The sequence below is a fragment of the Martes martes genome, assembly GCF_963455335.1.
Source record: "Martes martes genome assembly, chromosome: 13".
Classification (NCBI taxonomy): Eukaryota; Metazoa; Chordata; class Mammalia; order Carnivora; family Mustelidae; genus Martes; species Martes martes.
Window position 1 is genome coordinate 6,637,682 of NC_137901.1, and position 288,358 is coordinate 6,926,039.

Here is a 288,358-nt window from a genome sequence, read left to right on the forward strand (position 1 = left end):
TGGCATACATCATTTTGGACTATTTAATTTCATAATTGTGTTTTTTCATCATATTCATTTTATCTGTTGTATTGTCTAAACCATCCTTTAACAAGATTTCCAGTTTGATAGCCTTAAATGTGTCCAAATTAATTATTTGATGACTAGCTGGTTAAGTGTCCTATTTAAAGCATTTTTATAAAAGATACCAATCTTTGGATATTTATTATGAGCTTAGAATTGTAAAACATTTTACTTACATAACATTTAATTCTCTCAGCAGCCCTTTGAAATACATGCTGTCGATGATTCCAGTTTTACAGAAGAGAGTAAACAAGCCACAGAGAACCTGGCCAGGTCTCTCAGCTACTAAGTGTTACAACAGTATCTGAATATAGAAAATTTGTTCTGATACCCACTTAACCTCTAAACCACATGTTCGTCTTCAGAAACCCAATTACATCTTGTTAAGACTCATTCCAATATACATCCCAATATATACATATCATATCCGTATACATATCAGTGGGGAACTTTAACAAATGTTTCAAAGATATTATTGAATAATCCAATAACTCCAATAGTAGGGGCATTTTATGATTTAAGTTATTGCAGAAAGGATTTACGAAACTCACAAGGACTCAAGTCCCTTTTCTGCAACATAATACTTGTGTGACATTAAAAAAGATGTAAAACCTTTCTAAGGCTTAGTTATTTATCCAAAAGATAACAGAATAATATTGATACTATAGAAGTCTTGTGAGGATTAAATGAATTAATAGACAAAAGAACACCTTCTAAACAAACCTACCATGTAATGTTTTAAAGAAAAGCTATGAAGATAATACAGTGTTCTTTTGCAACGCACAAACATTTTAATGTTATTATGGTGTTATTGGCCACATTTTAGGAACCACTACTGATACATTATTGTTAACTAATGTTCCTACTCTATCTTGGTTTCCTTGGTTTTTACCTAGTGCCCATTTCCTGTTTCAGGATCCTGCACAAGACACCATGTTACATTGACTTGTCATGTCTCTTGACTGTGACAATTTCTCAAAATTCTCTGTCTTTGAAAACCTTGACTGTCTTGAGGAGTAGCAGTCAGGCATTTTGCAGAATGTACCTCAATTAGAACTTGTCTAGCTTGCCTCCTGATTAGATTGGTATAATAGGATTGGCAGAAGATGACAAGAGGGAAAGTACTAAGGGAACTTAGTACTGAGGGAACATACATGCAATCAACATGTATGTATACGTCAGCATCCTTGTTGAAGTTAAACTTGATCACCTGACTGAGGTAATCTTGATGAGATTTCTCCACTATAAAATTACTCTATTTCCCCCCACCTTCCTATACCATATTCCTTGGAAGGAGATCACCAGGCAAAGCCCACATTTAAGGAATGAAATGTAATAATGTTCTACCTTCTTAACAAAGGAATAGCTACACAAATTCTTTGGACTTCTTCTGCACAAAAGATTTGCTCATTCTCTCCCTCTTATTTATGTATTCAGTCATTTACTTATATCAGTATGGACTCCCGACACTTTATTTCATACTTTGAGTTGTCGTCCAGTTCTACGGGCTCAATTTTCCCAGCTTTGCCCATTGGGAGATCTTCCAATTGGCCCCTGTATCGCTTTGGCATGTCTCATCATTAATCAGCCTTAATTTTAAGATTTTATTTATTTATTTGACAGATAGAGATCACAAGTAGGGAGAGCGGCAGGCAGAGAGAGAGAGGAGGAAGCAGGCTCCCCACTGAGCAGAGAGCCCCATACGGGGCTCAATCCCAGGACCCTGGGATCAGGACCTGAGCTGAAGGAAGAGGCTTTAACCCACTGAGCCACCCAGGGGCCCCAATCAGCCTTAATTTTAAACTAATAATTTATCAACGTGCATTAAAATGTTAAGTACAAGATTTATATTACTTTTAGCTGGTTTGTTTTACTTTTTTTATTCTTGAAAGAACTTAATATTGTGTGGTCTAGAGAAGGGTTGTCAGATTATGTGTCTGAGTATGTATGAATTCACTCTAACCGATACTTTGATTATAGGAAGAAATAATTATTTAAAATCAATGTTGCTGAGAAATTTCTATGTAAAACATCTAAATTTTTATGTGAAAAACAACTAACAAACACACCAATTCAAAAAACACAGTATAGGGATGCCTGGGTGGCTCAGTGGTTTAAGCCTCTGCCTTTGGTTCGGGTTATGATCTCAGGGTCCTGGGATCGAGCCCCGCATCAGGCTCTCTGCTCAGCGGGGAGCCTGCTTCACCCCCTCTCTCTGCCTGCCTCTCTGCCTACTTGTGATCTCTCTCTCTCAAATAAAAAAATTAAAAAAAAAAACCCTCAAAAAACACAGTATAATAATGTATAGACACCTAACTATGGCACATACAATATATAATCATGTAGCTTAATTTTTTCTCACAATGTAATTTTATTAGCACTTAACATTTTTTTCTGATTTGTTAATTTGGTTGAAATTAAAATAAAATATTCAGGGTGATTGAAAATAAGAAAAAAGCCTTTATAAAAAAATAAATGCATCTATACTAATGGGAAATTTGCAAATGTCTTAATTTTAAATTAGTATTGATGATTTATTCCAAGTGAAAACTACCTCAACTTAACATGAGTCTATAAAATCACGAACTTCTACAGATTTACTTTTAATAAGAAGGCATGGAAGTGCTTTATAAGAGTGATTCAAGTGATATATACGCTTCTAACCCTTTTTAGGATAAGATATACCCCCCCTAAAAAAAGCCCATGCACAAATTACCCCCTTATGCATGATATATAATATAATCTTGAAAATGCAAAGTAAACTGCAAATTGCCAAATTAGACAACCTCATTTTTTAATGTCTTTCTTATTACTATGGTATTTGATTTTATATTTATAATTTTAGTATCTACCTATTTTATAAAGTTACTTAATATTCAAAATTTAATGACACAGAGATATCATGATCTAGCCACTACAGTGTAGCTATTAGCTTGTTGGGTAAATTCAATGGTTGATTCATTTTACTTTTGCAACTGAAGAAGCCTCATGCTGAGCAGAGAGGCATCTGATTGGCTCATCATCTCTGCTGGAAGCTTCTCTCTGGTGTTAGCCTTGACTTTTATGACCTCAAAACAAAGTGCTGATATTTTACAATTAATAACAACAAAAGAAGAGAGAAACTGAAAATGGAATATGTGACTGAGCTGTTCATTTTAAACCATGATTTCCTTAATTAATTCAAATCTTTATAATTGATAGGTTTGCTCAGTCAACCACTGCCAATATGTGAAAGACTAGAAAACCTGAACTTCTATTATGGAATTATTGAGCATATATAGTGGCAGTAATATTTTAAAGGAGAAGGAAAGCTCAATGTTGAGAAACCTTTAAATGTTAACTATGCCTTTTTGCTTCAGACTTTTCTAAGAGTGTCAAAACTCCACCTGGCACAATCAAATTCATGTTTTTGAATCCGTATCATCAAATATAATTTTTAAATTGCATAGCCTATTTGAAAAACTGTATTTTAGCTCTTTTATAATTATTTATGAAAATAATCTCAATACATTTTACCCAATTAAATGTGTGTATTTTATGTAAGTTGGATACTGTCAAAAAAGTCAAAGATCTAACTTTATACTTAGTATTATGTATTAAACATTCTTTCTAATAATCTATTGTGTGATTACACAGTCATTGATGAATCAATATTTATGTCAATAGCCACAAAAATCCTTTTCATCTATCTTTGTAACACTGTATGAGGTTTTTTTTGAAGATAGTTTTTGCAGTTTCTTTTTTTTAATATATTTTTTAATTTTTTTATAAACATATAATGTATTATTAGCCCCAGGGGTACAGGTCTGTGAATCGCCAGGTTTACACACTTCACAGCACTCACCATAGCACATGCCCTCCCCAATGTCCATAACCCAACCACCCTCTCCCTACCCTCCTCCCCCCACAACCCTGGGTTTGTTTTCTGAGATTAAGGGTCTCTTATGGTTTATCTCCCTCCCGATCCCATCTTGTTTCATTTATTCTTTTCCTACCCCCCAAACCCCCCACGTTGCATCTCCACTTGTATGAGTATTTTTTAAGTATAGATTTCCAAAGTATAGATTTCCATAGAAAAAGAAGGCAATTGTTAGGTAAAAATTGTGTATAATTCTGAACTTTAAATATATTATTAAAATAGAATAGAAAAGTATCTTAACCAATTTACATACTATCATCAGGAATAAAGAGAACATTTTGGTTATACATTTTTACACTAACTTATTATATACTAACCTAACAGATAGGAATAGTATTTTACAAAATTAAGGATCATCTACTTTTGGTGATGATACGTTTGCATGTGAAAGCTTAGCGTCCCTCTGAAAACAACTGGAAAAGTAGAAAATAAGTAGAAATTTTCTTATAAAAGAATCAAATAAAGGAATAAATAATCAAACGGGACACATTGAGAGCTATATGGTTCACCAGGATTTTAGATATCTTAATCCTAGAGCAATCATGAGAGAAGGCAAAATGGTGATGCTTTCCTGGTAGCAGGTAATCTCATTGTGAATCTCCACTGTCTTACACATGAAACAGCCAACATACATTACAACATAACAAGACATGCCAATACAAGAACAAATGAGGTAAAATTAAGGGGGGGGGGACTCTGATGTTAGGAAATGACCCATTGGGTTCTATATAGTTGGCTTTGTTATCAGACAAGTTTCTTAAAAAACAAGGCCCCTGGGGCGCCTGGGTGGGTCAGTGGGTTAAAGCCTCTGCCTTCGGCTCAGGTCCTGATCTCAGGGTCCTGGGATCAAGCCCCGCATCCGGCTCTCTGCTCAGCGGGGAGCCTACTTCTCCCTCTCTCTCTGCCTGCCTCTCTGCCTACTTGTGATCTCTGTCTGTCAAATAAATAAATAAAATCTTTTAAAAAAATGGTTTAAAAACAAGGCCCCTTATCAATGAATGACAAGAAGAATGAAGTAAAAGACAGGTTAAGAGAAAACAACTAAATTGAAGCCCTTAAAGGGAAAAAAAGATAAAAATCTCTTTTAAGGAGCATGAAATTCAAGAAGAAAAGGAGAAAAGTAACAGAAAATTTGTAATATTTGTAGAAACAATGTCTGAGAATTTACAAAATTGGTAAGAGACAAGAAGTAACATATGCAAAAACTTTCCAAATTCTAAGCTGTATGAATACAAAGAAGACTACAATAAGGAGCATCACAGTATAATTGCTGAAAACAAAAACACAAAAAGAAATTCCTAAAAGCACCCTCAGAATTTGCTATCAGCAACAAAGTCCTTGAAAGGAGCAAGTTAGCACTGATAATCTAACTTACAGGAATTTCTATGAGGTTTTGCTGAGAAGAAAAACAGGGCACAAAAACCATCCTTTTTTTTGGTAAAACAAATTGTGACTGAAAATAGTCCATACATGTGATATCCATATTTGTCTAGAGAAGTTTATATAAACAGAGAGAAAATACGGAAAAATCCATCCTGCTGTATTAATATAGGAAACATGTGAGGATGGCTTTTCTATATAGATGAAAAACAAGGAGAATGGAGCCAAAAAAAAAAAAAAAAAAAAAGGGGAGGGGAGGGGTGAGGAATGTACTGCAGAAAAAAAGCATATTTGTTATATTTAGTAATTTATGTAAATGTTTCTGGATGTAGGTATGAATACATTAAGAAGTAAAATAATCTCTACTAAATCTGGAATTTATCTACTTCAGGGAGTTGGGTAGCATATTTTTTTTCTCTAAAAGTACCAGATCTTGCCATAGATATTAGTTAAATAACCCATCTGTCCCCCCAAGAGTTCATGTACCGAAATCTTACATATTTTAGCGTCTATCTCTTGTCTTATATCTGAAAAAATACTTAATTGACCTCAAAATAATCTGAAATTTTTATTGCTCGTATATTACCTAGGAAAATCTTTATATTCCTAATTGTGAATATTCTATGGTATTTGGGTTTTATTATATTTATTGTTTTGTTATTGTAGTGTTGGCTTTGTTAAAAACGATGAAACCATTGGTTGCTCTCTCAGCATTTTATATGAGTTAAATGAATTTGCAAATTAAAACACTCTGACAATTTGAAATAATCTCTTATGATATTTAGCCTGGTTACTTGTTTGATAAATTTCATGAGATATATATGGTAAATCTTGCTTAGTTTATTTTTAATAAGTTCTGTGGTGAGTTGGTGGTGAATTACCATAACAAATATTTTCAAAGAAAAACATTCCTTTTGTCCAGATTTCTAAACTGAATGTTTATATTATTTAACTAAATATTTACTTCCTCTTTTTAATTTCCCATTGCCTATTGCTCTTTTCCAACTGTAATCCTTCTGATTTCAAAATAGTTAATTTTTCATTATCTACAAGCAACTGACAAGTGTATTCTCTATTTTGGAGGTGGATCACTCTATTACTTCTGTGAATTGTACCCTGAGATAAGATATTTAAAGCTTCTTTTTCTTATAGTATGTCACCCTATTTCTCCTGTAGTTTCTATGATTTTTTTATTCATGGTTTTATATTATTTGCTTCATGAGATAAATGTTGGATCTTTGTTTTAGATCGCATGCTCATCATTATAAGATGTTGGCTTCTCCATTGTTTCATAGTAATATGATGTCTCCTACTTATTGTTTGTCCCTTTGCTTGGTAGAAGTCTCTTAATCCTTTTACTTCCAAATTATTTATTAGTTTTTTAAAAGATCCATTATATTAGAAAGGAGAAATGTTAGATTTTTCCCATTATGTAATCAACTTCCTCCTTTTGTGTTTGGGGGGGTGATTTTATCACATTTTCATAACTGCATTTGTCATCGTATTCCATGTTTCATCTATTAATTTTAATGCATAAATTCATTGTTTGCTATTAGTCTTTGTTTTATTTGCACTGTACTTAAATAATTTGACAGATTCATACAAAATATTTGCTTTTCTATTTGTCAAATGTTGATATCATGTGATACACTTAAAATTCCGTTGTTTGAGTTATGATCTTTGAAGTGCATGCAAGACTGTAGTAGTCATGGTATTCTTCAGGAAGGAGGCATTCAACAGAAGTGTGATAATGTACTTTCACCTTTACTTGAGCGGTACTGAGACATATGTAATAAATTTATCTAATAAAGATGTCCGTGAACATCACTGAAAAGAAATACTAAGTCATAATTTACCACTATATAATATTTTTAAATTTAAGGAAAGAAGATGAAAAGATAACATAAAGGAAAGAACAGTTTTACAGACAAAAATATGGAGTTGAGTTTGTTCAGTCTGGGGAGGGTAGGCCGTTTAAACTCCTCTATTGTCTTCCTAGTGTCATCTAATTACTCTAATTGACTCAAAGTTATTAGTTTTCTCTTTTTGATTTGCTTAAGGCATGTTCTTTTTATTACCGAATGAATTTTAATATAACTACTAAATACTAATGTTTCTTTCTCTACCTGATAACATTCCCAAGTTAATTCAAAAATGACTACTGAGGTTTTATTGGATTTCTTCTAAATTATTTTCCTTTTCATAATTGCATTGTTTTGTCTGTCATATCCTGAATTTCTCCTGAGTATATAACTTCATATCTTCCCTCTACATTTTGATATTTTCTCATTTTAGGCAAGTTGTTGATGGATACATAGAGAGAATAAAGAAAGATCTTGGCTAGAACCAAAGAAGAGTAAATATTAATAAAAAAAATAAAATTTTAAAGAATAACTATTAATACATTGATTATATTCATGTTTATGTTTCTTCAAAAAGAATTACATGAATTATTGATTAAAATTATATAATATAATTTAAAGACAATTTATTTATCAAAAGATTTATTTAGGTTACTATCAGATTAAAATAAACATATATTGGCAAAATTCAATGTCACATGCAATGATAAGCACTGTGAACATTATACCATTTATTTGAGTGTTACTTTTATTATTGTTATTAGTCATTTGTTCTGTTTTCCATTTGGACCTAGCTGCTAGCACCTAATATGGCACATACCATAATGAATAACAGAATTGACAAATCAGTAAATTATTCAATTAAACAAAGTATTGTTATACTGTTATTTAGTAAATCATATTTTATAACAAATTGTGTTAAAAATGTAGCAAAAACTCTTTCTTCAATTATCTATTTCAGGAGATACATATTCATACAAAAGAAAAATAATTACAAAACTATGGTAAATACCACAATCGTACATCTCACAATTGCTATGATATATTAGAAAATTTGATCTTCACCGAGACTGGATGTCAAGGACTCAGTTGAGGCTTTGGTGATAGGTGATAGGTCTCTCTGAGGTAAATGGATAAGGCTAATGAAGATGATCAACATCAGCCCAGACATGCAAGGAATAGTCTACGAGGTAGTTTGGTACAATAATGAATGCACTAGTATTAACAGACAAGAAGGTTGTTGGAAATATAGAAGATGAATCAACATAGGTCATACGTGTTGAGCTAAGACAGCTGAACTTCAATTTGTGGTTAATAACACAACCATTTATATTATTGAGTTGGGGGGAACACATGTTCTATGATAGCCTTAGAAATCCAATTCATCAATATGGTGTAAGAGGATGTATAAAGAAAGAGAACAAAGAAGAAGGAGACCAATTAGGAAGCTAATTCAATATCAAAGTGTTCCATAAATTCTACAAAGGAAGGAAATGTTTCATGGTCATGTTTATATCCCTGGAGTCAATAAAACTTCCTAGTGCTCAGTAAATATATGTTGAATGAATATATATGTTGAAAAGAGATGAAGTTTTGTATTTTAGTTGTGTCACTATGTGATATTTGCCAAGTTATTAATGTGGTTTTGCCTTATGGCTAATACTCAACATCATCTTATGTAGGTAATAAAATGACATATAAATTTAATAATCCTTTTTTATTATTATTATAATTCCCACACAGGTTAAAAAAAGAAAGTATCTTTTTGATACATTGACTTTGATGACAGAATAGAGCATCTCAGTGAAAATGTCCTGGAGGGGCTAAATTATGTAAGATTAATGTGTAAGAATACATAAAAGATGTGCCAATGAGAATGGAGATGAAAATTTGGAAATCATTTTCATAAGGACAAGAAATAGAAGAGTGATTAACATTTTCATTTCTGAGAAGTGTCAATAAGGCCAAAAACAAAAGCAAGAGCAAAACTGAGCAATTTCTTGTTCTTTGCAATTCCAAGACCTATTACCAGTTTCAGATGGTAGTTCAGTTTTCCCAAGTTGGTGTCCCAACTGAAGAAAATTAATTTTGTTAAATTAGTCCCCTAATAATGGATTATTAGGAAATGGCTTCTGGAATATTTGATTAATGAATAGCATATTTTAATTATCCCTAGGCATCATTTAATTAATTGAAGTACAAGACTTTTGTGAACACAGAGGCAAAAAAAAATATATATATATACATATATATATATATACACACACACATACATACATATGTGTATATATATATATTTTTTTCCTAAAGTACTATTTACTATGTGCAATGAATATAGAAGAAAAGATAGAAATGTGATTTGGTCCTCTTTTAATCTACCTCTTTTTGCCCCACAGGAGAATTACTTTGATTCAAACTTTCTTCCTCCAGTAAAATAAGACTGATAACAAATGTACCGCCAATCAGTCAATCCTTTCGGTTGAAGACTCAGGTATTGCTGCCTAAAGGCTTTTGGTCGATTAAGTTGTTTTTATGTCATTGCACACGGAGGCTTGAAGCATCATCTGAAGCAGTTACCGTTGCATCTCAGTAGCCCCGTCCAGCCCTCTGATAGTCTCCTTCTCCAGATCTGACCCTCACACAAGAAGTGCCTTCCTTTTGGTCTCTCACTACTGGAAGCCTTGAGGTCAAAACAGAGAGCAGAAGCTGAATTATTTTCCCTTTTCTGGCTAATCTACGTGCCAGAGCTGGGTATTTGGCAATACTGATAATAGCATTGAATATCACAGAATCACCTTAAAATGGTGCATATTTTAACCCAAAATATATTGAGTATTGGAGTATTGGAATATTGCCATGGTCTGTGTTTCTTTGTGAAAGAAAGTAGGGGTGCCATGTCTGAAATGATCCAAAATACAAACCAATATTGCTATAGATCTCCTTTTTATCTGAGTCCAAATGTTTAATAGAATAATAGTTTTTAAATATCCTTTGTAGGATTAACCTCAATGTATAGTTACTTCCTTTAAAGAAAATGTTTAATTCACAGAAGTGAATTCGGCATGTTTTTCACGTGATTTCATTCTTTGGCCATTTGTGTTTGGCACTGTCTCTGTGTGTCACTGTGTCTCTCTACATGTGTGACATAAAGCAATTGCCTTAATTAAGACTGGTGACGGTTTTTTTTTTGGCAGGGGATGGACACATAGAACTGTTCTCATATTGTACCTTGGCCATACGCAAGTGCCCAAAGAATTTGACAAACCTGGTTTTAGGCTCTATCATATAGTTTAAATATTTTATATGTTCCTTGTTGATGACACAAAGTGAGGTGACATACTTCCATTTGATCCTACCAATGACGAAAGAGTCTCCGGTTTTCCCGAGACTTTAGATATGATCTAAGAATATTTGCCAAGATGTGCCTTGTAAATAAATCAATTCTTTTTACAACACAAGCTCTTTAGACAGATGGTCATTTAGAATTCAGTGTTTCACTGGGAAAAGGAAAGAACAGAAGAGGGAAAGGATAAAATAGCATGTTAGTGCATATCTTAAGCCGCAGTAAAGTCATTGTAAAAACACAACTGGTCATAATACATCAGTCGAATGGAGAAATACATGCACTCTTTGTAAGCATAATAGAAAAATATGAATTTACATATAACATGTGAAAATTAAAACCTGTCTATGTAATCTAGCACAATAATTAATTATGTTTTTATTGTATATTTTACCAGTAATAGAAAATGATTCAAGGAAAAGCATATAGATAATTTGAGATATTCATTAAAGTAAAGGAAATCATCATTGACAAATTATCCAGCTTCAAATGAATTCTTTTTTTTTTATTTTTTACTTTTTAAATATTTTATTTATTTATTTATTTATTTATTTGAGAGAGAGAGAGAGAATGAGAGGAGAAAAGTCAGCAGGAGAAGAAGACTCCCTGCCGAGCAGGGAGCCCTATGTGGGACTCGAGGCTGGGACTCCAGGATCATGACCTGAGCTGAAGGCAGTCACTTAACCAACTGAGCCATCCAGGCACCCCTAAAATGAATTCTTGATTAAATTTTAGGTCAGTGGCATTTGCATGTATTTATAAGTATGTATGTATGGACTCACCAAAAATATTCTATCATTTTGAAATTCTAGAGAGGAAATAGTTCTTCTGACATTTAATTTTCTAAGACAATTTTTTTGGAGGTATGAGGTTCACAGCAAAAGTGCAAGGAGGGTACAGAGATTTCCTTTATACCCCCTGCTCCCACATATGTGTAATCCCTCTCCCCATTATGAACATCCCCAACCAGAGTGATACATTTGTTACAAATGATGAACCCATAATGACACATCATTATCACCCCAAATCCATAATTTATCTTAGGTTTCATTCTTTGGGTTAGATAATCTATGGGTTTGGACAAATGTATAATGCCAGGCATCCATTATTATGGTATCACAGGGATTATTTTCACAACCCTAAATGTCTTCTGTCCTCCACCTACCCCCAGACTTGAAAATCACTGATCTTTCTACTGTCTCCATCATTTTGCCATGTACAGAACGGTTGGAATCATATAGTACACAGCTATTTCAGATCAACTTCATTCACTTACTAATATGTATTTCAACTTCTCCCATGCCTTCTCATGGCTTGATAACGCATTTCTTTTTAGCACTGAATGATATTCCATTGTCTGAACAGACCATGGTTTATTTATCCATTCAACTACAAAAAGACATCTTGGTTGCTCCCAAGTTTTTGCAATTAAGAATAAAGCTGTTTGTACAGGGTTTGTGTGGATAAATGAGTTTTCCAACTCTTTTGGGTAAATACCAACAAGCATGACTGCTGGCTCCAAGGGAAAGAGTGCATTTAGTTTTATACAAAAAAGCCCAACTGTCTTCCAAATAGTGGCTATCCTATTGTTCAAGGAGTGAGAGTTTCTGTTGCTTCCCATCCTCACCGGCTTTTGCTGTTGTCAGTGTGTGGGACTTGGGGCATTCTGATAAGTGCTGATATCTCATTGCTATTTTAATGAAATTCAATTTTGAAAATAAGTGATTATTGACTGCCTATTTTCTGGGCATTTTCATGTTCACGATTTTATTTAATCATATACACACACACACACAAACACACATATATATATGATTTTATATGTATACACACACACACACACACACACACACACACACACACACACATTTTTTTCCCCACAGAAAAGGATACTGAGACTCTGGGACAATAACAAATCCCCCATGGCCACAAGCCTAAGGAAAGAATGAGGCTGTGCTGGATTCTAGGACTGAGTATCTCTAAAGCTCATTTTCTGCATGACTCTCTTTTGCAATGTTATAAATATAAGCAGTGCATTGTGCTGGAGGACCTAAAATATTCAAATGAATTTACTCAATGACTTAAATATGTAACATAACATAAATATAATTACATGTGAAGGGTTTTGCAAGGCAATTTCTCCCACAACTTTCTTGAAATTGTGAAAGGTGAACTATTAATGCTCATTGCTCCAAACTTTATCCTTCTGTTAAAAATATAAATTAATTATAAAATACAAATTAGGGAATATTAAGATGAGTAAATTCTCATCTCTCTCCTTTCCCCTTGATGCCTTCTTCTGTACTTCTCAGATTTCTTTGTGACACCCACAGTCTCAACTGATTCATGACCAAAAGCTGTTGTCTCTTGTTATTCTTGTTGGCATACACTCCCCAATACAGCAACTCACATGGGTTTTTTTCCAGAAAAACTGGGAATTAAATCAGTGTCCAAAACCACTAGCTCTATGGAACCACCTAGGGGATTTTTCAGTTAGAAATGAGAAGAGGGGCACCTGCGTGGCTCAGGAGGTTAAGCATCTGCCTTTGGCTAGGGTCATGATCTCAGTGTCCCAGGACTGAGCCCCACACTGGGTTCCCGCTCAGCAGGGAGTCTGTTCCCTCTCAGTCTGCTGCTCTTCCCTTCTCCCGCTCTCTCTCACCTTTCTCCCAAATAAATAAATAAAATCTTAAAAAAAAAACAGAAATGAGAATGAGTGAGTATCAATCTCTTTTTACTCTGAATGTTTTCTTGTTAGCTCAATGGAGGTCACTGTTTTCCTACTCCTACAAACAAAGGTGAGTTCTACTTTATTTCTATAAAACCCAGGTGACTGACTCTGAATCCTAAAGAAAAAGAACCTTGTTCCTATTTTTTAAATAGCGTTGTTTAATTAAATAGGCTCACATTTATTTTCATATTTCCTCATACATGTGCTTACATTATTGTACACACCACCTTCCTATATTCTAGAACTGTTCAACCAACAATGGAACCACAGTTGTATCGTATCTACAGATCTCGTGACAAGGTGTTTGCTAAAATTCGCATATTTTAATTGCTAACGAGGAAGAAGAGTTTTGATATTTTGTTGAATCGATTTGGTTAATTCATTTATTTTTTCAAGAACACATGCACACCTACACACACACACATGCACACACACACACAAATTGCCATCAATCTAAAGAGAGAATTGAAACCTCCGTTTTACTTCAAGTTCTTAAACTCAGGTTCTTGGTGGTACTTTAAATTTTATACCCCAAATCATGAGCTTTACTAAAACAGGAGTTACAGGTTTTCTTGTTGTTGTTGCTACAATAAAGATTTTATCACATAATTTGCCAGACCTCTCAGAAATCTGTGTCTTCTCCACTGCATGGCATTAACACATTAGCCATGATGTTCAACTATAGAGATGCTCAGCGTCCCCCTGAATTCCCTAAATGAAGTCGTCTCCAAATGATCATTTTATCCGTAAATAAGACAGACGCTATGCTACCAAGAAAATAGTTCATCCTATATATCTAAACATCCTGATCAGAGAATAAGGACAGAGTTAAAGGGATGGCATTGGTTTTAAATTCTCCTGTGAGGCTTACTTGTCTGGTGTGGGTGGTGAGAAAGAGCAGAGTGAATTCTGTGGCTGCTCACCTAGAAAAGTGTCCCAAGCAAGAAGGGTCAATGCATTTTATGAAATTTATGGAAATGAAAATCACCACTGACTTCCGTTTCTGGATTGCGTATCTGATAGACTCGGAGAAGAAATTTATTCACCTAATTGTGCATGAAATACATATTTGTGACTACAGAGGCCATTTACTCTTGATCTTATTATTGTGTTCTGTGGGTCCCAGTCGGCTTGCATGCTTGTTACAAAATTTGAATGTTTTAATACACATAAAGTCTTTCATGCATCAAGATACTTTTAAGCTAGAACAATATGTAATAGTATCATTTTCCCATTCCTGGAACAACTGGGGAGTAAAAGTTCTTTTTACAAAGTGTGGAAAGCAGAACACCTGACCCTCCTGCCCGGGAGAAGTCGAGTCTTGTTCTCAGGCAAGGTGAAGTATGTTACATTGTACCATGACTGAGGCATTGCAGAGGTGATTAAGGGTAAAGACTCTGGGGGCGCTTGGGTGGCGCAGTTGTTAAGCATCTGCCTTTGACTCAGGTCATGATTCCATGTCCTGGGATCCAGTCCCACATCGGGGTCCCTCTCAGCAGGGAGTCTGATTCTCCCTCTGCCTCTGTTCTCTCTCTCTCTCTCTCTCATGCATTTTCTCTTTCTAATAAATAAATAAAATCTTCAAAAAAAAAAAAAAAAAAGGTAAAGGCTCTGAGATAAGTAGATGCACCTGTATTATCCAGGGGAGCCCAATTTAATGACATTTACAGAACCTGCCCCGGCAGAGTTTGGGTCAGAGGCAGATGTTACTATGAAAGAAAAGTCATAGAGAAACGCAGTGTTGCTGTCTTGGAAAGAGCAGAGTCAGGGGTCTAAGAATGTCAGAGGCCCCCAGAAGCTGGAAAAGGCAAGGGTTTAAACAGATACTTTCCAAGAGACTCCAGAAAGGAACCAGCCCCGCAGACCCGGTGATCTGGAGCCCCCCAGCCCTGTGTCAGACTTCTGATCAGCAGTCATGGAAGAGTCAGTTTGTGTTTTTCAAACTACCAAGTGTGGTAATTTATTATGGCAGCAACAGAAAACGAACACACACAGATTTTATTAATAAATCCAAAGAGAAACATGACTTGTTTTAAATTAGAGACAAGTAGGTAAGATGGAAATCCCCCTTCCTTTCCTACACCTAGACTTGCTTACGCTTGCCGTCCCGGGAGTAACTGACCCCGAAAGTTTTGTCTTTCTGGGTTTTCCCAGTCTGGGACTTTCCCTGGAAACTGGGGTGCTCTGAGCCAGTTTGCTCTGAAAAAGCCAAATAAATTTACAAAACCACAGATGTGATCGGCAGATGCGTTCTTGTGAGTCTGCATCAGGGATCCTACTACTCTTTCCTCTAGTCCATTTTCTTCTCCTCCTGCATTTTCTTTTTCTTTTTCTCCCTCCTGCCTCCCCAGATAATAGCTTAGCAGCATCATACACAATCAGACCTGCAGGCATCCCTGCTTCCATCCTCCCTGACGTCTTCACTGAAGCTGCGAGAGGGAAGGGCCGTTGCCATTCACTGTTGGCGTCCACACTGTCCCTGTCACCCCCCGTGTATCCCGCATCGGCAGGCCCACCGCCTCCACCCTGCCAGCTTTCTCGCCATTTTTCAACCAACCTTTCCGGATCTTTGAAAACCGGAAACCTTTCCACAGCCTCTGTGTTCCCAGTCCGGAGGCTGGTAGCACTTTCTTCTCCCCTGGCGTGGCTCTTTGCGAGTTCGCGCCAGTAGCGGAGGAAGGGCCGGGCTGCGAGCTCCTTTGATTCCTCCTCTCCACAAGCGATCTCAAAGAAACTCATCTGCAGATTCCCTCTGAGAATGAATTCCTTGGCTTGTGTGTTAATTCATTTTCAATAGTTTGAAGTTGCAGAGAGAATGAAATCCCCTTTCCCTGTAATTAAACCTGACACGAATTCTCAGCCTCTCGTGACATGTGCTGAGCACGCAGGCTGCATAGTGAGAAACCTGGATGCTGAGAGCATCTCTAGCCCATTAGTGTCATTGTTCTAGGAGATAACTTCACCGAAGCCTCAGCCCCTGTGGCTTACTACAGAAGCTTGGTCACGTTGTTAAGATGGTCAAAGGGTACAAAGTTGTAGCTAGGAGCCAGGTACCTTCTGGAGAGCTCATGCACGGCGCTGTGATTAGAGTTAACAACGCTGTAGCAAATACTTCAAAGCTGCTAAGAAACCGGATCTTAAATGTTCTCCCCACAAAAAATAAACGATAACATGTGACAGGGTGACGATGTCAGCTAACGCCACCCTAGTAAACATACTGGAACACAGGACTGCTTCAAACCGACACTTTGAACTTAACATTACAACCAAAAGCACCCTGCGAAATGACTGAAAATTAATTGAGAATTGCTAGGGTTCTTGAGTCTCGTCCCTAGAAGGACAGTAAATAGAGTTAAAACATTAATCTCAGAATAACTGGTTTCCATTTCTTTCCACACCACACTTTAGCCTCTCACCTGCCAAAACACTACAGAAAATTCTCATTCCTTACCCCAGACTTTCAGACCCACACCCCTTTCTCCACTTCGGGTTATGCAGACACAGCTCGTCTCTGTGACCGAGTCCTTCACCTCCCAGCACTTGCCTTCCTGGCCCACTCTTGGTGTCAACACACAAGCGCACTGGGGACCTGGCCAGGAGGGAGGCTGTGTCAGGTGGGGGCAGGGGGTGTGCAGGGGGTGTGCGGGGGGGGGGGGGGCGCGTGTGCCGGGAGTGGAACTGTCTGCAGGGGGCAAATCTTTAACTCTGCCTCCTTCTGTTCTTTTTGACTGAGCCAAAAGATAAACTCGGCATAATACGGATCAACGGGGGGCGCCTGGGTGGCTCAGTGAGTTAAAGCCTCTGCCTTCGGCTCAGGTCATGATCTCAGGGTCCTGGGATCGAGCCCCGCATCAGGCTCTCAGCTCAGCAGGGAGCCTGCTTCCCCCCCTCTCTCTGCCTGCCTCTCTGCCTACTTGTGATCTCTCTTTCTCTGTGTCAAATAAATAAAAATAAAATCTTTAAAAAAAAAAAATAAAAAAAAAAAAAAATACGGATCAACGGGATAAAAGCAGGCAATTCGTTGGATCCACACTTCCCGTGGCACTGGAGTCCTCCTCGGGAATGAAGATCCAGAGGACGGGTGAATCCCACGGCTTCCACGTGAGGTTGAACAAGGAGAGGCTGGAAGGGGACCGAGGTCGTGCTGAGACCAGAGGGAGCTCAGAGGATGAGAACAAGGCCCACAGGCCCGCAGTTCTCAGGGTCTCAACGGCTCGCCAGGGAGGAGGAGAATGTTGCTACCTCCAGGGCACAGGGAGGACAACTTTAGAACGGGAACGTCATCTCCCGCTTTTAAGAAAAAGAAGGTCACGGTGTTTTTCTTGCCTTTGTTGTTTTGCAAGTGCCTTTAACTCCAAACAGTCGATATGCCGGGGTGGCATGTTCGGGGATGGGGTGAGCTGAATTCCTTGAGATCATGACCCACTTCACTTTCTCCGGCAGGGACCAGCCGCTGAAGTCAGTCCCGGCTGGCCCAGGGCGTCTTCACTGAAGGGGTCGGCGCTGAGGCCCCACGCAGGCCAGCTCTGGAGCTACTCACTCTGCTTTCGGCAGCGCTGATTTCAACTCCCTGCCCTGCCCAGAGTAGAGGACACGACCAGCCAGCGCCCGTCACAGAACAAGCTGCGCTGTCAGACAACGAGTCGGGCCTGAGGACTGCTCCACGTGCAACTCTGGCCCCCAGCCCACTTTTTAAAAATTCACTGCTACGACTACTGCTCACTATTATTTGCTGTTCCGGTACAGCTACCTTCTAAAATCTGTCCACAGCGTCAAAATATTCACTGAAACCCAACAACAAGGCAGCCTCCAGTCCTTTTCTCTGCCTCAAAGGATGTAGTCATCTAAGTATTAGGGCGCATGCGGGTTCTAGGTGGCCCTTTTGTCTTTGACACCACCCTTCCCTTTCCTGTGGCCCCAAGGGGGCTACCTCGGGTCGACTCAAGCACGACCACAACAAGTTGATCAAACAAGTGAAGCAGAACGGGGGGCTCAGTGTCATCCTTTTTCCCCGGACATTCTGGGAAGCCGTTGCAGCGGCTACCCTCGACTGGAGCTCCTCAGCGCTCTCTCGCTCCGCATGCCGCACTTCTAAAATTTGCGTTGTTTTTGTTTGTTTGCTTTTTTTTTTTTTTTTTTTTGCTTTGCTTTATGTATGAGCTGTCATAGCAATTATGGTAACAATTAGGTCCGTGACAGTCATAAATTGTTCCTTGCATGACTGCAGTGTTGCCAGGCTTTTAGACTCAAGGAATGCTTATATTTTTTTTTTCATAACATTTTCCATCCCAAAGAATGAAATTTGAAAAGAGTGTAAAGAAATGAAAAGTGACAGAGTTCAGTACAAAACAGTAACTAATGGATAAATCTCCATAAAACAGAAAAATATTAAAACATCCAGCCATCAAAAACATATGATTACCCTCTAACGGTATGAGAGATTGGAATCGGAAGTGAGACACACTCTTTGGTTCTATGGCAACTTCTACTGATTTTACTACAAGATCATGAACTATAAGTAAGATGCTGATGGACTTAAAAGAGGAAACCACGTGCTCACATACAAAGTTGTTGATTCTCATTCTCGAGTTTTCACTTATGTAAATTACATCATTTTCATGATAGGAATTTACAGAGGACCTACCTATCTTATCTACGTACTTATCTAAATGTTGTTTGAGTCAAATGTACTCTGTGCAAAGTTATGTTTGTATAACTGGATATTTTTGAAATGTTTTTAATACTAAGAGAAGACAGTCACAAAAGCAAAAAAAATAATGGCTACTCTCCTTGAGGTTATATCATTCTCAAAGGGTGTCCCAGGGCATCAAGCTCATTCATCAACTACGAGTTAAAGAAGACAGCTACCACTTCAGCCAAACCATCTTTCTTCTGTGTCACTGGGGTGCTATTTATCAGAAAAGAACCCCTTTGGAAAAAACTCTACAATCAACCTTGACCTAAGAGGTTTTTGATAATGTAGGCAGACTAAAGAATATTTAGAGCTGTTTGTGACCAATTTTTTTATTGTTTTCTTTTTCCTCATATAATCGTAACATGGAATACTTATAAAGCTATTAAAAAATAAGGGGCTGATTCTGTATGCCTGGTATGGAAAGTTGACAATACAATATTGTTGAATTTTTAAATACCAATTTGCATAAAATATGTGTATTTTGCATCAATTTTTGTAAAATGTATGTGTGTGTCTCCATTGCAGAAGGTCTGAAGAGACATGTGTATCTATTCATAGTTTATGCCAGAGAGTCGGATTTTGTAATTTTGTGTACTTTTCATTTTTTTATTCTATTTTTTTTACAACAAACATAGGCCTTTTGTAAAAAAAAATTAATAATGTAAGTAAAACAAAACTTTTATTTCAAATTTAAGTTTATCTAACAATATATGTTATTTTATTTATTACCATTTAGGTAAGGGGAAGAACCTATGTAGAATGTATATTTCTCTATAAATACATCTATGAATCTCGATTAGAATCCTTGGGAACACAGCAGTTTTCATGGCAGCGGCAGGAAAACTCTCCAAGGGGGAATGTTTTTGTCTGGGTGAGAAACACGGAACAGTGGGGAGGAGAGAGGAAAAGTCGTGATATCGAGAGGAAATTTTAGTTAATTGATCTGTCAGACTGTATGGTAAAGGTTTCAGGCATAGGCAGAAACTGTGCTCCGCGATCCTGCTAAAATGTTGAGAAATACTCAGTTTAGCGCGGGGCTACCCCCACATGAAGCCGGTGATCGGCTCCTACTGCAAGGAGAGGACAAGGTCCAGAGCCGAGACGACTCATAAGCCACAGGCGTGCGGGGAACCAGCGGCGGCGGAGATAAGGAAATGTCAGCTTTCCTAGAACTCTACTGACGACGGCCCTTCCACTGCGGGAAGGACTGCGAAAATGGCCGTGGACATGACCATCTTTCATTTAAGATGACGCAGCAGGACGTGGCACCTCTGTTACTTTTTACTTCTCCCCTGATACTTTAGAGCAGCATCTCTAAGAGAGAGAGAGGGAGAGAGAAACACCTCTAACCTGCCGCGCCTCGCGCTCTCGTGGGGTGACAGGAGCGCTCGGGCACCACAGTGCAGCACGTTTACTTCCTGCGTGTTTGGTTTCAGGGCCTCCTCTCTCTGTGTGTTTACTCCAGACATACATACCCATCGGATTACAGTACAGAAGGTGATGGCACGGAAGGAAAAAGGGAAAAAAGTCATAAATCGTCACGTTTCTGATCATAAAACCGCAAGCATGTGTATTAATATGCAGAATAATAACAACATAGAGTAATATGGAATGCAAGACTAAAGAAACCAAGTATTCCTTGGCATATATCTGTATCCACACCTATATGTGTGTGTGTGTGTGCGCGCTTGTGCATGTGTGTGTGTGTGTGTGTGTGTGTGTGTGAGAAATCAGATAATCACATATAATCAGTGTTCTTAACCAAGAGTAATTTTGTTCCCCTGAGGACATTTGGCAAGATCTGGAAACACTTGGTTGTCACGAGCGGGGCAAGAGTTACTGGTATCGAATGGGAGGAAGCCAGGAATTCTAGTAAACAGTCTGTTTTTTATGTTGGACAACCCCCACAACAACAACAAAGTTATCCTGTCCAAAATGTTCTTAGTGCCAATACGAAGAAACTCTGATACACAGATGAACAAAAAATAAGTGTACATACAGAAAGGACAGTAAGGACCAAACCGTCTCTGTTAGACATCTAATATCAATGACAACTCACTTAGCTTCTCAAGCTGCGTCTCTATTTATGTCATGGCTTACTGAGTCATAATTACTTGCATTTATTCATCTTCATTTCACCACATATTTTTGAAATACAGTCTAACTTCGATTAAATATCTTCTTTCTAGTTCTGCTTTGCTTTAGATGGGAATTCATCATTTTGAATTTTTTAATTAAGTTAATAATAATAAAAAAGAGTTTTCTGGAAAATTGACCTTAATGAATCCTAGGCTTTAATTATGGAGCTAGGAAGGACCTTCTAAATGACCTAATCCAAACCTCACACTTTATAGTGCGCCAGTCACTGTCCTGACAAAAGGACAATCCTGTATCGAGGTCCAGAAGATGTTAGCAGGGTATTTATAGATAACGGTCAGGGTTAGGGAAACCACAGTGAGATGGGAAGGTCCCCAGAGATGAAAAGTAAGAAGCCATTTTATCATATTTGGGACAGGGCGGGCAGAGAAAACAGTTTTATGGGGGCCCAGCGACTTCTGGACTCAAAAAAGAGGAACCATCCCACTGGAGTTGTCACAGAGAGAGACAGCCACCGCCAAACACAACAAAACAAACCTCAAAGCAGAGATGAGGCTGGACGAGGGGACCCCTGTCTCCCGCTCCTCCTGCTCTCTGATCCCTTGTCAGAGCCTCTCCTGGCCTGAACCCAGAACCCACGGGGGAAGCCCCAGGAGTGCCGGGTGATGCTGTCATCAGGGTCAGACCTTTGTCAGGCGGAAAGAGGAGCAGATGGACGAGGGATCATTTGTTCACGGTCAGAGAACCAGAAAGGGCACATCCTGGGCAAGAAGGCAGATCTCACTGAGGGGTCCTGTGGCTCAGCAATAAGACTGCTTTCCTGCCAAGAATTAGGATGTTGAAGGAAGGTGAGCACCGATACAATGAGACAAGAAGTCTTGTCAACCTTCGCTCCACTGGGTTAGAAACGCAGGGACAGTCAAAACATTTCTTCTACAAATGTATTTGTAATTGCCTAGAGGTAGCTCAACCAGCTTCACCAGGTCCAGTTGTGAATCAGCCATTGGTGGCTTGGAATTAGCCATGGTGGGAATATTGATACCACGGAATCGGTAAATGCTACAAATGAGGGTTTGATATACCTTTTGATTTATTGTGTAGATTGACAACGATGGAGAAAATGTTAGGAAAGCAGGATACACTTAAAAATGGGTGGTGTCTGTTACTGCTACCTTGTGGATAGCACCAAAAAGGAAAATGAGAGCTCATCCTTCCATTGTCTAAAACTATTAGCCAATTCAGCCGAGAAGCTGTTCATATCACTGACGAACAAGAGAAAGCCAACGAATGGAGAGCTGAGGCTGAAGGCAGTTTCATTTTATGAGTAAAGTTTGCATTAGGGGGAGGAAAAGTTTAACAGTAGATTCAATATCGGATTTAACAATAAATGTATTGAAAAAATGTCATGAAGTAGGATGCGACTGGATTTATCAAATCGTGGTTGAATTGCAAACCTAGCTTGGTTGCTGTGCCTACAGGACTTGGCCCAAATCAACAAAAGTATACTGTGAGACTCCGTTTAAGCTTTTGAAATTTATAATAAATATTACTTTGTATTTTTATTATTTTTGGTAAATTGTGTGCTATACATGGTTCATATCAGTAAAATTTCTATTAAACTGACATATATCCACACATTTTTTTTCCCAGAGAAGGTAATTAAATTATAACCTACAGCTATAGAGCATTAAGCCAGTTCTATACAGGATTTCTGCACATGACGTACATTCCACGTTATATTTTCATTAGTGTCTATTCCTCTGTTCTTATGTCCTCATAAGTGCTAGAAGTTTAACTCCTCTCCTTCCAACTGTCACTTTGCTGCCCCTCGTGGAACGTGGGTCTTGGTGCCACTCATCATGCATTTCTTAAATAAATGGCAGAAAATGTGGGACATCTTATAAGACTGTTCATGCGGAGAGAATTCTTGAAACAGGTTGGTAAATGTCATTCAATAGGTTCACAGAAGGAGTGAACAAAATACAATTTAATAAAGCTAATGCTTTTTAAGATACTCATTTTTTTTCTTTGCACATCACTTTGGCTCAGGAAACGATGCAGCCTAGCATGGTCTACTTGTCCCGTTCGTTCTCAAATGATACTTAGAAAGCGCTGTGAGTGATCGGTACTGTTGCCCTAACAGTAATATTCCATTAGATATTTATGAACAAAAACAGAGCGAAAAAAAGTCTTATTTTTTTCTTGTATCATGACTATTCTTGAGTATCCTGAAACTGCCAACTCTCTTGTTTTATTGAAAGCACAAAAGGTATGTACAGGCACACAGGTAAAGGATGAACTGTGAATTTCCATGACAGAAAATAGTCAAAAATTCCAGAAACTGCAGGGATTAAAAGATGTGGATAAATATTTATAAATGTGAACGCAAAAAACTGTAGTCAACAGAATTCTCAAGAAGGGTTTTCTGCTCAATGTTTACTTCTTTGTGTAGTCAGGCTGCTTCTTAAACTTTAGATCTAAGAATGAAAATCACTTTCATGCCGGCACACTTCCTAGTTCACCTGCATTCTCTGGAAATACATGTTACAATATTGCCAAACTGGATTTTCAGCAAGTTTTCTCCTTACTAATGATATACTCTCTTTCAATCCAAGTTCTGGTCTGTTTCTATTTCCAGGCAGGTGTGATAAACTCAAAGATTAAAAATATAAATTGGTACTAATTAAGTATTAATATCTGCATGTGTTTCATAAAATTGACAGTGTCATTAACATTTCCTGATTTCTTTTAAATCATGTTTGAAATGTTCTACAATGTCCACACATCTCTCGTTTCCATGTTGTTTAGTACTCATAAACGGCATCGGTTAAAGTTATGGGTTTGTTTTAAATATCTCATAGATACACCCTGAACAGCTATCTGGACATTAGCCCAGTCTAGCTGACGCATTAAATTAACCATCACAACCGATAAAACTTGCCACGTTTTCCCAGTGGAATTTCAGATTTGCTCCAGACCAGTGAGTGGTGTGTGCCTCCTACTTTTCACCTCCTCTTGTCAGACGTCATTTCAGTTACTCTGTTCATGTCTGATCGCTGTGTGTTGGATGCATAGCAGACAGGGCTGCTTAAATTGTGTGCGACAGAGAAAGAGAAAAAGAGTGCCTCACATATAGTAAGCATACAAATCAAATTTTATAAACTGAGCTAATTGTTTGAAAGGATGTATCATAGAGTCGTTCAGTGTAGCTTCCAGTGTCGTTGTTGCGAGCCGCTGCTGTGTTTATGTGCAGCACTTGAGACATCCTAGGAATTTTTGTGGCATTCTCTACATGCTGCTTTTCTACAAAGTAAATTCCCCATGTCAGCTTGGAAAAAAAACCAAAAACCAAAAACAAAACCAAAAAACAAAACTTGGTGTGTGCGTGTGTGTGTGTGTGTGTGTGTGTGTCGACCTAGAAAGTAAAGACAGAATTCAGCATTGTTAATTTCTTACAAACCTTCCCCACTGTGCTGATGTAGGAGAAACCTACATTATGCTTGTTCTACCTCCTTCTTTTCAACTCCAGATAGTCTTGTACTGGGGGGTCCTTGGGTGCATGCATAAAGACAACACAACCAACGATCCACATTTTTCTTCTTTCCACAGACAGTCGCCAGTTGCCCACCCTTTGGGTTTAGTGAGGGACATGCTGTTAGGACAGTGGGTTCTCGATAGACAAAGAAAGAACTATATACGTTTTTCCCTTATGGATATATGTTCAAGGCCAGCTGCAAGGGGAATTCAACGGTCGTAGCAACTGAAGTGTGTAATAGAAGGGAGGGCATAGGTTCCGATCTTGTTTTTAGATGTACAGCCAGAGGAAGGTCAGAACATGTTCCCCCAAAAGAACAAGATCCAGGGCAGTGGCCCATTTAAATGTATCTAAGGAAATCTCTGATAAGGTAAGTTGTCTTTTTCACTCCAGATTTAAAAAAACAAAAACAAAAAAAAAACCCCAAAAAACTGCATCATAACATAATTTGGATTAGCATTAGAGGAACCTGGAGTTTAACCTTTATGCCAGCTTTACATGAAATTCTTGGAGAGTCTTGGGGAAGGATTTGTTTATATTGTGTGCAGAGTGCAGATGAAAGTAATACTTGTGACAAAGAAGGAAGGCTGTAGCAAATTGGATTACTGCTACCAGTGATTTGACCCTCCTTACAATAGGATTATATATCATCCCCCCACTTGTCATGTGTCTTGTTCGCTTGTCCTGCAGGAAAAGCACATTAGGCAGACTCTTTGATTTGGGGATTGGCAATGTGATATTCTTTGGCCATATCCTAAATACAGGACAGCTCCTTCAGTCAGCGTTTTAAAAACGAAAACATTTGGAGCCAAGCTACGCCAAGCATGGCAGAGCTATGCAGAGCCACGGCTGACCTGCCACCTCTGATACCACTAGTAAAAAATTAACATTTGTTTGAGAGCCATTTATATTACACATTTGCTATTAACCGCTGCTATCTAATATGCCAAACTGCAAAAAGGGAAGCAGCTAAATGATACAATGAAGTTAGGGACAATGAAATGGAATGAAAGTTATTGATATAAATTCACATTTTTTAAAAAATTTCATTGAAATGGTCTAGAAATAAGTATTATCCCAGTAGCAATGATAACTTCAAGAGCTCAAGTTATCGCTTCTAGCATCATCTCCCTGTGTTGGGGACTGAGTCTGAAGGAATGGCTGAGTTCTAGTCTGCAGCCTGGAAAGAACAAGTTGACCTTGAGACAAGGAGGTAAAACAATAAAACACTTTTTAATGGGCAGCAGAGAAAGGCACTTTACAGTGATTAACAGATTCTGTGCACCTGGAGGGAGTATCACCAGGAAAGTCGTAACAAACATAAAAATTCCAGTATATTAAAAACATTGAATCAAGTAGAATCTGTAAGTTCAGGATGATATTCAGATTAAGACAAAAAACCACACTATAATATTTGAGGAAAATATTCAAACAACCTATCACTTAAAAATAGGGAATTAGGACGGAATTTATACATCAATGTCTTCTTTCCAGAAGGAGATGAGTTGGCGAGGGTGTTGCTAAAAGAGAAACCTTGTGCATGATTAATGGGAATATAAATTGGTATAAGCATTATGGGAAATGGAGGCTTAGAACAGTTTAGAGGTTCCTCAAAAAATTAAAAATAGAACTACCAAATGATCCAGCAATCTTACCTCAGCTTCTATATCCAAAGGAAACAAAATCAATATCTTAAAGGATTTGTTCCTTTGTTCATTGCTACATTACTCACAGTGGCCAAGATATGGGACCAACCTAAGTATCCATCGACGGATAAATGGATAAAGAAAACATGGTGTACAGATCTATATACACTGTAACATTATTCAGCCTTTAAAAAGGAGATACTAGGGATGCCTGGGTGACTCAGTCGTTAACCATCTGCCTTTGGCTTAGGTCATGATCCCAGGGTTCTGGGATCAAGCCCCACATCGGGCCCCCTGCTCATTGGAGACCCTGCTTCTCCCTCTCCCACTCCCCTTGCTTGTGTTCCCTCTCTCACTGTGTCTCTCTCTGTCAAGTAAATTAATAAAATCTTTAAAAAAATAAAAATAAATAAAAATAAAAAGGAAATACATTTATGACACGGATGAAACTGGAAGGTATTATACTAAATGAAACAAGCTAAGCACAGGATGAAAAATACTTCATGAACTCATTTAATTTTTGAATTTGAATTTGAATCTAAAACAAAACAAAACAAAGAAAAAAACTGGAACTCATAAAAGCAGACGGTAGGATATTGGCTACTAGAAGCTGGGGATTGGGTTAATGGGGAGATGGTGATCCAAGGGTACAAATTTTCAGTTATCCGTGTGAATAAGTTCAGTAGCTCTGATGTACGACATGGTGACTAAAGTTAATCATACTGTGTCTTACCATGAAAAGTGCTAAGAGTAAATCTTATGTGGTCTCATCACACACACACAACAAAGTGGTAACTGTGAGTTACTGGGTATGTTAAATGGCGTGATTGTGGCAATCATTTCACAATCTATACAAATGCCACATTGTACAACTTAAACATATACAATTGTTGTCGATTAAACCTCAATGAAACCGGCGAAAACCCAGAAACACATAGAAGGAGTTATTTGGTAACAACAACAACAACAACAACAAAAACTAGTGCCCCAAACACATCTTTGATAAATTAAGAAATTTGAGAAAAATAAGATACAAGTGCAGACTGAATAAGCTATCACTTAAAATACATTTAAATCACTGTTGAATTTCTCTGTTATATATCTGTAACTAACACAATATTGTATATCAATTATTCCTCAATTAAAAAAGAGTATATTTAAGTTAATTAGGAACATCTGAAAAAGCCTGGTATTGGATAAAAACGCACTGCCGTGAAAAGGTGGAGAAGACCACCTCCGAAAGGAGAGCACATAAAACAGGATGAACTGTAGCATCTCGTTTGGTTTTAACACTAGTAAATGCTAGACATAAGGGACAGAACGACTCTACTGTTCTGAGGTTCTCCTGTTTGTTTTATTCTTTTTTTTTTTAAAGATTTTATTTATTTATTTGACAGATAGAGATCGCAAGTAGGCAGAGAGGCAGGCAGAGAGAGAGGAGGAAGCAGGCTCCCTGTGGAGCAGAGAGCCCGATGCAGGGCTCGATCCCAGGACCCTGGGATCATGACCTGAGCCGAAGGCAGAGGCTTTAACCCACTGAGCCACCCAGGTGCCCCTGTTTGTTTTAGTCTTATTTTCTGAAACTATATCCAAAGTCACTAGAAAAAAAAAAATGAGCTGGTAAAAGATTTTGTCCATGGAAGAGCTAAGGTTAGCACCTTAATTTCCACTGTTAGTTGCATGTCCTTTCCTCTATCCATCTACACTAGCTTTTGTTTCATTTAAACTCTTCCAAAAAATAATTATTAGAGTTTAAAAAGTCAAACAGCATGCATAGAGCATTTTATTTACGTTACAATGTAAAGGGTAGAACAGTAACAGTCTGTGTTAAAAGAAAACAATCTGCTGTCATTGAAGCTGAGATATCTCAATGAGGATTAAGTAAATCAACCTCTCCTAAGGTTGTAGTCTGCTTTCTGGAATGACTGCATTACACAATTACTCCGCTTTGTTTCCTCAGGAGGTCTGTATTTCACAATAAAGCTTTCCTCTTCTAGAGCGGTAGTTGATTTTCCAAAGAGCCTCAGGAAAATTAAATATAGTATGCCTATAATGACCTTAAGGATGGAATAAAAATACAATCAATGAAACCAAATTAGATTTCTGTTTGCAAACAACTTTCCTCACGGACCAACCGTACCACTGTTAATTGATTGGTAAAATCCTGCTTCTCTTTGAGTTTCTTTTGTTTGAGTGTGTCTAAGTAAGTTCTGAATTTAATTAGCAGACCTTCTGATGACCTTTTTATGCATAACAATAAATTCTTGATTAAATGTTTTATTAACTGTTATTCACTTACTATAATGGTTTTTATTATGGATACCAGGAAAATAATCCATTCACATGTTATGATTTTTTCACTACTGTGTCTCTGATATGGGATGGCTAATTAGGATTTCTGAATATTTCAGTCTGAGAGTTCTTGAAGGCCCCGTTTTCAAGTTTTTCCCTCATAGTAGAATTTGCTAATATTTCTATTCCAAGCAACTAATTAAACTCTGCCACTTCTACTGGTCCATTGATTTACTTCAGGTTCTACTCAACAACATTCACTTAATAAGTAATTTGATTATATCTTTCAATCTCTTTAGCTCACTGACACTGTGATCTTTCTTTTCTTCCCACACATGAACAATGTGTCTAATTTTGTCCCATAAAATCCATTAATTCTGATACAAAGGTAATAATCTGGGTAAAGATTCCATGCCTAGATACTGAGCAGTATGAAACAACGTGGAGACTTCTTTCCCATCATAGACATCCACCATATCTAAAGATGCCAAATGCTCTGAACATAGCAAATTCTCTCCAGTGCTAAATGGGAGAAGATGATTACATGGGCATGCTCTTTCTGTTCATGAATTTTGATAATTCTTAAACCACCAATCATGAGATACAATATATGTCTGTAATGCCTCTTAAGATTCTGGGAGCCAGATTAGATGTCTTCTGACTATGAAGCCAGATCTAGGAATGGCCTTCAGTCTTCAAACGGGTGGTGATGTCATGATAGTGGTGGCGGGGGTGACATTATGGTGTGGGGATGGAACAGTAGTCGTCACAGTGGTGGTTTTGGATGCTCATCCATGTCAGATATTGCCTAGATTTAAAAGACTCAGATCAAATACTACATGATCATTGGAACCCTTCATAATTTTTAATCAAATAATCATTTCCTCTTGAAATTCCCATAATATTTGATCTGTGGCTCGATTATAAAACCACATTATACCATATACAATGCCACGTACTACTGCACAGACTAGTCAATAAATATTGTGGTATACATAATGCATGAATGAAAACTTCTTAGACAATACTCATTGTTAAATTACTAAAAGGGGTTTCGACATCTCATTTAAGTCTACAGTAGAAGGAGACACTGGACATGGGGAAAAACATAAGAAAATGAGTGATATCCCTCAATTAACACCAGAACTGCAATTTACTGATGTTATTCTAAAGGAAATTAGATCACTGATACATGAGAAAATTTTCTAGTAGTATCCCTATGTAGATAGTGTTGGAAAACAGGCCACAACTCTTCTAGTCTGAAGAGTACTTCTCAAGATTGGGCAGGAATTCTTGGATTCATGAGTTCAACGCTACTATTATTAAAACCAGTCTGATCATTAATCTGATTAAACTTCTCTCAAAGACCTCAACTCTACAACTATAAAGAGTTACAAAAGAAACTAGGAAAATTTATTTTTATGCTTTTATCTATAAAACATTCTTGGAATTTCATCTCATTGTAACTAAGTGAAAGTTTAACAGTTCACTTATCTTACTATTAATTAACATGCATCATTAAAAATAATGCAATAATTAAAAAAGGCATTATCTATTAATTGTAGGTGCCATTGAATTTACTTTAATGAACTTGTTGGATGGGTATGTAAAATATGGCATAATCATTTTAGAGTAATTTTAACAATTTGGTAAATGGATGGATAGATGGGTGAGTGCATAGAAACATGGATAGGTAGGCACACAAATGTATAACTTGATTTAAATAAAAATATCTAATATAAGTTACCAATGTACTTCTTTTATTCATGCATTCAATAAGCCATATTAGAGAAACACTTACTTTCTATAATAATGGTGAATAAATGACACATTAAAAAATGTTAAACCTAATGATTTTATAATACAGAAGTTCAAAGTCTGTTGTAAATAAACATATAGAAATCATAAATGACTTTAAATACACTGGATGATCATCTGAGTTCACATCACAAATGAATTCAATTGTAATGAATTTAGGGTACATTCACTAAAATTGCATTTTCTTTGTACTAAATGCAAAGTACTCTATCAACAAAATGTGATATGCAGGATTAAATGAGCACAGATCTCCTCGGGGCGTACAGAGTACTGTAGATAATCATATACACAAATAAACATACCACACTGAAAAAAGCAGTTAAGAAACTATAACATACACATTTTGTACACGTATATGCATATGTATATACGTGTGTAAATATATATATATGTATTCTTTCATATATATGTGTACATACATATATTCATATATATGAAAGATACATAGAGTTTCCTGTTCACATGGTTGAAAACCCAGCTGTGCGATATCAACATAGCAGTTTTGCCAGCAAAACAGTGAAACAAAGATAAAGCTTGTCTCCTAAGTATGCAACCCTATATAAGAGGACACTTTGACAGGGACCGTTCTTGATATGAATTGAATACATTTAAATAACTGAGACAATAAACAGAGTGGTCAAGTTTTTAAATATTTCAACTGCCTAGAACTCTAGGGACTCTGTCCAAGCCTGATCCTCTAGTATGTTTAAAAACTATGAAGGCAATTATCCAATTTGACAAATGTTACTAAGTGCATTCCATCCTCCCAGATTTTAGAAATTCTTTTGCTATTATGTAATTTTGTTAAAAAGCTACAACCATCTTGCTGAATCTTACATTATTTCATACTAAATAATTTCTTTTTTTTTGTTTTTTGTTTTTAGTATTTTAGAACACTGACTCTCTATGTTAAGGGAGAAACAGACACCTGAAACACCATGTAAAACTAAAAAGCCCTCTAGAATTTGAATCAAAAAGAGTGACCCAAGGTGACCTGTAATAGAACACGTGATTTGCTTTAGATTATTAGGTCATCGTTACTTTTCACATTCCTATTTTACCACAGACATGAAAATCGTGTCTTTGCTAAGACTGGAAGAAGGAAAATTCCAACAATTTCCTTCTGGGAGAAGGAATGAGTTACCTGCCTCTTATTTTTGCACAAACACAGAATTCCTTTATGAATACGTAAGCCAGTTAGACATGCAAACATTGTCCTGATGTTATCAATAATGATGACTGCTGAGCGTCTAACTTTCTGTGAGTTAGAGCGTTGCTGTCTTTACAATGGCAACCATACAGAAGCACAGAAGTGTGATAGAGGTATTACTGTTGTTCTGTGTGGCCTCAGGGAGAACGGCCCATTTTTTAATGATTGAAAACCTAGATGACATATAAATAAGTGATTTGCTTACATTTACATCACAAAAAGTAAAGAGTAGTATGGAGAAGGTTGTGTTTAAGAGTGTAAAATTTTCTGTGTGACAGTAAATAATAGTTGAAAGAATATGAAATTGATTTAAGAATAAAATGGGTGTTGGAGCACCTGGGTGGCTCAGTGGGTTAAGCCTCTGCCTTCGGCTCAGGTCATGATCTCGGGGTCCTGGGATCGAGCCCCGCATCGGGCTCTCTGCTCAGCGGGAAGCCTGCTTCCCCCTCTCTCTCTGCCTGCCTCTCTGCCTGCTTGTGATCTCTCTATCTCTCTGTCAAATAAATGAATAAAATATTAAAAAAAAAAACTTCCATATATGGTTATTCCTTAAAAAATAAAAAAATAAAATAAAATGGGTGTAGAAAAATAACTTTTACTCATAACAAGATCTGAAAATAAATCAGAACTGAAAAATGAATGGTAAAAAGTATACATAATATGAACTTTCTTATTCACACCATATAAGAAAGGCATATTCTGTAGCATATTGTTTGCTAGATAATTTCTTTTTAAGTCTGTATTACTTTATAAAGGAAGAGCAATGCGCCTATGAGGCATAAAATTTCATGAAACTGCAGGATGTGTTCAGAATAATTCAAGCAGTAACTTAAGCAACAATCATGTTCAAATACAAGAGCTTTTACACCCTTGTTTTGTATAATTATATTATTATTTTGGGGGGTTGGACACTTGGGATGTATAACTATATTATTAAGTGCAGGTGAAAATGAATTTATGTTGTTCAGGAAACAATTGACATGCAATGTGAGAATTTGAAGGAAATGCTTTGCTACACATTTTTAAATTTAATCCTTTCCTGTAATGTTGCAGCAAAATCAAAGTGTCCATTTTAACATGACATCCATCTATAGAAGGAGACTCCTTCAAAGTCATCTAGAGTAAGTCTATTCCTTTAATATTTTAAATGTTAAGCGATCTAATACTTCCTAATACTTCAGACCAAATACCAAAAATGCTTTTGTTTAAGAAAAACTTTTATCCTATAGTAAAATTTGTGAAGCTGCACGGCTAATGAGTTCCAGAAAGAACGGAAGGAAGGAAGGAAAGAAGGGAGAAAGAAGCCAGTTGAGAGACAGCCCATTCACAGAAGATGATAAAAAATATTTTACTTTTGTTGTTACATTTTCTTTCTCATATCTAATTTTTGAAAAAAATAATTTTCTTCATTATCTGCCTGCATTTTTAAAATACTATGCCTGTTTGTATCTCTCAACAACCCTGTAAGGTAGGTAGGACATGAGAAACTAAATTACTTGCTAATGTCCATATAAATGTGTGAAAGAGATCCAGAGATAGATTTGTTCCTCTAATAGTAAATAATAGCAATATTGAAAGTCTGACATGATTTTAAAAAATCATCTTTTCAGGGCACCTGGGTGGCTCAGTGGGTTAAAGCCTCTGCCTTCGGCTCAGGTCGTGATCCCAGAGTTCTGGGATCGAGCCCCACATCAGGCTCTCTGCTCAGCAGGGAGCCTGCTTCCTCCTCTCTCTCTGCCTGCCTTTCTGCCTACTTGCGATCTCTATCTGTCAAATAAATAAATAAAATCTTTTAAAAAAAATCATCTTTTCAAAGTGTGATTTTGCTAGTATTCTTCAAGTACCACAAGATATTTTGTCTGATAAATGTAATGCAATAGCCCAGAATGTATAACTCACCCTAATATATATTTACACAGACTACTAGATATAAATTTTATATTTAGAGTAACACGTTGACAAAAGCAAATGTGAATTCTAATAAATAACACAATTGAAAAAGTTAAAACAGTTGTTGTTTTTTGTTTGATTCTTCTGGTTTGGGACCGTTTATAGAGAAGTCTCCTTTTGCAATATTGAACATGTTCTCTTAAGGGAAATAAAGACAGGAGGCAGTTTCAATTCCTCCAACTTGAGTTTTGGAAAGAATATACAGAGTGAATGTGAAAGGAGATATTTTACCAATACTAACGTGTGTTTTAGAGATGATGCTATTTGAGAGAATTAAGACAGGAGACTAGTTCCTAAAGGCAAGTACTGCTTTATTTAAAACAAAAACAAAACAAAACAAAACAAAGAAATATGAGTGAGGAAGAATTAACTCTATTTCTCCTTATTTTGGAACTTCACAAAAGTCACACTTAAATATCTCAGTTCAACTAGATGTTTTTATATTATTACATAATAACAAGAGTATAAACTACACATTATATTATTCTTAATCATATGCTAATACTTCTAAAACTGATTCTCCAAAAGACATATGTTGGGCAATGAAACACTGTTACTTGCAATTTGGTTAAATATTAAATCCCACCTTTGAAACCACTTCAATTAAGGTGCGAGATTCAGATTAGGAGCCTATTGTTTGTAACCAATTAATAGATCCAGAAACAGATAGATGGGAGCATAACATTATCAATGGTAAGGGGGACTGAAGAGAACAGTTTGACCACATCCACCATCAGACTTCCGACCACTCTTCTCCAAAACTAAATTCATCCACTCTGCAAAAGGGATGCTTAAGAGTGCAAAAATAACCTATGGGAAGGGAAAATAAAGAATGAGAGAAAAAGGAAGAGAACAGATGAACACACACTCGGTTCCCATCTGAGTCTTCCGACCTGTCACCTACCTCCTAAGGGAAGGAGAGAAGATGTTAAAGATCGTTTCCCAATAATGTGTTGGTGTTATTACTTTACAGTCTAGGTTTGAAATTTGAAGGGAAAAGAATGATATCCCCACTACAAATGATATAAAATAACACATTTTGGAGGGATTATGGGGAAAAAAAAGACTTCAGTGGTTAGCAATCTTTCAATTCAAATTTCATGACCAAGTTTCCTACCTTGTATATTTTGCAAATACAATGGAGACGGTGGTGATGTATTAGCAAATATCAGAGGACGTTCAAACAGAAAGCACTGGCCCTTCAATAAAACTTTTCTTTATATTTTTAAATAAATCCATAGACATTTACCTCTAATTGTGAACTATATATAGATATGTATTTATAGTTATGTGTTCTTTTTTATTAAAGTATAACTGACATATAACATTATATTAGTTTCAGGTGTGCAACATAATGACTTGATATTTCTTTTTTTTTTAAGATTTTATTTATTTATTTGACAGAGATCACAAGTAGGCAGAGAGGCAGGCAGAGAGAGAGAGAGAGGAGGAGGAAACAGGCTCCCCGCTGAGCAGAGAGCCCAACATGGGGCTCGATACCAGGACCCTGAGATCATGACCTGAGCCGTAGGCAGAGGCTTTAACCCACTGAGTCACCCAGGCGCCCCAATGATTTGATATTTCTATGTATTGCAAAATGACCACCACTGTTAAGTCTAGTTAACATCCGTTATTATTCATTTTTATCCTCAGACCACTCCATTATACCGTACTTTTTCCAATATTTTCCCAATTTTGAAAATTATTTTACATTTGCAGTCTCTCCATTCTCTGTTGCACAGAGAGCATTAAAAATAGAAGCAGATGATCTAAAAGAAATATCCAGACAGCATTTCCACCAATGCATACATCTTCAAATTTCAACAATTAATGTAATACATAGATCTTCCATGAAAAAGAAACAATATACATTTAAAAATAAAAATAAAGTAGATACTAGTCTTCCCTCTCCCGGGTCATCTTAGTGCTCACTATCCAAATCAATAGTGTTGAACGGGTTAAAGGTCTGTTCCCAAGGAGACTTCCAGCCATGTCGGCAGGCTTTGGCCGTTATCACACCTGGTAACAGTGTTGCAGCTGGTATCCCTGGCCTAAGCACCACACTTAGAACACACAGGATAGCATCTGCAACAGTGAATGGTTTGGCCCAAAATGTGGACAGAATCAAGACTGAGAAGTCCACGTGTAGATGAAGCAAGGATAGAACAGAGAGGATCCTCTACTGTGACCCTCTTTTCCTACCTGAAATCCCAGCTTGATTGTTAATCAGGATTTACAGTGGACAATGCTAAATAGCCATGAAAAATAGCAACACGCAGAAATTAGGCGTCGGTCAGATTTTTATGGTTGTCTGCACAATGCTTATAGTGAGGATGTTTAATTTATCATTGGCAGCAAATCATAAGACAAATCTTTAAGACAAAAGAGTATCTGTTATTCAGTTCACTTGTTTTTGCAAACATAAAGCAATTTCAAATATAGGTCTGCATTTGCAAACCATATGTGTTTATATGCCATTGGATGCTTTCTCCTCAAAATATACTTTCAGTATTGTGAAGGACTATTTTGTAAGCTAATTTGGAAAGTAATTATGTACTATAAATTAAAAAACACACAGCTACAAAAACAACAACAAAACTTCTTTACTAGTTGAACACGGAAATGTGACTTTGTATTGTGCTCTCTCTGGGTCCCATTTAACATAGTCAACATTTTCACTACCTTACCAGTGTGGTTTTTTTACTTTTTTTTTTTTTTTTAAATACACCTCTATAAAGACATGCTGAAATTCTAGCAATGATACTTCAAGACAGTAGGTCAGCATGGAAAAAATGTTAACTTACACGTGGTTACAGGTACATGTATTATTTCATGACCTAGGAAAATAAGTTTAAAACCTGAGTATATTTTAAATTTCAATAATCCAGCTGTCTTGCATTTTGAAAAAGCATTATTTTGAAACAGTTATGATGCCTGATGTTCTGAAATGCTGTTTGGAAGCCATTTAAAATAAATCCATGGAATGTAGTTTAAATCATCATAGTTTCAAATATCTATTAAATTAAGAATGCATTGTTCAGAAAAAAAAAAGTTGATAAGAATTGCCCAATTCCCATTTTTGTTGGTGTAAGACATTCTCACAAACGAAATGTTATTTAGCAAAATAGTGCTTAAAACTACTCTTGTTGCTATTTCCTGTGTATCTTCAAATCCACAATTTAAAATAATCTATATCAGCTCTAAAAGACACACATACCAGTATATGCAGTGTATCAGCAGCTCAATATCAGCCAAAGACTGAGCTCTGAGGACACTTCATCAAATAACATTGCCTTTAGTAAGAGATAGTGGCTCTATAAGAACATTACCTGCTTTGAATTATGCCACACATGGTTTTCTTTTCTTTTCTTTTAAAGATTTACTTACTTGTCTGAAAGAGACAGAGAGCATGAGTGCACGGGGGCGGGGAGGGGCAGAGGGAGAGAGAAACTCTCAGCAGACTCTGCGCTGAGCACGGAGCCCAATGCAGGGCTCAGTCTCACGACCCTGAGATCATGACCTGAGTTGAAACCAAGAGTCAGACCCTAAGCCAACTGCACCAACCAGGAGCCACCAGACTTGATTTTCAACTTATCTTCCATTTATTTAGCCAATAGTAGGAAAAGTAATGACAGGCGATAGTTGAAATAATTAAGAAAAATCACAAGTATATAAAATTCTCTCAAGATTCATGTATATCTACCCTTGTTTTAATAGCAGAGTTTGCTTGAATTAGATGTTTCTGATTTGGACTCAGTTATACAAAGTTACACTTTTAGTATTCTTTTACTTGAATTTTAATTTATTTTTTGAAGATTTTATTTATTTATTTGATAGATAGAGACACAGCAAGAGAGGGAACACAAGCAGGGGGAGAGAGAGAGGGAGAAGCAGGCTTCCCACTGAGCAGGGAGCCCGATGTAGGGCTTGATCCCAGGACTCTGGGATCATGACCTGAGCCGAAGGCAGATGCTTAACAACTGAGCCACTCAGGCGCCCTTAAATTTTAATTTAATTTTAGCATAATTTTATGATGCTTGAGAGTCTAGTGGTGGCACCTGTCTCAACTACATGCTGATACACGAAATGTTTACCATAAGGTGAATCCAGTGTTATTTAAGAAAATTCTCATAACCCTGAGAGGAAAATTTAAAGTCTGACCCATTATTTATCCACTGTTGGGGGTTGAAGATATTCTCTATTTGTGGCAACTAATGACAGGAATCTTGGAGTTCTGGGCTAACAGGAAAAATGGAATATTTGCCTTTCCTTCCTTACCTGGCACCAAGATCTTGCTCAAACACCACTGCTTAAGAATTTCTACCCATCGCCCTCCAAAATTATCCTGAATTGTCTACTTCTAAATGTAAGTAGATGATGAATAAGCAATGCAACATTCTTCTGAAGTAGGAGAATGACCGTGATGCTATTGTTAAATATCAAATATCGTATTTAGCTTATTACTTTATTCTTACCACATGCAAGAGTAGCATTTGCTATAATATTGAAAAGATAAACATTATAAGATAGTATACATTTTATACAAATGGTATACATGATCTTTCAGAGTATTGTTAAGTGTAGAGAAACCCAACATTTTTGGCTTCTTAACACACGTTGCTTAAAAAAAAAAAAAAAGGCCCCTGAATACAATGTGAATTTACCAAAAGGAGGAAGAAATAAGTGCAGATTGACTTATGGAGGGAATAAGATGAGCTTGATACTGGCGTTTTTACCTAACGTGGTAGCCGTGGGTCAGGGAGCCACTTAACAGCTGTGAGTGAGAATCAGCAAAACCTCAAGGTCTTTGCTGTGAAGTATGTTGCAGTGGGAGATGCCAAAATGTTTCCAGGAGTCTGGTTACTGCAACGGGACTGACTGTTTTCCCTTTAATTGTAGATATTCATGAAAGTAAGGGTGAGCCTGGAGGAAATATACCTGAGTAGGTCACACTTAAGGTACTTATATCCAAGTGGAAATGAATTATACAGGTCTGAAGTTGAAAGGAGAACTCTAAGCTTCAGGTACACTCTAGACAGGACTGCCCTTTGTGTGCAGAAAATGGGTAAAATATATGACCTGTAGGACACTCGCTGCATTTTCGTGTTTTAATTTTAATTATGTGGTTGGGGTCTTTAATTTTTGTGTGTTGTCTTGTGGCTTTTTGTTCATTTGCTCATTTGTTTGTTTGTTTTTAGCTGGCTGTCTCTGAGTTCAGATTCTATATACCAGAGGAGAACACATGCTTGCCCGTCTTGATCATATGTGTCATTGCAACTTGGCACATTGCCTGCAGCAATTTTTTTTAAATGAATGAATGAGAAGAAAGATAACTTTGTGTCAATAACTAGTGACATTGTAAACTTCTGCTAAGAAACATTCATGTATCCTTTTGCTTCTTAGCAGAAAGTCCAGATTCCTTTCCTGAAGTATCTTTCCCCCTGAACTATCTAAAGATTTATGGGTATTAGTAAATTCAAAGGATTTAAGTCACCATCTGACAAGATGCTAGAAGGAACTGGCATCCAGGCAGCCCTTCGTCAATATTTTTCCTGCTCACGGATTTGCTGTTATGGATTAGTCCTGAGCAAAAACCTGGATTCTTGTTCACATGACATTGGTGCAAATTTCTCAACCTACTGAAGTCTACCGTGGTTTTTCAAGAAACAGATGAAATCACTCCTTAGGCCACTTTTCAGAGTATATTCTAGGATGGGTGATGTCAGGTTTATAGGGGAAAAACAGAAGTGCACACACCCAGCCACAAACCTGGTTGGCTCTTAGAGCCCAGGTTAAAGAAGGCATCAAGGTCTGCTCTCATGTCAAGGCCTCAGAGGCAAAATTCCTTTGTTTTGTGTCAATTTTTTACAGTGTATATATATTTAAAAAAGAATCCAAAATAGAGAGCATATTCTCTATTATTATCATCAGGGGTATTTCCTATGAATTGATCTTATTAACAATCTACTTCCAAGGATGACAAGGTGCTCTCTTTCATCCTAAGAGAGTTTCTCTTCTTGTTTTCTGAATTACTTTATCATCTAAGGGAATAAAACCTCAGATTGGGCATTTACTTACATAAGATTTGAAGAAAGATAATATGGATTACAGAATAAGAAGAACACCTGAGTGTATGATTGGGAAAAAGTGTTTTTGGAGAATTTCATATTTGAATGGCCTTGGATAGATTAGTTCAATTTTTTAGAGATTTTTTTGCCAAGTAGAATGGATATCACAGTAAAGATAACTCATAGGACATATTTGGAGAACAGATAAAATCATTATATTTTAGTTTTTTCAAGTTAAGCAAGGGCCTATACTTTAAAACTAGGCTGGAAAAAAATAGATCAAAAGTAGATTGTAGACGGCTTAAATTCTATGCTGAAAGACTTCTGAAGGCACTGACAAGTCTGGGCATTTTGAGTAAGGAAATTACATAAATGGTGTGTTTGGACAGTAAGAAAAGAAAATTGAAAGTATGTTAGATGCAGCAAGAATTTTCCAGGATCCCAGAACGCAGCTAACACTGCTAAAACAATGCAAGTGAAGACATTAAAGGTAAGTGTTGAGACTGTTGAGTCAGCAGATGTAGAAAAAACATCTATACACAGAGGGTATGAGGATGGTGTTATTGTTGGAGTAAGTGTGGCTTCGAAAATGAGGAATGGCATTTTAAAATGACAGAAAATGTATAACAGGGGAGAAAAAGACTGCAGAGCAAAACAAACAAACCAAAAAGATCCCAATATTGATCATTATTCTCAAAGTAATTCCTCATTCCTCATATTTAAGAACGTTTACCCTTGAAATCCAAATGAAAACATTATGAGAAAGACTACAGAGCTCCGTGTATAGATTGTGGGATATGTCTAAATATGAAATACGGAGTCTATAGAAATCCTACAGATAAGTAAGTATTTCTACTGACAATATGGACTGAACCATCACGGAAATTCAGCACTTTGCAAAGTGCTTTATCCAAAGCTATACTTACCAACAAAAACTTTAAAAAGTTACTGAAAGATCTGTTGGGTTTGTGTGGCATCAACTTCCAAAACAAATCCTAAGTTACCATATTGTCATACTTAACAAGCCTTTAAGATTGTGGTTTTGTTAACTGGCTAATTAAAACTTGTAAAGAGAGTTTTTAAATTTCCTTTTGTAAACATGAGACATAAATAGTAAAAGAGATCATAGATAAATTCCTTTATAGACTTAGTTAAGATCTAAATACACACAGTCATAATAACAATGTTAACAGTTTTCCTTGTCACAAAAATATTTGACCCAGACTGTCAAGATTTAATACAAATGTAAGAACATTAATAAAATTTAAAGTAAGAAAATAGTAAAATCATACAATATCTGCATTACTTCCAAAATATTTTTGATGGCAAAATTCTAGTTTCTCCGATAAGCAGTTCCCTTTTTGTCACATTAAAAATTGGTGATTATTTTAAAATGAAAGATAATAGTATGCTTTGGGAAAGGCATTTAATTTAAAACTAAAAACTGTATTATAATTTAGAATAGCACATATATATATTAAAGAAAAACCCAAGATTTTTCAATTTATTTATTCCCTTTTCTGCACAAGTACAATGCAGACTGATTTTAGCTGCCAAATTTACTGATGATTGATGTCTGAGGGAGACAGTGCCTTTGTGAAACCTGTATTGCTTATGCAGGGCAATGGAGTAAAAATATTTGTCAGTATCTAGTTTAAAAAATATACATTGCATTTTTAAGGCAGCAAGGAAAAGAATTTCTATTTCTTTTGTCTCTTCTTCATATAAAATTATTTAAAAAACAGAAATTTGGGAAAGACTTGAAAAAGATTCATAAAGAAAAATATATCTTCTCAATAATACATTCTTTGTTAAGTATTTTGTGTTCTCCAAGCAGATTTGCATAAAGAACATGGAAAGGGAGTTCACTTGAATAGTGAAGGAAGCCCCTCGCAGGGCTAGCGCACTGGACAGGACTCAATAGAAGCCATTTTCCTAAATCAACAGTTGTAAGCATCTCTCTGTCCCTATGTACGATGTTCATCAGAGCACAATTCTCCCTACCTCCTGAAATTACCATAGATACAAATGATACACTGATTTGTCTTTGTTGGTACTAGTATCTTTTTCACCCCTCAGTTTGTCAGTTATTTCTTTTCCTGTTGTTCCCCCCCCCCCCGAAACTCACACTTATTTTAAAGTCTTTCAGGAGTGCTTGGGTGGCTCAGTTGGTTAAGCATCTACTTTTGGCTCAGCTCGTGATCCCAGGGTCCTGGGATTCAGTCCTGCATCGGGCTCCCTGCTCAGCCAGGACTCGGCTCTTCCTTCTCCCTCTCCCCTCCACCACATTCTTTTTTTTTTTTTTTTTTATTAAGATTTTATTTATTTATTTGACAGACAGAGATCACAAGTAGGCAGAGAGGCAGGCAGAGAGAGAGGAGAAAGCAGGCTCTCCACAGAGCAGAGAGCCCGATGCGGGGCTCGATCCCAGGACCCTGGGATCATGACCCGAGCCGAAGGCAGAGGCTTTAACCCACTGAGCCACCCAGCCCTCCAACACATTCTGTCTGTCTCTTTCAAATACATGAATAAAATATTTAAAAACAATAATACTGTCTTACATTTAGGGAAATAAATTAATAGTTTATATTCACACACACACGTACAGTTTGCACAATATATTAAACATAAAATATAAAGGTTTTTCAATATTTTAAAAGTATTTTTCCTGATGAACCTTACTCGGCAAATAAATACATAAAATTATGTAATTCAATATTAATAGAGTAAAGGTTATAAATTACCTATTAAGGTCAGACCTCAATTATGAGAGTCAAATTTCTTATTTTTAACCCAGTACCCAGTATTCTAGAGGTTAAAAACATTAACATTATGTGGAAAATTATTTTTTACTTATCTCCTATGAATTTTTCTATGTGTTTCCTATTTCCTATGTATTTTTGTTTTGTTTTGTTTTCATTTTAGTGATGAAACTACAAATCTTAGAATGCTCTGGAAATTACTTGCCAAGCCTGGGCAACGTTGTCCGTGTTTTGCTCCCTGAACGTGCTTTCTCCCATATGGGCTTCTCTAGACCATGCTATTGAGTTAGGGTACATAATTCTGTGTTTAGAATTTCACTTTACATTATTAATTTTAATCTACTAAAATAAAATGATGGATAAAGAGGTTTCAAAAATTCTTTACTTCATAATATAAATATTGAATTATCATTTATTTATTCTTTTCAAGGCTGGCAATCTGAAAGATCTATGACATGCACCTTAATACAAAGCACGCACTGCCTAAAATGCTCTTTTAGTAAAGGCAGAAGTCCTTTACTTCTCAGGACTACCCACCACACTGTACCTCTCACATAAAAGGCTGTCTTTAAACATTTCACGTCTTACCAACCTTGCATCACCCTACACTAAACACAGCTGTGATCTCATACATGCTGAACAGCAGCTGTTGCTTTAACAGTTGTCTTTGACACCAGACTTTGCACTCTGTGAGGTCACGGGCATTTGTATCCTCTGGGCAGAAAGGGCGTTTGGCAAAAGAAACTACTGAGCAATTGAAATTGATGAAAGAATGAATAAATGAATAAATAAAGTTTAAAATAGTAAACTACAATTATTGGTACACATTAGAGAAAAACTTAAAGTACAATATTGAGCTTAAGACATCTTGATGTAGAGAAAAATATGTAACAAAACATTTTTTTGAAAGTTATCCTTCCAGTTCTCAATTTTGTCTTGTTTCTGTATGTCCTTATTTGGGGGATTAGAGAACACTTTGAGATTCTGAAGGACCACTATCTTCCCCAAGAAATTCACACATGATAATTTGCATCTAACTTTAAGATTTCAGAGACCCTTTGATACTGAACCAAGCAGCCAAGGATGTAACATTTTAAACCCCTAGTTAAAGAATTACCTTCTAGTACACAAGCTTTAATTTGGGATGATAAGCAAACGTACTTACTTTGATGATACCTTAACCAAAGTTGAATAATCAAGCACTATAATATATTTAAAACATTAACCGTAAATGTTATCATTTAAAATTTCACTTCATAAACACATCCTCTTGCAGAGGGAAGGAATATTAGCAGATCCATTTCATGTTCATTTTCACAATACAAAAATTTCAAATTCAACTCTCAAATAAAGACATTGTTTCCTATGTAACTGCCAGCTTAGAAAACAAAACAAAGCAAAAACTACAGAAAATATTTCATTCCCACTCCAGTTTAGAAGGGATAAGTCTTCCCAGTATCATCTAATCACTACTAATCAGGAATTTTAAAATAACAAAGCCTTACTATTTCCCATTTCTATCATCCTGAACTCAACTTGGGTAAGTTCCATGTTGCCAAATGAACGTCCAAACTAATCTTCTTCCATGTAAATCAAGTCTGCTACTGTGTCTTAAGAGGAGACCAGGACCCTAGACTTCTGAGAAGAAAACTGCTACTTCTCTCTATATTTAGAGACAGATTCAATTTAGGGAAGACAGTGCATGGCAAGATAAATCGTCTTCAGGATAACAGGATAGGAAGAGTATAAACCTAAGAGTTCACTATTAGGCATCAGAGGTAGACGGGATGTCAAGATGAGTATTATTTTTTTACTAAAAATACTTTTGAAAATATACTGTGTGCCAAGTTGAGTACTAGACACTGTGGTTCAAAGGTAACATTAAGCATATTCTTTGTCCTCAAGAAATCTAACCATCAAGTGACCAAGATGATCAAGTAGAAAATTAGTGCAGAGAATAATAATCCTAAAGGAAAGCAAAGAGATGACAGGAGGTCTATGCTATTGAGAAAACAACAAATAACATAAAGTCGAGATTTTATCAGAAAGATATCACAGATGCTCCTATGGGAGCAAAGTTTTCATATATGGATTGGATATTTTGATTAGCAATGTACCTTTTTAGTTTACTAAGAAAGAAAGATCTCTAATATTTGGTCTGTGTTTTAGAGTTGATATTTGTCTGAATGTCTGCATGTTTAAGGTCTTGTCTATGTAAAAGCAATCATTTTATGGAAGCCAACTATTTCCTTTCCCATTAAGACAGTGTTAACTGCACACACACACTGAAAAGGGAAAAATATAAAGCAGTAGCAAGTATCCAGATAAACTTACATAGCTTTAATTAGATAAATTATTTAATTAAGAGCCAGTGAATTTAAATTATTTTTTCCAAAGCATATTTTAATATAGACACCTGGTGAAGAATATGAATCATTAGGTCATATTCACAAAATGGAGAGGTAACCAATATGCCTGACTAGAGCAAGCTAAGTGTGTGTAATAGGAGGTGAGCCAGGACCCACCACTGCCAGCAAGAAGTTACCTCCATGCATTCCTCAAGGCCGAGAGACCTCTAGGGGGCACTATAGGATCTGACCGTAGGAAAACGCAGGCTTTCTGAACCCGGGTCACTCCAGTCCCTCTCCACCATCCACACAACCACCCCACACATGCCCCATGCTTCAATCAAAGCAAAGAATGATCTCCTTTCTATCTGTTAACATACCAGTATTCAAAATAAATTATGTTTCTAAAAATAGATCCCTCACTTAAATTAAATAACAAATACAAATAAATCAACTCTAATTGCCTTCAGGAATGAGTTATTTGTCACCCTCCCCTGGCCCCCACAATATGGAGAGATATATATATATATATATGTATAGATATATATATATATATGTATAGATATATATATATCTATACATATATATATATATTTAATGGCTAGGATTCATTAAGTGCCATTATACTTCACTTTATCCATTATTTAATTTTTATAAGCACCTATACTGAAGGCAGTTGTCATCCCAATCTTATTAATTCATAAATGTGCCATGGGCAAGTTAAATAAATTCCCTGTTGTGTCTACGGTTAATAAGTGATGGTTACTAATCTGTCCAGTCTGCCCCACTCTGATCTGGGGCTCAAACAATAAGTCTATATTAATGTGATCCCATCTAGATGACAGAACATCCTTCTGGGTTCATTATGATGCTTCTGGGAAGAAAACATGCAGCCTTTAAAATTTCCTCCCATCTCAAGGATGACTATGGAAGGTTTAACCTTTGTGAGTAGACAGACGATTTTACAACTTCATCTGATAGCGTTACTGTGCATCGGTGTTGTTATGTCCTAAATCATGATCTAGAAATGTTTCTAGTAGCTCCTAAATGGTTTTCCACATTGATCAGTGGATATTAACCTGAAAATTACATATTGCAGTGGGAGCAAATCAACCAGGTATGGGCCTTAAGGTGGTACATGAAGGGGGAAAAAAAAAAAGCAAGTTTATAAACCTACTAAAAGTGGGTCTTCTTTTTATTTCACCATACAACGGCAATTCTAAAATATTTCACTGATAAAACACTAATGCTCACCGGGCTTACCCATCCCCCCCTTCCTATGTTATGTGGAATTTGTCTGCATAGACAAACTATTGCTGTATGACTAGCAGAATATGTCAACATGGCTTCAGCCTCAGTAACTTTCCTGACAGCCTTGCCTGGGTGTTGGGGTACCTCCATCACCCATAACCAGAGAGTGTCTCAGGGACCAGAAGGACCTCCAGAAGCTGTCTCGTAAGGACTGGAGGTCTCTGGCACTTCTGTGCTGGATACACTCCTGTTCCTCTCTTGCATCCTTAGTGCTAATGTTCATGGACATTAGCTGGTTATGAGTCAGGTGCTCTGTAAATTTGTTTTGACAATATATTTTTTAAGATTTTTCTTAAAGATTTTATTTATTTATTTGAGAGAGAAAGAATGAGAGAGAGGGGGAGATAGCATGAGGGGGGTGGTCAGAGGAAGAAGCAGGTTCCCTGCAGAGCAGGGAACCTGATGTGGGACTCGATCCTGGGAGTCCAGGATCACGACCTGAGCCAAAGGCAGTCGCTTAACCAACTGAGCCACCCAGGTGCCACTCTGTTTTGACAATCTGACCCTTTTGATCACAAGATCTTACACAAGCATTAAGTTATCTAATTGAAGTTATTTTAAAATACTATTCTATTATTCATTTTATAAAATAATTAAATACTGGAAAGATGAAAGGAATAATGAGTATGCTATGTTAGATGCATGAGTTTTTGATGTGCCAAAGAAGATGAGAAATAAGAAAACAATTAGATGAGAAAAATCTCTATATAATGTACACCAGAATCTAATTCTTAAAGGCCCTACGAGCAATGCCAGAAGATCAGCATATTTTCACGTTAGGTATGTAGACAATACTGCTCCCGGACAGATCGAATTTAAAAAATAAATTCAGTAATACCAATCACAATAATCTACACTTAAGTTGGTGAGATTAGTACCCATAAGAAGAAAAAGAAAGGGTCGCCTGACTGGCTCTGTCAGTAGACCATGGGACTATTGATCTCAGAGTTGTGAGTTCAAGCCCCACCTTGAGTGTAGAGATTACTTAAAAAAAAAAAAAAGAAAAGAAAAGAAAAGAAAGAAAGAAAGAAAAAGAAGGAAAAGAAAATAAGGGATGAAGAAAAATGAATCAACATGAACATAATTTGGTGCAAATAGATATGCAAGTTAGCCAGAATTAAGTCAAAAATTGCACTGAGGTTATGAGCCCGGATTGTCTGAAAATGTCTAAGACATGACAGAGGGAGAAATGTTTGAAAGGAAATCAGAATAAGAATATGATTGGGAGGAAGAAAAAAACATGAGACCCTTAATTTATGGTGACACTCATTGGGGAAAATAAAATGACAATCAATGACCGAGCCAGGAATAAAACCTCAAATCCCAACACCAATAATTATATTTTATCCCAGAGCCATCCTACAGACAGGCCACCTTGAGAACAAACACTGTATTTTTTTTTTTAAATGAAGTATAATTAACATACAATGTTATGTTAGTTTCAGGTGTATTTTATTTTCTGACTGAAAGGGTCACACAAAAGTCTGTTTTTTTGAGTGTTAAATCATCTTAGTCTTGTGTTCAGGAAATGGGTAAGTTGCTAGAGGATTTCCATAAACACACCTGATAGCTACATGTTTTTGAACATTGTTACTTAAAAACAAACTTTTCATTAAGTATTCAAAATCTTTGTTAAAAACACCAAGGTTTCCTTGTCGCTGCAGGGGCCTGGTCTGGTCATCTCATCTGTGCTATTAAAATTCTGAAGAAGAAAACACCCATACACATTAAATTAAATAAGAGTCACAACGAAGGCCTGTAGCCCCTACTCCTGTGTATGAAGATCAAAGGCTCAGTTCTAGGACATGGTTTATATCAACTTCCAGTCAAAAAATTTGCTAACCTGCTTTCATCATTTCCTAAAATACAAATCCTAGATTCAGGGGAAAAAAAAATGCATAAGTTGCTTCACAGCTGTTTATTTTAATTCTTGTTTTTTAGTGAATTTATTTGGCTTATAATTTAGAATTCATACAGCATGACTTACTTCCATTAGGGAGAAAGGAACCTAAATGTGCCAGAGTCCCCCACACCCTTTTCCACATTATAGCTCTAAGGATTTACTGTTTGTATGTTTTATAATATTATAACATTGTGATTAGCCTGACTTGAATCCTGCTCAAACACTGACTTCCAGGTATGTGATACAATTAATTTCTTGATACTTTAAGGCACTTGAAGCGACTTGCTTTGTATCTTCAGTTAAAACATAACATACACAGAGTATCAATTCAAAAAGTGTTGTAAGAAGGAGAAAAGGAAAGTGAAGGGAGAGAGGGAGGGAGGAAGGGAGTGAAAAAGGGAGGGAGAGAGAGGGGAGGGAGGGAAAGAGAAGGGGAGGGAGGGAGAGAGAAGGGGGGGAGAGAGAGAGGGAGGGGGGGAGAGAGAGAGGGAGGAAGAAAAACTCAAGAACTAGATGTCCTGATTTATGTTATTAATAATTAATGTGAAGATGGTCTCACTACTTATTTGCACTGTGACTGTCTAATAGATTTAAAATAAAAATTTTAACTGTATTTAAGAAGTATAGGAATCACTTCCATTATACATTTGTTTAAATAGTACCTTCAAAGTGGAGTGGTATTTCCAGAGCGATCAATATAATCTTGGGTTTAGAGGCTTCATATAGGGTGAGTGTATTCTTATCTGATAAGGAAGATGGTATAATAACACATCTTTTTCATGTTTTCGGATGATAACATTTTTAATATGAAGCCAAATCATTTCGTTTGCTATCTTCTTACACAGCTTATTCAAAGCAGCAGGATCAGAGAAAGCCGAAAACTAGTTTCTTGTTTGGAATAAATCAGAAAAGCACCTCAATTAGGCACCTGCAATCCTTCAGAATTCTTCCAGCATCTGATCAAGAAAATATTATTTACTGTTATGATTAATAAAAACAGTCTGCCAAGTATTTGCTGTTTAATGGGAAAATAATGGGCAACATTAAGGAAGGGAAACGCTATACATATGCATGATATTTTGACATTACAATTCATTCAGAGCCTGGCTCTGTCACTATGGAAGGCAAACAGTCAGGAAAAGGAAATAGAATTCATCTACAAATCATCTTTCATCCGAGAACTTTGTTTGACCCTAGAGCTAACCTTATTTAAGTGGTTACAGATTCCTGGACCAGTTATCAAATCCTGATCCTGGAAGAAGACTCAGGCAGCATCCATCCTAGAGATGAAAGAATCAGCAGCACTCAGTACAGCGCCCCTTCACCTCCCTCTGCTCTCTATCTCAGCTACGTTCTCTGTGTGAATGTTTGTTGACTGACCCAATTCTCATTTGTCCTGCCTACTTGATCATCTCATCCTCCAGCTCTGTCTGCATGGCCTTGCCTGAGTCCCTTCCTTCAGAATCTGCCAGTTGCCTTTCTGACTTTTTCTCTTACTCCTCTCCCCTCAACTTGCTCACTGTGAATTTGCATATGGGGTTACTCTATACACACACCCATCCACAGAAGAACCTTTGCGATCGCTCTCCCTTAGGCATGAATATTCTCCATACAAAGGTGTATGTGGATCACTGTCTTACTTCAAGGTTCTGTATTGTCGCATATTGAGCTTATTATCCAAATGTCCAATTGACATAGTTAAGTTTGAACTCCTCTTCTCCAAATCTGTTCCATCAGAAGCCTTCCCCAAATCTCCCATTTTCTTCTGTGTCTCTATCACATACATCCTTCAGGAAATCCTACCAGCACAATCTTCAGCATATATATATATCAGAATTTAAACACTTTAAACCATTTCCATGGCTACCAGGTCAATTTGAGTAGCCATCTCTTCCCATCTACATTACTGCAATTACCTGCTAATAGTTGTCCTTTTTCAATGCTTGTTCACGGACAGTCTACTTTAGAGAAATAGCTAAGAGATTCTGCAAAATAAATGTCAATTATGTCCCTTTTCAGCGTCAAACCCTGCAGTGCCTCCCCACTGCATGCAAAGTAAAAGCTAACATACCCCCGTGAACTATGATACCTATCTGATCTGAAAACACACTCGCACCATAAAATACTTTCTATCTAAATCACTGAGCTCGAGCTACACTGGCCTTCTTGATCTTCTTTGATTACAGCAATTACTCTCACAATGCAGCCTTCCTGCCAGCTACTCTGTCTGTCTTCTGCAGGAAAAGCTGATCTTCTATCCCTGCATGGTGGGTCCCCTACGCCTCTTCAAGTCTTTACCCACATGACCCCTTCTCGATGAAGTATATATCTGATTTCTACCAAACATTCAAGCAACAGTTAATCCTATTTTTTGAAGATTTTGCAGAAAATTGAAATGGAGTGAGCGTTGGCCAGATCATTTAGTGAGACTGGTGTAGTAATATCTCTAAAACCAGAGAACTGCAATACATTAAAAGAAAATTATAGATTGACTTCACATATGAAAGTAGACATAAGAATTTCCAAAACAATATTCCATAACAAATTTCAACTGTGAATTACAAATATGCATAATATAAGCTAAAGTTTATTTTAAGGATGCCAAGGATAGTTCAACATAAGAATATCTATTAATGCATTTTACCATGTTAACAGGTGAAAGGTGAAAAAATATGCAAAATAAGCAATACAAAAAATGAAATTGATAAGTTATAACATGTATTACAAGGAAATCTATAGTTGTGAAATTTACTATTAAAAATTAAGAGCAAAAGAAAGCAGTGAGTTTACCTAACAGATCTTAAGACATGTTAATAAATATTAACATCTATTAATATCACAAGGCAACAATAATTAAAGGAGTGAGGTATTAGTGCAAGAGCAAATGAACAGATCAATATGACAACATGAATAGATAAAACTCAGGTTAATATATTAAACATGGAAGAAGACAACATGGTAAAGATGATCTGGGCAATAAAAGACAATATGAGAAAATAATGAGAAAATGATGCACTGTTTAGTGATTAATTTTGGGAACACTGGCTCTTTACATAAAAAATGAATCAACAAATAAAATTAGATCCCTCCTAAGATCACATGCAAGGATCAGCTCCAATATGTTAAGAATAACATGTGAAAGTTAATAAAAAATGGAATTTTTTAAAAAGTGGAAGAATGGTGTTATTCTGAGCATAGAAAAGGATTGTTAAAAAATGACAGAGGCCATAACACAATGTTATAAGGATTATTACATAAAATTAAGAATAATATATACATATCAAAATAAGACATTGTACTAGCCATATATTAAAAAGGATTGCTAATAAGAATACATAAAATGGAAATTGCAGCTGAATCAGAAAAAATGCACAAAGAATACAAGCAAGAAATTTCAGAGACGGTAACACACAAAGCCACAAGCGTGTTTAAAAAACAACAACAACAACAACAAAACCTGCTTAAAATCAGTAACAATTGGAAAAGTAAATTAAAATTACAAAGAGTAATTGTTTTCCCTGGGGTAGAAATGCACTGATAGTGTAATCCTTACTGATAGCTGGTGGCAGTGTCAATTAGGGCACAATTCAGAAAGATAATAAAGTATATACATGCATAGCCTGTGAACCTAATATCTGCTCCAGAGAATGAACCTCAACAATTTCCCAACCATGTTTATAAAGGCACATGTAAAAGCTTTGTATTACAGCATTATTTTGAGTGGTTGGAAGTTGAAGGCAACCTGATTGTCCTAAGATAAAACGGAGGCAATGGTTGGCGGATGCACACTGTCAGCATAACTGGGAAGAAAGCACTTGGAAATACATATGACAGCATAGCTGTAGCTAAGAAATATAAAGATTGTGAAGCAGTCAGAAATATCATGAATCTATATAACACATTATGGTTTACAAAGTTAAAAAAAAAAAAAAAATCTGGTGCAGCCACTCTGGAAAACAGTATAGAGTTTCCTCAAAAAGTTGAAAATGGAGCTACCCTATGACCCAGCAATTGCCCTACTGGGTATTTGCCCCAAAGATACAAATGCAGTGATCCAAGGGGGCACCTGCACCCCAATGTTTATAGCAGCAATGTCCACAATAGCCAAACTATGGAAAGGACCTAGATGTCCATCAACAGATGAATGGATAAAGAAGATGTGGTGTAGATATAATGGAATACTATTCATCCATCAAAAAATGAACTCTTGCCATTTGCAACAACATGGATGGAACTAGACGGTATTATGCTGAGCAAAATACGTCAATCAGAGAAAGACATGATTCCACTCATATGTGCAATTTAAGAAGCAAAACAGAGGCTCATAGGGGAAGAGAGAGAAAAATGAAATGACGAAATCAGAGAGGGAGACAAACTATAAAAGACTCTTAATCATAGGAAACAAACTGAGGGTTCCTGGAGAGGTGGTGGAGGGTGGGGGAATGGGGTAACTGGGAGATGGGCATTAAGGAGGGCCCGTGATATAATAAGGACCAGTTATTATATCAGACTGATGAATCATTGATCTCTACCTCTGAAACCAATAATACATTATATGTTAACTAACTGAATTTAAATTTAAAAGTAAAATAAAAATAAATTTAAAAAATAAAATCATTTGAAATTGAAAAGGAAAATAAACACATGAATAAAATGAACATTTAGAAAGAACATAAACAAACAAAATAACACATAAGTACAATGAAATGAAGGCAGGATATTAGTGGTGAGATGTGTTGATGGGGTACTGGAGGGTTGAGGGGGAAATAAAACTCAATACACAGATCAAATGGAAGAGGACACCCGCAAGGCCAATAACTGTAATGGGCCGTCCACTGAAAGGTATGACGAACACTTCATCAGAGCTGGAAGATTAAAAAGGGATGATCTATGCTGTTCTCCAGTCTTCTGAGAAACAGAGACAAAGACAGAACTACATGTGTGAGGAGAAAAAACACCTGTGACTAGAACTAGAGGGGACAGGAAGAAGGTGAGCCAGCCCTCAGGCCAGGATTAAATCTGACCCTGAGGGAAGAGAGGAAAGAAAGAAGTTTCAGGAGGAAGCTGTGGAGACTCATGGGCAGACTCAGAAAACATCAGTAAGGTCAGGCCACATCTTCTTGGAAAAATTCTGTCTAAGTCTTGGTTGTGAGCCGTCTGAGGGACCGTGGTCTCATGCAAAGATAAGAATGGATTTCTGGGGGGGGGGGCACCTGGATGGCTCAGTGGGTTAAAGCCTCTGCCTTTGGCTCGGGTCATGATCCCAGGGTCCTGGGATCGAGCCCCGCATCAGGCTCTCTGCTCAGCAGGGAGCCTGCTTCCTCCTCTCTCTCTGCCTGCCTCTCCGCCTACTTGTGATCTCTGCCTGTCAAATAAATAAATAAAATCTTAAAAAAAAAAAAAAAAGAATGGATTTCTGTGGGACAGCTGGGGCTCTAGATCTATTACGCTGCCTGGTAAAGGGGGATACAAAACAAAACTATATATAGAGAGAGAGAGAGAGCGAGAGAAAGAGAGAAAGAGAGAAGGAGGGGCAGAGAATGACTTTCTTAAGCCATCTTGTTCCTTACCATCTTTAAAATATGGGAGAAACTGGCAAATTTCAGATTACAAATCATGCAGACGAGAGAGTCTTACCTGGGATCCCCAAATGTGGGATCATTGAACCCAAATGCTGAGAACCATGTCCGTAAGCAATCTTACAATATGCAAAGTCCCAGGGAAGGACAGAGCAATTTGTCAAAGAGGGTACCAAAAGCTCTAGACCTTGCTCCAGAACACCTTAGCTGCATTCACAAAAATCTCATTCCGAAAACCCCAAAAGACATCGTGCACAAGAATCCCGTCCCTTTGCTCCCCATCTTCAGGCAAAGAGTGGGACTCACAGGCCACGTCTCCCAACGCAGAAAACAAAAGTCGAGACCTTTTGCTTATATGCTAAGAAGGGATCGCAGTTTCTTGTGTCAATCCCAAGGGATCACCACAAGCTTCAATGACCAGTTTCTGATGACAATATCATATTCACAACCTGAAATTCGGTGCTCTCCACTGGCCCCATCACGGCTGTCAGTCACCGGTTTTGTGGGATTTTTTTTTTCCATGAAAAACAGCATAATTAATAACACAATGAGTGGAAGCAAAGCTTAGATGGACTTGATGCCGCTGCTGATGACCCAATCCTCGGCCACATTTCCCGCTCCAGGCTCGCCACGTCTCCTGCTGTGCTTTGGTCAGTGTGCAACGTAGCTTACAGTGAGTATCACCGAGCCCCTCCACCAGGCGGTCCGTTGGTAACAACTGTCCACAGTGTGTATGTTCCCATGCAGTGATCCAGCTACAAGAAGAATTAGTTACCACCGAATAATAATTTTGATGACCTTAACCGTGGAGCACTTATTGAATTTTCATGTAACCTCACCGATGCTGGCAATAAACATTCTGCAGATATTACTTCATGATTATAAAAGTAAACAAAAACAAACAACAATGACTGCGACACTAAGGAGCTTGACCAATTAAAAGTAGTAGAGCTGGAATTTCAGGTCAAGACTTTGAGTCCAGATTCAACCCTTTATGTAAAAGATTACAAATCTGGTTTAGAAAGTTTGAAAGTTTAAGAATACGCACCTAAACAGAGGCACGTCCAGAATCATGGTATCTCACCCCTATCATTACGAGCCCATTCTGTTAAAGCAATACACACTGCAAAGACAAAAATAAAAATGTAAAATACCTATGTTTTAATAGAAAGAAAATATGATTTCTCATCCATGATACTCCTCTTCCAAGTAAAAAAGGTTCTGTAAAGAGACCACAGACTTCCTCTGAGAAAACTGGCTATAAGTATGGATTTTCATTTGGGAAATTCATATATCAATTAAACCTCATTATTTTCACTTATTAAGCTTGGATACGAGCACACTATTATTTTCCCAAACATCTGTATTATATATGTCCACAGGAAAAAATAGAATATTCAAGTTTTTGAACTATAGCCATCTGTGGGGTCACTATTCTAACTGCCAAAAGAATTCTACTGTCCAATTTAAGGTTTTACACACCATTTGGTGCATTTATTTCACCTGAATGGAAGTATGGGTTTCCATATTAAATTGAAATAATCAGCTTGAAAGTGAAAGCTTCAATATAACTTATATCTGAAATGTTTTAACAGATGGGTGTTTGATTCATAGAGAAATTAAAGTCAGTCACTTGTGTATATAGGGAAATAAACAGTAAAAAACACACTGGCATATAGACCCCGCTTCTTTGCCTGCTGAATGAATGATTTCATTTTGATGATTAGTCATTTCTAGTCTTGAAAACAATATTTCTTAAGATTTCATATCCTATTAATAGAGACAATTTAATCCAATAAATATCCCTGTGTGCCATGTCTATATGAGACATTATATAAAAACACCAGAAGACATAAATGGTGAGTAATTTAGATCCTTGTCTTGCAATTTTAACAGTGATATAAACATGTGTAACAAAAAACCCCAAAGAAAATGCAAATTATACAGATGTTCGTCTAAGTGAGAAGTAATATATTTTTATATGGAGTATAGGAAATTATTAATAGATGACAGTTTATTTAGATAACCCTTAAAGGGTGACAAGGATGTGAGATCATACAAAATGCCCCCAAATTAAACTTTCAGAACCTCTTTTCTATTAAAACACTATTAAATTGTTCACTCCTGATTTTCCAAATACTAGAAAACGCTTTTGTGGCAAAGGAATACACACACACACACACACACACACACCCTTGGAGTTTTATGTGGTCTCTTCTAACTTAGGTATCCCATAGCATCCATTTTATCCCAGAGAAGAAGATTAAAAAATTCTGAGCGAAAAATAATTATTTTTATAATACCATATTTCACTTATTAAATATAGGAATAACCATATAATGATTGGATATTATCATAGACTCATAAAATAATGAGTAATTGGAATTTAACTTTTATATGTATCTAAGGCAATAACTATACCTCTGTGAATGTCTCATATAAATTTTTGATACATTAAGAATGGACCTATAGCATTAAGACATTTGTAAATATAACAAAGCTTTTGAAAATGTCCTGAATCTACTTTGGTCCTAAGATATCCTGAAAGGAAAAATACAAACAGCGAAACAATTTGATACTAAACGCTGAAAATTCATTTTTATCTTTGTTTAGATATAAAGCAGACCCCAAGCCAAATCTTACAAACTATTTAGGCTAGGCAATTACCTCATTTGAGAATCTCCAAGAACTGTTCTTACGTCTCTGCATGTCCTTGATGTAGTCTAACGAAGAAGTCATAATTACTCCCAAAGCTTATATTAAACTTAATTGCCCAGGATTATTTAGTTATTTGGAATAGAGCTGATTTTGACCTTCAAATCATGCTATCTGGAAGAAATAACATAGAGTGCATTCAGCACATAAAAATTATACTTCTTTCACTTGATACTGGTCATTTCTCTTTAAATAGACCTCAACAAAGAATTATTAAAAAAAAAAAAAAACAAACATTGACTCATTATCTCTAGAGTCAAGATTCTTCTTTTCAACACTAAACAAATTTTAATGAGAAGAAATCTAATAATTTCAAAAACACAAGAGCCATATCAATTACTAATTTATTTTTAAAACAATGAATATATGAAGTACATCTTCAATGTGTGTGCATTAATATGGTTGCAATTTTGCACTTACTGATATTAAATCATTTTCTCTATCTTAACAGTTAATTAAATTTTGAAGTTTAAGTGCTACTATAGGGTGGTTCTTACATCCCAAGCCAGTTCCTTTACAATTGAAGTTTCTAATTTTTCTAGAAATTCAATTTACTGAGTAATTGCTAATCACAAAAGTATCAATAATGCATATCTCATTTTGTAGTTGCAGGTCAAATATAACAACATTTGTCACACTCTAGTCTACACAGTTTGAGAGGCCGGTAAACTGATCTTGACATTGTTCTCCCCGATCACGAATACAGACCTTGACTCAGGATCCATCTCAAAGTGTATTATCACTCATTCACCCCTGCACTGTACAAGATGTAGTCTGTGTAGGCTGGGTGATTATTCCTTCATGGAAATGCTAATTAGCACATGTCTCATTAGAGAGAGCAGGATCATTCATGAGAATTCTATGTTTATGTCATGTTTCGGGCCACTAAGGTCTTTTACATCTGTGTTCTCTGGCCTAGACCTTGGTGAGGATGCCCACATGGACATGGAGATTAAGATTCACTAAAAACAAAACAAAAAAAGACAGCAAAGGAAACTCACACATCCTAAGTTTAAAATACGGGACAAGGCATACAAAAATGCAGTTAGCAGCCTCCTGGAATGATAAGTCATCCCTTAAGCAAAAAATTTTCCAGTGATCTGTGAGAAAGATTAAGCATGGATTTAAAACATGAGTGTAAATTATGTATTTAAAAAACAGATTCCATTACATTCATCTCATTGTCATCTCATTCGTTAGTTTTTAGAAATCTATCTTTGTCATTATTATGGAAAAGTATAATTTTTCTAAAGGACAATGTAGAAGTTTGTTTGTTTTCTCATATTATTCTGATAAATTGAGCATACATTTGTCACATGAAAGCAAGCTGGTGCAAAAACACACCAAAAAACCACCTCAGAAGGCAAGTAAGTAAAAGTTTTCATGAAAAAGGGAGGCAGAGCCAAAGGACTACTTATACAGGTCAGTGTGCTAATACTACTTCCTACCATCACCTACAGCTTTCTACATCTCTAATGGAAATTGCATAAATTGACAAATTATTAACTCGTACAAGCCTCAGCAGAGAATGAAATCTCAGCTGGCTTAGCATATTCCACGCCATTAGTAAGCAATTCTGAAGTAGATCAGAGAGACTCTGTCTGGGTAAGTGCATATATCTTATTTTAATATTTTTCAGCACCATTTTCCAAATTAAATTGAATATCAAAGTGGCCACGTTTTTGCTGAATAGAATAAAAAATGGCTCTTTTGCACTAAGATTGGGAGAGAAAACATTTCTATTTAAAAAGAATTAGAGATGCAACGCACTGTGTTTTTGAGTTGCATTCTATCAATTTATTTGACTTGGAATACAGCGATATATAAATGTTAGTAGTCACTAAGCACATGGCAAACAGGTGCAGCGTGCTTTGCTGGTGGAGAGCTGACATTTTTATGAGATCTCTCAGCTGGAGTGGTAAAGGAGCATGGGAGAGTAAAGGAGAAACACCTGTCACCCACTCATTTTATTTTCAATTGCAGTATCTTGAAGGGAAAGAAATTACATAAAAATGAAATATCTGCCATGATTGAGAGAGAGACATTATACCATGCCGTTTGAGTCTATTATCTTTACATTGAGAGAATTTTAAATACATTATAATATTTCTTATAATCAGGTAAACAGGTTTCATGAGCTAAAATGCATTATGATGTATCGTGCATAATAGACTACAACCTAAAAATATTTTTTTTCACTCTTTTTCTTTGGTTGATGGGAATGCTGTTAATGAGCCTCATTCTCTTTTTTCAGTACATCTTTGGACAAATATTAGGCTTGGTTAACTTGGTTAAGAGAAGGATGTTAGATTCCAGAAACAAAAACAAAGCCATTAAGGACTGCATGGCCCCTGGGTTGATCATCTTGTTGTTTCAAATGAGCATCTGAAGCAGTGCCTCAATCATGTGCACAAGGAAACAAACTAATAAAGAAAGAATCTCTCATAAAGAGACTTCAAAGGACAATTGGTGACAAAAGGGACAGACTACTAAATTGAACGGAGAATTCAGAAGTTTTCTTGGAAGGGCAGACACACGGGGATTTGAAGACTATGGTGAAATTATATCGTGAGAAGGAAAATTCATTCTTAAAAAAGTACATTTGGGGAGCATGTGTGAAGAGGCATAAGCTGGGTATGTTTTATGAGTAGGAAAGGGAGAAACGCTCCCTGGCAAAACTAAGGGAAAATGCTTGTCAGTCATGCTTATAAAAAGATGGGAAATCATAGAATGGAAGGGACTAAGGGGCCAGCAAGCTATCTCCCGTCTGTAGGGACCCTTTTCTCTGATTTTACCGCCTGTGCCACAGGATAAACCCAAGACTGTGAAGGACCGATGGAGCCCATAACCTTAATTACCAAGGTAATGGACATGGACTTTGTCATTTTATTTGGAGCCTAATGTGGGACAAGTGGTTTTCAGAAAATATTGTCTGAGAACAACAGGCGTACAACTTGGACATGACAGCAATTCTACCAAATTATAAATGCATCTCCAGTCTTAAGATGTAGATGAAATGATTTAATCCCCAGAATGGGAGGATTCTCAGACTCCAGTCTTTCATTTCTTCTACTGAGTGATTCCGCCTGAAAGTAAAGAGGACGTCCTGGATCCACGCCAGATTCCACATCGGATGTTTTCAAGTCAAAAAGAAACCTCGGCAAAGGTAAAGAGAAGAAAGAAAGAGGGACGGTGGGGAAATAGGAGAGAACAACTGTAGGAAAAGGAACTTCCAGAATGTCATGGAGATGACTTTCGTGGAGTGGCTATAGAGGAGAGAGGCAGCGAAACTAGACGGATGATTATTTACTTTCCACCAACAAGCCCAGTGTCCTCAGCTGAGCTGTGGGGAAACTCTCCAGAATGATTATGTGCACATCTTGATAAAACAAAAACAAAAACAAAAACAAACAAACAAACAAACAAAAAAAACCAGGAAGCCCCTTCCCCACACTCACTGTAAGCAAGGGGGAAACACTTCCATCAGTAAAGAGATGTAGACTAAGGAGCTGAAAAATGTAATGGATTGCCCCTTTACTTTGCTAAAAAAGAATTAGATATTCATATTTTGAAATAATGGAATTTAGTAAGCCACTACTCTGGAAGAAATAAAATGCAAGCATAAAAGCAATTCAAATATTTGTTGGAAAACTGAAAAGCCAAGGTGTGGGCCCATAGCAGTAAAGAAATGAGACATGCTCCTGTCCAGATGATGTCACCCCAGATGAGATGTGCTCCTCATGGTAATAATGGGAATAACACGGAGAAGAGAGAAAAGAAGGGAAAGAAAAGGAAGTATAAATTATAAAGCTATAGGATTGCAGGCCTTCTACTAGATGTTTCACAGTCAAACATCTGTTACCTTAATAAATTCACTTTAATGGTCTTACTCAACCAAGAATAGATGTTACTCTGAAAGATGGATAAACTAAAAAAAAAAAAAAAATCATTAGTGTAAAAGTGAAATTAAATTTATTAATGCACAGTAAAAGGGCAACATAATGACTCTCATTTTTGTCTTCGCAGGCAGAGATTAGAACATGCGCCTTTACCTTATCGGTCTAGCTTCAAATATTTCTACAACTAATGCACTGTGTAAGAAAACTTACAACTTACGGTTGAATCTGATGACTTCCATGTCCCCTGTCCTAGCCTTTATCCTGTTGTGGACACACATTTCACTTTTCCATGTTACAAAAGCCACTTTACACTATTATTATGTTTCTTTTAAAAACTCAATTACCTCTTAAAGGAATTTGTATAATAAGAAAAAGTACATGTTTACCTATACATTTACTATCATCCGCAAAAGGAGATTCAAGGATTGTGTATGCAAGCAAGGTTGTCAAACATCTGGCTTAATAAAAGTGAGAGAATTCTGGATTTTCTGCATGGCACCGAAGTAAGAACGAGGACCTTCAAAGGAGATAGACAGAAAAGAGGGCCAGAGACATGCAGTGTGAGAAAGAATTGTCTGTTGGCACCGACTTTGAAGATGGAGAAAAAGGGAAATGAGCCAAGGAAAGTGGGAAGCTTCTAGAAGCTGGAAAAGACAAAACATATATTCTCCTCTACAACCTCTAGAAAGAAATGCAGATCTGCTGCCATGTTCCTATAGTTCATTATGACCCACAGAGGCCTCCTAATGTATTGAAGTGTAGGATTGTACATTTGAATTGTTCTGAATTGTGAGCCATTCGTTCTGGGGCACTGTGTTGCTGCTGCCCCAGAAAACTAATACCCGCTCTGTCCTTAGAGTGGGAGACCCCCTGAAGGCCATCAGCTGGGGAAGTTCTAGAGTTTGTCTTCTTCATTCTCAGCTTCTCAAGGACCTGTCCTTTGTTGCCTGATTTCCAGGGTGATGGCGATGGTTATTGCATTTATTTTATACATTTTCTTCTATTGCTTTAGGTTGTTTCAGGCAGACCAGCAAATCCAGTCTCCCTTAATCTATCTTTGCCAGAACCATAATTCACCAACTTATTTCTTAATGATGAAAAAATATTAGTAGACTCAAACCTATTTTCTTTCTAGTAGAGCAATTAATTTTTAAGAGATTGATCAAGTTAGTCAACTTCATTGCATTTTAGTCACTCTTCCCAAATGATGTTGGCTACAGTAGTCTAGATAATTTTAGGTGAATAACTTATTTAGAAGAAACATTTGTTCCCTATGTCTTGCTTAGTCATTACTTCTTGCATGAAGATGGGGAAGGTAGGCTGTGCATTCCAGGGCCAGTGGATGTCAGCGAGGGGGCTGGGGAAAAGGGGAGGCTGACTCCCAGGACAGCTGCAATGAGGCAATCACCTAATTAATTTGCTGGGAGCCATAACCTGGCCTTATTTCAGAGAGGAGGAGAATTGACAGTCAGCATCTGCACTTGTGCCTCTCTCTTAAGGAGAGAGTCACATTAGCCAAGACTCTGAGATTGATGTCGAAATTGAAAATGCCCTACAATCTGTTACAAAGATAAATAGACTTAACAAGAAACCACTCATACTATTTTTCCAGCACATTCTCTCCATTAAATCTACCTATATAGACAAATTATCAGACTTCTCTTTAGTGATTTGAAACCCAGAATGGAGAAATGTTGGCAGGGGGAGGGTAAGCACACAATTCAAATATTTACAGGCATCAGGATAAAATATCCAAGTATATTTGACTCCAAGAAAGATAAATTTATCTCAGCAACCAGACAGATCCAATCTCTCCAAAGACTTCCTCCTGAGTCCTGCCAAGTTTGTACTACAAATATTATTTTTCCTAGGATTTTTTCCCCAAAAAATTGCCTATTCACATTTTTTCACTAGATAATGTTTTCACTTAAATTTCAGCTGAATTCTCTGAGTTTACAACATATTATGTCCCTTAAAGTAGGCTTTGAAGTGTGTGTGTGTGTGTGTGTGTGTGTGTGTATGTCTGTCTGCATGCACATGTACAATCTTGTTTTTCCCTTTTAGGAATCAGACATACTAACTGTTTATCTATTCCCAGGGCTGGTGGTAGAGGATAGGGAAATGGGGAAAGACAAATCTCATTTTCTTGATTTTTGTCATTAGATATGAATTTAACAGTCTAAGAGTGGTGTCCCAGGGAGGAAAGGGTATAGCCCCATAGCCAAGGTTTGGTGGTTTTGATTTCTGGTCCTCTGTCCTCCATCAAAGGTGAAAATGTCCCTAGAGGCTGTCTCCTGCCCTTGTCCCCTTCCTGTCCTCACACACGGTGCTAGGCACGGCTCCTCAAACCTCGTCTTTCCCCGCAGGGCCTGTGCAGGATGGAGAGGCAGGTAGGAGGGAGGACCATGCAGTGGCCTGGGCAGTAGAGGATGTCCACACCCCACTCCAGTAGGCGCTGGGAGCTGCTGATATGGCAGAATAGAGACAGGCGCCCGCTCTGTGTTCTTCCGTTCTCTTTGGACAGAGTCCATCCAGGTCAGTGCAGAGGAGAGGAAAGAACAGACGAGTCAGGCAAATTCATTCCCCACAACCATCTCTTCCCTGGGCCATCGATCTCTGTTCAAGCCGCCATCACGTCCTTCCCACACCAAGTCTCCGTCTCTATGTGTCCCCAAAGCTCCCCTACATTTGCCGCCCCAGTCCCAAGCCCTGCCCTCCCACTGCTGTGACTGAGAGGGAAGCAGCATGTGCACAGACCCGCCGACTCCACAGGAAACAGAAGCCCCTTGTTTCCAGCCCTTGAATCCAACACCTTCTCCCCGGACCTGCCATCCCCTAGTCAGTCAGCGGTCAGCTCTTACGTCTGGCACCAAAATTACCCCTTCGCCACCCGGTGTCCCTAGTTTGTTCTCCATACTTGAGCCAGAGGGATTGCTTGAAAAAATAAAATGCGATCCTATTGTCTAGCTGTACGAAAGAAAACGTGATTATAACACTTTTAACCAGCGCTCTGCTGGAGCCAAATAACATTTACTCCACTTGCCCAGCACTGTCTCTTCTTCCACAAAGACTGGCTTTCATCTCTTTAAATATCCAGTTCTCCACCCTGAATCAGGGGCCTGATGGATGTTTTCTCTCTGCAGAGCCAGTTTTTCTCGAATTTCATTTTATTTAAATCCCATCAGACTCACATGGATTCAGGACCCCCTCTTGTATGCTTTCCTAATCCTTCTAAAGGATTTCACAGTTCTGAAATTTGCATGTTCTTCTGGGATTTTAACATAGACTATCCATCACCCCACCCCCTTCCTTTTCACCCAGTAAGCAGGCAATGTGTCTGTTTTCACTCATCATTTTAGGATTGGTAGTTAGCACATTATCTGCACACAGTAAAATTCTGATTTTATTTTTAAATGATGAAATGCTTGGTAAAATTGAACTGTGTGTGTCCTCAAATTACTTTCAATGATTCAGTGGTCGTGTTTCCTTTACATGTGTTCTGAAATGCAGGCTTTGGGGTGTGCATTTCATTGGGCTGATATTTCAATGATCCTTTCACTACACAGTCCATCATTTGCTCTTCCAGACGTAACTTTAAAGACATCCTTCATTCTTCCTAGGAGAGTAGAATTAAAATTTGATTTCACATGGGAAATTGTACTACTTTCTATTTGTAGGAGACATTTCTCCCTTACTGAGATATAAATATTTCCTAACAATGATGAAATTTTGATAATATGAACATTTTACTATAAAAATATTTACCATTTCCATCAGTCATGTGTTGCGATAAGAGATCTGGCTGATACCACGACAATCTGTCGGAGTTGCAGGCAGGAAGAGTAAATGTATTTCGGTCCATTGTAGCAGAAACAGAAGCCGTCTCAGGGGCTTACTAAACTGCTCATGTTTACAGATCACAATGTCCACAGACACTGTGCACAGCATTCCTATGCATATTGCGTCCCTCGTGCTTTTTACTTAAATCCTTGTTATTCGTCTAACCCCAAGGGGACCGCAGGAGGCTTTCTGGAACGTCTGGGCACTGGGCTGTCTCCTCACGCCATGGGGGCAGTCTTGTCTCCTATGCTAGCCACTTCACGCTCAGCACATGCTTCGTCATGTTTCTTTCCCTTTTATGCACGTGCCCCATCTCATAAACGATATTATAAAGCATTTCAGCTAAGAGACCAACCCTTATTTCCCTTTGCTACGTATACTCCAATTGGGAACCCATTAGACAGCATAGCATAAAGACAAGGGATATGCTTTTTGCATCTGACCTACCTGGACTTCAAATTCCAACACTGCCTACGTGGGTTATAGAAGCGTGAAAAAAAATGTTTTACCACCCTGACAAGTTTCCTCATCTAAATGCATCACCACGTAAGACAAGAAGATAAAATATGTAAGCTATTGCTTATTGTAGTTATTAATGCTCGGTAAATGATACTGCCTTCCTTTTTATAACTGGAAACACAATATACAACATAAGTGAAAAGTTCTAAAAAGCAGATTTTGCCCAAATAGCAAGATCTTGACATTTTTAACCCCCTGTGTGGTAAGCTACATTATAAAACTTGTCTCACAATCAGTATGTTGTGTTAGATTTTATTGTATGTTCTAGGGATAGCACAGACATGACATTTAAAAAAAAAAAAACAGTATGCTGCAAAGGCAGATTTTTTTTTTCTTAAATATATTTCGGCAATTACTTTTTCTTTAGAGCATTTAATTGTCTGCAAAGAAAAGAAATAAGCCTTAGCCTTTTGGATTTTCAGTGTAACCTTTTCTGCTTGAAAATCTCTTGAAAGACGTAGCTTCTTCTGCAGCAGGTGTGGTTTTAACGATGCTTTGATGCCATATGTCAAATCTCATCACTTGCTGTGAGGACTGACATTTCTCTTGAAAGCCCCTAGCAATAGTAGTGCAAGTTGTTGGTGGGCATCTCACATAATACAAACAACTCCTAAAGCCAGCACATTTCTTTTTAGCATTCTCCAAGACTGCATAAGGGCGGTACCAGTTCTACCATATTGTCTTTGAGAAAGACGGTTTACATATTCCCAGAACATGAGTGCAGTGCTTTTCCTTAGCAATTAATGCCTGATAAGTGCTTTGAAATTTGGTCATCGTGTTCACCTTCTCATCGCTCCTTCTACATATATATATATTTTTGGTAAATGATCCTGTGTGGTGTACAAAATAATAAAACACATACAACTTAAGCCAAATTTGAGAAGTTACAATTTCCTAATTGTATCTTGTTTCTGACACCAGAATATATATTTTTCACAGTTTTACTCCTAAACTCTTTGGAAATCACAGGCAATTAAAATTCAAATTCAATCAAAATTCTATCTGGAGGTGCCTGGGTGGTTTCAGTTGGTTAAGCATCCAGCTTAGGTCATGATCTCAGATTGTGAGGTGGAGCCCTGAGCTCAAGGCTCAGGACAGGGTCTGCATGATATTCTTTCCCTCTTCCTCTCCCTCTCTTTTCCTCGCTCTCTCTCTTTCTCTAAAATAAATAAATAAAAATCTTAAAAAAAGGTAATTCTATCTAGTCAAACCTCCATTTTTAATGGCTGGGATGTGGAGGAACTATTTGAAAGAAATACTCTCTTTTTAGATCACTAAGGCAACTATGTTAGAGCATACTCAGAAGGCATTTAAGAGTTTTCTACTTTTGTTGTCAAACTGAGCTGGGACCAGAAATCCAGAGAATATTTTATGAATCAGAGTACACAAGTGTTCAGGCAGGTAATTTAGTCCCAAATATGCTCAGGAAATGCCCACCTACATTCGGAGGAGAATACTGACCCCTGCATGACTAACTTTCCATTCGCATACAGAGTAATTGTTTTAAGAACTCACCATACAGTTTAGAACCTCTTTTTATTTCTAAAGTAGTCACTAAGTAATCCACAGTCTTACTAGGTTTCCTAGTTGTTAGATGACACAATATTAAAGAAGGTCATATAATTTTTTGTATTCTTTGGGTAAATACTTAGTAGTACAATTGCTGGGTCAGAAGGTAGTTGTATTTTCAGCATTTTGAGGAATCTCCACACTGTTTTCCAGAGTGGCTGCACCAGCCTGCATTCCCACCAACAGTGCAAGAGGGTTCCCCTTTCTCTGCATCCTCGCCAATACCTGTGGTGTCTTGCGTTGTTGATTTCAGCCATTCCGACATGTGTGGGATGATATCTCCTTATGGTTCTGATTTGCATCTACCTGAAGAATACCAAAATACTAGTCTAAAAGGATACATGCACCCTGATGTTTTTAGAAGCATTATCTACAATAGCCAAATGTTGGAAACAGCCCAAGTGTCCACCGACTGATGAATGAATAAAAAAGATCTGGTATATACTCACACATATGTATACACAATGGAATATTACTCAGCCATTAAAAAGAATGAAATCTTGCCCTTTGCAGTGACATGGATGGAGCTAGAGAGTTTTATACTAAGTGAAATATGTCAGTCAGAGAAAGACAAATACCATATTATTTCACTCATATGTGGAATCTCAGAAACTAAATGAGCAAAGGAGAAAGAGAGACAAACCAAGAAACAGACCCTTAACTATAGAGAGCAAACTGATGGTTATCAGAGGGGAATTGGGCAGGAGGGGTGGGTGAAATAGGTGATGGGTATGAAGGAGGGCACTTGTGATGAGCACCTTGTGATGTATGAAAGTGTTGAATCACTACACTCTACACCTGAAACTAACACTATACTCTTTATTAATTACCTAGAATTTAAATAAAAACTTAAAAAAAGTAACAAAGGTTATAGAAAGTCACTCATTTATGAGGATTCAGTAAAATTTATTGAGAGTTTCCTGTATAAGCATCTAATGAGCAGCGTGTCATTATTTAGTTTACATCACAATTTAAATTTCCCAACACTTTATCACAAAAACCTTGAAAGAGAAAATTTGCAAGAAGCATACAGTGAATATGGATACAATCACTACAATGATGTATCTGCAATGATGACTTTATCTTGCTTGCTGCATATGTATCTACCCAATCCTATATTCATACATTAATGCTTCTTATTTTTAAGAGAGTCACACTGTACCCTTTCACACTTTATCATGTATGCTACAAACTAGAGTTCAATATTTGTTTAGGCTCAGTTAATGCTTACACAATTGGAATTCCTTGGGAAAGCTGAAACTTCAGTATGATTTATGTGGTCACATTTAATACATTAACCTTGACACAATCCTACAGAGAATAGCAGCAAAGCAAACACAACAATATTTTCAGTTTCCAAGGATACAACTACTTACTGAAGATACTTCGGGTGGGTGAGGATAAGATGATATTAACAAAACAAATGGAGAGGTTGTTCTCATTGGCTTAGCTTCACATCAGTGGAGATGGCAAACCAGTTCTAGGCACTCTGGAGATGCTCTAAGAATAAATTACATTTGACTCTATCTGGCAAGTATGAATCCTGGCATCTTTTTCTTTCCCTCAGCCTCATGGATTAGGAGAAAAGAAAGACTCTGGGTCACAGTATCAGCACTCTCTGACATGAGGATATGATGCCTTCGTCCATTCTCCATGACTGGTAAGGTAAAAATATGAACATTCATGAACCTTTGGGAAAATAAAAAATGACAAAGAGTATTGCATTCCTTCCTAATCTTTAACTTTATCCGTGGGGCAAAAATAGACCACAATCGTGGGAAAATGTTTCTGCCAGAATCTCTTTCATAAAAAAATGAAGATCTGTGCCCATGTGTTCCCTACATGCTCCTCCCTCCACGTGGAGCAGCCAAATTTTAATAAAGGAAATCCTCATTCTATAAATAAAAACCTTTCTGTCTATGTCTCTCTCTCTTTCTCTCAACATTTTTTAATTGCCTGGTGGAAAATGAAAACAGTTTATGGAAAAACTATTTCATTCATTGTTTCTGTCAGGAAAATAATTCCTAGACCAGTTCTGTAGCCATTCCTGTGTTGACTTGTTAGTAGGCGGTTTCTTTTCCTTCGTCCATGTCATCAATGTTACCAGCAGTCATCCGTTGCCAAGATTCCCTCATAGGAGGAAATTTTCCCTGGGTTTTGTGTTTTGTTTGGGTTATTGCTTTGTACTGGTAAACTAGTCAAGCCTTCAAAAATCGCCCTGCAGGAGAAAGGAGCAGAGAACAAGGCTGGTGTTTCCGGCAGGGTGCAGAGCAACTTGCAGGAGTTGCCTAAGGCGGAAGCCAGGGGAAAGCAGACAGCAGCCACAGTCACCCCGGTCAGCCCTTTTGAATGGGTGAGCCTATCAATAATTCAAGATTACCTTCTCCATGAGCAATATCTTTTTTAACCAAAAAAAAAAACAAAAAAAGTAAGAAAAAAGCTTTCTTTCTCTTCTTTGAAAAAATGTTTCTGCATTCCTCTGAAACAGAGGTAGAGACATGCCAGTTATATACTAAAAAGCAAACAAACAGCCCCCATGAAAAGAAGGATTAAACAGAATGTGCTCTTCATGAAGTAGAAGGAAAAAAGGAACATCGGAGAAGCTTCACCTTGCCATTTAAATGAAGCCGAAGATAAAACGAGAAAAAAACACCTCTGTGGAGACTGTGAAATACAGACTTTTTAATATGAAAAGCCAGCATAATTTTTGCTTATCTTTTATGCATGCTTTAGGCCATAAATTGATACGGCTTTATCTATGATTTTAAAAATTTATGATTCAATTTTGAAGAAATTGAATAGTTAGTATCTATACAATGATACTTATTCATCAGTATTCTATGATATTTTCATATCATTTTGATACCCCAATCTGAAGTAAAAATCATCTCCCTTAATTCCGTAATTTTGGATGACTGTGAAAAATTGACATTTATCCTTCTGCCAAAATCTTAGAAAAGTACATCTAAGTGATTCTCGAAATAGTTTAAAGTCACAAAATGTAAACTGTAGAGAAATGAGTCTAGAGAACATGGTGGTGTATAAGGAAAGGATGCGTTCCCAATTAGAAAGCTATGAAACAACAACATAGAGGCCTGCCAAACTGAACAGAACCTTCATTTTCAGTGTTGTGGGGGGATCGGGTCAAATATTCACCATTCCCCTACCTCAAACCCAAAGTGTGGGGGCCTTCTCCACACTCCTCACTCTAACTTCATGAAGGACTTGTGATTTCTCAGTTTGCCCCATCTTTCCTTCCTTCAGTGCTTTTGTCTAGGACCTTTGAGAAGGTGAGGAAACTGGACACAGACCTTTGAACCACAACATGAGCAAGAGGTCGAATGCTTGACAATCTTACTATAGGGACGGTCCGAAGAAATGTACTGTTGTTATTATTATTATTATTATCATCCTCATCATCATCATATCTTAAACCTCAACTTTAAAGTCAATTATCCTGACACAAATTTTAGCCTAGTGGAAAGGCATCACATCAGGAGAGAAAGAGAAAGTGGGAATTGCACAGAATTTAGAAACTGCTGGCAGAAAATCTATAGGAAGACAACATGTATCCTACGGCAACAGAAGGGCTACACACCCTATAGAAATAGGTGAAGCAGTTAATGTCACCAGGAAACGTAAAACTGACACAAATGAAGCTGTGACAGACACGTCAGCTCTTCATCTAGAGAAACGCTTCTGACCCTTCCCCCCTCACTTCAAACACAAACTTCCATTCACAGCCAGCTAGTCTCGAACCGGATTAAAAATAACCCATCCACCAACGTCCACCAATGTCCTCGTGGTTTACTTCGGCCCCGTGGGTCTTTTGGTCCTGGACCATGTGGCTGACGTCTTTTTTCTCCCAAAAGATAAGGTTCCGCTTAATGACGAGAAAGGGTCCCATGCTTCTCTCCAGGAAGGAGAAAGAGAGGATGTGTGCCTGAGTTTCATATTCATTCTGCTAACTCCAAATGGCCTTCCCTACCTGGTTAAGACTTTCCTCCGCTTTCAGAGGACAGGTAACGACATTCAACGCCTTAACTGTACCATCTTAAAACCTGCATTACTCACTACAGTGGGATAAGTCATCCGAAAGCAAAATATCATATGGCTGTTTATAAACACTTCAACGAACCCATATGCTACAGGGCACATTCACAGATCATTAATATGGGAAAAATAATCCTACCGTGGGCTACCCATCATATGATTCTCTTACCAGTGCCAGTTTTCACTTTAATTTTAATTTACTTGATTATTAGCGAAGTTGCTCACATTCCCTTTACAAAGTACGTCTTCAAGGTTTGCGTCCATTTACTGAACACTGTTGTTAAAATGGCTTTAGGAAGTCTGTGTGTTCTGGACCACAACTTCAGCTGCATGCATGCGTGCACATATCTTCTCACAGCTAATGTTTTGCTTGATCACTCTCGTAACTGTTGCTTTTAATGGACAAAACTTCTTAATTTCAATATACTCTAAATTATCAATCATTTCCCCTATATAAGAAGTGTTGTGCAATTTAAAACACGTTACTGCGAAGACAGGAAGTTTTTCTTCTATGCTATTTTCTAGAAGACTTTTATAATTTAAATCTACAGTCAACTTGGAATTAATGCTATGTATGGTAGGAGCTCAGCACCAGAAATTACAGTTTTCCAACTGATCGGTACCAAGTACCGAAAGGAGTGTTCTTTCCTCATTGTCCTATGGGACCATGTATGTCAAGATAAAATTCTTATTCATGTGTGCCTCCTTCTGGAGCTGCTACTCTGTCTCATTATTGTGTCCCTCTATCCCTGGATCCGTTCCAGACTCTCCTAAACGATGCAGGTGCACAGAACTCTTGACACGTAGAAAACTTGTCTTTACTTCTTCTTTAATTGTCTAATATTGATTCCTTTCACTGCCATGGAAACACTGCATTCTGTTTGGGGGAAAATAACCACCTGGAATTTACATTTGTTATTTGGTTTAACACTAAACTTCTGGAGTATATTTTCATGAGAATCGACTATTTAAAGAAACATGGAGTCTTCCAATCCATGAGCAAAATACATCCATCCATTTATTTTTTCTCCCTACATAATTTGAGTAGTTTTCTGAGCAAAAAAATTATAGATGCTTATGTGTTTATTACCAGAAATTTTATTTTTATGGTGTTGTAAATGTTAAAATTATATTTTCTCATTAGTTAATCTAGTGTAAAAATGCAACTGATTTCTGTATCCTGATTTTGTATCTGACGACCTTAGCTCACTTATTAACTAATAATTTGTATAATATTTTAAATTTTCTATACAATCAAATTTCTATAAGGATTGACATTTTAGTGTGTCTATTTTTGTCCATTTTGTACTCTCTTTTGATTTATTGCATCCTCTAGAAACTCTGTAAACTTAAATATAGACAGTAAGACCAAGCATCTCCATCAGTAGTTCAACATTTAGTATGCCATCTTCTGGAGTTCTTTTTCTATACTTAGTTTCAGATTAATGATTCCTCTTTTGCATTTGTTAGAATTTTCATATCATAAATTTACTTGCAACTATGTGATTTTTCTTTTTTTTTTCCTACTAGAGAATTACACTGATTTTAAAACTCTTTTCCTGAACATTACAAACATCCCTAAAAGTAAAGATAATCGTTCCATGTATTCCTGTGGAACGGTCACCCGATTCAGCGACTACCCACACGCAGTCGCTATTATTGTCTCTGTCCTCCCTCATCTCCCAAAGGCTATTTTGCTGTACTCTCCAATTCCATTTTTGTACCTGCGAAATTTAATAATCATGACTTAATATCATAAAAACGAATCTTCAGTCCCCCTCAGTGTTCCTCAATATATTTCTTCCAATAAATAAATACCTACTTATTTTTTGATTAGTTGATGTGAATTGTTACCCAAAAACCTTCACACTGTTTGGTTCATATGCATAGAACTCTTTTAGTCTATCCCCCACCTACCGAACTTCCTTCCTTCCTTCCTCCCTCCCTTCCTCTCTTTCTCTCTCTCTCTCTTTCTCTTTCATTTTTGCTAACACATTTTGGATCTTGCTGGTTGTTTCCTTGGTGTTACTCAGTATGTATTTCTGACCCACACACTCTGTTAAAGTGCTATGTAGATCTAGGTGCCTGATCAGATTCAGTTCCTTCCTGGAATTCTATACTTCCTGGAATAACACAATGTAAACATAGAATGTTTGGTCGTCACTACTTTTTGACCTGAAAATCAATGTGTTCGGGCATTTTGGGACTAACACATCCATTATAAAATTCACTATCATTTTTTTTTATCACCTATTGATTTCAATAGTTGTTTGCGATTGTTGTCTTGAAATGTTATTTAGCTGTTCATTATAAAATAACGACACTATAACTCTAGCAATCTTCATCTACTGTTTGGTAGACCTGGAGTACAGTTCACACAGAAAATGCAAAACATTTTCATTTTGTGGTTTTCAGACAATGCCAAGCTTTCATAGCATCCTCTAAGTTTCATGTAGAAGTACAGTGTCACGCATTTGATCCTGTTCGGCAAGTTTAAACAAATTGCAGGTAGTTTTCTTTCTTTCTTTTTTTTTTTTTTTTAAAGATTTTATTTATTTATTTGCCAGAGAGGGATCACAAGTAGGCATAGAGGCAGGCAGAGAAAGAGGGGGAAGCAGGTTCCCCACTGAGCAGAGACCTCTATGCGGGGCCGATCCCAGGACCCTGGGATCATGACCTGAGCCGAAGGCAGAGGCTTTAACCCACTGAGCCACCCAGATGCCCTGGTAGTTTTCTTTCTGATGCTTAAATTACCCCAACTTTGCTCAGTGGCATCCTATTATACATATACCTTATCTCCTTTCTGGTTTTGGGTTGTTTTGTTTTTGTTTTTGTTTGTTTGTTTTGGTTTTCAGTCTTGTCATATTTTGTTATGTTAAATTTTTATTTAAAATTGAATTTTATTAGTTTTACCTAATAACCAACTCGTAACTGCCATGGAACCCAAAATCACTATCTAGTCCTCACGACCAAGGAGGAAACTGAAGTACATTTTTAGTGTTATTGGCTATTTCATTAATTTGTTACTTTTACAATTCCCTGTCTTCTATGTCATATGAGTATAATTATATTCTTTCTCTATTTTCCTGAGATGGAAACTAAGATCATTAATTTTTAGCCATTATTCTTCTTTTAATTTTTTAAAAGATTTTATTTATATATTTGACAGAGAGAGACACAGCAAGAGAGGGAACACAAGTGCTGGGGATGGGAGAGGGAGAAGCAGGTTTCCCGCAGAGCAGGGAGCCCAATTCGGGGCTCAATCCCAGGACACTGGGATCATAACCTGAGCTGAAGTCAGACACTTAATGACTGAGCCACCCAGGCACCTCTAGCCTTTCTTCTTTTATGATTTTGAAGCTATATATTTTCTTCTAGGGGCTACTTTAAAATCATCCCACAGAGAATATATTTTATTTTTTTAATTAATAAACATTCTAATTACCATTACATGTTCTTCTTTGGGCCACAAATTACTTAGAAGTATGTTTCTTAATTATTAATTATTAAACATATAAGACTGTTTCATTCTCCATTACTGATTTTCAACTTACTTCTACTGTGGTCAGAGTAAATTTTATGTATAACTCAGTCATTACAAATTTATTGAAACTTGTTTCACGACACTAGTATATTTTTAGGTTTCTTATATACTCCTTAGGTTCTTGAAAATAAAGTGTATTTGAGGCTGTTGTGATGTTTTATGTATGTCAAATCCATCAAAAAATGGCATGCGAGTTATTTCATTGCTCTGTAATTCTTTTTCATATTCAGTCAGCTTTTGAAAGAAGTATGGTTGTATTTACTTATAAATTTTGGGTTTGACTTTTTTCTTTTTAGTTCTTTTTATCATATGAAATGGAGATGTTATTAATTGCATGTAGACACGTAATGCTACAAATTCCCTGTGAATTAAAACTTATAATGACCTCTCTTATCACTAGTAATCCTATCTGCCATTAAGCATTTATTGGTGTTAATACAGTGATATCAGGTATATTTAGTTATGTTTTTAGTCATCAACTAACTGTCCAAAAGTTTGTATTTTATGTGTTTCTAATAAGCAGCATTTGGTTCTTTTTTGCACTCAAGTCTGACCATTTAAGACTTGATTTGGAGAATTATTCCAATTACATGTAATGTAATCACTCAAAGATTTTTAAAAATTTATATTACTCTTTATTTGGATTCCAGATGTATTTTACTGTTTAAATATCTTCTTCCATGCTTTCCTTTCTGATCTGATTGGGTGTGTTTTATTGTTCTACATTCCCCCGTTCTACATATACAATTACAGTTATTTAAATGGTTTTAATTTAGTGATTTAATTTAATTTAATTTAATTTGATGTTTTAAAAGATTTTATTTATTTATTTGACAGAGGCACAGTGAGAGAGGGAACACAAGCTGGGCGACTGAGAGAGGGAGAAGCAAGTTTCCCACTGAGCAGGGAGCCTGATGTGGGGCTTGATCCCAGGACCCTAGCATCATGATCTGAGCCAAAAGCAGATGCTTAACTGAACCACCAGGTACCCCTAATTTAATATAATTTAAATGACTTTTCAACACACTCATTAGCAAAGTCTAAAATAAAAGTTTTACTCTTATCGATCCTTGCTCAGGAAAAAGACTTTAGAACTCTTTAAATGCATTTGTTTTTATATGAACAGATACACAATCATCACTATTTAGGCATATATACATACACATACATACATATAGCGCCTAATGGTATAATTTTTCTCATGCCTTAAAGAGGGCCTCTAGAATTTCCTTTAATATGAGAATGCTATTGATGACTTATTTATCAGTTTTCTGTCAAAAATATATGTCAAGCATCTCTTGTTGCCCTCGGTCAGAGGATTGCTCCAGGTTACTTTAGAGAGTATTGATAGAAGTAAAGTTTCAATACGTTCTATTAACATGAATTTCTGAGCAAATGAGTGAAATCACAAAATTCTCAAACTATCCTCAAATTCCCTATTATGAACATCAGTATTTGTTGATTTTCCTAAAGTATAAAGAACTTTCCTAAAGTTCTTTATAACCTCAAAATAACTTACAAGAGAGTATGTCCATTTGTCTCTGATAATTCAGATTTCTCCCACATGTTTTTTGTTACTGTCTTCTATTGGTCTCCCACAGGTTACACTTAAAATGTTTAAACTTTTGTAATTATGCAGAAGTCTTCCTCAAATTGTGAAACACCCACCCTAAGTTGAAAATATTGTTAACTGAAAATGCATTTCATACACAATACTGAACATCACAGCCTCACCTAGTCTACCTTAAACATGCTCAGAACACGTCTATTAGTCTACAGTTGGACACAAAGCCCATCTGAAGATAAAGTACGGAATATCTCATGTGATTTACTGAATACCATACGGGGAGTACAAAAGAGATGGTTGTGTGGGTGCGGAATGGTTGTCAGGGTACTGGCTGTTGACCCTTGGGATCACTAGCTGACTAGACGCTATGGCGGGTACCCAGCAGCACAAGAGAGGATCCTACTGCATACAATGCTAATCCAGGAAAGGATCCAGATTCAAAATTTCAAGTACACTTTCTCTGAACATAGACTGCTTTCCAGCCATTGTAAAGTCAAAAAAATCATAAGTCAAACCATCATAAGTCAGGAGCATCCACAGTTTAGTTTCTGGCTAAATGCCCTCTGAGAAGCCTAAAAAGGAAACACTTTTCCTCCATTGTCTTTTTTTTTTTTTTTTCCTTTAGGAAAACATTGATTCTTCTCAGTAGTGTCCCTAGTAGAAGCATGTTCTGCTTTTGTTTATTTCCTTATTGATACAATGTACTAGTGTCATTGTTAATTCCACTACTGGTCTGGGAATAGCTAGCAGCTGCCACTGCAAACAGTCATGAGGACTGGTAGAGTCTAAAAGATGTTTCCTAAAAATGAATTAAAAGTACACATTAAAAGTGTTGGGTGGTGACAGATGGTAGCTACACTTGTGGTGAGCACAGCACAGCACATAGAGAAATTCAATCATTGTTGTGCACCTGAAACTAATGCAACATTGTCAACTGGACACAAATTTAAAAATTAAAAAAAAAAAAATTTTTTTAAGTCTCAGTCAGTTAAGTGTCCACTTCAGCTCAGGTCATGATCTCAGGGTCCTGGGATTAAGCCTTGTTTAGGCCTCCATGCTCAGCAGGGAGTCTGCTTCTGCCTTTGCCTCTGCCCTCTCCCTATTCATGCTCTTTCTCTCTCTCAAATTAATAAAGATTTTTAAAAAATTAAAAAACAACAACAAAAATACCCCAATCAAATAAAAAAAAAAGACACACAAAAATGTGGGTATTAAAGACAAAATGATAATTTTCCATCATAGGAAAACCCAATGTTGAATTCCAATTAATTAAAATACTATATTTTGTATATATCAGTAAAGAAACATCCTGGGAGCAAATAAAATCTGTTAAATGTTTAAATGCATGCACCTAATTCTGATACGTCATCTCCGTGGTAAGAATTTTAGCACAAAAGGAAAGCATACATTTTGACTTCTTGTAACATTCTTAAAATACAAAAACACTGGGGGGCTTGGGGAACCCATTCAATTAAGCACTTGACTCATGTTGTAGGCTCAGGTCATGATGGCAGGGTCAGGAGGTCCAGCCCTGGGTGGGGCTCCATGCTCAGTGGGGAGTCTGCTTGAGATTCTCTCTCTCCCTCTGTTTCTTCCCTTCCCTTCACTCACTCTCACTCAGAAATGAATAAAAAAAAATCTTTAAAAAAATACAAAAACATTTTCTGTATGGCTAACAAAAGCTTGTATCTAACAGTATCCACTTTAAATAATCCAAAAGGAGAATTCCATAAGTGCTAGTGGAATTCCATAAGTGATAGTTTATCTCCCCATTGCAAATGTCTTTTGTAAAACACTGACCACTTCTACCTTCCACAGGAAGCTGTTGTGTGTCATCTGTGTGTGTGTATGTGTGTTGTGTGTGTGTGTGTGTGTGTGTGTGTTGTGTGTGTGTGTGTACACTTTCCGCAGACATTCTCTTGAGAAATTACTTTTAGGTCATTAAGGAAAAAATTCACCATTCTAAACTTTAGCCACTATTTCATATAAATTAACTTTATTCCCATTGTTCTAGATCCATTTCCCAAAAATCGTTTTTTGATTTTTGTTATATATCGGTGTCTGATAAGTTGCTGAACTTGCAAGAGCTGTAGCTTTTTTTTCCCCTCAAAGTCAATTCAGTTCAATTCCACTCGATATTTACTGAGTGTCCACCTTAAAGCATAAGTCAGCTCATGTCATTCCTCTATTCAAAACTCATCGATATTTCTCATTTCACACAGAGTAAAAAACAAAACTATGATATGGGCCTGTGAGACTCAGTGCCCCCATGCTATCTTCTCTCTCTCTTTGCCTGGCCCCTCACTAACCATACCCCAGGGTCCCTGGAATCCTTGTTGTCATTCTGACATAGACGTATACAAGTCTCCCACAAAAAATCTGTGTTTGTTGGTTCTTATTATCTGTTCTCAATATTTGCATGACTTACCTTTTTTTTAAAGACAAATATATGTATTTTTAATTTAAATTCAACTAGCCACCGTATAGTTCATCATTAGTGTCAGATGAAGAGTTCAAGAACTCATCAGCTGCATATAACACCCAGTACTCATCACCCTCCTTAATGCCCATCAGCCAGCTACCCCATCCCCTCACCCACCTCCCTCCAGCAGCCCTGAGTCTGTTTCCTATATGTAAGTGTATCTCACGCTTTTTCTCCCTCTCTGATTTCTTTCCATTTTGTTTTCCTTCCTTTCCCTTACAATCTTCTGCCCTGTTTCTTATATTTCACATGTGAGCGAAACCATATAACTATCTTTTTCTGATTGACTTACTTTGCTCAGCATAATACCCTCCAGTTCCATCCACATCCTTTCTGAAGGCTGAGTAATATTTCAGTGTATATACTACTACTTCTCCGTTATCCATTCATCTGTTGATGGACATCTCTGTTCTTTCCATAGTTTGGCTATTGTGGACATCCCTGCTATAAACATTGGGGTGCATGTGCCTCTCTGGATTACATTTGTGTCTTTGGGATAAATACCTAGTAGTCTTTGGGATAAATACCTAGTAATGCAATTGCCGGGTCATAAAGTAGCTCTATTTTTAACTTCTTGAGGAACCTCCATACTGTTTTCCAGAGTGGCTGTACCAGCTTGCATTCACATAAACAGGGCAAGAGGGTTCCCCTTTCTCTGCATCCTGTCCAACATTTCTTTTTTCTTTCAAGTAATTTCTGTAAGGTCTGCCCTGAGTATGGTCTTTAAAAGCATAAGTAAAATACTCTCTCCTTGACATTTGCAACATGAATGAATGAAATAGTTTATGATCCCTGCTTTCTTGGAAGTCAGAGGGCAGATGGTGGTCTTGTAGACAACAAGCAATAAACACTGTAAATAAATAAAATGTATGGGAATTTAACATGAGAAGAGCCAGCAGAGAGGAGATACAGTGAAACAGGTGAAGGAGGACGTAGGGCTCTGGAAACAGGTGAGAGGAGGACACAGGTTTCCATTTTAAAGATTTTATTTATTTATTTATTTGATATATATATAGAGAGATCACGAATAGGCAGAGAGGCAGGCAGAGAGAGAGGGGGAAGCAGGCTCCCTGCTGAGCAGAGAGCCGGATGCAGGACTCAATCCCAGGACCCTGAGATCACGACCTGAGTCGAAGGCAGAGGCTTAACCCACTGAGCCAGGCAGGCGCCCCCAGGTTTCCATTTTAAATGAGTGATTTGATATATTAAATGAGATAATCTCACCATTTCTCTCATATATATAATATTTGAAAATTTAGCATTATAGTTATATTATAAATGCCTTAAGTTCCACAAGTATTTCAGTGAAGATATATGTGTCACAATTAAATCAAAATCCTGGAAACATAATTAAATTATGCTTCCTTTTAACATGTTACTCTTTCTTTTTTAAAAAAGATTTTATTTATTTATTTGAGAGAGAAAGAGAGAGAGCATGAATGGGGAGGGGGTAGAGGGGAAAGGGTAGAGGCAGAGGGAGAAGCAGGCTCCCCGCTGAGCAGGGAGCCAGATGTGGGGCTTGATCCCAGGACCCCAAGATAATGATCTGAGCAGAAGGCAGACCCTTAACAGAGTCACCCAGGAACCTCTTTCTTAAACTTTCCTTAGTTTACTTATATTTTATTGTTTATTTCTTTGGGAAATTAGGTGGTTTTATTTATTACTCTATTAACTAGTTTTATTTATTATTATTTAGTTAGTTATTATTTATTATTCCATTGACTTACATTTTGAAGGGAAATATGGCATTGCCTAAACGAATGAGCATAATGGGAGGAGAAGAAGCGGTTGTGTTAGTTACCAAGAAATGCACAAGAAATGTTCCAATTTATTCTTTCAGAAACCAGAGAACGACCTCCATGCCCTTGACTTTCCAGCCAGCTGGAGATACTCATATCTGCTGTGTAGAGCTCTATGCTCAAATAAATGCTGGTGTATTCTGGAACACTCACTGTAGTTTGAGATAAATAATATTCTTGATCTACTACAAATTGTCCTTATTTTTGTATCTTACAATGTTTTAACTAGAATAATCTTCTTCTTGTATGGTATAACTTTAAAATACTTTCCCCTCTTCTGAGTAAAACACCATTTACAAACTCCACCCTGCCCCAAATCTGCCTGATGAATCAGAAAAAAACAAAAACGAAAAAACAAAACAAACAAACAAACAAAAAAACCCAACAGTATTTGTGGCAATCAAAAATGAAAAACATGGGATGACTGGGTGGCTTAGTGGATAAGGCCTCTGCCTTCAGCTCAGGTCCTGATCTCAGGGTCCTGGGATCGAGCCCCGCATCGGACTCTCTGTTCAGCAGGGAACCTGCTTCCCCCTCTCCCTCTGCCTGCTGCTCTGCCTACTTGTGATCTCGCTGTCAAATAAATAAAATCTTTTCAAAAAATGAAAAACAATATACATATATTTTTCAGTAAAGTCTTAAACTTTACTACATTTTATAATATAAAATAAAGATAATTACTATCAATATATTTATAGAATCACAGCTGAAATAAGATGCAATCTACCAGAAAGATTAACTGTTATGGATAAAAGTTCTGGTTGGACCAGCTACATAACAGGTGTCATTACCATCACAGACTTTTCAGCCAGCTTCATAGAATAGGCACCACGAAGGAATTTTATCCTTAAAGCCAGTAAAATTGTGAATATACCATCTTGATGAGGTTTAAAGAGTTTTAAAATAGCTAATTGGAGGCGTATTGTAATCTCTCCCAAGAGTAGCCAATGATAACTAAAGCACTTATGAAAACAGAAAGATCTTGCTTCACCTGATGTCAACAGCCCACCATAAACAGCCAATCATTAATACCGTGAGGAATTGGTTCCAGAATAGATAGGAGACCCCAGAACCAGGCACTCATACATAGTCATGTGACATGACACACAGCAGTGTGGAAAGGAGGGTCTTATTCAACTACATGTTCAAGTTCAAAAGAAGGAGGCGAAGCCATGAAAAAGAAACCAGCATACTACATCAAACTGCAAAAACTATTTCCAGCCAGATCATTAATTTCACTATGAAAAGTGTAACAATCATGTGGATTACATAGAGAGTTTAAGAGAGAATTAAGAATTTAGCTTAGAGTTTCTTAAGTGCTACTTAAGTCTCGCATAAAAAACTTTAATCATTAATGTAATATAGATAAGCTGGATTATATTAAAATCAAATTTTTGTCATTGTCATTTAAAGAGTGAAAAAGCAGGCCATGCATTGGAAGTTAGTATCTTAAATACATATAATCAATAAAGGACTGAGCTGGTAATGTATACAGAGCTAAATACCAAACAGAAAAAGTCAGGCCCCCACCAAAAAATATGCAAGAGACTTGGACAGGGAGTTCAGAGAGCACATTTCAATAGTTAATGAACACTGTTCACTTGGCAACATGGGTTGTCTTGGTATGAAGTGGTTTCTCCCCACACTTACTGCAATGATGACACTAAATCAAAAAAACAACAAAACAAATAGATACAGAGAGATAAGTATGTTTATCTTCCTGTAGAAATACACGGAGTTGCCTATAGCTAGATTAAGATATAGATGTGGAATAGGTAGAGTGTGTGCGTTGTTATCTCCAAGAGAAAAAAAAAAAAACAACAATTGCTAATTCCACCCAGCAGACATACAGCATTGTGACCTCTTAAGAGTTAAGTAAAATTGGGAATAATCACAAAAATAGAAGCCAAGCTAAAAACTCACCATTGTTATTTTTAGACAACTTATCTTTAGACCTCAGGGGAAACAACAGAGAATATCTCGACTATTTGGAATGTACCGTAACTCATTTAAAATAGTACTATTGTATATGTAGATATTGAAGTGTAAGAATCAAATTATTTTGGTACTAAAGTCTAATCAAACAAGACCATTAGAAACCCTGTTAGGTGTTATGGTTAGTATTATTTTTCAATTTGATAGAAAAAATAAAGTTACAAATCCAGCAAACTTCCCTTTTATGTATTTGATAGTCATTTAATGACATTTTTAGTAAGTGTTATTTGAACTGTAGGTTAATGATTATAATCATTGACCACAAAAACTTACTAATGAACTACTACTACATTTCAGGCAACGCAAAACAAACATTTTTAAAATTTTAAGCACGTGGCTTTATTTAGCTTTCAAAATAATCTAGTGAATTAGATCATTTTATTATGGATCCAAATTTTTATTTATAATAACTATGGTAAAATCCACATTTTGAGTGACCAAACTTTAATGTAGGGTGAACTCAGGGGCCAGACACGTAATTGCTGTATCATACTTCTTTCCATTGATTTTATTTCTATTGCTATCAGATTTTTCTCTTTTTAACTTAAAGTATTAGAGATTAGAAATCACATCTTTGATTTTCATATTAACTATATATATTTTTCAACTTGTTTTTGTCTCCATTTTGTATGAAGTGCTTGACTTTGAAACAATGATGTCAATGTCTTCTCAGTTTTTTCTTTTAGTCATTATTTCACATGAAAATCATGGTGGGAGCTCCTGCCATTCTGTCAAGTACGTGACTTGGCCCCATGCTTTCTGGTAGAAGAGGTGACGCACGCAGAACCTTTTATCTGAGCATTCGGGATGTTGTGAGAATTCAGTGTCCACACTTGCACAAGGCCCTTTTAATAGTGTCTGGGCAGAGTCACTGCTTCATAAATGCTAACTATGCCTCTGAGGCTCTCACTGTATGAAGCCACATGGCCCATCTCAGGATGGGCAGCTTCGTGTGCTCCAGGAAAAACAGGGACAGGGCTTTTGATTTCTGTAACAGTTGTGCTCTTTGATATCATACAAACCATCTGTGCTTATTGAGAAAAGTAAATTTCCCAAAGTTTATTATGAAGAAAATGAAAATCACTTGAAATTTAACTATACTGAATGAATGACTTTTCACATATATTGTTTATGCACATAAACAGGGGTGCACATAGATGAGTAGATATGAGATGATAGACAGACAGACAGGTAGACAGGAAATGTAATTTCTTACTTCTTTTTTACCACACTGTGGATTTTTCCAGCAGAGATCTTCAGTGCAGATGAACAGTTTAAAATGTTTAAACATTTAGTCTGACTGGTCCTCAGTTTCCCCCTCACACCCAGTTCTTACTTGGTCCCTCTTCCAAGATCCCACCTCTGACCATCAACCCACCACCTGCCCCACGCAGCCAGCTGGGTCCTCAAGTGCCCCCGGTGCAGAATGCACCAAGGTCTCAAGTCCAGAGCCAATGAGTCTAACGGTGTGCTGGCACCACTCTGGGCAATACCTACGTTCCCCCTAAAACAGTGGCACCCACCAGGGGTCAGTGCTCCCTGGAGTTAGCCCTCATGGGGTGCTTCACTGAAACTGCCTGCTGGAATGTCCACAAAAACAAAAAGAGGCTAGATGCCCATCAACAGATGAATGAATAAACAAGATTTGGTATATACATGCAATGGAATTCTATGCAGCCATCAAAAAATTGCAAATTGCCATTTGCAACGACGTGGATGGAACTAGAGGGTATTATGTTACACGGAATATGTCAATCAGAGAAAGACAATTATCATATGATCTCTCTGATATGAGGTATTTGAGAGGCACAGTGGGGGGTCAGGAGGGGAAGAGAGGGAAAAATGAAACAAGATGGGACTGGGGAGGGAGACAGACCATAAGAGACTCTTAATCTCAGGAAACAAACTGAGGGTTGTTGGGGGGTGGGGGGTAGGGATAGGGTGGCTGGATTATGGACACAGGGGAGGGTATGCGCTTTGGTGAAGGTTATGAATTGTGAAAGACTGATGATTCACAGACCTGTACCCCTGAAACAAATAATTATATGTTAATTAAAGAAAAAAAAAAAAAAAAAGGAGGAAAAAAAAAAAAAAAACTGCCTGCTGCATTTCTAAGAAAGCCAAAAAGAAAAGGGAAAGCAAGTGAGCAGGTATCGTAAGCCTTCCGGGCACGGGAGATATTCCCATATTGGAAAGTTGCCATGGGAGCCAGAGATGACTTATCCCTATTAAATTCCATTCTCCAAAAAAGAGGTCTTTGGGGAGGTTATTAAAATATACCGACAGACCACCCAACAAAAGCATGAATACCAAGTTAATGTGGCCTGAGCCAGGCACCATGCTAAAATTAAATTATCTTGCTTGAAATCCATGAAAGCAGGCTGTCATCTTCATTGCACATATAAAGAAATAAAAGCAGAGGGGTCACTCAAAGTTAGGGGTAGAGGTGCAGCTTGGCAAGAGAGTCCACACTCTTACGTTTAACCATGTATATGATTTTACGCAGGTAACTGGACACTCCTCTTAACTATTTGTGAATAGGTTGATAATGGACATACTAAATATGTAAGTTACATCATCAAATTATTTTAATATAATAGTTAAGCTAGCTGATAGAAGAATCTTCGTTGATTTTGAGAGGCTGACAAATGACAACCAATTCATTGTGGCATCATGAAAAAGTGAGTACAGTTTCATGTATCAGACTGTAGCCCAATACAGAGAAGTATTTAATTAAGGACATTCACCTCAAATAAATATTCAAACAATTTATCTTTTAAAAAATCTATAAATAGGGTTGCCTGAGTGGCACAGTTGGTTAAGGGTCAAGACTCTTGGGTTTTGGCTCAGGTCATGATCTCAGGGTCCTGAGATCCAATCCTGTGGCGGGTTCTGAGCTCAGTGCAAAGTCTGCATGAGATTCTCTCTTTCTGTCTTCCTGTCCCTCTTACCATCCCCACCTGCATATGCACCTGCTCTCTCTCTCAAATAAATAAATCTTTAAAAACTTTTTTAATCTATAAATACTTCGGAGATTATTGAAATGATCTGGTGAATAATTTGTACTAACATATCACTTGATAAGCAGTTTTGCCATAATTTTTATTTAATAAAAATGCATATGTTTTATTTTGACATATTTATATAAATTTATATTCTTTTACTTGTTCTCATATTTTGAATATTATCACTAGAAGTATCATCATTTATTCAGCTACTCTCCCATGATGGGCATTAATTTGATTCTATTTGCTACTATAAATAATGTTTTGGTACACAGATCTTTAAGTACATGGGCTAATGTTTATATAGGGTAGATTCCCAGGAGTGGGATTTTGGGTTGAAATAAATACACTTTTAGTTGTAAAATGTATTATTGAGAGCTATTTACAAAGTGTAACAATTTACATTTCCAAGATAATGTATCAGAGCACCATAATGCTGACATTCCCCTTGGCAATATCTTCCTTTTTTTAATTATTCTCAGTCAAAGAAGTGGGAAATGGTGTCTCATTATTATTTTAATTTATATGTTCTTGACTACTTGGGAATTTGTCTATTATTCAAGTATTTATTGAAATATACAACTCATAGGATTCAGCCCTCCCGCTTCTCTGTAACACCCTATCAGACTTCCGACCTCGTTTCCTTAGAAAGAAACCACTTATAAAATCGTCTACCATCTCTTCCCCACACCTGTCTGTGGGAAACATTCCTAATCACTGCTGCAGCCACCAACCCGAGTTAGTCCTCTTATTTAGCCTAACCTTCCAGAAAACAATCTAGAAAGAGTATCCTGAAACTTCTGTGCATTTCTCCTTCTCTTTTCTTCCTCCCTCCCTCCCTCCCTGTCTTCCTTCTACCTTCTTTCCCTTTTTGTCTGGTTATATTTTCTCCAGCCTTTCAGGGCTACAAATGTTAATGAGCTTTTGAGACAGGATAGCCCAAATTTCAAACACAAAGTCTTTCTTTATTCATTCCATTTCCTGTAATTTAAAGAATAAGGCTCTTTCTCACATATGAAGCCTGCCACTGCTGTGCATAGAGTGGGGTGAGAGGTCTTTGGAGGAATCAAACGTTCAGCAATGTCAAGCAAAATTAGGACCAAAATCTGTCTCATAGATAGACCCATGAAAAATTCCTTTGTGACTTTAACAACAATAAAACATAACAGACTTGGGACAAATGGCAAAGCCAAAGCGACCAGCATTAGAAACAGGTGATTTCAGACAGTTTTCAAGAAGTTCATCTCTAAAACCGTGGACAAGGATTAAGAACTTTAGAGTGAAACATAGAACTTGGGTAGGGTGGGGGCGCCTGGGTGGCTCAGTGGGTTAAAGCCTCTGCCTTCGGCTCAGGTCATGATCCCAGGGTCCTGGGATCGAGCCCCACATCGGGCTCTCTGCTCAGCAGGGAGCCTGCTTCCTCCTCTCTCTCTCTCTGCCTGCCTCTCTGCCTACTTGTGATTCGTCTGTCAAATAAATACATAAAAAATCTAAAAAAAAAAAAAAAAAAAAAGAACTTGGGTAGGGAAGTGAAAAACATCAAAGTAGATGTATGTAACTTACCTACAAGGGCTCCATTGCCAGCTGAATGATAGTAATCTAAGACAAATTTTATTTTATTTCATAAGATTTTATTTTATAAGATTTTATTTATTTATTTATTTATTTGGCACACAGAGAGATTGGTAGCGCACACAAACGGGGAGTGGCAGGCAGAGGGAGAGGGAGAAGCAGACGCCTTGTGGAGCAGGGAGCCCAAGTCTGGCTTGAACCCAGGACTTTGAGATCATGACCTGAGCCAAAGACAGATACTTAACCAACTAAACCACCCGGCATCTCCCAAAAACAAATTTTAATCAAAGAAATCTTGAAATTCACGATCCCATGGTCCTGAGATGGAGCCTGCGTTGGACTCCCTGCTCAGTGGGGAATCTACTTCTCCCTCTCCCTCTGCCCCTCCCTATCACTCATTCTCTCTCTCAAGTAAATAAACAAATCTTAAAAAAGTAAATTTAAATAAAATGTTTAAAAAAGATTTTGACAATAAAGAATTTGTAATGGGAGGAATCTGTAAAAAAAAAAAAATCATTTAAGCAAGTGTTGAATTTAGAGGCACAGTTCAGGAGGAAATTCATCCTGGCCCAAGGAAACCATTGTCCACTTAGAGATGGGTTCATCAGATTATCTTTGTGCTGGGAAACAGGTATGTGGGATATATCTGATATATCGACATGTTCTCAAAGCAAATTCTGATTTTGCTTTGACTTAATGTGATTTCTTGCAGAGAGTACACGAAGTAGGTACATGAATGTCCAATCAGCATTGACAAGAGTGATACTTCTCAGTTTAACACATATTTACACCTCAGTTTTTTCATTATTCTTGTAATTATGTGTGAATAACAAAATCTGCACCTGAGAGATATTAATAAATGAAGCATATTGGAGACCTGCCATTAAGATGGTCCAGCCGAGACGTAATCACAGACCTATTATGTAACTCACTCTACATTAGCATCATTCTTCCAGGACCAGACTGCAAAGTTCTTTGAATTACAATGATTTCACATATGTTCTCTATGAAATTGAAAACATTTCCACGTTTGACTTGACAGAGTACTACTGCTCTTCAATGCAGAGATTAATTTGCGTCTCTCCTTGAAACAGCTCAATTAATAAGGGTGTCATGCTTGATAAGAACCTCATGCTAATATAGCCAAAGTCAGAGAGTTAAAGAATTATTAATTAGTTCACTGAGAATTTTTTGTTTGTTTGTTAAAATTTCACTATGTGGCAACAGGGATACAAAATAAAGTATCAACTTGGCAGTGTACTCTAACTGAAGTCCGGGAGAATGAATGAATATACAAGTGGACAACTGGCAGACCATACATGGCAAAGAGAACATTGACCCACAACTTTAGTAGCAACTCACCTGACAGATCAAACTACACTTTTGTGGCAACTGTCACAGAGCGATCAGGCTTGGTCAAGATTTGGTCAATGACTAGCAAATTCGTGTTGACAGTCCCCCCTACCAGCCCTGCTTCCAGCTCATGACCAACCAAAGAAAGCTAAGTATGCTCCTCAAATCAACGACATAGGATGTCCTGCCTCTAGTTAGCCACCCCTAACATCCCTGTGCAACATCCTCCAATTAGAGCAAATCTGAAGCTTCCCCTTTTCTCTACTATAAAGCTCGCCCATGCGTTGCCCGCCTTTGTGTCTCTGCCAAAAGCAAGTGATTGTGTCCTATTCCTTCCTATATTAGCTCTGAAATTATAGCTTGTTTGTTCTCCCATTTGTGTGGTCATTATGAATTTTCATAAGCCTACACCAGAAGTGGTAAAACATAATAGTTGACCCTCGTAGTCCTTCTTTCTTTATAAATATTTCTTTCACGGGTAAACTCGCTAGAAAATTTGTTTTGTAAAGCCAATTCATCCAACAATCAGGAAAAGTGTAGGATGCAAGCGTTAGAGGACAGGCTGCCGTCACAAAATTCACACTCACATACAGCAAACTCATCAGACCCTTTCCTGAGATCTGGTAGTGTTTGGCTGGAAGGGAAAGAAGATGTAAGCAATTTATTAGAAGTCTACCACAAGGGTTGACAGGGATACTGACAGCATGCATCTATTTCAGAAACATTGTGTCTTTCCTCCATGCCTCCACAGGAGTCCACATTTCTGTTTCCATTGTGATTCCTGGTCTAGACTTCATGCTTCTCAAGAGAAAGGCTCTTGCCCTGATCATCTCTGCATCTCCCAAAACCTGCCTTCAAGCCGGGCCCCACGCCCCGGTGATATTTAACGAAGGGAGTGGACATGAACTGGATAGGTGAGCATATACACAGGAGAAGAGGAGATGAGATGAGGAAGTAGTAAATTTTGCTAAAGATTTCCGTGACAAATTCTAATGGTTCAGTGTTTTTCTGGAGAAAGTGAAGCTTCTAGAGTTTTCCTCTAAGGTAAGAAGGTAAGAAAATGAAACTGGATTTTGGGGAAAGTGAGAATTCAGTGAATTGGAAGAGGTTGACACTAAAAGGAGGGAGGAGACTAAGAGAAGGTCAATGATGCTCCAGTGAGAAACAGCAGGGCTCAGGTAAGAGAAAAGGAAACTAAAGTCTCCTTGGAAGAGCCAACAGAAGTGAAAAGGAATCTCTTTGCAAAATGCAATGGGATTATCTGCTGAAAAGAAATCGCATGATTACTGTGTAACTACTAACCTTATCTCTGGATCCTCCAAGGAAGTTTTAAAATTCCCTTTACGTTATGAGATCTAGCTCATACTTCCTGGAAGGTGCCTTTAAAATCAATAAGAAATACTGTTTTCTATTTTTCAAATTCAGAAGTTTAATGGAAAAACTGGGATTGAAGAAACCAAACAGGTGTAATTTTCACAAGTGGCAAAGCCGTTTCACTTCTATACACTAGCTAAACTTCAAATGGAAAATGTTTGCATAAATGCCTAGAAAAGTCTCATGGTCTCTATCTTTTATACACTATGGGAGAGGATTGATACTAGGGGTGGTCAAAATCCAGTGTTCTCTTCTCTAGTAATTCTCTGTAGTTTATTGTTATACTGACAAATACGGTAAAGAATAAAACCCTCGCATCTATAACATTGCCTAACAAAATCAGTACCTTTACCTGATATAGCTCAGAGGAAAATAATATTGGCCATTCTTTTTATAGGACATGATCTATGTAGATACTTCTTTTTTTATGTAGATATTTCTTATGACTTCTCTAAACTCTTGGGTAAAGAAGAAGCTATGAATTCATTTTCAGTCATAAACCAGATGGAGGTGTTTTAGCTACTTATCAGGAAAAATGCATTCGGGAAAGCAAACGATCCGGTTAACTTAGAAAAAAATTGTCTTTGATAAGATGGTTTGTTGCTCTGGTTTCTGTCAGCATAGAAAGAGGTGATTACAATTTAAAGTATTATTGAACTGATCTTGTTGAAGAATTTAATATAGATTTAGCCTGAAGTAGCTATTGTTTTATTTTTTTTAATTAAAACAATGCTTCCCTGTTAGACTCTAATAAAAAAAAATTAGTATCCCTAATCACACATGCATGTGCATATATTTGAAAATTCACAATTCTACCAAATACAATAGACCAGCCATATACTAGGAAGTCCCTCTAGTCACAATAACATATTGTTAAGTGAGAGGCATTCAATATTAATGATAAATTATATTAAATATATTACAAAACAATTTTATAACAAATGAGATTTTTTCAAGTTAAATTAGATGACAGAATATTTTATTCTAAGAACCTTATAGAAATAACATCACCGTGTTTTATGACAAAGAGACAAGGAGAAACAGAATTGATTGATGTTTCTCTATTCTATATTATCCATATTATACAGCCAAAGCATCAAGAAATTTTAAAAAACGAGAAAGTGAGATTTAAAGGGTAAAAATTTTATAAGAAAGTGCAGGCAATCCTAAATATGTACATACTATATATGTATATGTTAAATACATATATATATGAGTGTATATATGTATATATATACACATATATACACACATTTTTTTTTTTTTTTACAAATGGTAGATATATTCTCAGTCCAATCCATTTAATGTATAATGTAGTTGAAAAGTGTGAATTTTATTAGTCTCGACCTGGAAGCAGAGGCAAACGGAAGGGTACAGTACAGAGAGAAACAAAAGCAATACAGCCTCTCCCTTTGTCTTTCACTTGATGTCATCTTCCCTTTCTTTCTGCTCATAATGTAGCCCTCAGGTCACATTTCGATCCACACTCTGGCCTTCTTTCTTTTCTAGATTCCGTAGCATAATTACTTCGGTGTCATCCTCAACAGCACATTAGGACAACGTGCTCAGGTTTGCCATACTTCTCAACAGTACCCATCTACAACATTAATGATGGTCCCTATTACCTGCACGACCTCAAGAAGGAGGGGGAATGAGGCACAAATAAAAACAAGCATTTTTAACATCCACTAATTAGCTAGTAGGTGTGAAAGAATGTGTGTGCACACATGCAACTTCCCCCAAATCCTCAAATAAGGTAATGCTATTCTACATTTACTAAAATTGTGTTAGAAAATTCACTAACTTCTCATGATGAGAGAATTCGATGGAATCTAGGGAAAAAAAAAAAGATCTTGTGCCTCCAGACTCAATGTTTCTTTAACAAAAATATATAGAGTCATAAATAAATATAATACATATACATGACATAGTAGTATGTGTGTGTGTGTGTGTGTGTGTGTGTGTGCACTTGCGTGTACGTGAAATGGAATCCCCACTCAGCACCAGAGGAAGATAAGGAGAGTGGAGGCAGAGGCAATTATCTGCATGGGGCAATTTTAGTCATATCCTGCCTTTTGCAAGCATGAAGTCCCAGCTACGTATCTCACATGATTCACAAAAGGAGACTTGTCAATCCAGGTTAGGGAGCTCATTATAAAAGCCAAAACGACTGACCATCCGTCTCCAAGTCCCTCTTACCAGAGCTGCCCTGAGCAAAGGCCTGAAAAGTATCCCTCAGCTTGTTTCCAACAATAAACGCTGAAATCTGTCATTGTGGCGATGGTTTCTGTGCACCTGGAAACTTATTAGCACGTTTTATTCATGCGCCATCAAAGTGCACCAAGTACCACTGAAAGCCTGGAGCACCTTTAGCTAGAATTACGTTTTCTGTTGAAAGCAGTTTTATGTCCAGAAAATTCTACGGGGACGCGGACCACGGCATCACATCAGGCACACGTTATCTGTTTGCGCTCAGCGGGCTCGGTGCTGCTGTCTCTCCCCATTCTCTCCTTATCCTACTCCAGGAAGTGAAATGCACCTTCTCTATATATAGTGTAAAAGAGAACTGATGTGACATCAGGAAACCAGCAGTTTAATTCCATCCCTGCCACTATGCAGTGGTGTCATCTGTTAGACAATTTCCTTCATTTTCTGCACTTGACATGACTACGATGTATTCTAGTCCTTGGAGGGAAACAGGGGTCAGCTAGGAGCCGCAGCAGAAAATCAGTGGACAGGATACTGTTCCACGAGGAACCGGGTGATGGGCAGAACTCTTCCAAACCAGCCTCGGAGCCCGCTGCCCCGTACCTGCCCACCTCAGACGCGCCCCGCCAGCCTCTCTTCTCAGATCACACTGACAACTTCAAGACGAGGAGGGAAAGTCCACCTTTGAGTAAATGATTTGCTGCAGGTGAACCTGAAGCCTGCTCAGCTTTCCTTTCTGCAAATTTACCTGTTACCTCAAGTACTTGATTTTCATTACCATAGTCTGCTTACAGAAGAAATTCGAAAGCAAATGAAGAAGAATACAAACAACAGTGTCCCTCGCCTCCTAGACTCGAAGACCCTGAATTGCTCTCTTAAATTCTTATCTGTCCGGCATTTTTTGTGTTTGTTGGCATGCAGCTATCTAGAAGCTCATTACTGCAGCATTGTTCTCATCTTGACTTTGGACTTCAGTAATATATCATAGCAATCTCACCGTATCTGAACTGATAGGCTTGCCTTATTCTTGTGAATGGCTGTGTTGTATTTCCCCATGCTGATTTATCATAATTACCTACTGCCGGACTACGGATAGAATCATATATTGTCTCCAGTCTTTTACTACGACCGTGCCACACGGACTTATGTACACACACACACACACACACACACACACACACATACACACACACACGCACACACACGTACATGCACACACACACACAAATACATGTTGGGAAAATGTCCACAAACAGAATTTCCAGATCAAAATTACAGTCATTATTCTCTCCAAACCATGTCAATTACGACCTACGGAATGTTGTCTCCATGGGATAAAATGTGGCAGGTTGTTGATAAATGCAGTCACACTGATTGGATGAGAGCAGAAGAGTATTGTTTAGTAGCGCTAGGCCTCATTTCAGAATAACTATATTTAAATCCCACCTTTGCAATTCACTTGGTGGGTTGATGTGGGCTCAGACATTTGAAAGTCCTTGCCTTAGTCTCCTCACCTGCTAAATAGATGCTCATCAACATGCCTGTCTGGTAAGTCTTTTAAGTGCTTCATGAGAGAATCTTTGCTGAAACTGTATACACCGCGTTACACTATACTAGACATGTGTCGTGTACAATGAATCACCAGTAAGTGTTATCAGGTACGTCCATCACCATCAACATCCTCTTCTTTACCATTACCAACACCACCCAGCGTCCATCTGCACCCATGTTCCAACTATCTGTCTGCCAAACAGCTTCGTTGGAGTGAGGAGCGTACCCTTACACTAAGTAATATTTCTCATTTACAGCCTGGATTTTGAGCAGGTTTTACTTTAAGTTGTAGATCCATGGGAGCATATGGCTCCTAATTAGGCTTGATCATGATGAAAGATGACTGTTTAAGAGGTCAGTAAGCGCCCCTCTAGAGGTTAGACTGCTTCATAAATACAGCAGAAGCGCCACTCCTCAAGACGTTGCCATAAAACTGAGCTCAGCAGAGCAGGCACATCACTACTGACAGTATTTAACATGCAGGCATGGCTACTTAGCTACAGTTGTAGAATTGCCACAAAGATTCCATCCCTGACAACAAAGTGAAATATTGATATAGTAATTAGTTTTCCACACCATATGTTCTGATCTTTGCATACAGTTATTACGCAGCAGAGATTCCTGGGCAGATGATTAGGAGAGCAGGAGGAACAGCAAGATGTAACGGTTTTCTGGAAAGAACCATTGCCTACCCAACATGACCCAAAGAGAAGCAACTTAATTTCCTACTACACCAGTCATCTTTGATATAGTGCGATGGATTTTCAAAGGATATATGCACTCGGCAGGGAAGAAGCAAGTGCAACAACCTTGCTCTCCCATTTGCTTTCTTTTGTTCTTTCCTATTCTTCTTCTGAGCCTGGTTGGTAGTTGTTTTTGTGACTGATACTGAACACCAGCGATGGACAGCAAGAGACTGTGCCTCTGCCCTCAGCAGAGATAAAGAAGCGGCGCCATAAACCATCTCTGCACACGTTTTATAACAATGAGGCTGCTCTTTATATATTCGAAGACATCATTGTGCAATACTTTGGAAAATATCTTCAAGTCCTGAAGTTGTTGCTTTTAAAATGCCCTTCCCTTTAACTCCTGACTGCAGTCAGGAGGGGAAGAATCCCCTTCACCTAGCCTCATGCCACTGCCTCACTCAGAAGAGATAATTAAAGGAACTTAACACTGCGGCACAGAAAGGGAAATGGCATTTTGGGAAAGGGGGGGACAGCACTTTGATTTTGCTCCTTTAAGAATGTCATAGGTTGTACACCTGAAACTAATATGGCACTGTTATGTTTTTTAAAAGACCCTCCTATATTAAAACTGGACATACAGATCAATATTAGGGACCCTTCTGAAGCAAGTTGACTCCTCTCTCTTTTTCTAAGAAACGTCAAATCACACACACAAAACCATCTTAAAACTATGTGTCACTGTCATTTCGTTTATGCCATAAGGCCACCCAGTGGCCTTCCTTCCTTCATAGGTGGTCCAGTACAAAACACTCATCTTTAGTTTATAGATATATGCAGCTTATCATGTTTCCTAAATATACATATACATATATATACATATATGTGTGTGTGTTTATTTATTTATATTTATCCCACGGAACCAAGCAGTTTGTCCCTAAACAGCTCAGCTCTCCCTCTTTTTTCTTTTTTAATTTCTTTTCAGCATAACAGAATTCATTGTTTATGCACCACACACACTGCTCCATGCAATACGTGCCCTCCCTAAGTTGCAGGGCTGTAGAAAGGGAGGAAGTCCTGACTGTCTCTGTGTGAGGGAGGAAGTCCTGACTGTCTCCCAGTGGATCCTGCAAGGGAGATCAACTCTTGGGTTCTGCCTCTACTATGCCTTCCTCAGAAGCCGCTGCAGATAGGACAATTGCCATCCACCACAGTGAATTAAAGATTCCACCTGGAAAGAACAGCTTTCTCTGTCACTTGGAGGCAACTAGGGTTAAAGAGAAACAACGATTGTGACACACGATAAATGTTTTAGCCTGAGGTTAGATGGAGATTTTTATCTTTTTTTTTTTTCTAAATCGATTTATTCATCTTTTTCTTAAAACAGCTATCTAGCTATCTGGTAATGGTTTCTGCTACTGAAAATGGGTATAACGAATTGTATAGGTTTCCTATGGCTGTTTAACAACTGACATAAATTAAGCAGCTTAGAGCGATGCACACTTCTTATCTAGAAGTTTCCACGGGTCAGGAATCTGAGCCTGGCTTAGCTGGGTTCTCACTAAGCTGCAACCAGGTGGCAGCTGGGGCTTTGGCTTCATGAGAGGCTCAACTGAGGAAGGATTCGTGTGCAAGTTCCTTCAGGCTGTCGACAGAAATGATGTCCGTGGGCTGGAAGATGCATGGCTGTTTGCTTCTTCTAAACAAGCCAGGAAAAGACGACCAGTCTGCTCACTACAGAGTCCGACATACATCTCATCACCTTTACCCTATTCTGCTGATTGGAAGCAAGTCCCAGTTTCCACCCACACTAGAGGAGAGAGTGTGAACCCCAGGAGGCAGACATAGTAAGGTCTGTGTGCCTACATGACATGCAGTTATCTCTGTGCCTACCGGGATGGGATGGAGACTTGACATTGTATAGGAAATGACTATAAGGATAAAATATAAACAGATAATACGGGCACACGGTGAAAAAGCTGACTTCCATTCTCCTTCTAAAGAGAGAATCCTTAAATAATGAATGCTATCATTTCATAATGTAAAGTACCTGAAGAAGAAAAGGGGTAAATTGACCTAGATATTTAATAGCTTCATATAGATGGAATATGTGTGACACCCCCATTCATATATTTTAGTCCTATCAGCCAATATGATGGTCTTTGGAGGTGGGGCCTTTGAGAAGGAGTTAGGGGTAGAAGAAACCTTAAGTGTGGGTGCCCCATGGTGGCACTGTCCTTGGGAGAAAGATCAACACTCTTGTTCTCTGCCCTGAGGGGGTCCAGCAAGGTCTCCTAGCACAAGCCAGGAGACAGCGCTCACTGGCATTTTGATTTCTGACTTCCCAGACTCCAGAACAGTGGGAAGCAAATGTCTATTTCTCAGGGCACCTCATCGTGGTGTTTTATTACAGCAGCACAAGCTAACACGTAGCCTACATTTTTCTTCTGTATTATCAAATTTTGGTTAAAATCTCCTCACTGTATGTACATGGATTGCGGAACTCAGTTTTAGCTGTGACATAATATAGATCAGTTGATTTAAACAATGAATCATTTTCCCTAAAACTTTTTAAACATTAAAGCTAGTTATGCTTTATAGAACGCTTTGTTTTCAGTGCATTTTTTCTGCACATATCAAGAATGTAAAAGTGAATGAACAGACTTAATTTCTCTCCAGAAAGCTCTATGCGGTGCACTTTACAAAGCCTCATGCACTGCATGTCAAAATATCTCATCTGCATAGTCATGTCAGCTGCAGATTTAAATGACAAAACCAGTGGCCAACACTGGATGAGTAATTGGAATCACAGAGGAAGAGCTGAGGCAAGCCTACTGCGCAGGATGCCACGGCGCTTCTCGGGCAAGCGCAAGAGGGACCATCTCAGAAAAAGCATTTATTTTCAGGATGTGTAACTCAAGTGGAGTCTATAATTATTTAGAAACACAACTAGCTTTAAGGGATGGTCGACGTATTAAAATGTAAAATAACAAGTGATTTATACTGCCACTGAGTAGGCTTAAATTTGTGTGTATATCCATTTATGTCTTTTCTCTGCTTGCATTAAATGAAGACCCAGTGCACTTAAACTACATAAAAGGTTTGAAAGTGTGCACGGAAATAAATGTTGCCTGGTTTTTAATATCACGGTGCTCTGATCTGTTCAGACATTCATATAAATATGTTTATTTTGTACTCCTTTTCAGATGGAAAGTGAGAGAGACAATCCATGGTGGATAGGAGGTGGGCATTTTGAATATTTCTGTGCATAGACTTGTTTTCTTGATTATTTTCAAGCCATCTGGGGATAGCAGTAGGCAAGTGCTCTCCTCCGTTCCCTTGGAAAATTGCCCGCCTGTGATGGGGAGTCTTGGGCAGCATGGAGGACTAAGTATCCCCGGGGATAGAGGAGCATTGCAAAAGCTTCACTCCAGAAGAATACTGAGTGTGCCCAGCACTCTAACCATAAAATATGCGTGTGCGCACACACACACACACACACACACACACACACACTCCCAACATACAACTTTCATTTGCTTTGTTTTTTCTCTTTCAGAGATGTTCTTGTCTCTTATTATATGCAGCCCAAGCTTTCAAACTTGTCTAAGAAACACAGATATTGGGGCGCCTGAGTGGCTCAGTCTTAAGCGTCTGAGCCTTCAGCTCAGGTCATGATCCCAGAGTCCTGGGATCGAGCCCCGCATCGGGGTCCCTGCTCCATGGGAAGCCTGCTTCTCCCTCTCCCACTCCCTCTTGTGTTCCCTCTCTCACTGTGTCTCTCTCTGTCAAATAAATGAATAAAATCTTAAAAAAAAAAAAAAAAGAAACACAGTTATTCACTACATCTCAGGAAAAGAAGGCGAATAACATTCCTTCACCTGAGAAAAATTACCTTCACTGCGACTAAAGCAGTGTGGTTAACGGCAAATCCCCTGAGACGAGCTCAGGAGGTCTATGCCTGAATCCTGCCCTGCCTCTTACTGACTGAGGTAGTTTGTATGGATGAGTTGGGGTTTTGTCTAGTTTTGTTTTGTTTTGAGAGAGAGAAAGAGAGAGTACACCTGTGTGCAACCAGGCATGAGCTGGGGGGAAATGGGGGTAGGTGGGTGGGGAAGGGCAGGGCGAGGGTGGGAGGTGAAACGGTCTCGAGAGAAATTTGTGCTGAGATTAGAGGGAGCCTGACAGGGGCTGGATCTTGGGACCCTGAGATCATGCATGGCCTGAGCCTAATCAGGAGTCAGAAGTTTAATCAACTGTGCCGTACAGATGCCCCTGAACCAGTCATTTTTAATATTTATGGGTCATTCTTTTGAGAATTTGATAAAAAATAGACATTTTACTCAAAGAAGCATAAAGGTGAAAAATCGGTCATAGTTGTCAGAGTTTACAGATATCTTAAAAATCCGCCCACAGAATCTTAGAGGAGCCCGAAGCTGAGTTTAAGAACTTGGGTAACCTTCACTCTGCCTCACTTCCGTTCCCTGATACGGCCCCAGCTGTGTAAGTCCAGTCCCTACACAAACAAAGTGATCTGAAACAAATGAAACACAAAAGACTCAGATCCTGGTTTTAGCCACAGTCTGATGCTTAGATGAAACTATTTCTGAAACTGGCGAGGTTTAAGTAGAATCATCTTCCGCAAGAGAACCCCCAAGAGAGGATCTGGCATTTGAGCATCCAGGCCAATATGCAATGAACAATACCAAAGAGAGGTCACTATTATATATTGCTTCCTGGAAACTAAAAGGCATTTTAACACAAAAGTGTTTCCATGACATAATGATGGTCAAAAAAAAGAGCTTTAGGCTAAATAAAAGCACTTTTTAATGAATAATCATTTGAATAACAAAATAAAGAAAACCACTTAAATTTTACACTCAATATATAAATCCTCAGAACAATTAATGGTCTCAATACCTACAGTCTTATGCTTGGTTTACATTTAGGAAATAAAAACCAATGCCTTTTTTTTAATCTGGAAATTCTTACTGGCTGGAGCATCCTCAAATTTTATGGATCTAAACCAAAATTATTACAGTCCAGAACGTTTAATCCATCATCCACAAATGAGTGCAAATTAGAGTGAGATTATGAATGAGATAGAAGGCACATTTCGCAATGGTCACCACACTGCGTAACTGATAGTTTTCTTGATCAAATGCTCTTTTTTTCTGATAGTTTTCTTCATCAAGTACATTTTCTCTGACATGCTTTCAATAAATTTATATCATTTTCCTAAGTATGAAATTATCTCTATATATAACTCCAAGCAAAATAAATTTATTCCTATAATTTTCATGGGCATTTTAGCAGGAATGAAATCTCGAGATGACAAATGACATCGGTTGATGCCCGAGCCAGTTCTGAAAGTCTTCTGCATCATTATTCCTCGTGATTGCCAGACAGCTGTCACAGTTGTTTTAAATGTGAAAGGACATCTTAATACTTTCAGACATTGAGTCTCGGTGAATCATACTCTACTGATATTATGTCATTGGAAGAGAGGAAATTTGGAGGATCAGAAAATTGGAATCCTCTCAAATGTCAGCCAATTATTAAGCCCCTTATTGCATTAATTTTTCAAATCTCTTTAATAATAGACCCTCCTTTTGCAGTCATTCCAATCAATTATTATTATATTTTAAAAATAGAACTGCCTCGTATATAAAACTAATTTTACCAATTTTATGTTACTGAGTATAAAATATCCATTAATGTTGAGATTTTTTCTAATCTAATAAGAATATATTTTACAATAATTATTTTGAAACTTCATTTCCAATGTGGATGAGACAATAAAAGGACGTTTTATGTCCTCAGAACAGAGTGGACAAGGGATACATTCAGATGCAAATTAATTGCATATTAGTAGACTAGTGTCAATTCTGGCTCAAGTGAGGCCACCAGGCTTCCAGCCTCCTGATATAATTGGGACAGACACTGCTGATTGACCACCAAATGTCCATTCCCTTCTTTTTCACCAATAAAACTCTACTTTAGTTTTGGGCAGGACTGTCCCAGTAATAAAATGTTTCCAGAGTCACTTGCACCTAGAAATGGTGAAATGCTAAGAAGTTACTAGAAGGCACTAAAAGAGCTTTTTTAAAAAACTTAGCAAGTTTTTGTTGCTGTGTGTGTGTGTGTGTGTGTGTGTGTATGTGTGTGTGAATTTTTGCCTCTTCTCCAGGAGATGCAAAACTATCTTGCAATGGAGGGTAAAAGTCACAAATTAAAGGAAAGCAAAAATGGAGATGAGTCCTGGGGTAGTGAGGACATGTGAGACTGCTGAAGTTGGCAAACTGTTTGCAGGAAAGATAAATCCTTGCTGGCTGAGTGGTTGTGGTCGGGTGTCTGGGACCTGCTGCTGCCCGAGCCAGCACTGCTTCCCAGCAAATACCATGGCGCCACCCAGACCCCTTGGTTGACACTTGGCCCATTATCTCCTGATGCTTTGTGACTGTTACCTCTCCAGTGCAGGTGGCCTCAGTCTATCACTGCTAATTGAGTGTAGTGTGTGAACTTGAAAACACTAGCTGAACCTTGTATTACTGCTGACTCATTCTTCTTTAAGGAAGCCCACCATATTGGTGAGCTCTGCATCAGCCAATCTGATAGGCTGCCCCTTTACTATTCCAATTGGGGTATTGCCAAGAGTCAGTATGGCCAAGGGCTTTCCCATTTCTCCTCCCTACCTTGCTGGGAAAACAAAACAAAACAAAACAATCAAACAAAACCAAAAACCAAACCCCAAAAGTGAGATCATAAGCTCCACCCCCCTATGACCTGTATTCTGAACTGAATTTGTGGTTTACACGTGTCCAATGACTTCATAATACATACATTTTTATGGATGTATATATATAATGTATATGGAACATTAATTCCTGTTGTGGTTTTAGAGGACAACTAGATCTTTAACGGTTGGACGACAGTCCACACCATAGCGACTTTTATATCTGTGCTCCAGGAAAGTCTTCCATCAAACAAACAGATTGAAAATCTTTTGGGTGGGGGGACTTTGCTATATTTGAGAAAATAGACAAATTCCATAGTTCTACAGTGGTGTGTTAAGTCATCTTTTAACTTGCTATATTCAGATATTTAAGATTCATCATATTTTAGGGAAAAGAAAAACAGTTTTGTAACCTCCTTAAGACATGAATTCAACTTCAAGTAAACTTTTTCTTTCAATACAAACATTTAAGAATTATAAATATTTTTCTTATTATTTTTGAAAAACATAAACTTATGATGAAAGATTGTTTTTAAAAATATATACAGATACCTATAAACTGTACATATCTTTTGTTTTATTCTGTTTAAATTTTTAAGACTGTAAAATGTATAGATAGAAATAAAAAATAATGTATATTTAAATAATTTTATATAAGCAAAAATAAGTTTTTGTGATGAAACTATAACTAAGTTAGAAAATATAAATATTGGGGTGCCTGGGTGGCTCAGTTGGTTAAACGACTGCCTTGGGCTCAGGTCGTGATCTTGGAGTCCCAGGATCGAGTCCCACATCAGGCTCCCTGCTCAGCGGGAAGTCTGCTTCTCCCGCTGACCTCTCTCCTCTTATGCCCTCTCTCTTTCATTGTCTCTCTCTACCTCTTAAATAAATAAATATTAAATATATATAAATAAATACTGAGTAGAGATCCATTTTTTCTACAGATTTTTACTAATAGAATTCTTTTATACATTAGTGTTATCCAAATATATTTATATATATTTTTAAAGATTTTATTTATTTATTTGCCAGACAGAGATCACAAGTAGGCAGAGAGGCAGGCAGAGAGAGAGGGGGAGGCAGGCTCCCCACCAAGCAGAGAGCCCAATGTGGGGCTTGATCCCAGGACTCTGGGATCATGAGCCGAGCTGAAGGCAAAGGCTCAACCCACTGAGCCACCCAGGCGCCCATATATACTTTTTATTTAAAAAAAGAGGGCATAGTTTCTACTTCAGAACATCATCATACTACATTTTATTTTTTCAATTTCTATCATCTTTGCATTTAAAAAATAATTATCTGTACCTAAAATGGACAAGTTAAAGAAAGAAATTTAAGTTTTTCATCATAATCATAGTTTTTTTCTATTACATATTTCTGGAAAGATAAAAAATACATCAGTGGCATTTTTTTTTCTGTTTTTCTTTAAAGTAATGCTTATCAAAATACCAATAATAAGTCACTGCATCTTATGATTGAGGGTCAATAATACTAAGAAAACTCTAAAACCATGAGGTTAATTAGTAGAAATACAGCTTCTTAGCTATGAAAAATACTGTATGCTATAGGGGAAAAAAGTTAGAAATACCCAGCTGAAATACTACCGAAAGTAAAATACATCTTCTTAGGTGACTCTGAAGAATGTGAGGCCAGGTAAATTACTGAGTATCGCCTCTGTAGTTACATGAGTCCACAACTACGTGAGAACATCTTTTCATGTTAATAAGCAGGAAAAGTACCAGTAGGAATATTTTCAAAATATGGGCTGCTCATAAAATGGCTTAAAACAACTTCTCTACCCATATGAGCTCTGCTATTTCTAATATGAGAAATGTTACCAATGCTTATTAGCAAGCTATGGAGCCTCTTACAAAATTTATAAATGATCAAACTACTTGTTTGTTTCTCTAGCTTTATTTGTCAATAACAAAGCAGAAAAGTTTTATAGTTAATCTATGAACTGATTAACCTATTCAGTACAGAGCACACCAGAATTAAGCCTCCAAAAATGTGCATATTTTAAATCAAGCTTTCTATGATTCTTACATTTTTACCAGAGTGAATGACAGCTTTACAAGTTTTTATACATCGTAAAAGTCATCATTTCTAGCAAAATAGATAGCTTTTAAAGCAGCAAATAGAATCTTAAACAGATACATTCTCATAATGGAAATTCAAGAACACCTAAAAAGCTTTATAAATGAAAAGATGTATCACTTCTTAAAGAACACACGACTATGTATTCTCTGAATAAAACACTTATTAATGTGGGCCTTCCTTACCTAAAGCATAATTTTATACTGATTTTTTGTTAAAATAAGTGTTCATCAAGTTTTGTGTTTCAAAATACCTGTGTATATAGAATTGAAGCACCTATAATTACATGTGCCACAGACTTTTGAGATGTAAATATATCAAGAAGCTTTACTGGAAATAAATCAAAGTATTATTCATATATGTTCTCTGATGTTACTGCAAAACCATAAAAATAAATACATCAATCTGGACACATTAAATCCTACTTTCTGAAATTTCCCAGTTATGTAAAAGACTAAAATAAAAACTTTAAAATGAAAATCACTCTAAAACCAAAGAAACAAAAAACAAACAAAAACACCCTCTTGGAGCCTCCCTCTATTCTCGGTAAAATCCTCTATCAGTCAGGGCACTGGGTGGCTCAGTTGGTCAAGTCCCCAACTCTTGTTTTGGACTCAGGTCATGATCTCAGGGTCATGAGACTGAGCCCAGTGTTGGGCTCCGTGAGCCTACTTAAGATTCTCTCTCTCCCTCTCCCTTTGTCCCTCCCCTCAACCTCCCTCTCTAAAAAGAACAAACAAACAAAAACCAAAACAAAACACCTGTAACAGTCCTATTTGTCCCAAAACACATACACTCATACACACATTGATTTTCAAATGCACACCATACTTTTTCTCCCACTTATGCTGCAAACTCAATTGAGTGAATAAACAACCTCATGGATAGAACAGCTCAGTGCTTACGATCTTAAAATACAAGTTGACTTTCCATTTAAACCAAATACCACCAATAGTAGTTTGACTTTATGGAGAAAAAATATAGTCTCTGTGAGGACTTCTCAGTAGGAAGTCCTGATCTATTCTTTTTAACTTTTAAAGGTCATATAATTATTCATCTACTCGTTTAACCAAATATGTGCTGGATGGTTGTCTATATGCCCATTGGCGGCGGGGGGGGATTAAAATGGCATGGATCCAGCTCTCAAGAACTGAGATAAATGAGGGAGAAAGCACTAAAGAGAAATATTACTATTAATCTCAAAGATGTCCTTCATACAAGCTTCTTTGGGAATTTACAGAGAATATAAAAGAGCATAAGTATTCAACACATAGTAACAATATCACTTATCATGAAATTTTTTCTGAGAAATATAAAGTAACACATTAGCACAATGCCTATTAACCATTTACTAATTTATTACCCAATTTTGTGAATTACTCCTTGCAATGTGCTCATTTTTTCCCATCTCCCCACTAGATATCATTTTCCTGTTCAAGTTAAATTTCAACCTGAGCACCACCACAGATAGGTCTCCTTGTCAACCATTCACAGAACTGGGGCCTATTAAATTTAGAAGCCAAAGGTTTTATTGCCAAAATTAATTAACGAATAAAGAAAGAAATTAAGATTGAGTAGATTGTGCATTCTGAACACCAGTAATAAATTAAATCAGACTTAATTTGAAATAAAATATGACTTCCTCTTTTAGTGATATGTATGGAAGCAAATTCTTATACGGATTCATAAATATATCAACAAATAAAACATAATGATGAACAAAGCATACTATTAGGTTATCACAGATGCTGACTAAAACAAAGTTTAGAATAAAATTAATAGTCATTTTCTTCTATTAAAAATAATTATCATCATCACTAACATATACGAAAATTTTGCCATGAGATCAGTATGCTCACATATTGACTTGTCATAGAAACCTATGGGAAAGTTTCTATTACAATTCTACTTTAAATATGACAAATGGAGATGAAGAGGGGTAAAGCTTATTGACCAACATTACACAGTCAACACAGGAAGACTGTAGCATTTTTACGCATGTGTCATTGGTTCCAAAGCCTTGATTTTATGCTATGTTATAAACTGAAGTAGTAAAAATTGAGCAAAATATCCACGATCATATGGGTAGCAAAGTGGGAGAAGGTGAATTCAGAGTAATATGAAAAGGAGTCATTTTCAAAATTTAAGCGTTAAGCAGGAAAAGAGAACAATTTGATAATAGTTTCCATTCACAGAAAGATACAATTACTGTAAATCTTTTTTGATGCAAATAGCATTTCATCAACACAAGTAGTTCTAGAATGACTGAAAATATCGTGAAAAACTACGTAAGTGCAATAGTAATGGGTGATTTAATATAAGATGTCCCATTATGAACGTGCACATGTGCACACACACATACATACACACAAAAGTGCATACAAATTGTATCTCCTTCGAAATATGTTTTTTTTGGAGAAAGAATATTACAGCAAAGAACTGACAGACTTGCACCCAGACAGGATAGCATAGCGCCACTTCTCTACACTCGCTCTGCTAAACACAACCATAATTCCTGAGAATAATAAAGGAGACTCAGACTGAAGTTAGGTCCAATGTAAGCATAGAAGCTGAGACAGGCTCACTCCTCCCCTGGATAAAATGAGAGCTCCTAGGACAACATCGGGATGGCCTGGCATCACTGACATGCAGATCGACAGAGAATCCACAGCAACATTTAGCTGGGAACTATCTAGGCACCGGGCCTGAGACTCTCCGCTCCCACCCTGGAGTGGGCAGATTCAGCCGCTACAAGCAGCCTGGAAAGACATCTGTGCCCTCCCCGACTCAAGTGATACAGGACAGAAAATGAAGAATTCATGTTGAAGTCACGAATTGTCTACAATTTGATATCTGGTAAAAGTTTAAGATCTATTTTAATAATAAAAGCTAATAGACAAATGGATTGTCAACTCTCCTATGTTCTGCATTCTCATGCAAATTTTATCTAGTCACATGTGTCATATATAAAAAATTATATTTATTTCAAAAGGTAGTATTAATAGTCACTAATTAGAGCAACACAAATTTTAACAGCATTGAGATAGATGATAGATACACAGATAGATGATAGATAGACGGTTGCTTCTTTTACTGGAGAAAGGTAACAAAAGCCATATACATATATAAAAACAATGTATTTTATTTTGGGCATTATGTAAATGTGACATTTAGATAAGTGAACAGCTAGAAGAGGATTTTATGTACTGAAAGCGCTTAAGGGTAATGTGAGAAGAACAATTTTTATGTCAAACTATCTTTACAACAGGGAAATTTTTAAATAAACTGGAAATTTTAATATCTAATGAAAACGTATTTCAGGTTCATCCTAAATAATGTAACCCAATTATATAGTCACTACTAACAGGTAAAGCTGTCCATCATTTTTTATCTCAGTTCACTGAGGTGAATTTTTATATTAGTATAATAATTAAATGTATAAATATGACAATTCTATATTTTCAAAGCCAAATAGATGCTATTTCTATGGTACTTAATCATGTACATTTTATTAGTTTTTAGATGTCTTATTGATAAGAATATATTTGTAACTCTTCTTCTATTTAATAGTTAAAGTTCTTATATATACCACTGGAGGAATATCTACCATATTTGTAACTATTTACCATTTGTTACATTTATTCATTTTTAAGTTTTATTTCTTGCCCGCTCCTTTTGACTTCACTGACTTTTTTTTTTAAGATTCAGTTTTCTTGCTTTTCTTAGCATGACAATTACATTTTTTTTTTTTTTGAGATTTTATTTATTTATTTGACAGAGTGACACAAGGAGAGAGGGAACACAAGCAGGGATAGTGAGAGAGGCAGAAGCAGGCTTCCCGCCGAGCAGGGAGCCCGATGCAGGGTAATCCCAGGACCCTGGGGTCATGACCTGAGCCAAAGGCAGACACTTAAGGACTGAGCCACCCAGGGGCCCCAACAATTACACTTCTTAAAAAAAAAATGTGACCATTCCACCTAAGTGACTATGGGATAGATGGATACATGTAACAGAGGGTATTCAGCGATACAAGGAATTATTTACCATTGGTCAATTTCCTTGAGGCTCCACAGGATGTGGCATTTAAGGTAGAGAAAAATAATGCCTATCTATTTCCTCCGGAAGAAATGATAAATTTCATAAGCTGTCCAGATACTGACTATGAAGAATATCCTGATCATATAACTATGAATTCTATTATTTTAAATAATCTTACAGGTGTTAAGATAAAACTATAAATACAATAGTTTAAAGTCTGTTTTGACTAATGGAGAAAATAAGGTTCAAAATACTTAAAGTACCCATAAACATATACCAAATCTCTGGCAGAAAAACAAAGAAATAAGCAAAAACTGTGTGTTTTTTAGTCCAAATTTCCAAATTCTTCTAGTCAAGTATTTCTGCCACTGTTTTCAAATGAAGTTTCTGTTCATACTTTCACATCTATATTTCATAAAGAATTATCATGGTGTCTCACTTCAAAAATAAATAGGGAAATTTGGAAAACCAAATAAAAACATTAAAATGGTGAAAAATCTAAATTATTACTTTAAAGATTATCTAGGTCCACTGAAGAAAACTTTAAAATAGTTCATTAATTTCAGTTATTTTACATGTAAGCTGACTCACCCAGTTTCATATAAATCAGTGGGTAATCACAGAAGATTACAGAATGAAAAATTCAAACAATCTTAAAATTGGAAGGGGTAAAATTTGACAGAGACACAGCAAGAGTAATTTTCACTGTAGCCTAAAGGAAACTTTCAAAAATCATTTAAGGGAAAGGCCATAGAAATGGACAAACTCCCTATGTTCAGTCTACCTGCTAACATCGTGATGATGATAAAGCCTGGCTTCTTTATAACATCCCTTCATTACCGAAAATCTCACCTTAGAAGGGAAGAAAAGGAGGAACTACTGCCTCATACTGCTGTTGAGGGGATTAAATTAGGACACATGTGCAAGTGCCAAGTGCAGCGAGATGATCCATGAGGGCTGACAAAGGATTGAACAGATATATATCACCCTAAACAGCTTATCATACTCTGCCACAGTCTTCAGCTCAGAGGGTCTGGAGTAAAATATATGAATAGAAGACTATTTCAGAAAAAGGCAAAATCTGGATTACTGTGAGTTGGGGCACAGGAAACCCTGCTGGGAGGCTGCTTCGGTCCCTACATAGAGGTGAGCTACCACCAGCCGCAGCAGCAGCCCAAGAAGCAACAACAGCACGAACAGATTTTAGGTGAGTTACACATTTTAGACACACACACACGTCTATATGCGAATGTAGAAGTACGATGATTTGATATCTTTATGCTTATGTTATAAACACACTGGTTTTCAATCGAAAGACACAAGATTTTTGAAAATACCCACTACTCATTTTCACTTGCATATTTATATACTTAACTATATTGTTCTGAGATTGGTTGTTTTAGTCTATAACTCTTCTTAGCACGCAATGAGAGATTTATGCCCTAAATAAAAATTATATATATATATATTTTTTTTTTAAATCGCCCAGTCTCTCTCCTCCCACACTACCCCTACCAATTTCCATGTCATCTTTCCTGCGAAATAACTTTTGTCTGTGCAAAGTATCAAACTATGAGTCAGATGCTTTCAATCTTGACTTTCCAAAAAGTACTCAACTTTCTGTCCTTTTTATCCCATCCATGATTTTTCAGTGAAAATGTTCCCTGGCTATAATGATTCAAACAAAAACCAAAATCTCAAAAACCTCAAAAAACAAAAATTTTAAAAAGATCTCAAAGAGGAAATTACTTGCAGAAATTAAGTCATTAAGCATGACATCATACAATAAAAAGGTTAAAAACATAGAGAAATATCTGCCTTATGGAAAGAGGGAAACATAGCATGGACTTTTGCATAGAGGGTATATATCTAGACATAACAGATGACAAGGGAATTGCATTAAACCATTTGTAAGAAATAGTTTAGAAATTATACAAGTTTGCTAGAATGTGCCCCCAAAAGATATTTTGATGCAAGCTGTGAAAGTATTATTGCTCAAGGTGGAAGATAGCTCCTCTTAACCACAAACAATTATGACAATTATTCAGGGAATTATCTTAACTTCTCATGACTTGCACAGTTACAAACTGAATAAATTCCAGAGTTGTAAATTCTATTAGCACCTGATCTTGAGATAAACAGAGCTGTCTTTTGCTTCCTCTAAGATGATTTCAAGACACCTCATTTCTCCCTACTACGTGTGATTCAAAGAAAAATTGATTTACTTGGTCATATTCACTCTCAATATTTCTAGATGAAATATCCTAATGGCTTAATGTATCTCTAAATGTATACAAATCTAATCCCATATAATTTGAGTAATCAAAAATTTTCACTTCCCAAACTTTTCCTCCTCAATGGCCTAGATCCCCCACATTGCTAAATGATTCAACCATTAATACAAAATTTTAAATAGACCAGAATAGCTAAGAAACACTTGAAAAGAGAATAAAGACCTTACATCAAAATATCCAGTCTTGCTATATAGCTATAATAATTATAAGGTAGTTTTGACAAAAAGTTATGTAATAGGCAAACAGAGAGAGTACAGAAAAATGATCTTCATGTATCTGAACATCTGGTAGTGACAAATGCGTTACGGTAGGTCAGTGGATGTTATAGACTGAATCAGGTCCCCCACAAACTTCATGTATTGAAGTCCTTACAGACAGTACCTCAGAATGTGACTGATTTGGATACAGTCGTCACAGAAATAATTAAGTTAAAATGAGGTCATGAGGGTGAGTTTTAATCCAATGTGACTGGTGTCATTACAAGAAGAGGACGTTTGGGGTATCTGGGTGGCTCAGTCGTTAAGCATCCGCCTTCAGCTCAGGGCATGATCTCAGGGTCCTGGGATGGAGCCCCGCATCTGGCTCCCTGGTCAGGGGGAAGCCTGCTTCTCCCTCTCCCACTCCCTTATTGTGTTCCCTCTCTCGCTGTGTCTCTGTCAAATAATAAATAAATTCTTAAAAAAAAAAAAAAAAGAAGAAGAAGAAGAAGAAGAGGACATTTGGACACAAACATGTATAGAAGGAAGATGTCATGTGAAGACAGGGGGAGAACATAAACATCTATAAGACGAGGAGAGAGGCTTGGACCAGATCTGACTCGGCAGCTGCAGGAGGAACACCCCTGCTGATATTTTCCTCTAGACTTCCATCCTCTAGAAAGGTGAGAAAATGATTCATTTGTTTGTTTAAACTGCTCAGTTTGGGGTTCTTAGTTACGGCAGCCTTAGCAAACTAATTACAGGACTCTCCAGTCCTTTGGGAGATTAGGGAAGGATACTTCTATTGAAGCAATCTTTGAAAATATAGGATAGGATGTTAAAGGTCCATGAAGGAATTTAGGTACATTTAACCCAATTCCCTAACTGTAGAAAGAATAAAACTGTAGCTTTTCCACAGTGTGACTTGCTCAGGAATACATAGTGAATTATTGGTGGGGTTAGCCTACAGAGCTAGTCTTCTACCCCATACACTCATAGGTTTCCAGCTTCCCACTTTTCTATATTGTTCTCAGCAGTCATAGAGTTTGCCCGAATTCAATAGTAGGTATGATACCTGTGTTTGGATTATAAGATAAGGACCCACATAATTATAATCTTGGTTCCTTAATATTTATGTGAACAAATGGTCCTGTAAATTCTCCTTTATGTAACAAGATGAACGTTTTTGTGATAGATATTTCAAGTAGGAAAAAAGGTAGATATGTATTCTGGATGTTTTATGTATCTGGGACAATAAAAATGGAGATGCAAGTATGTCATGTGATTTAATATAATTTTCACACATCATGTATTCAATGAAAGTTGACAATATTCAGGACAGTTGATTAAGTAAAATGAACAGGTGAAACGAGCCATTCCATACATTAATGTGGGGATAATATGCTATGTTTTAAAAAGCATCAGTAAATAGATGAGTGGGTATGAAAACACTTCTTCCAGAAATGCTCATAGTAAAAATATTGGAAACAACTTGATTTTTTTCCAGTAAAACAAAATTGAATATCCGTGCTAGGAATATTATGCTGCCTCTAAGAGGGAAGGCTAACCTTTGCATTTATTGTCTTCAAGTAATATCCATGAGATGTACATTAAATAATGAATCAAATTTAAGTAATTTTTTTTTTAGAGAGGAAGTGAGAGAGAAAGAGAGGCAGAAGGAGAGAGAGAATCTTAAGCATGCTCTGTGCCTGGTGCAGAGTCCAATGCAGGACTTGATCCCACAATCCTGAGAACACAATGTTAGCTGAAATCAAGAGTTGGACACTGAAACAACTGAGCCACTCGGGAGCTGTTAAGTAAACATTTTAAATGTTGATGTCAGTGTGCATTTACATATTTAAATGAGCATAGCAAATGTAGTTAAATGATACACACTTTGAAGTTATCAAATGAGGAAGTATCATAGAATATATAATATCTGTAGCTTATGACAGACAGATATTATTCTACTAATTATAGATGGTTAATTTAAGAAGTGACCAAACTCTTCATTCTTTTGGTACCTGATGATACTGGGTCTATTATCTGTAAACTGGAATGGTGAAAAAGATGTAAGATAGACCGAATGATAAAGAAAAGACTTGGGTTTGATAACAAGAATCAACAAATATGCTCCTCTTTATTCTCTTTAAATCTTTCCTTCTTATAAGAATATATCTTTCTAAATTTTTCCTAGTTTGGAAAATTAAATTTTCCTTTTATTGTATTTTACTTTGCATATAAATATCAGATTTACTGCAGAAAGACAAATGTAGTATATTAATTGGGAGGATTTAATACCCATATTAAAATTAGAAAAATGTTCAACATTTAATTTATTAAATAGAGGAGAGACACTTAGAAACACTGGCATTATTATGTCTGTGTTAAGATAGGCAATATTACAAATACTTTTGAGATCTAAATTATTTTTTAATCAAAAGTTAGGAGTAAAGGCAGATTTCAAATACAAAATAACAAGGAACAAAATTGGATTAGAAGAAAGTCCTCTTCAGGAGAGAAAGGCAAACTATGATCTGATTATATGAGTACAATTAAAATTAAAGATGGTTTTGAGGCCGTAATTTTCTTCACAAAACTTTGCTGTTTGTGGCTGGAGTTTAGATGTACAGAGTGCACATGGCTAATTCCAAAAACTTTACAGAGTTACTTACTTTTTTGAAGAAGGACAGAGACAGTAAAAGTGAATTTACCCTGTCCTGGCTAAATTCTCTGCTCTCTTTCCTTTGGGGTTTAATGCACCTTGTAACAAGGAAGTACAAAAAGCTTTACCCTTATAAAGTAGTTGGTTATGGCAAACAGTTGTAGTGATTGATATATTTAACATACTTTTATTTTTAGCTAATTGTAAATGCGTGATTGGACGCCATAAGAAGCAACTCACACGCATCCGTGCTTGACAGCAGATTCCGGGAAGGATATTTAAGTCTGTTCCTGAGGTAGCCTCACAACCGCTGTTCAAAATAGGTGACCAGTTGGAAAAACTCGGAAATTAATCCAATTGCTCTCAGTAACTATGCACTCAAATGTGTCAAAAATTTCATATAAAGGTATTTTCTATCTACAAAAACGTACTAATAGTTATGGTTTTCATGTGATGACATTCATAGCAGCAGAAACTCAGAGAAACATAGTTAAAAGATTTCTACAGGTAGAAAAGAAGATAGGCCACAGGCTGGAGAGTCAGAAATCTTAGCTCTAAACTTCGTGTCTTAGACAGAAGAGACAATGTGGGGACGTGTCTTCCCAGAAGCTAATTTGGCTCTCTGTATGTCAGCATGGACTTACAGTGCTACACAGATGCTAAGGGGCTTCAAACGCCAGTCGCGCACCTACCGGTAGTTTGGCCTGGGTCAAAAATCTCATCTCCCTGCATGAGCCCCTCATTTATTGTATAGAGAAAATAAGAAGAGTTCCCCACAATGTGGTTATACACAGAATGATTTTTTTGAAATTCAATTGAGGTAATCAGAGGAATCCTCATTTTTTAAAAAGATTCACTTATTTATTTTAGAGAAAGAGAGAGAGCATGAGCATGAGGGGCAGAGGGAGGGGAAGACAGAATCTCAAGCAGACTGTGCACTGAGTGTGGAGCCTGACGCGGGGCTCGATCTGACAACCCTGAGATCATGACCTGAGCTGAAACCAAGAGTCTGACGCTTAACTGACTGTGCCACCCAGTTGCACCATCATTTTTTTTTTTATTAACATGAAAGTATAAGATTTTTAAAACAAGCTTTCTTAAATATATGCAAGTGAATATAATATAACAATATACACATATGTAGAATTTGCCCTACTCACTGAGAGGAAGAAACAAAGTTGATAGTTCACAAAGCCAAAGTGGTTAAAATTTGTAGAGAAACTACTGGGGGAGTCACACAGAGAAAGCTCAGGAGTTATAAAGAGGGGGTTGTCTTGAATCCCGGTCTCAGTGCTGAAACGACTGATTCTTGAGATCCACATAGATACTACCCATGGCTGTGGAAAGAGCCTTTGGAAAAGATGAGACATAATGCCCATGGAAATCACACAAGCCTAGAAATACTCCCTCTCTATTCAGACAGAAACAAAAGACTCTGTATCCAAAGAACACTGGGTAGAGACATAAAACCCTTCATCTTAATGGTGTAACAAAATTAACCCAATATTAAAGACTGCTTTAAACTTCCCCTAATAGATCATAAAAGCAATTTCAACAAGAATATAACTGATTCCTGCTAGTGTAACTGAGTTGAGGATGAAAACTCAAAAGTATATACAGGAAGAGAACAAAATCCATCATTTGATTATCTAAAAACACAAAGTTTGCCAACCAATAAAAAATTTCCACGTACACAAAAGAGCAGGAAAATATGACACATACAAAAAAAAAAAAAAAAGAGGAAATAATCAATACAAACAGACCATGAATTGACACAGAAAATAAAAGTAACAGACATGGAACTAAATGAACATGGTCATCAGTTTGCTCCATATATACATGGAAGTAAAAGAAAGCCTGGACTTGATGAGAACAATGAAGTAAATTAAAAAAAAAAAAAAAAAAAAAGCAAAAAAAAAAATCACGCTTCCAGAGATTAAAAATGCAGTATGTGCATTAAAAATTACATTATCTGGGTCAATAGCAGATTGCATAACACAGAGGAAAGATCAAAGAATTTGAATGTACAGCAATAGAAATTATCCAAAATGACTCAGTGAAAGAAACAAGTCTGGAAAAATCTGTAACAGAATCAACGACCTATGAGATGATAAACAGTGGTCTAATATATGTGCAGCTGAAGATGGAGGAGGAAGAGGAAGGTGATCAGAAAATACTGAAAATTAATGGTTTCAAATTTTCCAAATTTGACAAAAAATACAAACACAAAATGCTATAAGCTCAAATGACTAGAAAAGTCCTTAAGAAAACAACTAATTCAACAGTGAAGTGTCAAAAACCAATAACAAAGAGAATTTTAAGAGCAGGCAGAGAATAAACACATTATGTACACAGGAAGAAGAGAAGAGAAGAGAAGAGTAGGCATACTATAGAAGCTAGATGACAATGGGAAATCACGATTGGCAAAAATAATGATAGTATGTTTTTTCTGTTTAAAAGATTAGTACAGGTAGGGGCAACTGGGGTCATGATCCCAGGGTCCTGGGGTGGAGCTCTGCATTGGGCTCTGCACTCAGCGGGAAGCCTGCTTTTCCCTCTCCCACTCCCCCCTGCTTGTGTTTCCTCTCTCTCTCTCTTTCTCTCTCTCTCTTTATTATCAAGTAAACTGCATGATAATAGTATACAGGACAGGAGGAAGGCAAGAGAATACTGTTCTAAGATCCTTATATTTTAAGTGGCATATTTTTAATTTTTAAAGTTCAGCTGTGATAAATTAAAGACATATGTTAAATACCTACAGTAATAACCCAAACAAAACCAGAGAGGTATAACTAAAAAGGCAGAGTGGAAATGAAAATAAATCACAGAACTACTCAAAGAATCTAAAATATGGGGAAAAAAGATTTAAAAAGGAAGTAAGAATAAATGAGATGAGCAAAAAACAATATGATGGTATCATATCAATAATAAAAAATAAATTTAAAGTGATATTTCAGATTGGAAGAAAAAGATCAATGCCCACATTTATGGTGACTTCAAGAAACCCACTTTAAATACAGACACAAATAAGTTTATTGCAAAAGGATGAAAAAAGGACAACTAAGATGTCCTTCCATAGGAGAATAGGTGAATAAACTGTGGTTCATCCAGACCATGGAATACTAAATACAATCCGAGCTATACTAGGAATGAGGCATCAAGACATGGGGGAACCTTAAGTGCATAGTACTAAATGAAAGAAGTCCATTTGAAAGAGATATATACCGTATGATTCCAATTATACAGAATTCTGGAAAAGGCAAAACTACAAAGACAATTAAAAAATGTGGTTCTTAATGTCCTGGTAGAGAGGTTTGGGGAAGGGGGGACATGAATAGGTATAGGACAGAGGACTTGGGAGCTAGTGAAAATATTCAGTATGATATCACAATGATGGATATATGTCAATATACGTTTGCCCAAACCCATAGAATGTACAACACCAGGAGTGAACCCTAAGGTAAACTAGAGACTTTAGGTAATTATGATGTGTCCATATAGGTTCATTATTGGTTAAAAGGGGAAAAAAAAAGTACTGATCTGGTGGAAAATGTTGATAATGGAGAGACAATGTACGTGTGGGGGTAGGGGGCCTAAGGGAAATCTCTGTACTTTCCTCTCAATTTAGCTGTAAACATAAAACTGCTCTAAAAAAGTTGTTTTAAAAACAAAAAGATGCTAACATGCTGACTTATTTTTTTAAAAGTTGGAGTGGCTGTATTAATCTCAACCCAGTAGACACTAAAGCAAAGAATACTGCTGGGAATAAAAAGTACCATTTTGTGATGAAAAAAGAATAAGTTTATTAGGAACATATAACAACTCTAGGGACCCCTGGGTGACTCAGCTGGTTAAGGATCTGCCCTCGGCTGAGGTCATGATCCCAAGGTCCTGGAATCAAGTCCTGCATCAGGTTTCTTGCTCAGCAGGGAGCCTGCTTCTTACTCTGCCTGCCACTCCCCCCGCTTGTGCAGGCAGATGCTCTCTCTTGCGCAGATAAATAAATAAAAAAATAAAGTTTTAAAATGAAAACAAAAAAACAAAAAAGAACACATAGCAATTCTAAATATGTGTGCAGTTAATAATAGAAACTCAAAATGCATGAAGCTAAAACTGTATAGAAAAAATAGAAAAATTAACACTTATATTTGTTGGTTCAATACACCTCTCTCAATAATTGATAAAACCAGCAGAGAGAAAACCATTAAGGATATGGAAAACTTGAACAATACTATCAACCAACCTGACCTAATTAACATTCACAAAAGCTTCCATCCTTTAAGTAGACATCCACACTTAAGTGAACAGGGGAGATTTACCATGAGAAAACATTCTGCATCATAAAACAAATCTCAGTAAATTTAAAAGGATGCACATCATGTAAAGTTTGTCCTCTCACTATATGGGATTAAATTAGAAACAAGTAATAGGAAAATAGTTAGAAAATCTCCAAATATTTTGAAATAAAACAAAGCACTTCTTTAATTTTTTTTAAGACAGAAGGAGAAGCTGGGGGTTGGGGGGTGCAGAGGGAGAGAATCCTAAGCAGATTCCACACGCAGCCTGAAGCCCCATGTGGGGCTCAATCTCATGACCCTGAAATCATAACCTGAACCAAAATCAAGAGTCAGACACTAAACCCACTGAGCCACCGAGGTGCCCCAAAGCAAAACACTTCTGAATAACCCATGGGTTAAATGATAAACGAAACTTTAAAACTGTTATTTGTAACCAGAATGTTTCATTTCAAAAATTTTTCAAAATATTTATTTAGTAAATATTTTATTTAAGATACCAATAAACTTGGGGCACCTGGGTGGCTCAGTGGGTTAAAGCCTCTGCCTTTGGCTCAGGTCATGATTTCAGGGTTCTGGGATCAAGCCCCACATCCAGCTCTCTGCTCAGCAGGGAGCCTGCTTCCTTCCTCTCTCTCTGCCTGCCTCTCCGCCTACTTGTGATCTCTCTCCATCAAATAAATAAATAAAATCTTTAAAAAAAAAGACACCAATAAACTAAAGAAAGCAATTCATAAGAACAGTTGATAGACATTAGTTCAAATTGGTGCTTAGACATGACTCAAGAAACCAATTTAACTATTCTGTAACATAGACTGGGTAACTGATGAGCAGAGATGTATGACATATATACCAGTTATATACATGCTAAATTCATGGTCCCTCTAAATGCCCCATTGAATGAACTAATTCAGAGTATTCTGGGCTGTTTTACCCTCCTCCTTCAGCTACCTAGAATTCTATCTCCTTTCCCCCAGTGTTCTGTCTATACCACCTCTAGTGCCCTAATTTGTTTACCTGAGAGTCTACATGTTCACTTCTGTGCAAGTCACAATGTTTCATTGCACATTGTTCAAAGAGGGCAGGCTGAGGGAATTAATTCATCATTTAAACTATTCTCTCATTGAAATTAAAGCATTAAATGAAATGTCAATGAATATCATACTAAAGTAGTACATTTTTAGGACTATTTCCTAATACCTCCTTATTTTACTCTGGGCTAAAGAAGCCATTCTTGGACATCAGGACAGGAGCTACACCACCCTCAAGGCTCAAGACAAGAAGGATGAAAGATCTGTTAACACTTGGATTCAGTCTAGGAGAACATCTTTTCTCCAGGGTTACAGTGTATAAGGTGGAATATTGTACACCCATGCACAGAGTGGCTGTATTATCTTGGTCAGCACCGAGCTTCTCTGGTATTTCTCCGGGAGTGAAACTGGGATATTAAAACAAACAAACCAACAAACTCAACACATCCAGACCTAGCAGGTCAAATCCACAATAAACATCATTTCTCCTGTGAAATACTATATTACTCAGAGTTTTAAATGCTATATGAAACTAGAGGAAACAAGATAAAAAACTTTATTTCCAAGTCAGTATTGCTTTCATATAGTTCACAAAATATTCACAAAAATATTTATATTGGCATCAATTGCTCTGATTCTCATGCCCCAAGCCACCAACCATGTTATGATCCCATTTATGTACTAATTATGAAGACTTAATTTATTAACTCTATTTCTCACATTATCATGTATATGTTGAATGTAAAGATAGGGAAAACTGGTGGTTTTAGAAAACAGTGAGTAATATCTATGCATATATATGTACAAGATAGAGTTATTATTAAAAAATAATTTTAAAAATCTAAACCATGGTAAACTATTATTTTCAGAGCTATCTATCTGAACATCTTTCCTGATTTGGTGAAATACTTTGTTATGTGAATTTTGGGGTGCTTCTATGTAGGGCATCCAAATGTGATCTAGTGTTTAAAAGCGAACATTTTTGGGGTGCCTTGGTAGCACAGTCAGTTAAGCATCTGACTCTTGATTTCAGCTCAGGTCATGATCTCATGGTGAAGAGATTGAGCCCCACATGGGGCTCTGTGCTCAGTGTGGAGCCCGTGTGAGACTCTCTCTCTTCCTCTCCCTCACGCTTGCCCCTCCCTCTCCCTCTAAAAATTAAATAATATCTTTTTTTTTTAAAGTGACTATTCTCCCCAGAGATTTAAATATTGAGGGGGGATGCAAAGATCAGCAAGGTCAGTAATGACGCATAAAGCTTGGAGTTGACTGCTGTTATTTATAAAAGTAGTTTAACTGGACTGTTCTTGGGTCTTAACTGTTTTCAGGCAACGTATTGTGACCAAGGCTGGTGACCTTCCCTCCCTCTCTTCCCTTAACCTTTTCCTCTCCTTTCTCCCTCTCTCTCTCCCCCCTCTCCTTCTTTCCATTTCTTTCTCAGTTCTCTATTTTCTAATTAATTTTGTGAGCTCACAGATATCTTTCCAAGATTCCTTTTTCTGTTTAATTAGCCAGAGTATCTGTTTTTTTTTTTTTTTTAAAGAAAGAACAGTGTTGGCATATAAACTCATTAGTTTGAGAGATTATTCAAATGAATTGTATAAACAGCATCAAGGTATTGTGCTATATTATATAGAAACTCCATTAAATATTAAATTACAATTAAAATATTAAACTAAATTATAGTATAATTTACAATTAAATTTTACAATTTCAAGAGTTTGTAAGTAGCTCTGGGAAAATATAGCAAAGTTTCTCTTACAGTCAGCAATAAATTACTTCTAGTAAAATTACTAATTTGACTACTAAAACAATATAAATGGTAAAAGCAATTGGATTTGGGGAGCAAAACAAAATTTAAATAAGAAATTTCACTTACATTTATTAGTGATAAAAATTTTCAAATTATTAAATACTTAACTTGTAAAAGCTTATCTAGTGTATAGAAATATATTAAAGTGACATGAAATATTTTTTAAATACAAAAACAACAATTTAAAGCCTTAATTTTGGGGGTACCTGGGTGGCTCAGTCAGTTAAGTATCTGCCTTGGGCTTAGGTCATGATCTCAGCATCTTGGGATGGAGCCATTTTTCTATCTCCCTGCTCAGTGGGGAGCCTGCTTCTCCCTCTGCCCTTACCCTGCTCCTGCTCTCTAATAAATAAAATCTTAAAAAAAAAAGTCTTAATTTTTTAACAGTTTTTTATTTGAGTGCTATGTTATATCTCTAGATCCCCAGTGTATAAATTCCACAAAAAATGAGAAATTGTTCCCCTATGTTAAAATAAGAAAAAAGAAACTTTCTCTTACAAATTCAACAGTGCACCCATTTGCATGCTAAAGACATTTCCAAGTGCTTTTCTATCTTTGATATAGTTGATGACAGTAGTTGGCAGATTAAAATAAAAAAAATTTAAAAGTTCAATCTTTTGAAATATTTCTGTGTACATGTTTTTGATTTATACTCCTTTCAACATATTTGTCTTCTGTGACTAAAAAATATCAATAATAATGGAGTATGCTCTAGAGACACTCCTCACCACAGAGGTACAGTGATTTACCTAGCATTAAGTAAGTGCTTCAGAAAAGAAAATAAAGGGGTGTGAATGGCAGGTTCTTAAATGCAATGACAAAATCAAACCAATTCCACAATGCTATTTAATTCATAAAAAGTATGTTTTATATGCAGAGAAAAGACCACATTCCAAGATACGGCCTTAGGTAGGTTGCAGTACCATGGCAAATCAGTGCTATTGATGATTTTTACCTTTAACAGTGTACAGAAATGTGTGCTGAGTGGAACCTGTGGACCTGTGAACAATGAATGCAGCTTTCGGGTTTTCGTTTTACAGTTTGTTGTTGTTGGTATTTTTAATGGTTCTTTGCAAAATAAAACTGGGTTCTATGAGTACCACTACTATACCCTAAGCGAATATTTTGAGTCAATCTCTTCAGTTCTCAAATGGTGTGACTAGAATTTTATCTTCTCTAAATTTGGAAATACTAATATTTTCCCATAAATAAAAGTTCTGAAGAACACTATGAAAAACTGAACACATTCGATAACTAATATGTGATACTATCACTGAATTTTTGTAATGTTTCACAAACAACTGAAGAATATCACAACTTGTGGTTTGACAATGTTTATTCAGAATATCAAGTATGAAAGGATATTTATTTACAATAAATTGAGAATCTATTTAATAATATTTTATTAATCTCAAATCTAAGGACAGGAATCACAAAACTTACCTATAAAACATCAAGGTGGATCCAATTTTGATGCTTACACATATTGTGAATGTTTTTTTCCGTAAGGATTTTGTTTGTTTGTTTGTTTGTTTTAGAGGGGGGAGGTGCAGAGGAAGAGAGAATCTCAAGCTGACTCCACACTAAGTGCAGAGCTCAACGTGGGAGTTCAACTCTGAGATCATGACTCTGAGCTTGAGACCTGAGCTGAAACCAAAATTCAGACGCTCAACCAACTCAGCTATCCAGGCACCCCACACATATTTTGAGTCTTAACACGAACAAAAGTTAAGCTACTAAAAGAGAAGGAATACATTCTGGAAAGATGAGCCACATTACCTTTAATATCACTACTTCTGATGTCAGCTGTCAGTGTGAGTCCTGGACCTGACAACTACTACTTATGCAATTTTGAGAAGCATCTCCAAATGTGGGGGTCTCAGTTTCCCCATTAGTAAAACCAGTTTAAAGGGTTTATAGAGCTTTTGTATGTAAACAAACAATATACATAAGATACAGAGGAAAATGGCAAAAATAATTATTTAATGACCAATGGCTTTTGAGAACATGGAAAAATTTAACACTTGAACTTCTTCAATTCCCTCCATTTATGCCTCTCTACTTAATCAAATTAAAAAAAATAAGACCTTGCTATAAAAAAAAGACTTTACAAATAAATAGGATAGACTTCCAATTAGATACAAAAGAATGAAGAATTTCTTTCTTCTGATTAACACCAGTAAAATAAGGATGGGATAAATATGTGGAACTGTTAAAAGGGCAGAGGACAAAGGGACGCCTCAGTGAACTGATTTCTAGAGGGAGGAGAGTTCACATATGAACATGTGTGTCTTGGGATCAGAGCTGGGCCCGCATGAGGTCAGGCTGAGAAGTTCTGCCCGAAACCTCCAACTCTGCCCGCTGAGGACAGGCCAGCCACACTACTAACCATAGGAGAGTAGCAGATTGACTGGAATCTGGAAGCTTCGGAAACACATCTATAACTTCCTCAGCCTGACAATTCCCCCAGCCATCCCCTTTCCATGAACACATATGTACATGCACAACGCGTGTGAGAAATGTGCTGTTAGGGCAGTGCTGAAGTACAGAAAACACTCAGCCTCATAAATTCTCATGGTTCCTAGAACCTATACTGGCAATGGTTGAATCCAGATTTTAAAGCAATGTCTTATCCTACCCTCCTTCCCCCAAACCCCTTGCGTATTATTCTACTTTTGTTTCTAAAAGTTTAGATAGATCCTGTAAGTGGAAACACACAGTATCTGTCTTTTGTAACTAGTTTATTTCACTTTGCCTTTGGTCTTCAAGATTCATCCATACAGTAATATTGGAATTTCCTTCCTGTTTAAAGCTGAATAACATTCCATTGCCTGTATTTAAATCACGTTTTCCTTATTCACTCACCTATTAATGGTAAAATTAAGGAGAAAAACATCCCATCATCCCAATAAGTGTAAAATAAGCATTTGAAAAAATCTGTCACTTTCATGATAGAAACTCAATAAAACAGGAATGGAAGATAAATTTTCAAACTTCATTAATGAAAAACTAGACCTAATATCAAACAATATAAAAGAAAATATCCCTTAACACTATGTGCATTTAACATTGTGCTAAAGGGTTCCAGCCATTTCCATTGAGCAATTAAAAAAAAAAAAAAAAGTAGACTGAAGATAAGCCAAATAGAAAGGGATGTCTTCATTTATAGGTAGTATGATTGTATGTGTAAAAATCAAGAAAGCAAAAAGCTGTTAAAAATAAGTGAATTTTGCAATGACACTATATTCAAAGTCCAAATACAAACCCCAGTTTTATTTCTATCTTCAAAAGAAAGAACACGGAATATAAAACTTTAAATTATATTTCATTTCCAGTAACATTAAGTATTTAGAGACACTAGCATTAAGCACTCTGGAATATATTCAAAAAATCTTTTATAAGACATGAACCTGAAAACTTCAAATATTTCAAAGGGTAATTAAATAACTAAATATAAAAATAAGTCATGTTCATGGATTGGAAGATGTGATATTTTTAAGATTTTAATCCTCCTCAGTTTGATCTATACATTCAGTGTTATGCCAACCAACTTTCACCAAAGAGTTTAATAGATATTGACAGGCTGATTCTAAAATTCAAATGGAAAAGTAGACAAAAACTAAATAAATAATTGTCAATGAGAACACATGTGGATAACTTTAGGCAATCTGTTCTTAACTTTTAATATAAACTTACAGCCAACAAAACATGATTTTAATGACATAAAATAGATATACAAATGGAACAAATTAGATATTCTAAAAATCAACCCACAGTTGGATGACCAATAGATTTCTGACAGATACACCAAAGTAATTAAATGGAGAAAGGTAGTGTTTTAATCAAATATTCCTGGACAACTGGGTATCTGCTAAAAGCAAATAAACAATAAGCAAAAACACTGACCTCATACCACATATATAAATATACACGTAAGTAATGCAAACTGGTTCATTGTACTAAATGTAAGAGCTAACCCATCCAACCATCTAATATTGGTTAGGTGATGGTTTCCTAAACAGAAAGAAAAACATAACTATAAAAAATGTTTAAGGGGCGCCTGGGTGGCTCAGTGGGTTAAGCCTCTGCCTTTGGTTCAGGTCATGATCTCAGGGTCCTAGGATCAAGCCCCGCATTGGGCTCTCTGTTCAGTGGGGAGCCTGTTTCCCCTCTCTCTCTGCCTGCCTCTCTGCCTACTTGTGATCTCTCTCTCTGTCAAAAAAAAAAAAAAAAAAAAAAAGTTTAATATGTGTTTCATATATATTTAGAACAACCTTTTTTTTTTCTTATGTGTTTCTTTTTGAAACACATAGTTAAGAAAAACTCATGGGAAAAATACTAAAATAATGCAAAACATCTATCAAAGGACTATTAACCAGTGGATATAAAAAACACTTACAATGAAGTAGTAAAACAACCCATATAAAACAATGTTCAAAATATTTGAACACTCTGGAAAAAAATGCCAATAAGTACATGAATGGATGTGAAACATCATTAGGCACAAGAGACATGCAAATTAAAACCCCAATGTGATGTACTACTCATTAAGGGAATTGGTAAAGTTCAAAAGACTAACAATACTAAGTGTTGGTGACAGTGTAGAGCACCAAGAGCTGTCGTATCATACTAGTTGGAAAATAGAATGGCACAGAAATAGAAGTATCACAAATTTTAACATTCACGTATTACCTGAACAACAATTCCACTTTTAAATTTTACTCAAGAGAAAAACAAACAAACAACTGTGTTCATGACAAGATGAATGGATAAATATATATAGCAACATGGTTCTAAATTGCCAGAAAGTGGAAAAACCCCAAATGCCCAACAACTGTCTGTTGCATAAGCTAGTTGGAGTTTACCATACTATATAATATTACTCAGAAATACCAATGAATGAAATAGTGATACATAGAGTAATATTATCCTAGTGGGGAAAAGCCAAACACAAAAGATTATGTGAAGTTGATTGAATTTATATGAAGTCTAGGAAAGAAAAATCTATAATAACAGAAAGTAGATTAGCAGTTTCCTGGGTTGGGGGGTAGGGTGGGTAGAAGATTGGCTACAAAATGGAACAAAGAAACATTTAGAATGAAGAAACCTGATGTATTCCCTGATTATTGTAATGACTTCCTGACTATGTACAATTACCCAAACTCGAGAAACTACCTGTTAACTTGGTACATTTGATTAAATATAAATAAAATCGTAGCAAAACTAAGTGAATACATTAATAAAGGAGTAAAGGAAATTCAGAGTACTAGATCAAATCTCAACGAATTGTTCTCCTTCCCAATGTCATAGATTTCTTAATTGACTGAGTTCATAAGTGGTGAGACAGATAAACCGATAAAAAGACTAGCAAGTCAGATTCTCTGCCATGCCTTAACCACTAGAGAATAAATCTCCATCGTTCATTTGACTTTGGAGATCATCAAAGGCTCAGACCATGACACAAAATTCTCATTAACTCATTAACCAATGATAGATAAGGGAAGCAGCAAAGCGTTCTAATCAGTTCAACAAGCATCACAGAAGCTTGGGCATTAACAGAAGGATAGGATTGCTGGGTTGATTAGGGGAAAAGAGTAATTGATGTCAACAGGGCTATAAACCACAGTTTCTGGAATTACTTGTCCCTCTGGGCTGAAAACATTGCATAACAACTGAAAAAATACACACACACACACACACACACACACACACACACAATGTGATCTATACAGTCACTAACCCTGCTACTTTAATCAACAGCGGACAGTGAATGAACTAATTGTAGCTTCCAGATAATCTTCAGATAGTCTTTCAATTTGTATTATGTTGAACAGGTATGATATTTCTGTCCAGGTACAAACATGCTGAGAGTAAGGTTATTATTTTAACAAACGAACAATACAAAAAAGCAAAACAAAACAAAACATTGGCCTTTCCCTCAGGTTTACAACTGTATCTATTAAAAGGCAATATTATTATTTGAAAATGTTTACCTGTGTCACCACCTTCCCTGACCCCACTGCAGAAGGAAGCAAGGACTTTGATCATTTCCTTTGCTGTTAACAAATTTAGCAAATCTGTATTCTTTTTTTCACATCATAATTATACCTAAATTATATAGGGATAAAAATGACCTGAAATTGCATATTCTGTCAACCAGGAAATGGGTGGATCTCAGGAAACATTTTCTTTTTTTGAATGTCTAATTTTAATTTCTGTTGAAATATCAATGAGGTCTAACTACATGTTTAATAGTAAAGAGAAGAAAAAGGATGATATTTTTCCTATATTTTTTCCCTTTAGGCCATCTCTTTAATCTTAAGAAGTTTTAATTTTGCCTTTTTTTTTTTTTAAGTCAAACTAAAGTAGCTTTTATATACACAGAGAAGCTGGATATTCTTTCTGGAGTCTTAACAAGAAAAGCAATTCCATGTTTTGACCCTGAGAGAATAATCTGGCAGATACCACCCCCCATCACTGGCCATATTGCGGGCACTCATATTTCCTCAGAAAAGGAAAGATGACTGGGACAGCAGAAGAACAAAACACCAGTCACCACAAAGCTAAAATATTTTTGCTCACTCTTTGGTCAGCCTTAAAACTCTTGTAAGCTTAAATATTCTGCCATATGCTTGAGAAAGAGCATGGAAAGGCATACTAGTTTCTACCACATCAAGCTCTCAGTACATTAGCTTCGATATCAAACACCTCAAGTATGAAATGGAACATTAAATTTTGTTTATATCTGTTTGGGGGAAATATTAGGATTTGTTTTATGGTCCCTAACACAGAGTTCCACAAATTTAGTAGACTTGAGAAAGCAGTGGGACATATATATATTCATAGATTAACTGTATAAAACAATTATTTTCTCTAAAGTAGGAGTAATGATTGTATCTGACTTATGATGTTGTTATAATTATATGAATTAAGACCCTGACTGCAGGTGAACCAGCAAATCTCCAAGAAATTAGGAGGGTTAAAAGAAAACTCACCAGAGCCTGTTGTTTGTTTCCATTAAGAACATAAGGCAGATAGGATTCTTCCCACGAACAGAGAGAAAAGCAGTGTGGGAGGGAAAAGGACATGAACTAGACAAGCAACCCGGGGGGCCAAACATAAAGGAGTGTATAGAGTAACAGAGTGAGGACGTTTTCTCAGTCCCTGGAAATCGTTCTGTTTCCTTCTGAGGCAAATGGCACTTCTGGTATGAGATCTGAGGGCTATTTCCTAGGTCCCTTTTGTGTTCAAGAACTTTAAATACATATTTTTACACACACATTAATATATAAATATGTATTAAATCCTATGTAATTTATGTTAATGATAATTATATATTACATAATTAAATTTCTTATTAATAATTTATGTATTGGTGCTACATAATTGCATTTTAATATTTAATTACATATATGTAAGTGTAAATTAATTAAAGATAAAAATTTGGAGATTTAATTCTATATTTAAGATAAACAGTATTTTTTTTAAAATATAAGAACTACCTATACTAATAAACTGAGTTATTTAGAAGTATGGTTAATCTGTTGGGATAATGAATTCTCACCATAAGAAAATAAGGAAATGGTTATCTACTTTTTGTTTTCCTTTTTAATGATGTGGCACACTATAGATATGTTTTTTGATTTTATACTGATGGGATAGAAAATATTTTATCGGCAAATTCCTGAATATGATTGTAATATCTACCAAACTTCTTAATATGGAAAGAGAACAGTACAGAGAAAGCTAAGAAATATTGACTAATGGGATTAGCCAATCTAATCTGAAGATAGACTAATTACTTGTCATGCTTAAATAAGATTTACATATTAAACATCTCCCATGTTTTTCTTTTTGACTTCACTTGAACACATTTATCTGATTTTGTGTATCATTAGAGATATTTAAAAATAACTTTATTGCCCAGTAGATACCAAAATAAAATTTATAAAACAGAAGTCAGAAGCACTAGTACATCTATATATATATATATATATATATACACACACACACACACACATCTAGTTAAACCACATTAAAAATAGTGAAATATCACACTTGACTTTCTTACTGATCCTTCTTTTTCTCAGAAATAATGAGTAGAGGAAAAGAGGGGACTGCGTTGGACATTTCAGCAAAGATCTGGGAATCTTTAGTAAACTGGGGGATGTTGCATAGTGATGAGAAATCACAGCAGAAAAAGAGGCGTAAGTAATAGAAAGCACAAGTGGTAATGAAGGAACAGGAAAAAGAAAAAAGAAGTGGAAGTGTTAGGAAAGGCAAGATAATCCCCTTAATAGGAAGTAAATATGATTTTTTTTCATATACATGGAGAATTTGTAATTGTGTGAAGTATAAAATCATGTTTCTTTACTGAATTTCTCCACAGCATTATTGTCCTTCTAAGATAACAAAGTTTCTCACATGCAACCTTGCAAGTATATACTCTTCAGGGTCTCTGTGGTGTTTTCAGTCACAAATGCTGAGAAATATTCAGCCATCAGTAATGCTATCATTGAATTCATAGTCATCTGTTCGTATTCCAAAGAGAAGTCCATTATCCAAGATCTAACGTGATGAGAACATTGGCTTTTGTTTTCCTTTTCATTAATTTTATCTTGACTTAAGATCTCGGCCTTACCTTCTGCAGATAAATGCATAAATACAAATATATGGACAAACACGTTTTTGATCTTATAAAATATAAATCTTAACCTCCTCTGATTTTAAGCTTTTTGACATTAGTGTGTATAATTGTGGAAAACATTATTTGACTAAAATGGTGAGCTATAACATCAAATTGTTACTTGATGACCACCATATACAATTGAAAAATGATAGTATTTAGCAATGCCAAATGCACTAAATTATTTGTTAAATCTATGCTTTACTCTTCTGATTCTTAGAACTGATTTCCTTCTCAAATATTTGCTACCATCTAATATCAATACATCAGTTTGTACCTGAAAAGGACTGTAATGCCTAATAGCTGTTTTTATGTCTCTTAAGAATATGAAAAGCAAAGCATTTTTATGTCCATTACCTCATTTGGTCAGCAACTATCCTCTAAGGAACACGGTGTAGATGAATTGGGAATTCAACTAGGTGTCTTTCCCAAAATTATAGATGATATACCTAATAAATGATGAAATCAAAGTCAAACCTATTACCCAGAACTTTTGGAAATAACACCACGGTGCCCTTTAAAAAAAAAAAAGGCCAATTCAGAATATATTGTTTAAGAAACCAGTGGAAGAGCAAAGCATTTTAACCATTCAAAAAAAAAAAAAAAGTATGAAAAATCAGAAAAGGGTCCAAGGAAGCAAGCAGAGTAGGAAATGTCATGTTTGAATTCTACTATGTAAAGCAACACATACTAGTAACTCACATGGTGCTATTTGTCAAGGAAACCAACCAGACACTTCGGTGGCAAGTGAAATATATAAGATAGTTCCACCTAAAGAGTGACAGTGATATTTAGTGATAAAAGTAGCCACGTCTTTCAGATGTGGGCTTGATTTACTGGCTCACAGAACCTTTGACAGCACCATCATCCAGGAGCTCACAGAGTTTCTAAATCATCAATATGCTATACTGCATAATATTTTCTTTGACCTAGAAGCCAACATAGCAATCCCATGACTGTGTGATCCATGGGTCCTACCAATATTATGTCATCCAGAAGGTGACAGTCTTATGGAATGGCCTTTAAATTAGAACACCAAGAACACAGATCTTGATTTCTAAATACTTTGTTCCACTTGAATCCATCAGCGCTCAGCGGGGAGAAGGCTGATTCCCAAGCCAGCGAATAGGAAAGTACAAGATGATCCAGAAACAATTTTGTCACAAAGGAAAACCAGTGCACAAAAAGTGATGAATATATGTCAAAAGACTCAAGATCCAGTTTGGGGGAAGCTATGTGGGTCCAACTAGAACAATTCAAGTATCAAAATGAATAAGAGAATTTAGGATTACAACATAGTGAATAAATTATAAGTCAATTTATACAACCCTAACATAAATAAATAAAATGTAAAATTAACTTAATGGGGTAAAGGGAAAGCTTTTCCTTGAAGTGAATGCTTATGAATAAAGGTAAAAGTAATGATGTAAAGAAATCATCCTAAGTCATACTTTGACAATCACCTTAATAGTTATGATACAAGTGGCATTTTTAATAGAAGCTAAGCGAGGTGGCATGTTGATGCTAAGTATAATGGCATACTGTCAGAATACTCCCCCCCATACCAAAGTGGGAAAAGGAGGAACATGGTGAATTCATATTGAAGACAACGTGGCAGACACCAACTTCTCTAGTAATTAATTTTAAAATCAGCAAACAATAGGACACTAGAGTGTGCCTACTGATGTGATGTACTGAGGAGAGAACAGCATCATTTGAGTATCCATTCCTGCCCAGAATGAATGATCTGAGCCTGATAAGAGAAAATTTCATATGAGAAAAACAAAAAACAAAAAACAAAAAACAACCCCTTGAGGACCATCCCACAGAATGAAAGATCCATGCTCTTAAAGACGGTCAAAGATAAGAGAAGGAAGGAAAGGCTGTTCCAGACTTAGGGCTACTGATAAATAAGACAACTGAAACACCTGTTCCTGGATAAAGTCCGCTACAAGAAAACGAAATGTTGTTGGCAAAGTCAGCAAAATTTAAGTGACAAATGTTGGTTACTGTAGCATTGTATCAGTTTCTTTTCTGCACCCATGGGTTGATAACGTCAATAAAAGAGAGTGTTCATGTTTGGGGAGATACATATAGGAGGATTTGGGGCTGGTGGGGCAGGACGGCATGTGTGTGTATGCGGGCACGCAGGCAGAGAAAAAGTGGCGGAACAATGTGACAAACTAAACATTTGAGAATGTTGGTGAATTTGATGTGGTCGTTCTTTGCACTGTTCTTGCAACTTTTTTATGGGTTTGAAACAGTTTTTTTTTTTTAAGTAATATAGCTTAATTTTTACCAAGAGGTCAAATCAAAAATTAAATTCACAAAAAGAAGTAAAAAAGGAAGGGAAGGAAGAAAAGGAGAGAAGGAAGGACACATGAGAAAATTTGTCTAGTTAGAGAACAATGATCTGTGTCTTGGAGTTTTGACACTAGAATGCCACTAATGAGTCTGTTAAAAATAGTGTTGCAGGGTGCCTGGGTGGCTCAGCTGGTTAAGCATCTGCTTTCTGCTCAGGTTGTGACCTTGAGTCCTGGGATCAAGCTTCAAGTTGTCGGGCACTCTGTCAACAGGGCGCCTGCTTCTCCCTCTGCCTGCCACTCCCCCTGCTTGTACTTCCTCTTTCTCTAGCAAATGTAATCTTTAGGGGAGGGGGGGAAGTAATGTTACTGTACTTGTGATAGCAAAATCCAGGTGTGAATGGGAAGTAAAGAAGCAGAGCACATGAAATTTTTCTTCTGCAACTTGGAAGTAGCTACAGGGTTAGAGGGAATGTCGGACTGTTTGAAATGAGAACGGGCATATATGGGGGGATAATGCAAATACATATGAGACAAGATCTTTATTTGGGTAAGAGATGGAATGATAATCATAACCTTCTCCTAGGGATATACAAACAAAGAGTCCTAAGAAATACAATAACAGTTAAAAGTTCATCAACAAGTTAGCACTATTTCATTCATTATCCAAAATATTATGCTATCCTTACTTGAGAAACTGAAGAAACTAAGTCCATGTGTTTGGAGACAAAAATAAGGATACTTAAGATTATCATTCTGGAAAACAGTGATGTATACCGTGTTCATTATTTATTTAGTTTATGTGTAATTCACTAGTATTAGTTTCAGGATAATCACCTAGTCTAAATCTGAAGAATTTGTATGAAGATACTTGATTTATGACTGCTACACAAATAATTTACTAATACATCAAAACTTCCCAGGGGCACCTGGGTGGCTCAGTGGGTTGGGGCCTCTGTTTTCGGCTCAGGTCATGGTGTTGGGGTCCTGGGATCGAGCCCCGTATCAGACTCTCTTCTCAGCAGGGAGCCTGCTTCCCTTCCTCTCTCTCTGCCTGCCTCTCTGCCTCCTTGTGATTTCTGTCTGTCAAATAAAAAACAAAAACAAAAAACAAAACAAAAACAAAAACAAAAACAAAAACAAAGAAACTTCCCAGATCACCCATTCAAGTTAAATATGGATCTCTATTTTCTCAGCCACTTGTTCATTTTTAGAGAACTGAACCCTAGGACGCAGGAGTTCAAGAGAAGTGCGAAGAACTCGATTTCATATTCTGTGCTTTCAAGGGGCTAATAATATAATAGAGAAGAGAGGACACGTGACCAAATTATCATAAACATCATATGTAAGGCACCCCATGGTAAGGAGGCAAACAGAGTGGCCATGGATTAGGTAATAATCAGTTCACATGCAGCTCAGAACTGTAGAGCAAACTTTTCTGGGTAGTACATCTGGTCATCAAGGGGAAAGACACGAGTTTTTAAACAGAGACCATCAGGGAAAATACTTTATTTGAGAAGGAAATTATATGAACATGACGCTGACAAGGGAAACCCAGGCTGTCTTGTGGGAGTGGTCAGTGAAAGTTTGAGAGTTTAGAAAAAGAATGGGAGATGGTTTTGGAAACACAGATTAGGGCCACATTGTGGAGGACAGAGGACCGTGAAGGAAGTTTGCCGCAGCAGGGAGCCAGTGCGTCAACCCAGAGTCTCTCCTTTTGTGCTGGGGCTCGGGAAGGTTCCCACCCTCTTACCATTCAGACTGGCAGGTCTTCAAACTCTGTACCCAGACAGGTAAGCAACACTTTCAGGTAATGGACATCTGAAGGGTTCACTTAGCTTGGGCTTCTCCGTCCCTCATCACATCCCGACTTCAACCCCCCTCAGGGGCTACTCCTCTCCTATAGATGAACACTAACCAGTAGGGATGGAGGGGGAGCGGTGGAAAGGGCAGAGCATCATTCTCCGCACCCCCCCCCATTTTCCTCAAGAAAGCCACTCCAGTCCTGCCGTTCATTGTGCGTCCTCTTCTCTCGTGACCATTTCTGATTTTTTTTCCTGCTACCAGTTACTGGCTTCTAATCCATACATGCACACAGTTCCTTCTCATCACCTAGTTGTCTATCCCACTAGTCCTTCTGGAGCTCGCTTTGCATTTCCCTCTTCTTTCTTGCCTCTCTCTTTTCCTTAAACTTCTTGCACATCCATTTTTTTTTTTTAAGCACTGACCTGTGTCAGTGGTGTGTAAGCACATTTCTCTCTATAAGGTTGAGCAATTCACCAATCACATTCATTTTCTGTAATTCTTGAGTCTTAGATTAGATCTCCTTGTGTAGCTTAGGGAGCTTTTTAGTTATCTCCAGATGTCGGGCTGTTTGAGTCAATTGAAGCTATTAGGTAAGTGGGTGTTTTCTCAAATTGCCACGGAACCTCAGGAAGTCGTCATTCACCTGAGTGAGAGGGGGGCTTTCTTCACTTTCATATTGTCTCCAACTTCTGTTGCTGCTTGTTTACTGGATTTTATTCTCTCCATTACAACAGTTCCTCCTGTCATCAACTCCCCATCTTCCGTAACTATCTGTCACTGACTCCCTTTGAGACCATGACTTCCGGCATCTATTAGGGGAATACCGATATCCACAGCAAATGTGATGTCTCTGAATCAGCCAGCAACGTGCCTGAGAGGAGCTGCCCTGTGGGCTGTGTCAGTGGATGACCTTCCCAATTCTGTATCGCCCTTCAGTAATGGTGGCCTCGAGAGCCATGTTTGATTTTTAAAGATGTTCCTCAGAAATCTTTCTCTTTAGAAATAAGAGGTTCACATCCAGCTACTCTCTCTCTCTCAAATAAATATTTGTAAAATGTATAGAGTGTGCCGGGCATTTTTGTAAGTACGTAGGATGTGTTGGTGAATAAAGCAAAGATCTCTACTGGCATGGAACCGATGTTCTACAGGGGAAGGCGGATCATGGAAGTTAAGAAAGGATAAATCACTCCGTTGTACATCATATTAGATGATAATCATTGTAAAAAAGAAAGAAAGAAAGAAAGAAAGAAAGAAAGATTGATCTGATTAAGGCTTGAGAGAGCCAAGATCTTGTAGCTTTTTAAGAGCATAATTGACAGATTGCATGTTTGCAGGCAACTTTTTTGGCAAATGATGCAGAGAACAGCAATGGGAAGGATACAACGTGGAAGGAAGGAAATCCAATCGAGAAGCGCGTACCTTCCAACTAGCCCTGGGGAATGTGGCTTAGCAAGGTCCCCTCAAGGAGCCAGTAAAGGGAACGCTTCCACCGGCTCTCATCACACGTGAGAAAGGGATGTTCCATGAGACGCAGAGTAAGACAGTTACCAGTTTGTGGGGCATCGGCACTGTGGAGTTGGGTTCTGCCGGCATTCCAGGACGAAGTAAGGCACGAGCGCCAGAGAGAAAGTGGCAGAAACCAGGGCTGTCAGAACGCAGCTGCACTGAGTTCGGGGCCACAGCAACAGCTGGAGTACAAGGAGGGGCCCCAAGGGTCCGAGGGCATGTGCAGTACAGGGACTGCAGGGGCTGCCGTCGAAACATGAGGGTTTTACGTGTGTCTCATTAAACAATGAGATGTGATCAAAGGCTTCAGTTAGGTAAGAGAGGTAGTTGTAGGGATATTCAGAGGAAGAGCAAGCCAGTCGGAGACAAGAGGCCGCACAAACGTTTTACAATTTTTGAGGAACAGCAGAGCATCTAGTGAGGTTGGGCTTATGACTCGTAGAGCCGGAAGAGGGCTCTACAAATATGGTCCTGATCAAATAGAGCTCCGTTAGGCTCTTGTAAGAATCGAGACTTGTATTCTGGGTGAAATAGGAAGACATTTAAGGCTTTTTCAGATAAAACATAACGTGGATTTATACTTACTTATTTTAGAAATTAAATCTGAAATCTTGAAATAAGAGCTAATTCACATGCAATTATTAGTAATAATTATATTATATATTACTAATAATATATTACTAATAATATAATTATTAGTAATTATATTAGTAATAATTAGTAATAATACAAGAGATCTTGTCTGCCCTTCCCCTAAGTCCTCCACTAATAGCATCCTGCAAAAATGTAATACAATATCACAACCTGGATAACTGTAGTCATTGACATGTGTGTGAACATCTGTGTAGTTAGTTCTCTGCCACTGTGTCCCTGTGCAGGTTTGCGCATTTACAAGTGCAGTCAGGACACAGAATGACTCCAGGAGCACAAAATTCCCTCCAATCCCCTTCTGTCACCACACAGATCTCCCGGACTCTCCATTCATCCTTCTTCCTAACCCCTGGCAACCACTCATCTCTTCTCCATTTCTGTACTTCTGTGATTTCAAGAATACTGCAGAAGTGGACTCATACAGTGTGTAGCCTTTGGAGATGGCATTTTTTTTTTACTGAGCATCATTTCCCTGAGAGCTGTCCAGCACTACATTTCCCTGTCCCGATGAGCAGGACTATACGTGGGGGCCACATCCCAGTTTGTTTACCCTTTCACCCATTACAGGATACAGGGGTGTTTCTCAATCACAACTATGATGAATAAAGCTGCTATAAACATTCATTTACAGGTTTTTGCATGAACGTGAGTTTTTGTTTCTCTGGGATAAATGCCCAAGAGTGCAACTGCTTGAGCATATGATTACATGTATGTTTATGTTGTGAGAAGCTTCCAGATTGCTTCCAAAGAGGCTATACAGATTGCTTCCAAATTGGCTGTACGTCGCCACTATCAGTGTATGAGTTACACACCTTCTCAGTGGCTTTTAGTGTTGTCAGTGTTATATTTCATCCATTCTCATTAGTGTGCAGTAATACGCCACTGTGTTTTTAAAAACAGGGGCACTGAGACATAATTCAGAGGTTTTCGTCAGTGCAGCTTTATTTAGAAAATCCTCTTAAAGATTATAAAACTAATGATTTTAACATGAAACCATTTGTGAAAAGCCCCTCCTGATCTCAGTACATACTATCCTATTTGCCTCCGAACCATCATGCAGATTTCGCCTAAAAGAATAAACCATATGTAGAAAACAAAAGCAGGAACACGACTCTCCAGTTAAACTTCTATTCCTTTTTTAAAAGAGCTTTAATTAAAAGTCTTTATAGATTACTGTAGGGACATTATATCTCAAAATATTTCTTTAAATGACTTTGATTTATAGACAGAGGTTGGGAGCCGAAATGAGATTAGATGAGGAGCGATAATTCATGGAAGCATCTGGTCACCTGCTTCTAGTACAGTCTCAGGGCTTTGAATTCCGATCTAATAGAGCAAATGGGGATTGCACTGACTTCATGCTGGATTTTCTGTACGCGAACAGAGGAAGAGAGATTTCTCTACCTGAGAACTGTGAGAATAGTTCACCATCAACCATACACAATCTCCTACAGAGCTTATTTTATCTGATGACATTCTACTGTATCAGAGAAAATGGGCTCGAACCACACTTGGGGTTTGCATTTCTACTAACAACGCCCAGGCTTGAAGGCAAACACTTTTCTTGCTTGTAAATTTTCTGGTTGTCATTTAATGAGGCAGCCAATGGCATGGTTTCCACAAGAGCATTGCTCTGAAATGAATTTTCATAATTTTTTATTCTATCTTATGAAGAATCAATGGCCTAAGAAAACACTGCTGACAAATTTTTTGTGTGGAAATTACACTTCTGAGATAAGACTGTATTTAACATTTTACCAGCTACTTCCTGAATTTTACCTTGTGTAAATATGCATTAAGAAAGTGAACAAATATCTTAAAATATACTTGAAAGGACCCCCAAATGGCAGGAGCTTTAGGATTTAATCTAATCCTAAAAAAACTGGTAATCACATAACTTTGATCAAGAGAAATAACACTGATGGAATGTCTTTTCCATGCTAAATACTGTCAGGAGATTTTATGCCTAAAAGTAGAAGCTCATTTTAACTCTTACGACCTCTTATTTTAATGTGACGATGCATTGCAGGGAAGTGAGTGTGTTAACAAGAATAATGGGCTCTTAACATAAGGAAATAGAACTATTTTCCCAGTTTTTAACTTAGGAATAGCAGATGCTATTCTGGGAAGTTCTGTAAAATCATATGTAAAGCTTAAATAAATGTAAAAAAAAATTCTGAAAAAGCCCAACATACATATTCTTTGTTTTTTACATTAAAATAGATCAGTGGAAATCAGTTCCATTAGAGTATTTCCATAAGCCTTCCCATTACAAATGATTTCTTAGAGAGTTGTGCGTAAGGGCCATTTTTCACTTTTGAACTCAGCCTCCTACTCCTACCTCACTGAACAGCGATGTATACCTGACCTCTATGAGACCAATCAGGTGATTTCTCTGGGTAGAAGGCAGTCTGCCAATTGATAGAATGAGAAAACTTCTGGGTGGTTTCCTTCCAACCAGTGATGGAAATTTGAGGGTAGGCGGCTTACTAGGACATTTAAGGTGTTATTACTACCATTATTATTATTATTATTGCCATTATTGTTTTAGTGTTTGTTTTTCTTTTTAAGGACCTGACTTTCTAGGCCATCATGACCTCATTACCTAATCCTATAAATAAAGCTAATCATGAGTATGTGTCTTAAGTCTAATCCACTGGTTCTCAACCCTCACTTTGAATTAGAATCACCCGGTGATCTTTAAAATCTACCAGGGCAGCACCAGTGTCTAAGTTTAATCTCTGAGAGAGACAGGTGCCCAGATACCTGTAAATTTTAAAATATCTTCAGATAATTCTTAGTAGAGCACCAGTGGTCTAGCCATTGACTCAATGATCACTCACAGAGTGACAGTAAGTGCCATCCAACACAAGGTACACTTTCAGGAAAGTCTAAGGAAGTACCTAATGCAGGTTAAAGTGAAAGACTGGACCAGCAGATACGTCCAGCGAGCAGTTATGGAAAGTGAAAAGGATCAGACACTAAGAAAACAAAACACAACAAAACAAGAGATACTAGATCCTAGAAGTTAAATACAAAAGAAAGGGTTGGTTTTATTGTGAGGTTAGAGAAAATGAGAGAAAAATCCTACTGAACTGATTCGCTTAAGTCTAATCTTGTGCAGGCAGGACCTCCTGGAACACTTGGGCAAGAGGACCCCTGCCCCGGGCTCCACGCTCCAAAGAGCCCCACACGTTACAAACATACTCATTATACAAAGGGGATTCAAAAATCACAGGAGCCGATCTGTCCCTCCTGAGGGGGCTGGATTCCAGTGTGGACGGGGCCCTGGGTAGGACAGCAGTGTACGCATCCACGGTAACAGGGAGAAGGGAGAATTTGTGCCTAACTCTGGGGTAGGTTAGCAGATTCGGCAGGTTTATCTTCTGATTGGTTCAGGTGTTTTAAAACGAAATAATAATTAGTAGATGAAGTCATGACTAATGCATAAAAAGTACTGAATTTTTCAGAGCTTTCCTAACAAATTAACTAAAATCTGCTTCACATCTCCATGTGCTATTAGTCTAGTCCCTTAAGAATAGAGAATGACTGAGAAGCTGCATATGTACCTTAAAAAAATAGAACCCAAAATACAGGACCCACAGGGAGTTAAAATGATGTGAGTTGGAGACTATCTTTCCTCTCACAGGCCTTTCCGGTGGGCACTTCGCAAGGGATGCTTGGCCTCCGCTGTTACTCATCCGTGTAAAGATCCTCAAGCTTCAGTCACAGGGAAGACGGGACGGTAGGACACAACTGTCCCGAGGCAGGCCCGAGTTAGTCCGACCGCGTTGTCGGACGCGTAGTGCTCTCGTGAGACAGGATTCTGGAAGGCTCCGAAGAGTAAGTTACAACGACAGACAGCCCTAAAGAGGGGCCATCGCCACTGGGAAGAAGGAAGGGGAGAAGCGGGGTGTGGGAGGAGGAGGAGGAGGAGGAGGGGAAGGCGGCGCCCTGGGTCGCTGAGCGCCGGGCAAGAAGCCACGCCCACCCGTCGCGGGGGGGCGGCCACTGGCCCTGCGGCCCCAGAGAACAGGGCTTACTCCGCGGAGCAGTTACAGGGCGGAGGCTTGGCCGAGCGGTTCCCCCACGGTGAACACCACACAGGAAACGTTCAGCGAGTGATGACTGCGCGCCAGGTGCCGCGTGAACATCTAAATATGCATTAGCTCGTTCCCGGAACAAAAGGACAATGGGTAGGATCCTGATGTCCATGTCACAGATGGACGTTAGGGCGCTGGACTTGAGTTTAGAAACATTAGCGGAATCAGGCCACGTACCTGGGACGCCATCCCACATCCCACCTAACCACAGCCGGTCCTGCGGCTAACTACAGGGAGAGAGAGAGAGAAGAAAAGCAAATAAGAACAGGGCTTTTTGGCATAGAAATTCGGAAGAGGACGCAGAACCTACAAAATAAGGTGCATAAAATGCTGGAGACAAACCCTGCCTACGGCACAGGCTGCCTGAAACCCAAGACGGTACTTCTGCGGCTCTCCACCCGGCTGCCTACACAAACAACCACAGGCCGATCAGAAACACTCGTGAACAAGTGTTCTTATTAAAATGTATTCACCTGATGAAATCTCCTCTGCCTGAAGAAAATGAGAGCTGAGTGGAATATGCAGTTGGGAACAATGAAGATGAAACCATTCTGAAGAATAATTACTTATGATAATTCAGTTTAACACAATATGCTCTATCAGCAAATATTTTCATAGTCATATTATTATTTACCCTTTCCGAAATGCTTATACTTATTATACATTATAATAAGTATAAGATAGTCAGATATATGGACTGAATTTAAAGTTTAGCAGTTAGATGTCTGACCTTGAAAATTACAGGCTATAGACTGTGGGGGTATATTTGAATTTTTATCAAAAATGAAGTGTTTAAGACACCGCCAAAGCCATACCTCTCATACACAATGTCACTATTCCAAAGAGAAATGTGAATAAGAGGTATTTAATGAATATGACATTCTTAATACTTAATATTCATAGGTATATGTTGCATATACAATAATTTATATTAAATTAAATAAATTTTTCTAGTCCCTTAACTGGATGACACTAATAGTAAGACATAAGATATTAAAGTGAGTGCCCGCAGAGAAAGATCATATCAGAGGAGGTATTGAAAATATTAGGGGAATTCATTTTCATTTACAGGATACCTCTCCAATTTGTCTTCTCATTTATGTATAAAATGGAACATTTTGTTGACTATGGAAATAAATTACTTTCTATTAAGTAATATTTCATTACTTAGGAAATACAATTTTCTGTATCAAATTTACAGGTCTCATAATGTTCAAATATATAATGTAAATAAGAAGACAGCCAAAATAAGACATTCTAAAGCCTTAAAATAGTGTGAAAATAATCTCAAATAAGATGTAAAATTTAACAGGGTCAAATACAACGTCCTGACTGTCTCCTTCCTTCTTCCCAATTTGATCTAAAATTTGGAAACATCACATACCCTATTGTATAGCCTGGATAAACTTGCCTGTCCCGGCCTCCTGTCATTATATCAAGAATGAACTGAGGAGCCATATGGAGCCAGCCAGAAGCTGAACTAAAGGTTACAGTCACCGATTTGATTAGTTGTGGTGACCACCGAACCTGAAATGTCATCATGACTTTAGGGCCTTTCTTAGTCATTTTTGTTATACATACTTTGGCCACTGCATGCCTGCCAAGTATGGCAAGAGTATGCAGAGAGACCAGAGGGACACTTAGAGTCACTCGACTCAGATTAGCAGAGAAGTTATCATCAGAGAATAAGTGCACCAAAACTCATCGTTCCAATGACCCACCATTCCCCCATCACTGCCCGTCTAGATTCAGGTCCTCAGGGCAGGTTTCTATATTTTCAATGGATGTTACCCAGTTTAAGAAATTATTTAAGTAAAATTTTTTAAAAAAACAGGAAATTAAATTTGATAGCAGTCACTGAACAAAATTTCCAAGATTTTGCAAGATAACATTTAAATTAAAATTTATGAGATAATATTTAAAAATCAGAGCAGTTCTAAGCCAAGCTATTGGAAGCAGAGGGTCATTTAATATAAATGGAAATAATTAAAAAAATACTCCATCTCTAGAGGATTAGGCTAAGTCAAGGATATATTTTATAATCTCTTAAAGAATGATAAATGTATTTATACCTATGGAATTAGTATTGAGGGACATAGAAAAATAAAAAGTGATTAATAAAGAAATAGAAAGAAATATACCAACACATAAAATATATGAAACATAGAGTAAGAAACAATATAAAACTAATAATAATATGGTAATGTAGTACTAATTATGATCCCTATGATTACCAGAATCATTTAAAAAATAGACTTCACATACTTTTCAGGAATATATGTAACTTTCTCCACAATTGGCCATATGCTGGTTTGTAAAGCAAGCCTCAATCAATTAAAAAGGATTGCCATCATTGGGGGTATGCTCTCTGACATTATTGGGAAGAGAACAGTCCATTAGAAAGAGTGGGGCATCTCGAAGCACTTAGAAACAAAGCAAGTTATTTCTAAGTGATCAATAGAACAAAATAAAAAAGGAGTCACAAATAAAACTAGAAAATATTTTTTTAACCTGAATCTTCATAAAAATACATTAAAACCTATCACATGCAGGTAAAGAGTTGTTTACGGGGAAATTTATAACCTTAGTGTCAAAAAGTTTAAAAGCAATGATCTAAAATTTCATTTTAAGAAACTCAAAGAATAGGAGAGCAGCATCTGAGCAGCAAAGCAAAATAGCAGAAATCAATAAAATCCACATCATAAAATAGAAAACAGTCAAGAGTAGTTTTTGTAAATATTAATTAACTTGATAAACCCAACCAATGCTGTTCAAATATAAAAAAGAAAGAAACCAAAGGCACTCAGCTAGCTCCACTGGAAAAACAGGAGACCCTGAATACGGAAAGAAAACCCAAGCCTCAGGAATCACTTCATATACGAAGCAAACATTATGACCAACTTTGAGTTACCAAGTTTGAAAGTGAAAATAAGATGAATACTCTGAAAAACGTAATTTATAACTTGACAAAAGAATAAATAGAATTAAAAATAATTTAATACCTGTTACTGAGATAAAATTGGTTGCTAAAAACTTTCTTATGGTGACAAGTTCATGCTCAAGCAATCTCATCAGTAATTTTACTAATTTTTTTAAGCAATCCAGTATCACTCAAATATTTGAAGAGGACAGGAGATGAGGGGGACATTTCCCGACCCATTTTGTATCACAAGATACAAAATTAGAGTTCTGACTCTGACATCAAATCCTGACAAAGTCAAATCCAGTGCTCTAGAAACTCAAAATCCATCATGAGAAACTGGAGTCTATTACAGGCCTAGAAAAATGTTTTCACATTTGAAAATCAATTGATAAGTTCACCACATTAATAGGAAAAAAAGAAAAAAATAATAGTAATGCATTCTTACCTCAATGGAAGCACTGGTGTTAGTATTCATTGTAGGGAACTTCTTGAACTTAATAAAAGGTTCTCTGAAAAAGAAAGACAAAAAAATTAATTCAAGGTACATAATAAAGGATTATTTACATCATTTTCCCTTGGGGGGGGAACCAATGCATCCCATCGCTGTTTCTGTTTTTGTTTGTTTGTTTTGTTTTTAAGATTTATTTATTTATTTGACAGACAGAGATCACAAGTAGGCAGAGAGGCAGGCAGAGAGAGAGGGAGAAGCAGGCTCCCTGCTGAGCAGAGAGCCCCAAGCAGGGCTGGATCCCAGGACCCTGAGATCATGACTGGAGCCGAAGGCAGAGGCTTAACCCACTGAGCCACCCAGGCGCCCCCCCCCCATTGCTGTTTCTATTTAGCATTATATTGGATATCTTGGCCAGTGAAATAAGGTAAGAAAAAAAGTAATAGAAGAAAAACACAGGAAGGAAAAATCATAATATATTTATTTTTGTGAGGTTATGATTGACCAGAGAGAAAATCCAAACAAACTATATAACAAAATAATAATAATTAGTGGACTAAACATGTCCTGATACATCATATCTAAATTATAATTGAGTTGTCCAAAGTTAAAGACAGAGAATTATTATGAAATCTCTTGGCAACCACAACAACAACAAAAAAACTATAGATTTTTTCCTAAAGATAAAGCTAAGAATATTATTACGAAAAAAAAAATCAAATTTGTAATGGAGTGAATGTTTGTGTTTTATGTTGAAACCAAAATTTTATGTTGAAACCTAACGTTCAGTGTAATAACATTAGGAAGGAAGGTCTCTGGGAAGTACTTGGGTCATGAGGTTGGAGCCTTCATGAATGGGATTAGTGTTCTTACAAAAGACCCCACAGAGCTCCCCTAGCCCTTATATCCTCACCAGACACTGAATCTGGCAGCACTTGGACAAGCTAGCCTTGAGAACTGTGAGAAATAAATGCTTGTTGTTGGTCAGACATCCAGTTTATGGTATTTTTATTATAACAGTATGAATAGACTAAGATAGAATTTTTTTTTAAAAGACTTCATTTATTTATTTGACAGGAAGAGCACAAGCAGGGGGAGTTGTTGATTGAGAGGGAGAAGCAGGCTCTCCATTCAGCAGGGAGCCCTACACGGGGCTTGATCCCAAGACCCTAGGACCCCAGGACCACAACCTGAGCTGCAGGTAGACACTTAACTGACTGAGCCGGGACAGCAGCAAGGAGAGGGAGAAGCAGACTCCCCGCTGAGCAAGGAGCCCAGTGCAGGACTGGATGCCCAGGACCACGGGATCATGACCTGAGCTGAAGGCAGACACTTAACCAACTGAGTCACCCAAACGTCCTTCAAGCATACATTATGAAATAGGCACTTTGCTATATATTAGCTCTCCAGAACTTCTACATCTTAAACCTGGAAGTCTGTACCCTTTGCCAAATTCTCCCCATTTCCACCACACCCCAGACTCTTATAACCACTACATAAGGGGGGAACATACAGTATTTGTCTTTCTGTGCCTGGCTTCTTTCAATTAGCATAATATCCTGCAGATCATTCATAAATGACAAGACTTCCTTCTCTTACTAGGCGTGGGAATATCTGTGCTGGGCTCTGTCTATTTTCTCTCAGCTTCACATTCTCCTTCCATTTTCTATTCTCTGCAGCATCAGGGCTGTAAGCCTACCAAAAAACAAAACCAAACACGCAAGCCAGGAACGCAAACACCAACAATAACCAGACTCTTTCCCCACACTCTTCCGAGTGAGTTGCCTCTCACATGTCTTACCAGTGGAGGTCAGACCAAAGGAAAGAGTCAGGAAAGGAAACATCATTTCTTTTTCTGTTCCTGATGATTCCTGTGTTAATAACAGAAGTGCTGAGGGACTTGATGGTGACCCCAGGGGTCTGGGCTCTCAGCAGGAGAGTGGACCCCCATTTTTCTGATCACTGGTGATGCTCTTCTAACAGCAGCTGTGCTGGAAACTGGGACCTCCAGCAGCTTAACGGTCCGTATGGGCTCAGTTTCCATCCGAGCTGTAAAAGCTTCATGGTCTTTGATAACAACTCTCTCTTCTCTTTCGCTCCTCCAGCCTTTCCAACCCAGTTGCAACCAAGTCCTATGTGAAAACTCCCAGGATTACAAATATCTAAAGTAGTTTTTATTTTCCAGATAGGACTCCAACTGATACAAGAATGCTACAGCCGAGTGATGCTAATTCCAACCAGAAATTTTACAGCAGGGAATCAAATGCTGGATTAAATGAGAACATGTATATTTCACATGTGATATGAATTCAGTAAATACTATTTCCATTAGTAATGGTCATTATCCTTGTCATCCTAGTTAAAGAAACTAGCTTAAAATGACCACTTTTTAATTCCTATAAAATTTCTGTTACTTTTGTCTATTATCATTTTTTATCAAGAACTAAGTTTGGAATGTTTACTCTTTTCAAATGATGTGTTCCTAAATAAACATTATTTCCTGAAAACTGTCACAGATCCTAGACCATGTAGTTTCATAGATTTCCAGATGTTGGGGTTTTCTAGGGATTAAAGAGCTTTGATCTGAATCCTGAAATTTTCCTCAGTAGAGGTGAGAAGCAGAGACTACATGTTCCCTAACGTGCCTATGTAGAACAATTTAGTCAGTACTCTGTAGTTAAAAACTAACATATCCATTCATTACCTGCTTCCTCCCAAGAAACATCAAGGGAAGGAACAGGATATATTGGTCTATATGCATCTAAAGTAAATGTTAATTTTTTAAACAAATGTTTAAATTTCTGGAATTCCCCTAAAATAATTAGTTCAAATTGACTATTTTCATATTGTTTAGATACATAAATAGATAGATATTCACCTATCAATGATGAGGTGAATAAATAGATATTCACCTCACTCTGAAATAGTTTAAGTGATTAAAAATCAAGATATCTAGTTTCCAGGACAACAAAAATAGTCAAGAATCAGTAGGTTGAGAAAAACTCAGATGAGAAGATTATTGTCTGTAAAAAGAGTAATTAAATGAAAAACTCGACATACTTCTTACAGGATTTCAAAGTTGGGTTTTTATTCTGTCTCACAGACAATATTTTGAAAATGTCTCTGAGGTCAGAAAGTGTTTGCTTTGTAACATAAATTCAGGCAAACGCTAAAATCTAGCCCAACTTTACAGAAAATATTTCTTGCAAATTTCATAATGGGTATTCTTCGGGGGCCAGGCTCAAGACATATTTGATACAAGAGTGTTGTCAGTGCTAAATATTAATGGGAATATTTAGGTGTGCAAAGGAAGAAAAGCTAAAACCAGTGTTCCAGATGGTGGTATATTATGAATGCTTGTTTCCGTTAAAACACACCTGACCGCAAGGCTAGAAAGCTAATAAAAATGGCCATATGAACCTTCATAAGCCAAAACATATTTATTTCTCTTACAAGTTTTTTCCCCCCCCAGGGCAGGAATACCATAAATGAAACCCATTGAAACCTCGGACATGTTAATACTGGACCAGATACAGTAAGAACAAACACTACACATAACAAGTGAGAAAATTCTTCCACTGATTTAAATGTCTCATTCGCTTATACAAACATTTTATTACTGAGAATTGCCAAATGTGGACATTTATTACTGCAGATGTAACAAATGGACTAGAAAATACATTTATGGACAACTTGCTTAGTCCTGAAACCTAAGACACTTTGGGTCTAAAAAAAAAAAAAAAAAAAAGCCAACTGCTAATGCAATTGTACCCTTGAAGGCAGAAAGTAGAGTTTATGGAGGGTGAAATAAGAGTTACTAAATGATGCAACTCAACTGTTTTTACTACCTAAATGAAATGCAAAAGAGCTTGATGAGGAACTCAAGAGTGAAAAAAGGTGCCTAGGCTATAAGAGGTTTTCAGGAATTCAAGGCAATGATCTCTATAATGTTTATACAAATAGGTCATGACATTTCATAAATCAAAATAAATTGATTCACTTCATTTTAGTCAAGTGGAAATAAGCATTTAAAAGAAGATCATCAGCTGTATATATTTGGCACCTGTAAAATCAGTGTACGGCCAAGCTTGTTCATAGAATTTCCTTGGACAACTAAAGAGACTATCTGACTGTATTTCTAAAACAGGAGTATTTCTTTAAAGAAGTATAATGGACATTCAAAGTACTATTAAATATATAAAGTCTTATGTTAAATAATATAAAATAGTTTTATTTAATTGGGTAAAACAATTTCTTCCCAGGTCTTCCTTTGTTTTGCAGTTTTAAGACTTACTTGCTAGAATCAGGATGTACCAAATTTTTGAGCTGCTTTTATCAACAAAGAAGTTCAGTTCTCCACAAATACATTTTCATTATCAAGGTAGGACTTCTCCCATGTAACTGTGTCCTTCACAATATAAATGACATGGACCTCAATCTCCATACCTACATTTCTGTCTTTAGTTATAGAAGCAGAACCTATTTTCCTACATGTATCCTATCAACTATTATTGATTTTGGTACTAATGTCCTTTGATCAGAATGTTAATTACAACACATAAAATTATAATAAAAGTTTTTGAGCATGGAAATAAAGTAAATTAATCTATGAATTATACAGTATAAAAAGGAAAATACTTATATTCTCAGCCAGTTTTTTTCATAGAAAAAAATATATATACACACACATACACATACACACACATATATATATATATATATATATATACACACACACACACATACACACAAATGGGTTGGACTTCAGAAGTGAACCTTCCTTACAGTGTAATTCCATTTTATGCAGTTTTAATGATCTTCCAAATGAGATTTCTTTACAACAAACAGTTCCTTCTTGGAGAAATGAAGGGTTATTGTTTAGTGAGTAGACAGTCTGGGTTTAGAAACATGAAAATTTCTTGAGATGGACTCTGATGATGGTCACATAGCAATGTGGATACACTTATTGTCACTGGACTGTATACTTAAAGCCAAAACGGCAAATTTTATGTATATTTTATCACAATTAAAAAATAGAGGAAGCAAATCTTTTTATTAAAACAGAGTGTGTAGCTTTGGGGGCCATTTCGCTCCTCACATCACTCTTGTGACAATTAAAGATTCTTCTTGTTTACTTTTTCCCCTTGGTTGTGAAAAAGAGCCATTAGAAAAAGAGCTATTATCATCAATTTAAGAGCTGTGAGGGTCAAGTCCAAGCATTTGCATTCAGAGATGTCCTGAAAAAGCCACACCTGTGCAAAATCATGCTGGACAACGCCATCTGCAGGAGGGCCAACTTGGCCACGAATGGGGTACAAGGGTTTTTTCTCATTAGCAGAACGATGTTGTTTGACTCTATAGATAATATATACAAAATAAAATAGAGGTGTCCTAAAGCAAAACCTGTCATTGTTGGAAATTATGCTTTCATATTCATTCAGTCATACAGAATTTCCTGGGAAACACTATTAGGTGATGGGAAACAAGATAAAATGACACAATCATAAAGATCATCATTTACTGGATGAATATTCTTCTCATATAAGTAGCTTCTTTAACACAGGGTTTTTTTCATTGCACACTAACCCTATAGAGAACCCTCATGTATTATTTTTAGTTTGTGAAATGGGGATAATAGTTGGATTTGCCCCAGAGGTCCTAGTGAGGATTAAGTGAGATGATCCACATAAATGGTGTCTCATTGTCTGGCTCAAATTTACAGTCAACAAACACCAGCTGTTATTTTCATTATTAGCAGTATTATTTAATACAGGAGAAAATATCTAGCAGTTTCCAGGAAAAAAAAAAAAAAACAGAATCACTAAACTTAAATATTTTTTGCTGAACTCCAACAAAGGAAATATCTGGCAGAGAATTTTGACATGGACAGTCTCATTTTAGGTAAAACAAAGCAAAACAAAACAAAACAAAAAAACAAAAAAAAACCACCTCTCTTAACAGTATGCATAGTTCAAGAAAGCACACTCAAGCCATTATAAGAATAAAATTAAAAAGAAGGTAAATTATTTCACAATATATTTGTGTATAAGATAGGAATATATGGCATAAACGGTAATGCGTACCTAATTATGCAGCTATACCCAAAGGATAATGATTAATGAATTAATATCAACTAGAGGAAATTTGCTAATGACCTGAGTCAATAGTCCATCTTGCATGTTTTATTAATCCTGCTGTTTAGCATATCCTATGGGGTTTATCAACTGAATAAACCACTGCTATCATATGATTTAGTTACATACAATAGAAACGAAATGAGGGTCTGAAAACAAATGATAACTTCCAATGATGACACAAACCTGTCAAGATGAAGTTATGCAGATACAAATGTAAATCGACTTGTATCCAAATATCCCAGTGAAGAAGGTCAAGGATCCTCAAGGGGGGGAAAGATTTACTCTATGGCTGTGACTAGAATCAGTGACACTAGTCTTCTTGTGTTATTTTGAGAAATAAAGGAGATATTGCCTATAAAACACTTGGTGAGGGGTGCCTGGGTGGCTCAGTTGGTTCAGCGTCTGACTCTTGGTTTCGGCTCGGGGTGTGAGACTGAGCCCTGCATGGGGTTCCACATTCAGCGTGGAGTCTGCCTGAGATTCTCTGTCCCTTTCCCTCTGCCTCCTCCTGCTCCTTCTCTCTCTCTCTCATACTCTCTAAAATAAATACATAAATTTAAAAAATAAAATAAAATATAAAATGCTTGTAAGCTCCCAGGCAATAGGAAATATTAAATGATTGTTAAATCTTTTAAACAGCAGAATGTGATGGAGAAAAAAGAGTAAAGTTTTTAGTTCTTTATAGTTTTAATATAAGCCAGCAATATAAAGGAGCTACAAAAAATAAAATTTCTTCTTTTAACTGCATAAGATAGAATGAATAAGGTGATAAACACCATTCCTTCTATAGCCTACAACCCATTATGAAGTGCCATGTTTTGAGGAGGAAAATGAGAAGTTGCCACATATTTGAAAAAAGTATAGTCAAAATGGTTCTAGGTTTGTACCCCGTGAAGTAAAGTAAAAGTTGAAGGAAGCACAGAACAAAATTTAGAGAAGATAGTATTTCAAAATATAAATATGATTTTTAAAAATACTTATCTACAAAAGTTTCTCTTTACACACTGGTTTCTTTGGTTTCTCTCTAAACAAGTTAAATATAGACAGTATGGATGATCAAATTATACTTTAAAACAACAAAAAAAACCTTTTTAAACAGATACCAGCTATCTCCCTGAGGTTGTGTGAGATTCTGGGTGTACCCTATGATGATTTATACTATGCTAATGATGCAAACTATTGGGAGATACAGAGCCCTCTGAGATAGAATGGAAGCTATGAAATTTCTCCAAACCATGAAAGAGAAAAAAACAGCCTAGTACAAATCAGGCTGTTATACTTAGTCCCTGTAAAATTCTGTAGCACTCAAAGAATCCAGTTTAAGAATACTTGACCTAGGTAATATTCATTGTTTTATTAATTCTGATTTTTAAAAATTTCCAACATGATCAATATATCATGAGGTGGCAAACACATTTAAAGTGTTTTGATTTAGAGTTTTATTCTATTGCCTATTTTTCTATGGGATAAATCCAAGATCACAATAAATAGTATGATTTTACATGACATAATGTATTACTATAGTAACAATAATTTTCTCAAAATTCCACATCTCATGAAAAATATTTTAAAAATATATCCAAGGTTACAGAAACTTTAATTCTCAAACAACCTCCCCAAAAAAAATGGTTTGAAGAGTTAAAAAAATAATTTAAGACTAAGTGATATTAGAGCCAGGGATTAATGGTACTTTCTAAGCTACTAGAAAGGTAAAAAGAATTCTCAGGCAACAGCTGTTCAATGGAGCTGTATCTCCAAATCAGATATTTCTAATAAAATCAGTTAAAAATTAAACACATTTTAATATTTATAAATTATTCAGCAAAAATATTTATGTATTTGTGTATGTGTGAAAGTATGTATTTATTTTTAATGTTTCAAGTTTTTATTTAAATTCCAGTTAGTTAACATAGAGTGTGATATTAGTGTGAGGAGGAGAATTTTGTGATTCATCACTCACATACAACACCCTGTACTCATCACAAGTGCCCTCCTTAATGCCCATCACCCATTTAGCCCATTCTTTCCTCTGCCTCCCCTCCAGCAACCTTCAGTTTGACCTCTATGACATAGCTCACTTACTTGTCTTAGTGATACAAACCTTATAAACAGACACAATTACCATTTGTAGTGTATGTATCTTTTTTGTGCATGTGAATGCACATACATCTGTAACTCCTATATAAAAGAAAAAAAAATTAAAAATGTTTCTCCTGTTTTCAGATCCCTATAACCATGCAAAGAACATTTAGATATAAATTTTCTCCATGACTATAGTTACTTTTTTCTGGTTACTCAATATTTTAAATTATATATCTGATACCTTGCATGAGCTCATCTCAAAATTCAAAGCTATATTTTCTATTCGAGCACAAGGAATTTGGCAACTCAGCCTGAGTGCCTCTATTACCAGTACTAATTATTTATACTCTGACTAATAATGATGGTGTACTAGAGCAAGCTGGGATCTTTCTATCCGATATAAAGCCTTTGATTCAGGAAAAAACAAAAGAATATAATTACATGGTTCATATTCCAAGAAAACTGGATATTTTTAAACATAAGCAGAAATTAGCTTAAATAATGATATGTCAGGATACATAGCTTTTTAAAATTTTTGTTTTGTCTTTTGCTTCAAATTTCTTGGTCAGAATGTGACATAATTTCTCTTAAACACAAAGGGCAGACAGGCCACTTGTTGAAATGTTCTCTTTCAGCGTATCTTCAGGTCCTGTGATATAAATTTAAATTATCACAGAAGCTATATTAAAAGATGATTTTTTAAACTACAACTTTCCAGGCTTTTATAAGGATAAAATCATTACTTCAGTGTACATTGCAAGTGCTTATTTAGTCAGTAACTGAATGATTGTATGTTGATTTACTGTACATAATGGGCACTCTTTCCAAAAACAACAAAAAAAATATTTATTCATTTGTATTTTTGAGAGAGAGAGAAAGACAGCAAAGGAAGGAGCAAAGAGAGGGAGACAAGCAGACTCCCCACAGACTTAGGGCCTGATGAATATGAACACCAAGATTCTCAACAAGATCCTAGCTAACAGGATCCAACAGTACATTAAAAAGATTATCCACCATGACCAGGTAGGATTTATTCTTGGGATGCAAGTGTGGTTCAATATTTGCAAATCAATCAACGTGATAGAACAAATCAATAAGAGAAGAGAGAAGAACCACACGGTCCTCCCAATTGATGCAGAAAAAGCATTTGGCAAGCTACCACATCCATTCCTGATTAAAATGATTCAAAGTATAGGGATAGAGGGAACATTCCTCAACTTCGTAAAATCTATCTATGAAAAACCCATAGCAAATATCATCCTCAATGGGGAAAAGCTGAAGCCTTCTCCTTGAGACCAGAAACAGGACAAGGATGCTCACTCTCACCACTCTTGTTCAACTTGAAGTCCTAGCAACAGCAATCAGACAACAAAGAGAAATAAAAGGTATTCAAACTGGCAAACTCTCTCTTCACAGATGACATGATACTTTATATGGGAAACCCAAAAGACTCCACCCCAAACTATAGAACTCATACAGCAATTTAGTAATGTGGTAGGATACAAAATCAATGTACAGAAATCAGTTGCTTTCTTATACACTAACAATGAAAAAAATAGGGAAATTAGAGAATTGATTCCATTTAATATAGAACCAAGAACCATTAAGAAACCCGGGAATAAACCTAACCAAAGAGGTAAAGGATCTGTCCTCAAGAAACTACAGAACACTCATGAAAGAAATTGAAGAGACACAAAAAGATGGAAGACCATTCCATGCTCTTGGATCGGAAGAAGAAACATTGTTAACATGTCTATACTGCCTAGAGCAATCTATACTTTCAATGCCATCCTGATCAAAATTCCAACAGCATTTTTCAAAGAGCTGGAACAAACAATCCTAAAATTTGTATGGAACCAGAAAAGACCCCGATTGCTAAGGAGATGTTGAAAAAGAAAAACAAAACTGGGGGCCGTAAGTTGCCTGATTTCAAGCTTTACTACAAAGCTGTGATCACCAGGACAGCATAGTACTGGCACAAAAACAGACACATAGACCTGTGGAACAGAGTAGAGAGCCCAGATATGGACCCTCAACTCTATGGTCAAATAATCTTCGACAAAGCAGGAAAAAATATACAGTGGAAAAAAGACAGTCTCTTCAATAAATGGTGCTGGGAAAATTGGACAGATATGTGTAGAAGAATGAAACTCAACCATTCTCTTACACCATACACGAAGATAAACTCGAAATGGAAAAAAGACCTCAACATGAGGCAGGAATCTAGCAAAATCCCAGAGGAAAACATAGGCAGTAACCTCTTCGACATCGGCCACAGCAACTTCTTTCAAGATAAGTCTCCAAAGGCAAAGGAAACAAAAGCAAAAATGAACTTTTGGGACTTCATCAAGATCAAAAGCTTCTGCACAGCAAAGGAAACAGTCAGCAAAATAAAGAGGCAACCCACGGAATGGGAGAAGATATTCGCAAATGACACTACAAAGGGCTGATATCCAAGATCTATAAAGAACTCCTCAAACTCAACACACACAAAACAGATAATTATATCAAAAAATGGGAAGAAGACATGAACAGACACTTCTCCAAAGAAGACATACAAATGGCTAACAGACACATGAAAAAATGTTCCTCATCATTAGCCATCAGGGAGATTCAAATCAAAACCACAAGATGGGATCAGGAGGGAGATAAACCATAAGAGACTCTTAATCTCATAGAACAAACTGAGGGTTGCTGGGAAAGGGGGGTTGGGAGAGGGTGGTGGGGTTATGGACATTGTGGGGGGGTGTGCTGTGGTGAGTGCCGTGAAGTGTGTAAACCTGGCAATTCACAGACCTGTACTCCTGGGGCTAAAAATGCATTACATGTTTATTAAAAAAAAATAAAAATTAAAAAATAAAATTAAAAAAAAAAAAAGACATTGAGATACCACCTTACACCAGTTAGAATGGCCAAAATTAACAAGAGAGTAAACCACAAGTTTGGAGATGATGTGGAGAAAGGGGAACCCTCTTACACTTTGGTGGGAATGCAAGTTGGTGCAGCCACTTTGGAAAACAGTGTGGAGATTCCTTAAGAAATTAAAAATAGAGCTTCCCTATGACTCTGCAATTGCACTACTGGGTATTTACCGCAAAGATACAGATGTAGTGAAAAGAAGGGCCATCTGTACCCCAACGTTTATAGCAGCAATGGCCACAGTCACCAAACTGTGGAAAGAGCCAAGATGCCCTTCAACAGACGAATGGATAAAGAAGATATGGTCCATATATACAATGGACTATTATACAGCCATCAGGAAGGATGAATACCCAACTTTGTATCAACATGGATGGGACTGGAAGAGATTATGCTGAGTGAAATAAATCAAGCAGAGAAAGTCAATTATCATATGGCTTCACTTACTTGTGGAGCATAAGGAATAACACGGAGGACACTGGGTGAAGGAGAGGAGAAGTGAGTTGGGAGAAATCAGATGCGGAGACAAACCATGAGAGACTGTGGATTCTGAGAAACAAACTGAGGGTTTTGGAGGGGTGGGTGGTTGGGTGATCCTGGTGGTGGGTATTAAGGAGGGCATGTATTGCGTGGAGCGCTGGGTGTGGTGCATAAACAATGAATGCTGGAACACTGAAAAGAAATAAAACAAAATAAAATGAGAAAAAAAAATCAGGGGCTTAACCAACTGAGCCCCCCAGGTATCCCATACACACTGGGCACCCTTACAGAAAGACAGACGAAGTTTTTTCTGGCAACCAAGATTTCACAAACAAGTGAAAAGAGAAATGCACAATTGAACGTTTTAAGTAGTCTACTGCAATGAAGCTATGAATGGAGAGTCATTACACAAAGGAAGGTGGATATCCCCTTCTGAGTTTGCCTGGAAATGTTCAGCACAGGGAAAAAAAAATGAAACAAAAGAAAAATTATGTTTTGCTAAGTACAGAAACTCTAACTAGGCAGCTGGGTGATAAGGCATTCAGGTTCAGTGATTAACATGTGGATTTTTTTTTTTTTTTTTTTTTTTTTTTTTTTTTTTTTGGAGGAAGAGTGACAATTTCAGTACAGTTTCAAAACAAGATTCGGGGTAAGTGAGATGTAGCAGGTAGATCTGGGAGGCCGGTGAAAGGCGCTCTGTCACGCATGCTGAGGAGCTTCAGTTGTGTGGAGTGAGTTGAAGCTTACGATAGTGTACTGGTGAGTGGGGCATGATGGGAGCTACAGTTCCACAGGGGATTAGGCTCAGAACATTCACAGACTTGAGAGAATACTGATGTCGGTTCTCATTTTTCTTAATCTAGTAACTGGAAACTTCCTGAGCGAAGCACTCTGACATTTAACCATAACCTCTCCTCCTTGCAAAGCTCATCAGAGAATGATGGTAAATAACAAGGCTTATACACCCTCTTTAAAGTTCACATATGTGCTTCCAGTGCCCCACACTAAAACACCTGATCAATTTACAACAAGGAAAAATATGGACGAACTAACCTTGTTACTGGAAATTATGAAGTTTTATTTCAGCTAGAATGTCTTGTCATAGCTATGAAGAATATCAATTCCTCAAGGGGGAGTGAAGATTAAAATCCTCCTCCCTTGAGTTCTTTGAGGTAATTGAGGCCAGAGAAAAGTAAATTGTGTAAGAACTTGAGAGGACGTTCTTCCTTAGGTCTACTTGGTTTGCCTCTTACAGCTTGGTTGAAGAAATAGCTGCACATACATTACTTTCAAATATAAAAGTAAATCAAGGGGCGCCTGAGTGGCTCAGTCAGTTAAGTGTCTGCCTTCAGCTCAGGTCATGATCCCAGAGTCCCAGGATGGAGCCCCATGTCCGGCTCCCTGGCTCAGCAGGGAGTCTGCTTCTCTCTTTGCCCCTCACCCCACTCACGTTCTCTTTCATTGTCTCTCTCTCTCTCTCTCTCTCTCTCTCTCTCTCAAATTAAGAAAAAAAAAATCCATACTGTAATTAGCAAAACACTACAGAGGGATGTAAGTCATATACATCTCCTATATGTTGGATAAATTACGTAAGCATGAGTCTTTCTCAACTTTAATTATGTGTGAGTTTGTTTCTTTATAATCATACAATATATCTTTTTCTTCAAGTTCCCCATTGATAAACCTTTCCTTTTTTTTTCTTTTCATAAATCTTTTCTCTTTTTTTCTTCTTTTTCTCTTCCCCCTCCTGCTCCTCTTCTTCTTCTCCTCCTCTTTTTTGGCCCAATTAAGTTTTTTTTTCACTTGTCTGTGTAGTCTCCTTTGGTTTGTTTCTTTGATGTTTGTTGTCAGCCGCTCCAAATAGTACTCAAATGAATTTCCCTACACAAATACACTTACATAAGGGGGCTGTTACTTTTGTATAAGAGTGTCATGAAACTTTCATCACAAGATGAACTTTTTTTTTAAATAAGATGAACCTATAATTTTAAAAGAATTGCAATGCAATTTTCTCAAACAGCAGTAGTAAGTTACACTTCCTTCAGAAATAATGTGAGAAGCAATGGATGCTCTAGAAATCTTCTTTTCCTTATTGATCAATTTGACAAATTCTGATTGGCTTTTGCTGAATCACTAAAGCACACAAACATTCTAATTGCCTAATCTGGCATTTAAAATTACTGAACAGTGATTTGCCAACTCAGGAACTTTGTTCATCTCATTTTATGGTTTATCACCCCCTCATCCCCCAGTTAGTTACTATCTTTATATTATAAATATTAGCTTAAATATACTAGGAAGTATTTTTCCCCTAAATAAGTTTGGAGAAATTTTAGCCCTTGTTTATGATGCCTTGAATATATATGCTAAAACTGTCAGTCTTTAACTCCCTGGCTGCTAGCACCCTATCCTTATGAATATATCTTAAAAAAATACTTCTGTTGTTTTTTTTTTCTGTTGTTTTTTGTTTTTGTTTTTGTTTTTGTTTTTGTTTTGTTCGCCATTTATATCTCTCTTTCTCTCTCTTTTTTTTTTAACCCTCACTCTCTTGCTTTCTCTCACAATTTGTCCCACCCACACTCCTTCTCAACTCAATGAACTGATCATTATTCACTTTTTAAAAAAAGATTTTATTTGTTTGAGAGAGACAGAGAGGAGAGGGGCAGGGTGGGAGGGAGAAAGGGAGAGAATCCCACACAGACTCCCCACTGAGCATGGAGCCCCAGGTGGGGCTTGATCTCAGGATCTCACAAACCTGAGAGCATGATCTGAGCTGAAACCGAGAGTCAGATGACTAACCGACTGAGCCACCCAGGCACCCCGTTATTTACTACTCCGAAGTAAAAAACTCAAGAATTCCCTTTGTTGACACACCTCTTTCTTCACCCGATATATCACCAGCTAACTCTAATACAGTCTGACCACCTTCATGCTCTCTGCTCAGATGTTACCTCTCCCATGGATCCTTCCCATACCATCCAGTACCACCAGACCTGCCTTCTCATTCCCACTCCTGACAACAGCATCCTCATAATCACTTCCAAATGCCCGGCTTATATCTTTCCTTTTAATGTCACAATGTAAGATGAACACAGATAACTTATACGTTTAATGCAACTTTTAATTCCTTTAACTGGAAATAACATTTAACCATAATCAGTACTCATTAAATATTGATCAATGATGGATTCCCTAGGATTTTCTGCATATAAGATCATGAATCTACTGTGTGTGTGTGTGTGTGTAGAGAAATGACATGTTTTAAGAGAATAGTAATTTGAGTTTTTAAAAATTCTTTCTTCTGTGCATTTTAAATCTGTGCAACTATCTTTCTTTAAGACATTTTTATCCATTCTTAATACAGTGCTGACCTGAGTCTTAGTTCCCCCTAAATTACCATTATGTGCATATTGGACCTCATCTTTCTGACCACCACGTATACAAGTTGAATTATATACATTTAATTCATATATAATTTAACATGTAAATTACATATGATAAATATATTAAAGATAATAATTTTATCTCTTAATCTTATACTATACTAAATCTATTTCATTGATGATAATATGAGCTCCACCATCCAAAATATTAATTATCTCTTTAGCTACATCCAATCTATGTTGAAGTCTTGCCTAGAGATTTCTTCTATTCAAATACTACTGACAGAGATGGATCGGCCTTCAGAAATTCTCCCCTAACCATTTCAGGTTTATGTTTCCTTATGTGGTCCAAAGACACAGCTATCCTGTTTTCGGTTGTAGCTATACCATTTTACTTTGGCTTTTTATCCTTTTCCTGTTACTCTGATAGTGAATATTTTATTACTTAATGACTAGGTCAGAGAGGGATCCTGATACTGTAAACTCACAACAACATCTTATCAGAAATTTAGTGAGAGCCTTTGATACAACATATGCTATAAGTTGAACTGTGACCCAAAAATATGTTGAAGTTCTATCCCCCAGTATTTGTGAGTGGGACCTTATTTGAATTTAGGGTTTTTGCAGATAATCAAGTTAAGCTGAATAATGACAGTGGGCCCTAATCCAAAATGACTATATCCTTATAAAAAGGGGGAAATTTGAACACAGAGAAAGATATGCACATAAAAATATTGATGTGGGCGCATATTAATATCACTAAGTCACTAGGTACCATGAGTCATTTTGTGATTATAATATTTAATGGACTGTCAAAATGCTTTTTATAAAACTTGCATATGTTTAAATATATATGTATATATATATATATATATATATATATATATATACGCCATATTAATGGAACTTACATAGAAAATAAAATTGTATTTACAATAGTGAGGTTTAACTGGCAAATCATTCAGGAGTTCTAAATACCACCTTGGGAATACTTTCTGCTTTCTGGAAGATACGTTTGAGATGACAGGTTAGCAGTTTTCCTTGATGTGCCATCTTCTTCCTCACCTCAATTCTCATTACAGGTTAAAAGAAAAGAAAACCAGAGAAACAGGAAAACAAAAATAGTTGTGATGACATCTGAGAACTCTATCATTTCTTGTCCCAAGCTACCTTCTTAAGTCTTCCACATTTTTTATCTATAACAGAAAATAGACACAAATTCTATCTTAAGTCCACATCTCTCTCCTGAAACTGAGTGACACAGCATCAACCACCTGATAAATCTTGAGCCTCTGTTTTAATTCCTTTCCTGTTGTCCCACTCCTTTTCTTTTCTGACATTACAAATAAACAAAAGTGAAAGATTTAAAAAAAAAATCTTCCAGAGAAAAATAAAAGGCATTTACCTTGGTTATTAGAAGTAAATTACTCTCCTGAATCATAATGTAGAAATATAGGACAGATTTTTATTCCTTTTTATTATTGGTGCTGAATTATTCAGTGGTACCCATTAGCAATATGATAACATGGCAATTTTATATTTAGACTTTTTTGTAGACACCACCAGCAACTTGCTTTGAACACCTGACAAGTTGACTGTGCACTGACTCAGAAATGATAAAAATTAGTGACCAAGACAAATTGGTCAAACCCAGCTTTACTCTTTAAAAATCCATGCCTAGAGAAGTATTCTCCCTTAACATTGTCAATATATTTGGTCTTCTTCTTTTTTTCCCCTCCTCCTCCTTCCCCTTCTCATTTTTTATTGTTATCATTATAATTACTATAATCATCACCAGTATCATCGAATAAGCAAGAGTCAAGAATGTCTCAATTAAGTTTAAGAACTAAACCGTGTCTTAAGATGTCATTTATTCTTCTAACATATTTTTTAAAAATCTGAGATGACCATTTTTCCTGTAAAGTTTCTGATTTTTTTAAAGAAAGTACACATTTTTCTTCATACACCTGCACTATAATTCATAAACTGTCAAGCAAATCCTTTTGCACTTTTTAAAAAGCTGTTGCTTTTTCTGGTTGTTTTATTGCAAAGGTACCAAATTTAATCTTGCAGATATGAAATCATTTCCATCTGTCTGACAAAAAGTAAGTTTTCTTCCTAAGTTTTACCAGAAGGTTTTCTGTAACTTACTTTGCCCCTATAAGCAGAGGTTTTAAAAAAAAATGCTAAGTGGAAGATTTACAGGCATACCTCAGAATATTGCAGGTTCAAAACCAGATCACTACAATAGAGCAAATATCACAATAAAGCTAATCAAATTATTTTTTTTTTTGGTCTCCCAGTGCCTGTAAAGATTATGTTTATACTATACCATACTCTAGTAACTGGGCAATAGCATTATGTTTAAAAATGTGCATAGCTTAACTTAAATGCTAACATCAACAAGTTTATTGCTGTGAAGGGTCTTGTCTAGATGTTGATGGCTCCTGACTGGTCAGGGTGGTGGTTGTTGAATTTTGGGGGTGACTGTGACAATTTCTTAAAATAAGACAATAATGCAATTTACTGTACTGATTAATTCTCCCTTTTATGAATGATTTGCCTGTAGCACGTGATGCTCTATGACAGAATTTTACCCACAGCAGAACTTCTTTCAAAACCGGAGGTCAGTCCCCTCAAAACTTGTTGCTGCTTTATCAACGAAGTGTATGGGGAATACCCTAAATCTTTTGTCGTCACTTCAACAACTTTCATAGCATCTTCATGAGGCATACCTTCCATCTCCAGAAATTACTTTTTCTTTGTTCTTCCATAAGAAGCAACTCCTCATCTGCTCAACTTTTACCACGAGCTTGCAGCAGTTCAGTCCCATCTTCGAGCTTCACTTCTGATTCTAGTTCTCTTGCTATTCCCACCACACCTGCAGTGACTTCCCCCCACTGGAGTCTGAAGCTCTTTCAAGTCATTCATGAGGGATGGAATCAACATCTTCCAAGCTCCCATTAATATTGACAGTTTGGCTTCTTTCCATGAACCATGAGAGCTCTTATGGCATCTAGAATGGTGGCTCCTTTCCAGAAGGTTTTCAATTTACTTTGCCCAGATCCATCAGAGGAATCACTACCTATGGCAGCTGTAACTGAAATTACTCCTTGATCCATAAGCTGCAGAATGCATGCTGCACTAGCAGGCACGAACACAACATTGATCTCATTGTACAGCTCCAATGGAACCCTTGGGTGACCAAGTACGTTGGCAACGATCAGTAATATTTTAAAAGGAATCTTATTTTCTGAGCATTGGGGTCTCAATAGTAGGCTTAAAATACTCAGTAAACTATATTGTAAACAGATGTGCCATCATCCAGGCTTTGCTGCTCCATTAACGGAGCACAGGCAGAGTAGATCTAGCATAATTCTTAAGGGCCCTAGAATTTTCAGAATGGCAAATGAGCTGTGGCTTCAACTTTAAGTCACCAGCTGAATTAGCTCCTAACAAGAAAGTCAGCCTGTTTTTGAGGCTTTGTAGGCAGGTGTTGATTTCTCCACTCTAGGTATCAAAGTCCTAGATGGCATCTTCTTCCAATATAAAGAAGATGCTTCGTCTACATTGAAAAACTGTTGTTCATTGCAGCCACATTCATTCACAATCTCAGCTAGATCTTCCGGAGAACAACTTTTAACTTCTGCAGCGGTATGTGCTGCCTCACTTGCACTTTTCTGTGTTATGGAGACAGCTTCTTTCCTTAAACCTCGCGAACCAACTTCTGCCAGCTTCAGACTTTTCTCCTGCGGCTTCTTCTTCACCTCTCAGCCTTCACAGAATTGGAAAGAGTCAGGGCCTCTCTCTGACCTAAGGGAATGTTGTGGCTAGAAAATCAATCCAGACCACTACAACTTTCTCCCTATCAGCAATAAGCCTGTTTCATTTTCTTATCACTCCTGTGTTCATGGTGCTAGCTTTCTTAATTTCCTTCAAGAACTTTTCATTTACATTCACAACTTCATTAACTGTGTAGCACAAGAGGCCAAATTTGGGGGCTATCTCCACTTTGGACATATTTTCCTAAGTTTAATCATTTCTAGCTTTTGATTTAAAGTCAGAGACATGTGATTCTACCTTTCACTTGAACACTGAGAAATGAATGTAAAGTTATTAACTGGCCTATTTTCAGCTTGGGGGGGTAGACCTGACGAGAGGGGCAGACATGGAGGGATGGCCAGCTGGTGAAGCACTCAGAACACACAGAACGCCCATCCAATAAATTTTTGCTGTCCTCTATGTTGTCTTATATGTCTTCTATGGATGCTCTTCCTGGTGCCCCAAAACAATTACAATAGTGACATCAAAGATCACAGATCACCATAACAAATATAATAGTAATCAAAAGTTTGAAATATTGCAAGAATTACAAAATGTGACACAGGGACATAAAGTGAGCAAATGCTACCCAAAAAATGGTGCCAGCAGAGTTCCTCCACTCAGGGTTGCCACAAACCTTCAATTTATAAAAAATGAAGTATCTGCAAAGTGCAGTCACTGAAGGGCAATAAAGCGAGGTTTGCCTGCATGTCCTTACATATGGATAGACTTTTAAATTTATATAGTGGAAATAAAAAGGAATACAGTATACATTCTACATAAATCTGTGTATGTAAGGCATCCAAATTATGCAAATATGAAATATATTCACTATATAATCTCTCTGTGTCTGTCTCTCTCTTACAGTAATTGGAATATTAAGAGTGATTACCTCTGATTTGTGAAATAGTTGAGACTTAAGTTCTCCAAAAAATTTGCTAGAGTGCTTTGTAAACTTTCCACATGTACATTTCTTTTGTATTATAAATAATATGCATTAAGATTGTGATATAAGTGAATATTCTCTATGTTATGAATTTAAAAATTTAAATGACTTTCTAAAAAGCCCAATGAATAAGAAGTATGTATTTATAAAGATCATGAGAAATTAATCACAATATTTAGTTTCTTATAGCACATTATTGAATTTTCATATTATATTTAATGTGTAATGCCAGTCTTAATTTCAAAAATTGCCATTGTTTAAATTTGCAAAACTATTTAGGCATCTTGTATAAAACCTTTGGGGATTTAACTTAAAATAAACCGACAATTGGCATAGTGATTTTACTGTCTTCAAAGCCAAGTTAAAACAGTCCAAGAATCTTGTCTTTTTAAATGGTTCGTTGTTCTACTTACATTTCTCATCGTAAATTAGCGTGATTTCCGTATTTGCTTTTATCGAAAGAAAAGTCCAATTTAATGAGGATTATGTTGTTGGTAATAATAATTTTAGTAATAATTTTAAGAACTCATTAATTGAGAAGTGTCCTGGAAGTGCTCTTTTAATCTTTATTTTATAAATAAGGAATTTGAAAGTTCATTATTTGCATATCAAGTTATTTTTGCAAGTCTCTTCTTCTTTCCTAAATTAACGTGCATCCATGGGAGGTTTCAATTCATCTTTTCAGTATGGAATATAATCTACATTTTTCTGATCATTGCATTAAAAGTGCACTTAGAGGAATTTATTTGAGGCAAAGAAAAAAGCCTTGGTTAGCTATCTTTTATTTTGCTTTCATTTTGACCTAATTACAGAACATCCTCAAAAGTCTAGAATTATACAATGACTTTAGAATCTTTTTCAGTTGATATATGGTTCGTGTATGTCTTACTGGTCACACCTTTAACGGATATTACTTTCTAAGCAATATTTGGGCGACATACATTGAACCTTATAAAACTGAACATACTGCATAATTTAAAAGCTTAAATACTATAATGCTTAAAGACATGTTGAAATGCTTTTGGATTATGCATCACAATCAGTCCTAGATTATAGACTTAAATCTGCAATACCTTTAGCACTGTTTGTCTAATGAAAATTTAGATGCTATTTATTTATTTATATCTTTAAACATCCCAGGGACTATTGCTAAGGACCCTGAATAGCAGCCCTGAAATATTTGAGGAGAGCAAGGAGACCAAAGTGGCCAGCGTGGAATAAGCAAGGAGGAAAGTAAAAGAAGAGACCGCATACACCTGAGGGGGGAGCAGGTGTGCAGAGTAGCGTTGTCCAGCAGGAATGTCAGGTGAGCAATATGCAGAAGTTTAAACTTCTCGTATCCACATTAAATAAGTAATCAAAACAAGGTGCAATTAATTTTAATAATATATCTTATTTAGTATAATGTAGCAAAAAATCATTTCAACGTGTAATCAATTCAAAAAATTATTAGGTACATTATACATATCATATATATATATATATTTTTTTTCCCACTAAATATTCAGCACCTTGCAATTTGGACGAACTGTGTTGTACAAAGACATAGATTCATCTGAGTGAAATGGAAAGCCCTTGAAGACTTCGGGGCAGAGATGCGGCCAACGGGAAGACACCTGTCTTCGTGGATTAGAAGAACTAATATTATTAAAATGTCCATGCTACTCAAAGCCATCTACAAATTCAATGTCACCCTCATCAAATTACCAATGGCAATTTTTTATAAGCATGAACATAATCCTGAAACTCATACGGAACCACAGAAGACCTCATAGCTAACACAATCTTGAGATAGAGCAAAGCTGGAAACATCACACTCCTTGATTTCAAAATATATAACAAAGCTTCAGTAATTAAAAGAGTATGATACAGGCATAAAGGCAGACATATGGAGCAATAGAACCAAAAGAGAGCCCAGAAACAAACCATTCAGATATAATCAGCAGAACTTGGACAGGGGTGCCAAGAATATACACAATAGGAAAAGGACATCTCTTTGACCAATGGTCTTGAGAAAACTGGCTCTCCACATGCAAAAGAATGAAGTCAGATCCTTATTACCTTTCACTGTGTGCCAAAAAAAGAAAAAAAAAAAAAGACCTCAGAATAGATTAAGGACTTAAATATTAGACCTTAAACTGTAAAACTTCTGGAGAAGACAGAGGAAAAATCTTCTTGATATCTACTCTTTTTTTTTTTAAAGATTTTATTTATTTATTTGAAATACAGAGATCACAAGTAGACAGAGAGGCAGGCGGGGTGGGGGGAAGCAGGCTCCCTGCTGAGCAGAGAGCCCCGTGCGGGGGCTTGATCCCAGGACTCTGAGATCATGATCTGAGCTGAAGGCAGACGCTTAATCCACTGAGCCACTCAGGCACCCCTTGATATCTACTCTTAAGATAAAAAGTGAAAATCACAAGTTTGAGTGGAAATTTTGCACAAGTGTGTGGTGTTTATTATGCAGTTAGAATACAACACTGTAAGAAGCCAGGACTCCAGGGGCGCCTGGGTGGCTCAGTCATTAAGCGTCTGCCTTCCGCTCAGGCCATATCCCAGGGTCCTGGGATGAAGCCCCACGTCAAGCCCCCCATCGGGCTCCCTGCTTAGCCCTCTCCCTCTACTTGTGTTCCCTCTCTCACTGTATCTCTCTCTGTCAAATAAATAAAATCTAAAAACAACAAAAACAGCAACAGCAACAACAACAACAACCAACACCAGGACTCCAGAACCAGCTGACCTGGGAAATCCACCTCCTGTTTAAACCCTGTCCCTTCCACTCACCCTCTGTACCTAGTAATTTCCTCACAGGCCATGCTTGGTAAAGGTCAGTCACCATTACAATTCCTTTCTCAGACAGGAGAATTTTTTTACTCTGGAAATCACTCGAAAAGAAAATGTTATTTTCTATAACAGCTATAGATAAGGTGAAGACCTCAGGAAATCATAGTATGAAGCCGTTTTTTTTTTTTTGTTTTGTTTTGTTTTGTTTTTCCCAATCAATACATAATGGACAATAAACAGGGTGGAGACAAAAACCCCTATATATGTTGTTAGAAAGGCTTTTCTGAGAAGATACCATTTATGGGAGATTGGAAACCAGAAGAGGTTTAAGTTAGGTGAAGATTTCTGGGAGTAACTTTTCAATTAGAGAGAACAGCATGTGCGATAGTATAGTTAGGAAAAGCTTGACATTTTTCAAGGCTCATGATTCACAATAGCTCTAGAAGCAGAAATTATGGTCCCAAATGTACAAATAATATAAAGATGCAAATTTTCCAAAGAAATTCATTTAAATATTGTATTTTTCTTACATAGGTATGTCTAATCTAAATAATAATACTTTATTCATATTCATTTAATTATCAAGAAATGTTAAGGTTCCATGAAGATATCTAAAATATTCTCAACTTGAGAAAAGTTAATATGACAATTATGTTTTATGTTCATATAATTTAGACCATATAATAATTGATTACATTTGTATCTTAAAGATAGATATTAGTATTTATGTTTTTTAGCTTTTAATGAGGATTTTAGAACTTTCACAGTGAAAAACAGTGTTTCCACAACCATACATAAGTTACAAAAATAAATATAAATATCTCATACATATTTAAATGCAGCTAAATAAAATATATATTAGCATATAAAGGAATAAAAAACTGAGTATGAGCCTAGGCTAACATTTTTTATTTCTTGAAAAACATATTAATTCTAATCAACATTTCTCAATCAAAATATCTATAAGGTGTCTTTTTTTTTTTTTTCCATTTATTTGAGGGAGAGAGAGAGCAGGTGAGCATGAGTTGTGGGGAGGGTTAGAAGGAGAGGGAAAGCAGACCCCCTACTCAGCAGGAAATGGACAGTGGGGTTTGATCACGGGACCCTGGGATAATGACCCCAGACAAAGGCAGATGCTTAACCAACTAAGCCACCCAGGTGCCCCTATATAAGGTGCCTTTAAAAACGGAGTTTTACTCTCCTACTCTTCACATTCAAAGATATTTACAAGGTTTTAAAGATAGGTGCCCAAAGAAGATGGTTGGCCAGTGAATCTATAAAGTCGGGTATGAATAAAAATGTCAAGGAGTAGGCAAGTAGAAACAAAAAAAGTCATTATCTGAAGACAACATACCTAAAAAATCCAAAAAAAAGAAATGCAAACTTTTAGAATTCTAGGTGCTGTAAAGCCTAAGGATACACAAAAAACATAAAAAGTGGGGCACCTGGGTGGCTCAGTGGGTTAAAGCCTCTGCCTTCGGCTCAGGTCATGATCCCGGGGTTGTAGGATCGAGCCCCGCATCTGGCTCTCTGCTCGGCGGGGAGCCTGCTTCCCTTCCTCTCTCTCTGCCTGCCTCTCTGCCTACTTGTGATCTCTCTCTGTCAAATAAATAAATAAAATCTTAAAAAAAAAACATAAAAAGTATTTCCTTACATACTAACATAAAAGTATCTTTGAATAAAATATGAACAATCCCCCTTAAAATTATAATGGATTAGAAATTTTACTCATTTGTAAAATGTACTTGAATCTCAAGATATTAGAGATTTTAATTGTTGGTTTTATACCTCATCATTTTGTTCCCCAACAAAACCAAGATGTAAATTTTATTTTATTTTTTAATTAAAAAAAGATTATTTATTTTAGAGAGAGAGACAGAGAAAGAATGCAAGGGAGCACGGGGATAGGAGCAGAGGGAGAGGGAGAAAAAGTCCCAAGCAGATTGCTTAAGCTGGGAGCTCCATGCGGGACTCCGTCCCACAACACTGAGATGGAGATCTGAGCCCAAACCAGGATTCCCATGCTTAATAGAATCTGCCACCCAGGTGCCCCAAGATGTAAATCTTAAACCTTGAAAGTAAAAACGTGTTTTAAAATTTAAAACTTTATCTATCTATATAGCAAACTTAAGTGTATAAATTGTAAGTTTGGTTTATATCTTTTGCTCCTCTTGAGAACACAAGTTATTGCGTGAAGCTGTGGTTTGCTTATTTTCTTTGGTCTTTTCAATAAATGTTTCGGGAACAATTGGTTCATATGAAAAAAAATGTATTGGGCCTTGATTTCAAACCACATATAAACCCCAATTCCTGGAATAATAGGGCTAAATATAAAACCCAATTTACTTAAATAAATTTAATAAATTTATTAAGCACTAAAATAAGCAAATCTGTTACCAAAAGACAACCTCTAGCAGTACAAACTACGGATTGAGAGAAGACATTTGCTACATATACAATCAAAGAGACTTGGATCCAGAATATTTAAAGAACTCCTACTCATCAAAAACAAAATGACAGACAGCCTCAGAGAAATATAGGCAAATATTTAGACACAGACTTCACAAAAGAAGAAATCCAAATGGGCAATACATTCAGAACAGATGCTCAGTTTTCTGAGAATCAGAGTGGTGAATCCCCAAGGATATATCTTTGCACACCCAGTAGACGCAAAATATAAGAGTCTGGGTAAAAAGGAAGTGTTTTTGAGGATGTGAAATAAGAATTCTCATATATTGCTGATGTAACTTAGCACAACTACTTCAGAAAATAATTTGTTTTCCTTTTTTTCAGAAAATAATTTTAAACAAAATCAAAGATTTTTATAATCTGTACACAATTTATTTTGTTTATAGATACATACTTAGAGAATTTTGTATAAAGGAGCATCAGAATATAATCTCCACAGCTGCCGTGACTTGTAAAGGCCCCATGTTGGTAATTATTGAAATGTTCACCCAAACTAGAATGGATAGATTTTGCTATATTTAGAGAGTAGAATCCTATATCATAAATGGTAAGGTAGCTAACAACATAGACTATTTACTGAGCGTTTTCCAGTGTAGGGTATCCTATAGGATCTGCGTTTGTTAGCTCATTGGGATCTCACAGCAAGTATCAAAGGAAAGCCCTGTTATCCCCATTTGGTACATGATCCAAATCAAGGTACACAGTGCTTAAACAACTTCCCTAAGGTTATAAGACTAACAAATATGATAAGAATGCAGGAAGTCTAGCTTTAGAGCCCTTGCTTTTAATTGCTATGCCTTACAGTCCAATAGCATGCACATGTGTAATGAGGCTGGGACTCTGATTGAGTGTGTACAAATCAATGTACTTCTTTGGGTCAAAATGTGACTGTGTTAAAGAATGTTAAAGGGTGCATGCCATCTAACATAATAAGCCTTGTCTAAAAAGCAGGCATAATGAATATTCAGAGCTATAGTTAAGTGTGTATGTGTAGTGTGTGCTTTTTGCAAAAAGAATTTAGCGGGCCCTCAGGTAAGCTGGGATCATTGGATTCAGCATATTTTCATAAGGAACAAATAATCTTAGGTAAGGGTATATGGTTTATATTTTGTGGTTATACTTTAATACCTCAGGTATTAAAGGCTTCTCTACAAGATTATGGGATAAATGGCTAGGTATATATTGGGTGGAAGAAAACTTGATTAATAACAGGTGATTATTTCCAATGTCAACATTTTATCATTAATAATAACAATAATAATAGTAATAATGGAATGTGAATCTAAAAGGTTCTGACCTTGGTATTTATCTATGATATTTTTATCAGATATTTCAATGAGAGATGAATAACAAGCAGATCAAATTTAAGTTTCATAAAACGTAAAGAGATTGTGAAAATTCTAGATGACAAAACTGAAATTCAAAAATACTTTGAGAGGCACCTGCGTGGCTCAATCAGGTAGGTGGCCAGCTTTTGATTTAGGCTCCAGTCATGATCTCAGGGTCATGGGATGGAGCCGTGCCTCTGGCTTTGCGCTCAGTGGGGCAGGTTGGGGCGGGGAAGTGTTTCGGATCTGCTTCTGGATTCTCTCTCTCTGCCCCTCTCCCACCACCTCTCTCTCTCAGATAAATAAATAAATCTTTAGAAAGAAAACATTTTGATAGGATGCATAGTTAAGTTGAATCTAATGAGAAGAAAATTGATAAGAATAAATATCTAGTTTTTATTTATATTCAATCCCTACTTCCTCCCCACTCCATTGTCCCCCAAAAGAAAAAAAATGCGTATGTCAAGTGAAATTGATCTTCTTCTGAGAAAGAAAATATAAGGAGTTTTTGCTAACATCATGGTCAAGTGAACCAATAAAATTATATACCACCATCTCTCTTTAGTGTTGTTTTGTACATATTTTTGAAGTGTCCTCATCCAGTCCTTTTATCCACTTGTTGGTACTGCCCACACATAATAACCTGAAATTGTATTTGATTTTCAGACCTCCGCGTACAAATGATTAAGGATTACCGTGGGATTTATTTCAGGCACTTCAGATATAGAGTGTTTGTCCAAATAGTCTCCACTACATCTGCTCCTCTTTATTTATTTATTTTTTTTAAGATTTTAGTTATTTATTTGTGGGAGAGAGTACAAGTGGGAAGGAGAGGATGAAGCAGGTTCCCTGCTGAGCAAGGAGCCTGATGCAGGGCTTGATCCCAGAACTGTGGGCTCATGACCTGGGCCAAAGGCAGCGGCTTAATCCACTGAGCCATCCAGGCATCCCTCCTCTTTAATTTCTATTCTGGTCGTAGCATCAGCTTATTATATCTGCTACAAACTCAGTCACCTTTATGTTCCCAGTTCCCTTCCACGCACGCTATCTATGGCTAAAGGCTGTACCACCTCTTTTAAACCCACTCTTCCCTCTACCCCACATTAATTTAAACCCTCAGGACTCCTAGTGTCCCTGCCTTCATCAGCCCCTATGTTCAACCTAGTCTCTCTTTCAGCCATCATAGGAGTGAAGTTTCGGAAATATAAAATCTAAGTTCCCTGATAAAAATAGTTTCACCTCCTGGTCCATTCTCCCCTTCTCCCATTAGCCTCACTTTAACTTCAGTTGGCTGTCTCCCCAGGATTGCTTCAGCTGCAGAGAGACAACTGGCAAAATCACACCCTTCCTAGAATGCCCTAAGTCCAGTAAGAGGTCCTCTCGGCTCAGTTTGGGACAATTCTAAGGCATCAATTTAGAGCCAGAGCTGATATGGCTGGCCATATCTCGTCTTCTCCTACGGCCCATTCTTGCTTACTTCCCTTCCCTTGCACAGACATCGATCCCAAGGGTCCTCCCTAATATTATCTGGCACACATAAATGTGTTTCAGATGCTAATTCCGGAACCCAACCTGTGGCAATATAGAATCGATACAATAATGGATATGGCATTTCCAAAATTCTCTGTGCTGGTTATTCCAACATGCCATGTGTTTGCTATTGTTCGTGTCTCCTATAAGGACGTATATTAACAAACAGAATGCATTTACCACAAAATTATCATCATGCTGAACCAAGAATGAGTCCTAGAGAAAAGGAAGCCAAAAGAGCTGTCCTCAATATTGAACATATTATTATAGACAAAGGTAACAGCCAAGGTCTCATCAGGAGAATGGAAACCCTATCCATTATGTCAACAAATAAAATTTAATTTAAAGAATTATGAATTATGCATAAAAATATGTTAACTAGGGAACTAAGAAGGAACAAAGAGAACATTAAGGGAACAGGATGGGAGCAAAGGGGAGAACAGCTACCCGCTACCACACCTGGAGAAAGGTTGAAACTGTTACGCCTGGGACGCTCAGATGAGAGGCACCGAGGAGCTCACATGGACTCTAAGCAAGGGGCTCCTCAGGGACCCGGGAGGACAAGAGGTGAGGCTGAGAAGGCTTTGCCAGCAACCAGCCCGGTGGTGCTGCTGTCACTGAAAAGACGGGCTCTGAGAGTGCTGGAGAAATTACGGACTGGGTTGCGATGCCCGCATGTGACCCTCTGCCATCCCAGTGGAAGAGGAGCGCTGGCCGGTGACAGCAAGAAAAACCAGGGAGAGTGAACAGCTAAAAAAAATTTCCTTTTCTGCTTTGGTTGGCTGTCTCCCCTCATCAAACCCCACGGGCAGACCCTCCCTTCCACCGGCAATGGCAATGCAGACTTCTGACACCCGCACGCCAAACTTAGAAAGGTGGCTTTGAGGCCAGGAGAATAGCTTAATGATTGCCCACTCCCAGGAATGACGGCAAGAGGCTCCAAAAGTGCAGCCGAAGGAAGACTTGTTTTGAGGGCAGAACAGCTATCCCCTTCCCTCATGCTTCTTCTAGGGCAAGAAGTTGAGCAACAGTTCCATTCTCCACCTTTCGACTACACTTCGCTTGGAGAAGAACCGTCACTTCTCTGGCAAGTGAAGTTTGGAGAACGAAAGGAGCACCGCTGACCACATTATTCCTGGTGCCTCATAGTGAATGTGCTCTTTGGATGCTTTCTCAGCTCATTCATGAGGGAAATTCACCAGGCCAGGCAACGCCTCTGTGGGGAGGACAGAGACGGTGTGGATCGCCTGTGATGAGGTGAATGAGTCTAATGCAGTGGAAGAATTAATTATTAGAACACCTGTGTGATCCCACCAGATTCAAGGCATATCCTCCAATCTGGTTTTATCTTCACCACACCTAATATACTGAGTTTCTCTGGCTCCTATATCTTGTATGCCAACTGGCTCAGACCTCAGATGGGAAAAGGAGAGCCAACAAGGTTACTCACTGGCCTCTCAGGCATCTACACTTATTAATAGCTACACGTTTCCAAGGACTGACTTAGCCATGGAGGCCAACAACTCCTTTTCCTTTAAAGTGTTTCTATGAATTCTAAGATTTGTAGAATTCTTTCTTTCCTCTGGAAAGTTTCCATACATCAATCCAGGGTAAAGTACATTGTACCCACGGGTCCACCCAAAGAACAAAGATACACATTCCTCAGGAGGTGAAAATCTAGAATTTTTGATTAAGTAAACTAGGGAAAAAACATGCAAATATATATTAAAATCACTTTTTCTCTCTGCTAAAAAACTACCTTCAGAGTTGTAACAAATTCTCAAAATGTGCGCACAGGGTTCTTATGAGTAATTAGTATTTTAAAATTTCAAAAACACAATTTTTAATGGATTATTCAAACAATAATAGTTTGTAAAATAGTTTAATAATAGTTTATAAATGATGAGTGGATATGAAGCAGGTTCACTTCAGTAAGTAATTTTTTGCTATCCCACTTGGGGTTTGACTTTTTCTTGGTCATTAACGTTAGTGAGATCAACATGATTAAATCTCTGTATGCTTCTCCAATAGTAACCCTATAGAGACTAAAGATTTTTTAATCTCGGACATGAATCATTGAATTGCTTCATATTCATTTCCACCAAAAAAAAAAAAGCATCAATCAAAGTGATCTGAGATCAATGATCACAAAGCAATTGAAAATATTAGATAATTAAGCTTTGCCTCTGAACCATATGAATACTATCTCTGTCAATTTAGTGAATTATGTCAGGCAGAAAAATGAGAAATTTAACATGATCTATTTAAAAATACAAAAATAATATGAATTTTAATGCAATTAAATTTCTATAGCCTTGCTATGCTTTCCCCTCTTGTGTTTTTATGCATGAAGCTATTATTTCCATTTCAATGACAGATATGAGTCCAAGTAGTAAATTGAACATCTCTCTTTTATTAGAGCATCTTTGTTATTATAAGTAAAATTGAGCTGGTTCTCATTCAAATCTACTGTGTCTATGAAACAAGATTTAGTCATGCATTAAATGAAGGTTTCAAATAACATTATGCTGGGAATTTGTTACATGCTAAACACCAATAGCTTTCTTTCAATATGTTTATTGGCATAACAGTATATGCAATAATAAAATATAATAACATTTTATAATGCTTCATTCATACCAATAGCTCCCACAGCCAGTTCTTCAAATAGTGAGTATAAAAATAATAAAGAGAATGAACCTGTGGAAGTGGCATATAAAAGATGTGAAAGGCTGAAAATACTAGGCAATGATGTATGCCAGATCTGATTCCTTTGGCAAAATTATAGTACTATGTTTTAGATGTAACTTTGAAAAAATGAATTTTCAGTGATTTGGAAACAGCTCTGTGCAGGTGACAAAGAGAAATGGAAAAAAAAAAAAAGATTCACAGCACCAACACAAGATTTGAATTGCTCTTTCAGATGGAACGGACAGAAGTTGTTTAGATAATATGATCTGAAGACTTCTCTGCCCAAATGTAAAGCTCTGAAGAGTGTACCCTAAGATGAATCCCTTCGGGCCTGGAAGGCTTTGGGGGAATTTCCAGGATCTCAAAGAGAGACTAGATCATAATTGATGACACAATTAGAGGAATCAATTCATAAGAGACTGAAAGTAAAATCACTCTAAAGGGCACACACAGGAAATGTCTGAATGGGTAATCGGTAAAAGTATCAACAAAGGGAGAAGAGGATGCAAACAGAGAAGTTAGCCAAAAATAAATTTCATAATTATACCTGGATCTAGATGTTTAGAATAAGATTAAGGAGAGCTGTAACCACCAAATGGCACAAAAGCATCACAAAAAGCCTAAAGTAAATTCTCTTCTTAAATCATTGTAGCAGTGTATGGTAACTGATTTTTTTTATACAAGTAACTTGCTTCACAGCTGTGCTGGTAATACTGTAGCCCCTGGTTTGGTCTGAGCAATTACTATAAAGCTAGATCTAGCTATTTGCAAACATTCTATTTTCAGATTTCTCTGGAGGGAATCAGCCTTTTTGAAAACTTGAATTTTTCAGCTGCTAATAAGTCTCATATTCAATAATACTGTGGCAGGGATGTTATATTTACTTAATTCCGGGTGCGTCTGTATTCTCACATAGACGTTGTTTTCCTCTTCCAATTGTTTATCTGATGTAGGGGTTATGGCAATTCAGTAGGAAAGGAGAATAAAATAACAGTTACCATAAAACAGCCCAATGCTCCCCAGAGTCAGCAAAGAAAAAGAAAAAAAAAAAAAAAGAGAGAGAGAGAGAGAGAGAGAGGGAAACAATTTGCTAAACTGATCATAGAGTGATTTACCAGTCAATTAAAGAACACTTTACTGCAATGCAAAGGGATTTCAAACACAGATGAATTACACTAAGACTGCTTTCTTTATTTGCATTGCAAAAAAAAAAAAAAAAAAAAAAGACAGATCACAGTTTTCTATGAGGAGCTTCATAATTTTGTAATTTTCTAAAGCCTGAACTTTTATTTTGACACAAGGGCCAGGTTCATCGGAAGACAGTCACTCTGGTACTTTCCAAGTGTGCCACTGAGAAATTGAAATTAGAAATAATATATTGCCAGATGCTAGAGTCCAAGGAGCCTTGTAAAAAGCAGTACTCAGGTGTCACTTTGAAGAACACCTGTTAGCTGTTGCATTTGAAATGAAATGCTATTTGAACATTTTTATCTTGTAAGCATGATTTTTGACTTATTATAATTCACAACTATGGCACATAGGAACTTTTCATAGTAGGCTAAAGACATGTCAACTTCTGATGCTCACTTTGTAGAAAGAGTGACCCATAGGAGCTGCCAATAACATTTGATGGGTGTTGAAATATACCAAGTAAATCTCCCATGTTCAGTTGCTGCTCCAGAAGTTTGATGCACGAGAATTCGGGAATAAGTAATCTTTTAAAAATATGTAACGCTGGGGCGTCTGGGTGGCTCAGTGGGTTAAAGCGTCTGCCTTCGGCTCAGGTCATGATCCCAGAGTCCTGGGATCGAGCCCCGCATCGGGCTCTCTGCTCCGCGGGGAGCCTGCTTCCCCCTCTCTCTCTGCCTGCCTCTCTGCCTACTTGTGATCTCTGTCTGTCAAATAAATAAATAAAATCTTTAAAAAATATATGTAACGTTAATATTATAATGTGCTGGTGTTGAAATCTTACAGGAGAGTGGGGTATTCTCATCCACTACCAATAATACACCATGTCACTTATAGGGGGAAGATGTAGCTTGAGGAAAAACTTGCAGAAATCATAATTGTTTCCTAAGCTCTTGCCTAAATGGAACCATATGATTATATAATAAAAGTAGATATATAATACTGTCTAATTTTAGCATCAAGCTCAATTTAACTAGGTCAGTTTTCAAGGTAAAGATGAAAGTGTCCTAAATCCTTTGATTGGCAATTGTCTCAATTGGGTGCACTTTAGCTTTGCTTTTGTTTTTGTTTTATTTTTGTTCTTTTATTTTATTTTATTTTATTTTATTTTTAAGATTTAGTTACTTGAGAGAGAGAGAGAGAAAGCAGGGGGAGGAACAAAGGGAGAGAGGGAATCTCAAACAGACTCCCTAATGAGCACTGAGCAGGAGCCTGATTCAGGGCTTGATCTCACCACCCTGAGATCATGACCTAACCCAAGATCAAGAGTAGGACGCTTTACTCATTGAGCCAACCAGGTGCCCCGTTCTTTTTTTTTTTTTTTTTTTTAAAGTGCTGTACTGGCCCAATTTTGGAGGCCCCCGCTAGAGGCCGGTTACTTCCTCTTCTTGAATAGCTGATTAAATCCACAATGCATACACCTCCTTACTGGGCCTTTCCTTTCTAGGTCCACCTTGCATATGCCACCCCAGGCCACCCTGAGACCTAACAACAGACAGCTAGTGACAGCAGCCCCTATGCTCTTGGAGTCCTCAAAATTATTCAAATTATTAAAACCACCAGGAGCTTGAAAACCTAGCAATCTCCACATTCTTTGCCACACACAAGATGCTCCCAGGAGAGCATCTTGTCCCAAGAGAGCCCCATGGACCCCACCCAGCATCCTTCTCTCCTTTGGAGCTGCAAGAGAGTTCTGCCTTTCATCTGACGGTCAGTCTGTTGTATGCCACCATCAAAAGAATCTTCCACGCTTATAAAACACTGGGCAACCTAAACAACTCCACTATTGTAGTGTCTTTCTCCTCAAATGAAACCTCATGTTCTATTAACTAAACCTTGCAGGTCTCTACATGAAGAACGAAGGTGGTGGGAGAAAGTAAATTACCAGCAGTTTTGTGTTTGTGTCTTTTGTCATCAGGGTGTATTGTATAAGAAAAATGGGAAGCAATGGCTTCGTTTTCTTTTTTTAACTCTGGTGCCACCTCTCACTGTCCTCCCCAAGGCCCATACGCAGGCACAAAAGCCGTACCGTGACAGCCATTTAGACCACTGGACTTTATCCTGTTGGGTGTTTTCTCCCTCTTTCAGTCACCACAAGATGCCCAGGATGGTCAGTCTTTCCTCAAGCTCCAGTGTCTCCCCTCAGATGACCTTATCCTATCTTGACAAATTTCTGAGACCTTCCACTGTGCCCTCTGGAACTCATGCCTCTTCCTCAGAAAATCCCTCATATTTTCTATTCTTCTAGTATTTCCTTTGTCTTCTTCTGACCCCTTGGCTCTCCCCTAAGGATTCTGTGACCCATGCACCTGTCTTTTTTTTTTTCTTAAAGATTTTATTTATTTATTTGACAGATCACAAGCAAGCAGAGAGGCAGGGAAAGAGAGAGAGAGAGGGAAGCAGGCTCCCCGCTGAGCAGAGAGCCCGATGTGGGGCTTGATCCCAGGACCCTGAGACCATGACCGGAGCCGAAGGCAGAGGCCTTAACCCACTGAGCCACCCAGGCACGCCCCCATGCACCTGTCTTAAGAAAGGTATTTCCAGCCCAGGAGCCAGTTCCTTGGCTTTGTGGTACGTCTACTCCCTGTTCCACTCTAATGCTTCAAACCATGCTCTTCCCTTCCTCCTTCAAATCATCTGGCTTTTGTTTTTTGCTCTAAGATTAGATCACATATTCCTTGTTAGAAGCCATCTACTTTACCCTTCAACACTATCCTAGAATCAACAGAGATCTCATTTTCTGGCTCCATTTATTTTTTGTCTTGAATTACCCCTCCTTAGATTTTAGTTTTTTCAGTATCTGACCATCAACACTCTAATATCACCATTCCTCGGTGATGTATCATTCATTGTACCTCACCACCACACCAGTGGCATGCCTTAGACCTTGTTCATTCTGAAAGCCATATCCCCTCCATAATTATATGTAATGTCTCCACCATATGACCACCATTTCCAATTTTTCCAAGTGACTGCCCCCTACCTTCACTTCAACAACCTTTAAAAAAAAGATTTTATCTATTCATTTGACACAGAGACAGAGAGAGAGAGAGAGAGAAAGAGAGAGAGTGCTCATGAGCCATGGGGAGAGGCAGAGAGAGAAGGAGAAGCAGACTCCCCACTGAGCCAGGAGCCCCACATGGTGCTTGATCCCTGGACCTGGAGACCATGACCTGAGCTTAAAGGCAGATGCTCAACCATCTGAGCCACCCAGGTGCCCCTCAATATACTTTCAGTTCAAGTAAGACCTGCAGTCCATTTATTCTACCACCTTTTCATAGCTCTCCTCCAGTCTTGTGACCACACTTTGTTTCTAGCCCCATATAGACTCAAACTCTACCAATTCAGTGACCACGGAACACACATTCTTCACCCTCTTGCTTGCCTATTTTGTCATCCTATTAGCCCAATAAAGCAATAAACCTGGCTGGGACTAATTTCTCTCCAACTCTGTCACTAAAACAGCATGGCTGAACGTGTGTAGAGAAAAATACACAGAAAAGTACAGGTTCACATTAACTGCATGAGCTCTAATTCTCTGTGTCGAGCTCTCAATGCTGCCCACAATCCTCCTCCATCTCCCCAGTCCATTTACTCTCCGTTCTCGGAAAACCACTTCAGATCTCCTCTCTACTCAAGAATTCAAGACCTCTGCTCCTGGAATTCTTCACTTTATATTCCATGTAGAAAATAAAAACTACCAGAAATAGACTAAGGCATCCTTCTAGCACCACATATCTTCATCTACTGCACCTTTGCCTTTATATCTCTTGATTTAGAAATGGGGTCCCAGTTCCTATATAATAATAACCTTCCTCTTGGGTACTAAACTCTGTCTCATCTTACCTCAGCAAGAGACTTTCTCTAAGAACTGTATCCTCTCTAACCAATAAAACAGCAACACTATTTGCGAGTTGCCCGGTCTCCTTGAATACAGTTTTTCATTGAACATGGGTTTTTCCCCATCATCGTTCCACTGAGGAGGGTCTTCTCAAAGTCCAGTGGCCTAAACTGCTAAATACAGTAGTGAGTCATGAATTCATTTCATTACATCCCTAAAAGCATTTGAAAAAATTAATCCATTTTTCCCTAGAAATATTTCCCTTATTTGTATTCTAAGGTACCAATATTCCCAATTCTGTGCTCTCTGTGCTCTCCACCCCCAGCCTCCCTTGGTGTGTCTACCTCATCTCTGCAAGCTTTAAGATTGGATTAAATCTTAATCTTAGGTCAATCTGTGCTCACCGTCTTTAGTTTCCATGCACTCATTCCCTCGGCGAGTCCACCTCTATCTTTAAACTATCAGTTTAAAGATGCTATAGGTTTTCAGAATATAACTCCAACTTGAACCTACTTGGACTCTGTATCTTCTATTTACTCTCAACATTACCTCTTGGGTATATAACAGATCTTTTTAAAATCAAATTCTCTATCCACTGTGCCAATTTTTTGCTTTGCTTTCTAATTTTCTCCATCTCCGTCCAGGACTCCGTCTCCTCATTTGTTGCTCAGGTGAATAAAATGGTGTCCCTGAAGAAGCCTTTCTCTTACGGTCCACGTCCAGCCCAAATGAAGTTCTATTTCCATAATAGCAGACCTTCACCATTCTGCACCATCTCCACACAATCAACCTTAATTGTTTCAAGTGTCTTCTAAATGGTCTTCCTGCTTCTGCCCGCGTTTTCACCCTGACCCCCTCTCCCCCGTTATTCTGTACACATCAGCCAGAGGGATTCATTTCAAATGGAAAATTGATCACAACATTCCTTTTTATAAACACTCCAATGTCAACTCACTTCATGTAAATTCAAAGATCAATTTCTTGCAGCGTTCTTCCAAAGGCTCCACCACTCTGTCCTTCCACCTCTCTCTCCTTCCCCACTCCATCCCAGACGTGCTGGCTCCATGTGGGGCGTGCTCTCACCTCAGTGCTCTTCTCACAGATGGCTGCCTAGCTCACTTCCTCATTTCCTCCAGTTCTCTCCTCAAATATAACATCTGTAATTAGACCTTTCCTAATCCCCAAGTCAACTTTAAACGACCAATCTCTCCTTGCTAAAATCAAACATCACCATTTCTTTTCCTGATTTATTATTAGGATCACATCCTGAGAAGCATACTTTTTACTTGTTTAATTATTTTCTGTTAATCATTCTTCCACATTTCCCCTAACCTCTAACATACACCCCCTACAGAAAGAGAATTTTATTCTTCGAGTTAACTCTTACAACCCCAGTGCTTAGAAGAATGCAAGGCTCAGTAAATATTTGATGACTAAATATTTCATTTCAGGATCTCCACAACATCACTCTAATTTGGCTTCCCACTTTGATCCCATATTGTTCTTCTAGACAAGGTTTAGATTCCACTCTATTTTATTTTTTAGATTTTATTTATTTATTTGAGAGAGAGAGAGCATGAGAGAGAGTGAGAGAGGTTGCAGAGGGAGGAGAGAGAATCCCAGGTAGACTCTGTCCTGGGCTCAGAGCCCAAGGCAAGGCTCGATCTCACGACCATGAGATCACTATGTGAGCCAAAACAAGAATCACATGCTTAGTTGATTACACTACTCGGCACCTCCAGTCTATTTTAATACTGACTGGGTAGTAAGTCAATATTCTGTTTTTCTCTTTTGCCTAAAAGCAACACTAAACTAAACCCTGATCTCCTTTGCCTTCTTTTTTTAAAATTTAAATTCAATTAGCCATTAGTACACCATTAGTTTTTAATATAATGTTCAATGAATCATTAGTTGCATATAACACCAGTGCTCATCACATCACATGCCCTCCTTAATGCCCATCACCCGGTTACCACATCCCCCCACCCATCTCCCTATCCACAATCCTCAGTTTGTTTCACAGAGTCAGGAGTCTCTCATGATTTTCCTCTCCCTCTGATGTCTTCCCTTTCAGTTTTCCTTCCCTTCCCCTATGGTCCTCTGGACTATTCCTTATGTTTCACATATGAGTGAAAACATATGAAAATTGTCTTCCTCTGATTGACTTATTTCACATATTATAATACTCTCCAGTTCCATCCATGTTGATGTAAATTGTAAGTATTCATCCTTATTGATGGCTGAGTAATATTCCATCATATATATATGAACCACATCTTCTTTATCCATTCATCTTTTGAAGAACATCTCGGCTCCTTCCACAGTTTGGCTATCATGGACATTGCTGCTATGAACATTGGGGTACATGTGCCCCTTCATTTCATACAACTGTATCTTTGGCATAAATACCCAGTAGGGCAATTGTCAGGTCATAGGGTAGCTCTATTTTTAACTTCTTGAGGAACCTCCATACTGTTTTCCAGAGTGGCTGCACCAGCTAGCATTCCCACCAATAGTGCAGGAGGGTTCCCCCTTCTTCATGTCCTAGCCAATATTTGCTGTTCCCTGTCTTGTTAATTTTAGACATTCTAACTGGTGTAAGGTGGTATCTCTTTGTAGTTTTGATTTGTGTTTTCCTGATGGCAAGTGATGTGGAGCATTTTTTCATGTGTCTGTTGTCCTTTGCCTTATTTCTAATTGGTTCTTTTCTTCCTATCTTTCAGATTTTATCTGCTTCATACATATTTGTTTCCTTTCACTAAATTGAACTACTCTTTTAATTTTTATAATTTATAACATTTTCTATAGCATTTTAGTTGGTATTTGCATAGCATAATCCCTTTTTCATCTTAATTTTTTTCCTGGTCCTTCCTAAAGTGACCATTTAAGACAATGTATTTATTATCATCTATTTTTAGACATTTTAATGTATATGCATTCATTTAAAAGCATATACTCAAACACTTTTAGAAGTTAGGAAATAATCTATATCAGGTACTGATGAATGCATAATATTGAAAAGACAAATATTATATAACTCTCTCTCAAGGATGCAAACTGACATATAGAGCAATAAATAATTTTATTTATTTCATGGCACAAAGGAAGAGGTAATAAATTTTCTCCTTTGTGCTATCTCATCTATCTTTATGATTTAAAGAGAATGACTCTACATGAAATGTAAAAGTTTTCCATCTTTCACTTATAGTACCTCTGAATTGTTATTTCTAGCCTAATTTTAAAATAAAGATCATGATCAATAACAATTTCCAGGATATTACTAACAAATTTATGTACAATATTATGTATGCCTTTATCTAATATTAGCAGAAAATTTATTTTATTAGCAAATAATTTAAAAACTATTGTGCTCTCTTTCATATTTTATAAAACAAAGAAAAATCTCTAATTTTAATAACAGCTCATATCAATTTGCAGAGTATTTCCAGCAATGCACAACTTCTTTCTCACCTATAGGTAATGTTAAAATAGGAATGAATCACAGCAGTTCTCCTATATGAGTATACTAAATGTCAAGGTGTAGGTTTTAATTTAAATTTGAGTGCTGGATTTCTTATGTAAACCCCTTACTAAAAATTTTTAATGATCATATTGAAAAGACCATATTGAAAGAGTGAAAAAATAATACAGAATTATCTGACAAGGATTTACAATGAACACTATAGATGCTTGGAAAAACAATACAATAATCAAAGAAACATATAATTTTTTTCTATGTTGTCTAATATTCCCTTTATGGCACAGAAGCCACTTTTAATACCTGACGTTCTGTGACCACGTATAAAACACAGAAACAGCACCCAATTGCAAGTTCTTCTGATGATTAAATAACAAAATGAATTAAAGCTCACCACTTCAGGTGTTGAAAAAAATGTGTGCTATTTTCACCTGAATTCTTATGAAGCAAAATATCTCTTCATCATAGAATGACCCCCAGACCCGGCAACTTGTCGAACTTCACTTTTACCTTGGCTACCAATTTGTGTTATGAATTACAAAAAGTCATCCATACCCACGTCCTCCTCTTCCATTCCTAAACTTATTTCACCAGTAGGATCAGTCCATAACCAGAGTTGTTCACTCAGATATGAAGGAGAAATCTTTGGCTTTTCTCCAGTGCAGAGGGCAATAGCTTCAAAGGCCATTTTGTTCATCCCAGATTAACTATGACGCTGTAAACTACCACAAAGCAATTGAGAAATTTTTAGAGCAAAGACTCATCCTTTACATTGATGGCAATATGAATAATATATCTTTGCTTTGCTATGCCACTGAGATTTTGTTTTTATTGTTACAGAAATTAGCATTAAGTGTTCTCTCTGGCTAACATAGTAGTTAAGCAGTTTATTCATGCAGACCTAATATGAGATGGGTTTTTGCACAGGCAAAAATCACTCATTCTATTTTGATGCCCTTAATTGAGATTCTTCTTTGGAAAATATCTTATAGCTATAGTCTTATATGCTGAAATTCAAGAAACTCCATAGTTAATTTTAACTGTTATAAGAATGGAAATAAAAGTTAAAAGTATAAGGCAACCAAGGTCAAATAATGAAATGTTAACTGTGAAAAACTATACTTTTAGTCGAGGCATTATTTGAATAAGTTAACTTTTCCAAAGCAAAAAACCAAAAACAAAAACAAAACCCATTGAAATATGAATGTGTTGACGTTTGTTTGGCTAAAAATCCAAAACACCAGATTCTGTGAAGCAACAGACTTACCCACAAATTGCAAAGTACACAAAGAAGACACTAATTGCTGTAACTGCTCTTTAAACAATCATGTAGAAACATATCCGTGGATAAGCTGTCAAAGAAGCCCCATTTAAGGTTTTCATGAAAACAAAACAGAAAAAGGAAAGCTCTTCGAAGTTCCAAGGAGGTAGAAAATGTAGATTCTGTCTAATTATTTTGTGTACTGGCTGTTTATTGAAGGAAAATGTTTACCTAGAGAACAGGTGAGATGTGAACCATTTAAATGCTCACATTTTGTGTGTTTTATTTTTTTAAATTATAATTTCAGTAGTTTATGGGCACACACACAGGAATTTAAAAAACAGAGTGCCAACAATTTTAATTTCAAAAGCGGTCTCGTGGGACTACAGTGGGCACCTACTGATCTCTCAGTTTCACATAGAACAGCCCTTACTCCCCCATTTCGGAGACATCCTGGCAGGCACCAGGTGATGAACCAGATGACAGGTAATTAACATTTGCATAGAATAAGAGTGACTAAAAGTGTCCTGTAAGTCATTCAATGCAGATTTTTAAGAATGGCAATAGAGTTACAAATGGGAATTGTGTTACAAGTCCCTGTGTCTAATTCAAACTTTGATACAATACAGGGAAACAATTGGTTAGATGCTGACAATTCTGTATCTTTACGATTTTGATTTTAAGAAGAAAACAACATACAACCCTCTGCCTTCAGTTACGATCTAGATATCACAATAACAAGAATAAGATGGATAACTTACAGAATCACACCAGCTTTTCCTACCCAGCACAGAGCTGAGGATAACAAGAAACATAATAAAACCAAATTCCAGAAAGTGCGAAGACTTTGCTGGGAGGTAAGAGGCCACGCCTGCTTTCTTTTCTGCTGAAATGGCAGGAGTGGGAAGATATTCTCAAGAGAGAGGTAAAGCTAAAGTATCCTTAATTTTAATAAATTTCTACTAGCCAGGTGTAGGTAGACATGGGAGTTACAGTCAAAGACTGAATGTTCAACCCACCACTTTTCCCATGTGTCTTCAACAGAGAGAACAACACACAAGCCTCCACAGGCTGGGGGCAGAGGGGCCAAGAGGTACCCTCCTCCACTCCCCCAGGTACATGGGCCTTTGCCGTGTGCATATAAAGCAAAGAGAAGTCTGGGGTGTCACCAGTGCTCACAGCCCAAGTCCTGATAAGCCAAGTCGTGATCAGAGAATATGTGAAGTGATGAACCCAATGAAGCCAAGAACCAATCCATATTAGATCAGGGAACTCCACACCGAAGCTTCGGAACAGAAAGGGCAGGTTACCCCCTCCCCGCCCCAGGATAAATAATATTTACATTAGCCTATAATGTTCTTTCTCCCACAATACCCCAAATAAAATTAGATGCATGAGACACAAGACGCAATTATGACCCATATACAAAAGCTGAACATGTTTGCATCAGATACACGAGTTATCATTTTCTGCCTCTCATTGTGCCTAATATATCTAAATTGTATTCAATACATTCTATGTAATATATGTATTCTATATGTTATTAGAGAGAGAAACTATTGATGTTAACAGCAAAAATGATAACCATACATTGTGAAGTCCCTGACATCTGTCGAAGGAGATAGAATTTCTTTAAAACGGACAATTAAAAATGAATTATTTTCAGATTGACAAATAAGTGTTACTAGTCTCTTTATGTTCAATTTTTGTGTTGAGATAAAATTTAAATATACACTATAAAAGGATGCTATATGTTTCAGGGAAAATTTTTGGAAATCAGGTTAGATTTTTAAAGGCAAAGAGCCTCATTCATATCTTGTACATTCATTTATGTTTTAAAACTAAAAATGATATGGTAATTTGATTTAAATATGTGACATTTTTATTTCATGTTACTACAAATGCTGATTTCAAACTTTATTATAACAATATATTTTATCTTAATAATAGTAAGAGCTGTCACTTAAATGACATAGTTTAGTACTGCATATATATGATTTCTTTATTTCTGTAAAAGCAAATACATGCATACCAACATATATACCTTTCAGCATCAATATCAAAACTTCATCTGTCCTGAACACAATGCTAATATCAAATAAAGGTAATAAGAGTTATTGTGATTTAAGTGAAGGATTAAGCAAAGATTTCTTAGATAACTCATAAAAGCTCACTATATAAAAGGAACTATTGATAAATTGTGTTTCATCAAAATGTAAACTTCCGTTATTCAAAAGACAACATGATGAAAATGGAAAGCAACAGGCTAGAAGAAAATAACTGCAAAATACATCTGATTAAAGACTTGTATTCAGAACATGTAAAGGACTCTCAGGGCTCAGTAAGAAAACTAAAACACACACACACAAACACACACACACAACTGAAAAGACATTTACCAGAGAAGAGCTATGAGTAGTAAGTAAACACATGAAGAAAGGTTCAACATTATTAGTCATTAGGGAAACAAAAATTAAAACTAACGTACCACTGCACATGTATGAGAAAGTCTAACTTTAATAAAATCGGATAATCCCAAATGCTAGCAACTTAAACTCTCATAAGATATTTGTTTTAGGATATGAAAAATGGCACAGCTGTTTGGGAAAGCATTTTGGCAGTTTCTTTTATAGGTAAATGAAAAATGTGTCATAGGATCCAGGAATCCCAAACCTGGGTTATTCACCCAAAAGAAATTCTAATGTATGGCTACACCAAGACCCTTTGGGATTAGTATAGTGCCCTAATGGTTGATAGCCAAAAACTTAAAATAGCGCATATAATGTTAATTAGTAAATGGAACAAATGTCATCGTAAACCCAGAAAGCAAAATACAATTCAGTCATCAATAGCAATGAACCACTGAAAAATATAAAAACACAGATATATTTCTGGAAGCATTATGCAAAGTGAAAACAATCAGACATTAAGGGTTACAATCTGGGAAAACAAAACTACAGAGACAGAAACCAGACAAGGTTTCACCAGAAGTGGGAGAAGTGGTGTGTGGGGAAGGGGGATTGACCACAAAGGGACATGAGGGAAGATAGAAATAGTCTATCTTTTGACTGCAGGGCTGATTACATGACTGTATATATATATATATGCCAAAACATAAATCTGTAAGACAAAAGAGCGTATGGATTATACTGTGTGGAAATTATATATTAATAAACATCATAAAAATGCATACATTAGACTTTTAGCTTGGTTTTATTTTCACCAGGAGCTACTCAAAATGTTTTGGACCAAATACCAACATTAAACAGATAAAATTGGGTTGTTCTGAATGAAGTGGGATGGAAAATCTGGTTTGTTCCGTGTGATTTTCCTGCTGTAAAACCCACAATGGTGCAGTTACACAAAAATGTCAGATGTAGGTTAATACGTTTAATCAAGAAAAATTTCTGGGGCACCTGTGTGGCTCAGTCAGTTAAGCACCTGTCTTTGGCTCAGGTCATGATCTCAGGGTCCTGGGACTGAGCCCCGCATGGGGCTCCCTGTTCATGGGGAGTCGGCTTCTCCCTCTCCCTCTGCCCATCCCCTCCCCCACTCGTGTTCTTTCTCAAACTCTATCTAAAACAGATAAAATCTTAAAAAAGAAAAATTTCCAATCATTCAAGTATAATTCAGAATAAAAAAATGGCTTCTGCTTTGGTCATGAGAGGCCAGAGGATTTGTAAACCTTTTTATATCTCGGAATATTAGTAATTTATAATGCTTTTTCTAGAATGCTTTCAATATTCAGCCCATCTTTTGGGAAACCTGGTTATCTCAGGTCTATATTCTTGAAAACACACAATCACATATATGTGCATGACCTCTCCCTCATACATACACACACACACACACACACACACACACGCACACTGAGGCTATTTTAAACTGTATTATTCTATTAACAAAATCTTCTGCCTGAAATTCTATGCATGTATCACCGCTGAATTATAAAATAAGGTTTTGGCCCAAGTTTAAATTTTATTGTTTGTTGACACCATTAGAATAAGACCTATCTAATGCTAATTCTGTTGTTTTCATGTTAAATCTCAAGAAATGTGATTTTTTTCAGATTTCATATTCAGTGCCTGGTACAAATTACATTTGTTTGGTACATTTATTACATGACTAATTACTTTTAAAAATAGTTCTGATAAAGGCACATGCAGTTGTGTGTAGAGTTGTTTCATACCCATGAGGAAATTTAACATTATACATCACAAAATAAGGATAGAAATAGGATCAACTAATGGGAAGTCAACAGGAAATGACACTGAGAATTTTTTTATAGGTAAGATGAAATACTTCCCGTTTATAATTCTTTAGCACTTTTCCAAGATGTTCTCAACCATTCAAAAGTCTTACCTAAGCTCCTCAGTCCACTGGTGTTACCCTAGGAGTTGAACCTCTACATGCCAACTATTCATTACGGTTGCTAAGAGGGTGTGATTCTGCTGAGCCCATGCTTGAAAGAGATTGTATTTACCAATATGGATTTTTTTAACCTAGCTGATATATTTCAGAACTGCAAAACACTGAGTTATGTTTTATCTGCAAGTCAAGCTTTCAATTTATTCACTAGGACTACCTTATCACTTATATTTTTATTTTATTTGGCATTTTCTTTGAAGTTTCATGAACATTATTACAGGAATGCAACTTTTCATTTAAAAATACATACAGAAAAGGAAACAAATGGCAAATTGCCAACTTGATGAGTTGTCACAAAGGGAACATACCCATGTAACATATACTCCTGGCAAAAATTAAGGTATTATCAGCATCCTGATGATTCGTCAGATCCTACCCCAGTCACCACCCCAATAAAGGGAACCATTATCTAAACTTCTCACACAACAGTGTAGGTCTGCTTGCTTTTGAAGCTTGATGTAAATAAATCTGTTCAGTATCTATGCCCTTTCATCCACCCTCTGTCAATATTTTGTGAGACTCAATGATAGGGCTGTTTATTTGTACAGTGCTCCACTGCATAAATCCAGAATAATGAGTTTTATTCATCCTGCATTTTATACACATTTGGGATCTTCTTACTTTTGTACTTTCACAAATAAGGCTGCTAAAATATTCTAGTGAAACCTGGTGCGACATGTGTACCTTTCCACTGCGCAAACCGATAGAAGCTGAAGATGGGGATAACAGAACATGCCTATTATCAACTACAACAGAGCCACTGAATGGGTTTCTGAAGTAGCTATGTCTGTATTCATTTCTACCAATATTGGGACAGAGCTCTAATTGCTCCCAACCCTCGCCAACACTTCTTCTCTGTTTCATTTAGACTTCTGGTGGATGTTAAGCAAGTAGGTTATTTTAAATTGCATTTATCTATGATGATTGAAGACACTGAGCAACTGTTATGACAATCACTGAATGTGAGGGTATTATTTTTGGCTAAGTGTTATCTGCACAAATATTTGCCTTTTTCTTTCCGGCTTTTTAGAAATCTTGTATATATTCTAGATTCGAGTCCAGAAGGTACATTGCAAATAGTTTCTCCCAATCTGTGGCATCTTTTACACTTTTGATTAAGCCTTTGATTAGTGGAAATTCTTAATTTTAATGAATTCTAATATAGCATGCTTACCTATGTGGTATTTGTATTTTATTCAAGAAATAATGACCCACAGATCATAAATATATACTCTGGTATGTTCTCGACCAATCTTAGTTGTTTTACTTTTTCATTTACACCTAAATCAATTTAGAATTTATTTTTGCACACAGTGTGAGGCAGGAACCAAAATTATTTTTTTTCCAAAGATCTAACAGACACAGAATTATTTATAGGAATGACACCTCTTTCCATATTGTGATACAATATGATGCTGTTACAAATTAGGTAACCATTCCAACACCTTCCTGCCTCTGAACTTCTTACATTGAGACAACAGTACATTCTCTTAATCATAATAGATTCAATACAGCTCATGATAGGTCATAGTCTAAGTCTCCCACCTTTGTTTTTCTTTAGGTGATCTTCGTCCTTTGTATCTCTATTTTTTAAATCAGTTTGTACATTTTGACTAAAATTACCTCCTGGAATTTGTCCTCGGTTGCATTTAGACATCTTGAACATTTTAGAAAAGAAATATTTTTTTTTACATACTAACTTTTCCAATTCATAAGCAAATTATATCCCTTCATACCCTGGGTCTTTTCTTTTTATGATTTTATTTATTTATTTGAGAGACAGAGTGAGAGAGAAAATCCGAGTGGGGGGGGAGGGGGCACGGAGATTCCCTGCTGAGTGGGAGCCAATGTCGGGCTTAATTCTAGGACCTGGAATAAAGACGTTTAACGATCCGAGGCACCCAGGTGCCCGTCTTTTTAAAACTGCCTCAATAATATTTGTAGTTTTAAACACTGATTTTTTTGCCCACATTTCATTACATTTTTTTCTAGCTTTTTGATGCTTTGGAACACTCTAAGTGGTATTGGAGAAGTATAGTTGTTTTTTGTACATTTCCTATATATTTAATACATTTGATAAATTCACTTATTAATTTTAAGAATTTTTTTGTTGTTATTTGGTTTTGTACATACAAAATAATATCATTGCAAACAGGGTGCTTTTTATTTCATGTCTTTGATCTTTATGATTTTTTTTTCTTTCGAATTCCTTATTCCATTGACACTCCTAAAATACTCCTAAAATAAATTCCTTATCCCATTAGGGCACTCCTAAAATTCTGAAAAGCTCATTCTGGAACTGGGGTAGAATGGTGGGGGATTTTAGTAACTCATCAGTAAGACTGATACTTGCCATAGGCTTTTTGTAGGTAGACTTTACCATATTAGGAAAGTTCATTTATGTTTGCATTTTGCCCTGAGATTTATCAAGAATAAGTGTTGACTCAGGGCACATGGGTGGTTCAGTTGGTTGAGCGTCCAACTCTTGGTTTCTGCTCACATCATGATCTCAGGGTTGTGGGATTGGACCCCATGTTGGTCTCCACACTCAGGTGGGGTGTCTACTTGAGATTCTCTCTCCCTCTTCTTCTGCCCCTCCCCGTGCTCGTTTGCTCACTCTCTCACACAAATAAATAATCTTAAAAAAAAAAAATAAGTGTTGACTTTTATTAAATGTTCTCCATCTATCGAGATTAGCACATGATTTTTCTCTACTACACTTGGGGTTTATTCTTCTCAAAGCATTTAAGTGATTCACACAGAGATTAAGAACTTTATCCAAGCCAATGGGTATCAAGAAGCCCCTGATACCAAGTAACTATTAGACGGAAGTCAGGGTAGAGTTTAAATGATACAGGAGAAAGTTGATTAGCAGGTATCAGGTGTGACTCTGTAGGAGGACCATATTCTTTATTACAGTATGCATTGTCTATCTCTCTACTAGTAGCAGTCTTAAATGCAGCTAACTTCTCTTTGGTCTTTTAGTCAGATAGCACAAGCCCTTTAATTGTGCTATTTTCCCCATATTTATTTGGTTATTCTAGAGTCTTTACATTTCCATTTACATTTTAGAGTCAGATTGCAATTTTTTCAGAAAGTCATTTGTAATTGAGATAGAAATAACACTGAATCTATAAATCAATATAGGGAAAATCTTCCTGTTAATATTAGTTCTTTCAACCCATAAATAATGCTATATTGCTTCATTTATTGAGGTAATATAGCATTGTCAAATTTCTCTCAAGGCAGCTTATAGGTTTTTCACATTTTTGTTAGATTGTTCCTACCTGGTATTTTGTTTTTGTAAATGATATTTATAAATTTTATATCAATATATGCAATTAGTTTCATTGAACTTGTTAATTTACTAAGTTTATAGATTTTATTGCATATAATGATGTCAACTACAGATAAGAGATTTACTTTTTCCTTCATATTTTATTTCCATTTGTGTCTCATTTTATCGTCTGGGACCTCCAGTCAAATGTGGAATAAAAGTTGTGAGAGCTCCTAATGTGAGGGGATATAAAGAAAATAGCATTCACTGTTGCAGTATTATGTACAATAAGAGATGAAATGGTATTTTTGTCTTAAATCAGGTTAAGTTTTATTATAGTTCTAATTTCCATTTTTATCATGAATTGATACTGGATTTTATAATGTTTATTCTGCATCTTAATCACAGGAATTTCCTCCCTTTTCTTTAACACTGTTAATTACAGTGATTGATTAGGGTTTTTTTTGTTGGTTTGTGCCTGTTAGTATATCCTGGTTGCAGCTTTGTAAACATCCAATCCCGAATATATAAGCAAAAGAAACCCAAGGAATTTATTATCTAAGATGTCGAAGTTCTCAGCCAGTCTGCCTTCTCTTTATCTTTCAAAATGTTCTCATGTCTATTTATACATAATATTCAGAATTTTTAGTTGTACTTAGTAGCAGGAATAAAGAGAAATGTGTCTAGTCCATCTTGACCAGAACTAGAGAAGAAGCATCTAACCTAACCCTTACTTTGAAGTCTGTCTTCATTGTTGTAGATTTCTAAGCTAGATTTCTAAGATTAGTTTCATTCAGCACTTTGAAAACTGTATTTAATTGTCTTCTGTCTTCCATTGTTTCTTGTGAATCTTTAGCCTCTTTCCTAATGTTGATGCTTTAAATGCATGAGATCTCATTCTCTGTGACTTCCACATTTTGTCTTTGTCTATGTATCTACCAGTTTTAGAAAGATGGATTTAGGTGTGGTTGCCTAATTACTTATCTTCCCTGACGTTTGCAGAAGTTCTAGAATATGCAGATTGGAATCCTTCTCGAGCTTTAAAAGTGTGTTGGCCATTATTTCTTCAAATACTAATGTTGACCATTCACTTTCTTTTCCTTCTACTTTACTTCTTCTTCTACTTGACCTCAGAGTTTGTCCCATGTGCCTCTTTTGATTTTTTCTATATTTTCCATTTTTTCTTTATAATTATTCAATTTGAATATTTTCTCCTCCTTTGTCTTTAAGTTCACTGATCCTGTCTTCTGATGTATCATCTTGCAGTTGAACTTAATTTCAGGCATTGTGTTTTTAGTCTTAGAACTCAAGTATCTTTAAAAAAAAAAAAAAAAAAAAAAAACTTCCTGTCTTCTCAATTTTTCCATTTTTGTTCTTTCTATTGAAAAATTAATGAGGGGCGCCTGGGTGGCTCAGTGGTTAAAGCCGCTGCCTTCGGCTCAGGTCATGATCCCAGCGTCCTGGGATCGAGCCCCGCATCGGGCTCTCTGCTCGGCAGGGAGCCTGCTTCCTCCCTTCTCTCTCTGCCTGCCTCTCTGCCTACTTGTGATCTGTCTGTCAAATAAATAAATAAAATCTTTAAAAAAAAAAAAAATGTGTTCTGCTTTAAAAAAAAAAAAAATTAATGAGTTATTTTAAAGTAACTTTCTACTTATTCTGTTAGCACAAATATCTGCCAGCCTAATTCTACTTTCTGTTTTGTTATTGTTTTCTCTTAGTTTTTGGTCATATGATCTTATTTCTTGGCATTCCTCTCAATTTAAATTGAAATTCATATATGTAATACAAAACTGTAGAGGTTACAGATGGCATCAAACTTCTCTGACAGTTCACCTTTCTTCTGCTGGGCAGAATGGAGTTGAACATCATCAACACAGGGAGTGAGCAGTTAGAACTGAATTTACAGAAAGCCTGAGACCTCCCTATACCTGATAGACATTTTGAGTTTTCATAACTAGCCACATTTATTCATCTTGGACCCTCAGCATAATCCCAATTCTAATTTCTGGTCTCTTAGCACTGTGAGATGACAGAAAACTCTGCTTTACTTCTTAGAAAATTCTGGCTTAATATTCTAGCCCCCCCTCCAACCAGGTACAACTCCATAATTTCATAGAAGCTCTTTATGGGGAATTGGGTGTGTTTTGATTCCCCTTATACCATCTTTTTTGTTTTAGTTTTAGTTTAGCCCCTGAAGACCCTTAAGATTCCTTAATTATTTTTCCATTCTCCAGAAGGGGTCATCTATCCAGGCAAAACTGAATTCTCCAAGCTTGAGATCAGAAATAGTAAATAAATCCAGAAATCAGAATGGCAATAGATCCTCAGAAAACTTCTCTGAAGCGTTCTTTTCAGAATATTACCCATTCAACTCTTTATTTATTGCTTCTTCAACTTACTATTGCCTTAAATAGCTTAGCTTTTAATTTCATCTCAATTTTCAATTGGCTTTCAGGGAGATCAGTTATCTGTCACAAGTTATTGTAACCTACTGGAATGTGAGTATCTGAGGCTCTCCTAACTTAACAATTCCACAGGTTGCATTCCCAAGCATTTTTATTTACTTTTCTTAATATGCATGCTGACATCCACACTGAAAGTAACTAAACAACTAAAATCTTCAAAGTAAATTCTACTGTACAAAGATTTTTAAAACATGCCTACATTTCTTGGTCTCTAGGTAAATTGCCTACCTGCTCAAAAGGCTTAAATGGGACCTCTCCCTCATTTAAATAGAATATAAATCAAAGCGCCATAGAGCTAGATATAGATGATAGATAGGTAGAAAGATGATAGATAGGTAAGTGGGTATGTAGATAGATAAATCACTCAAGAAAAAGAGAGAACAGATGACTGAAGTAAAATATAGGAAACTTAAGTATATTAAGATAGGATACTTCAGGACAGTCCTGAACCAGGACCCAGGAAATCAGGGTTCAAAGACTGAGTTTTCCACTTTACCCAATGTTTCATGAGAAAAATACAAGATATTATTATTTTTAGGATTTATTGGGATGCCTGTGTGGCTCAGGTCATGATCCCAGGGTCCTGGGATCAAGACCCACATCGGGCTCCTTGGTCAGCAGGGAGCCTGCTTCTCCCTCTGCCTGCCACTCCTCCTGCTTGCTCTCTCTCTCTCTTTCTCTGACAAATAAATAAATAAATAAACAAATAAAATCTTTAAAAATTTTTTTTATTTATTTTAGAGAAAGTGTGTGAGTTGTGGGGGGGGGGGTGGATAGAGTGAGAGAGAAAGAGAATCCTCAAGCAGACTCCCAAGTGAGCACAGAGCCCAAGACATGGCTCAAGCCCAGGACCCTGAGGTCATGACCTGAGCAGAAATCAGAAGTCAGCAGCTGAACTGGCTGAGCCACCCAGGCACCCCTAGATATCAATTTTTATTAGGGATGAGCATGAGAACATGCAAATATAGAGAAGATAGAGAACACCTAAGGTCCTTTGGAAATATTTTGGCACAAAACCAGTATCTCATCTGTAATGAACAATATTAACTGTAGCACTACCTACAAGAGCTAAGATAGGACCCCCACCTAAGTGTTCATCAACATCTGAATGTGTAAGGGAGTGCTCGCTTCGGCAGCACACATACTAAAATTGAATGTGTAAGGGAGCAAAATTTGCCACCCCAAAATTTGTCTCTTTGGCATACTTGGATTATTTTATACAGACTGTTTTCCATTTAAATTATATTTAATTTTTAACTACAAAGGAGAAGCTCTAAAAATCAAAGGTTGCTAAATAACCAATATAAATATGTACCAATACATAATTACATACTTTAGGTCAATCATTTAATGCTTCAAAATAAGCTCAGTGTTCAGGAAGATAGCATTAATCATTAAATTTATTTTGAGACTAAGTCATCTTGGAATATTATTCATATAGCAATGGTATAGGAATACGGCTGTCAGTTTTTGTTTTTCTTTGTTTTTTTTTTTTTTTTCAAATATAGGTCAGCATATTGCAAATGTAGGTCAGAGCCTCTCCTTGTTTCAATTGTAATTTTTCCAGAACTGCCTTGCCTTAAGGAGATGCAGTGAGAATACTCATATATTATTTAATGGTTAAAAATGTGGACCAGTTTAGGATTACTACCCTGTGACTACCTGGATGACAGACCATTCACCTCTCAGTAGTTGTTTAAACGGCCTTAGAAGGCCTCACAGAGTTTCAATGACTTCCTCTCCAAATTCATGAGCAGATCACATCTGCCCTTCCCACACAGCTATAAAGGATGCAAAATAAAAGCCGCCGTACCAATGAAGTAGTAAAGGGGAAAGCTGTTTTACGCATGGGTCGTTCTCTGCCTGTGACTGCAGAATCAGAGCATCCTGAAAGTTGCTCCTTGCCTTGCTTGCGTTCATGCTCATCCTGGGCATGTTGTCTCATTAAAATCATTAACCTACTTGTATTCAGGCAGAGCCCAAATTCTTCCCTTAACAACAACAACAACAAAAATACCCAACATGTAAGGTTCTTTATTTTTTCCCTCTAGCTTAATTAAATGTTTTAGTGGAAGAAAAATAATTAGATAATTTTCAGCAATATCTAATTTACAACTCATTGCAAGTGTAGTCAAAGCAGGGTCAGTAGAGAGAAAAAAAAAGAATCTTTTTAATGGGAGCTAATTGATCTATGGTAAAGTAATGATTAAAATAGACCTTCTGAGTTTTCATTGCAAAGACATACTATGTTCTAACTGGTTAATCTTCAGGGAACATCAGAAGGACAATAGTGCTGTACAAAGGTTAGGACAGATTTTAGGGAGGAGCTGTTTAGCAGAATGTGACTATGTGGCAAAAGAAATATCATCCTAACTCAAAATAAATCACCTAATTTTTTTTTTTTGGTCTAACAAAGACAAGTAAGCAAAGCAAAATAAAGATGTGATACAAATTTTAATTACAAATTTAAAAAAGGCAAACTTCTTCAATACGATCACTACTATATCACTGGAGACAGCCAAGACTTAGAAAACCATTAATATTAAAGTCAGGTAGCTACTTAAATTGATGTGAAACCTCTTTTCTCACAAAGTTAAAGATATTTAGTGCACCGACCTACTTTTTATGATTTTAGAATATTAGTGGAGAATTTTCAAATACGAAATACCCTACAGATGTCTCTAATCCTGTTACTCATCAAAATTTCAAGACTATTAATCTAAGGTCAATGCCTGAGGGTGTCAAGGAAAAGCTCCCCTGAACAGAGTTGAACAGACCAGGAAGACTTCATCCAAGACTACCGCAACAGAGATTAAACTCAACTTCACAGAAAGAAAGGCTGGAGAGATTTAAGATTTAAGGGTGAGTGAGTAGAACATTTACCAGGGGAGGGAAGACTTGCTAAATGTGATTAGATCCTCTGTGGTTGCTAACTGGTGAGGACTGTCCTAATAGTAATAGTTGGTGAGTTGGGCTCCTACCCTCCAGAAAGACTGGGAGGTAGCAGTACTATCTTTCTAGATTGCATTTCAAGGGGATGGCTTCCAGGTGTTTGAGAAAAGACAATCCTGGGTTATAAAATTCATGTGGGAGAAGATTTACCCCAAAAAGGGACAGAGACTTTGCACTACAAGAGCAAATGCTCTAGTTTAGTGAAGATGAGAGCTTTAAGGCCATCTTGGTAAAGACAAAAGGACTTATAAGTTACTTATTAAAAAATCAGTGAATTGGATCAAGGGCAGTTCTTTTTCTTTTCTTTTCTTTTCTTTTTTTTTTTTGAAGATTTTATTTATTTATTTCAGAAAGAAAGAAAGCGAGAGAGGAGACACACATGCCCACATAGGGAAGGTGGTAGAAGGACAGAATCTTTAAGCAGACTCCCTGATGAGCGTGGAACCTGACACTGGGCTCATTGTCAAGAATCCCAAGGTCATGACCTGAGCTGAAACCAAGAGTCAGACACTTAACCAATTGAGCCACCCAGACACCCCAAAGTTGTTACTGTCTATCACTGTTTATATTCTGAATATGAACTAGAGTGGAATTTGTTTATTATAAATCTTTTACAGGTAGATATTTTAAGAAAATGTTTGTCTTCTTCCATCCCAAATGATAATAAAATAATAGTTAATTTATTAAGTCTTGAAAACAAACATAGAACTCTGAGACAAACCCACTGACTTGCATCTTTCATGAAATTAAATTTTGGGGTTATTGACTTACTAAAATGTTGTTACAGAGACATCACCAGAGTCATGGTACATTACTGATGCCATATGCCTTAAGTAAAGTATTTGCATTTTAATGCTCCCTCAGCCTTTTTTCCATTACTACAGTTTTATAGATGAAAACATTGACCCAGAGCTAAGTCACAGCCCCTTAGAACAAGAGCCGCTTGAAGCAAGGCAGGCAGAGAACATACTCTTAAATATTCTGCTATGTGCAGAGGATAATTTTCATTTTACAGATAAAGATCTGAGACTCTGAGGTTCAATGCCACAAATAGACCAAGAGTCAAGGTGGCTATTGTTTTTACTATTCTCTGTCAATTTTACTTATACCGGTTGGTATTTCAATATCCAGAGTTCTTAAGCAGCCCATTATTTTTGTTTTATATCTTTCGTTTTTCACCTCTTGAAATCTTTTTTTTTTTAAGATTTTATTTATTTATTTGACAGATGGAGATCACAAGTAGGCAGAGAAGCAGGCAGAGAGAGAGGAGGAAGCAGGCTCCCTGCTGAGCAGAGAGCCTGATGTGGGGTTCGATCCCAGGACCCTGGAATCATGACCTGAGCTGAAGGCAGCGGCTTTAACCTACTGAGTCACCCAGGCGCCCCCTGAAATCTTTTTTTGAAGTATAATTAAGTACAATGTTATATCCCTTTCATGTGTACAAGATACCGACTGAACATTTCTGTATCCTACTCAGTCTCACCGCAGTAAGTGTAGTCACCAACTGTCACCATACATTATTAGAGTATCATTGGCTATATTCCCCATGCTGTTCTTTTCATTTCTGTGACTCTTTATTTTAAAACTGGAAATTTGTACTTCTTAATCCCCTTTATTTTGCCCACCCCCCCACACACCTCCTCTCAGGCAAACACTAGTGTGACCCTGGCTCTCTGTATTTAAGAGTCTGTTTTTTGGATTCCACATGTAAGTGAAATCATGTGGTATTTGTTTTTCTCTGACTTAGTTCACTTAACATAATACCCTCTATATCCATCCATGTTGCCCCCAAATGGCAAGGTTTAGTTCTTCTTTATGGCTAACATTCCATTACATGCACGCAAAACTCCCACATCTTTATCCATTCATCTATCAATAGACACTTGGGTTGCTCTCATGAAATATTTCCTGGAACATTATTCACTCTCTGGGAAGGAATATAAAAACTATGAAGATGATGACTAACAACGTGGATGAGGTGGAGGAGAAAGTGAATAAAAAGACAACTTCTGTTATGGGTAAATTCCTATTTTCCAACCTGTTTCACTAGGTGGCTGAGAAATCAATACATTTACCACTCATTTTTCCTTCCCTATTTGTTCTTCCTTCTTTGTCCCCTCTTTGCATGTTGTCTGGCCAATTAGATGTTCAATATATTTGGTTTCAACTTTGACAAGTGATTATATAATTTCCATCAGAGATAGCTCTGTTCCATTCCTTTATTTTCAGTACCATGAACCATAGTATATACATACCAATTATATAACACCAAGACATCTAAAAGCTATAAAATAATGGGTAAAATTGTTGTGTAATTATTATCAATCCTAAATATTCTTACTAATTATTCAAAATGAACATCTATAGCCTCATAAAAATATTTCTCTCCTTGTGAACTTAAAACTAGAGATTAGAATTTTAAACCATGACAAATCTTTGGGGTTATTATTCACAGCTTCATACTCTAAACTGAACTCTTAAATTCATTTACTAATTAAAAAGACATTTCTGACTGAAAAAAAAAAGTTACTCACCATGTGTAGACATGAAGCTGATTGTCACAGAAATTTTTGAGCAAATTGTTAATATTAGTCAGCCCCCCACCTATTCAACAAAGCCCCCAGAAAAACAAATAGTGCCCTTGAAAGTTAAGACTAACACGAAAACTTTCTAGATCACTGCCTTAGCCTAAATTTTGATGTCTTCAAAACAGGAGTTTTCATGGATAAATTCTTACCTCGGGTTTTAAAAGAGAGAAAATGTATTTTGTTTCAGTTAAAGGAGGAAAAGAATCAGAAACCAAAAGAGTCACTGAATTGGTTAAGGGGGAAAGTATATGTATTTGATATATTTAATAATGAATTTTAATCTCAAATAAAGTAAGTGTAAACAAACACACACAAATGAAATCAGCTTGACCATGAAATAAATTCAACCAAGATATTTTTACACCCGTCATCTCTAGTATCTGAGAGTCATTTATCCGAGGGCACCAAAATTTTAAGAGAGATTAAAGGGCCTTCTTCACTTTAGCACTTAAAACTCCATGATTTATTAGCATGTTTTAAATGAAAAGTGGAATAACTAGATAATTATTAGAGCTTCTGTGGAATCTATTAAGAGCATATATATTAGAAAAAAAAATGCCATATACTCTAAAAGAACTCCTAAATGCCACATCATGTTCTTGCCGAGTGCAAGGCCAGACTTTTAATAGCCGGATGGTGACAGCGCATATGCATCTAAGGGCAAAGCACATGCAGAAGAAACTAATTAACATCAAACACTAATTAGTCCCTCAGTATTTAGCAATGAAGTATCAGCAGCTGTCTTAGATGCCATATGCTAATTAGCATTAATAAACTTCAGAAATAATTGTCTCCATTGTTCTATGTCATAATACTCCCTCTAATTGTACTTTGGAGAGCATTGCCTATAAATGGTAGCAAGCATTCCATTGCATTGCTTGAAGTTTAATGAGCAATTTACTGTGACTTGTGGCATTAGAAGAGAATATATACAGGGATGAGAAAAGATTAATGCCAATTTTAAAATCCATAATTAAGTTGTTGGCTGGTACTCGTGTCTCCACTATTCAAATATTCAGACAGGAGAGATTGTTACTTTGGCTCCAGATTATCTTCAGGGCAAGAAATGCAAAGTTTAATAGAGGGAACAGGAGTCCCTGCCTCGGCCAGCAGGCGGTCATTGTGCCCAAGTCCAGTTTAGTCTATCACTGGAAATGGTGCCATCAAACTTGAGCAATGTAAAACGTCCAAAGAAAGATGATCTTTGGAAAGAAAATGACTCTGATTTTCCTAATGTCAGCAAAAATCAGCAGACTGTATCCTGGATAGTAGGCTCTACAGCACCTGGGGAAGATGGCCATTATGTATCTTGGAAAATGTCTAACAATCCAAGAATTTTCCAATAATTTTTGGTTATTGTTCTGGGAAATAGTCTTCAAAATAAAATACCATGGGAGTGGGGTGAGTGCCTACAAGTATGTGGATACCGAAGTCCATCAGATACGATTCTTGACCGTGGGAAGGCTGCAGTGTAACTAGAGGAATTAACGTATATGCAACGGCATCCTAAAAAATTAGTCAACATAAAAATACATTTTATAAATACATATACCTGGGTCATTCTTAATAATTGAAAAGATAGTGTGGGACTATATAAACTATGGGTTAAACACATACACAAGCAATGGTATGACTGTTATTCGCTTTCTATAAGCCTTTTTATTTGAAATGAAAAAGCAACAATTGGTGGCAAATTATTTGACGTTTCCAGAAGTTAAGTGAATTATTTCTTTGATAAACACCCTGAGGAATTATAATATATACTTCCATATACATGGACATATATATCAGTAAGACAAAGTCTATGTTAAACCCCCTGATAAATTATTAAAATGAAGTTATTTTCACTGATCTTCTAATTACCAGTTTATACCTAGCTTAATTACTGAAAACTGTGTTTTCGTATATGTGCTACCAAAGTGAGCACTCTAAAACTGTATTTTAATAGAACCACAGCTCTTATTACTGTATGACCTTTTCTGATAACAACTAATAACTTTAAATAATTTAATTTGCTCTTTTAAATTCTATCTAATGATCAAATTTAAAATAATGAAAGAAAAAAAATTTGTTACTAAGGAATACCAGGAATATCTTCTTGCACAGTATCTATTGTAAAACCCCAAGAATTCTATATCTGTTTTCTTATGGATGCAATAAGTTTTGGAAAACATTATATTCTTTGATCTGGCCATGAGGAGCTTAGAGCCAGATACTGTGTCTTATTTACCACATGAGATCGTATTTTTTACATTTACCCATGTTAATGGTATTTCTGATTATTTCTTTATCCATGGGTTTATTGTCCTGATTTATCAATTTTATCCTTTGGGATTTTAAGTAAAATTTTAAGCTATATTCTAATTTTTTGTATAAATTAAGTGACCCACCTCAAATGCAAACATTAAAAAATGCTATTAATTTCAAAATGAAATATCATTTGCAGCAAACATTCTTTAATTTTTGTAATTTCTGCTGATTCATGCAGGAGCGGGACTAAAATTTATCCTTGTAAAGCTTGCCCTTAATTCACAAATGCTTAAAAAGAATTTAAGAATTCTTTTTAAAGGTTTCTGCCATTGATTAAATTCAAATATTAAGAGTAAGATATTTTATAGAAGAAGTTTTGAGACTGTATCATTGAATATTATGAAAAATTTTCCAAAGGGACAAACAGATGTGTTCATGTATGCACACTCACACACATTCCTAAATACACAGTTTGTATTTTACATTCACAATGGAGATAGGCCAGCTCTAGACTTGAAAGAAGGAGGTGAGAGAGAGAGAAACAGAGGGTGGGAGAGAGAGAGAGACAGAGACAGAGAGAGAGAAAGGAAGAAGGAAGCAAAGATAAAGAAGAGGAGAGAGAGACCAAGAGGGAGGGATGGACAGAGGGAGTGGAAGCCATTGGTCTTGATGCTGGTGTAAATAGTAAAATGCTCCCAAGAGCCTCTATTCTCAGGTTGGCCTTAGAGTGGCTCAGGAAGCTTGATTAGATGTTGCTGTATGCTCTCTATTGTCTTCATCCACTGAATCTACCAGACAGATAGGTGCATGACAATAGTTGATCTTGGAAGGTGGGTACTTATTAATCAACATGAGTAAGTCCTGTTTTGTAAGATCCTTCTGAAATACGGAGTCATAAGGTTAAGAACTGAGATAACTGCATCAAAAGTATATGCTGATTCCTAGTTTTCTGATCCTGTTGGATGACTGATGTTCTGCAAGCTCACGTGCATCTTCTGGGATGTCATTAGTCTATGCTAGCGCTATCATTACTAGTAATAGTAACACTTTAAATGTATTGAAATCTATGAATTGGAAACTGTATTAGAGATTCTAAATAATGTATCTCCATCCACTCTTAGAATGGCCCCATTCGGTAGACATTGCTGCTCTTATTATTACTCTCATATTCCAGATGATAGAGTGTAGTTTGTGAAAGGGCAGACAATTTTCTCCAGGCTATGCAACGACCCAGACCCTGGACTCAGAACTAACTCAGGGAGTGGGTTTACAAACAATTTAAATAAACACTATATTTGGATGTTTTATTTTAATATTTTTGATAACTGTAAATAGTGTATAAATTCCAGTTGTTGTTTTCTTAAGATTTTATTTATTTATTTGAGAGAGAGAGAGCAAAGAGGAGAGGGAGAGCACATGCAGGGCAAGGGGTAGAGGGAGAAGCAGATTCCCACCAAGTGGGAAGCCTGATGGGGGGCTGGATCCCAGGACTCTGGGATCAGGACCTGGGCGGAAGGCAGACACTTACTTGTTAACTGCTGAACCACCCAGATGCCCCTCCAGTTAGTTTTGCAATCTTTCCATTTGTAACCTACTCATCCTCTTCTTCATTATTTTAACTTGCTTTGATGATTAGCAAAAGTTAGTTTTAGGTTTAAGTAATTATCAAGTTTCTTTCTTTCTTTTTTTTTTTTACATTAAAAAGCTCTACATCTGTCTTCACACAAATAATACATGTCAGACTCGGGGCGCTGTGTGGCTCAGTGGGTTAAAGCCTCTGCCTTCGGTGCAGGTCATGATCCCAGGGTCCTGGGATCAAGCCCCACATCGGGCTCTCTGCTCAGCAGGGAGCCTGCTTCCTCCTCTCTCTCTGCCTGCCTCTCTGCCTACTTGTGATCTCTGTCTGTCAAATAAATGAATAAATAAAATCTTTAAAAAAAAATAATACATGTCAGACTAGGTCAGGCTTCATTATTAGTTGTTCTTCTACATGGCTCGCAGTTATTATGATGAAAGTCATTATTTATTGCCCAAAGTGCCTCATATTATTATCTATAAATTCATTTAAATTTGTATCTATGCATCTTAATATTAATAGCATATAGGGGTCTCCTTTTTAATCAAGTCTGAAAGAATGTAAATAAGTGAATAGCTGTGTGTTTTTATTAATTTTAAAATAAATATAACTTTTCATCAAGTTGATTTTTTCAAAATTAGTAAATATGGAAAGGTATGATTATATACACCTTTTTATAAATGAGAAAGAGATGATGCAGAGTAAAATGTCCCCAGATCTTTCTGGATAACTATTGGTGCTTATGATAGTAGATGGATACCATGTGTCAGTTTCTCTCACTATCCCACCATATTAAATACACCTTTGCAAGTTCCCTGATGGCAGGACCTGTGTGAGTTATTCATCCTGGCAGCTCCCAGGCTTCAACAGTCACCATCACAGGGGACTCAAAATATAATTGGACCCTGAACTTAAAAGTGCCTAGCAGATACAGTACCTTTTACTTAAAAAAAATGTATTTATTTCCTTGAGAGATTATACTGAAATTCCCAAACATAAAGAAATGAAATGACTACCAAAACATTGTGGATAGTTTATCGGTAGAAATAACTTCTCAATTTTAAAATACTTAATCTCATATAAATAATGTAGGTAACTTTCAGTTTCACATGAAGGCTGTCATAAGATTTTGGAATAGAATTTGCTGGTTTTTTTCAAATTAATGATTAAAATCACATAAAATGAGAGTCAAGAGATTTTTTTTCTTGACAAGGAGATTGTATCTCATTTAATAGACGGGGGGGGGGCATTTTACTCTACCTTACAAGAACGTTAAATGTACAAATCCTTTTTTCCCAAAATACATAAATTATTCTGTTCAAATATGTTATTCCTTCAGCATTTAAACAAGAACAGAGGTTTTCAAGGTTACTTATGCAGTTATAACTTATTTTATTTCCTAAGAAAAAGAAATGTAATTGGCCTTATTTATAAACGATACCATATATCCAGGAATTTTCAGTAGGTTATTCAGATGCCAATTACTACATTTTTACCTTATTTAACTGAGAACTGCTCTTCCTATTTGAACATGTTTAGATTTTAGATATATTATGAATCATGTGATATTTTGATTTGAAACAAAATGAAACAAATAAAACTATCTGCATCTTTTCTGAATTACTAGCATATTCAAAGAAATAAAAATCAAACCTCAACACTACAGTTCTTTTTACAAAATACCAAATCCACAGTTGTCGTTTCATGTGTATCTTCTTCCTAATATTAATAATTAGAACAAACAACTCAAAACCAAATAAATATTTCCTATCAAATAATCAAGGTGTTTTGGATTTCATAGAGGTTTTTTAAATCATTTCTCACATTTATGACAATTTCGGGTTTTTTGGCATATCTTTTGTAAGCATATAGCAAGACACTGATGGTTGTCAATGTTTGACACAGTTCTTTACATCTAGTAAGATCTGAATTAGATTAAATATTTAACATTATATTTGGTTATCTGTGGTTAATATTATTGGCATTCAGAGAACTTTCCAGTTCTCCTATCCTTGTGACACTTAAGGTTGTATTTTCAAAGGAACAGATTACAGGAAAGTAACAATACAACATGGTGACTGTAGGTAGCAACAAGGTATTGTATATTCACAAGTTACTAAGACAGTAAGTCTTAAAAATTATCGCCACCAAAATAAAAGCTTTGTCACTGTGACATGATAGAAATATTAACTAGCCTTAGTGTGGTAATCACTTCACAATATATACAAATACCAAGTGATTACATTGTACACCTTAAACTTACACAATGTCAATTAAACCTCAGTAAGGCTGAGCAAGAGAGCCAAAAAAAAAAAAAAAAAAAAAAAAAAAAAAATTTTCCTTCCCTCAACTTTGAAGGTAGGGATGGTCATGGGGCTTGCCTTAGCTAATGAAATTTAAAAATGTAATGTGCCAATTCTAGGTGAAAGTACTTAAGTACTATCAGGCATATGAATCTATATATGTTTCCCCTCTGTTGGTGAAGACTAATATCTTCTTATGAAATGATAACATGATAGGATGTTGGAATCTTTTCTAGCCTGGATATCTAAGTAACAGCAAGGGACCATTCTATGACATACATTACACATCTACTATGAGTGTGTTTTTAAAACTTAATAATTTCAAGTTCTTTATATTTTAGAATGGTTCTCACATCACCTAGCTTAACTTTATCAGCACTGTTTTGTTTTAGCTGCCTGAATTTCCTATTAAATATTTTTAAATAACAGACTTTATGTGGAAATGTAACATGGGCCCTTGCCTGAGAAATTACTTATTTAGCAAGCTCGTGTAAAATATTTGCATTTCACTATAGTTTAATATTTAAAAAATACCCCATTACTGCACATTTTATAAAAGTGATTATCAAAAAGAGATCATGAACCAAACATAAAATGAAAACAAAAAGTGCTTATGGAAGAGAAATGCTCTATAGCTTCATTGAGGTATTACCTAAATACACACACACACACACACACACACACACACACACACATATGTGTGTATATATATAGATACACTCAGTATATATTTTTTTTTCATCAAAACTTACTCAACAGTATGCTTAAAATGAAATTTATTTTTAATTTCTTGAGGAATCTCCACACTGCCTCCATCAGAAAGGATGAATACCCAACTTTTGTAGCAACATGGACGGGACTAGAAGATATTATGCTGAGTGAAATAACTCAAGCAGAGAGAGCCAATTATCATATGGTTTCACTTATTTGTGGAGCATAACAAATATTTTTGGTTGAAGCACATAGTATTTCTTTCTGATATATCCATTTTGAAGGACTCAGTCTGATTATTACTATTGTGTGTAATTATTAGTTGAACTCATATTGGGTATGCATATAAAACATGTATTTTTTATTTCATTTAATTGGTCTTAATCTCAAATAGGTTTATAATTTCTCTGAATTTGCAAGTGTTTACATTTGAAAATTCTGAACTCAAACAATGCCACTTTGATGGCCACTTTTAGCCAACTAAAAAAATAAAAGCACAATGACAAAAATAAATGTGTAATGTTGTTGCCATTCTTATAAGGGATAAGAAATCTGGCAATCCAGTCATTGTATTTGTTCCACTGATATATTTTAATTAACTTAAGGCATCTATGAAGAATTCTTGGCAAAACTCTCATCTTTTTAGCTTTCCTTCTCAGATTCGGGTAGAGATACCTGAGACTTCCCACAAGCACCTCTCAGTTCCTGAACATACAGGATTATAATCACTTCTGACTCACAGGAGTCTGATTAGCATTGCCCAGTAATTCTGGGAAGTTAGGAGTGTCACTTTCAGGTCAAAGCATTTATCTTCCAGTGGGTTCTGTAGTCCTTCTTTCCTCCAAACACTTTTTTCACTTTTTCTTTCTTTCTTTCTTTTTTAAAGATTATTTATTTACTTGTCAGAGAGAGACAGAGACAGACATACAGAGAGTACAAGCATGAGGAGTGGCAGGCACAGGGAGAAGCAGACTCCCCACTGAACAAGGAGCCTGATGTGGGACTCAATCCCAGGACCCTGTGATTATGACCTGAGCCAAAGACAGATGCTTAACCAACTGAGCCACCCAGGCATCCTATTTTATCTATTAACACTTTAACCAAAGGAGCCCAATGCTCCATAATGGTGGTGCCTCTGATGCATTTTTATACACTAACAACAAACTACCAGAAAAAGAAATCAAGAAAACAGTTAAAAATAAAACTACCCTATAATCAAGCAATTACACTACTAGGTATTTACCCAAAGGATGCCAAAATACTGAATTAAAGGGATAAATGTGCCCCAATGTTTATAACAGCACTATCAGCAATAGCCAAATTACGGAAAGAGCCCAGATGTCCATCAACTGACAGGTGGTTAAAGAAGATGTGTTATATATACAGAATGGAATATTACTCAGCCATCAAAAAGAATGAAACCTTGCCATTTGCAATGACATGGGTGTAGCTAGAGGATATTATGCTAAGTGAAATAAGTCAGAAAAAGACAAGTAGCATATGATTTCACTCATATGTAGAATTTAAGAAACCAAACAAATGAACACGGTTGCTGGGGTGGGCAGGAAGAAAGGCAAACCAAGAAACAGACTCTAAACCCGGGAGAACAAACTGATGGCTCTTGGAGGAGTGGTGGGTGGAGTGAGTGAATGGGTTAAACAGGGGAAGGGTATTAAGGAGGGCACTTGAGTGATGAGCACTGGCTGCTGTATTTAAGTGATGAATCACTAAATTCTAGATCTGAAACTAATATTGCACTGTATGTTAACTAGCTGGAATTTAAATAAAAACTTGGGGGAAAATAATAAGAAAGAAAACAGTTCCATTTACAATTGCATCAAAAATAGTAAAATACTTAGGAATAAATTTAAACAAGGAGGGGAAACACCCACACACTGAGAACTATGGACACTGAAAATAGAAATTGAAGAAAAGACAAATAAATGTTGTTAGAAAGTGAAGGAAGGACAGTAAGGAAACCTCCAACTTGGCAAGACACTTTCAGACAAAAAAAAAAAAAAAAAAAAAAAAGCAAGCCACTCTATATCATTTACACAGGCTTTTATTCAGGCTGTACTCAGCCCTTCTCCTCCCTCCATAGCTATTCTCTGCTCTGTCCAGACCTCAACCTACAGCTTTCATAAAGCAAAGAACATGGTGGTGAGGTCGCAGGGTAGTTATCTACAGGTGGCATTGTGCACTGGTCATCTTCCTAGTTATCCACAGTGGGGTCTTCTGTGCACTGGTTACTATCTAAAATGGGATCTTCTGTATGCCACTGTAAGGATGATCAGAAAAAGCCTTCCTGCATTCTGGTCAGGGCATACATTAACCTCCAAGGGACCTAGAACAAGTAGCCCCAAGGGAAGTCATTGTGCAGGCTTGAATAAGATGGAGGGTCAAAGACGGAGTCAGTATTGTTAGCCACTGCACAGATGTAAAGTTAATCCATACACATGAATTGGAAGAATTAATCTTAATATTAAAAATGTGCATATTACCCAAAGCAATCTATAGATTCAATATACCTACAAAAACTTCCAATCAAAATTCAACTGGAATTTTTCATAGAAATAGAATAACTCTAAAATTTTTATGGAACCACAAAAGATCCCAGAAGGCTGAAACTATCTTGAGGAAGAACAAAGCTGGAATTGCCTGATTTCAAACAATATTACAAAGGTATAGTATCAAAAGAGAATGCTAATGGCATAAAACAAGACACACAGATCAATGGAACAGAACAGAGTCCAGAAAACAAAACAAATAACTAAGTACATATAGTCAATTAATTTACAACAAAGGAGGTAAGAAAATACACTGAAAAAAGGATGGTCTATTTAACAAATGGTGAAAATGCAAAAAAATCAAACTGTACCACTGTCATAAACCATACACAAAAATTAACTTGAAATGAATTAAAAGCTTGAATGTAAGACCTGAAAACATAAACTCCTAGAGGAAAACAGGCAGTAAGCTCCTTGACATCATTCTTGGTGAGGTTTTGTTCTGTTTTGTTTTGGATCATCCTCCAAGGTAGTAGTTACAAAAATGAAAATAAATAAGTTTATATCAAACTAAAAAGGTTCTGCACAGCAAACATTCAACAAAATGAAAAGGCAACCTACTGAATGACAGAAGATATTTACAAATCATGTATCTGAGAAAGGGTTAATGTCTAAAATACATAAAGAAGTCATAGAGCTCAATAACAACAACAAAAAATCCAATTAAAAACTGGACAGAGGCTAGAAAAAGAACAAACAATACCCCAAACAGCAGAAGGAAGAAAATAATAAATATTAAAGCAGAAATAAATGATACAGAAAGTAGAAACAACAACAACCAATAAAGCAAATCAATGAAACCAGAGGTGGTTCTTTGTCAAGATTAACAAAACTGATAAACCTCTAATCAGACTCATAACAGAGAGAGAAAGAGAGAAGGAAGACTCAAACAAAATCACAAATGAGAGAGGAAAAATAAAAATCAATACCACCAAAATACAAACAATTGTAAGATAATATTATGAAAAATTATATGCCAACAAATCGGACAACCTAGAAGGAATGGATAAACTTCTAGAAACATATAACATACCAAAACTGAAGAAAGAAATAGAAAATTTGAACAGACAAATTACCAGCAAAGAAATTGCAACACTAATCAAAAAACTCCCAAAAAACAACACTCCGTGGCCAAATGGCTTTTGGTAGGCAAACCCTTCCAAATATTTAAAGAAGAGTTAATACCTATTCTTCTCAAACTATTCATGAGGCCAGCATTACCCTGATACAAAACCAGACACAAAAACAGATTTGGCACTGGCACAAAAAAAGAGAACTATAACCCAGTATCTCTGATGAGCATAGATGGAAAAACCTTCAACAAAATTCTAACAAACCAAATCAAACAATACATTTTAAAAAAGCATTCACAATTATCAAGGGGATTTACTGCCAGGATGAAAGCATGGTTCAATATTTGCAAATCAATCAACACATCATGTCACATCAATAAGAGAAAGGATAAAACCATATGATCATTTCAGTAGATTCAGAAAAAGCATTCGACAAAGTACAACTTGCATTCATGATAAGAACCCTCAACAAAGTAGGTTTAGAGGGAACATACCTCAACTTAATAAAGGCCTTATATGAAGAAAACTCAGGAAACATCATACTCAAGGGGAAAACACTGAAAGTTTTCCTCTAAGGTTAGGGACAAGGCAAGCATGTCCACTATCACTGCTTTTATTCAACAGGGTTCTGGAAGTCCTAGAAACAACAGTCAGACAAGAAGAAGAAATACAAGGCATCCAAATTGGTAAGGAAGAAGTAAAACTTACACTACTTGCAGAGGACATGATACTATATTTAGAAAACCCTAAAGACACCACCAAACTGATAAATGAATTTAGTAAAGTCACAGGATACAAAATCAACGTACATAAATATGTTGCATTTCTATACACTAATAATGAAGCAGGATAAACAGAAATTAAGAAAACAATCCCATTTACAATTAGACCCACAACCATAAAATACCTAGGAATAAACTAAACCAAAGAGGTGAAAGGCCTATACTCTGAAAAGTATAAAACATTGATGAAATAAAGGAATATAACACAAGGAAATGGAAAGATATTACATGCTCATGGATTAGAAGACCAAAAACTGTTCAAATGTCTATACTATCCAAAGCAATTTATAGATGAAATGTAATCCCTATTGAAATAATAGCATTTTTCACAGAACTAGAACAAATAATCCTAAAATTTGTATAGAACCACAGCAGACCCCAATTACACAAAGCAACCTTGAAAAAGAAAAACAAAACTGGAAGTATCAGAATTCCATATGTCAAGTTATATTACAAATCTATAGTAATCAAAACAGTATGGCATTGGCACAAAAACAGACGTGTAGATTAATGGAACAAAATGGAATGCTCAGAAATAAACCCACAATTATATGGTCAATTCATCTTTGACCAAGGAAGCAAGAATATACGATGGGAAAAGACAGTCTCTTCAACAAGTTGTGTTGGGAAAACTGGAGAGTTACATGCAAAAGAAACTGGATGACTGTCTTATAGAATACACAAAATAAACTCAAAATGGATTAAGAATGTAAATGTAAGATATGAAACTACAAAATTCCTAGAAGAGAACATAAGCAGTAATTTCTCTCACATTGGCTGAAGCAGTGTCTTTCCAGATGTCTCCTGAGGCAAGGGAAACATGAGCAAAAATAACTACTGAGACTACATCAAAACAAAAAATTCTGCACAGCAGAGGAAACAACAAAACTAAAGACGACCTTCTGAACTGGAGAAGATATTTGCAAATGACATGTCAGGAAAAGGACTAGTATCCAATATACACAAAGAACTTATAAAACTCAACAGCAAAAACAAAGCCCCACAAGCAATACAATCTAAAAAACCGGCAGAAGACATAAACAGACCTTTCTCCAAAGACAACATAAAAGTGACCTTTCTCCAACAGACACATGAAAAGTTGCTCCACATATTCTCACCCCCCAACACACACACTCTGGAATATCATTTAGCCATAAAAAAGAATAAAATCTTACCATTTGCCGTGACATAGATGGCACTTGAGAATATAATGATAAGTAAAATCAGTCAGAGAAAGACAAGTACAACTTTACTCATATGCGGAAGAAATAAAACAAATGAACTTAGGGAAAAAAGGAGAGAGAGACAAACCAAGAAACAGACTCTTCACTAGGGAGAACTGATCGTTGCCAGAGGGGAAATGGGTGGGGCGATAGATGAAGTAAATAACAGGAATTAAAGATCTGACTTATCATAATGAGCACTGAGTCAGGTATAGAATTGTTAAATCACTATATTGTACAGCTGAAGCTAATATAACACTGTTTAATGGAATTTAAAAAAACTTTAAAATATATAAATATAATAAAATAAAAAATGGGCAGAGAATCTGAACAGACATTTTTCCAAAGAATACATACAGGTGGCCAATAAGCACAAGAAAGACATTTTAACAGCACTCATCATCAGGGGAATGCAAATCAAAACCACAGGGAGATGTTGCCTCACATGGGTCAGAATGGCCAGCATCCTAAAGATAAGAAATAACAAGTGTTGGCAAAGATATGGAAAAAAGGAAATCCTTACACACTGTTGGTGGAAATGTAAATTGATGTGATCACTATGGAAAACAGTATGAAATGTAAATTGATGTGATCACTATGGAAAACAGTATGAAAATTAAAATAGGACTACTATATGATCCCCAATTCCACTTTTGGTTAATTATCTGGAAAAAACAAAAACACTAATTCAAAAGGCAATCTGCACCCCTATGTTCACTGAAGCAGTACTTACAGCATTATTTGCAAGACATAAAAACAATCTAAGTGTCCATGTATCCATCAATGGATGAAAGAATAAAGATGTGAGATACACATACCCACACACCCACACACACACACATGAATTACTACTCAGCCATAAGAAAGAATGAATCCTGACCACTGCAACAACATGATGGACCTTGAGGTTATCACACTAAGAAATAAATCAGATAAAGATAAATATTGTATGATTTCACTTCTATGTAGAATCTAAAAAACAAGCAAAAAACAAAACCCATACAGAGAATAGACTGGTTGTTGCCAGAGGGGAGGGGGCTGGAAGGATGGGTGAAATGGATGAAGGATATCAAGAGGTACAAACTTCCAGTTACAGAATAAGTTATGGGGGTGTAATGTACAACATGATGACTATATTCAATAACAATCTGTAAGAAATTTGGAAGTTTCTAAGGAATTAATCTTAAAATGTCTCATTATTAAAAAAAGTCTCATTATAAGGAAAAAAATTATAACTTTGTATGTTGGTAGATGGTAAACTAGACTTATCGTGGTGATCATTTTTCAATGTGTGGAAATGTTGAATCATTATGTTGGCCACTGAAACTAATATAATGTTGTATGTCCATTATTGTTCAAAAAGAAAAATTAAATGTTAAAAAATTTAAACATCCAATTTACCACATTTTATAAAGTATCTTTCTTTTTAAAGATTTATTTACTATGGAGGGGCACACAAAGAGGGAGAGGGAAACCCAAGCAGACTCCACACTGAGCATGGAACCCAACGTGGGACTCTATTTTGAGATCCTGAATCAGAAGCTGAAACCAAAAGTCAAATGCTCAACCAACTGTACTATCCAAGTGTCCCATATTCTGTAAAGTTGTTTTTAAAAGTAGCCCAACATCTAGGTTGTAATGACATGGCCCTGAAAATAGCAACAAAATTCTGGCACAGTTTTTGAACATAAATAACTAAAATAAAATAGACTTCAAATTTCTTTAAAAGCCAACCTCCAAAACAACAAAAATAACAACAATAAAACCCACCCCTAATTAAAACAAACAAACAAAAACAAACTCTGGTTTACTTTTTCTTGAAATCTGCCATTAATTACTTCTAATATATACTTAAGTTCTAAAATACCTCCACTAATATTGAAAACACAGGTCTGAGAACAAAAGTAAAGACAAAGTGAAATATACTCCCCAAGACTTCTTGAATATGTTAAATGTATTAAGTCTTAGGGATTCTGATATACCATTTATACCTATAACTTCATGTGATTGCCATTGAAAATGTGCATATGACCCTTCTGAAATAATGTGCATGTAATCAAAAAGTTATCACTGGTGTTTCAATTTTTCCAACATTAGTTTTGTTGTAATTAAGAGAACCGAAATATTGTATATACATTTTTTGGGATGAGCTAAGTATTTTCAAATTTACAATAGAAGCAAGTAATTAAGCCCATATTTTCTAGGTTTAAGCAATGTTTTAAAGGCTAAATTAGAAACTAAAAGCTGGGTTGTGCTCTAAAATTGAAAAACTAGACAGTGGGTGATGAGAAAAGCAGCCTCTGCATTGCTGGCAGTTATCTTTGCAAATTCACCTGGAGTTAACCTGAAAGAAGTGGCCTGCTATGGTCTTTGGTTGTTTTTAATGAAGAATCAAACATATTCTATGTGTTAAATCACTGATCCACTCAACGATTTTAACTTTAAGAAGAGGGCTTATAGAGTTCACTATTAAATTATCCTAAGAAAACATCATGAATAAATTCCTCTTTATATAGTTGAATTATTTTCAAAAATTTGGTGCAGTTCATGAATTAAAAAATAAAACTTGTTACTGTTACATACATGAAGCATTGCAGTAGACACATCTCAGGAGGTATGTCCCACTTTTACTATTTTTCTACATTATCACTGTTGTCATTGCCACAAGTGTCACCTAAAAGCCCATGTATAAATCATGGCTCTTCAAGTAAGCTTGGGTATAGGATTGTATCTTTTAGGTACAAATAAATATTTTGTTCTGTCTTAAGATATTTCATCAATAAAACTAAGAAGAACCAATACCCCACTAATAATTCTACAAAAAAAAGAAACTGAATAAATATACACTTTCATGTCATTAAAAATTAGGATTAGCCAACATCATTTTCTATCAAAATTTTTAAATTAAAACCAATTCTTTCTCAGGATGAAAGCTGAAAAAAAACTCCCAATGGCCAAACTAGAATAATTTGAGTTACAGAATATAAAGGATAGTTTAGGATTATAATCTAAAGAGTAAAATAAATGTCCATGAGTCCATAAGACATTCCCATGATATAAATAATGAATTAATAAATAAATGGGAGAGGGTTTCCTGGCTGGCTATCAGTGGAGACTGCAACTTTTGATCTCATGGTCATGAGTTTGAGTTTCACCTTGGGCATGGAGTCTAATTAAAAAAAAAGAAGAAGAAGAAGAAGAAGAAGGAAGGAAGGGAGGGAGGGAGGAAGGAGAATAGAAAAAGAAATGGGACAAAAGGGACAAATCTTCCTTTCAGAAAATTTCTAAATAATAAGTGTAAAAGAAGGGAAATAGAAAATTACTATTAGAACATTGCACTAATGGTTCCTGTAGGCAAGGAAGAAAAAAGTGCATATTTGCATGACCTCAACATCCCCCCACCAAATACATTTAATTACTGTGATACATGTCTACAAATTCCTTGATACTCCTTTCTCTAGGAGGTAGTAAATTCCTTTCCTCTTCTGCAGGTCCTGAATTTAGCAAGTGACTTGTAACAAATAGAACATGGAAAAGGAGGAATACTGACTTTACAGTGGGGACACCTGGCAGATACCATCTCATGAACCAGGAGATCATGATTTGCATATCAACCATAACAAGTGGAGTTATCTCGTACTTCTTGATAGAACAAGAACACTTATCTCTGTGGTATTTTTCAAAAAAAAAAAAAAATCCAAACCACAGCCCACCCATGAGAAAACATCAGAAAAACCCATGTTGAAGGACAAATACTACAAAGTACTAGATCGATACTTCTCAAAAGTTCAAAGGTTATCAAACATAAGAAAAGACCAAGAATCCAACTTATATTAGAAAAGACTAAGAATATGTGTTGAAAAAGATGCAATGTTGTATCCTAAATTGAATCTTGGATTGGAAGGATGTTGGGGAAAACCTGGTGGAATACAAATAAGATCTGTGGTTTAATTAACAATGGTGCATCACTAGCAAATTCATTTTGATATGTCTATGATGGTTATTTAAAATAACACGAATTGAAGCTGGAAGGTGGATATACAGAAACTCTCTGAACTATCTTTACAACTCTTCTGTAAGTCTAAAGTTACTCTGAAATAAAGTCATTTTTGTTTTAAAGAATGGGCTGTTAGCTCTAAACACCTAATTAAATTCATATGATAAATTACCTATGGGGGTTCTTGCATATAGATGTGACATAACCACTCTAAAAGACTGCTATTGGTCAAGAACTGTAAATAATTTTTTTTCATGAAAAAATGTTTTTCTTATGTCTCAGAAGTTGCAGAGATAACATGGCATTTCTTGACCTAGATTAGATTTCTACATATTTTTGTGCCTAAATGGATGGAGGTAGGATGGCTAAATATTTTAAGAAAATATAGCTTACCAATTAAAGACAATATTAACTGTGTCACCTGGCAATATTTATTATTCCAAAATCTCATGACTTCTCATCCTCATAAATCTTACTATATTTATATCTTATTGGAATAGTATCTTTCTTTCTTCAAGACAAGAGTGTTTGGTTTTGTTTTCCTTTTTCTCATCCTGCTTTAAACAAACCATCTCTGCGTTTTCCTACGGTCACCACTCCCTCATAAATCATGGAACTCAAGGCTATAAAACTGCTTTATCTTAACCAGATTAATCATCTCAATCTTATCACCTTGCTTACAGTCCCTGACAGGCAGCCTATCATTCTTTAACCTTACACAGGTTTGCTATCCATTTGGTTCTGACTGGAGGCCAACCATGGCAATGACCTCACCCATTGTTCTTTTTTACAAATCCAAAAGCAACCTACTACATCTTTACTCAAGTAAATGTGAAAGAAAAAAAGTGTAAGTAATACAGAAATATACATATACACACACACCCACTTATATACACATGGATAGAAACATAGCATAAGGCTATCATCTATTCGCAAGGGTATATTTCATAGCTTTGGGCAAAAGATTGTCTCAAAGCTCAATAACTACCCTACGTATTTTTTATCTTAATTATTAATTACATTTGTAATTATTACTATCAGTAGAGTTATTTATTTTACACCTTCCACAGAGGAAAAACACTTCCAACGTGAGCTAATAAACCAACTGTTTTGTTACAGTCTTGGTTGATGTAATTGTGCGTTTTACACCCCTCACCATTTTATACAGCCTTCAGGCCACTAATTATAACTTATTTTAGTGCAAATAACCATTTATTTCTGTTACTCCATGTAATTCTTCACCTAGTTTGGGAGTCCGATAATGAGATAGGCGGAGGAAGAGGAGGCAAAGACCGAGCATGCAGAGGTCTGAGACGAGGGAGAAGATGGAGAAAAGGGGAGAAGAGTCAAGAAAAGAGATGGAAGAAGAGAGCAGCTAAGTCTGACTTTATGATACGCCAAGGTCCGGCGCTTTGAAAATAATGAAATCATGGTTAGTGAAGTAAGTTGGCAGGAAGGGGGCACTAAAGATTCTACATTGGTAACTGGGCTTTTGTAGTGAAATAATAGCTTTTGAAATGCTATTATTCTGAGATCAGGAAACTCACCCATTTTCAAAGAAATTTATTACCAAGGCAAACACACATTTTGGATTTTCCTTGTCCTGGGATATAAATTGCCTGACAATTTTTTTAAAATATTTTGGCTGTATTAGTTTTATATATTTTTGTTTAAAAATTACCACAAAATTTAGGACCTTATAGCAATGCACATGTGTTATCCCAGAGTTTCCATGGGTAAGGACAGAGTCCCAGCAAAGCTTAACTTAGTTCTCTGCTCAGGGTCTCACAAGGCTGCAGTCGAGGTATCCGCTGGCTTACATTTTCATCTTGAGACTCAACTGGGAAAGGCAAGCTCCCTGACTCACTCAGGATGTCCACAGGACTCCTCTCCCAGCAGGTGACACGAGATCCCACTCACTCAATGACTGTTGGCAGGGGCCATTTTGGCTCTAGGCAGCCACGTGCAACTCTCCATATACCAATGACAACAGAGCCATTTGAGTCTTCAAGGCTAGAAGGAGAATTTCTTGCTCCAAACTACAAGATGGAGTCTTACCTAACGTAACAATTGCCAGAGTGGCTTTCCTGTCAACTTCACCATATTCTATTGGCTAAAAGCAGTTACTTGTTCCACCCATATTCAAGGAGAGGGGAATGTGGAAGGGGGTGACTCATTGGAGGGTCAGGGGTCACTGTAATTTGTGTGAATATAATAAAGTCCTATATTAAAACTCTCATTCTGAATCTCATAAATGTTCTTAGGATGCTAGAGCTAAGCATATTTACACTGAACTACTTAGAAAAATACACAAACATATTTACCATTAGGGTTAAACTTTGTTCAATGAAGAATAAGCTGCTTCATTTTTATGCTATTTCAGTGCATTTATTAGTGTAAGATGGCTGCAGTATTTCAAAGAAAATCTTTGAAAAAGGGGATTGCGTTTTGTTTTCTTTTCAATTCACATTCACTTCGCATATTTGGAAACATTCTGCAGGTGCCCTCACTAGGAAAGCACATGATAGGTGCCAAGCTTCACACCATCTTCTGCTTCTCTGAATCAGGACTTACGTGTTGTAGGGCTCTCAGGAATATTCCCATTACAGTGATTCCTTCTTCCATTTTTTTTTTTTTGGGGGGGGGACTTTGTTTTCTGTTTTATTTAGCACTGATCTGGCAGCAACAAGAATGGTCTGGAGGATGGCAGAGGCCATTCCAAATACGTCTTCGACAAGGCTAGACATAGCTTTGTGGGCCGAATTATGTGCCCAAAACTTCATAAGCCAGCACCTCAGAATGTGGCTATCTTTGGAGACAGAATCTTTAAAGGGGTGATTAAGCTAAAATGAGGTCATTGGGTGGGCTATCGTCCAATATAACTGGTGTCTTTAGAAGATGAGGAAATATGGATCCAGAGGCAAGACCTCATGAGACACGGAGAGGACGGCCACCCACAAGCCATGGAGAAAGGCTTCAGAAGGAGCCCACCCCGTTGTCACTTTAATCTTGGAATTCCTAACCTCCAAAACTGTAAGAAAATGATTTTTTTTTTTTTTTAATTTAAGCAACTCAGTTAGTGGTTGTTTCTTTTGGTAGCCTGAGCAAACAATATGCAACACAGGTCCATGCTTCATATAAACCCCATTTTTTATCACAACTTGAACCACCAAACTTTTGACTAGTGGTGGGGGTTGTCTCAATCAGCCTGTCAGATGCGAGAACTGTAGCCACATGCTGCCCCTGTGGCTGCCCCAAAGACTTCAGCCAAAGCTACACAAGCTCTCCTGGTCCCAGGCAGTGGTCTCACTTTCCATCAGGATGCAGATGGGGGAGGAAAGAAGATGATATGCAAATCATTACAACAACAGCAGCTAAAGCCTCTTCTGTGAATGGCCAGTATGACTCAGTATTTTAAAAAAAAAAAAAGGTCCTAATGTGTTTTCTGTTATGAATTAAATCTGGGAATTTACAGAGTAGAAGGGTCTCCACACTTTAATGGAGTCACATGGGTTGATAACTACAGAAGTAAATGTTTAGTTTAATTTTGACCATCACCAGATCCAGAAAGCATGGAAAGTTTCATTAGTAATTTAACTTAGAACATAGGGATTAGTAAGGGACAGTACTGTGCGGGGGCGGGGGGGGGGGTGGTGGGTGGTAAAGTAAAACATTAATATTCTGACAGGGCCGATGATTTCCATAGCCCTCCTGAGGGATGTTATTATTTATATTCTTAATTAAGACCTGTTTCTCTGGCAAGAGATTCTCATGAGAAATCAAATGGTGTTTTACTAAGAAGGCCTTGAAGCATTCCACTTGCAAACGTATTTTGAGCAGCGAGCCTTGTGTCATTCCTGAACGGCTCTTCACAGTGGTCTGCCACACGTATCCTTGATCTCCACTGAAACTCACGTGCTCAAATAGTGCTGGGTTCTTCTTTGATGTTGCTTTGTCTGCTCCCTGCCCCAAGGTTAGAGTTAATAAACCTGGAACCCAAACAGTAATTTCAACTGCGTATCTTTTCTGCTAAAGGAACCCTAGATTTCCTAGATTGTTTTTTAATAAGTTTTTTCCTAGATTGTTTTCCTGATGAAGACATCAAAAGAACTCTAGCTCTAGAAAGGCAGTGATGAACTATGTAATATTTTGATATCTGTATGATAACAGTTTATAAAACAATCACTTTTATAATTGTTACATCCAAATATACATGTTTCAAAGGCCTCACAACCATTCCTGTGCAAATATACATGTTCCAAAGGCCTCACAATCATTCCTTGAGAACCAGGAGGAAAAAATAGGAAAATTTCTGTGAATTCTTTCCACTTGAAATATAACTTTCTGGCGTGGTTAAGTATCTGAATATAGCACATATAGTTAAAATAGACAAACTTTCCAAATTAAGAGAACAAAATAAAATGTTCCATATCTTTTCCCACATACCCTATTTTTGTGATATTAAGTGCTCAGATTTCCAGGAATATATAAAATAAAAATGTTGGTAGGAATACAACTTTTCCTCTAAATGTCTATCCAGTACATCTAATTAGGTTTAAAATATAATGTACCACAGCTTAGCAAGACACAAGATAGGTCATTTTGGGGGCACCTGGGTGGCTCAGTGGGTTAAGCCTCTGCCTTAGGCTCAGGTCATGATCTCAGGGTCCTGGGATCAAGCCCCACATCGCATCGCATTAGGCTCTACTCAGCAGGGAGCCTGCTTCCCCCCCTCTCTCTCTGCCTTCCTCTCTGCCTACCTATGATCTCTCCGTCAAATAAATAAATAAAACTTTAAAAAAAAAAAAAAAGATAGGTCATCTTTAAGAGTTTATGAGATTGGGATGTAAGTGTGATAGTCCAAAGGATACAATTTAACACATGCATTGTTCTCAACAGAAATTCTCCTGAGACAGCTAATTTGCCGATCATGCCCCAAATGCAGCTGTGGTCTTAAATGATTACTTAATCCAGATTTTGCATCAGTGAAAGCACCTGTCCATTACTGAGAAAGTAGTCTTTTCAAAACAATTACAAAAGCAGTGTAACACAAAAAACTTTGGAAAGGAAAATGAATATAAAATCAAAGAATTATGTTGATGGGCTCACATTTATTTCCCTGATGTGATTTTAATATTGCCCATATCTTTATATAAACAAATGTTTTATCAATCAATAACATATATTTCAGAAGATTGTTAGGAATTTCATATAGGGGAGGTTGTAACCTCCCCTATATGAAATGTTAAAATGTGAATAGCGAAATGTCAGGTAAGTTTCTATATATCATAGGGCACAACTACACATAAAAACGTAAATGGAAAATCTATTTATTTAGCTCACCAGTTATTTCAATTAGTCTGCTGTTAAGTGTAAGTTCTTCAGTTCCTAACTCTTTGAAGATGACTTTATGTCTTTATCATAAAACTACTCCATAGGTTTATACTTCAAGTGGTAAAATTGGGATTAATTGAGGAGCACTGAAAAAGAAGCTACTAGCTGACTAAAGCAGGCTCTGGAAAATCCCTTTGCTAGTGAAGAGCCTGCTGTGACCACGTTTCTTGGCCTTGAGCCTCTTGCTTGGTCTGCAAATCTGCCCTGTCACCTGACTTCATAGCTTCTACTCCGTCCTCTTATTCAGTTTGCTAAATAATCTCTCCTTGGCAAACATTATAAACTTGAAATAAGGAACAGAACTTCTGAGAACATGTTATTCATTGTTTTTGACACTTTTATTTATTTTTTTTTAAGATTATTTATTTATTTATTTGTCAGAGAGAGTGAGCACAGGCAGACAGAGAGGCAGGCAGAGGCAGAGGGAGAAGCAGGCTCCCTGCTGAGCAAGGAGCCCGATGTGGGACTCGATCCCAGGACCCTGGGATCATGACCTGAGCCGAAGGCAGAGGCTTAACCCACTGAGCCACCCAGGTGCCCCTGTTTTTGACACTTTTAAAAAATGTTTCATAACTGGGTTTTATTATTTACAGAAAAAGTATAGAATTAAATGAAAATGTGCCACTACCCTGATTTAAGGATTATATCATTCTCTTCATATATAGGTACATACAGATTAAATAAAATATGTAATCTATTTGCTCATCTGAGTGTATGATTTAAAGATGTGTTAATAGTGCTAATCTTCATAAGAAAAGTCTACAAATTGGTTTTGTTTCCCTTTTTCTCATGCTTAACTCTCTGTGTGTTTAGGATTAAGATATAGGTTGTATTTTAAGTTAATTAGCATATAATTATGGTTTAATTATTTTGTTAATATAAGATGGGAATTATATTAAAATTACATTTTTAAAGAAATGATGTAAATTAAATATTATATTTCATAATTGTCTATATGTTGGGTGATAAAGACCTTGTACTCATAAATAGGCAAATACCAATAATGAAAGTTCATAACTGAATTACTAAATAAAGGTTTAGATAGTATGTGAAACAAATCTTTAATAAGTTAAACATTTAAAATTTATTATTAAAAAGATTCTAGTTTCACATTAAAAGTGGTTTTTCATTCTAGGAAAATGATTAAGGTAATTAAAGAAGACCACATAGTAAAATTACTACTTCAGAAGTCTCTGCAGAATCAGACCTATAAATACAGAGAACTGATGGATGCAAAGGAAAAGAGTGGAGAGATGGGCAAAGTGGTTGAAAGGGAGTAGGAAATACAGACCTCCAGTTTCGGAAAGAGTAAGTCATGGGAATAAAGGACATAGCACCAGGAATATAGTCTGAGACATTGTGATAGCATTGTATGTGACAGATGGTAGCTACACTTGTAGTGAGCATAGCATAATGTTATAGACTTGTCAAATCACTATGTCATACACTTGAAACTAGTGCAACATTATATGCCAACTATACTCAAAAAAATTTAAAAATAAAATTCATGGGGCACCAGGGTGGCTCAATCATTAAGTGTCTGCCTTTGGCTCAGGTCATGATCCCAGGGTCCTGGGATCGAGCCCTGCATCAAGCTCCCTGCCCAGCGGGAAGCCTCCTTCTCCCTCTCCCTTTCCCCGGGGCTTGTGTTCCCTCTGTTGCTGTGTCTCTCTCTGTCAAATAAATAAATAAAATCTTTAAAAAAATAATAGAATAGGATAAAATAGAAAAAAATAAAATTAAAATTAAATGAATAAAATAAAATTCATTTAAAAATCTTTGTACATTCTTGGCATCACAATAAATTTCCACCTTCTTTGTGAAGACTGATACATTTATCAAAAAATTTGAAAATAATTCACTGACATACTCAATAAGTACTTAATCTTGGGGTGGAGTCAATTCACATGGATACAGTATTTTTTATTGGAGTGTATTAGCAAGGGGAACTCAAGTGGAACATTAGCAAAATTGAACTGATAGTGAATATTCTTTTTTTTTCCCTGAACTTTTCCCAAGGTTCAGGGACTGAGAAACTGCTCTTACCTACCACGCATTGTATCTGACTGTCTGAATATCACTTGCTGAATGGTTGATTTTACAAGTCGTTCTGCTCCTCAATGGCATGCCTTCCAGAACCTGAATTTGGGTGATTGAGCATGGATGAACTCACCAAAGGAGTCAGTGTCCCCAAGGTGCCAGAGTTAATATGGCACATTCTTTATGATCTTTCCTCTCCCTGCTTTTGCTTCTAGTCTTATTTGCTGATGTTTTGGACACAGCTAAATTTGGCTGATATTAGTAAAGAAGGGGCCATGTAAGCCATGAAAGAGCAAGAGAGATTCCATTCTGCCTTGATCATCATCCGTCACTTTGTCATTTTGATCTTGATGGCTGATCCCTCAATCCAAAGTAATGTTGTAAAGAGAAGAAAAAAAAAAAAATCATGATATAACCATGGCACAGGGAAAGAATTGCTGTGAAAGTCACATTTTGATAAGTAGCCTTTAATTTGTTTACTTATCAAAATAGGAAATTTTCAGCAAATACAAAAGGCCCACTTTTATGATATAAGTGAAATACTTCTGATAATACTATTCTAGATAATTCACTCCTGAATTATTCCATCTACATTTATAATACAATTCGGTTTTTGCTTACTCGTTATCATAAAGACAAACATAATATGAAGAGAGTGTAAACAGTACCAAACGCAAGTGAGTAATAGCAACAATGTGACAAGACTTTGGAGAGCTAAAGACCCGTCTGTTTTTATAGCTCATGTGCTAAGTGGGGAAAATACAGAACTTTAAACCCTTATAAACTGAGTATATTTAATACATAAGTATCAGTGTAAATAAAAACAGTGGCATTAAGAGGAAATATGGCAACCTTAAGTTTAATACTAGTTTTGTTTTTTCACATTTTGAAGATTAAATTCTGTCTGATAAAACACACCTCCCTTTGGTGAAATACGTGACAAAGCAAGTCAGCTTCCATCTTTAAAAAAATAAGGAGGTACTTTTATACAAATGTGATCATTTTTCAATTATACATATATAGCATACGTCAACTTCGACTTATGGACAAAAAAAGCAAAACGCTTATGACTACATTAAAAAAGAAACTATAGAGAAATAAAAATTAACAAAAGAAGTATAAGAGGGGCACCTGGGTGGCTTAGTCATTAAGCATCTGCCTCCGCCTCGGGTCATGATCTCAGGGTTCTGGGATCGAGCCCCACATCTGGCTTCCTGCTCCGTGGAAGCCTGCTTCACCCTCTCCCACTCCCCCTGCTTGTGTTCTCTCTCTCACTGTGTCTCTCTCTGTCAAACAAACAAACAAACAAACAAATAAATAAATAAATCTATCTATCTTTAAAAAAATATAAGAAAACAAAAGGGACAACTAATATACAGGTTGATATATTTCATGTAAATTTTTATGCTTATGTACTATGTATGCATTTATATTTTTTAGACTTACTATATACAAATAATAGAATATTTTAGTAGGGATGTAAGAACTATCAAGAATATATTTATTTAAAGCAAAGTTCATTTGCAATATGTCGAGAAAGCAAAAACAATTTAATGTCCCAAAGTGTTTGGAAATCACTAAATCTTAATCCAACAGAATGTGTTTGCCTTGCCTAGTGCTGCACTTCTTCAAGAAATATTTGATTGAATTATTCTCTTAATTTAAAAGAGAGAGAACATCAATCAAAAAGAATCTGAGTATCGTACTCAGAGTTTATAACTGTGTAACCTACACCCACACATGTGAAGACTCCAATCAATGTCCTTTTACCTTTTACCAAATATGCATGTTCCATATGCAAATTTTTTTCATATGAGTGGGTTTTTGGAAAAAAGAGCTGTTCTCAGTCTCAGATTGAATTCTGAAAGTAAACATCATTCAGCCTTGGTTCCAGTATCTTAACCCAATCATCAATTAAATAACAGATCATGAGTTAACTGTTATAGTCTGTATACAACTGATTAGTTGCTTTCCAGTTTTAGGAATTTGAAAATATAACGGTATTTTCAACCACTGCTAAATTAATCCATGAGTACTGGTACCTCTGGCTTAAGGTAACAGCTAGGAAAAAATGGTGTTTCTTTGCTCTTGGCAAATGATTTGCATCACCTGGAGAAGTTACACCGAGCCATCTTACTTTGTGTTTTAATTTTGTCATTTCTGTAGGATATAAACTATGGAGATATGTTGAGTCTGGTATTATCCGAAGGATGAGAGGCAATGGTGTGAGATTTCTCAGTATGTCATGACATAAAAGAACCCCCGATCTAATGGCATGAGTCTGTAGGTGGTTGTAATAAGACCATTTTCAGACTCTCATCATTGCTTTCAGAACTTTAATCATCCAGTTGAAATATATCCTTATATATGTAGGCCTTTTGCTGACTAAATAATGAGTGAAAATGGATTAAATAATTCTGAAAGTAAGGAAGAAGTATGGTTACAGTTGTTTTTCTGAACTATTACTGCTTCTTACCTTGATACTTTGCTCAAATGAATAACTCATTACCAATTAGCCCCAATCCTGTTTTCTTGTTTTAACCTTTCAGGCTAAGTGTCTGTGTGTGTTTCAAAGGACATTCCTGATCAGAGCTGTTACCTGCAATTTTGGGGGAACCATGAGGAGAAAAAAAGCATCAAACCTTCCTTAATTTGAGTATGGGAGATATAGAGAAGACTCATCATTATACCCTAACCATAATAGTTAATAAAGTAAAATAGAAGATAGAACAAAAATATATTATTGAATGTAATATACATCAAGAAGTTCAGTGTCTAGTGTTATAAAAAGGAAAGCTACAATTTGCATTGTTAATAGATATGATATTTGGACATTTGGAGCAGAGAATATTCATGTCCAAATGACAACATCAGTCATAGAAAAGCAATGTTATTAATTAAAACAATGTTAACTCCTTGACATTAACCCTTACTGTGTTAAAATATGGCTATCTTGTCTATACAAACATACATTTTTTCTGTAATTTTTCTGTAATTATTGTCTTGTGACTTTCATTATGGCATATTAGAAATCAACGGTATATCTAACAACTGTTGATTATAAAAATATGTATATATACATATATCTTTTCTTTCTTGCTGTTTTCACTATATTTTTCCTTCCAATTGGAATTCAATATATTCACTTAGATCAGCTAGGTAATTGATTCCTTTTTTAACTATTCCAGCTGGGATTTTTTTGGTGCTTTGTCATCTGAAGATTCATAATTTTCATCATTTAATTTTTTTTTAATTTTTTTTAAATTTATTTGACAGAGAGAAATCAGAGCTAGGCAGAGAGGCAGACAGAGAGAGGGGTAAGCAGGCTCCCGCCGAGCAGAGAGCGCGATGTGGGGCCTGATCCCAGGACCCTGAGATCATGACCTGAGCCGAAGGCAGAGGCTTAAACCACTGAGCCACCCAGGCGCCCCAATTTTCATCATTTTAGAAACATTTAATAATTATCTTCAGAACATGTTCTCATGTCCTCTCTTATTTCTTATTGTAATAAAAATAAAACAAGTTGAAAGAAGCAAAAAATTATAATTTACATGTAGGCCAATATATTTTAGGCTTATTTTTATAATTATATACTGTGCAAATACTTGATACATTTTGGAAGTCTAATATATGTAAGGAATTGAACATGCAGGAGGGAAATGAGAGTTACTAAGAATAATTACCAAGAATGCGGTGGTGTTTTTTTTTTAACCATGGTTTATTTGCAATATGTCAGGCATGTTGACTGTTGGTTCTGTCTCTTATGTCCCTTAATTAACTTTTTAAAATATGTTCAATCTGTGACTTATCCAGTCTACATTTTGGGTAATTTTTTACTTCTATATTCCAATCTGTAAATGCTTTATTCCTGTGTTTCTAATCTGTAAAATCTGTCCATTAGGTATTTTAAACATAAATTTGCTTTACTTTTTAATGTCGGTCTTTATTTTAGTATATTCTTGAAATTAAATGTAAAAATCTTACTGAGGAGGGGCACCTGGCATCAGGGCATCAGGCCTCTAATGGTTCAGTCCATTAAGTGGCCTATTCTTGGTTTCAGATCAGGTCATGATCTTGGGGTCCTGGGATCGAGTCCTGCCTCAGGCTCTGAGCTCAGCATCAAGTCTGCTTGAGTTTTTCTCTCCCTCTGCACCTCCCCCTGCATGCATGCTCTCTCTAATAAGTAATTTTAAAAAAAATCTACTGAGCATCCTTTCATTCATCTTTAGAATTAGAAAAGTGCAATTTGCCCTTACAACTACTGTAATTTTTTAAAAGATTGTATTTATTTATTTGACAAAAAGAGAGACAGTGAGAGAGGGAACACAAGAAGGGGGATTGGGAGAGGGAAAAGAAGGTTTCCTGCTGAGCAGGGACACCTCCACACAGGACGTAACCCCAGAACCCTGGGATCATGACCTGAGCCGAAGGCAGACGCTTAACGACTGAGCCACCCAGGCACCTGAGTATTGAAATTAATCATGTTGTCAGCTAGTATTGATTACCTGCCCAGGAGATCTGTCCCTTCTTTTTTGAAAAAATTAATTAATTCACTTAATGAGTATATGTTAGGAATGTTTTTCTAGTGTATGTGATGTAACGCAGATAAAGTCACTGCCTTTCCTGTAACTATATTCTAGTGGGAGTGATAGAGGATAAGTGTTACAAAGAAAAAATTATCTTTTGTAAAAATGATAGAAAAATGATCAGAGATTTCTTAGGTAGTGTGAACAATGAAGTAACAAGTGAAGGTACAATATTTGAAAAAGATACAAATTAAGTGAGAGAGTGAGCATGTGGATTTCTGGTGGAAGGGTCTTCTAACTACGAAATGTGATAGAGCAGCATTTTTAAGGAATAGGGCACAGTGTGTGTATTTTATGTGAATTCATGGGATTGCATAAGAATGCAAGTTAATGGGTAGGGAAAGTAACGGATGTAAATCTGAATTCTGGAAAGCTCCAAATTTAGATTATTTTTCTTACCTCTTTTGTTCCTTTTTGTTACATTTATTCCTCTTTTGTGTTTTAGGCAATACTATAAAAAGTATTATTTTAAAAAATCTAATTTTTATAAGTTTGTGTTATTATAAAAATATAACTTATGTGAAGATCTTATTCCATTAAGATTTTTCTAAAATCATTTAGTTCCACTAGCTAGTTTTCTTATGGATTACTGAGGACTTTCTAAATAAACACTCATATTACCTGTAACCTGAGATAATTTAATATCTTCCTTTCTGAACCTTATGCCTTTTTTTTTTTTTTTGCCTTCTTCCACAGGTAAGGACTTAAAGTATTACACTGATCAGAGTGAGAGTGGATGTTGTATCCTTGTTAGCAATCTTATTAGAAGGTGTTTAATATCTCATAACTGAGTATAAAGTTATCTGAAAATTTCATACAGATGCTTCCATTCTTGGTCATATGTAGTGTCAAGCTATATTTTCGACACTGTCATTCATAACTTACATTATTTAAATAAAATTTTGCTTTTATAGTTTTTGAAGTGTTCTTTGTTGTTGATGTGCTTGCTTCTTTTTTTATATAGCATCTGTTTTTGTAATAAGCATTCAGTATCCTTTATTTTTCCTGATTTTGTAATTTTGTACTTTTCCTTCACAGGTCTCCTTCTGCTCAGTACATTGCCCCCACTTCTATTGAGCTCCATTTTTCTATTTGTTTGGGTTGATCTTTTTCCTTGAATGCAAAGGCAATAAGGCAGAGAAGGTAGAAATCTAATTGTTCAATATTAACTTATCAAAAAAGTTATGCTACTTATGTTACATAAAATTATACATACATATATGTGTGTACATATACAAAGAGGGGGAAATTATGTATTTTATTTATAATTATACATACATACATATGTATGTGCATATAGAGAGACAGCGTGTGCACACAAGGGACAGTGCCCTATGATATTCTAGGTGGCAGTGGGGACAGAGCAGTGAACAGAACGATGCAAGGGGAATAGAACTATATAGATAATATTGTGATATGTGGGAAAGTGTAAGTAGAAAAAAGGGAGGACAATAGGAAGTAATTATATATATATATATATATGTATGTATATATATATACACACACACATATATATACATACATATAGTATACATATACATATATATATACATATACTATATGACATACAGTCATATAGTAACTACTCTGTTACAGTTACAGTCATATCGTAACTACGGAAAATATGTTCCAGGTGCTATATTAGATCACTTAATCTCCAAAACACCCTGTTAGAGAAGGACTTATTTTTAATCCCTCTTTTACCAGTTCAAGAGATAGGCTTCCAGAAGTTATCTCATCTACCCAAGATAATACTAATTGGCCAATTACTGGACCTAATGAATTTAATCAGATTCCAGACTGATTAAACATGCTGGTTTTCTACACTATTCAACATCTGCTAGGAAGGTGTGGTCTGCTGTGGTATGAAATAGCACGGAGTAGTAGATAAATAACATAGTGAAGGGTAAGCCAGGATAGGAAAGGATAGGATCTGGCAAAAGTGTGTGCGGAACAGGATACCTGGAGTGCAACGTTTGTATCTCTGGCTTAATCACTTATCACGTCATGACTCATTGAACCTAAGTTCTATTTAACCGGAACTCCTTTCAGCTTTTCAATTTTCCCAAACTTCTCATCCTCCTTCTTTCCCAAGGCACGAATCAGGCACAATTCCAGGTGCACGGCATGAAACACATTCCCCAACACCCTCGCCCTCCCAGCAGCTCTTCTTCATATTTAACTTAATGTCCCAGTTAAGAAAACTTCATTTCTATGAAGCACTTAATCACAATATACAGAAATCACCTACGATATGCCCGCATTTCTTTCATTTTTTGTTTCGTGAAGGATCGTGTGTTTCCTCATTATAGCCTCATTACTTTCATTGTCCTGGGAAGTGCCCTGTATTTCTTAGTGAGATTACAATAACTGTATTAGTTTCCAATTGCTGCTGTAACAAATTACTACACGCTTAATGACTGAGACCAAAATCTGGTTCACTAAATTAAATAATTGTGGCAGCGAGGATGCATTTCTTTTTGGAATATGTGTTACTGCCTTTCCAGTTTCTCTTACCATTGGTCTGTGGGGTCAAGTCTTTCTGATATCAAAGTACCTGGCACTGATTCTTGTACTTTCCTCTTTCACGCTTAAAGAGACTTGGATTATAATAGGTCCACCTGGATAACCCAAGATAGATTAGCTGATTAGCAACTTTAAATCCCATCTGTTCCCTTTTATCATATAACCTAGCATAGTCACAGGTTCCTGGGATTAGGATGTAAACATTGTTCCTTGTGCATGTACACATATGCATACCACTGGGGATGGGGAAGAGCATTATTACACTTGGCAGCATAAACAATACCAATTGGCTTACCTAGTCTGATGAAATAATGTGTTTTATATATATTACCTGAATTAATCTTCATAAATAGTCTTTCAAGATAGTTATCTTTAACTCAGATTTGAAAACAGTGCACAAACATTCACAATGCTAAGTGCCAAAGACCTAGTAGTAAGCGCGAGGACCATGTTGCAATACAAAAGGAGGATCCAATGTTATTTGCCTTTTAATTATTTTTTTTCTTCGGCCCAAGGTTTCTTACCCCTTCTGTGAAGGAGCCTATTATTCTGGCCACTAATTTTATTCTGTGTCATGCACTGTATAGGATTCTTTATCAACAGGCCACAAATGGTTTTCCTGAAACAGTCGTCCTCCACGGAGCCAGCTACCCAAGCCTTCCATCACTTTTTTTTTTTTCTTTTTTGTCCTACGCTGTCAAAACACCTAATCTAGTACTTTGCCTGGACAGCACTACCTTCTGACCATTATTTAGTATGCTTTCTAGTTTACAAGATGATTTTATATAATATGCATTAAATAAAAATATATAAACATGTAGCTAATATAAACATTATAATTTTATCCAAATCAGAAATACCTGTGTTAGAGACCTAGAAAAGAAACTGAAATGTAAAGAACCATAGAGATGGATGATAGAGAATGTTGAGAGTCGACATTCCTCAACAGATCAACTGCCTAGCCGGGAGTATGCTCTCTTACTCTTTGCTATATGCCCAGCACCTAGCCCCCACAATGGGTATTAGATACCATATTAGGGTATTGCACGGCCTACAGAATAGGTCGCTTAAAATGACACATGGATTCTTCCACAGCTCTTGGAGCCAGAAGTCTGAAGTCAAGTTGTCCAGAGAGCTGCGCTCCCTCTGACACACCTCTAGGGAAGAAACTTCCTTGCCTCCTCCCAGCTCGTCGCGGTTTAACCTCATCTACAAGCCTCAGAGTTCCTTGACTTGCAGCTTCAGTGCTCCTATCTCTGCCTCCATCATCACTTGGTGTCTCCCCCGGTGGGTCTGTCTCTGTGCTGCTGCTGTTTCTTCTTTCTCCTTCTTCTTCTTCTTCTTTAAAGATTTTATTTATTTGTTTATTTGACAGACAGGGATCGCAAGTAGCAGAGAGGCAGGCAGAGAGGGCAGGGGTGGGAGGAGCAGGCTCCCTGCTGAGCAGAGCCCCATGTGGGGCTTGATCCCAGGACCCTGAGATCATGACCCGAGCCAAAGGCAGAGGCTTTAACCCACTGAGCCACCCAGGCGCCCCCGTCTCTGCACTTCTTATAAAGACACCAAACATTGAATTAAGAGCCCATCCTAGTCACCTATGACCTCATACTAATTTAACTAATTATATCTGCAACAAACAACCCTCTTTCCAAATAAGATCACATTCTGAAGTTTGGTTGGGCGGGGGGGGTCATCCTTTAACATAGCTTTTGGGAGGATGCAATTAAACTCATAACAGTTATTTATATAATTAATAGTTGGGTAAATTATGTAGTATATAAGGGTCTGTTTAAAATATTAAGTGTAATACATGCAGACACAACAAGTCTGCCAACTCCACTCTGAACTACGAAAAAGCAGACTTGGCCTGTGCTGTATACCAGTAAGAGTGGACCTTAAAAACAGAAGACCCACGATGCAGAGGCAGTAGGGCTGGGAAATTAAAAAGTAACGAATTGTGATCCATTACTCCCTAGACAGCTTCTGCTCTTCAGATGTTATTTTAGTGAAAACGCCCTCAGCGTCAGTCTGTGAAAGCGATCAAGCCGATGGCAAGAGCCAATCTCTGACTTCGCTTACAGCTCCAAGAGGCCAGCCACTTGCTGATTTCACCACCCCTTCCATGCTTGCTAATAAGTGAGGAGCAATTATATCCTATACAAAGGCAGATTTACTGTGAAGCTAATGAAGATTAAGCTTCAGGGCCTTCCAACTGCATGGGCTCCTTCCAGAGCCTTGTACCTAATTTAGTTTTAGTAATGTTGTATGCATTTTTAAAAGATGATTGCCCACACTGCATAAGCTTCAGGCCTCACAAAACCTGGATCTGTCTTTGAACAAATTCTAGGGGTAGCCAATTAATTAGCTTACATGTTGATGGGCAGGCTTTTAGTTCTCCAGAAATAGTAAAATGAAAATAACACATTTCGAGCTAGCAAAATCAGAAAGTATTGTTCTGTACGGTGCCTGAACGGCAGAATAATAGCCTCTCAACTGTTTGGGGCCTTCGTTTTGTAGATGTGTAGAGAGGGTTGTTATGTTCAGTGAACACACACAGAGTGAAACACTCTGGGAAGAGGGGGGCACAGGCCTAACCAGGGAACATGGACCAGAAGCCGTCTCATCCAAGAGGCTGTATGCCACTGAAGAGACCTATTCTTGGGGCCACAAATGGGCACACAGAGTTTAGGTGTCGTGCAGTGGAGCACAAATGAGGAAATGCTAAACTAGCTAGCTGGCAGATCTAATTGAATTGTTTTTGTTTTTGTTTTTGTTTTCTGTTTGTTTTTAAAGAAACAAATCCTTCAGAAGCCAAAGTAGTATCTGCTGGAATTTCAAATATTGTGGTGCTCAGGTGCACAGATATTCTTGATAAAAGATTGTGATGGGCAGTTCCCAGATCACAAGTGTTCTCCGATCTTGAGGTGTGGCCTCAAGAGCTTGTTCCACATCACCAGATCCTCCCTATTGATCTGTTTTATCTCCCGTGTTCCCATTTGCTTCTTGTCCACATCCTCCCCTATCTTGACTAAATGTTGACCCTGATCACTTATTTCTGGTTTAGGTTGTTTCAAATACTGTTGACATTTACTTGTACCTTTATCAGGTCTTTGTTCCGATTCCAGCTTCCTGTTGAGGGTACTTTGGTCATAACTGTTTAAGGCAGCTCTCTGTGCCCCAAACCTACCCATGAAAATCTCCTATTCTTTTATCAAGACCTTCCAACCTTCTAGGATGCAAAGAGAACCCTAACCCACTAAGATGCAACAAGATAAAGTGATTTGTTTAGCAACACATGCAAAAGTAAGAAGTAGAACTAACACGTTCTCTGTCCTATTTTTCTTTCAAACTTTAATGCCTTATGCAGAATCTGTTTTATATAATTCCCATAAATCTCAGTATTTCTAGAGGATAGCCATTTCATGAAGGATCCAGAATAGAAACTGCTTATTCCAAAAAAAAAAAAAAAAGAAAAGAAAAGAAAAGAAACTGCTTATCCCAATAGGGACCAATATTCACAATGCTGCTTAATTCAGCTTTCGCAGAATGTAAAAATATATTTTGCAGTGCAATATGCTCACTAGTTATTACATGAATTAAACTGCCTACCAGTCATCAATATTATTACCTAACTAGAAGCACAACTTTTATCCACAGTTCTTTCCAGATAGTATCAACTATTTAAATATGCCACTTCTCACTATGGTAAATATATTCTTGGATTTCAGTATTACTCATTTGCATTCATTTTGTTCATACCATGTGTCCATATTTATATTGACTAAAAGTTTTTAAAAACACATTGCTACTTTGTAGTTGAGTACTTCTTAAATGTGTTTTTATAGCTGAAATATTTTCTTTAAACTGCCCTCTTAATCTGAACTCATGATCTAATAAAACAGATTTATTCAATTTTACATTACTAGTTGCCAGCACTAATGGTACACCTTCTTAAAACTAGGTATCGTTTTGGTCTCTGTTTTAGGAATATATCAGCAGCATTATTTTGTCAGATATATATGTGTCTGTGTGTGTGTGTGTGTGTGTGTGTATGATTCTATTTCAGTACTGTATTTCAAATGTTTGGGAAATCATGAGTGATGGTTATAAGAAAATTCTGCATCTCTCTCTGAAATCCTAACCGGTCTCTGAGTGTTTGAATTCCATAACTGCATGAAGAAAGTAAGTTTTGCTTGTTTTATTCCACTGTTAACCTAGATTCCATAATAATATCTGGTACATGGTATGTGCTCAATAAATTTCATAAACGATTGAAAAATTTAAAAATGACACCAATTAGTAATGGAAAAATTTCCAGAGAGGCTACTTTTAATTTATCCTCAAAAGATTTGGTCTTAGAATCTCATTTTCACTTTGAAGCAGTAATATTCTCATACCATACACAGATATTATAAATCTTTGCAGATTCTCATAGATCAAGTGAAACACTTTAGAAGGTAATTCTTAAACATGCCCCAAGAAAAATGATCAGTGTACTGCTCGGTAGCATGCCCTCCACAGAACCCCCATCAGAATAATGCCAATCCCCAAACACTTCCACTGGCTTCTACAAGGGATGGCACAACCAGTAGGAAATAAACACTCGAAGCATTCCAGCACATACAAATTCACCAAAATTCAAAATCGTTCAAAACCTAGAGTATCAGTGACTGAGTACCCGTTCATCAGTAAAGCTATTTTTTTGGAAAATAAGTGGTACCCTCAAAGAACCACACAGCAGAAACTATGGGATTATTTGTGGAGTTATTTAACACCCTGATATGATATCAGAATCAATTACAGATTTCATTTCACAGTAAAACATCTGCTCTCTAAAAAAAAAAAAAAAAAGAATTAAAAAATTATTTCAGGTATTTGATGAACTGGTTTTTAAATGTAAATGAAATTTAGCCTGAGTAGTTCTATACATTAAACTTGGGGCAAATACCTCTTTGAGAGTACTCTCTGAGTACTTTAGAGATAGTGTCAGGACAGGATTCTCTCTTCAAATCAGGTAGAATTCGGAGGAGGAGTCAAGATGGCGGAGAAGTAGCAACTGAGACGACACCGGGTAGCAGGAGATCAGCTAGACAGCTTATCTAACCATTGTGAACACCTACAAATCCAACGGGAAATCAAAGAGAAGAAGAGCAACAATCCCAGAAACAGAAAATCGATCACTTTCTGAAAGGTAGGACCTGCGGAGAAGTGAATCCAAAGCGACGGGAAGATAGACCCCGGGGGGAGGGGCCGGCACCCGGCAAGCGGCGGAGCGACGGAGCACAAAACCGGGACTTTTAAAAGTCGGCTCCACTGGGAGACATCGCTCCAGAGGCTAAACTGGGGGGAAACCCAGGCGGGGTCAGCATAACCCCAGGTCCCGCGGGGTCACAGAAGGACTGGGGGTGTCTGAGTGCCGCAGAGCCCGCAGGTATTAGAGCGGGGAAGCCGGCTACAGCGACAGAGCCGAGGAGTGAGCTCTCAGCCCGGGGTTACCTTGTGCCAATCGCAGGCTGGGTGGGCTCGGAGTGCGGCTGGAGGCTGCGGAGACTGAAGTGACCCGGGGCGTTTCTCCAGGTTCCAGCAATTGACTGCTTTCCTCAAGGTGCGACCGCAGGCCAGGGAGGCGGGGCAGTTGGGCGCTTTGCTCTGAGAGCGCACTGAGGAGCGGAACCCCAAGCTCTCGGCTCCTCCGGGCCGGAGACTGGGCGGCCGCCATCTTCATTTCCGTCCTCCGGACTCTACGGAAAGCGCTCAGGGAACAAAAGCTCCCGAAAGCAAACCGGAGAGGATTCCTTAGCCCGGCCCCTGGCAAGGGCGGTGCAATTCCGCCTGTGACAAAGACACTTGAGAATCACCACGACAGGCCCCTCCCCCAGAAGATCAACAAGAAACCCAGCCAAAACCAACTTCAGTCACCAAGAACAGCGGAATTCCGCAGCAGGAGAAAGCAAATCCTACCTGGACAAAATGACAAGGCGGAAAAACTCACCTCAAAAAAAAGAACAAGAGGCCGTACCGAAGGCTGGAGACCTAATCAATATGGACATTGGTAACATGACAGATCTAGAGTTCAGAATGATGATTCTCAAGGTTCTAGCTGGGCTCGAAAAAGTCATAGAAGATATTAGAGAAACCCTCTCCGGAGAGATAAAAGCCCTTTCTGGAGAAATAAAAGAACTAAAATCTAACCAAGTTGAAATCAAAAAAGCTATTCATGAGGTGCAATCAAAAATGGAAGCTCTCACTGCTAGGATAAATGAGGCAGAAGAAAGAATTAGTGACATCGAAGACCAAATGGCAGAGAATAAAGAAGCTGAGCAAAAGAGAGACAAGCAAATACTGGACCACGAGGAGAGAATTCGAGAGATAAGGGACACCATAAGATGACACAACATTAGAATAATTGGGATTCCAGAAGAAGAAGAAAGAGAGAGGGGAGCAGAAGGTATATTGGAGACAATTATTGGAGAGAATTTCCCTAATATGGCAAAGGGAACAAACATCAAAATCCAGGACATGCTAAGAACGCCCCTCAAAATCAATAAAAATAGGTCCACACCTCGTCACCTGATAGTAAAATTTACAAGTCTTAGCGACAAAGAGAAAATCCTGAAAGCAGCCCGGGAAAAGAAGTCGGTAACATACAAGGGTAAAAACATTAGATTGGCAGCAGACCTATCCACAGAGACCTGGCAGGCCAGAAAGAACTGGCATGATATATTCTGAGCACTAAACGAGAAAAACATGCAGCCAAGAATACTATATCCAGTTAGGCTATCATTGAAAATAGAAGGAGAGATAAAGAGCTTCCAGGACAAACAAAAGCTGAAAGAATTTGCAAACACCAAACCAGCTCTACAGGAAATATTGAAAGGGGTCCTCTAAGCAAAGAGAGACCCTAAAAGTAGTAGATCAAAAAGGAACACAGACAATATACAGTAACAGTTACCTTACAGGCAATACAATGGCACTAAATTCATATCTCTCAATAGTTACCCTGAATGTTAATGGGCTAAATGCCCCAATCAAAAGACACAGGGTATCAGGATGGATAAAAAAACAAAACCCATCAATATGCTGCCTACAAGAAACTCATTTTAGACCCGAAGACACCTCCAGATTTAAAGTGAGGGGGTGGAAAACAATGTACCATGTTAATGGACATCAGAAGAAAGCTGGGGTGGCAATCCTTATATCAGATCAATTGGATTTTAAGCCAAAGACTATAATAAGAGATGAGGAAGGACACTATATCATACTCAAAGGGTCTGTCCAACAAGAAGACCTAACAATCTTAAATATCTATGCCCCTAACATGGGAGTAGCCAACTATATAAACCAATTAATAACAAAATCAAAGAAATACATCAACAGTAATATAATAATAGCAGGGGACATTAACACTCCCCTCACTGAAATGGACAGATCATCTAAGCAAAAGATCAATAAGGAAATAAAGGCCTTAAATGACACACTGGACCAGATGGACATCACAGATATATTCAGAACATTCCATCCCAAAGCAACTGAATATACATTTTTCTCTAGGGCACATGGAAATTCTCCAGAATAGACCACATCCTGGGTCATAAATCAGGTCTCAATCGGTACCAAAAGATTGAGATCATTCCCTGCATATTTTCAGACCACAATGCTCTGAAGCTAGAACTCAATCACAAGAGGAAATTTGGAAAGAACGCAAATACATGGAGACTAAACAGCATCCTTCTAAAAAATGAATGGGTCAACCAGGAAATTAAAGAAGAATTGAAAAAATTCATGGAAACAAATGATAATGAAAACACAATGGTTCAAAATCTGTGGGACACAACAAAGGCAGTCCTGAGAGGAAAATACATAGCGGTGCAAGCCTTTCTCAAGAAACAAAAAAGGTCTCAAATACACAACCTAACCCTACACCTAAAGGAGCTGGAGAGAGAACAACAAAGAAAACCTAAACCCAGCAGGAGAAGAGAAATCATAAAGATCAGAGCAGAAATCAATGAAATAGAAACTCAAAAAACAATAGAACAAATCGATGAAACTAGGAGCTGGTTCTTTGAAAGAATTAATAAGATTGATAAGCCCCTGGCCAGACTTATCAAAAAGAAAAGAGAAAGGACCCAAATAAATAAAATCATGAATGAAAGAGGAGAGATCACAACCAACACCAAAGAAATACAAACAATTATAAGAACATACTACGAGCAACTCTATGCCAACAAATTTGACAATCTGGAAGAAATGGATACATTTCTAGAGACGTATACACTACCACAACTGAACCAGGAAGAAATAGATAACCTGAACAGACCCATAACCAGTAAGGAGATTGAAACATTCATCAAAAATCTCCAAACAAACAAAAGTCCAGGACCAGATGGCTTCCCAGGGGAATTCTACCAAACATTTAAAGAAGAGTTAATTCCTAATCTCCTGAAACTGTTCCAAAAAATAGAAATGGAAGGAAAACTTCCAAACTCATTCTATAAGGCCAGCATCACCTTGATACCAAAACCAGACAAGGATCCCACCAAAAAAGAGAATTACAGACCAATATCTTTGATGAACACAGATGCAAAAATTCTCATCAAAATACTGGCCAATAGGATCCAACAGTACATTAAAAGGATTATTCACCACGACCAAGTGGGATTTATTCCAGGGCTGTAAGGTTGGTTCAACATCCGCAAATCCATCAATGTCATACAATATATTAATAAAAGAAAGAGTAAGAACCATATGATACTCTCAATAGATGCCGAAAAAGCATTTGACAAAGTGCAGCATCCCTTCCTGATTAAAACTCTTCAAAGTGTAGGGATAGAAGGCACATACCTCAATATTATCAAAGCCATCTATGAAAAACCCACCGCAAATATCATTCTCAATGGAGAAAAACTGAAAGCTTTTCCGCTAAGGTCAGGAACACGGCAGGGATGTCCGTTATCACCACTGCTGTTCAACATAGTACTAGAAGTCCTAACCTCAGCAATCAGACAACAAAAAGAAATTAAAGGCACCCAAATTGGCAAAGAAGAAGTCAAACTATCACTCTTTGCAGATGATATGATATTATGTGGAAAACCCAAAAGGCTCCACTCCAAAACTGCTAGAACTTATACAGGAATTCAGTAAAGTGTCAGGATATAAAGTCAATGCACAGAAATCAGTCGCATTTCTTTACACTAACAACAAGACAGAAGAAAGAGAAATTGAGGAGTCAGTCCCATTTACAATCGCACCCAAAACCATAAAATACCTAGGAATAAATCTAACCAAAGAGGCAAAGAATCTATACTCAGAAAACTATAAAGTACTCATGAAAGAAATTGAGGAAGACACAAAGAAATGGAAAAATATTCCATGCTCATGGATTGGAAGAACAAATACTGTGAAAATGTCTATTCTACCTAAAGCAATCTACACATTTAATGCAATCCCTATCAAAATCCCATCCATTTTTTTTAAAGAAATAGAACAAATAATCCTAAAATGTATATGGAACCAGAAAAGACCTTGAATAGCCAAAGGAATATTGAAAAAGAAAGCCAAAGTCGGTGGCATCACAATTCCAGACTTCAAGCTCTATTACAAAGCTGTCATCATCAAGACAGTATGGTACTGGCACAAAAACAGACATATAGATCAATGGAACAGAATAGAGAGCCCAGAAATAGACCCTCAACTCTATGGTCAACTAATCTTCGACAAAGCAGGAAATAATATCCAATGGAAAAAAGACAGCCTCTTCAACAAATGGTGCTGGGAAAATTGGACAGCCACATGCAGAAAAATGAAATTGGACTATTTCCTTACACCACACACAAAAATAGACTCAAAATGGATGAAGGACCTCAGTGTGAGAAAGGAATCTCTCAAAATCCTTGAGGAGAATGCAGGCAGCAACCTCTTTGACCTCAACCGCAGCAACTTCTTCCTAGGAACATCGCCAAAGGCAACAGAAGCAAGGGCAAAAATGAACTATTGGGATTTCATCAAGATCAAAAGCTTTTGCACAGCAAAGGAAACAGTGAACAAAACCAAAAGACAACTGACAGAATGGGAGAAGATATTTGCAAACGACATATCAGATAAAGGGCTAGTATCCAAAATCTATAAAGAGCTTATCATACTCAATACCCAAAGAACAAATAATCCAGTCAAGAAATGGGCAGAGGACATGAACAGACATTTCTGCAGAGAAGACATCCAGATGGCCAACAGACACATGAAAAAATGCTCCACATCACTCGGCATCAGGGAAATACAAATCAAAACCACAATGAGATACCACCTCACACCAGTCAAAATGGCTAAAATTAACAAGTCAAGAAATGACAGATGCTGGCGAGGATGCGGAGAGAGGGGAACCCTTCTACACTGCTGGTGGGAATGCAAGCTGGTGCAACCACTCTGGAAAACAGTGTGGTGGTTCCTCAAAAAACTGAAAATAGAGCTACCCTACGACCCAGCAATTGCATTACTGGGTATATATCCTAAAGATACAAACGTGGTACTCCGAAGGGGCACGTGCACTCAAATGTTTATAGCAGCAATGTCCACAATAGCCAAACTGTGGAAAGAGCCTAGATGTCCATCAACAGATGAATGGATAAAGAAGATGTGGTACATATACACAATGGAATACTATGCAGCCATCAAAAGACATGAAATCTTGCCATTTGCGACGACGTGGATGGAACTAGAGGGTATCATGCTTAGCGAAATAAGTCAATTGGAGAAAGACAACTATCATATGATCTCTTTGATATGAGGAAGTGGAGATGCAAGGCGGGGGGGGGGGTTGGGGGAGGTAGGAAAAGAAAAAATGAAAAGATGGGATTGGGAGGGAGGCAAACCATAAAAGCCTCAATGCCACGAAACAGACTGAGGGTTGCTGGGGGGAGGGGGGACGGGAGAGGGTGGTGGGGAAATGGACATTGGGGAGGGTTTGGGCTATGATGAGTGCTGTGAAATGTGTAAACCTGGCGATTCACAGACCTGTACCCCTGGGGATAAAAATACATTATATGTTTATTAAAATAAAAAAATTTTAAAAATAAATAAATAAATAAATAAATTCAGGTAAGGAAGGAAAAAAAAATCAGGTAGAATTCTTTTTGGGGGGGTCATCAGATTACAGAATGGTGCTTAGAAGTAATAGAGTCTACGATACAAATGTAGTGAAATGAAGGGCCACATGTACCCCAATGTTCATAGCAGCAACGGTCACAATCACCAAACTGTGGAAAAAGCCAAGATGTCCTACAACAGACGATAAAGAAGATATGGTCCATATATACAATGGAGTATTACGCAGCCATCAGAAAGGATGAATACCCAACTTTTGTATCAACATGGACGGGACTGGAGATTATGCTGAGTGAAATAAGTCAAGCAGAGAGAGTCAATTATCATATTGTTTCACTTACTTGTGGCGCATAAGGAATAACACGGAGGGCATTAGGAGAAGGAAAGGAAAAGTGAATTGGAGTAAATCAGAGAGGGAGACAAAGCATGAGAGACTGTGGACTCTGAGAAACAAACTGAGGGTTTTGGAGGGGAGGGGATAGAGATGGGTGAGCCTGGCAGTAGGTATTAAGGAGGGCACAGATTGCATGGATACTGGGTGTGGTACATAAACAAAGAATCTTGGAACACTGAAAAAATTTAAAAAAAAACATTAAAAAAAAAACACAAAACTTAAAATTTACCAACTTAAAAAAAAAAAAAAAAAGTCACCAGGGATGACAATAGAATTTTTGTGTTCTCCAACGGAGAAAAATCTTACACACCTGGAACTCCCACTCTACCTCAATCCACAACTTTATAACACACATTAAAGATAGATTCTCTCTTCTGTTTTGCTTTCCATGGGACCAAAAATATCAAAAAGATGGAAATGGTCAGCTTCAGAGAGGAGTACTTCTAGTTTCACTTACAAATATCTGAGATGGTATCATACCTGCACATGGATATTTGCCAGCGGCAGATTTCCTAATAAAACGCCTACTTAACAAGTGTCTCTTTGGAATAGCACCAGTCTGGTTCTTGAGGGGACTGGCATTAATGCATTTGGTGAAACGTGGGAAAAGCTGGGAAAGTAACAGAAGAAAAACTGCCACATGTGATCAGAGATGAAGCCCAGTCAGTGTTCATCCAAGCCGGATTTTGAAAAAGAACAATGTATACTTTGTTATTCTCAATTTCGGCATAGTAAATAAGTTCTTAATACTTCCTATGTGGGCCATATAGAACTATTTAAGTTCAAGTAAAATAATTCTTGCTTAAGTGTTTTCTTATCCTTTTTTTTCCCCCCTCAAACCTTTTTTTAGGACTCTTCTTCTGGGGTCACCAAAGAAGAATGTTCACAATACACAAAACCTGACCTTTGTGCCAATTCCACAAACCAGAAAACTTACAAATATCATTGGCCTACTTTACAGCTATGAAATAAAAATTCACTCTGGAAAAAATACATCCTCCTTCAGCCTAAAGCATTGATTACCATGTATGGCCTAAGCATTAATCATTATTTCTCCAGACCTGTTTTTCTCCATTAAATTTTCTCCATTTAATCCATCCTGAATTGGTCTATTTCTATCATATATGTGTCTCCACTATGTCAAATTTGTTACTCTATTTTTATCTCTTTCCATTTTCTTTACTACATCTTTCCTCAGAATGGTGTCCTTCCATTAATTATCAATATGAAATATTATACATGTACACAAAAAATTAATTCCATTCTCCAAATTGTAAGTCAAATGTCTTTGATAAGTATTCCCTAGATCTCATCAGAAAGTAAGAGTTACTTTTGTATAAACTTATGCTATATTCATGTATAGTTCTACTCAGCCATCAGTTGCACTTTGCAATACATGTAATCATTTCCTTGACTACTTTCTGTGCAAGGATGAGAATGTTTTGTGGACAAAAACTGAGTCATTATGCATTGCATTTTTATCTCCCCCTGCACTGTCTAGTAACTTCACATATTTTTTGACGAGTCATAGGCTTAGGTTTACAGGCATTCTGAGATGCCCCCACAGACTCAGTTCTAAGTCAGAAGATGCAGTGATCTAGCTGGACATCCTACAAACTCAGTCTGGAGAACTGACTGGGTCACACTGGAGTTAGAGAAATACATGACTTAAGTATGTCTGATAGTGTGTCAACTGGCCTCACAATCTCAAAAATGATTCAAGCAACATTTAGCAATAAAATTCAATGACAGGAGAAGGCATAAATCCGGAGAATTTAGTATAGGCATCCCAAAGATATGGGGCATATTCCTTAGATAACTGTACATAATAGTCACTATGCCAACTGAACTGGAAACTGAGGAAGGAGGATGAAACGTAAAATAGGGCCTTGTGTAAACAGGATTGGAATTGGGGTGGCTCTGCAGTCTTCAAATGAAATTACAAAGAAAAATAATAAACACAGAATAGGATTAAGTCAGAAAGTCAATTTTGCTGATTGGCCCAACGGGAGGGTCAGAGGAAGAGAAGTTGCTTTACTTAAGGGCAGTGTGAACACCCAGGACTTCCTTCCTCCCGGGTCAAATCAACCCAAGAGATACTCCATGAGTACAAAATTTGCTATTGTCTGAATGAATATACTGATTATAATCTACCCAAGAGGGCAGGAGTGAGCTGCAGAACTGTTTCTTGCCTGTGTGAAGAAAGGCTTCGTGAACCATATGCAAGGCTGGATACAGGGCGGGTGCGGAGTCCATCGTGAGAAGCAAAGCAGGGGCTGCTCAAGTGTTACTCAGCTACACTGCAATGACTACTTCAAAATCAAACATTGTAGAAATCATATTAAGTTCAAAAAATATTTTCACTATGTTGAAGAGCATTAGTATCAATATTCGACAAATCATGAGCATTAGCTGCTGTTTTATTAAATTAAATAGGATTTGTATTACTAAGAAAACTGTGGAACTTCTTGGGCCATTTTAAGTGAGCATATCTAACACGGGGTCAGCTTCATAAGAATGAGTTATACCAATGAACGTAGTAACTCCTCTTCATCAGCAGCACATTAGCCTTCTCTCAAACATAATTCTGATAGGAATTCCTACATTAAGTAGGAGCTAACGTTAGCAATATTAGAGGTGAATTCATTTTTATTAATATATACACCATATGGAATCTGTAGGTGGTATAAAATGAGATATGTGCAAATGGAATTAGGCTGTTAAGCCACCACTGTATAAGAAATGACATTTATTTGATATCCACAATTTGGAATTAAAAGTGATTCAGTTATTTACTCACCAAATATTTAGAGGCCACCACATTAAAGAGAATGTTTTGGAATGTTAAGACAAACATACTAGTAAGGCACAGTCTCTATCTTTAAGTTTCGTGACATGCAAAAAATAGATTTATAGACAAAAAATATAATTGACTATAGAATAAAGTCTAGGATGGAGGCGTGAAGCAGGAATAAAATGGTTAAGTCTATCTACCTGGGATCACAAAGACTTCCTGAAAGATACCATGTTTGAGATGAATTTTCAGGAATAATGTGCAACGACAGCTGGATAAGACTAGAAGTCTGTCTTGGTTCAAATGGAGCAGACAGGATGTGCTACACAAAGACGCTGTGAAGTAGCACACTTCATGGACTCACAGAATATGGTATTGAAGAGTAGAGTGAGATAGTTTTCAAGACATGTGTTAGCAGAAGTAAGATGTTGTAGGGTATTTATGGCATGCTAATGGGCTGGGATTATATTCACAGGGCAAGTGTCCACATACTTTCTATGTAAAAGACAACAACTCTATTCTTGTAAAATGAAAACAGTCATAGACAATGTGTAAATGAATGTGGAAGACTGTGTCCCATTAAAACTTTATTTACCAAAACAAACCATGGGATGAATTTAATCTTTAGGATGAAGTTGGTTAACTCCTCCTACAAAGGAACAGTAATAACAGAATGTATTGAAATAATCATACTTGGTATAAAAATACCTTGGTAGTTGTATACTAGATGGACAGAAAGATACCAGGTTGAGTTAGATAAATCGTCTTTCTAGTAATAAATACATTTTTGATAGTTCAAGGTATTGTAGTGATCAAGGACAAAGAATGAGTTAGAACAAAGTCAATAGGACTTCGTGTTTAATTGATATGGGAGGGTGCAGAAGGTGCTAAAGTCATGGGATAGTTAACAGAAAGTGAATTAAAATGGAAGAATAAATTTGAAATGAAGAGTTTCAGAATTAGCCCCTACAGTGATTACAGTTATAGATGAGCTTACATTATTATGTAATGGCCGGGATCTCAGAAGACATATCTTGCTGTATTGATTCAGTGGCCATTAGCCTGATATTGATAGTTAACATCTTAAAGGTGATATTACTAGGAAGATGGTATAGAAATTGATAAATCCTACAGTGACATCTATTCACAGCAACACTCACAGTTTCTCATTAAATAATAAACATGAATTTCCTATCAGAAATCTATTCTCCTGCATGCTGAGCCTATGATGTCAGGTCAGATAGACTCTACTATTCAGAAATGGATTCTGATTGGTCTAGACTAGTAGTTTTCCACTCAGATAGTCCTTTTACTGGTCCACTGGATACAACCGGCAGTGTGTGGGTGTTTAGAGGAAAGGATGCCGCTGGTATGATTTCCCTAGGGTAAGGAATGCTAACCACCATCAAATGCTCAGACATTCCTGCACAAAGAACTGTCCTATTCAACATGTCCATTGCCAAACACTGACCTACACTATTCAGCATACAGCACTCATTGTTATGGCCCTATGAACAGGAATTTGAACTATCAGAGCCAACATGTGGCTGAACATTTACTCTGGGACTTCATGGATAACAACCAGGGAGTTTTCCCTTAGGTTTACATTTGAAAGCTCACAGTTTGGCTCTGTTCTATTCTTGCTAGCATACTTTTAGCAAAAACAAAACAAAACAAAACAAAACAAAAAACTTACACTTGGAGGAAGAAAATCAAGAAATCAAGCTGATCCTGGGAAAAGAATGTAAGTGCATCCTGGTAACATATTTTGATTAACAAAATGAAATTCAGCCTACCCCTAGACTATTCTCTGACTTAAACTAATAAATTCTCTTTTTGCATAAGCCAGTTGAAAAGCCATTTTCTATGAAAAGAAAATTGATCTGAAAAGGAGCCATGAATAGAGAATGCTAAGGAGTATAAAAATTTAAAGTAAAATCAGAATAAGACGGAGAGGAAGAAAGATCAGAAATGACCAGTAACACAGAAGAACCAGGAGTAATAATTTTATGAAAACCAATGGAGAAAAAAAAATTAAAAAAGAAATGGTCAACAGTGTCATCTGCTCAAGGATAATGAGACTTGATGAAAAAGTTTTATATATGGCAATAGAGAAACCAATGTCCAAATCTGCCAACTTAATTTCAGGTGCAGAAGCCAGATGGCAACTTTACTACAATTGCTTTTTTGGACACATCCAGTTATGTATCTACTTTTATCAAGACGTGATGAGATTACACACACAGTACAAGGACATAAAAAGGAGGGAGAATTACTGATATTAAATTTTTGATTGCAATGTATACAGTTCACAAAATATAATTACTTCAATCATAAATCCACACATACACACACACACACACACACACACACACACATGAATATACACACTAAACATCAAATGCTATAACTACTGTTCACAACCATAGTGATAGGGTGGGCCAATGACGAACGATGCTTACCAAGAAGTTAATGTAACACTAAGTAGAGTCAGCTTGGGAAAAGTCTTCATGGCTCGATTGCATATAGAGCCTTCTCTTTCCCATCGTCAACACATTATTATTTATTCCTCCTCTAGTGATGTGCCAGCTCACTCGTGCAGTGTGCAAATTAATGTTGAGTTGTCACTTGCTCGTATAACCTGCCGTAAGTAAGGAATAGCTGATGTCACATCCTGGAAGACGCAAAGGAGACAATCTTAGATGAGCTGAAGAGAAAATGTTTCTACAGAATCCTGGAAGAGCACCTCGCTTGGGTTGAAGAGAAAGTATATGAGACACCAGAGAAGGAAGACAAGACTTCAAGAAAACAGGATGGAGAAGGGTATGACTCCAAATGATAGGAAATATATTTCCTTCCCTAGTGAAGTGGGTGAACCATAGTTTTCTGAGTGAGAAAGTCAGGCCAACTATTTGACAGCCAATGCCTGGTGTGGTTTAGAACAAGTGAGAGTTCCCCGGAAGACCCTGACATGAGTACCACGGAAGTTAGAAGGTGACGTGCAAGCAAAAATGGCATGATCCTCTAATACTAAACAGCTGTAAACTAGGTCAAACCCACACAAAATCAGGAACTTTGTAATTATGAGGGAGAAACATGCCAAAATCTCAAACTAACTAGGGAGTTAATGATGAATTATATTAATTAAACGTATTAATATAATCCTACGGTGTCTTACAAGTTAACTTCTTGGAAAATCAATACCTGGGGAAAGTCATGCAAGAATGCACCATAAATACTTGAATCCGACATGATGTTTCCACAGAAGAGTCTTAACATACTGTTCCATGCCTAATTACTCAAATTCTAGACGCTTCAATCACAGTCTTCCTTGACAATAGGTTCAGAGTTACCACCTTATTTGTGCATTGTTGAAAATATGGTAAAGGGATATTTCCCCTCTACTATCCAATCTGAAGAACATTCTTGTTGCAGTAGCTTAAAATACTCTGGAGTGGCTTATTATTTCTATTCTATGTTACAGTAGAAGGTGTTTTGCATACTACTGACAAAAAATCGCTTCTGAAAGTTTATTATTTTAAAAATTAACAGAATACAAAAGCCCCATAGTCTCTCACAATCTCCTCGGTTGCCCTATTTTCACTGATCTTCCCTACTTATCCTGTGACTAAAAGATCTGCGTTACACAGTATTTGGATCAGACCCACTGGCAACTGCCCTGTGCTCCCTCCTCCCCCATCACAGGCTGAAGAGAGTTCAGCATTCCTTTCAAGTCCCTTTTCATAATACAAGTTTGTTATAAAATCGATGCTATGTGCATAGACATGACACACGCAATAGTGGCTCAATTTTATGGGACAATAAGGGAAAGAAATAAGCATTTATGGAAGTGAAAAGGAATTGCTCTTCCTTCCTGATTGTTAAATATCCAGAAACCCTGTTACCTGTACCTTGTTTCTGGAATTGGAGTATAGGGGAATATTACTGCCATACCCAAGGGACTATTCTCAACTCCTGGGAAGGCTCATGATACAGGCCCACTGCCTGAATCCCACGGCCGTCACTTGCCGATCCAGAAACACATAAACCAAAGGATCAGAATTCAGAATTCGGTTGTATTTGGGAGGGTTCCCCGATCTCCATTCACTCCTTAAATCGTTATGACAACAAAGTGTCATTTCTCTGTTCCATGACAAAATGGATTTCCTATAGACCAAAACTTAACACACAGTTGAATCATGTAATGATTTTTAACTATTACCTGTTTATTATCTCTTGATGTGAAACTCTTTACTAAGATATTAATACTGGGTTCTGCCCTTGTTATTGCCACAGCCCATTTATTTTATGACCTTGCTTTCTGTCATGGGCTGCTCCTGCAAAGTCATGGGCATACTATAATACATGTGTGTGTGTGTGTGTGTGTGTGTGTGTGTATGTATATATATAAAACACACATATACATATGTATATACATATACACACACAATTATATATAAGACATTATATAGAATATCTTTTAGGTCCTCTCAGAGGCAGATACTGAGCCAGTAATTCAAGTGTGAGCAATTTATTTAAAAAGTGCTCCCAGGAGGTGCTAGCAAGTGAATGGGAAGCAGGATAGGAAAGTAGGAAAAGCCAAATCTGCCTGATACCATGGAGAGCTCCGGACTATAAATTATGCCTAGGAGTTATTCTGCTTTCAGACAAATGAGCAGGAGGTTTGTACTCCAAGTTAGGTAATCATGAGCTGACAGCTTCCACAAGAGGAGAAAAGAGACATAAAATTTTAAGCGCTTCTGATCCTCCATACATGGTGAGGGGGCTCTCATGAGCCAGTTATCCCCCAAAGCAAGGAGTTAGTAAAGCACAGAGGTGCTTGGTGGGGGTGATGGCATGGAAAGCGGGTAAAAAGCTGGTAAAAAGGAGCAAGGCCAAGTTAATGAGGCAGAGCTATGGAAAGGTGGTAGAGAGCTCAGGGACAGCGCTCCCCCAGACCGAATCTACATAACTGATCAAAAGTAGTAAAGGGCAAGCATTCAAAATCTCTTCCAACAAAACCACAGAAAAACCGACAGGACTAAGTAGAGTGGGGAGTGGGGAGCCAGGGCATCTGAGCTAGGTGCTGTACCCACCTCCGAAGGCCGCGCACTGAGGAGCTATTTTAGCAGACGGAGCAGCCATGGGGCAGCGCCCTCAGCTTCAAGGGCTGCGGTAGAGCGATTCCTAGTGGATTTGGCGGCTAAGTGAACATTGGCATGTGTGGCATACCCCACCTGGCCCTATCCTGGCAGAGATCTACACTGTACCAAATTGAGGCATGAAAGGGTAGAAAGGGACCCACTGGCTTGAGCCATATCTTTGGCATTTGAGAGGAAGGAACAATTTGGTACTTGGGACTGTGTGCTGGTTGCTGATGAGTGCCTTTGATGCATTAAAATGAGTAGGTATGAGCTTCAGGACAGGTTATCATCATCTGAAAGCAAGCGATACAAGGCAAAGGGCTCCATGACTACTTTTTTTTTTTTTTTTTTTTTTTTTTTTTTTAAGGAGCAGGAGAGACAGATGGGAAACGGCAGAGAGAGCGAGAGAGAGCCTTAAGCAGGCACCATGCTCAGCACAGAGTCGAACATGGAGCTCGATCTCATAGCCCTAAGTTGAAGTCAAGAGTTAGACCCTTAACTGACTGATAGAAGTGACAGAGCAGAAAATGGGCACAGGACTCAGTGAAATGAGTAGTCACATTTCAGAAAAGACAACATGTTCAGGTTCTGCAAATCCCTTCATGTTGAAGTGAGCGCCCAAGGAAGGAGTAGTCCTTACACTTGAAATGGGGGTACCTCAGTAGAATCTATATGTGCCAACCCCTCTAGGCTTTCTGATCTTATCTAAGAAATATGCTTGTAAGAGGAAATTGTCATTATTGATTAATTCAATTTTCTATAGGTTAGGACTTATGGTTGGAAATGATATTTCAAAAATTCTATTATCAGTAGGATGAATGGGTCCCAGAAGAACTGAGGCCAGATGGCAGCATTTAACTGTCTGAGGCAGGGTGGATACAATTCCCATATATGGGTGGCATATTTGGAGTGACAGCCAGTTTGGGATGGCCAGGATCTGACAGAGATATATAGTAATGGCTAAGAGACTACGGTGCTCTTAAGGGCAATACAGATGGGCACCCAGCCACACTATTTGTCTAATGCACATAATCCAAAGGACATGAAGGAAGGGATAACTGAGGGCAGCCTTTTCTGTGAAAAGTCATGTAACATTATATGCACGTACATCTTTGCATGTAAGTTCTGCAGTGGAACCATCATGCAATGTTATCACAAGGAGCAAAACCTAAGGACGAACACACATAATTGCCTATCCCTACCTGGATACCTCTATTTTCACTCTGTGTTGAAGAAGGAAAACAGGAAGGGAGGCTGACCAATCATTGCCCTAGAACATTTCTTTAAAACGTTATCATACCGCAACAAGAGCAGAGATAGAATGCAAATAAAGCTCTTTCTCAGTGAGCTCTCAGACCTTATCTCACTCTGTCCCCTTTGGATGCTTAAAACATTTCAAGACAGTGGTTTTTGAAAACAGGAAAAAAAAAATGTTTGCGTTTTAATCTTGCTCTGTTTAAACTACAAACAGTGAATTATATTAATCCAAAAAAAATGCTACATGTGGAATGCATAAAACATTCCATCTTCACTTTCACTCTAAAAACATTACTTTCTTTTATAAACAGTAATAAAGGATTGGCATCTGTGATGGCACATTGGGCCAGCAATACTCCAATTATCCATTTTGATGACTGCTCCTTATGTCTTCACAAAATGCTTCGCTCAAAATCTTAATAAGCAGTACTTCAGACATAAAATTCATGTGCTCTCTGTTGTATAAGCAGCCACTTTGACAGGAACGGCATACAAGACATCATTTTTTTAAAAAACTTTAATTTTAAATATTGTAAATATAAAAATTGTAAATATAAAATTTTTAATTGGAAATACGAAATTTTATCTCCTTTATCTCCTGTTTATTTTTACCAGTGCATGTTCATGTCATTTTGTTGATGTCAAATCTATTTAAAAACATTTCAAACGATGTATATTTGTTGTTGTGTTGATTAATTCAGTTTCTAAAATACAGAGCCCATGGGGTGCCTGGGTGGCTCAGTGGGTTAAGCCTCTGCCTTCAGCTCAGGTCATGATCAGGGTCCTGGAATCGAGCCCTGCATCGCGATGGCTCTCTGCTCAGCAGGGAGCCTGCTTCTCCTTCTCCCTCTGCCTGCCTCTCTGCCTACTTGTGATCTCTATCAAATAAATAAATAAAATCTTAAAAAAAAAAAAAGTACAAAGCCCATTCTCCTAGCGAAAAAGAAGGGGACTGGCAAATATGTATAAGGATTTTATTGATAAATTTCACCATTAGTCACATCAGTAAAGGTCACTCAATATTTATACACTTCTGTATATTTTTTAATCTATGAAAATAATAATAATCTATAAAATAACACTTATGATGTGAAAAGTCATATTAAAGATATTGGAAGTAATTCAGGTGAAATTTTATGGTTATCTGAAACTAAACTGAAGTGCTATTATGAGGAAGTAATTTTATTGCATTACTTTTTTTTTTTTTAAAGATGATCACATGTGCTACTTTTGGTCCACCTTTCTCTCTAATTTTCTATGTCAATAAATGTATTTTTTAATAAAATAATATACAATTCTCTACTAAAATATAAAATAGTAATGGAATTCTAAATTCCAACTCAATGGAAGCAATAAATAATGGAAACTGATGTGAAAATAATTAACTTGCAAATAAGATTTAGCATATTGAAGATTTATGGTCATGGAATGGACCTAATCCTGACTTGTCACTTGTATGTGAAGAAGGCATTTCCAATGAACATATGCAAAACCTTAAGAAATTTTCCAGTCTCTGGGCTTTAAATTTCTTCCCCTTCAAATCTAGAATTGCAAACTCTGGGTCACAATCATGTAAAAAAGGGAAAGTTCTACATCAAATATTTATAACTCAGATCAAAATATGTACCATATCTGAGAAACCTGGAAACATCTGGAATTAATTTAAGAGTCATACCAACACAATTATGAGTAAACACAACTTGGCCAAAATCTAAGCCATTTAAAAACGAACAGAAACAAGGAAGAGATGGTTAGCAGCAGTTTAAAAATTCATTCTCTTATTTTACCAAAGCAACAACCCTAGATAATCCTGGGTCACCAGCCTTATCCCTTTGTAAACACGCTAATGATAGACCACCAGGCAATGAGTCAATGGCATTTGCTTGTGGTAGAGTCCTTATTGATGGAACGCTTTTAATAGGATGTACCTGGTCTGTCTTGGCTGCTTTATAGCAAAGAAACCTGGAAATTATGGATTTGTGGGAATAATTTCCTTAAAAATATCAGGTAAGCCATGTAAGTCTAAAAGGTGTTGTTTCATGAGAAAATATTTTCTTTCCATATAAGTGAAGTGAGTGCTTACATTACTTGAAGACTCCACATGAGAAAATATTTATAAACCTTATATGTTAAATGCGGGCCAAGGATTTAACATAGTGGGAGCAGTAGAGGTAAATCTGGGCCTCTTTCTGCTTCATGTAGGCCCCTTGGGATGACCTGTGTATATGAAATTATCAAAGATTAAGTGATGCTTAGTACTAAATCATCTAACGCCTATGAGCCTGATTTGACAATCTGGTATTTCTTATTATTTCAAAATGCCAACATAAAAGGAGTTTTTTATCTAAACTATCTCAGACACTTTCTAAATTACCATATTTGTTGCTGTGAGGTATCAACAAAGACTACTGTTTTATTTCATTTAGACATGAAAAGAAGTCTTGCCAGTAAGTAAAGAGATGTTTGGGAAATATTTTTCCTAATACTAATAGTTAATAATTTTTCCTAATAGATGTTTATCTATTTGTCAATCATACTAAACATTTGAACTACAAAGTATGCATCTGTTTTCATAGCAATACAGGTGATATCGACCCTGACAATCATGCAAAACATAGTGGTCTTTTTCTGCTCGTATCATTTTACTTTTCACCATGATTTGTACAATGAGATACTTACAAATTTGAATGCATTCATGAAATGATATAGGTACTTTTTCTTAATAACTATTACACATTAAATTATTACTAATGATAAAACCAATTCGGAATTCAGTGATAATGAGGAAAAAGGAGCTCAAGAGAAGTACTCCTGCTTTATAATTCAATCCCCCCCCAAAAGACTTTATCAAGTTAATTAAGGCAGTTTATGCTCAGAAACAAAATCTAAAGTGATGTGTTAAGAATGCCACAAGGGGGGGTGCCTGGGTGGCTCAGTGCGTTAAAGCCTCTTCGGCTCAGGTCATGATCCCAGGGTCCTGGGATCAAGCCCCACATTGGGTCTCTGCTCAGCAGAGAGCCTGCTTTCTCCTCTCTCTCTCTCTGCCTGCCTCTCTGCCTCCTTGTGATCTCTGTCAAATAAATAAACAAAATCCTAAAAAAAAAAAAAAAAAAAAAAAAAAGAATGCCACAAGGATGGGGCAGCTGGGTGGTTCATGGGTTGAACATCTGACTCTTGATTTTGGCTCAGTTTGTGATCTTGTGACCTGCATCAGGCTTTGTGTTCCAAACGGAGTCTACTTAGGATTTTCCCTCCTTCTCTCCCTCTGCCCTTCCCCAACCACATGCACTCAATATCTCTCTCTCAAAATAAATAAAATCTTAAAAAAAAAAAAAAAAGAATGGCATAAGGAGCACTTTAGGTTATGTTTTATATACATGAAATAGAATTGAAATATTATTCCCATAGCTCTTAACACTTCAGACATGCAGGGATAGGTAAAGTTCAAATTTCTACAATACTCAACTAATCAAAAAGTTTTACTTTCTATTTACTGATGCTAATAAAAATAATCATAACTATTAGTTCTCAATTCTTTAATTCTTTCAGAAAATTAGTTATTGAAAGTCATTTAAATTATAAGGGTGTTAAAATTTAAAAAATAATTAAAATTTAAAAAGCTTAAAAATATAGGATATGCTTGTAAATCTTGTCAAAGTTCATTTTTACTCAGTATCAGCTTCAGTCAATATGTATATACGTAGGTATAAGTTCTATATTTTACAAATCTGTGATCTGATTAACGTCTGTCTAGACAAAAGATGCTTCTTATTAGAGTCGTAATTTGGAACTTGAAAAACATATTATAAACTTGAAAACCATATATGTTTTGTAAGTTATAATTTTATTCAGATACATGTCTTCTAATAGTTAAATACAGAAGTTCCTAAAACATACACACACACACACACACACACACACACACCATTCTCAACATGTTTATGTTATACAAATATATGTATGTCTATATATATATATATATTTTATGCACACTAACTTTATATAGGTATTTATACATGTATTTTATAAACATATATAGTTATATACACATAAATATATATGTATTTTATAATTTACCTACTCATTCCTTTCCCTAGAAGAAGTCTATTACTCCATTCAATGATCAATTAACTCTCATTGCCATCACAAAGGTGTTTTTCATTAATGATCAACAAAATTCTCAAAAATACTTAGGGGCGCCTGGGTGGCTCAGTTGGTTCGGCAGCTGCCTTCGGCTCAGGTCATGATCCTTGAGTCCCAGGTCAAGTCCTGCATCGGGCTCCTTGCTCGGCAGGGAGTCTGCTTCTCCCGCTGACCTATCTCCTCTCATGCTCTCTCTTCCTCTCTCTCAAATAAGTAAATAAAATATTTAGGAAAAAGAAATACCATTATTTACTATGGTCCTTTCTACTCCTCGACTTTTAAGCTGGTTGAAGTAATAACATAGCTGTGGTGTCAACAGTAAAACAAAAGTAGCAAGCAACTATTCTAAGAAAACTTAGGTATTCAAAGTGTAGGCAACCCTAAGGGCCCCCTTATACTCTTAAAGTTGACTGAGGACCCTAAAGGGCTTCTTCTTGTGCAGCTTATATTTATCAATATTTATTGTATTAGAATTAAAACTGAGATATTGAAAAATATTTAATCTAAAATAAGAATAAATAAGAATGTGTTACTATAAGTAACATTTTTATGAAAAAAATAGCCATATTTTCTTCTCAAAATACATACTGGAGATTGTGTCATTATTTACCATTTTGGTAAATCTCTCTAAAATCTCCCATCAGCTTCTGCATTTGATTTATTGCAATATCACCTGCCATGTAGTTTCTGAAAAATTTAATTATATACTCACAACGAAAAGAGAATGAAAGAGCCAAATAATATTTTATTATTATTTGGAAAATAGTTTTGACTTCCATGATACCTTTCAGGACCTCAAGGACCCCCAGAGCTTTACAGACTGTCCTTTTTTACGGAACCTGAGCCTGAAATCATGAGCACTGAGGAATAGTTAACACAAAGTCTCATCAATTTAAGAATACCAGGTATGTTCTTAAATCTTATCAGGGACAGAGAACGAGACATCGCTCAGGGGCCCGCTGCACACAGACACTGTCCCAACACCAGAGTCTACAGCTGACTCCCTTCCAGTGCCCAAGGACTCAAGGTCACTGGGCTATACTCAACAAGCCAAGAAATTAGTAATATTCTCTGTGTTGCTTCCCTTGGATCCCAATCTCTGATGTCTGGACATTCACACCGGACTATCCCTGAGAAAACGAATGTTTGTTTCTCACCTTACTTCTAAATCTTTCCACCGGAAATCTCTAGAGTGCACAGAAGTACCAATATCGCTCTCCGTGCTACTGGGGAATCTAGACAAATTCAGCGCCTCAGCAGGCCTGGCCTGTGGACCAAGAGGCCGGCCACGAGCAGCTACCAGACCAGGAGTCTGCGCGAGAAACGGGCTTCCAGGAGCTGGCGTTCCCACCACCTGCTTTCTGAACTCCCAGCCAACACGCCTGCTTGCAGTTATAGAATGTCTAAGGAACATAAAGTATCCCATCGGCTCTTCTTCATCAAGGGCAACGAATCGGGGCTATTTTTATGCCCTGTGTACGCTGCTTATAATGCAATCACCAGCCAGGATTGCTATCACCTGAGTAAGACTGACTGGGTTTGAACGGAGCTAATCACTTCCCAGGGCTCTGTTAAAACTCACCACGCCTGAGAATTCCTCCCCTACCAAAGACAGATAATGTGCCTACCTCACAGCACTCTTGCCTCAGAAGGTAGGTGGCCGAGAGCCAGAGAGGAACAAATGTCGGCTGTTTGCTGTACTTAGATCACTTCCAAAACTTAGCTCACCACGATGCTCTCTCTCAAGACTTTTACAACTTTATATACGTTCAAAAAAGGAGAAAAATTAATCACACCTTTCAGAATATACTTTGGTGGTATTTTAAGGACTTAAATTGGGGAAAGACAGATGAACAGGATTCTTCCTAACGTTCTAAGGAGGGTGTTTGTAGAGTAACAGATTGAGTAATAGCATCCAGAATTTGAAATTATTTTTTAACCTCCATTCAGATCCCAGCCAGCTTTATACCGTTCAAAGATTTTTGCAAGGCTTCATTCCATCAAGTGTTATGTGAAGGTATGAGGTGTGTGTGTGTGTGTGTGTGTGTGTGTGTGTGCATTTGTGGGTGACGGGAAGGTTTCACCAGGTCAATAAAGTCTTCTGTCCTGGTGACCTTAATCTTTGTGATTGCCTCTTTTTTTTTTTAATAATTTATATATTTATTTGGCAGACAGAGATCACAAGTAGGCAGAGAGGCAGGCAGAGAGAGAGGAGGAACCAGGCCCCCTGCTGAGCAGAGAGCCCGATGCGGGGCTCGATCCCAGGACCCAGGGATCATGACCTGAGCCGAAGGCAGAGGCTTTAACCCACTGAGCCACCCAGGCACCCCTCCTTGTGATTGCCTCTTAAGAAAGAAAACCTTCCTGAACAAGTTCAGAATGTTCACATGTAAAATGGGAAGTACTTGTAATCATATCCTTCCGTGAAAATTAGAGAAATGCTTTTTAGATAGATTTTAAAAAGAAGATGCAGTGTAATATATGCATATGCATAACACACTCAAAGGTCTGTGAAAGCTACAAGAAACACGACCTAGATACAATCATCCTAACAAGTTATGTGACTTGCACTTATCTCTGCTTTATTAAATAAGCTTTGGCAATGATTGTGAATTGTAGTGAACTGGTGTGTGATTTTTATCACAGATTATGGTTTATTGAGAGCTGGAATCATAGTTTATCAGTAATACAAGTGGATAGAAGTTTTTATTAATAAAGACTTTATAACTTCGTTTGGAACTAAAAACATGTCAGTATAACTCCTACAGAGACCACAAATTCACTAAGGAAAGCCTGGAGCTAGAATAGCTAATGGTTTAGAAATCAGGTTATAGCATAGAACTTGGGAGAATGACAGGTAATTCATACAGATATACTCATTCATGCATTTAATGAGCACCTGCTGCATATCAGGTAATTCTAAAGAAGAGACAAAACCTTGCCCTTGCTATGTTTACTCTTTCTTGTGTGTGTGTGACAGGTCAAAGGGTTCATCCTGAAACAGAAGCGTTTCAAGAGAATCCTCCCATTTGTGGAGCTCTGAGTAGTTTAGGTATGCAGAAGGACACAATTCCATAAACTGTCCTCATTAGAAAAGCAAGTTTTTTAAAAATTCCAAAAATAAAACTCAAGCTCAAAGATCATACCTGCTACATCACAGAAGTACCTACAGTTTACTTTCAATTCCTAAAAACCAAATGTGCAAAGTGAGCTTTGGGGACATTACACAGCACTCTTGTGAGACCAGTCCACCAAAAAAAAAAAAAAAAAAAAAAAAAAAGGTAAGAAAAGGGGTAGCAAAAGCATCAATGTTGTCAAGAGATGGGCAGTCCAAAAGGTAAGGAGCCTTGGCCTCCAGTGGAGAGGCATGGCCCTTACCTAGGGCCTGTAGGAATTAGAGTAGATGAGGTGGGGTTTGGAACACGATCCATCATCACTGGAACAGTTGTTTTTAGTCTAAAGATTTGCATTAGAAATTAGACCACCCCTTTTAAGGAGAGGGTGTAGGATCGGAGAGGAGGAAGCAACAGCATCTTACACATGTTCAACCTACAAAGACTATTTATTAAAAAAAAAACAAAAACTGAATTTGTCGGTATTTTAAAAATCAGAATGTTTGCACAGTATTCTATTCATCATTTCTCTTGTTTTATTTACCATTTCAAAGTGGCTTTTATTTTGAGATAATTGTATATTCATGCATTTGTAAGAACTAATAGATTCTGTACATGCTTTACCCTGTTTCTCTCAAGGGTTGTATCTTGTAAAACCACAGTGCAACATCACAGCTAGGGTATTAGCATGGATGCAATCAAGACATGGAACAGTCTCCGCCCCCCGCAAAATTCCCCGACTTCTCCCCTTACGGCCACACCCACCTTCCTCTCCCACACCCCAGCCCTGTCCCTAACCTTTGGCAACCACTCTTCTGGTGTCCATTTGTATAACGTTGCCATTTTAAGAATGCCATAGAAATGAAATCATATACTATTGAGATTTTTTTTTTTCCATTCAGAATTTTTCCCTGGAGATTCATTTAAGTTCCTTTTTACTGCTAAGGACTACCCCACGGTATGGATGTATGACAGCTTTGTTAAAACATACTCCTGCTGAAGGGCATCTAGGTTGTTTCCAGTTTGGGGCCGTTATGAGTAAAACTGCATGCAGTCCTCACATTAAGTCTTTCCCTTTTGTGCAACTAGTTCTGTTTAAAAAAAAAAAATTTTTAACAAAAGACTCATTTTCAAGCATTATGTGGTATCATCTCTATCCTCTAAATCTGAAACCTAGAAACATCCTTTACAACTTTGGCTATTCTTTTTCCCAAGAGAAATATACTTTGGACTCATTTTCCCTATCTAAATCAGCAACTATAAGGGATCTTATCCTCATTTTATTGCTGAGATAAAACCAAGCATAAAAAAATGAAGATACAGAAATAATAGGTGAGAGATTAAAGACTGGGGACTGATTGAAATAATTGTTTTCTACTGACCTAAGTTCCTACTTTGAAACCATTTGTGCATGGACAGGATTTATCTGCATACTGGTGTTCAAATTTCGGTGTTTTACATGGTAATGAATTTTGCAGTTGCAAAGAATAGAAATTGACTTTGTTAATATTCACCCTCTTTATTTTTCAGGAGCTAAAATTTTAGGTATGTGAGCTTTTAAACCTTAAGGTTGCACATGTCATTCTTCCGTTCTGTCTATACCACATTCTTGGAGCTTGTAACGTCAAGAGAATTGCCTTAAGTATATAATCAGCCGCAAGTCATGTTCTTTTCTTCTTCTTTCTCATAGATCTCCTATATAGGAGATAGGAAATCAAAACCAAAAGCGGGGGCTGCAGCTTGAAAATACTCCCAGAACAAACACAGAAAGTCACTAAACCCAAACTTGAAACTGTCCCAATTTTCCCAAAATGCTAATTCTGACCTTAAACACAGCTTAAGTTTTCTTCCCATCAGCAGGACTGGATGGCTTCCTAAGTAACCAGCTACCCATGTCAACTTGCGCAATGAAAATAGAGGTGAGTTTCTAGTAACCAGTCACAAGAGGAAACAATTCCTCACAAGAGGAAGCACAAAGTACTGACACACGGGGAGGATAACACGTAGAACACTCGAGTGTGAGCTGAGACAATTCAATCTGTCCAAATAGCAAATTCCAAAGTTTGTAAGACCGATCTTTAACGAAGGAAAACAAAGCGGCTGCCAGGACCACTGGTTCAGAGCCACAATGAATCTAAGAGTATTACCTATAAAGTTCCCAAACGCCTTCTGCAGTCGTCCCATAAGAGACATATCTCAGTGAGTTAATTGAGAAAATGTTCCTCTCATCTCTCTCTCTCTCTCTCTCTCTCTCTCTCTGTCGCTCTCTGTCTCTGTCTCTCTCTGTCTCTCTCTCTCTCTCTGTCTCTCTCTCTCTCACACACACACACAATCACCTTGTCTGTGTGTGTGTGCATGATGTTTTCTTATTGTTCACCTCTGTGAAGCACAATGAACCCACCCTTAGTGTCCTCACTCCCGAGAAGGGTGCTGTTTCTCTGCAGTCACTTCGCGGGGGACAGGGAACTAGAAGTGAGACAACCAGAAACATTTCCAAATATCGGCTTCCTTCTTCCAACGCCACACTCTGTCTGCTGGATAGAGCTGGCTGCACACAAAGCAGCCATCACACCAGGGAGAGGACACTCCACAGGAGCGCAGGGCCAGGCTTGGCTGGGAGAAGCTTCTCATCTCTCAGGAGACTCATGAGGTCAAGCTTTCTAAGCTGAGCTGTAACTACGAAAGCTGAATTTCCAACCACTTTGAGTTTAATGTCTCCCTGTTTGCAAACAGCTTGTTTCTCACTCAGAAAATATTCCCATCAAGTGAAGCTCCCTCAATTTTCTCCTGACAGAAGCAACAGCCATGTAAATGGATAGTATTCCTTAGAAGAATCTATATCCTTTCAACTCTAAGGTTGCATAATCAATGATTTCCAAACCCTTTACAGATACAGGCAACCAGTGCACAGAATAGCACTGTGGTCCTAGACACAGGTGCTTAGACACATAATGAGAACCAGGTGTCCTGACCCCTAATCTAATATTTGGACATCAGACCAGCTGCAGGCTGGCAATCAGACTATCACCTAGAGTGGGAACAGGCATTGGAAAAGGCCTTAAACACGATAAGTAAAAATTATCTTGACATCTTTATCTAACTATCAACACAAAGAGAGAATTTCCAACTCATTCCCTGAACATGACAAAGTGAGGACATAAATATAGCACACAAGAGGGTAGGGGTGGACAAGTGAGAGGGGAGAGGGGGTTCAACTGGAAAATACTTTGTCAATGAATAAACTTCAGTTATTAAAATGAAAGAACAAATACTTCTAGGTCGCTTAGAGCATTTACCTAAAATTGACTAAGAATTGCAACTCTTATTTCTCCAGATAGCACAAAAATATATTTATAGAAATGGACAACAAAAATAATGCATGAAGCAGAGTAAATATTTAAATAGAAGAACAAATCCTAGAGTGTGAAACAATCAGCAAGTTTGCTATTACTAGCCACAAGTTCCTGCACCGGTAGAGAACACCTCAATTCAGAAGGGAACCATGGAAACAATTACATACAAAAACAACTTCTAGGTTATACCTAAGACCTAAGACCAAATACACAAAGTACAAAATCTTGTATCTTAAGGAAGGGAGGCTCCCAATAGAACAACTAACACAAAGTCTGTCAAGATAACAAGATGTTTCCTACTCTCTGAAATCATGAACTACATAGGCTATGACAGAAGACAGCAGGCATCTCACTAAAGTAGGCCCATTATAACAAATATGAAACATATTTGCAGACATAATTTAATTGAATATGTAATAAACATGATACATTAATCAAAAGAAATAAATTACCTACAGGAATAACCCTATGATAGGTTGGTGGACAATTTTCCTCATCTGTCAACAGAAAAACTCAGAGTTATAACAGCACTTAACTTTACTAAAATCCCAAATTAAATTAGTGGTAGAGTGATATGTAAAATTCCAACCCACAATAGCCAGCCAGACTCAATTAGATTCTGTAATGTCATGAGTTGTTAGTTCAGTGTTTTCTAAATATGCTTAATGATGACACAAAATTTTCCAAAATATATATTACATATATAACAAATATGTAATTTCCAAAATGCAATGCTTATGCTAAATTTGATTCTGTATTTCATATGGATATGAAATACTATAAAGCAGAAACAGACACAAACACATATGCACATACCAAAACTGAGGATACAATCTCTTCTTTCAAAAAGTAGCCATCATTCTTTATTAATATTCCTTGCAAACAGGTTTCTTAAAGAGAGAGGCAAACCGAGAAACAGACTCTTAACTATAAACTACTGATGGTTATAAGAAGGGGGCTGGGGGGGTTAATAGGTGATGGGAGCTGAGGAGTGCACTTGGGATGAGCACCAGGTGTTGTACGGAAGGGCTGAGTCACTATATCTGAAACCAACATCACACTGTATGCTACCTGGAAGTTAAATAAAAACTTAAAAAAAAATAAAGTAATACTCTTTAAAGAAAAAGAGCTAAACCATTTTATCACAATGAATTACAAACAACTCTATGAGTAAAAACAACAACGACAACAAAAAAGAAACCTGTCAAACAGAATAAGGACTGATTTTTAATGCTCCAAATGTACTAACTTGAGATAATGGAACATGTGTGACAACTTGGCCCTTGCCGGTTTTGTCTACCTATAGGAGATGTGTTCCAGAAACAGAGAGCTGAACCATACGTGTCTCAGGAAAGTATTTTATTGCTGGTGGCAGTGTAGTCAAAAGTTTTGAAACTCTGCTCATTATGTGAAGAAAGAGCTTAACAAGCATGCATGAAATACTGTATCTCCTCTAACTAGCTCCTCTTTCTGGACTTACTGGGTTTAATGAATCATTTAACAAAAACAGCCTAACTACCCAGGCATGTAAAAGTCAGATTCATTCATCACCAGAAAGCCTTGACCACAGGGACAATGCAGGGATGTCTTACAAATTGGAATGAGAATTCAACCATTTCTTGCAGGCGGAGTGTCCCACAGTCCAAGTATGGGTGATGGTTACATAATGAATTTTTCCCTTATCTTTTACTTTTTAAACATTTTTTCCCTTATGTCTCAGTTTTCTTTCAGAAAAAAAGAAAAAAAAAAAAAAAGCTTGTCATTGGGTGGCAAGCTCCTGAAATCTAGGGTGCTGTGTTGCCATATATTATCTGAATGGTAAATGAATGCATGAAGGAGTGAAACATGGGGAACTATCAAATAAAATGGATACTGATTTTTGGTTGAGTTGTGGCTCTAAATATCTCTGACTACTCTGAAGACATCTCAGGTATTACCATTATGAATGGAATTATTACTAGGTTCCCTTCCTGGCTAGAATCCTTCTTCCAACGTAAGTTGCCTCTAAAAGTTGAACTCTTCTGTGTAGAACGATAGAGAACAAGTCTCTTCTCTCAACACATTGATGGGCATAACTGTAGTAGGTATGACCAACCTAGGAGGGCCTGTGCATTTGCAGGGAAGAGAGAGGTTAGGCAGATCATGCTTTTCCCCTTACAGATGCTTGTCTTATAAAATGAAAAGCAAAACAAAACAGAAATAGCTTTCATTTCACTAACATAGGCATCAGAAAAGTTGAATTGTTATCATATTCCTGCCAGTTCCTGTCCACGGACCCAGGAAAAGGCAGTTAATCTCTCTGGGCTTCAGTTCCTTTGTCTCTAAAATTGGGATATTAATTTTGACATCTGAGGGATTGTTTGAGAATGAAATGAAATTTTATTTCTGAAATCGACTTGAAAACATTTAAGTGCTATACAAATCTAAGTTATTAAACTTTGAAAGATATGAGATGAGTTGAAGCTGACAGTTGACGGAGGTAGAAATGGGTGTTGAATATGTATGTTAAACCTAGAAATTTCTATAGCCAGAAGTACAAGTGAGAATTATTATCAAGGATGCTCCTAAAAGTTCTAAGACTGTTCAAAATGTTATTTCTGGCTGGCAGCTCCCGGGGAGCTCACCCAGTAGACTGTTCAGGGAATGGCTTACCCTGGTATCGCCTCAACTAGGCGACTAAGGGATTAAGAGTAGAAAAAAGGAAAAAAAAAAAAAAAAGAAACATAGGTCAATGATTATCTCCTTCTGTTTATCTTCCGGCTCAAATGCCACGGGTCTGTATTAGTCACTTAGTTGAATCATTTGTTCCTTTAAGTCCACAGATGCCACATCCAGACACAGACAATTGTGGCTTCCAGCCTCCAGGTTAAGCCCTCTGCCTTTGTACTTTCCCCATCAACAGCCATCTCTCCATACAAACAGAAGTACTATTCAAAAAACAAACAAACAAACAAACCCAAGAAACAAAAGAACAAAAAACAAAAACAAAACAAAACAAAACGGGGGAAATGGGTGGAGTTCAAAAGCAGGAAATCAAAGATTACATGGTGGAAAAAATACATTCTGTGTTCACTGCCCATGATAACAAAATAAACACTGGGGTGGGAACAAATGGAACTCTGGGAGCCGACACACACGTCGTCGATTAGCGTACGTACAACAGGAAGAGAGACCAACTTCCTTCCAACTTTTCCTTTCCTTTCTCTTTTCTCTCATTGTCATTTTTCTTCCACTTTCCTTTTCCTTTCCTGCCAAACATCCAACTCCCATCCTGCTCTCTGTCCAGTGATTTTTCTTTAATGAAGTTTTCTCTTGTTGTTACTTTTCATTATTTCCCTTCCTTCCTGCATTCCCTCTTTTCTTCTGACTTACATGTAGAAATTATTAGCTCTATCTATACTAGACTCTCTTCAGTGGAATTCTTCTCTGATACAAAGAAAGAAGCTTCTGAAGGAGCTACAGGAAACTCATCTCTTAACACTCCAGAATCTTCTTGCTTGAAGGAATTCTAGAGAACTTCTGTTCTTCTACCCTCATCAACACAAAACTACATCAGGTGGAAGCAAAGAGTGGAGGAAATGGCCAGAGTGTTTCATGATGCTCCTTCCCCTATTGCCAGTAACACCAAATCAAGCTCATAAAAGTTAGCCCACTGTATAGACTTTGTCATGACGAAGGAGAAAAGCAAAGTTCAAGTGGGTTCCCTGAGCACATGAATCGCTCCTTAGGAACAGATCACACATTTTCAGAGGTGCATTAATACCTGCACAAGGTTATTCTTCAATACCTTCTAAATGTTAATAAAAATAAAGAAAAATAGAGCTCTTGCCTGCACAAACTCCCCTCTAAATTGAGAATAAAGATTTATGCTTAGATTGTACAGTAAGTCTACTGAACTCTAAGGCTACCTCAGTGGACTAGCAACCATGACACCATAAAATTAGCTGTAAAGAAATGTAAAGATGATAATAATTCAGGAAGTGCCTGACTACAAACCAAGCACCAGGATAGTTTTCCATATGTATTATGCCATTTAATCATAACACCTGTCCAAGATGGAGATACATCCCTACTTTTCCAATGAAAATAACAATATTAAGATGAATACCATTTTCAAAGTCAAAACCCGGAAACCCTTGTATGATAATACCAAACAACTCCTAAGCTCATTCCCTTTCTATGATGATATATGGCTTTACCTCAAAGTGGAAAGAAAGGCACAAAAACTATACATTTATATGGTTTGTTTTCTGGTGGCTATTCTACTTGACAACCAAAATATAACACTAACAAAGCTCCTAAATGTTTAAGCACGCTTACTTAAATTAGTCCCTCCCTTAAGATATGGATACTGAGGGGAAAAAATGCATATGTTTACAAGTAGAATACATTTGATTTTGTTTAAAGAGTTGTGCTTTTTTATCATTGTTCTCCACTTTCATCTTTTTCTCTCATCTGGCATGTTTCTATGCAAAAATAGTGGCACTAGGAGATTATAAAACAAGCCAGCTAGACAACAATAATGATAACATGGAGAATGGTAAGAGTACTTGTGGCAATAAGAGCCAGATCCATCTGAAAAGTAATGATGCAGAAGAGCATTGAGAAATGAGGGAGGCTTTGGAAGTTTTAAGTTGACTCAATCTAGTTGCTTCCAGAACAAAGTCACACTTTTAGAGGTAAGTGGATAAATTCATTAATCTTCTGTTTCATTTTACTTTTCTTTGTTGTCATAAATGCATTAGCACATTCTACAAATCTTCCAAGCACACTTCCTTGGTGTGGGTTCCTAGCAGGGTTGAAGCAGGGTATCTCCCTATGCATGCCCACCACTGAGAAAAGATGAGCAAAACTTCACTCAGTCTTTCCAAACATTCATTGGAATATGGAGGACAACACAGGGTATAGAGGGAAGACAGGCAGTTTTCCAGAGAATTTTTATGAGATATGCAACAGATTAATCAAACACAATGTGGTTGTCTTATCCTTTCTGTATAACCCAAAGAACCAAAGCTTAGTAAATTATTTAAAATATATATATATATAAACATAGGGAAATAGTTCCTAGCCAGAGGGCAATTTGATGCTTCTCAAATAAGTCTTGAGGATACCCATTCAAATTCTCTTCAATACTGATTAATAAACTATAAATATAAAAATTCAGAAAAAAATATAAAATTTACATTTAAAAGAACACCTAACTTAAAAAAAAAAAAAAGGTTCTTTTGGAAAGAAACATTTTGAAGAATACTGACAAACCAAATATCAACTCATCTAAGTTAAAGAGCCATTACAATTATGTAGTATTTTACAATAAAATATAACATTTTGTTTCTTTACATACATAAATATGCTGGAAGCCAGTCTATATAGTGTTTTCTTATTGCTATTTTTTTAACTGATTAGATAAGTAATAGAAGAAGATAAAATATTTATCAATGTGAATTTTAAAATTTTATCCCTTTAGGGAAGTGATTAGTTCATTGATATATGAATTTATCAGTTTCCATTATCTAAAAAAATTTATTTTGAATACTACACTTGATATGGTTCCACTAAGTTCTATTAAAGAAAACATATTTAATGCCTTTAAATTATATGTCAATGTTATGGTCAATTATTTTGATGAAGGTCTCTCCTGCATTTCACAAAACTCTCTGTAATTATTTTTAGCATATATCTGATTTTTCTTTCTTTCTTTCTTTCTTTCTTTCTTTCTTTCTTTCTTTCTTTTTTTTTTTTTTTTAAACCACACCATGCAGCTTACAGTGGCAAAATTCTGAGACAGACTTCACGATTCTTGATCCCTGGCATATAATTTCCTCCATTTAAACATAGTAAGGGCTATGGATATGATGGGTTTCATTCCTGTGAACGGGTGTGTTATGTGACAAAAGTGAGGGAGGGTTGTATGTCTGATTAGGACACCAAATCAATTGACTCTCACTTACTCAAAAGGGAGATTACGCTGGATGGGGCTGATGACCCTTTCTGGTGAGCGAAGTGGGGTTGGGGGGACAGACGCAGTGGAATGAGGTCCAGTCTGCTGCTGACAGGGAAGAAAGCTACCACCAGATGAGGGCATCATCCCATGTTCAAAATCCTACAGAGCTACAAAACATTTTCATTGCATATTCTTATTGTAATCTGCACTATACTTTTCTTGTTTTTCTTGGTTCTTACAAAGAGATGGTAACTTTTGCAGTTTCTCCTAATACTCAGAATAATTACATTCACCAATATATCAGAATCTTACATTTGAGTGTATATGTTGATAATGTTGTTAGTCACTCCATCTTTGGCCAATTTTTATTTTAATACTTACCCACCTCTTCAAAATTTACCTTTTGTCTCTTTTAGTTATGAGGTCTTAAAATGGCTGCCTACCTAGATGAGTTTGCAGTGGGAAATACTAAAATCCCCCAGAGTTGGGTGCAATATAAACACTGCAAGATCCGACTGCTCAAAGAGTGATTTATCTTAATTTACTAAAGTAGCTACATCTTGAACTTACTTACCTGAAAAACTTATAAATGGGAATTAGAAAAATATATATGGTAATTTTTTTTCTAAAAAGTGATTAATGTTTCAGCACATTTTGAAAGTAAGGGCATAATATACATTAGAGATTCCATTCTAGAATCTCTCTCTCTCTCCACCCCTTTCCCCATTTTACTCTGTCTCTGTATCTTTGTCTGATATATTCATTCTAAGCATCTAACAATGATTTTCCTAGAATTTCATATAAAAGATTTTCTTCAATTTTGACAACGAGAAAAAAATGAATAATTTCTATCCTATTTAATAGGCCACAGATTTTATTTTTATCTTTCGCCATATATATTTATTGGATGAATTTTTAATTATTGTTTTCTTTTGTTTTTTCATTTTGTTGTTTCATCATCTGGTGCCTTGTTTTATACATGGAGGTTAGGTTGTATCAATCACTGAATTTCATGGTTGCTGAAATGATGACATATTTTAAATTAATTTGAAAAATCAATTTACAATCATATGGTGAAAATAACCTTATTAAACTTTAATGACAGCCATATAGATAGGTGTGAAAACTTGGCCACAGGTAACACAGCTATTAAATGAAGGAACTGGAAGTTGATCTACGAAGTCTGACCTCAGTGTGTCACGCTCTGTGTCATGGTATTGAAGTTGGTTGAGGCATGCAAAGAGACTGAACTCTATTCTCTGTGCAGGGAAACCTCAGTGAAGTGTAGGAATGGCTGGTTCGCTCATCTTGCAGTTTAGGGAACATAACCAGTGCTTTCAGGCATGTGCACATTTTTGTTTTTGTTTTCTCCCAAGTTCTGAATCTGGAGAAGATAAACATATAAATAGATACAGAATGACAGGACAGGTGATAGATATATAGAAAGAGAAAAGAGTACTCATGAGCATTAATGAAGGCGCGATCAAGAATTATGAGTAAAAAATCATCTACACACTTAAAACTAGTAAGGGTCCTACAGAACTTAAATAGAACTCAGGTATGTGTGAAAACCCTTGCACCAAGCTCTATCTCAACCTTAGGGAAAGAGGGTAGGTCCTTATGTTGTTTTAAGTGTGCTTGGTTGTTAGTTGGTAACTCTTGACTATAACTAGATTTGGTACTCAGCATGGTTATAGAGAAAAGAAAGGCAACATAAGTGATGGGGCTTCTGAATCACTATCAATTCTACTAAATTACTTCTTATATTTACTTTAAGAAACTATTTATCTTCAGGGCCATAGAAAATGACATCTTATTTTAACATAAGTTAAAAATTACTTGAGTAGTTGATGTGTAGAGAAACATGGGAAACACCTGAGAAATACAAATAAAGAAATACAAATAAAGATGTATTACTGGTTTTGAAAATTTTACAGAAAATAATTGTATGTAGAAACAGCAAGAAAATAGGTTTTGAAAATCTAATATATAAAGGAAGAAGGAGTCACATAGAAGAGAAAATGTGGATATCAGAAATGGGAAATAACTTGACTCCCCTCAAATTTAATTCTAAATGTTCTTATTAAGCGTATACTCTATGCAAGGCATATTAGTGTTACAGAGCATGAAAATATATCACCCTACATCACATAAATATATGTCATATATTAGGTGATACAGAGGATATACCTAAAAATTGATATGGATTAACATATACTATATACGCTAATTAGAAACACCTTTTTAATTAAAGCTTAATTAACATACACTTATATTAGTTTCAGGTGTACAATAAAATAATTCAGCAATCATGCATATTACTCAGTGCTCATCAAGATACGTGTACTCTTAATCCCTTATCTAGTCCCCCTAACTCGTGCTCCCCTCCCCCACCCTTACTACCCAAAGCCCTCCGTCTGGCAATCACTGGTTTATTCTCTGTATTTAAGAATCTTTGGGGGTTTTGTTTTGTTTCTCAAATTCCACAGGGGTGAAATCATATGGTATTTGTCCTTCTCTGATTTATTTCACCTAGCATTATGCTCTCAAGTTTCATATATGTTGTTGTAAATTTTTTTATGGCTAATATTCCACTGTATGTATGTATGTTTGTGATTAGAATTTCTCTAATCATTAGGGGTTGTTTTAAATCTCATGGAAAAACATCTAGTTTCAAATTCTACAAAATTGAAAGCTCTTTAAGAGCAATGACTAAATATACATATCCCTATTATTTTGTCTCAATTTCACTTATGATAAGGAAAACACATACATGAGTTTGTATTTATGTACATAGGTATACATATAAAATACTTAGAAATTCTTTTCTAGAACTTTGGTTTTGATAAAAGCTTTGTAATTCATGTTCTCTTTAATAGCCATATCTTATAGGAATATAAGAAAGAAGTTTCCTAAACTTAAAAGTGGTAACATCTTTGACTATTTACACAAACTTAATGCAGTGTATATTATATTTTTAAATACACGTTGTAATCTTTCTCTTACATGATATTTTTTAAAAATGTAAGTTTCGATCCAAAGCAATCCGAAGAAGAACAAACCTGGAGCTATCACAATCCTAGATTTCAAGGTATACTACAGAGCTATACTAATCAAAACAGTATGGTACTAGCACAAAAGCAGACTCATAGATCAATGAAACAGATTAGGGAGCCCAGAAACAAACCCATGTTTTATGGTCAACTACCTAGGACAAAAGAGGCAAGAACATACAATGGGAAAAAGACAGTCTCTTCAACAAATGGTGTCGGGAAAATTAGACAACTACATGCTAAAGAACGAAACTGGACTACTTACCTAGACTATACACCAAAATAAACTGAAAATGCATTAAAGACCTAAAACAGAAATGTTTTATAGAAATGTTTTCCTGTCTCCTCAAGCAAGGGAAGAAAAAGAAAAACTAAATTTGGAATGACACCAAAATGAAAGCTTTTCCACAAGAGGGAAACCACTAAAATATGAGAAGAATATGATAATATTCTCATATAAAATATGAGAAGAAACCTACTGAATGGGAGAATATATTTGCAAATGATATACCTGATAAAGGTATAAATGATATGGTATAAATGATAAAGGTATAAATAAATGATAAAGGACTTACATCTAAAAGATACAAAGAACTTCTACGACTCAATACAAAAAAAAATGATAAAGGTATAAATGATAAAGGTATAAATAAATGATAAAGGACTTACATCTAAAAGATACAAAGAACTTCTACGACTCAATACAAAAAAAAAAAAAAACACAAAAAACCCCTCTGAATAAACCAATTAAAAAATGGGTAGAAGGCCTGAATAGATATTTTTTCATAGAATGCATACAGAGGGCTGACAGACACCAAAAAGGATGCTCAACATCACTATTCAGGGAAATGAAAATCAAAAACTACAATGAGATACCACCTCACACCTGTAAGAATGGCCAGAATCAACAATACAAGAAATAACAAGTTTTGGCAAGGATGTGGAATAAAAGGAACCCTCGTGCAAGCTGGTCCGGTCACTATGAAAAACAGTGTAGAGATTCCTTAAAAAATTAAAAATAGAATTACTGTATAACCCAGTACGTACATCAACCCCCGAGTATTTACTCAAAGAAAACAAAAATATGAATTTCTAAAAGATATGCACCCTTATGTTTACTGCAGCATATTTACATTAGCCAAGACACAGAAGCAACTCAAATGTCCATCACAGATGAATAAAGATGGGGTGTGTGTGTGTATACATTTTAAAGAATATTGACAGACCAAATATTAACTTATCTAAGTTAAAGAACCATTACAATCATCTAGTATTTACAACAAAATGTAATATTTTGTTTCCTTAAATACATAAATGTGCTGTAGGCATGACTATACAGGCTTTTCTTACTGCTTTTTTAAAAAATACTGATTATATATGTAATGGAACATGAACAATTAGGTACACACTCCATGTGTACTTAGAAACTCAGGACACTGAGATCAAGAATTGATGTTCTACTGGTTGAAACAGCCAAGTGCCCCCAGAAGATGAACAATTTATCCATGTGAATTTTAAAACTTTATCGCTGTAGAGAATTAACCTATTGATATGTGAATTTATCAATTTCCATTATTTAAAAATTTAACTTAAATACTAAGGTCGGGTGACACTCTTCTACTGTACTCTCTAAAAACCACATACTTAATGCTTTTAAATTACACTTCAATGTTTTGGTCAATTATTTTGGTGAGTATGCCTCCCATGAATTTCACAAAACTCTGTATTTGCTTTCGGTATTTATCTGACTCTTTCTGAAGTGTAAAACTACACCACCCAGCCCATGATAGCAGACAAGAATAAATAGATAGAGGTATTTGAACTGTTTCAAGTACATTTAACAATTAACAAATTAAAACTGTAGATATAACTGTTTTAGTATTAAACCAAATGCTGCCAAGCTAATTATATCTCCTGGATGAATTTGGAAAAATTAATATATTTCTAAAGCAAAACTCGATTCATAACAAGGTAATAAAGTTAATTATATATATGTATATACCTAATAATTAGGAATACTAAGTATCTAAAGATTTCACTAATCCTTCAATGATAATCTAAAAAATGAAACTTCCAGTTTAAGATGTCAGACTGATCACATATGAGTATTCATCTCCAAGACACATGGAAATTACATGAAAATATTAGTATTTTATTATAAAACTTATAATAATACAAAGAAGTTAGAGACATCAAGTTATAAGATAGTTTAACACATATCTAGGATTTGGTGGAAGTTGGTGGAACTATAATCTCCACGAATTCACAAACAAGACTGCAGCTCTGAGAGGCAGAGGAATCGGAAAATGCTGGCTACCGAGTTTATAAGTCGGGAGAGAGATAAAAGTGTTGTCTAAGGAACAGTTTATTACACTTCTTCACAAAAGACTTACCAACTGGACATCTACCATTCTGGGCAAGAATCATAGAATTCTTTTCTCAAGAAATAATGTTTGCGGAGAAATACACAGATCTTATTTATACATGTATATGGACATTTTCCCCAAATCTTCACACAAAATGAAAGCCCTCGAGTCAAGAGAAGGCTGACCCATACACTTAATTCACAGTCAAATTTGTATCACCTTGTTCTTAAATATGAGTAGACAGAGGATCTTAGGCTAATTGAGGAAAGCCTGCAGTATGAAAGAAACACACCCCCTTCCCCACCTCTCCCAAAAAAGAGATTAAAAGCTCAAAAAGAATACTAATGATTCAAAGAAGTTTAATAATAAACTAAAACAAACAAAAATCTCTAATTAGTATCTCAGAGGGACTTAATGTATTATATCATGAGACAAGAGGCTGTGGAAAGAAAGAGCTCTTGGATATTAAAAAATATAATTGCCATAATAAATTAAGAAAAAAGAGTTCTTGGAAACTGAAAATATGATTGCTAAATAAATAATTAAATTTAAGAGTTGGATAAATGAAATTGCGACATTATCTCGGAAATGTGAATATAAAGAGATGGGGGGAAAATGAAACTAATAATTCCCAGGAAAAAAAAATAACTGCATGAAAGGAAAGAGAGCTCTAGCAGGGTATGAGGATGTAAAATAAATAACCTGCCCAGGATGTAATAAGGTATAAGTGCTTTATCAAGGGTCAACTTTTAAAATCAAACACGAAGTACAAAATATAAAAAAAGACTTATGACATTGACACGTCAACATTAAAGAAATATATAATTAAGAAAAATGCACAATAAGCAATATTGAGAGAAGTATGACCTAGGGAGAAGAGGTATATAGATACAGATATAATGAACTATATGAGAATAAGTAATGCAAAGACAGCTCATTAGAAAAAAATGTACAATGGATCTGAACAAGTAAATCACAGATGAGAAATTCCAGGAGTCAATAACATATGAAAAACACCCCTAGTCTTGCTGCTGCTAGATCCTACAGCATAACCAACAAATCCAAGTTCCCATACCTTCCAAGAACTTACACAGAGACAGAGAACAGTTTTCAGAATAAAACTGAACTTTACTCTATCTCACTTTGTGATTTATGACCTGCAAGCCACTTGCATCCCACACCTCGAATTATTTGCATATTCTAATTAGTTTAAGCTAATGGCTTCCAGCTACTTTTCTCCTTCCTGAGTGATCTGAATCACAACCAGACTCAACCAGAGTCTGACACAGACTCAACACAACCAGATTGGGATGCTTCCATGAAAACAGTCTGGAAGCGCCACTGCTATTTCCCCTCTTTAGGACTGAGGTGACCAGACAACCAGAGAAGCTCTGAACCTGTTTGGAAACCTGGTCTTTTCTGTTAGAAGAGTACCTCTCTCACTTTGATTATATCATTACCCTCACTGATTGTGACTTTCATGTGTGAGATAAAGAGGTACCATCGGCTGTCACTGAGGTTGAGTGGTTCTTTATTGTTCTCACCACTGCAACCATTAGAACTGTTGTAGACAACAAAGCCAGTGGCCCTCTGACCACCTACGACATATCACAGTGTCACCACCACCAAATACTGATACCGGGTGAATCTCATTGTATTTGCCCTCTAGGGTGGCCATAACAAAATTCCAGGGACTGGATGGCTTGAATAGAAGAAACTGACGTCTCACAGTTCTAGCGGCTGGGAAATGAAGATGAAGGTGCCTGTAGGGTTGGTTTCATCGTGAAGCCTCTTCTCTTGGCTTACGAGTGGCCACCATCTTGCTGTAGGCTCACATGCCTGCTTCTTCGTGCACATGTGAGGGGAGGAGAGCTAGCCAGTCTCGTCTTAAAAGGCACTATTTCTATGAGATCCCCAAATCCTGAGAGCCTTCCTTAGGATCTCATTTAACCTCAATTACTTCCTTGGAGGCCCCATGTCCAAATAGAGTCACACTGAGATTAGGGCTTCATCATAAGAAATTTGAAATGACACAATCAATAGTCCATAACACTCCCCAAGGACTGTCTGGAATTATAATGATCATTTTAAATGATTTTCAACATAACGTTGTTCATTCAGAGGCACATGAGGGAAAAACTCTCAAGAGATTTGCTTTGCTGTCTAAGAGAGAGTGTTCATGTAATGGAGAGATCGCCTTGTTTCAACCAGCTGTGATAAACTCGAGTTTGTGTGATTGTGTGAGTGTGTGTTATTGCGAAGATCAGTTCCCTGCATCTAATCCTTGCTCCTCCTTGCAAAAGGAATATAATTAGGTTTCTCCAATGATAATTTAATATTTGTCTGAAGTCGGCTCCTACTTACTTCTCCTGCCACTCTTTGTTTTTTTTTTTCCATCTCCCACTCTTCCCTCCTCTTGGGAAATTTTAGAGACTTATTAATCAAAATTTTGTCTTCTGTCATTATGTTTGGACTCTAGGAATATCTAGCTCAGATAAATAATCAGAGTTTCAAAACAATATGAGCTGTGTCAAAAGCAAAACAAAAAGGAACAAAAACAAACTGAGCCTAAGAAATACAATCTAGTTCTGAACCTTGCTCACTACTTATAAGATAAACAGATCACTCGTCCAAACAAAAAAGGGAAGAACTTCTAAAGATCAACTTAAAAGTCTTAAAAATTTGGTGTGTGGATTCAAAGGTTTATAAATTGTATTAGAAAACCATGCAGGTTCATGTAATATTCCTGAAAAAATACCTGATGCCTTGGACTAATTAGAATAAGAAAGTAACACAGGGTTAACATACTGTTCATCTTTTCTATTATGTAAAATTAATGTCAACACAAAATGTTGGTTTATTCACTAACACAGTTAAACTCACGTTTTAAACTTTTAAAATTCTCCATGTTGAATTTAAGCCTCATGTAAGTTACCATTCTTTTCACAAATATTTTAGATTTTACATATGGCAAAATTCCCAAGCCCCCCAAACCACCCTCACTCCTGACATTGACTGCAAGTGTGGAGGTCCCCAAGACCACTCTCAGGCTCAGTACTTCACTAGAAGGACACACAGAACTCTCAAGAGCCATGATTTTCAGTGTTTGGGAACGCTACACCGGAAGGATACAGATGAAACTACAGAAGGAGGGCCACAGGGCACCAGGCACAAGTTTCTAGTTGTTCCCCACCAAGAGAAATCATGTGGACAGGGCCTATTTCTGCAGAAATAATGTCTGAGAAAACCATGGAGTATTGCCCACCAAGGAAACTTACCCAAGCCTTGGTATACAGAGTTGTCTGGGGGTCTGGTCACATGGATTGCCATGAGTGTCTGCCCACCTGGCTGATGGCCTCCAGCCCCTCTGGAGGTTGAATTGATATTGGGTGATCAAAGCCCCCACTATAAACCACATTGTCAAAATTGTCTGTCTTTAACCAAGACCCCAAGTAAACAAAGACCCTTTTTATCACATAGGACACTGCGAGGACTCAGAGGTGACTTCTCAGGAGCCAGTGACAAAAAAACAACTCTCTCTCTGGACAATATTAATCCTTTACTGCAAAATATATGATTGCCTTTTTACCAAACACAATTTAAATAAAGGTTGTTTTCTTAAAGGATTACTACCACAAATTTTTATAACGCTTAAAAAAAAAAGAGGGGGGGACTTAATATTCATCAAAATTGTATTTACTGCTCCTTAAATTTAAAATAGGTTAATACAGACTTTATTAAATGAAAATTCTTTGAATGCGTGGATAAAATCAAAATAGGAAGAAAATATTATTTTTAATCACTAATGTTAACTTTAAGTGAACTTTCTTCTTAAATGTTTCAGAATGTGCATATGCTTTTGGATGATTATAAATATATACACATACACATGAATACATGTAAACATACACACACTATATCTATACATGGATATATGTGTATGTATGCTGATATGATATACATAATGTAAAATATAGCATATAACACATTACAGTTTAAGATGGGAAATTTTATATAAAATATTGATATATTTAATATGCTTATGAAGTTAATTGTGTCTTAAGGCTAAAACTAAAAGTGTGATATTATAATCTACTTATATGTTTGTGTATATTTAAACACATAATGATTATATATTTATATAATCATGATTATATATTTGTGTATATTTAACACATAAATATATGACATATTAAGATTATAAACATAAAATAATAAAACAAATATAAAAGAAAAATAATTAAAATGTTGGGTCCAAAAACTGGTTCAGTGTTAATGATTCATTACATTCATAGAGAGAAAAGTTTATACATCTTTTATTTCAAAATACTACTGGATAATATACAAAATAAGTAATTTTTTTCATATGTAATGATCAGATTATGCTATTCTCAGATAGTGAAAAAGTCCTTAATTTTTAAAGAGACTATGTTCTGAATAATCATTATTCCATATTGCTGTGGTTTTTAAATTATTTCTTACATTAAAAAATAAAATTTACATTCATATTTATGTTATCTGTACTTCTGTCAATTCTTGTTTTTACCTTTTCCAAATTCACAATCCAAATTCCGAAAAAAAATCTATAAATTTGTCATTTATGCCTAAAATTATCTTTGTACGTCCATCACTTTAAAAATGAAAAGAAAGGGGGTGCCTGGGTGGCTCTGCCTTCAGCTCAGTTTGTGTTCCCAAGGTCCTAGGATAGAGCCTTCCATGGGGCTCTGTGCTCAGCAGGAAATCTGCTTCTCCCATTCCCTCCACCTCCCCTCTGCTTGTGGCACTCAAGCTCTCTCTCTCAAATAAAATCTTAAAAATTAATAAAATATAAATGGAAAGATAATAAAAAGTTTGTTGGCCCTATCCAATTTTTAATTCTTAACTATTGTGGGAACTCTTTGTATACCAAGTTTAACCCACAATGGGAAAAAGTGACCTGACAAATGGAGAAGTCCAGTTTTCATAGTTTCCTTATATATAAAACAGTAAAATATTTTTGTATAAATAACTTCAGTGATTTTTGTATAAATAACTTCAGCATATCTCTCAAGTTAAGGGAAAAAGCACATAGGCTATTAATATTTGTTTCTAGAGTTTAATGTACAAATCAATTAGGAACAATCTATGGCAATTACAGAGTGCTTCATGATATAAATCAAAAGGCCATGGAGATTTATCAATGGTCTCACTGTTACAATATGTTTTTATCCCAGAGTAATCATGAATGACGTTCTTATAAATCAGCTGTGTGCATCATCCCCTAAGATGCCAATGTCGTCCATTTTGCTAATGTTGGCTACTGTAATCAGCTATAATGTTCACAGAAAAATTGGCTGTAAGCTTAAATCAACATCAGCAATTTTACTCAAAATTGTTGAGAATGTTTCTGGCATATCTTCTCCCTGCAAAACTAATAACCTTAGCAAAACTGCAAAAGTAGAACATAGGCAGGGATAAAGTTCTCAAACTCATAGGAAGAGCTGCTGAATTCCCTCAAGATTCAAGCTTCCCCAAAGGTCATGGGTGGCACTCGTGGAAATCTCAGTAGAGATAACAATCCAGACTTTGACAACTGGCCTAAGCATCATATGCTTTAAACTAACACTGGCCAGGGGTGCCTGGATGGCTCAGTTGGTTGAGCATCTGCCTTCCACTCAGGTTGAGATCCTGGGGTCCTCAGACTCAGCCCTGCGTCCAGCTCCCCACTTGACAGGGAGCCTGCCTATCCTTCTGACCTTCCCCCAGCTCATGCTCATGCGCTCTATCTCTCAGATAAATAATAAATGAAATCTTTAACAAAGATAAAATAAATGCTGGCCAAAGGAAGAACTTAAGGACTTAAAATGTTGCACTGACTCTTGCAATATCTTCATTTCAACGGTTCCTTTCCACCTTTCTTGTTAAATCCAAACTGACCAACCCCTGCTTAGCTAGGGCATGCAGTCTCTGCCTCTTATCCCATGAATAACACCTCTGTTTCCCATAGTCTCCAAGAATTTGAACAATGAATTATTCTTGGAATAAGACTAAACCACGACTTACCTTCCCCGATCTTATCTCACAAAACCCTTGATCCACGTGGCTCCCCACAATCTTGAACTGTCTCACGTTGTAATGTTGTAATAAAGGCTTCAGGTAATGGCTTTTGATTGGTTTTTCTCCTCCTACATTTGAGGTAATTGTCTATTAAATATTACCTAGTAGAGAAAATATTTTAGGGTCTAAGATTTTTTCAAACTGCCATAAGCAAGTAAACCGTTTCAAGAATTACACTGAAGGCTTCCGCAAGTCCTCAAACTACAGGGTCAATAAAGACCCCGTCAAAACACTCCAGGTCAGCCCCAGGGGCGGGACAGTCCACTCCGGTGCAACAACTATACTGCATGATCTGGTACACTACCTAGATTCCCCCTTCGGAACCCAGAACCTCATTTCCTGGGTAGCCAGTGCACTGGCTCTGACCGTATACAACTCGGGCATCTCCTGGGGAATTGATCTTGGTCAAAGAGAGCAGTCTCACAAAGGCTACCACGTCTCCCTGGTGTTATCCTGCATCCAACACCATGCTGAGAGAGTACAAAGGCCCATGGTGAGACCTGTACCATCCAGTCCTGTGTTGGTCATTATTATTGATCTTGGTTATCTGTAAAATTCCTTGACGTGCCTGATGGCTGCCCGAAGATTCTGGCAAGAGGCTCAATTCCAAACGCCTCTCTAACCATTTATGGCCTTTTGGGAAAATGGACACGGCTTCTTGCTTCATGCCACATCTTTGATATCCTCCCCACTCAAATCAATGATACGGAACTATGAAAAAAATACCTAGTGAACTATAATGGTTTTAAGCAATGAGCACTTTTAAAAGTTTTGTAACAATTCCAATGTTGTAAAAGAAAACCAGTGCTCCTAATTGGTCTTTTTACCAGTCTCTGTGACTGTTAGATATCACAAAGCCTTAATAGTAAATGTAAATCTATACTACTATGTCAATAGTATTATTTACTAGAATGTTCTTAGTTATGCAGTGATAGAGTCATGAAGAAAAATTTTAAAAGGTAGGGCATGGGGGCTTGTCTCAATTGTTGATGTTTACAGAACAAAAAAAAAATTGAACTGAAACCATATTTTGAATTTACTAAGAAAAATGACCCAATTTCTTCTCCCAAATCAAATTAGGCAAATTTACAACATCTGTCGTGTGTTCATGTTTTGCGTGTCATACTGCAAAAACAGAGGCACTGTACAGTGGTGCTATCAAATGAGATGGGCCAACGATAAAACCAGGGACTTAGAAAAATAAAAGATGCATAAATTTCAACAGGCAAACAAAAATAACTCCGAAAAAAAGGCAAAGTGATGTCTTTATGATGACAACTTGCTCTTAGTGTTTGAATAAGTGAGAAGAAAAATTCAAGTTCATGAATATAAGGCATCTTGATGCAGAACCAGAAAAATTAACATAAGTTACAAAGACCAAATATATCAGGAAAAAAAAGGAATAAAGGGAATAAATTTTATCTTTTAGGGAGGCAAGAGAACATATGCGACAAAAGTAGCTGAGGGCAGAATGCATATTTTCTGTTCGTCTTAGGCAACAGAACCGGAGGCATAAAAGGGAAAATGAGGATTCAGTTGTGAGTGTGCCAGTCACATCAATGTGAATGTGTAGCCTATTTTTAACAATAGTTCTGTAAGTAAAAATCCTAATAATGAGACTCAAGGAAAAGGATTGTATCAATGCTTGCCTTCAGTACTGATACCATGTGGATGGCCAAGTCCTCTTAAAAGTTCATTCTTATAAAAATTTCAACAAGTTCCAATGTATCAGAATAATACCAATGACAAAAATTAAATTTACATAGATGACTCACTGTACATCTAAATACTGTTTGTGATGTGTAGTTATATTCAATTATGTTTCATTAAATCATACATAATAGGAGTGTGGAATGCTACATGCTTTAATATATGAGATTCCAAATTTAAAAATCATATCTGTCTTTTTGCTTGTCTTATCCATCTCTTTGGAAAGCAGACATTCTTAGTTTTCAAGAAGTCCAATTTAACACAATTTTCTTCTCTGGATTGTGCTTCTGGTAACTTCTCAAAGAAATTTCTCTGTGCCTGTTTCTGTTTCTCTCTTAAGAACACCGGTCATCTTGGATTATTTTAGCTTCTAAAACTATTTTAAATATTTTTAAATAGGTATTTTAAATATTATTTTAGCTTCTTAAAGTATCTTGCAGACTTTGATCCCCCTCCTTTTAAATAATCTCCTAGATATTCCAATGTTTATTTGTCAAATGTAACTGTATTTAAGAATGCTTCCTTAAAAGAATGACTTTATTTTTATCTAATATGACTGAATTCATAAACTGCTTTGGAAATAATGATTATCTTACTATAGAGTCATCCATTTCAGTCAATTCATAACTAGCTATCAATTACCAAAGACAATTCAAACTGAAAAATGAATATAATTTAATGGCTTATTTTTTAAAAAGTTCTGAATGGACAGCTTCATGTTAGGTGAGAGAGAATTGGTTGGCTCCAATTATGCCACAATAGACTATATTTCTTCTATACCTCGACCCTGCTGTCCACAAAATGACTTCATTTTCAGGCTGGACTCTCTAATCATGACACACACAAAAAATGGTTGTAGTAGTTTCCTGGAGCTTGGACTGGAGGAGATACCATTCTAACCACAAGTACAACTTGGTTAGAGATGGACGTCCGAAAGAACTGAGACATGTGGTTATCAGAAAGTCATTCTTTATCAAACGATACCTCACGCATATGTCATGATGACAGATCAGTGAGTGACATCTTAAGCTGGCAATTTAACAAAGTGATAGAAATATATTATTAATTGTGGAGTTAATCACTCGGAGAGATGATAAACTGAAATGACAGTAAGTGGTGGTCTCCAGTATGCAAGGCAGAGCATACACGGGGCTGAGGCAGGGAGAGAGTTGCTTCCCATTAGAAATTGTACTCGACTTATAATTTACCAATTGCACTTATTCCCTAATTACATCTACCTCAGCACGACCATACCATGACCAGATTCCAGACACAATGAACACCAGCAGTGGGGAGGGTGAAGGAAAATCTCCACTTTAACCGAGCACCCCACAATCCTGCAGACCCAAGCGAGAGACCAGGGTTTGGTAGCCAGTGATGTAAGGCACATGGTGAATGATGAGCGTTTAACAAATACTCATTGAATTATTAAGAAGCATTGCTCAAAAATGGAACATTCAACATGAAAACAAAAATCTAAGGCAGTAAAGATAAATCATGTAATTTTTATCATTAGATGTATTTTTATACTGGGTAAATGAAGCTACTGATTTGCAAACCTCTTCAACCCAAAAATAACAAGAAAAGCTGATATCCATCAGCGAGTTTTATGAAGACCAAGTAGACTAAAATGCAATGAATAAAGCAGAGGTCATGTGAATAGTACAGATATTTTCCTATGAGACAGATTCCTGTAAGCCAGGAAACAGATTTGTTCAGATACTTGAATGTGACTTTTAAGTACACAGCATATCATTTGTTTCCACAGGACAGGGAGACACAAACTACATCGCTTTAATTATTTAAAAACTAGATAATATTTATATCCAAATTAAAACAAAAAGTCAAATATCAAATAATGCCAATGAATTCAATCATCTGACAAGAAAGAACCATATACTTTTCTCATCTAAACGAGTTAAATTCTCATATTCCATGAGAGCAAATCAGCACACAGTAGCTTAAGTTAGCATTTAATGAATAGTGCTATAAACCTTATATTAATATTTATAAAACTTGTCACTAGGAGAGTTTAAATAAAGAAATCACAAAAGTTGCAGCCTCTGATGAAGAGACTATAAACAGGGCACTACAGTTCTTGACACATAGTAGGCACTTAATAAATATTTTCTGAATAAAGGAAAGTAGTAAATGTAAAAATACACTAACTATTGATAACACCATCCTATTTTAATCCTACTTATGGAAATTATAAATTAGAACCCTACATCTACAAAACATTTATCTCATTATTGATAAGACTTTCAGGCAAAAGTGTGATCTTTCATGAAAGTTAACCTTGAATTTTTGACTCCTACAGTCAGAAGGATTAAATGCTGGAGTAAGTTGTCAGGGGAAGCGATGGAATCTACAAGTTCCAGCTCAGGACCTTTAAATGTAGTGTAGGTCTGTCCCAGGGAGGGACAATCGTCTCCAGGGCTCTCCAGCTGCCAGTGTTTTGTTTCTTTCCAGGTGGGGAACATCACCAGAGGCAAGTTATAAGTTCCCACATCACTCAGCAACTGTTTCATTGCTCCCCGGTCTATTTGTCAAGAGGGTGTTATGATGATAAACATTCATTTTAATTAGGAAAAGATTACACACTGCCCCAAGAGGGAAATTTTCCTTATTACCCTTACCCACATCTCCCCCTTCCCCACAGAAAGAGTCCCCAAAACATGTATGTATATTTCAAACAACACATATATAAAAAATGTTAGGGACGCCTGGGTGGCTCATGTGTTGAGCATCTGCCTTCAGCTCCGGTCGTGATCCCGGGCTCCTGGGATCAAGCCCCACGTGGGGCTCCCTGCTTGGAGGGAGACCTGCTTCTCCCTCTCCCGCTCCCCCTGCTTGTGTTCCCTCTCTCGCTGTGCCTCTCCCTGTCAAATAAATAAATAAAAATCTTAAAAAATAAATAAATAAAATGTTACTGGTTCTGTTTCTCTAAAGAACCCTAATTAATAGAGATGGTTTTAAAATTAGCAATATAAAGCCATTTTCATGAAAGTTTTCAAAATGTTAAGAGGGATGATTCCAGGGGCTCCTGGATTAAGCATCTGCCTTCCGCTCTGGTCATGATCCCAGGGTCCTGGAATGGAATCTCGCATCAAGCTCTCTGCTTGGGAGCCTGCTTTTCCCTCTCCCTCTGCCTGCTACTCTGCCGGCTTATGCCCGCTCTGTCTCTCTCTCTGTGTCAAAGCTCTCTGTTTCTCTCTCTCTCTCTCTCTCTGTGTCAAATAAATAAAGTCTGGAAAAAAAAAAAAAAAAGAGGGACTATTCCAATGATTTTGCAAACTTCTTGAATTAAAGGCCTGGGTATTATGACCCTTTTAAAAAATCCACAAATTATTATATTACTAAACACAATAAGATGTCTTATAGGTTTAGCACATACTTGAATTTTGTATATAGCTACATACTTTAACAGAAGTTAAGAAGTATTTTCTGGGAAAAACTATTACACATCCATCATTTTAAAATATTACTATTTTATTAACTATAAAACTCATCCAAATCAACGACTGACTACAACTCAAACCATTACATTTATTTTTCACAGTTCGTGATATGTGTTTTCTGTAGCATTCCTCTATACTGTAATGTATACTACAGTGAGATATATTTTGCTTATATATATATATATGCATATATATACACATACATATGCACCTGCTTATTATTCAAGTAGCATAGCTCATGTGAGTCCACGTGTTCTTGAGGAAATTACTTCTCAATCTCAATTTGGCAATTTATAAAATGAAGACATTAATATGAGTAAAAAATATTTTCAAAATTACTAAAGTACATATTTATGGAATGGTTACAAGGATTGACATTAATACCATATGTTAAGCATCTTCCATATAACCAGCAATAATAAACACCCTGATATCATTTCTATTCTGTATCATTTAGTACTGACATTTGAACATTTTAGAATGGTCGAGAATACACCCTGTGATGTGTTAATATGGTGATGGCTAATCTACTGTAACACCTTGTCAAAACTGCTAGACATATCTTAGATAGGTTCAGCCAAATCTAACCCCACAGGAACCAAAGTCTTAGCAGAATCTGACAGAGATTTATCTCATAGGGTGGCAAGTTTTCATTTGGAAATGGGGCCTGCTGAACTATACAGCAGTATCAATCTCTAGGAAGCACCATATTCATTCTGGAATTTGCAATTGCCCATGATTAGTAAAACCACTACTTCCACTATCTATCTTGTGAAAAAAAACTGACTCTCTTAATAGATTTTTCTCCTTCTTTTAGTTACCTAAAAATGCTATATTTAAGTTCACTCAGCCTTTAACTAGTAGTCTTTAACCTAAAGTTCCAATGGGAAAAATGAATTATGAGTCAAACATTTAACTATACTCAAGCTCTGCCAATAACTCAATATCCCAGTGTGAAAAAGTTGCTTGATTTTTCTGGACCTGAGTTTCCTCGTATATAACAGGAGAGATTTTGATGGTTTGTCAAACTAATAATCCCACTCTAAAATTCTATGACTTTTTGTAGGGTAGAAGTTCTAGTTTAGATACTTAGGATAAAGCTTAGAATAAAATTTCAAGGTACCTGATAAAAGTTCTATTTTCAATTAAAGAATGCTCTACAGATAAGTGGTAGGAAAGGAGAAAATTAGGGAGGTAGATGGAAAAAACCAACAGGATGCACGGATGGAGAGACAGGTCAGAGAGAGAGATGCAGAGAAACAACACTGTGGTAAGATCACACTTTGAAATATTCAAGTCTTAGTTTTGTTTCAATTCTTTCAAAGAGAGACAGATTTATTAATCTGAGTCCCAGTTTTCTATTGTATAAAATGGAGATAATTACTCTCTTAAGGTCAGAAGGTTAAAAATTATTTATATTTTTATATTTAATTAACTTCTATATTTTTTATATTTATATAGGAGATATATACACATATATATAGGAACTAGCTAGATTTTTTACTTTATTTTTAGCTATAGCTTCTTTTTTCTGTTACACCAAAATAAAGAATTCAGAATTATAATTTAAGGTAAATATTTAAGAGGGTTAATGCTGGATGCAATATATTCTTGGGCGGCCAAGTAAATGCTACATGCAATAAAGCAGCAAACACTGAGCTCCTGGAACAGAGATCCCCTTTGGATGGCAGCCACAGCTGGTTTTCTGCAGTGAAAACACCAGTTCCAATGCAATTACATTCCATAAATTATCTATGCAAGTGGCATGGAGTTTATAAAATGTATGTCTTAATGAAGCACATTAGGCATGTACAGTATCATAGTGAGCATTAGCAGGATTATTCATATTTAAACATTGTGCTTTTGATTTTTTAATCAGGAAAACACTTGTCTTTCGTTTCACGCCGTCGTGTTTTTTCCAGGTTTCTACTTGCTAAGAATTTTCATGAGCTCTTCTAGGAGCTATAAAATTTAAGCCTCATTTCATTTATTTTATTGTTTCAGTTTGGGATCTGGGTACCACCTGCATCACAATCATTCAGGGTTCTTGTTAAAAATGCTGTTTCATGGGCCTCATCCAGACATTGAGTCAGGTTCTCAGGGACGTCTGCCCCCAAGAATTTGGAATTTTGAACACATTTCCCAATGTGAATTTCATTCATAATCATTTTTAAAACTGCTCACTCACAGTACAATAGAGAGGGAAGAACAGCTAGATCAGCAGTTGGGAGGCCTAAATTCTCTTTGCAGCTCTGCACACTGTGATTCTACAAACCTTGGCAAGCCCTCTCTGAGGCAGTGAGCACATTCTGCCTCGCCAGCCAGAAGTCTTTCGGTGCAAATAAGTTACCTCACGAGCAAAAACAGATGATCACCAAATTTGAGTCTATTCTCTCATCTGTTAAAACAGCCTGAATGATCTCTAAGGTCATTTCAACACTAATATTTAACAATTCCAGCCAGTGAATACACTTAACTTATCAATGTTCAGTGCCTTTGTAGGACTGAAACTATTCAATTATTGAGAGCCAAGGGAGTCAGTGCAGATTTTGGTCCAAACGTGTTCACCTTCAAAACCCATATGTTTAGGCATGCTGAGTACATTCTGATGCACGTCCCCCAAGCCCACTTGGAGTGAAAGCAGAAGCCCATCATTATCACCATCACAGCCCTTGGACCATGACTGGAAGAAACCGAAGAAGGAAGAAAAAGAGAATTATGCCTCGTTAGAAGCTGAAGGCATCCTGCTTTAAGATAAGCATCCATTCCTTCTTTCTTTTTCTTTCTTCAAACACATGTACTTTGCACCTACTATAAACCAGACATTCTCCCAGGGTCTAGAGATACAGTAACAAAGGCGTGGAACACTCCCACAGTATAAACTGTGCTGATAATCTTCAGGCATTGCAGGCTTCGCTGGTAGGGCTGGCTGGCTGCCACATTCCACGCTCTCCACCTTCTTATCTACAGGCAGAATTCAGAGCATCATTAACATAGATACCATAGTTGCTCCGAATATATATATATATATGTAGCGTGTGTGTGTGTGTGTGTGTGTGTATGCATGGGGGAAGGGAGCAAGGGAGAGAGAGCAAGGGAGAGAGCTTGTACCCCAGCCAGGGAGAGCCATCTGAACACGATCTCTCATTAATAAGATGTATAACGAACCCCTTGGTCAGCTTCTAGCAAGCAGGCTCTGTCGGCTGCATTTTTGCTCTTGCTGTTCTGCCTGCCCAGAACACCAGGGAAATGCCTGAGCACAGAAAGGGCCACTTGCTGATAAGTTAACCATAGTTGTGCAGAAAGACAAAACGATCATGGAGTGACCACCTTTAGACGTACCACCATTCATGGAAAATCACTAGAGGCCAAACTATCACACTGCGGATTTATAAAGCCAGAACTTTCTGAACCATGTACTAGCAACTACAGTGGTACAAGTACACAAAATAAATCCAGGAATTCTGCGTCAAGGACACTTTTGATCTTCAAAATAGAGAGACATTGTTTGGCTTTCTGTTTCATAAGAAATGCATACATTTTTCCAGGTATATAAAGTGGCTCGAGGTTTGAGACCTTTTAAGATCCAGATTTTTCACTGTGCTCTGATGCAGAATTCACAATACAGAGTAAACTATAGCTTCAAAAATAAAACACTCTGCCTGACATAGCATTAAAATAAGAAAAAGGTTATCTGATTTATAAACTATATAAACTACACATTTTATGTTAAGTTTCCCTTTATAAGAGAAAATAATAATTATGTCCTGATAGACTGATTTTCAACCATGTAGAATATTTTTTATAGTTTAAATGTTCATTATTTTATTAGAGAATTTATCTGTGAGGCTAACAACAGGCCCATCTCAAAATCTGAGAGTTACCTTAAGCTGAAGTCTGGAAAAGATGGGGTACTTGGATTCAGTCCAGAAGCAGAAAGAAGTAGGTAAGCTCTAAGCCCACTTACAAGAGAGGCAAGGTAACTAGAATTAAAGTTGTACTACTTAGCATTTATAAAATCTAAATTACCATTATTCATATTTATTTTTCAACAAAAACCCCAGCATATTCTTTTTTTAAAAAGATTTTGTTTGTTTATTTGAGAGAGAGAGAGAGAGAGAGCATAAGACGGGGGAGGGTCACAGGGAGAAGCAAACTCCCCACTGAGCAGGTAGCCCGACGTGGAGCGCCATCCCAGGACTCCAGGATCATGACCTGAGCGGGAGGCAGAGGTTTAACCAACTGAGCCATCCGGGCGCCCCAAACCCAGCAGATTCTGAATCAGTACTCAATAACCCCAGCATATTCAAAATCAATATTCAATAGATCAGTATATTCTTTCCTTCATATGTTATAATTGAGCATATTCTTCCTCCGCCCAGAGCACTTCATGCATCAGAAGTAAGTTGGTGTAAAAGGGCACTAGCCTCCTTTGGGAAAATATGAAAGTATGGATGATTTGAGCCTAAGACTCCCAGTTTCCCCTTCCGAGGCTTAGTTCCTTCTCTGGCTAGTCTTGAACACTCACTTCACTTTGAGAGGTCTGAGGTTGAAAATTCCTATCATTCTCTCCAGTCTTGACATTCTTTGGAGGTGACAAGGAGTTTAGCTGACCACTCGCCATACTGAAGATGTACTAGAGGCCAGTGAGGACCTATTTGTGGTTGACAACAATCCAACAGGCAAGGGCACACATTTTAGTTCCCTGGAAGATAACACTTGGTATCCGGCACAGCGGTAAGGTGTATTACAGAATTCATCAAGACCTGGGATGTTATTCCTGGCAGTCTAACCCTTCCTGTTTCCTTTCGGCTAGACAAAGGGTAGCACTGATCTTTTGGGATGTACTGTGTGGTGTTTTGCCTTTACAACATTCTAAAGAATGCTGGGCCCTAGCAGGATAACAGAAAACAAAGCCGGAGCATATACTGCCTAGAATATTGGCCTCCTCTTGGGAAGTGGAATGGTTTTATGGGAAAAAATGGAGATGATATTTTGAAAGAAACTATTACAGCTAGAATTTAAACATAAAATGCCAAAGAGATAAAACATGACAAGCACACAAACCATTTGTTTTATGCTGTGAAGTTCTACATGGTTATCAGGCACTGTGGCAGCTCATGCCATTGTAGGTGATCTGCTGGCTCACCTTGTTGGCCCGGGCAGCACCCCAAACCAGATATCATCCAACTTTAACTCTATCTCACCCCTCAAATTCTGAGTCCTGGGCTGGGTTAGTTACAGCTCAATGGAGAAACACCCCATATCCCTTATCAAATGAAAGTAAAATAGGCTACATCCACCCTTATAATGTCCTGATGGCACGAAGAAGTTGAATGAGCACGTGGTTCAAAGCCCCATGGTCTGTATTCCTGCTACAATATGTAAGTAAAGACAATATGAACACTTTCCGGAAGAAGAAAAACATACGGGCCTATTTCACCAAAGATTCTACATCCCACACTGACAGTACCTGCAAGGGGAGCATCGCAGCACTTACCGCCACACTTTAGGCCGTGCCCAGAACAGGGGTAACAACTTAAAGCAGCACCTCTCCAACCTTGTTATATACTTTGCCTGCAAGAAGTCATGGCCCCAGGAACAATCTACGGGGATTCTTGTGTGATGCTTAATAGTTTGATAATGAATGGAAAGGGAATAAAAGAATCATTAGAAAATTAGAAACCATAGACATATGGTTTCACTTACTTATGGAGCGTAAGAAATAACATGGAGGACATTAGGAGAAGGAAAGGAAAAGTGAACTGGGGGAAATTGGAGGGGGAGATAAAGCATGAGAGACTGTGGACTCTGAGAAACAAACTGAGGGTTTTGGAGGGCAGGAGTGTAGGGGGTTGCGTAAGCCTGGTAGTGGGTATTAAGGAGAGCATGTATAGCATGGAGCAAATGGGTGTGGTGCATAAACAATGAATTTTGGAACACTGAAAAAAATTAAATTAAATTAAAAAAAAAAAGAACGGACATTGAAATTTCTTAACTGAGAGAGAATATGAATACATTTGCACCCCATGCAAATGTTTGCCAAAGAGAAATTTTAGCAGAGAAGCAGGATAATAATCACACGGACCAGGTGACCCATTCTTTTGATGCCAGTATTTGTTTTCTTTTATTTTCTCAACCACCACTATCTTTGCTCAGTGACACCATGATGAAAGGGGCCACTGGGATAGGTATAGAGGTTATACATGGACCCAGCACCATGGGCTTCCATCCACGAAGCTGGTCTAGCTATAGGCACTATTGAGCCTACTTGCTAATTGCAGAAATCAACATTGAGCCTTGATAAGGCAACGTGCCTCGGGGCGGAGTGGGGGGCGGTCAGTCATCCCATAGAGTGTGTTGATTATACTGGACCATTTCTATCATGAAAGGGACAGATCTTTGCTTTCACTAGCACAGACACTTTCTCTGCCTGTGGATTTGCCCTCTCTGTCCACTATGCTTCTGCCAAAACCAATATCCGTGAAATTACACAATGCCTCTACTCTGATATTCCACACAGC